At 34.7% G+C, this 265,381-nt stretch overlaps 30 protein-coding genes and 1 non-coding gene across 35 annotated transcripts; 14 read left to right on the top strand and 17 right to left on the bottom strand.

The window, feature by feature from the left end:
• Positions 1-22,744: 22,744 nt before the first annotated feature.
• LOC145591711 (uncharacterized) lies at positions 22,745-25,803 on the top strand. Its single transcript, XM_081648217.1, has 3 exons — positions 22,745-22,843; positions 25,169-25,513; positions 25,595-25,803. The coding sequence occupies exons 1-3, from the start codon at positions 22,745-22,747 to the stop codon at positions 25,715-25,717; spliced, it is 567 nt and encodes a 188-aa protein (XP_081504343.1). The 3' UTR covers positions 25,718-25,803.
• A 23,424-nt stretch (positions 25,804-49,227) lies between these two features.
• LOC145591710 (MLP-like protein 28) lies at positions 49,228-55,649 on the top strand. Its single transcript, XM_081648215.1, has 4 exons — positions 49,228-49,455; positions 49,868-50,146; positions 53,777-54,013; positions 54,861-55,649. Exons 1-4 carry the CDS (start codon positions 49,296-49,298, stop codon positions 55,139-55,141), a joined length of 957 nt encoding a protein of 318 aa, XP_081504341.1. The 5' UTR covers positions 49,228-49,295; the 3' UTR covers positions 55,142-55,649.
• Positions 55,650-57,888: 2,239 nt separating this feature from the next.
• LOC145591387 (MLP-like protein 31) lies at positions 57,889-59,298 on the top strand. Its single transcript, XM_081647827.1, has 2 exons — positions 57,889-58,135; positions 58,420-59,298. The coding sequence occupies exons 1-2, from the start codon at positions 57,946-57,948 to the stop codon at positions 58,695-58,697; spliced, it is 468 nt and encodes a 155-aa protein (XP_081503953.1). The 5' UTR covers positions 57,889-57,945; the 3' UTR covers positions 58,698-59,298.
• Positions 59,299-68,944: 9,646 nt separating this feature from the next.
• Positions 68,945-70,813, top strand: LOC145591386 (MLP-like protein 31). The gene is made up of 2 exons (XM_081647826.1): positions 68,945-69,223; positions 70,272-70,813. The coding sequence occupies exons 1-2, from the start codon at positions 69,034-69,036 to the stop codon at positions 70,547-70,549; spliced, it is 468 nt and encodes a 155-aa protein (XP_081503952.1). The 5' UTR covers positions 68,945-69,033; the 3' UTR covers positions 70,550-70,813.
• A 2,033-nt stretch (positions 70,814-72,846) lies between these two features.
• LOC145591709 (MLP-like protein 34) lies at positions 72,847-86,355 on the top strand. Its single transcript, XM_081648214.1, has 6 exons — positions 72,847-73,147; positions 73,787-74,073; positions 76,957-77,170; positions 78,236-78,515; positions 84,304-84,467; positions 85,837-86,355. The coding sequence occupies exons 1-6, from the start codon at positions 72,961-72,963 to the stop codon at positions 86,130-86,132; spliced, it is 1,428 nt and encodes a 475-aa protein (XP_081504340.1). The 5' UTR covers positions 72,847-72,960; the 3' UTR covers positions 86,133-86,355.
• Positions 86,356-88,308: 1,953 nt separating this feature from the next.
• LOC145592950 (major latex protein 146-like) lies at positions 88,309-89,486 on the top strand. The gene is made up of 2 exons (XM_081649470.1): positions 88,309-88,640; positions 88,906-89,486. Exons 1-2 carry the CDS (start codon positions 88,586-88,588, stop codon positions 89,187-89,189), a joined length of 339 nt encoding a protein of 112 aa, XP_081505596.1. The 5' UTR covers positions 88,309-88,585; the 3' UTR covers positions 89,190-89,486.
• An 854-nt stretch (positions 89,487-90,340) lies between these two features.
• LOC145592949 (MLP-like protein 43) lies at positions 90,341-91,520 on the top strand. The gene is made up of 2 exons (XM_081649469.1): positions 90,341-90,600; positions 91,095-91,520. Exons 1-2 carry the CDS (start codon positions 90,414-90,416, stop codon positions 91,376-91,378), a joined length of 471 nt encoding a protein of 156 aa, XP_081505595.1. The 5' UTR covers positions 90,341-90,413; the 3' UTR covers positions 91,379-91,520.
• Positions 91,521-102,034: 10,514 nt separating this feature from the next.
• On the bottom strand, positions 102,035-103,031 carry LOC145593083 (MLP-like protein 34). The gene is made up of 2 exons (XM_081649589.1): positions 102,755-103,031; positions 102,035-102,412 (listed from the first exon to the last, which is right to left on the bottom strand). The coding sequence occupies exons 1-2, from the start codon at positions 102,939-102,941 to the stop codon at positions 102,126-102,128; spliced, it is 474 nt and encodes a 157-aa protein (XP_081505715.1). The 5' UTR covers positions 102,942-103,031; the 3' UTR covers positions 102,035-102,125.
• A 757-nt stretch (positions 103,032-103,788) lies between these two features.
• Positions 103,789-105,414, top strand: LOC145592948 (kirola-like). The gene is made up of 2 exons (XM_081649468.1): positions 103,789-104,044; positions 104,876-105,414. Exons 1-2 carry the CDS (start codon positions 103,858-103,860, stop codon positions 105,157-105,159), a joined length of 471 nt encoding a protein of 156 aa, XP_081505594.1. The 5' UTR covers positions 103,789-103,857; the 3' UTR covers positions 105,160-105,414.
• A 756-nt stretch (positions 105,415-106,170) lies between these two features.
• LOC145591385 (aspartate aminotransferase, cytoplasmic-like) lies at positions 106,171-111,663 on the top strand. Of its 2 annotated transcripts, XR_014102302.1 has the most exons (13): positions 106,171-106,495; positions 107,498-107,569; positions 107,809-107,870; positions 107,956-108,039; positions 108,227-108,326; positions 108,414-108,534; positions 108,634-108,797; positions 108,921-109,058; positions 109,198-109,319; positions 109,406-109,500; positions 109,628-109,748; positions 110,395-110,604; positions 111,248-111,663. XR_014102302.1 is itself a non-coding variant. In XM_081647825.1 (12 exons), exons 1-12 carry the CDS (start codon positions 106,304-106,306, stop codon positions 110,477-110,479), a joined length of 1,356 nt encoding a protein of 451 aa, XP_081503951.1. In that variant the 5' UTR covers positions 106,172-106,303; the 3' UTR covers positions 110,480-110,806. The 2 variants fall into 2 exon arrangements, 1 of the variants encoding a protein (XP_081503951.1); XM_081647825.1 differs by lacking the exon at positions 111,248-111,663 and having other exon boundaries at positions 106,172-106,495; positions 110,395-110,806.
• Positions 111,019-118,850, bottom strand: LOC145591384 (transcription factor MYB3R-1-like). The gene is made up of 13 exons (XM_081647824.1): positions 118,628-118,850; positions 117,886-118,043; positions 117,502-117,752; positions 117,322-117,376; positions 116,077-116,134; positions 115,663-115,757; positions 115,479-115,582; positions 114,692-114,820; positions 112,682-114,464; positions 112,255-112,520; positions 112,035-112,149; positions 111,681-111,917; positions 111,019-111,352 (listed from the first exon to the last, which is right to left on the bottom strand). Exons 3-13 carry the CDS (start codon positions 117,612-117,614, stop codon positions 111,230-111,232), a joined length of 3,078 nt encoding a protein of 1,025 aa, XP_081503950.1. The 5' UTR covers positions 117,615-117,752; positions 117,886-118,043; positions 118,628-118,850; the 3' UTR covers positions 111,019-111,229.
• Positions 118,851-120,710: 1,860 nt separating this feature from the next.
• On the bottom strand, positions 120,711-125,318 carry LOC145591383 (la protein 1-like). Its single transcript, XM_081647823.1, has 10 exons — positions 125,116-125,318; positions 124,938-125,016; positions 124,675-124,824; positions 123,724-123,866; positions 122,892-123,040; positions 122,563-122,655; positions 122,075-122,450; positions 121,508-121,655; positions 121,080-121,161; positions 120,711-120,993 (listed from the first exon to the last, which is right to left on the bottom strand). The coding sequence occupies exons 1-10, from the start codon at positions 125,167-125,169 to the stop codon at positions 120,897-120,899; spliced, it is 1,371 nt and encodes a 456-aa protein (XP_081503949.1). The 5' UTR covers positions 125,170-125,318; the 3' UTR covers positions 120,711-120,896.
• Positions 125,319-127,849: 2,531 nt separating this feature from the next.
• LOC145591382 (uncharacterized) lies at positions 127,850-132,792 on the bottom strand. The gene is made up of 6 exons (XM_081647822.1): positions 132,516-132,792; positions 130,769-130,896; positions 129,170-129,273; positions 128,956-129,043; positions 128,736-128,797; positions 127,850-128,328 (listed from the first exon to the last, which is right to left on the bottom strand). The coding sequence occupies exons 1-6, from the start codon at positions 132,626-132,628 to the stop codon at positions 128,176-128,178; spliced, it is 648 nt and encodes a 215-aa protein (XP_081503948.1). The 5' UTR covers positions 132,629-132,792; the 3' UTR covers positions 127,850-128,175.
• Positions 132,793-133,687: 895 nt separating this feature from the next.
• LOC145592947 (sulfite exporter TauE/SafE family protein 3-like) lies at positions 133,688-138,216 on the bottom strand. The gene is made up of 12 exons (XM_081649466.1): positions 137,820-138,216; positions 137,185-137,344; positions 136,671-136,871; positions 136,523-136,587; positions 136,050-136,077; positions 135,890-135,957; positions 135,723-135,809; positions 135,507-135,557; positions 135,169-135,390; positions 134,577-134,670; positions 134,267-134,407; positions 133,688-133,944 (listed from the first exon to the last, which is right to left on the bottom strand). The coding sequence occupies exons 1-12, from the start codon at positions 138,036-138,038 to the stop codon at positions 133,859-133,861; spliced, it is 1,422 nt and encodes a 473-aa protein (XP_081505592.1). The 5' UTR covers positions 138,039-138,216; the 3' UTR covers positions 133,688-133,858.
• A 3,015-nt stretch (positions 138,217-141,231) lies between these two features.
• Positions 141,232-147,395, bottom strand: LOC145592946 (exosome complex component RRP45B-like). Its single transcript, XM_081649465.1, has 10 exons — positions 147,260-147,395; positions 146,860-147,003; positions 144,998-145,207; positions 144,170-144,265; positions 143,963-144,077; positions 143,155-143,235; positions 142,878-143,066; positions 142,658-142,734; positions 141,802-141,943; positions 141,232-141,506 (listed from the first exon to the last, which is right to left on the bottom strand). The coding sequence occupies exons 2-9, from the start codon at positions 146,994-146,996 to the stop codon at positions 141,940-141,942; spliced, it is 909 nt and encodes a 302-aa protein (XP_081505591.1). The 5' UTR covers positions 146,997-147,003; positions 147,260-147,395; the 3' UTR covers positions 141,232-141,506; positions 141,802-141,939.
• Positions 147,396-150,397: 3,002 nt separating this feature from the next.
• Positions 150,398-155,808, top strand: LOC145591381 (rhomboid-like protein 11, chloroplastic). Its single transcript, XM_081647820.1, has 7 exons — positions 150,398-150,706; positions 152,871-152,995; positions 154,041-154,126; positions 154,373-154,413; positions 154,510-154,676; positions 154,750-154,812; positions 155,409-155,808. Exons 1-7 carry the CDS (start codon positions 150,460-150,462, stop codon positions 155,568-155,570), a joined length of 891 nt encoding a protein of 296 aa, XP_081503946.1. The 5' UTR covers positions 150,398-150,459; the 3' UTR covers positions 155,571-155,808.
• Positions 155,809-155,956: 148 nt separating this feature from the next.
• Positions 155,957-160,729, bottom strand: LOC145591380 (uncharacterized). The gene is made up of 4 exons (XM_081647819.1): positions 160,574-160,729; positions 159,096-159,283; positions 157,353-158,243; positions 155,957-157,083 (listed from the first exon to the last, which is right to left on the bottom strand). Exons 2-4 carry the CDS (start codon positions 159,177-159,179, stop codon positions 156,193-156,195), a joined length of 1,866 nt encoding a protein of 621 aa, XP_081503945.1. The 5' UTR covers positions 159,180-159,283; positions 160,574-160,729; the 3' UTR covers positions 155,957-156,192.
• A 1,273-nt stretch (positions 160,730-162,002) lies between these two features.
• LOC145592945 (protein SYM1-like) lies at positions 162,003-165,629 on the top strand. Its single transcript, XM_081649464.1, has 3 exons — positions 162,003-162,341; positions 163,471-163,562; positions 164,841-165,629. The coding sequence occupies exons 1-3, from the start codon at positions 162,192-162,194 to the stop codon at positions 165,247-165,249; spliced, it is 651 nt and encodes a 216-aa protein (XP_081505590.1). The 5' UTR covers positions 162,003-162,191; the 3' UTR covers positions 165,250-165,629.
• Positions 165,630-167,096: 1,467 nt separating this feature from the next.
• Positions 167,097-170,942, bottom strand: LOC145592943 (ras-related protein RABG3d-like). Its single transcript, XM_081649463.1, has 7 exons — positions 170,710-170,942; positions 170,551-170,577; positions 170,343-170,442; positions 168,154-168,300; positions 167,999-168,079; positions 167,687-167,832; positions 167,097-167,455 (listed from the first exon to the last, which is right to left on the bottom strand). The coding sequence occupies exons 1-7, from the start codon at positions 170,760-170,762 to the stop codon at positions 167,389-167,391; spliced, it is 621 nt and encodes a 206-aa protein (XP_081505589.1). The 5' UTR covers positions 170,763-170,942; the 3' UTR covers positions 167,097-167,388.
• A 1,070-nt stretch (positions 170,943-172,012) lies between these two features.
• Positions 172,013-176,141, bottom strand: LOC145591379 (proline-rich receptor-like protein kinase PERK9). Its single transcript, XM_081647818.1, has 8 exons — positions 174,851-176,141; positions 173,981-174,448; positions 173,777-173,863; positions 173,617-173,687; positions 173,411-173,496; positions 173,095-173,242; positions 172,824-172,985; positions 172,013-172,637 (listed from the first exon to the last, which is right to left on the bottom strand). Exons 1-8 carry the CDS (start codon positions 175,956-175,958, stop codon positions 172,383-172,385), a joined length of 2,385 nt encoding a protein of 794 aa, XP_081503944.1. The 5' UTR covers positions 175,959-176,141; the 3' UTR covers positions 172,013-172,382.
• A 2,355-nt stretch (positions 176,142-178,496) lies between these two features.
• LOC145592942 (uncharacterized) lies at positions 178,497-180,597 on the bottom strand. Its single transcript, XM_081649462.1, has 2 exons — positions 180,301-180,597; positions 178,497-179,901 (listed from the first exon to the last, which is right to left on the bottom strand). The coding sequence occupies exons 1-2, from the start codon at positions 180,568-180,570 to the stop codon at positions 178,903-178,905; spliced, it is 1,269 nt and encodes a 422-aa protein (XP_081505588.1). The 5' UTR covers positions 180,571-180,597; the 3' UTR covers positions 178,497-178,902.
• An 807-nt stretch (positions 180,598-181,404) lies between these two features.
• LOC145591377 (beta-adaptin-like protein A) lies at positions 181,405-190,158 on the bottom strand. Its single transcript, XM_081647816.1, has 11 exons — positions 189,914-190,158; positions 188,392-188,908; positions 187,739-187,863; positions 186,374-186,572; positions 185,452-185,680; positions 185,173-185,339; positions 184,610-184,819; positions 184,214-184,324; positions 183,937-184,113; positions 182,514-182,951; positions 181,405-181,939 (listed from the first exon to the last, which is right to left on the bottom strand). Exons 1-11 carry the CDS (start codon positions 189,973-189,975, stop codon positions 181,649-181,651), a joined length of 2,526 nt encoding a protein of 841 aa, XP_081503942.1. The 5' UTR covers positions 189,976-190,158; the 3' UTR covers positions 181,405-181,648.
• Positions 190,159-190,797: 639 nt separating this feature from the next.
• On the bottom strand, positions 190,798-193,923 carry LOC145591378 (lysine-specific demethylase JMJ32-like). Its single transcript, XM_081647817.1, has 5 exons — positions 193,682-193,923; positions 192,414-193,234; positions 192,150-192,325; positions 191,225-191,283; positions 190,798-191,127 (listed from the first exon to the last, which is right to left on the bottom strand). The coding sequence occupies exons 2-5, from the start codon at positions 193,101-193,103 to the stop codon at positions 191,057-191,059; spliced, it is 996 nt and encodes a 331-aa protein (XP_081503943.1). The 5' UTR covers positions 193,104-193,234; positions 193,682-193,923; the 3' UTR covers positions 190,798-191,056.
• Positions 193,924-196,527: 2,604 nt separating this feature from the next.
• On the bottom strand, positions 196,528-199,859 carry LOC145591708 (putative disease resistance protein RGA1). Its single transcript, XM_081648213.1, has one exon. The coding sequence runs from the start codon at positions 199,849-199,851 to the stop codon at positions 196,528-196,530; it is 3,324 nt and encodes a 1,107-aa protein (XP_081504339.1). The 5' UTR covers positions 199,852-199,859.
• Positions 199,860-204,148: 4,289 nt separating this feature from the next.
• Positions 204,149-209,199, top strand: LOC145591707 (uncharacterized). The gene is made up of 2 exons (XM_081648212.1): positions 204,149-204,662; positions 204,758-209,199. Exons 1-2 carry the CDS (start codon positions 204,149-204,151, stop codon positions 209,197-209,199), a joined length of 4,956 nt encoding a protein of 1,651 aa, XP_081504338.1.
• Positions 209,200-216,904: 7,705 nt separating this feature from the next.
• LOC145591375 (uncharacterized) lies at positions 216,905-253,512 on the bottom strand. 4 transcript variants are annotated; one of them, XM_081647810.1, is made up of 9 exons: positions 250,614-253,512; positions 249,967-250,365; positions 248,158-249,245; positions 243,056-243,146; positions 222,789-223,241; positions 218,901-219,925; positions 218,124-218,223; positions 217,800-217,976; positions 216,905-217,687 (listed from the first exon to the last, which is right to left on the bottom strand). In XM_081647810.1, the coding sequence occupies exons 1-3, from the start codon at positions 253,489-253,491 to the stop codon at positions 249,232-249,234; spliced, it is 3,291 nt and encodes a 1,096-aa protein (XP_081503936.1). In that variant the 5' UTR covers positions 253,492-253,512; the 3' UTR covers positions 216,905-217,687; positions 217,800-217,976; positions 218,124-218,223; positions 218,901-219,925; positions 222,789-223,241; positions 243,056-243,146; positions 248,158-249,231. The 4 variants fall into 4 exon arrangements, with proteins under 4 accessions (XP_081503936.1, XP_081503938.1, XP_081503937.1 ...); XM_081647812.1 differs by having other exon boundaries at positions 249,097-249,245; XM_081647811.1 differs by lacking the exon at positions 222,789-223,241.
• On the bottom strand, positions 218,897-220,207 carry LOC145591706 (putative disease resistance protein RGA3). The gene has a single exon (XM_081648211.1). It carries the CDS (start codon positions 220,205-220,207, stop codon positions 218,897-218,899), a length of 1,311 nt encoding a protein of 436 aa, XP_081504337.1.
• LOC145591705 (F-box/LRR-repeat protein At4g14103-like) lies at positions 221,745-223,226 on the bottom strand. The gene has a single exon (XM_081648210.1). It carries the CDS (start codon positions 223,224-223,226, stop codon positions 221,745-221,747), a length of 1,482 nt encoding a protein of 493 aa, XP_081504336.1.
• On the top strand, positions 239,639-244,321 carry LOC145591376 (uncharacterized). The gene is made up of 2 exons (XM_081647815.1): positions 239,639-239,836; positions 243,863-244,321. Exons 1-2 carry the CDS (start codon positions 239,728-239,730, stop codon positions 244,120-244,122), a joined length of 369 nt encoding a protein of 122 aa, XP_081503941.1. The 5' UTR covers positions 239,639-239,727; the 3' UTR covers positions 244,123-244,321.
• A 7,740-nt stretch (positions 253,513-261,252) lies between the features above and the next one.
• On the bottom strand, positions 261,253-261,359 carry LOC145593228 (small nucleolar RNA R71). The gene has a single exon (XR_014102601.1). It is a non-coding gene; the product is annotated as a small nucleolar RNA R71 (small nucleolar RNA).
• Positions 261,360-262,266: 907 nt separating this feature from the next.
• On the top strand, positions 262,267-263,148 carry LOC145591704 (uncharacterized). The gene has a single exon (XM_081648208.1). The coding sequence runs from the start codon at positions 262,267-262,269 to the stop codon at positions 263,146-263,148; it is 882 nt and encodes a 293-aa protein (XP_081504334.1).
• Positions 263,149-265,381: the final 2,233 nt, after the last annotated feature.

Here is a 265,381-nt window from a genome sequence, read left to right as displayed (position 1 = left end):
CATGAAACCTCCACCCGGATTCCATTGCTCACAACCTGGCTTGGTATGTCATCTACAGAAATCCTTGTATGGTCTTCGACAAGCACCACGGTGTTGGTTTGCGAAATTGGTTGCCTCTCTCAAAAGGTACGGTTTTACACAATCGTATTCTGACTACTCTCTTTTTACTCTAAATCAAGGGTCGGTCCATCTTAGTGTTTTCGTGTATGTTGATGATTTGACTGTTTCTAGAAATACTTCTTCTGCAATTTCACAATTCAAATCATATTTGAGTGACTGTTTTCATATGAAAAATTTGGGTGTGTTGAAGTACTTTCTTGGTATTGAGGTTGCACATAGTCCGGAGGGCATATTTTTGTGCCAACGGAAATATACTCTTGATATTATTGCAGAGTCTGGTTGATAGGTACTCCAATTGAGCAAAACCATACTCTGGCAAAATCAGAGACACCTCCTATTGCAGACCCAAAAATATATCGGCGTCTTGTGGGTCGGTTGATATATTTGTCTTTTACAAGACCTGATTTGGCATATGTTGTTCATATTCTATCCCAATTTATGCAACACCTCGTCAGGATAATTGGGAAGCAGCTCTAGGCACAATTCGCTACTTGAAGGGTTGTTTGGGTCAGGGGATACTATTGAGCTCAGATTGATTTACATTTGACGGGTTGACCTGGTGTGATTCAGATTGGGCAAATTGTCCTTTTACGAAACGTTCGATTATTGGTTGGTTGGTATTTCTAGGCGGTTCTCCTATTTCTTGGAAAACTAAGAAGCAGGATACTATTGCTAAATCCTCTGCGGAGGCAGATTATTGCTCGATGTCTAAGGCTACAGATGAGTAAAAATGGTTGAAGGCTCTACTCGCTATCTTAGGTGTTTCGCATCCACGTGCGATGAGTTTGTTTTGTGATAGTCAATCGGCATTATATACTGCGCAGAATCCGGTCTTTCATGAACGCACTAAGCATATTGAGGTTGATTGTCATTATGTCAGGGATGCAATTCAGGATGAGATTATTAGTCTGTCGTATATGAAGACAACATATCAACTAGCGGATATTTTCACTAAGGCATTGGGCAAGAATCAGTTCTTGTACTTACTCAACAAGTTGGGCATTTGTGATTTGCATGCTCCAACTTGAAGGGGGTGTTAAACCATGTATTATGTATAGCCAATGGGCCGATTTTAAGCCCTAATCTCTTCTCCTAGGTTGCATAAATATATTGTGAATATCGTAATACAACACACAGAAAATCATTCACTCTAATTATTTTCTCTAGTTTGACATTGAAGCTAAAAAATGAACTTATTATATCTTATTTGCATTAACCCATCAACTTGAGCTTAGCTCTACTTGATATCACACCTACCTATGAGGTTGATCGATATATATGTTATATATATTATGTATCAAGTTTTGGTAAGAGGTATAGGAAAAACCCTATCCAAGCTAAGGACTTTACTTATGTAAAGTTTCTTGTTAATTGAATTTAATTTATACAGCTAAATTTGCATTGATATTCTATTTATTTTACTCCATATAAGATTAATAAGAATAATACATGTCTGTTTTTATTGAAGAGCAATAATTATGACTTATAGCTCAAAACATAAAATAAAACAAACAACAATAATCAAGCCAAACCAAATCACACTAGCTAGCTTATTAGAAATTGAAAGCAAAATATAACATAAACCTAGTACACCCTTTGTTCACTAGGATGTCTTACATTAATTAACGTGACAGACAGAGAGTAAAACTTATGATTGAATGACGGCGCTTCAGTTACACATTGATGGTGGCCTGGAGTATCACTAATTATATTTGCTGCAGAACTTTTTGGCAATGCTGCGGAAGGTCTGGTACTTAGGAAAACGACATGGCTGCGGAAGTTTTGGGAGTACCTTTCCTCTATTAATTTAGCCGCTTTACAAAATTCTTACGGATTGCTTGGATCAGTAATAGCTTTAATAAGTTCTTTGTTCTTCTCGAGAAACCTTTCAATGGCTGCGTTTTGTGCCGCCTTTCCACCACTCCTCCATCTCTCAACCGCCCTTCCAAGGGATGTTCCAAGTGAGCATCATGCCCAGGATAACAAGAAACCATCCCATGGCCACCAAGTTGTTGTTTTTGCTACAATAGCTCTTCATTTTTTCGATTTTTTCTTTTGAATTGAATTATGGAAGTTGATTATTATTTGAGAATACTTAGCTAGCTAGTGAAGTGTTGTATTTATAGTGGAACATATTAATCAAATTATGTATTTATTGAAATAAAATGCATTAATAGTAAGGTTGCAAATTGCAAGAATTGTTTCAAGGGTAGATGCGTTGCATGTTCGTTGAGGAGCTTCTGTGGAAGGTACACGCTTAGCCTCCGGGTCCTCTATGACCGGATTTGGATTGGATTGGATTGGATATCGATTTTAATCCGAATTATGGACACCCCTACATGGAAGTAGGGATTGGCAGAATCCATGCTACATGTTTTTAGTAGGAGTTGAATTTTCGACCCTCCAAGGACAAGTTGGTTGATCACTAGTAGTCCATACTTGTGAGTTCCTTAAAACGATTCAAGCAAATATGTGAACAAGCTTGTGTATATAGTACCTCCATTTCAAATAACATTAACACGTTGAATTTAGCACTATTCAAAAACTTCAATTTGATCATTGTTTGCAAGTTGCATATAAGATATATTCATGTCCTTTATTTATAGTTTATATATATAGTTATGTACTTAAGTGGGATCAGGATCCTATTAGATTTGTCTTAATATGCCTTTTGTAAATATTAACGAACGTTTATTATTTATTTCTTTTACAAATGTGTCATTTACTATATTTATTATGTTCATAGATTAATAAGCTTTGTCAAAAAAAAAAGATTTATTATAATAATTTGTGTTTTATTGAAGAGCAATAATAATGACTTACACTCGCTCTGATATAGCTAAAAACATAAAAATATAACAAACAACAATCAAACCAAACCAAAACACACTAGCTTATTATGCTAGCTTATTAGAAATTGAAAAACATAACATCAACCTAATACACCCATTGTTCATTAGGATGACTTATATTTATTAACGTGACTATTAATTCCAGACAGACAGAGAGTAAAACTTAATTATGAATGACCGCGACAGCTTCAGTTATACGTTGATGGTGGCCTGGACTATCACTAATCAAAATAGCTGCAGAATTTTTTGACAAAGCTGCGGAAGGTCTGGTTTCTAGGAAAGTTCTGGTGCTTTTCCTCTATTAATTTAGCCCTTTTACAAAATTCTTGCGCCTTGTCTATTCGATCATTGGCTTTTTCAATGGCTTTTATAATTTTTAAAAGGTCTTTGTTCTTCGCAAGAAATTTTTCAATGGCTGCGTTCTGTGCCACAGTTCCACCACTCCTCCATCCCTCAACCGCCCTTACAAGGCCCTCAAAGTTGAACGCACCATCAACCCCGCTAGTGATCACCAGGCCTAGGATAACAAGAAACCATCCCATGGCCACCAAGTTGTTGTTTTTGCAACAATAGCTCTTCATTTTTTTTAATTGAATTATGGAGGTTTGATTATTATTTGAGTATACTTAGCTAGCTAGTCAAGTGTTGTATTTATAGTGGAAGATATTAATCAAATTATGTAACTATTGAAATAAAATGTATTAATAGTTAGGTTGCAAATTGCAAGAATTGTTTCAAGGTTAGATGCGTTGCATGTTCGTTGAAGGTACATGCTTAGCGGCCGGGTCCTTTATGTGATCTTCCATTGATTTTCCAAATGAAAACAAAATACAAGTAACAAAAATCTTCTAGCTTACTATCAGCCAAAATGTACATACTACATACAGTTACATTGTTGTAAAAAGTGTCAAGTGGTACAACAAGGGTTTATAACCAGCCAAAATAAAATAATTTACGTACGATTTATTAATTTCATTCTTATAATAATCCTACTTAATTGTTTTTAAAAATAAAGAGCCCTACTTAATTGTTTTTTTTTAAAAAAAAAAAAAAAAAAGAAAGAGCCCTACTTAATTACCTCCCACTGATTTAAAAAGTCAAGTCACAAATAGGTGACTAATATGAGAAGCCCACTGGATTGTATTACCTCTTGTTTTTCAAATTATATGCTATGGAAAAAAAAAAATAGCTAATGGTTAAAATAAAAAGAAGAATATAGATTGCTTCAAAAAAAAAAAAAAAAAAAAAAAAAAAAAAAAAAAAGAGAAGAAGAAGAAGATAGATTAAAAGTAAAGAAAAAAAAAAAAAGAAGAAGAAGATAGATTAAAAAAATAATAAAAAATAAAAAAGAAGAAGGTAGATGCGTTGCATGTTCATTTGAGGTGTTTGTCTCGAAGGTACATGCTTAGCCGCCGGGTCCTCTATGCGATCTACTGATCTTCCTTTGGTTTTCCAAATGAAAACAAAAGAAATTAAATAAAAATCTGCTAGTAGCCTAGTATCATGCCAAAATGCTACGTACTACGACATACAGTTACATTGCTGTGCATGTCAAGTGGTACAACAAGGGATTATAACCAGCCAAAATAAATTTAAGTACGATTTACTAAATTCATTCTTATAACTCTTCAATTATTAGCGAATGTGATAGGGTTGTATTGCCTAGTCTCCAAGACCTCTCTTTACTTTATTACTAAATCCGTAAATGCCAAAAGAAAGAATGTCTGTCAAACTAATACAACTCGTAAGAAGATTAAAGTTGAGATATGGCTAGACATTAACAAGGACATAGTTAGTAATTGTTTTTATTTTACCATTTAAAAAAAAAAAAGAAGAAACTTGTAGAAGGGAACGGAGAAACATGTTTCAAACTAAAGTTTTGTACGGAGTAGTAATTTACCAATTTTGGGCCCAATCATATGAACAAGCTAGCTCAATTTGCTGCTCTTCCAAAGTTCATCAGAGCAAAGTACAAACATTTTTGTGAAAAGAGCAAAGTACCAAATAAAATGCACATATCACACCATGCATAAGACCAAAGACTCTACTTTTCTTGCACCCAAAAAAAAAAAAAAAAAAACCTACTTAATTACCTCCCACTGATTTAAAAAGTAAAGTCACAAATAGGTGACTAATATGAGAAGCCCATTGGATTGCATTACCTCTTGTTTTCCGTTTTGATTAGCCTCAATATCTTTATTAAGCTATATACACCAATTGAGCGCACCCTCAATATTTATATCAATGGACTTCAATTCCTTAAGTCAAATGCCTTGTTTATAGCCTCATTGAGAAATCTCATAACCAAGAATAAAAGATGGGTAGATTAAATGATCAACAAGGTAAGGTCAATCTTAGCTTGTAGTTGAAGTACTTGTTTAAGAGGCCGGGTGGGCATGAAACTACTAGGGTATTGTTTAGTATTTGTATCAAGCAATCAACATATCACTATTTTTCAAACAACTATTGTAAAATCATCCAGTATTGGGTGTCATAAGTATATACTCCGTATGAGAGATTTTGATCAGTTAATCAATAGAATATGTATACACAGTACAAGAGACATATTAGTTAAATTAGTTGGTTTTGATAGTAACTATATACTAAGTAACAAAACAAATGCTAATTGATTAGACATCATAGATACATAAGTTGATTGCTTGATATAATAAAATTAAACGTGCACCTTTTTTTATGTGATAAGTTGAATTGATTGCTTGATACAAACATTAAACAAGACCATAAACATTACTATAGTTCCACAGAAAACACAGGACATAGTAGTTGATTACAACTTACATTTTTCCCAACTTACAACAACATTAGTACGTTACGCACTAATTAAATTACAACATTAGAAGACACCTAAAACCTCATCACTTTAGCCTCAGCAATAAAATACAGTGACATCACCTTAGGTTTCAGTACATACTTAACAACCTAATTACAAACTTAACACAGCCAGTTAATTAAATAACAGTTAATTAACTAGTTTTATTCTAGTGCATACAGACTATTATAAGTCTGTAGTAATAGGTGAACACATTACATAATATGAAGTAGTATTTTATCGCGATAAGCTAAGCTAAATGAGCCACTCATGCGTTTTTAAGGTGCAGTTGATGGTGGAAGCTGCTTCACTACAGGAAAACAAGAGAAGAACCATTGTTGACAAACGGTTTCAAGAGATAAAACAAGGGATGAAAGACTTTCTTATCAATCCCCTTAATGTTCATCATAATTTCAAAGGCTCTTAAGTGAAGGTAAGGATTATCTGTTGCCTTGAATTTTGGGATGTCGTTGGCATTGAACTTATGCGGAAGAAGTTCTTTGTCCACCAAGACCCCTTGTGAACTAATGCCTTGAAACTTGTAATCGCTAGATAGCTTGCTCAATCTTTCTTGCATGAGGTCCATCTGTTGTTGCTTCATAGGGTCATTGATTTTGAGGGTTACCTTCAATGCCTCAGTCACGGTAGTCAATTGATTCTTAAGTTCATTGACTTCTTCTTGAGTTGCCATTATCTTCTTAGCCTTCTTCTTTTGACGAATCGGTTTATCAAAAAGTAAGACTTGAACAAAGGTGTTGTCTTTGATTAATCGCCCTTCTCTCCTTGACCAAGTACTGTGGAAAGGGAATTTGGGGATATTCATTGTTAATTATTTGACTCAAACTTTATTCAACATGCAATGAATGGAAGAAGTGAAGAAAGATGATTGTGATGTGAAGAAAAATGATGTAGATGGAGGGATATGAAGAAATTAGGAATAGAGTGTACCCCCAACTCGAACGACGGAAAAACCTGACTCATGCATGAACTTAAGACATGGTCATAGTGACATATACTCAAAGTGTGTGCTAAGACTAGTGAGTGTAGGTGACATGTTAAGACTCTTGTCATGACAATGTGGCTAGACTATGCGACTAGACTCAAACAAGACTTAACGAGGCATTATTATTAATAAAAATAATCGAATTAATTAGCAAACTGTTTAATTAGACACAAAGTGATGACTCGAGCAATATACCGAACTGTCGCCAAAACGACAGGACTGGCGCCGCACTGTGTAATGTAGCACCAGACGACAGAGCTGTCGCCAGGCGCTACACTCTACAGAGTGGCGCTGCAGTCCAAATCTTAGCGCCAGTGCTGGATCGGAACATTGATCTGGAACTGCTTTCAGTATTATACTCTACAGGGTATGCCTAAATTCGTACTAAGTCAACTCAGATTAAATTATTAAACTCTACTTACTTAAATTAATTAATTAATTAATTAGGCAAAGTTCTTTTGGTCATAAATTGATTTATTTAATCTTAGCACAAGTCAAACAAACGGTTAGGAAAAACATACAGAGAATGCACAACAAATAATGCACAATTAGTCAAGTAGGCACAATATGATGCAATGAGTTTGCAACTTAACCATGGCTCTAGTTCTCTAAAGTTCGAGATATGGGTTAGTCAATAGAGGGTCCATGGTTAATTGTCTGGATGCACCACTCGAAAGCCTAACCGTGAAGGGTTCGCGCGAGTGGATGGGACACCGCGAATTTAGAATAACTCGCTTCCATGGTTTGGTGAATCCAACATTCTCGGATGTACCCTTTGTTGCTCAGAACGTTCAACCAGGTAGATGGAGCATGAATTCCCAGAGGGTTATGTGACTTATGTCCATATGTAGAACACATATGGGTTTCAGAAAAGTGAGAAAAACTCAATCAGGAAGTAGGATCGAGCAAACAATGCTAAAAACTGGTCGAAATTAATTAGAATGCATATTTCTGGCTCGGTATTGGAAGAACTTGGCGCCAGCAAACAGAGGCCAGCGCCACTCTTTAGCTTTAGCGCCTGGAGACAGAAGCTGTCGTTTGGCGCTAAAGTCAAAATACTGGCGCTAATCTTTGTTCGCTGACGCTAGTTCCTACATGCCTCAGCAGCTTTCTGTGCTCGATAAAATTTTCCAGTTTCGTGCAGTGTTATTTCGATCCTAGTTGTGAAAGATATTCCTCAAATTTCCTACGTGTAAAAATCTTATGTTTTAACTCATTACGGATGGTCTTTCCAATGAGATCTTTTTTATGCATATGACAATAATGTTAATCAAAATTACGCACATGAAACACTTAAAACTTTTCGAGTCTCATCCACTCATTCTAAATCATTGCCGAAATAAATTTTAGGAATTAAAATAGAAATTCTTCCCAGTGGAGTCGCCAAAAACTGTAGGGAATATTTCAAGCATTACCCCTAGCTCGAATCCCACTATGATCATACACTAAAGTACGGTGGCGTCCAAAGGGAAAGAAGATAGAGAAAAAGAGTCGCCAACAAATTTTAGGAACTTGTAAATTGTTCACAGGGTGAAGGTTACACCCCTTAACGATCCAAGAGATCGTTAACTCCAATAGGTCTGGAACCATGACTGGTAGTTCGGGGATGAAGGTACAAATCCAACCTAAAAGAGATTGAACCTGCCCTAATAATAGGTCTCTACTTTATTCTAATCGTATTCATGTGCGCTTTCTGACTAACATGCAATTAATAGGTTTACCCTAAACCTGTTTATCTATGTTGGTTGAATATTAATACACAAACAAAACTATTATTGGCGATCACTTGAATTATAATCAAATTAACCCTAAACAAGATTATTAATTATCTTATTAAGCGTGATTACAAGTACAAATTCCCTTTAAACATGCAATAAAAGGCGTGATCAAGCAATAACAATAAATAATCAAGCAACATAATAAATAATCATAAATTAATAATAATAATAATAATAATAACAACAATAATAATCATGATCATAAATTATAACAATTATAATCATAATTAAAATAATAAAATTAATCATAATTAACATAATCATGTTCATGTCAAAAATAAAGTATAACAATAGCAAGATCCTAGGCATGATACTAACAAGATTAATAGAAAACCTAGCATGTCACAAAACAATAAAAAATCAAATATGTAGCCCTAACATGATACTAACAATCATAAATATTAGGAAGAACGTAAAAGGCATCATACTTTTAATCATACTTGATATTAAAGTTACCCTAGACATGATACTAGGAATTTATTGTTGTCACCCTAAACATCAAATTAAGGAAAACATCCTAACATGATACTAGGAATCATAATAACAACTAGCATGATTTCTACATAATAATATCAATAAAAACCATTAAAGCACTTACTTGGATGTCTCGTACCTCTTTCTAATAACAAAATACACACGTTAGTAACTTCAAGGAAAACAATAATAAACAAACAAATTAAAGAATTGAAAGAGAGATTTGGGACCAAACCCTCATAAATTAAAACGCCATTTTCCCTTAATTTTCCCCGAGCCTATCCATATAATACCCAAGATGAATTAAATGTCATGTGACCGGCACATGACTTGGTCAACGCCGGAAAAATTTAGTCAACTCTCACTTTCCGACCAAGAGGTAGTATCTTACAACATTTAGCTTTTATAAGGTAGTTTATTACAACATTTTTTTTATAAGGTAGTTTCTCGCAAAAAAATTGCTTTAAAAGGTAGTTTCTCACAAAATGTCCTAATTAATATGAGAAGCCCACTGGATTGCATTACTGTAGGGAATAATTTCAAGCCTTTAAAAATCCCACTAGCTTGAACCCCACTGTGATCATACATTAAAGTACGGTGGCGTCCAAAAGGGAAGAAGATAGAGCAAAAGAGTCGCCAACAAGTTTTTTAAGGAACTTGTAAACCGTTCACGAGGTGAAGGTTACACCCCTTAACGATCCAAGAGATCGTCAACTCCATAAGGTCATGAACCAAATAAGGGTTCGGGGATGATGGTACAAATCCAACCTAAAAGAGATTGAACCTGCCCTAATAATAGGCCTCTACTTTATTCTGCTCGTATTCATGTGCGCTTTCTGACTAACATGCAATCAATAGGTTAACCCTAAACCTGTTTAATCTATGTTGGTTGAATTTAATGCACAAATAAACTATTATTGGCGATCACTTCAAATTATAATCACAATTAACCCTAACAAGATTATTAATTATCTTATTAAGCGTGGTTGCAAGTACAAATTCCCTTTAACATGCATAAAAGGTAATCAAGCAATAAATAATAAACAACAACATAATAAATAATCAATATCATGAATAATAATAATATCAATCATAAATCATAATCAAAATAATGATAAATAATAATCATCATAAATTATAACAATTATAATAATTATCATGGTCATGTTAATATTAAGGCATAATAAATATAGCAAGATCCTAGGCATGATACTAACAAGATTAATAACAAACCCTAGCATGTCACTAAGCAATAAAAATTAAACCTCTAGCCCTAACATGATACTAACAATCATAAATATTAGGAAGAGAATAAAAAGCATCACAACAATCATATTTAATATTAAAATTACCCTATACATGATACTAGGAATCATAATAACAATATAAACATAATTTCTACATCATAATATCAATAAATCAATTAAATTACTTACGTGGATGCCTCGTACCTCTTTCTAGTAACAAAATACACACGTTAGTAACTTCAAGGAAAATAATAATCAAAACAACTAAATTAAATAATTGAAATAGAGATTTGGGACCAAACCCTCAGAAATTAAAACCTTTCACGTCTAGGGCGAAGGCAACTTCGAATATGGCTAGGTGTATCAAGATCTAATGAATGCGGAATTTTGTATTCGAAAGAAAGAAGAATAAAAAAGAGAGAGATGAATGGTTGAGATGAATGGTTAATGCTTGTTCATGAAAGTTGATGATTGTTGATGATCGTGATTGTTGATTGTTGATGAATGAAAACGAAGTTTTTGATACGATATTTATAGAGAAAATCATCCAAAAAAGATAATTTATCAAAACAGAGTCTGAAGACCACAAAAACACCTTGGCGCCAGCCCTGGCTCATTGGCGCTAGGACCAGTGGCTAGCGTCAGGCGCCAATGCTGGCGCCTGGCGCTAATCCTGATTCCAGGTGCCAAGGCCTGGGGTTGGACGCCAAACCGGAATTACCGCGTTTTCGAAAATCTGATAGTTTTACCGTACTGGAAGATAAAATAATATAATTTCAATCGAAAATGCTATTTGATCTGATTAAAACTCTGAAGAGTCCTAATTGAATTAAGAATGATAAAACCTTCTAGAATGTTCTAGAAGATAAAAACCATTCCTAATTACATTAGGAATGATAAACTATATTAGGCCCTCCCCTAGATCATAGGGCCGTACTTAAAACTCAAACCAGGCCCAGTTTAGTAAATTGGCCATAAATTCCTCAATATTCATCGGAATTGGGCTTATAATATATCGTTGGAAAGGTCTTTGCAAGCCCCATCCAACTATACCACTATTGGACCCATATCATGGACCAACCAAACTGGATTGGCTGTTTTCTTAAAAATAAAGTTTTCAAAAACAGAGAGAAGAGAAAATAAAACTTTCCGCAACACTAGACCTTTCCACACTTTCGTTTCATTCGATTATGATTCGACGTGAAAGGCACTCATCACTGGGTTTGGTTTTGGGGAGACACAAATGGGTGTCTACAATTACCTCTTGTTTTCCGTTTTGATTAGCCTCAATATCTTTATTAACATATACACACCAATTGATGAGTGCACCTACAATATTAATATTTACCTTTTCTCCATAATAATAATAATAAAAAAAAAAATGAGCTATGTATACAAGTTATTATAATTTTTTTGTTCTGTCATTTATATAAACTTGCGCAATTGCAAAGAAAACTAAAAAAAAATAAAATCGTGTTAAGTAAAAAAAGAAAAGTTATCAAAATAATAAGAGACTAAATAAAGCATGTAACTATATTTAAGTGTACGTGTTATAATATATTACGTGTTGGAAAACACTATAATAGGTGTTTATCAAGCTAGATTAAACATTGTAAAATTGAGGCCATTGTATTAAATTAAATCACAACCATTTATTTCTTTTGACTAATGTGAACCGTTGATGAAATTGACATTATGGCAAGGATGACAACCCATGCAAAGGTAAAGAAATGGACCTTATAATCCATTTTCGAGGGTTTTTTTTTTATTTTGAGTGCGGAGGATATACTTGAGGTGTTTACAATCAATATTGTATGATTTGCTTAATATGTGGTGATGGTTGAGGATTAAGCTAGAGAAAAAAGCCTTATTTATAGCCTCCTTGGGAAGGCTCACAACCAAGAGAAGATGGGTTCATTAAATAATGAAGTAATAATCAAGCTAAAGTCAATCTCGCTTGTAGTTGGAGTACTTGTTTGAGAGGGTGGACATGAAGCTAGTAGGGTGTATAACCTAGCACAACTAAGGAAGGTGGTAAAAAAGATCGGGTGAAAATTTTAAAGTGATCTTTACTTTTACGAGAATGTGGGGTATATGATGAGTTAAGATTTTGTTTGTTGTATGATTTGTTTAATACTCTTTTGTTAATAACTTTGCACTAGAAAATTGTGCCAACACTAATGGTAAATAGAATCAAGCTTATTAACATTTCTTTGTGCTCTCACTACAACAAATTGAAATTCGCAACTTGGTTGGCTAATCAAGGGGTGATACAAACATGCAAATCAATCTCGTCCCTTACAAGTATAGGAACATTAGGTGTGATTGTTTAATTCTTTATGCATATCTTGTGTGAAATGATTTTGACCAATCAAATATTGATTTTGGCATGTAAACATTAGTCATTATTGTGTGAGTAAGCATAGTTTTATATACTCTTCTCACAACAAGATGCAACAATTACAAAATTTAAGGTTTGGTGTGCTAAAAATTAATTTGTATATTTTGTATAAGGGTGTTATTACTACTCGTCTACTTTATTCTTAGCAAAACTATGACGACAAAGTATAGTAAGACACAATTGAAATAGTAATAAGATTGATCTCATTTATATGAGATGTCTCCGAAGAGACAATCTCATTATACTGATAAAGCCCCTGATAAAACCTATAACTCGATCCTCCAAGGACAAGTAGATTGATCACTAGTAGTCCGTTACAAATTCTTAAATGGACCTGGTTCGCACTAATTTATTGTGGACCACTAACATTAGAGAAAATATGGTTGTTTTATTAACAAAAAAAGGGTCACTATAATTTTAAAAAAGGTCACTATGTTGAAATAAAAATCATTTTGGTAATATATAGGTCTAAGTGGTTATTTTTGTAATGAAATATTTTATATACTGATCAATATGAATAATAAAAGCTACTATGCTAAAATTAGGGTAATAGCGTCGTATTTCAAGTTCACAATATTATTAAACGTTGTAGTAGTTTTAATAGAGGTTACTATGTTAAAAATAAGGTTACTATGTTAAAAATAATAGTCACTATGTTCAATATAATGTCAGTTGCGTGTGTATAGACCTTTGGTCCACAATAATATTATTGTGGACCAGGTCCACGCAAGTCTTTTTGGTAGTCCGTACTCTCTGTAGTTGTGAGCTCCTTAAAACAATTCGAGCAAATTTGTAAATAATCCAATTTTGTTGTATTTAAGTGTTACATTTTAATGGCACATAGTTTAAGGTGAATTAATTAGCTTTGATATAACAAGATATAAGTGAGGTAGCAGTGATATTAAAAAATTATAAGAAAAGATGGTGACTGATAAGGTTACTATTTTAATGAGAAGTAAGTGATGTGAGAGGAATAGAAATAATAATAATAATAATAATAATAATAATAATAATAAAAGCTAAAAAATGAAAGTATAACACTTAAAAAAAAGGCCGCATTTAGTAAGGAAAAAAAAAACACGGAATGAAAAAAGCTAAAAAATGAAAGTATAACACTTTAACAAAATTGTTTCATATATGTTTGGATAAAATTACATACGTTTAAATAAAATTAAATAAATTCATATAAAATAATAAAATTATGAGAAAATAATTTCAGACAAAATAAGATGAATTAAAAGAGCCAAAATCTATCTAGTTTGATCAATAGTGAGGAAGGGACAGAAAATTTCATCATTTATGTATCAACTTTTTACGAAGTACAAAGTAGTAAATTGTACAACCGCAAGCTAGCGTGATATAATCTCCAACATTGTGATTAAAATAGAATGAAGGACTCATTATTAATAGTCTGTAAATAAAAATCCATTAATACAAGTTATACATACAAAGTGTCAAAGTTGATATTTTATTAAAATAATAATTGAAATTTTTTCAAAAAAAAAAAAATTAATAATTGTAATTTGTAGCGGAGTAATTATTATTACGTTAAATGTCTTGATCAGTGCACAATATATAGCATTTGTAATTTATTAATAAAAATAATATTTACCCCTATATATAAAAAATTACACTGTCTATCCCTACAGTTTTAAAAAAATGCACCAATCACTCCTACACGACACCTACTAGTTTCATTTTAGTGATTGTACTACCTTTTTCTAAAATTTCAAAGATACACCAATTATGTTCATAGCTAGTGGAGGGGCAATAATTTGAGCGTGAAACTGATAAATGGGATAACGGTAAGAAACTTCGTTGCAACTTGCATTCATTTCTACTGTTTATTTTGTTCTTTTTCATTAAAGTCATTGTCTTTATCTAATGATAAATGTACCTCATCAAGTCATTAGTTTGTCGTTTTATTGTAATGTATTTATACTTCTATGATTCATGCAATATAATACTACCCCACCCCAATTCTTGTTACTCGTAACAAAGAGGAGTTTTGCGGAAACCCTGACAAAAAATCTTAAGGTTATTAAAAAATAAAGACATATAATTAACAAATAATCCAACTCAAAAACTAAACATATAATAACCCACCACCACCAACAGCACCGAAACAACCCACCACCAACACCACTAGAAGCACCAAAACCACCCACTACCACCACCACCAAACACCGAAATCACCACCACCAAGCCGCACAAAACACGGAACTAATCACCAACAAGCCGCACAAACCACCACCGCCGCACAAGCCACCGAACAAACCCACAAAAACGCACATATTTGGAAAAATAATGGGAATGGAGTTGAAGGAAGAGAGAGAAATATAATGGAGATGAGGAAAAAGATGAAGAAATTTGATGATAAAGGAAGAGAGAGAAAAAATAATGGTGACGTGGAAATAATGAAGATGAAGAATGATGAAGGTTGCTGGAATTGATTTTGGTGGAAATACTTAAGTTAATCAATATTAAGGTTTAAGTTCATTAGATAAAATCAATTTTTTAATTAGGGTATTTAAACAAAAATAAGAATATTTTGATCAATTTACCCCCAAAAACTTACTAAATAAGGAAAAAAATGTTAAAGTTAATACTTCAAAGTTAGTTATTAGATATTTAATTTTTTAGTATTGTTATTTACTTAGTCAAACTAGTAAGTTAGTAGTGGTAGTAGTGGCCTAGAATATTGGCACTATCAACAACAATCCCACGTAAAAAGAATTTGCATGTCAATTAGTTGCTTTTTATTTAGTTTGTCACTTCCCTTTGTAGCCTATAAAAAGGCATGACTCAATTAGAATTTGTTGAATGAGAAAAGCAGTAGCATTTATCAACGTTGTCTTCTATTTTACTTTCTTATTTCCAACAAAAAAATGTTACAACTAATGTGAAACATTCATTTTAGGAAATTATTGCAAATAACAAGAATCGGAGGTAGTATTAATAATTCATAGGAGGAGAAAACGTCTGAATTGTTGATCAAGGAAACAAAAACAAAGAAGGCGTGAAACTTTTGCAAAAAGAGGCTTGGTTAATTTGGGGCCTATGAATTTTGTTTACAAAAAAATTGGATGCCTCAATTTTCTAGCCTTGGTGTTGGTTAATTATTTAGAAGAAGTATAGATTACATAAACACAATTCGCAGTTTTAATATTCCATAAAAACCAAAGATATTACATTAGCAATTCCATAACCAAAGTTGTCTGAAACGTACAATCGAAAGAAGAAAAACAGATAAATACCAAATTAAAACAATAGGATTTAGAACACAAGCAATACGTAATATAGAACTATTAATGACTTATACTAGGATAAAACTTTACCGCACTTCTTGGCGGCGTAGAACTGAGCAAGTGCTATTTTAATCTTACGCGATTTATTGGTTTTAACCACAATGTATTTAGCTAGGAAACATATTTGCCTTAAAGACAGTGGAGAATTATCTTGCCCCTTAATTTTGTCAACAAGAGAATCAACATCAACGTTATTTAGAACTGCATCAATTAATTTTGGGATTCTCTCCTTGATGAATGCCTCTCCTTCTTCACCCAAATTCTCAAATAGTAGAGCTTCGCTACTCAGTACTGAAAAGCTCAGCAAAGCAACGATTACAAGCATAACAAAATGGTTGTTCTTACTTAACTTCATTTTTCGAAAACTTAAGGAGAGAGAGAATTGGAAAAAAAAAAAAAAAAAAAAAAAACTTGTAGATGAATTACAAGTAGTGAGTAGTTTTATGATCAGTGTGAGATGTGAATAATTTAGCTAGACGTCTAGACTATTTATAGACGAAATAAGTAGAAAAGGAAACCGCGTTCAATAATGCGTGTATAAAGAAATGGTGATATGAATTATGAAGTGCTCCGTATAATCTTACAACAGTAAAAGGCAGGAGGGACAAGTGGATAACGACAATTACATGAATTAGTTTTAAGGATGGGTATGGCTGTAACTAGAGGTGTCAATTCGGATAATCGAATAGAGTTTGGGTCGGATCTATTCAGGTCGGGTCTAATCGGATTAGATATGTTTGGGTCAAATTATTCTTTTCACTCGGATCGGATCAAATTCAGGTCATGGTTTGTCGAGTCCGGGTCGGATATGGGTCGGGTCAAGTCCAGATCAGTTCATGTTTGATTCAAATAAATTCGGATCGGGTTCAAAACGAGTTTAACCAAGTTAATTTCGGGTCGGATGAATATGGGTCGGGTTGATTTCAGTTCGAATGATTTTGATTCGGTTAAGTTCGGTTTGATTAAGATAAGGTTGATCCTATGATTCATTAATTGGTCAATTTCGATTCAATTCCTTTCTGTGTTTGGCTGAATTTTAATCGAGTTTACCCAATACATATCCAAATAAGGTTATTTTTAAACTAGAATTATTATTGAGTTTTTACCTTATTCTTGGGTCAATATCAAGTTATTCATGTATCATTTTTTTATCGAGTTGAAAGCAGAGGTTTTAATGTTCAAGTTTTACAAATTATTTGTATTGAGTTTTTACCTTATTCTTGGGTCAATATCAAGTTATTCATGTATCATTTTTTTATCGAGTTGAAAGTAGAGGTTTTAATGTTCAAGTATTACAAATTATTTGTAGCAAATTTTAAATGAGACGAATATAAAGTTTAGAAAGTAATTTTATATAATTGGTATGTACATAAAGAAAATAGTTAACTTATTAATAGTTAGTGAATATTGTAGTATAAGAACTTGAATAAAAAGGTCAATAATTAATTATGTCCGGGTTAAATTCGGATCGGTAAAAGTCAAATCGAGTTAAAATCGGGTCGAGTTAATATCAGTTCGAGTAGATTAGATTGATTATTTGTCGGGTCAATTTCGAATCGGGTTAAGCTCGGGTCGGGTCAAATCATTTCAGTTTGAGTTCAGGTCGGATCAAATCAATTTCGAGTTGAGTTCAGGTCGGATCAAGTCGGTGCCGGGTTAAGTTCAGATCGGGTCAAGTTCGGATTCGGGTTGAGTTCAGTTTGGTTACAGATCAGGCTTGGGTCTTGAATTTCTTGGATTAAATCGGATTGATTATAGTTCGAAATAGATAATTTTTTTCGGGTCGGTTCGGTTTTGCACCTCTAGCTGCAACTCGCAAGAGTCCACTTTACAAGTAGATATAAATTCCATCCCAAAATTTATACTTCCTCTAATCCGTTTCTTAATACTTACAACACTTACCTATAATGAAAATGTTATCGGGGCGGGGCGAATTTTGGCTTTCCCATCCCCATCCCCGCCTAATATTCTCATCCCCATCCCCGCGGCGGGTCCAAAACTATTAAAATAAAATGTATTACTTGTGTGGTTGCAAATTGCAAGAATTGTTTCTAGGGTAGATTTTTTTTTTTTTTTTTTTTTTTTTTTTTTTTTTGGTGTTCCACCCAGTTCACCCTTTGGACTAATTCAATTCGGAGAACAATTCTGGGTGGTTAGTTTTCAGTCCCCTTCCAATTGTTGTTTGGTTGAAGGTACATGCTTAGCCGTCGGGTCCTCTATGTCATCTTCCATTGGTTTTCCAAATTAAAACAAAAGAAATAAAAATCTGCTAGTATCATGCCAAAATGCTACGTATTACATACACTTACATAGTTGTAACAAGTGTCAAGTGGGGCAATAAGAGTTTATAACTAGCCAAAATAAATTAATTTACGTATTTTATTCTTACAATCCTTCAATTATTGGCGAATGTGATAGGGTTGTGTTGCCTAGTCTCCACGAACACTCTTTATTTCATTACTCAATCCATAGGTGCTAAAAGAAAGAATGTTTGTCAAACTAATACAACTCATAAGAGCATCAACACTCGTGGTATAATTTTATATCACGGTGTAAAAACTCATCAAAAACTTGCAATTTTTCACTACATTGGTGGTATAAAAGTATACCATCTCATGGTAGACATTTGCTTCGATCCCCGTGAAACATGAGCCAACCAGGTCACGTCATGTGGCCTGGTTATCATGTTTTTTTTTTTTATTGCATTTTAAGAAAAAATTATAAAATTAAAAATTATGAAAAAATTACCATTGTTCATAATTTTTCAAGATCTACACATAGACACCCATATTGATATAGTTTTATATATTTTTCGAATTCGCTTTTACTACGTAAATTGCTTATTTTATTTAATTAACTTTACAAACATTAATTAATTATGTCCAATAATAAAAATAAATATAATTAAATTAAGTGTATTATTTATAAAAATAGGAGAGAGAAAGTGTGGTGGTAAACTTTTTCAGAGCTTTTTTGGTGCAACAGGCCACACGGTGTAGCCTGCTGCCAAGTCATTAAAAATAACATATTCTGACGTGCGTAAAACGGGGTTACTGTTCATGTACATACGGGGTTACTAGTTTTGTCAGGGTTACTTGTATTTTCCAGGAGTTACTTGTATTTTTTTTTTCCAGAGTTACTTGTAATTTTTTTAGGGGTTACTTGTTTTTTTTTTGTTTTTTTTTCAGGAGTTACTTTTTTTTTTTTTTTCAAGGTCGGGGTTAATTGTATTTTTTTAGGGTTAATTGTATGGATTAGTTATTCAAGGGTTACTTGCATTTTCAGGGGTTACTTGTATTTTTTTTTTAGGAGTTACTTATATTTTTTTTTCAAGGGTACATTTTTTTTAAGGGTTACTTGTATGGGTTAATTCAAAGGTTACTTGTATGATTTACTTATTCAAGGGTTACTTTTATGAGTTACTTCAAAGGTTACTTGTATGAATTACTTATTCAATGGTTACTTGTTACTTATTCCAGAGTTGCTTGTAGGCCCTGTTTTGGGTGTTTTTGTCCCTTGGGAGAGTTACAACTCGAAGACTGGTCCTGCTGACTCTGTACCTGCAAAAACAACGGAGACACCGGTTGGGTGGTGCTCCGCCTCCAACGCTCAAGTTAGTAACTTGAAGGAGAATAAAAAGTGCGGAAATTTAGGTGGGGATCTGCTTGGATTCCAAGCTCAGGTGTTCTCTGATGAGAGAGAGTAGGATGTAATAAATGATAGTAAATTTCTAAATGTCCCCCATTTTGGGGGAATATCTCCCTATTTATAGGGTCCTTGGGAAAAGTGCCCCTTCCTAGGTTATTTTACCCTAGGACTGATGGGCTGCGCCGCCAAATAGCGGATTTTTGGGGAATTGGGCCCTTGAAGGCCGCAACTCTAAGGGAGTATCTGGAGAGGCCACGTGTCAGCTGGGGATTGGTCAAGGGTGACCTGCCAGCCTCTGACACGTGGCACCTCCTCATTGGTCCACTTGTCAAGGGTAAAAATACCCCAAACAGGCCCCATACCAAACCAGTAACACCCTACAAGTAACCCCCGACAAAACCAGTAACACCCTACAAGTAACCCCCGACCAAAACCAGTAACCCCTGACCAAAACTAGTAACACCCTACAAGTAACCCCTGACCAAAACCAGTAACACCCTACAAGTAACCCCTGACCAAACCCGTAACACCCTACAACTAACCTAACCCGTGACCAAAACCAGTAACACCCTACAAGTAACCCCTGACCAAACCAGTAACACCCTACATGTAACCCCTGACCAAACTAGTAACGTAACACCTTACAAGTAACCCCTGACCAAACTAGCAACACCCTACAATTTTTGACGTAGAATGTTCGATATGAGATTCCACGAAGAAAAGGAGCTCAAATCTTTTTGGTTCTCATCGATTTCACTACTTCAAATGTTGTTCATGATCTTAAGGATAATTAATCATAATTTTTCACAACAATTTGACACCAAATTTCTACAATTTCGGGCTTTAATTATAGCAATTTGGCAAAGAGGAGAGAGAAAATGGATAGAGTAGCGATATGGTTGTTGGTGATATGATGTGGTTTGGCTTGAAGAAGAAGCTAAGAAAAGAGGAGAGAGAAAATGGGTGGAGTAGAGATATGGTTGTTGGTGATATGTGAGTTGGCTTGGAGAAGAAGCTAAGAAAAAAAGGAGGGAGAAGAGTTGTGGTATTTAAAAAAAAAAAAAATTGTGGCTGGCCACACCGTGTGGCCAGCCACATACAAAAATTTGTGAAACTTTTTTTATACCATGGGTGGGATGATTTTTGGAGAAAGTATATTATATTGTGATATAGATGATGTGGAGGAGTGAGAAAGTGGTAGAGAGAGAGGGATGGTATAAATTTTTATACCATGAGTTAGTAATTATATTTATTTTACAAGGACAGAGTTAGTAATTATATTTATTTTACCATAAAAAAAAATAAAATAAAAATTACTTGTAGAAGGGAAGGGAGAAACATGTTTCAAACTAAATTTTCGTAGTAATTTACCAATTTCGGGAAAAATCATATCACCTAGCTAGCTCAATTTGCTAGTCTTCCAAAGTCCAACAGGGTAAAGTAAAAAATTATGAAAAGAGCAAAACACCAAATAAATTGCACATATCACACCATGCATAAGACCAAAGACTCTACTTTTGTTGCACCAAAAAATAAAATAAAATAAGCCCTACTTAATTACCTCCCACTGATTTAAAAAGTCAAGTCACAAATAGGTGACTAATATGCATGAGAAGCCAACTGGATTGCATTAGTGTGAACGTCGTACATATGTAAGCAATGTGACATCATGTCACGCATATGGCATATCGTCATCTTCATAATTATTACGGAGTAGTATACGAACCAATGCAAACTAAAAAACAAAATGTCACGTATTGAATAATATTCCTCCGTTTTTAAATATTTGCTCCATTTCTCCATGCACGGAAGTTTAGGAAAAATTGCATAACGTAATAAAATATGAAAGTAGTGGGGTAGTTAAGAAAATAAAAAAATTGTAAAAAGCAAAAGTAGTGGAAGAATAAAAGGAGAGAGAGTATTATGTTGGATCCACTAAGTGTGAAAAATAAATTAAATATTGTAAAAGCTTTTTAAAAAAGGAAATTGAGCAAGTATTTAAAAATAATTAGAAAAAAAAAAAAGTGGAGCAAGTATTTGAAAACAGAAGGAGTAGTTTCAAAGTAGATAACTCTACAGCTTTTGCATTGAAGCCATGCATGGCAGTTTTGTAGAGGAGTTGAATTTTCAAACTCTTAACAAGACCTTGCCAAGCCAAGACAAGTTACATGTTGTGTACTATTAAATATTTATCATTAAAATACAAATTGCTTATTGGCCTTGTTTGGCAAATGGCTATTGGCGGTTGGCTATTGGCTGGTTCACTTGGCTTGTTTAACCAGCTATAATGACTTTTGAAATTGGCTGTTTAAGCTGGCTGGTTATAAAAGTGTTTGGTAAATTAATTGTTGGTTGTTGGTGTTTATTAGATAATTTGTGGGCCTACAAGCCAAAAGCCAACAAAAAAGCTACTCAAAGCAGCTTTTTTATTTTGGCTTAAAAGCCAGCTTTTTCGCTGACTAAAAAACCAATTACCAAACACATTTTTTGGCTGTTTGACCACCTAAAAAAGCCAAAAGACAAAAGCCAAAAGCTAACCAAAAAGCCATTAAAAAGCCAATTACCAAAAATGATTGTTGTGTACTATTGATCACTAAATTGAAAAACACGCAAGTTCATGATCCAAGCTCAAATTTATTTCTTTATTTAGTTTTAAAATTGTAACAGTTTGTCTTATACTTCATATTTTAGAGCAGCTTTAATGGTAAGCTAATTGTTAAATTAGCTTGTCATGTCACAAATGATTTCAAACTAACTCTTTTTGTAGCTATTTTGTGTCTTAGTGGTTAGCTACTAGCTTGCTGATTAAAAAAGGGGGTTGTTATTTGTCGCTCCCATTTTACCGGGTAACACTCCCCTTTTTTCTTGAAATTCCAATTTTACCCCTAATATATAAATACGGTTTTTCCTTCCCGACCAACATTTCTCACTTCTTTACTTCTCTCTCTAACTCTCTTACTCTCAAACTCTCAAACTCTCTTACTCTCTAACTCTCTAAAACAATTTTTTTTTTAAAAAAAAAAAATTCCAAAATTGTTCTTCAATTTTTAAAAAAACAACAATCATCATAAACACAAAAGAAAATGGGTGATTCGAGGCGGATTAGGCTGAGATTCGGAGGGAGGACCTTCGGCGGCGCTGGTGGCAGGGGCGTAGGCGGCGGCGGCGATGGTGGAGACGAGGTATTTGTTTTTTTTTTATTTTCGGATCCAGGAACTTCCGCCCAAAAATTCCGGAAGTTCCATGGAGGATCCGGAAATTCCAGGCGGATCCTCCATGGAACTTCCGGAATTTTTGGGCGGAAGTTCCATTTTTTTTTTTTTTTTTTTTTTGGCCCGTTAATAAAATTGTTAATTTTTTTTTTCGGATTTTGGTTTTTTTTTTTGTTTTTTTGAAGTGTTATGGTGATTATTGTTGATATTATTATTATTGTTGTTGTTATTATTGTGCTTATTATATTTTAAAAAATATGATAATTTTTATTATTTTGTTGATATTAGGTTTTTATTATTAATGTTAAGGTTATTGTTGTTGTTGTTGTTGTTGTTAATTTGTTTTTTTTTTTTTTTTGGATTTTGTTATTTTGAAGTGTTATGGTTAGTATTATTATTATTGTTGTTATTATTATTGTTGATATTATTATTATTATTATTATTATTATTATTATTATTATTATTATTATTATTATTATTATTATTGTTATTATTGTTATTATTATTATTATCATTATTATTATTATTATAATTATTATTAGTGTTATTATTTTTAAAAATATGATTAGTATTATTATTAAACTAATTTGATATTAGGGTTTTCATGGTTATTGTTGTTGATTAATTTTTTTTTTTTTTTGTTGTTGTTGTTGTTATAATAATATTATTATTAGTGTTATTAGTAGTACTATTATTAATATTTTTAATTATGATTAGTATTATAGTTGTTGACATTAGTGTTATTATTATTGTTATTATGGTTATTGTTGTTGTTAATTTGTATTTGTTGTTGTTGTTAGTTATTGTTGTTGTTAAGGTTATATTTGTTGTTGTTAATTTGTATTTGTTGTTGTTTTTGTTGTTGTTATTATTGTTGTTGTTATTATTATTGTGGTTATTATGGTTATTGTTATTACTAAAATCGGATTATTTTTTAATTTTATGTAGATCGAGGGTTCTGGTGCTCGACATGCAATATCACGACGTCTGAATGCGTCTGTTAGGAGACAGACATCTCGATCTTCACCGGTTCAGCCCGAGCAGCAGCAATACGGGTCTACTAGTGGTTGGTCGAGAGACCAACAGTTTGGTAGTAGTCGGCCCTTGTACTCTGCAAGTGGAGCACCCATATCTGACGAGGAAGACGAATGTTCGGGTAGTCATGCTGGTGACCGGGATGAAGAACAGGACCCTCAGGATTTCCATATGGTATATAGGGGTCAGTTTGGGAGATTTGTTGGTAGTGGGTCGAGTCAGCCTACTTCTAGCTCTGCAGAGGCATGGTTAGTGCAGGAACCGATGCCGGGTGGGCCTGAGGATGGGTCAGTTATCCCTAGTTTTGGCGGTCACGTGGCACGGTATATCTGGATGGAGCAGGAGCGTAGTGTTTTGCGCTGTTTGAGTAGGACAAAGTTATGTTCTGACTTGTGTACTTGGCGAGGCCGTCAATCTGTCGAGGCCATTGCGGAGATTGATGCTAGTTGGTTGTCTCACTTGCCCGGCCTGATGTTTAAGAGACTTGATTGGCCGTTGATTTCTGCTTTTGTTGAGAGGTGGCAGCCAGATACGAACACCTTTCACATGCCATTTGGGGAGATTACAATCTTGCTGCACGACGTGTACAACATACTTGGGTTACGGGTTGCAGGCAATATGGTGTCCACTACTCCTAGCACGGACTTGTTACGGGACGAGTGCTCGGTCACCATGGATATGACTCCAGATGATCTGTCTGAGGTTTGCGGCACAAAGACCATTTGGCAGGGTAGTGGGGTGTTGACTGATAAGATTTTTGAGTCGACATTGGCGGTCGACCGGGATTTTAGTGAGCAGCTTGATGCATACTTGTGGTTAGTGCTTGGAGGTACACTGTTTGTAGACAAGAGTGGTAACCGTACGCATCCTTCCTTCCTCCACGAGCTATGTCACACGGATGTCCCTATTAACGAGTATGCTTGGGGAACAGCTGCACTGGCCTACTTGTATCGGCAACTGGGCACGGCATCACGGAAAGGTGCTGATTCGATTGCTGGTTGTCTCACGCTTCTGCAAGCGTGGATTTACGAGTACTTTCCGTGCTTTCGGCCACAGTAGGGTACCTTGACCCGGGACCTTCAAATGCCTCGTGCGTCTGCTTGGGATGTAGGAGCGGGATGTCCTAGCAAGAACCTGGAGCGCCTGTTAGCTTTTCGTACTAGGATTGATGCGCTTACCGACCGTGAGGTGAACTGGCTACCGTACGGAGCTGATCCTGCATTACGAGTGCCCCCCACTTTATTCATTGGCTGCATCCAGTACTGTAACATCATTGAGCCGTACATGCCTGATAGAGTGGTCCGCCAGCTTGGTTTCGTGCAAGGCATTCCCCGCGAGATCATCAGGCCAGAGAAGGCCAAGAGGCCGACTAACTTGAAGATGTATCGGGTAGACTTCCCGACTGAGATGACAGCTGTGATGTGGAACAGGTTTGTCCCTGGGGTATCTCAGAGTGTTGTTTTAGGTGCCCTACCCAGGCTTAGTGCTGCAGCTCCTTCGGTTGCGCCCGGTTACATGCAGTGGCTGTACAGGTTTTCTCACCCGCGGGTATCTCCAGGTCCAGGAGTTACAAGCAACCTGCCTGAGCGGACTAACACTGATTACGTAAGTATTAATGCTTAATATTATATTAACAATGACTTCTATTAATTTTTGTGTTATAATATGTTATTGTTTTATTTGCAGTGGATGGGTCGGTCCATGGAGATTCACCAAAGAGCACTAGCTGAGTATCCTGAAATGTCGAGTGAGACTCGAACAATGACTGAGCAACTTGTATTTGATTGGAAGTCAAAAATGGGACTTTAGATTATTTTGATTAGATGTTCTGTTAGTGATGGTTTTAATTATGTTATGAACTTATTTGTATTTTATTTTTAAAAATGTAATGTATAAACTGGACACTTATTTTATTTTATATTTGATGTTTTGTTGCATATCATGTTAGATTAAAAGCAAATACATATAAAATTAATTTCATAAATCTAATTTTCTTACAAATGTTCAAAGTTAGTGAATATACATTACAAACTACCTAACTAATGCATCCCACATGTCCCTTCTCAATTGATATGCTAGATCCCATCCGTTGACACTATCCTCGTGGTGTTCCGTCCACCAACCGGCGATCGGCGGGAGTGGTGAATCAGGTACAAGGTCAAGACGGATAAAATGTGATCCACCAACTGTAGCAATCACAAACTCTCGAGTCGGTGACCGAACCCCGTTGCGTGCCCTAAGCGGTAAGACTGTGATGCATGGGTAGTAGCAAGTTGGTACTAGGCCTACTCCGAGACAAATCACCCTTGCGTTGAACCACGTAGCAATAGGAAATAAATCTTGAATTGTAACCATCCAATGCCGCTCCCCGACAGCCCCACCATCCCATCAAATACGCTCCACGTTCATCCAAAGTCGCCCAAGCCCGTAAATCCGTTCGTACAAATCAGGATGACCAGCGACCTCGTTCGCTATTGTTTCCCGAGCGTCATACCACTTATTTTGATCGCCAAAGAAGAAGTCGGCGACACAACGAAAGCCACAGTTCCCATCACTAATGACATCCTTTCAAGACGAAATGTACGGCAACATTGGGGCTGGAAGCAAGTTCAAATACCTGCATTGACTAATGTCACTTGGATCTACAACACAAAATTAAAAGATAAATTATTAGTAAAGCTACAAGTATTAATTTTACATATTTTTATATTAAATATAGAATTTTAGTATTACCTGGTTCTTGGTCACCACCACGTTGAGTGTGTTGACGGTTCACATGCTCGAAATAGCTACGATCACGCCTGGTGTTATTTTTTTCGGTCGACCACGAGTGTTAAGGTTGATATGTGGTTCTTCAAGGTGTGAATGATCTGGATGTAGCTCCTCTTCAATGATTCGCGTTACATTTCGACGTACGGCCGGGTCACTTTCCATGACTTCGTCGATCAGGGACCGAAAATGTGCAGCCTCCTCGGTCGAATCATTTACCACTTCAGGAATGTTAACACCATCACAACCAATAACCAGTGTCTTCCAGAAAGAATGAATTTGGCTGCTATACAATCCCGTCTGTGCAACTATCGATTCATGTATCTGGCAAGCACATGGAAGACCATGGGTCAGACGCATAGCACATCCACACCGTTCATGGACCTGGTAACTCAAATCCCGCATCCTTTTCGTCTCGTTATCCAGAACTTTCAAGCAATGTTGAGACACTTTGCCATTTATACGTGACAGTGGCAACTGTTTGTACATCTGACCAATTTTAGACCTTGATGCCTCCAAGTCATTACGAATTTGTATGATGCGATTACCGATGTGACTATGGACTCGGGCCCATACGGTATCCAAAGCACCTGCCAATGATTCTAATTAGTAAATTCAAATACAATTACAATTAATACAATTACAATTACGTAACAACGAGAACAACTAATAAAATAATACAACTAACCTGTGGATGATTCTAACCAAGTTTTCACTGCTGAATGTTGGCTCTCAACTCTGCAGTTGGTGGTGTTACCAAAATGAAGAACCTGGTTCGTCCAAAATTTCACAAATTTCTCCTTATGACAAAGCCAAGTTCTCTGAACATACTGAATCACTTCCGGATATTTTCCCCACCTCACTTGCATGGCAGTTAGAGCACGATCATACTCCGCCTGTGTTGTTGCATTCACGATTTTGAACCATCTCCCAGCTCTAAAACTGACACCAACCTTCTTGTTTCCAAACATCTTCGTCACCTTAGCCTCCACATCTCTGTTGATGTGCCATAAACAGAGTAAATGTGACGTCCCTGGAAAGACTTCTCTCAAAGCCGCACATAGCCCAAGATCACGGTCTGAAATAAATACAGATGGCTCTTTATCAAACCCAATCAACTCCCTTAATCTCTGCAACACCCACCGATAGCTAGCCGTGCACTCGTCGCGCATGAAAACATATCCAACTAGAAAATTCTGGTTTGTCGGTGTCACGCCTACTATCTCAAAGAAAGGCATGTTATATCGATTGGTCTTGTAAGTAGAATCCATACCTATGACATGTGGGTATGTGCGGAGTATGTTGACCATGATCGGGTGCACCATAAATGCATGTTGCAAAACGTTGTGATCATCATTCGTGAACCAGTAAATGTATTTACTCTCTCTCGCCAGATGAAGAAATTGCTGAACAACTCCTCTTCCTTCGGACATCTCCATCCTGAAGTCATTTCGGCAATTGTAAATGTGTCGGATGTTTGGATGATCATCAGGAAATTGCTCGGCAATAGTGGACATGATGTTACGGGGAGCAACCTTGGACTTTGTCATGTCCCGCACAACCTGTTTTGGTTTTGTGGTTATGTGTCCCGGTGTGATCATTTTACGGTGACCCTCTGGGTACACAATCATTGGGTGGTTATGTGTCCCGGTGTGATCATTTTTCGCAATGATCTTCCAACTTTCGGTGCTGACATCATAATATATCTTGATGTAGAATGGACAACCATTAGCTTTGGTTTTGGTGTCCTTCCGTATCACGTTCTCCAAATCTCTCGGCTTGCTCCTTCGTGACCGATCACATCGCAAATACCGATACGGCCGACCATATCTGGTTTTGTTATAAGACGATTTCACCAATATAAATCCCAATTTTATGGAAACACCTTCAGCCCATGTAACAGCATCGTCAAATGTAGGAAAAAACGTATCGGTGACAAAATTCCCACTATAATTCACACCGTCACCGCCTTCCTCAGATTCCATATCCTATACAAATTAAACAAAACATGCTTTATGTCAAAATAATAATAATAATAACAATAATAATAATAATAATTATAATTAAAATAATAAAAATAATAAAAACAATACTACTACTACTACTACTACTACTAATAATAATAATAATAATAATAATAATAATAATAATAATAATAATAATAATAATAACAATACTAATAACAATACTAATAATAATAACAACAAATACAAAACAATAACAATATTAATGATAATAAAAAATTATAACAACAACTACAAAACAATTTATAAGACCATAACGTTAATTAATAAATAAATAATAATAATAATAACAATAACAATAATAATAATAATAATAATAATATTAATATTAATATTAAAATTATATTTCTACTAATTAATAATAACAATATTAATAATATTAATATTAATATTAAAATTATATTTCTACTAATTAATAATAACAATATCAACAACAACAATAAAAATAACAGCAGCAACAACAATAATAATATCAACTACAACAACAACAATAATATCAACATATTACTAATAATAATAATAATAATAATAATGAAACAAAAAATAAACATATTACTAATAATCATATTAATACAACAAAATTACATTAATTATCAAATACTAAATCACAACAATAATCACAAGACCACGAAAAAAAAATACATAAAAAAAAAACTTAATAAACGTACTTAAAAAAAAAAAAAAAAAATTATAGGGACATCCGCCTAAAATTTCCGGATGTCCCTAGGTACATCCGCTTGAAATTTCCGGATGTTCCTTGGTACATCCGGAAATTTTGGGCGGATGTACCTAGGACATCCGGAAATTTTAGGCGGATGTCCTAATTACCGAAAATAAAAAAAAAAACTTACAGAATGATCCGACACATTCTCCGGCGTACGTATGTTCCACTCGCCGTCCATGACCCAAGACCCGTCGGCAAATTTAACGTTTTTTGAAAATAGAAAATTTAGGTGGTCGTGGGGACTGATTTGGTTGCAAGGTCGTGGGGACCGATTTTGGGAAGCTCGGGACAACAATGTCGTGAAGTAAGGGGACCGTTTCATGCATTGTGTCCAAATGGGGAACAAGGTCCTTTTTATAAGCCAAATTGCATAAAGGGCATAGTGGTCCATTCAAGTCAAAAAGGGAGCGTTACCTGGTAAAATGGGAGCGACAAATAGCAGTTGAGTTAAAGAAACTTAACTTTCTCAATTAGCCTTATAAATTTAATTATTTTTAATATATTAATCTCCAAAAACTTGGAAACTTTTTTCTCAAGCAAATTAGCTTGGGCAATCTAATTTGTTTGGCCAAGCTGATTGTATTTTTTAGCTCAAATGGTCAAGCTAGTAGCTAGAGACTTTTGAAAATTGCAAGCAAATCCCTAACTACAACCATTTGGAGTTGAGATCCTCTAGAGTTTGAAAATTATAGAGTTGTAGAGTTGTGAGAGTGAGAGTTTTTAATTATTTTTATTGAACTTTTATTTTTTTATTTTGAAATGCATGCAAGATGAATATTAGTCATTGATCTTTTGTGGAGGCTCTTGTTAATATTAAACTCTATAGAGTTCAATTATATATGATCCAAACCCAACCATTTGCGTTGCTCTTATATTATACATGAATTATTTTTACTATCTATGTTATTTATTGGATACATCTCAATGTATTTTAACATAAAAAAAAATGGTTATTGTATACAAATGTTTCAATCAATTACTATTACAATTTTATGGAAATGGAAAACGCATAAACAAATGAATTATATAATACTTTAGAATAACTAAATGGTGACTCATGTTGAATAATGTAAAAGTATATATTGAGCCCTAGGGCAGCACATGCCAAGCTAGGCTACGCTATACGACAGAACACGATTGGCAATTGAAATCCTAGGTTTGTGTTTACCCAAACAAGGAGGAGGAGGAGAGTTTGGTCCACAAACAAGGCTTTGGAGCTTTCATGCTAAAACTAATTGACAATAGTAGAAGCTACTCCTCTACTTTATAAAGTGAAACCATCTCTTCTCTTTCTCCAATGTGGGACACTCACAAGTGGGCAACAATGGGTTTCAACCTCCGTTAATGGTTATTTACAACTTTGGGGTATTATGCAGTTAATTATTAACGAAGGTAGTATAATATTGCATATTGAAAAATTGTAACGTAGTTTAACTATAATATTTCTTATCTTTAATTAGTTGCATATTAGATAAAAAAAATTAACTACTGACGAATTAAATGTGACTAAACATGATTATGTTATGTTTGGGTGCCTTGATGCGTTTGCTTCGACCCTCTAGCTTATTTAATAGTGGGCCGGGTCTTATCTTATTGGTCCATTAATCGATCATAATATCAATCACTGACAAGTTGTTATGTTAGACTAAATAGCTAAACTTGTTATCTCCATAATGATCTTTGTTATATTGTAACTGCAATAACGATTGAGGGCACATTCCCTTTAAATCCTTTGGGTGTTGGATCAATTTTTCGTTCGAGGAATGTGGCTAGGGTGATTGACAAACATGACCTTGGATGAACACGGACCCAATTGATCATGTAATGTAGGCTAGGTTTGGAAGGTCCGGAATTGCCCTTATAGACCTATCACCAACCCCGTTCCTAGAAATTTATGGGCCCTAGGCATAATGAAGAAAAGGACCCCTTACGTAAACAAATTTTTTTACACGCAATAGCTTTAAATATAAGACAATAAAAATAACTTAAATTATTTGAATAATAAGTCTCCATACACAATATTGGAGTAATAACTTTGCATAATATTTCGGTAATTGAATAAATATGAAACGATGTAATTGAAAAGATTAATATTTTGAAACAGATACTCATAAAATCAGAAGATTAGAAGAAGAAGAAGAGGTTATATTGCATAACTATCTCCACCTAATTGACATCTAAGTAATTTAATATTAATTGCTAACTAAATGCATTTATTATCTTTTTTTAAAGTAGCTTATTTTTTAACGAGTAAAAACTACAGTTTAGATAGTTTAAATTCTACAGCTATGCAAATTGATTTTTTTTTTAATTTTTGGGCCCCTTTTTGGTGTGGGCCCTAGGCGGTCGCACTCGAGGCCTACCCCTCCGGGCCGGCCCTGCCTATCACCTATGCACATTTAAATCATATGCAGTACGTACTTGGTCTAGTTAGCCAGCTAGGGGCATTGGATCCGATCAATGTCCCTAACCAACAAATTAAATTGTACATTAATTAATTTCCTTCAGCCAAAATGATAATATTAGGTTTACCAGGAACCCATCAAGCTTGTTTACAATAACGATTTAAAATATTAGCAAATAAAAAAGCACCCATTTATCAGCATATGCACTCTTGGAAAGACAAAATTAATTTCACAAAAAAAAAAAAAAAAAAAAAAAAAAAAAACACAAATTACAACTAGTTTTAAATCAAACTAGTAGTTTATCAGAGAAAGTCATAATTAATGACTTTCAAATCACGTAACTGATGAGAAACATACAGAGTACAAAGTAAATCTGAGAGAAAAACAAACAACAACAACAATACAACTTAACAAACATATGAGTTCATCATAATAACAAGCTAGCAACTAGCTTGCTTAGATAATTAAAACATAAAAAACGAATAAATCGTGCAACAACCTAAATAAAACCACTTTCTTAATTAGTCTAGATTCAATTGTCATGCATATTAACGTGACAAATAATTTTGGACAAGTGGTTAGTACATAAGACACATATGAAATTCTTCGATTAAAGTTAACACCTTCTATCGTAAAAATCCGTGTAGGAGTTGTAGTTGGGATTATAATTAGCGTTTGGTCGATGCAACAAATTGTAAATCCGGTCACATACAGTCCTCAAATTTTCTGGATTAGTTAACTCTCTTTGAACATGCGGATCTTTGAAAAGGTGTTCGGCGCCTCTCTTGAATCCCTGCCACACCTGTCCTATATCATCTAAAAAAGTCGAAAAGGGTATCGCACCAACAAACCCGCTCATCATCAACATCCCTAGGATTAGGAAGAATCCCATGCTACCCAAGGTGTTTCTCCTACAACTCTTCATTTTTTGGTGGATTTAAAGTTTGGAGAATAATATGAAAGAAATAGTGGGTTTGCTACGTACTGAATGAGCTTGATAGAAATAGTGGGTTTGCTACGTACTGAAAGAAAGAGGGTTCGTTTTTACCCTAAAAATATAAAAGAAAAAAAAAATGTGGTAAAAAAAGAAAAAGTTGAATGCAAGTTGCAGTGTAGTTTTAAATTGTAACTAGTAGGTGGGGGTATCTAACGAGCAGAGTTGTCGAATCAAGGGATTGCTAATAGTGAGAATTGGATGAGATTGATATATGAAAACTAGGGTTGTATACAGTTTGGTCTAGACCGTAACTAAACAACATTTTAGCAGTTTGGTTTAGTTTACGGTTTGTAAAAATATGGTTTGGTTTCGACTTTTTTTTGTAAATACAGTTTACGATTTGGTTAGGTTTTTAAAAAATTATCGGCAAATACAAGTTTATCTGGCAGATAAATAAATTTTTGTTAATCTGGTGGCATTTATGTAAATATATTGAAAAAACGTGGTCACTTATTCAGTACTTTTGGTGAGATGTTCAATTACTGTTTGCAACTTGCATTTACTATTTGGTGAAAAAGTTCCACATGTACCCCTCAACTAGTACATGAAAAGACGCATGTACCTCTCCACTGGAACTTGAAAAGACGATAATACCAATTTGTTTATTTTGCGAATTGATTGGGCACAACTCAAAAATTATAAACCAAACTAAATCGTAAACCAGTAAAACGTATTTTAATATTTATATAATTTTTAAATAAATAAAAATAATTATTATACAGTTTGGTCTAGACCGTAACTAAACAACATTTTAGCAGTTTGGTTTAGTTTACGGTTTGTAAAAATATGGTTTGGTTTCGACTTTTTTTTGTAAATACAGTTTACGATTTGGTTAGGTTTTTAAAAAATTATCGGCAAATACAAGTTTATCTGGCAGATAAATAAATTTTTGTTAATCTGGTGGCATTTATGTAAATATATTGAAAAAACGTGGTCACTTATTCAGTACTTTTGGTGAGATGTTCAATTACTGTTTGCAACTTGCATTTACTGTTTGGTGAAAAAGTTCCACATGTACCCCTCAACTAGTACATGAAAAGACGCATGTACCTCTCCACTGGAACTTGAAAAGACGATAATACCAATTTGTTTATTTGGCGAATTGATTGGGCACAACTCAAAAATTATAAACCAAACTAAATCGTAAACCAGTAAAACGTATTTTAATATTTATATAATTTTTAAATAAATAAAAATAATTATTATACATTATAAAAAAAAGTAAAAAAAAAGAAAAAAAACATGAAAATCAAAAGAAAACTATACAGTGAGTAGACTATGTACTCATTCTCAATAATAGGTCATTACTAGATGAAGCCCATGCGATGCACAGTTTGTTAGTATTTTTTACAAAATATTTTTCATATTTATGTGATTATAATTGTTATTATATTAGTTTTAAAATATTAGATAAAATTCCTAATCTCAAAAGATAATATTTGTATTTAATTAATTGAACTTTACAATTTCATTCATCAATTTTGCTTACGTGACATTTGAATAATTTAATTGTAAAAGAAATTAATAATGTCTTATTTAATTGGTTACAACTTAAATTTATAATCCTACGTGACTCTATAAAAACCCGGGGAAAAACTCTCCTTTTTATACAGGAAAAAAGGTAGCTAAAAATCTAGTCTGACAAAAAAAATCCAACCTTATTCAATTAATCTCATAAAAATCCAACCTTTATACTCCACCTTCTTTCACAGATCCGTTACCTGTTGATGACCGATTTTTGTAAGTTATGTGTCACGTGTCAGTGGTTAATTGGTCAATTATTTTTTTAATCATTAAAAACAAAAAAAAATTAAAACAAAATAATAAAAAAAAAAAAAGCAGAAAAGCCCAACCCCACCTTCTGAGTCCTGACCACCCCCAACCCCACCGTACCTAACCACCCAATTCCCTGCCACCACTACCACCTTCCCCTGCCACCACTCCTCTCCCCCTCCCTCCCCTGTGCAGCGCAACCTCTATCTCCCCCTCCCTCCCATGCGCGTAACCTCCCTTCCCTCCCCTGTATGAAACCTAGCCCCTATCAAACTCCAATCGACGGCGACCCTAAACCGACCCCAAACGCAATCCCTGAAAACACAAGGTGGGGTTGGTGGTTTCGGTACTGGGTATGGGTTGGGTGGGGTAAGCAGTGGTGACAGAGATTTTGTAGGGGAGGGGGTTAGGGTGGTCAATTTGGGGATTAGGGTGGTCAAATTTTGAAGGGGAGGGGGTTAGGGTGGTCGATTTGGGGATTAGGGTGGTCGGTTTTCATGGGAGAGGGGGTTGGGGTGGTCGGTTTTCATGGGGGAGGGTTAGGGTGGCTCGAATTTTGGGGGAGATGGGTTAGGGTGTGGGTTCTGGGTGATCGTGGTTGGGTGGTCGTGATTTGGGTGGTCATGGTTGGGTGGTTGTGGTCGGTGACCGGAAAATATGGAGGAGAAGGAAAGAGAAAGGAAGGAGGAAGGAGAAAGGAGAAAGAAAAAAAAAATAACCTGTTTAACAAGTTCAAGGTCAAATGGATACGTGGGAGAAGGTGGTATATAAAGGTTGGATTTTTGTGAGATTAATTGAAGGTTGGATTTTTTTTGTCAGACCATCAAAAGGTTGGATTTTTAGATTCCATTTTTCGTTTTATATATATATATATAAATATCTCTGTCAAACAAAAAGCATTCAGTCAAGGCACTCATGAAATACGGATCAAAATCAAAATTAAAACCAAAAGTATAGAATTGTAATTATCTCGACGATGTTCCGGCAAGGCGGTGACGGCAGCAAACAAGGGTCTCCAAGCTTGGAAACTATAACTATGAAAATGACTATGCTACTCAACTGCTCGTAATATGTAAAATCAAGGGTTTAATTGCATTATTTTAAGGGAAAACGCCTATTAATGCCGAGAATTAAGTTTCCCCAAAAAAACTTGTATGAACCTGGTTCACAATAATATTATTGTGGACCCGAAGTTCTACATGTGCGTAACTGGCTTTGTATTGAACATAGTGACCCTAATATTTTAAATATAGTAACCTTAATTTTAACATAATAACCTTTAATAAAATTTGTGTGATTTTTAATAGAGTATTGTTGCAAACCTGAAGTATGATGTTATGATGCTAATTTTAACCTAGTGACCTATATTATTCATATTGACCAGTATTTTAAAATTTTCAGCTAAAAATTTTTATCTCTTATTTTAAAATGCATTTCGTAACATGATACATTTCCAAAACGTTTCGCACATGGTACATCACTGAATTTTGCCGTTTCCGTGCATGTCCTCTAACATTCTATCAAGAGCCAACGTGATATAAAGGTCACGGGTTTAAATCTCATCCACCCCAGCAAAAGCGATCAGAGCTGAAAAATCAAAAGCTGAATCCAACACATGCATAGCTGGTGGAGAAGAAAGGAAAATTATTGATAAAATAAATTAATAAGGGCCAATATTGCTAGTTGTTTCAGAGAAGCTCAAGCATGTGAAAATGAATAGTCCAAGTAGTGTCCAACAGTTCTACTGTTCTAGTGCACCATTCTTATACTCAGGCAGTCAGGCCTACTACGAGTACGTAAATAGTGATTAATCTTATTATGATATGCTCCCGTGATCCCGTCTAACAATAAATGATTCACTTTAAAAAATACAATAATAAAAAAATAATTTTAGCGGGAAAATTTTTAATATGGATATGACATGTGTATTTCTAGGATAATCCTGGTGATTAATTTAGTACTATTGTATTGATTGATATAATGATAACAAAAAATTAATTAATATCCTCTTATAATATTACTAGATGAAACCCGTGCGATGCACGGTTTGTTTGAATTTTTTAAAATATATATTTTTTTTGTATTTATGTGCTAAAATTTATTGCATATTTAGATAAAATTTCTAATATTAAAAGATAATATTTTATATTTAATTAATTTAAACTTAAAAATATCATTTACCAATTTGCTTGCGTGGCATTTGAATTAATTAATTAATTATAAAATAATTAATAATATCTTATTTAATTGGCTACAACTAAATTTTATAATCTTACATGGCGCGCTAAAAAAATTAAATCTTACGTGGCTCTCTAAAAACTCGGGAAAAAACTCCCCTTTATATATTACTAGATGAAGCTCGTGCGATGCACGGTTTGTCAGTATTTTTTTTTAAAAAGTATGTGATTAAAATTGTTATTATATTAGTTTTAGAATATTAGATAAAATTCCTAATATCAAAAGATAATATTTTGTATTTAATTAATTTAAACTATAAAATTTCATTTGCTAATTTTGCTTACGTGGTGTTTCTGTCTGGGTCCGATAGCCCGAGAATCCGAACCCGAGATTCTGTTACTCCTATCGGCAAGCTGGGAACCTACACAATGAACAGAAGTTAGCTAGCCCCGGGGTGATCCGGGGATAACCACTTCGATGGTAAAGTTAGAATGTGTTTAAGAGAAGGTAAGTAAGAGAGAGAAAGTAGAGAGAGAAAGAGAGAGAGAGAGTGTAATAAATGCTTCCATTTAGTGAAGCTTAATCTACTATTTATAATAAATTTCATGACAGGTGGCTATAAGTCATGCAAGATTTTTCTCGCCAAGTGTCAATGATAAAAATTGTCACGTGCCAAGTATCGAAAAGCCAATATGGCCGATATGTCTGCTTTTTGGAGCATATCGACCCTTGTCACATATCATCCCATACACGTGGCATTTGAATTATTTAATTGTAAAAGAAATTAATAATTTCTTATTTAATTGGCTACTACTTAAATTCACAATCCTACATGGCGCGCTAAAAAAATTAAATCCTACGTAGCTCTCTAAAAATTCGGGGAAAAACTCCCCTTTATATATATATATATATATTAGATTCTAACCTAACAGCTCAAAATTAAAGCTTATGACGAGTGAGTTATAGTTATACTAGTAAATTAGTAATAACGAACATACATTATTATAGACCATTGTACCTTTTTTTCCTTAAAAACAAATCACAATCCATACGTAATGTCAAATTGTAGATTAGGCCTGAAAGGCTGAAATTATAGATTGCGCATGCCTGGGTGCATGGCTTTTATTTGTTTGCAATAATGAGTAGTACGTACTGAAAAATCAAAGCATAATCTAAAACATGCATACGGTAGCTTTTGAGGGCAAAGGGTTATCCTTTTTCTTAACTCATGTATGTAGCATTGTAGCCTTTGAACTTATTAATGCCGAATTAAGTAAGCATTTAGCATTTTTAACCAATAATTAATGGAATTAGTAGTACTAAATTTTTAGCTCATGTCATACACGGGTTATACATAAAAAAATAATAAAAATAAAAATAAAAATAAAAATAAAAAAAATAAAAATAAAAATTGGCAAAAAATTGAAAAAAGGTTAATAATTTATAGTATTAGTGTCATACAAGATTACTGGGTAATAGTTTATGTATTACTCCAATCCTCTTTTGTTATTTTCGAGTGGCTACTTTTAGTGGTGGATCTTTAAAAAATAATAATACAATACTTAATCACTATGGCATTTTTTTTATATGCATTTATTAATTCAAACCCACTCAATAAATAGTTAAAAAAAAAAAAATAGTCAAATTGTTACAAATTAAACAAAACAAAGGGAGTAGTTAAATCAATTCAAAGTTAATATGTGAATATAATGACACCAAAGTCAAAATGAAGCGCTTATATATCCAGATTGGGATTGGAGGAGTAACGTATTATGAAAGGAAGGTAGTTACATAGTATATTTAGCTAGAACAGCGTTAATATATATTGCAATTCTTTGTATAAGTAACAATTTATTATATTGGATGACAATTATATATGACTTAAGCTCACTCAACATAGTGCAATACATAAGGAAAACAAACAAACAACAACTACCAAATACGCACAGTAGCTCATGATCATGCTAGCTTATTAGGAAAGCAAAACATAACAATTCAAGCGATTGATAAATCACTTCAACCTATTACACCCTTTGATCGATCATCGGATGTCTTATTAAAATGACTATTAATTCCGGACAGACGGAGGACGATTTAGGTTGCCGTTGGCCTTTTTGGCAATGCTTCGGAAGGGTTTTAAACCAACCAAAAGAGCTAAAAATAGTTAATGTTTTAATAGTTTTTATAACATAATATAATTCAAAATTTAGTCATAATATATAAGTCTTGTTTGGTAATATAATTCAAAATTTAGTCATGATAAAATTTAGTCCTGATTAACAATTGTATTATTGTGGATCTAAAGTACATGCGTGCAAATTGATTCATAATTTAAAAAAAAAAAAAAAAGGTTTCGTACCATATTTTCTACCTTAGCTAGTAAATACATAGTAGATGGGGGGTTGTTTGTTAACTATTATTTGCAACATATACTATAAATGGATGCTAACTATAATGTGCAACAAATATTTTCTTTCCTTTTTAGGTTATCATTTCTCTCTATCTCTCTCCTCATCACATGCACCCAACTTTTTCTCTCTTCATTTTACACTCACAAACAAATTTTGCCTAGGAGTCCGCAAACACCCCCTTTGTTGCAAATAATAGTTAACGGAGGAAATATATGGAAATGTGAAAAGTCTAAGGAGGTAATTTAATTAGATAAGAACTTTCAATGGTTGCAAGTTGCAGATTTCGAGCTTTAACAAATGTACAGTGGGAAGCGTTCTTTAGTTCTTGAATTAATTGATCACGTATTATTCTGTAGGTAGTAGGGGTGTTCAAAATTATCCTGTCCAAAATATTTGATCCGAAAATTTTAACTACCCGATTTGAAAACCCGACTATCCGATTCCAAAATCCGAATATCCTTTTTCAGATCGGATCCAAAGGTTTCTCCGATCCAAAAATTTCGGATATTCGAATTTTCGGATCGGATCGAATCAGATATCCGAAATTGAACAGCCCTAGTAGATAGTCTGTTTTAAAGCTATCAAAAGTTGATCCGACCTGAAATACTGACTCAAACCCGATTATTAAGCGACCCATCTGAATCCGAAAAAATAGTGACCTTGACCCGACCTGACTCGACCTAAAACCAACCCTAGACCCGAGTATGTGATACTCGAACCCGAAAATGAACTGGCCTGTGGGGATGACCCGACCCGAATGTAATCCGTAAGTTATTGACCTAAACTGAACCCGACTTGAATCGAAATTGATCCAAACCCGTTTTAACCCGTCAAAACACGAATTTAACCCGACTTGTTACTAAACTAATATGAATTCAACCTGACTCGTTCCTAACCCGATTCGAATTTTACCAAACCTGTTACAAACCCGACCCGAAATCAACCCGACTTGTTATTGACCTGACCCAAATTCAACCCGAATTGTTATTGACCCAACCCGAATTTTACAAGACCTATTACTAACTCGACCCAAAAATTCAACCCAATCTGTTACTAACCCGACTCGAAATCAACACGACTTGTTATTGAACCGACCTAAATTCAACCCAAATTGTTCTCGACCTGATTTCAAATCACCTTAAATGCAATTTAGAACACCTTATTATTGTTGATCAAAGCATTTTGTCTAGGGGGACCAAGTCGGTGCAGGCCGGCAAGAGAAAGGAACATTATCCTCAAATTTAAGATTTAAATATATTATATATTTGTTTTATGGTCAAAGGAGATAATTATCTTCCTAAATTATAGACTATAATATAGTTCCCTAGTATATTGCCATGTATATTATAGTCAAAGAAAATGATTAGCTTGATAAAAATAATAATTATCTATTTATAGTTAGTTGAACCCGAATATGATCTTACTTGGAAATAACCCGACCTGATTGTAACCTGCAAATTATTGACTTGAACATAACCCGACTTAAATGCGAGAATGACCCGACTTGAAAATGACCCAACTAAATTATAACCCGCATATTATTGACTTGAATCAAACCCGATTTAAACCTGAGAATGACCCGATTTGAAAATGACTTAACCTGATTATAACCTGCAAATTATTGACTTGAACCGAACTCAACTCAAATCTGAGAATGACCCGACCTGATTATAACCCGCAAATTATTGACTTGAACCGAACCCAACTCAAACCAGAGAATTACCCAGACCCGTTTTAACCTGTAAAAACCCGAATTAAACCAAACGTATTGTTCACCTGACCTGAATGTAACCCCACCTGTTATTAAACCAACCTAAACCCGACTCAAACCCGATAAGAAGTATGACACAACATGACGCGACTCAAGCATAACCGAACACAAACCCGACCCACATTGGTTATAGAATTAATCTGAATCGACCCGACCCGAGTTGGCGCGATCCACTCTTACCAACCCAGACCTGACCCATTTACCCGAATAGACAGCTCTACCCGAAACCTCCAAAATTTCTTAAAAAGCGTAGATATTAGCCTTTATTTTGGAATTTTTTGACTTTTTTTTTCACCCGAAAAAAAATTTTGCCGAAATGTTTACCATGATCCCTAATACCCTGCAGGAGTTTATTGGCTGGGTGGAACCATCCAATTTGCCTTTAAACGACCAATTTACCGGTTTATAACGATTTCATTAACTCACACCTACCACGAAATTTATGACAACATATAATGAATATGGTTCCAAACGACATTATAAGAACCCGATATGTATCCCCTAAAATTTCAATGTTTTTCGATATCGGGCCCCGAAACATTCCAAATTTCTCAAAAAACGTGGATATTAGCCTTCAATTTTAGAACTTTTAGACTTTTTTTCGCTAGAATATAAAAATTGCCAACATGTTTACCATGGTCCCTAATAACCTCCGGGAGTCCAATTGGGTGGGTTGAACCATCCAATTTTCCTTTAAACGACCAATTTACCGATTTACAACTTGCACCAATTTAATTAATTCGAGCCTACCACGAACATTTATGAGAACAAATAATAATCATATATGGTTCCAAACGACATTAATTATATGACCCCGAGATGTATTCCCTAGAATTTCAAGACTTTTCGACATCGCACCTCGACTTCAAAAATTCTCAAAAAGTGTGGATATTTTAATTTATTAATTTTTTTTCTCTCAGAAAAAAATTGTCGAAATATTTACCATAGTCTCTAATACCCTCCAGGAGTCCAATTGGGTGGGTGGAACCATCCAATTTGCCTTTAAATAACCAATTTACCGGTTTACAACTTGCCTTGATGTCATTAACTCAAGTCTACCACAAACATGTATATTTGATAACATATAATGATCATATATGGTTTAAAACGGGATTATATGACCCCAAGATGTATCCCTTATAATCTAAAGACTTTTCGACACCGGGCCGCGAAACCTCCAAAATATCTCAAAAAGCATGGATATTAATTAGCCTTCAATTTTGGAATTTTTTTACTTTTTTCGCTCAGAAATAAAAATTTCAGTTACCATGGTCCCTAATACCCTCTGGAAGACCAATTGGGTGGGTGGAACCATCTTATTTGCCTTTAAACGACCAATTTACTAGTTTACAACTTGCACCAATTTATTTAACTCAAGCCTACTACGAACATTTATGACAACATATAATGATCATATATGGTTCCAAATGGCATTATGGCATTATATGACCCCAAGATGTATCCCCTAAAATCTCAAAACTTTTCGACACCAGGCCTCGAAACATCCCAAATTTCTCAAAAAGCGTGGATTTCAATTTTGAAATTTTTTAATTTTTTACGCCCGGAAAAAAATTTGCCGAAATGTTTACCATGGTCCCTAATACCCGCCGGGAGTCTAATTGGGTAGGTGGAACCATCCAATTTGCCTTTAAACGACCAATTTACCAGTTTACAACTTGCACCAATTTCATTAACTCAAGTCTACAACGAACATTTATAACATCAAATAATGATCATATCTGGTTCCAAACAGCATTAGATGACCTTGACATATATCCCCTAGAATTTCAACACTTTTCGATTTTGGGCCCCAAAACTTCCAAAATTCTCAAAAAAAGGTGGATATTAGCCTTTAATTTTGAAATTTTTTAACTTTTTTTTTACTCGAAAATAAAAATTTTCAAAACGTTTACCACGGTCCCTTATACCCTGTGGGAGTCCAATAGAGTGGGTGGAATCATCCAAATTGCCTTTAAACGGCCAATTTACCGATTTACAACTTGCATCGATTTCATTAATTCAAACCTACCACGACCATTTATGACAACATATAATTATCATATATGGTTCCAAACGACACTATGTGACCCCGAGATGTATCCCCAAAAACCTCAAGCCTTTTCGACACCGAGCCCCGAAACTTAAAAAAATTTCAAAAAACGCTGATATTAGCCTTCAATTATTAAATTTTTTGACTTTTTTTCGCCCAGAAATAAAATTTTTAGAAATGTTTACCATGGTTCCTAATATCCTCCGGAAGTCCAATTGGGTTGATGGAATCATCCAATTTGCCTTTAAACGGCTAATTTACCAGTTTACAACTTGCACCGATTTCTTTAACTCAAGCCAACCAAAAACATTTATGACAACATATAATGATCATTTATGGTTCCAACCGACATTATATGACCCCGAGATGTATTCCCTAAAATCTCAAATATTTTCGTCAACGGGCTCCGAAACCTCCAAAATTTCTTAAAAAACGTGGATAATGGACTTAATTTTGGAATTTTGTTACTTTTTTCGCACGGAAATTAAAATTGCCAAAATGTTTACCATGGTCCTTAATACCCTTCGGGAGTCCAATTAAGCGGGTGGAACTATCTAATTTGCATTTAATGACCAATTTACCGATTTACAACTTGCACCGGTTTTATTAACTCAAGCGTACCATGAACATTTCAAGACTTTTTGACACCGAGCCCCGAAACCTTCAAAATTCCGCAAAATGCGTGGATTAGTTTTCAATTTTGAAATTTTTTGACTTTTTTTCTCCTGGAAATAAAAATCGCCGAAATGTTTACCATGGTTTCTAATAACCTCTGGGAGTCCAATTAGGTGGGTGGAAATATCCAATTTGCCTTAAATGGCCAATTTACCAGCTTACAACTACATCGATTTTATTAATACAAGCCTACCACGAATGTTAATGACAACATATAAACGGCATTATATGACCCCAAAACTTATTTCCCTAGAATTTCAAGACTTTTTGACACCAAGCTCCGAAGACTCTGAAATTTCTCATAAAGGTGGATATTAGCCTTCAATTTTTAAATTTTTTTTACTTTTTTTCACCTGAAAATAAAAATTGCCGAAATGTTTATCACGGTCCCTCCTTTTACCCTTCGTGAGTCCAATTGGGTGTTGCCTTTAAACGGCCAATTTACGGTTCACAACTTGCACGGATTTCCTTAACTTAATCATACTACGAACATTTATGACAACATATAATGATCATATATGGTTCCAAACGGCATTATATGACCCCGAGATATATCCCCTAAAATATCAAGACTTTTCTAAACTGGGTCCGATACCTCCCAAATTTTTCAAAAAGCGAAGCTACTAGCCTTCAATTTTGGAATTTTTTGACTTATTTTTTCGTCTGTAAACAAAAATTGCTGAAATGTTTATCATGGTCCCTAATACCTTATGGAAGTCCAATTAGGTGGGTGGAACCATTCAATTTTCCTTTAAACGACTAATTTATAGGTTTACAACTTGCACATGTTTCATTAACTCAAGCCTACCACGAACATCTATTACAACATATAATGATCATATATAGTTCCAAATGGCATTATATGACCCCCATATGTATTCCATAAAATCTCAACACTTTGCGACACCGGGCCCTGAAATCTTCAAAATTTCTCAAAAAGCGTGGACATTAGCCTTCATTTTTGTAAATTTTTGAATTTTTTTCGTCCGAAAATAAAAATTGTAGAAATGTTTACTATAGTCCTTAATACCCTCCGGTAGTCCAATTGGGTGGGTGGAACCATACAATTTGCCTTTAAACGACCAATTTAGCAGTTTACAACTTGCGCCGATTTCATTAACTCAAGTCTACCATGAACATTTATGTGAACAAATAATGATCATATATGGTTCCAAACAACATTATATGACCCCGAGATATATTCCCTAGATTCTCAAGGCTTTTCGATAACGGGCCCCGAAACCTCCAAAATTTCTAAAAAAACGTGGATATTAGCCTTTATTTTTGGAATTTTTAGAATTTTTCGTCCGTAAATAATAATTGCCGAAATGTTTATCATGGTCCTGAATACCCTTCGGGAGTCCAATTGGGTGGGTGGAACCACCCAATTTGCCTTTAAACGGCTTATTTACCGATTTATAACTTGCACCGATTGTATTAAATCAAGCCTACTACGAACATTTATGACAACATATAATGATCATATATGGTTCCAAACGTCATTTTATGACCCCGAGTTGTATTCCCTAAAATCTTAAGGCTTTTCGACACCATGCCTCGAAACAATCAAAATTTCTCAAAAAGCGTGGATATAAGCATTCAATTTTGGAATTTTTGAACTTTTTTCGTCCGGAAATTAAAATTGCCGAAAGTTTTACCATTGTCCCTAATACCTTCCGGGAGTCCAATTGGGTGGGTTGAACAATCTAATTTACCTTTAAATTGTCAATTTACCTTTAAATTGTCAATTTACCAATTTACAACTTGCACTTATTCCATTAAATCAAGCTAACCACAAACATTTATGACAACATATAATGATCATAAATGGTTCCAACCGGCATAATATGACCCTGAGATGTATCCTCTAGAATTTTAAGACTTTTCGACACTAGGCCCCGAATTCTCCAAAATTTCTCAAAAAATTGTTGATAATTAGCCTTTAATTTTGAAATTTTTTACTTTTTTTCGCCTGAAAAAAAATTGCCAAAATATTTACCATGATCCCTAATACTGTCCGGGATTCCCATTGGGTGGATGGAACCATCCAACTTGCATTTAAATGACCAATTTACCGGTTTATATCTTGCACCGAATTAATAAACTTTTGCCTACCACGAACATTTATGAAAAAAAATAATGATCATATACGGTTCCAAACGACATTATATGACCTTGAGATGTATCCCCTAAAATTTCAAAACTTTTCGACACCGAGCCCCTGCGAAACCTCTAATTTTTGTAAAAAAAGTGTGGATACTAGTCTTCAATTTTCGAAATTTTTGACTTTTATCGCCCGGAAATAAAAATTGCTTAAATGTTTATCATGGTCCCTAATATCCTCCGGGAGTCCAATTGGGTTGGTGGAACAATCCAATTTGCATTAAAATGGCCAATTTACCGGTTTACAACTTGCACGGATTTCATTAATTTAATCATACCGCAAGTGCACGGTGTCTGTTGTTAGCAGAGACTTAGCAAATACGGGTCGAATCCCACAGGGAGACAGGTTCGATTAGTTTTTGCCCAATTATTATAAACTATTTCGATATATGAAGATTGGTTTGATGATTAATTAACTAAAGAATGACAATAATGAAAATAAGGTTGTTCACAGATAAATTAAAGTCTAGGGCATACGTTCGGTCCGCCATGCTTATACCAAACCAAGAAATGAAAACAATCCATTAATAAAAAAACTAGGTCAAATAATTAAAGTACATGTTAATCCTACGGTCGGGAATTAACACTTACGAATTAACATATGTAGTTCGGTCGCTAACATAATCAAATTCGCCAATTGTAATTAAGCCTATAAAAATATGATCTTTCAATTATAATTTTTATTAGCTAAATAATAATTCATGATTATAACCCGCAAATTATTGACTTGAACCGAACTCGACTTAAACTCGAGAATGACCCGACCTGATTATAATCCGCAACTTGAACCGAACCCGACTCAAACCTGATAATGACCCAACCTGATTATAACCCGTAAATTATTGACTTGAACCGAACCCGACTTAAACTCGAGAATGACCCGACTTGATTATAATCCGCAACTTGAACCGAACCCGAGAATACCCTAACCCGTTTTAACCCTTGAAAACCCGAATTAAACCCCACCTATTTTCACCCAACCCAAATGTAACCCGACTTGTTATTAACCTGACCTAAACCCGACCCAAACCCGATAAGAAGTATGACCCGGCGTGACTCGGCTCAAGCATGACCCAACCCAAACCCGATCCGCATAGGTTATGGAAGTAATCCAAATTGACCCGACCCGACCCATTTACCCGTATTGACAACTCTAGTCTGTTTGTACATAGAAAATTGTTGTATGAATCATGAATAGAAGACGGTAAGAAATTTCGGTGCAACTTGAATGTCTTTAATTTTTATTTATTTATTAGCACTAATACATGAGTTAAGCCATTAGCTAAAACATTTGAGTATAATGCAAATGAGCGCCTACTATGTATACAGCACACAAGTTTCATTGTCCAATTTAAGTAGTTTGCACCATTTGTCAATTTCAAGCCTGAAACATTCACAATAAATGATAAGTGAATAATCTAACCTCTCGAAACAATGGTCACAAGATTCCGATCTTGTTGCATGCGGGAGCCGAGCTCTCAAGAAATCAAAATTAGATTACTTCAATAACATGTAGGATATGTTAAGCCATTAAGGTCAACTTATATGAGCAATATACGCTCATTGTTTAAGCTATCACGTCTTTTTATTTGTATGTGTTTAATTACTAATTGCAAATAACCTTTTATTTCATGATTCTAGGCCAATAAAAATGTACTCCTATTAAGTAGGAAATTGGTCTTGATTAATTATTTTATATTGTCAATCTTTGGTAGTGAGAGAATTGGCGATGCATAATACTCCCTCTGTTTTTAATACTTGCTCTACTTTTCTTTTGCGGCCGTTTTTAAATACTTGCTCCATTTCCTTATTTGGAAAGATTTTACAATATTTAATTCATTTATCTCAACTAATACGACCCAATTTTATTCATTTCTCTCCTCTATTTTACCTTTCACTAACCCCCACTATCTCTATAGTTTATTAGTTTATCTGATTTCTCCTAAAACTTTGCGGATGGAGAGATGTAGTAAGTATTTAAAAACGAAGAGAGTACTTATTATGTTTCCTAATCGTTGCATAATTTAGATTAGAGATGTTCACACTACTTTCTTTGAGCATTAATATCTCTAGTTATTTACTTGTCTTTAATATGTACATAAAAAAAATTAAAATCAAAATTACTGCTTTCAACTTAGCCAATTCAAATAACAAATTTTTCATTTATATATAAGCAAACAAACGTAGTCAAATTTAGGACTCCAAATAAGAATGATGTAACTATTGTAAACATAGGAAAGAGCTAGTTAGGGACTTAGAGCTTGCAAGACTAGGTGTTGTATTAAATATTACTCAACAGCCAGCTCATCCTTTTGCTTTGTCAGCTGCTTAATCATCACAAACACATGGCCTAGATCCTAACTCCGTTTATCAACGCTAACAATGGTGTCCATTGTCCAAGCTACTTCCTCCATTGAAGCTTAACACAAACACCACCTTGTTCATTATGTCCACCGACACCATCATCTCCCTCCATAAAATTGTCCATCGGCACCACCACCTTCGGTGGCTCCGCCGCCAAATAAAACGAAAACCCTAGAAACAAAGAGTGAAATTATGGGATTGGTTAACCCCAAAGGGTAGGGGTGGCCATTTCACCTTGAAATTAAAGACCGCCATTGTTGAGACATGAGATAGAGGAGAGAGAAGGAGCGATTTTGTGATTTGGGGCTTTGCTCAACGGATGTTTTACGTTTAGCTTGTTGTTAACGCTTAACGCCATCAAACACAATAGTGCCCAGCTGGCACTATGAACACATCATTACATGTACAACGACATTACTATCCTTGACTTAATGAATGAAAAGACACCATCACCCCTATGATTGACAAATTATGTTGATCATGAAGATCAACCAGAAATTCCCATTTTCGATCTTTAAAAATTGAGCTGTGCCCAGTTAATTCACCAGATAAACAAAATTGTTTATCTGGGAGTATATTTGTCTTTTCAAGTATCAGTGGAAGGGTACATGCGTCTTTTCATGTACTTGTTGAGGGGTACATGTGTAATTTCCTCAATAAACAGTAAATGCAGTTGCAAACAGTAATTGGACAGCTCACAAAAAATATTGAATAAATGACCATGTTTTTTCAATATATTTGCTTTTAAAATTTATCGTTACATAAAGTGTAATAATTTTTCTATCTAGACTAAAGAACGTATATACATGTTGCACCAGGACCACGTAAAAACGGTTTTTTTTATATATGCTGATTCCTACATTCATGACCATAATTGCAACTTTTGGTTTTGAATATGATGGGGAATCCTTCAATTTGTAGAAGTGGTTTACAGTGAAACATATATACATTAGCGAATCTTAGTACAAGGCTAGCTATAATTCTTATAGGATGTATATTTAAGCACCCTCGCGCTCAACTTCATACACTCGAGTTGAGATCAAAACATAATATTTTCTAGTAACCAATTAAGAAGGTTAGAAAATGTCTCAACTTCAAAGGGTTGAAGGAGAAGTTGAGCTTAAGTGTGATGCCGACAAGTTCTTTGATGTTTGGGCTCGAAAACTATACCTTGCTCATGGAATGTCCCCTGAAAAAGTTCCGAAAATGGTTGGGGCTGTCATGGTTGGGCACTATTATATCAGTAAGTGAGAAATGTATGGAATATTTTCCTTGCCATATCATTATGAACACAACCGTATATATACAAACTAAGGCCTTGAAAATAGGCTCAATTCTAGCTAAGATAATTACAAGCCAAATAACAACTTTGACCAAACAACAATATATACGGCAACACTAAGAAGATATATTAGGGACAAATATCTTCTTTGACTAATTCACAATATATACTATATTTAACAGTAAGTACACTTATATGCTACATACCCTCAATCTTTGAACTACACATGATCTGTTCGAATTAATTGTCACTCGTTTCAAAATAATGTAACATTTCGCTAATTTATTAAATGGTTTATGATTAGATTTCAGAATACTTTGCATGACATTAATTGAGTAGATTTATCTGTGCTTTAATTTAATAATTATTGTAGGTAATATTGGTGAACGAGCATTCCTCAAGACAAGAGTGGAAGAGTTAGATGAAGAGAACAAGCTAGTGAGGCATAGCTACCACGACGGACAAATCCTCAAGAGCTTCTACAAAACCCTAAAATCAATGATTCAAGTAACTCCAAAGGGTGAAGGTTGCATCGTAAAGTGGAGTTGTGAGTATGAGAAGATGAATGAGGATGTTCCCGAACCAAATGCATACTTAGATTTTATGCTTGATGTTGCGAAAGACATCGATGGTTTTCTTTGCAAAGGTGCTTGATGACCTCCAAATAGCCCATAAATGTAGTTAACTATGCTCATGTTTCATGTATGGCGCATACTTCATTTTATAATGGATATGAAATAATGCTAACTAGCTTAATTATATATGAAAACTTTAATTTACAATTATTTGATTACAAGTTACAACTATTTATTGATCTCTCTTACACACACACAAAAAAAAAATAAAAAAAATAATAAAATATAATAATAAAATTAAATTAAATTAAATCAGCGACTAACTAGTTGAGCGCGATCGCGAGGCGCTAGCAGTACTAGTCTACTACATAGTTTTCCTTAAAACGCATATTTTGTTAAGCAATTTTATGTTTGTTCGTCCGACGTGGCTTGCTTAATATTGCCTAATTTTGGATAATTGCCTTTCATGACTAATATTTCAAGTTTTCTTTAGGGTTTCTTGTGAAATATAAATTCTGGTACACATTAAGAAGTGCAATAATGAGTGAGAGGGTGAGACCGTGAGAAGGCGCCTAAGATTGGTTTTGATATATTTTGTACGAAGTATAATAAAAAAAAAATGAAATAGATTAATATATTTCATACATGGTATACAATATTGGCCCCCCTAATATAAAAATCCTGGTTACGCCACTGAATTCAAGCTAAGATGTAACTCACTTTGAATGATTTTCATTTTTATGTTTTATACTTTGTAATCCATGAATCACACAAATCAACACAATTAGTAAATTTTTTTTAACAAACCCCTCTTACACGTATGGAAGGAGGCTTTCAACCATTAGGTGTGCCTGCTTGAATTGGTTTCTTGATTTTTATATTAGTGGGGCCAATATTGCATACCATGTATGAAATATATTAATCTATATCAAAATTATTCTTTTTTATTTTTTTTTTTTATTATATTTCGTACAAAATATGTCAAAACCAATCTTAGGCGCCTTCTCACGCTCAAGATTGGTTTGTATACTCTATCACCAATTATATCCGTCATAATCTAGAATCCTGGTTTTGAATATGATGAGGAATCCTTCATGTTGTAGAAGTGTTTTACAGTTAATATATGCTAGTGAATATCTACTTACGACGCTAGCTGTAATTAGGATATCCCTGTAATTATCATGAAAACTAATCCTAGCGAATATCTACTTACGAGGATATCATGAAAACCTAGGATTTAATAAATACTCTATGAGATTGTTCGAAATTAATCCTTGAACTTGAAGTTTATTTCATTTCATTGATCATACTTTTAGGGTTATTGCAATAATGATAGTCATAGCAAACTTATTAACATAACAAAGATGATATAAAAAATTTTCAAAGGAATAGTTTGATTTCCTTTATATATATATAGGGGAGGGATCCGGTGAGAATAGGCCCATATGTGAGAATTTGTATTTATATGAGAACTGATCTTAAATTTAGAACATGTGAGTACAAATTTAGAACATAAGAGTAAAAATTTAGAACATGTGACTCAAATTAAAATTATGAACATATGAGTAATAATTTAGAACATCAGTGTGAGTTATATGTTTAGAACATCTTATTTAAAAATCAGAACAACTGACTAAATATTTAGCAAATTTGCTTTATGAAATTTTAAACATGAGTAAAATTTAGATCATCTGATTTAAGATTATGAACATGTGAATAAAAATTTAGAATGAATTGATATAGAATATAGAATATGTGAGTAAAAAATTTAGAATATACGAGTAAAAAATAGAACATACGCTTTAAAATCCGGAATATATAATTAAAAATCTTAGAACACACGTTTTAAAATTTAGAACATACAAGTTAAAATTTTGGAACAAGTTTTTTAAAATTTATAATATCAAACTTAACTAATTTATGGTTTAGAACATGTGAGTACTAAATTAGAACATTTGATTTAATTTAGAACACATAAGGAAAATTTTAGTACATCAGATTTAAAATTTAGAACATACGAGTAAAAATTTAGAACATAAAGAGTGTTCTCACATATGAAAAATTCTCACGTAAGAAAAATTCTCACGAGAGCCCTCCCCTATATATATATATATATATATATATATATATATATATATATATATATATATATATATATATATATATATATATATATATATATATATATAGGGTGGCGGAGAGAATCGATCTCAGGATTTCCTGAAATCGGGAGAGAAGCTCAAACCACTTGAGCTATCCCGCTGTATGATTTAATTACTACCTCCGTTACATATTATGTGCAACGATTAGACATTTTTCCTCTCTACTTTATGTCAAATCGTTGCAAATAATATGTAATGGAGGTAGTATAATTCAGTGATTACTCGTATTTGATACCATGTTAAATTTTGAAATAATATGAAATGGGCCTAGACAACCCGAACAAGGAGGAGGAGTGTTTGGTCCACAAACAAGGCTTAGAGCTTCCATGCTAAAACCAATTGGCAATATTAGGAGTAACTCATCTACCTTCTTATAAAGTGGAACCACCTCTCCTCTTTCTCCAACATGGGACACTCACAAGTGGGCTACAATGGGTTTCAATACTCCCCCTCACTTGTGAGTGTCCTTAGAACTTAGAGCACACCAGAAGTTACAATATAATCCTCATTGGGAATAAACATCCAATAGAGACCCCTTAACCAGTGGCTTGACAAATACCCAGTTTTTTAAGGCCCAACAAACCTGGGCTCTGATACCATGTTAAATTCAAGAAATAATGGAGAAAACGGCTTGGCCTTTGCATTGATATTAATCACATATATATACACAATACAATAGGAAACCCAACTTGCCTAAAACTCCTAACAAGATAAACTTAACAAATATACAAACTTAACATAAATACACCAAACCAACTCTAATAACTCGTAGTCAATTTTTTGGTGTCTCAAGTGAGAGCTTAAAAGTTAGATATATATTCTGAAACTCAAATTGAGACTAATAATACAAGATCCCTATTATTTCTCTACTCTGCAAGACTTTGTAAACTCGATCTATTGTAACTTAGAACACCAATACGGTAGTTAATCAGATTCTATTTGCATTAAGATGTATAAGGGTTTAGGAAGCGTTTGGTTTAGTAATTTTAGATATAAGAAACGGATTCAATTAAGTGTTTCCATATCTAGTTGTTTAATTTGGTATTTGTTAAAAGAAACAAATACCGTTTTCTAAGGGTAACAAAATCCTCCAATTTGTTACCCTTGACAAACTAGTCAAAACAAAATACGTTTCCTTACTCAATCGCAATATACTCAAATTATTTCCATTCCATTAGGATATATACCGAACTTATATATAATAAAAATAGCGTTTATCATTACCCTTTCTCTAATTTATTTTAATCCTTTCCATTCTATTTACAATGTTTATACTAAACACCCCCTTCAAGAGTAAACAACTTACAGAAATGAATGATTTGAAATAAATTAAAATACCCAAAAAAATTCGATCTATGTCCTTTATATTCCCATGCATGGGCCATAACAAGGAGTATCTAATTTTCTTTTTGAAGAAATAGTGGGGAATCGAACAAGCTAAAGAAGTGATTGTTAATAGTGATACAACGTCTCTTATCTTAAAGAATTTGAGCCCCCAATATTATTCTATTTAAACCTCAAGATATAGGTCATATAGTTAACATATATTTCAATCAAGAGTAACTGTAACTTTAAGAGAGGGAACAAAAATAATGGCTCAGCTTCAAAAGGCTGAAGCTCAAACTGAGCTCAAATGTCAAGCTGACAAATTTTTTGAAATTTGGGCTCACAAAACATTTCTTGTATCAAAAATATGCCCTAATAAGTATCCAAAAATTGAGCTGGATGAAGGGGAAGTTTGGGGTAAAGTTGGTGCTATCGTCACTTGGAACTATGTCGATGGTAAGAGAATCTTGCACTTATAATTACTACTAGGTCTCATAGCTTACCTCAATACGAGTAATATTTAGGGATATGTTAAGGTCAACTTATCTGAGCACATATATGTTTATTTTTGAAATAATCAGATTAGATTAAATCATCATTGAAAAATAATCATCATAAATTTTTCAATAATAATCATAGATGGTTGTATATGTGCTCATTGATTTTAATCATAGATGGTTGTAAATCATCATTGAAAAATAATGAAGAATAAAATTTTGATTTTAATTTTTTAAAATTTAATCTTATTTTTCTACTTTATTAAAAAATGATTTTAATAAAATAATTATGTAAATAAAAATAAGATTTTCGTGAATCATAAATTAGTTTTTGAAAAAAAAAAAATTTGACCAAACATTAAAAAAAAAAAGAAAAGAAAAATCAATCAATACGAAGTATAATTTAAGAATAGTCATAGTCATTTTAAGAATGACCATATATAGTAGAAATAGATTGATAAAGCCAGCAAGGCTAGGTGATGTACTAAATATCATACTTTACATAATGTTAATTTTTATTTTTTTTTATTATTTTTTTATTTTTATCTAGACTATAGAACATATATACATGTTGAGCTTAAGTGTGATGCCCATAAGGCCACAAGTTCGTTGAAGTAGAATGGAATAAGGTTGGGGCTGTATACTTATTTTACATGCCCTCGATCTTGAAAGGGTGCTTGTTTAAGAAAAATTGTAACATTTCGCTAAAATATTTAATGGTTTATGATAAGATTTCACATAAATTATACTTAGCATGACTTTACTTGAGTAAATTTATTGTGGTTTAACAATAATAATTATTGTAGTTAATATCGGTGAACAAGCATTCTTGAAGACAAAAGTGGAAGAATTTGACGAAAATAACAAGCTAGTGAGGTATAGCTACCACGACGGACAAATTCTCAAGAGCTTCTACAAAACCCTAAAATCAATGATTCAAGTAACTCCAAAGGGTGAAGGTTGCATTGTAAAGTGGAGTTGCGAGTATGAGAAGATGAATGAGGATGTTCCTGAACCAAATGCATACTTAGATTTTATGTTTGAAGTTGCGAAAGACATCGATGCTTGTCTTTGCAAAGATGCTTGATGACCTACAAATTATCCATAAATGTAGTTAAATATGCGGAAATTTTGTTAATAACTACCAATTATAGTGCGTGTTTTGTAAACAACTACCTATTAAAAATTTCTTTTAAAAGAACTACCACAAAATTGTAAAAAGTTGAAGTAGCACTACCACTCTAATAATTCCAACTAGAATATTCGGCATGTAGGTTCCACTTTTTACTTTTTCCTCATAAAATCACCATTTAAATTGACTAAATTACCCTCCATAAAGGTTAAAAGTGATATAAAGTGATACCCAAATGCCAAAATTTATATCCAAAATTGTTAGAGTGGTAGTGCTACTTAAACTTTTTACAACTTTGTGGTAGTTCTTTTTAAAAAAACTTTTTAATAGGTAGTTGTTTTCTAAACACGTGCTTTAATTGGTAGTTGTTGACAAAATTTCCTAAATATGCTCATGTATGGTCGTGCATACTTCGTTTTACGATGGATATGAATAATGCTAATCAGGGATTTTTTTACCAAAATGGCTAATTTTATAAAAATATTTATCAAAATGACTATTATAAAATTTAATTCCAAAACTAGCTATATTGTTGACTTGGAAGAACTCTATTTCCTAAATATAATAACACAAAAGTCAAAATGGCGTGCTTATCTAGATTCGGATTAGAGGAGTAATGTATTATGAAAGGAAGGTTGCAATTCTTTATATAAGTAGCAATTTATATCAGTATGACTTAAGCTCACCTAAACATATGGTGCAATACAAAAAGAAAAACAAACTAACAACAACTAGCTCAGTACACACCAAACCAAGTACGCAGACTAGCTCATGATCATGCTAGCTTATTAAATTAGGAAAGCAAAACATAACAATTCAAACAAGCCATTGATAATGATATATCGATCACCATCAACTTAATACACCCTTTGTTCATCAGGATGTATTATTAGCACGACTATTAATTCCGAACAGATGGAGGACTATTTAGGTTGTTGCATAAATTGGCAAGTCTTTGGAAGGTCTGGTAGTTGGGAATAGAGCGGCTTCGTTCTTTGGAGTACTCTTCCTCTATTAATTGAACAGCTTTACAAAGGTCTTGCAGATTGCTTGGATCAGTAAGACGTCTTAAAATGTCAAAATTCTTCTTTAAATTTTTTTTAAATGTAGGTTTTTGATTTGCCGCCTTTACAATACCATTATCCCAGCTCTTAAACCCCGCTACAAGGCGCCCAAAGTTAGCATCACCCTATTCCGCCTGAAAACCGTAACCCATCTCATCCCCTTTTGTTGAAACCCGTAACACCCAAAATTAGCCATTTACATGGGTTTTAATCCAGTTTCAAAAAAAAAAAAAAAAAAAAAAAAATCTTTACACAAATTAATTCATAGGAGAGGGGGTGGTCGAATTTTGCAAAGGATAGGGAGGGATGGTCAGATCGGATTTTGTAGGGGAGGGGGTTAGGGTGGTCGATTTGGGGATTAGGGTGGTTGGGTTTTCATGGGAAAGGGGGTTGGGGTGGTCGGTTTTCATGGGGGAGGGGTTAGGGTGGCTTGAATTTTGGGGGGGAGGGGTTAGGGTGTAGGTTCTGGGTGGTCGTGGTTGGGTGGTCGTGGTTGGGTGATTATGGTCGGTGACCGGAAAATATGGAGGAGAAGGAAAGAGAAAGGAAGGATGAAGGAGGAAGGAGGAGGGAGGAAGGAGGAAGGAGAAAGAAAAAAAGAAAAAAAAAATAACCTGTTTAACAGATTCAAGGTCAAATGGATCTGTGGGAGAAGGTGGGGTATAAAGGTTGGATTTTTATGAAATTAATTAAAGGTTGGATTTTTATTGTCAAATCGCTTAAAGGTTGAATTTTTAGTTTCCATTTTTTAAAAAAAATAAAATAAAAATGCACTACACATATCCCACCATGCATAAGACCAAAGACTCTACTGTCTACTCTCTACAACTTGCACCAAAATAAATTAAAAAGCCCTACTTAATTACTTCCCAATAACCCCACACAATACCTAAATTAGTAGATTCTTTAATTTTTTATTTTTAACAAACCTTCCTTTGATATATATATATATATATATATATATATATATATATATATATATATATAACCCCTCTAACACGTATGGAAGGAGGCTTCAAACCATTAGGTAGGTCTAATCTTATTTTCAATACGGAGTAAGTAGTAGATGTATGTAGTTTTTTCGCTCTTAAATTAAATTAAGTTGTTGATGTATGTAGTTTTTTCGTCCTTCATCGTTTCCTTCACTTATAAATACTTTGTTGTTGCACTATAGTTTTACTGCAAATTTGAAGTGTACATCGCGTCAATATCTTTTAATGTTCTGCGTAATATAAATAAGACAAAATTATTATAAGTTGATGATTTGAACCATATAAAAATCAAGATTAACAAAACAGGATTCCACATTTTATATATATATATATATATATATATATATTTTTCTTTTATCTATTGGTAATAGTATTAGATGCAAAGTGTAAACATCTTAAATAAATTAATCGCTACTCTATATATTCCTTTTACTCGTATGTCCATTCCCATTATGGCAATAATATAGATTTTCTCAAGAATTAATGGGGAATCGAACGACTTAAAGGAGTGGTTGTGATACAACATACATGCCACTCTAGAAAGTGCATGTCTTAAATTATCTTAATTTGAGATTCCAACACTTCTATTTAAACCTCAAGGCAATACTTAATTCATAATAAGTCAATTATATTAAAGAAAAAAACAAAGGTTTTAAAATCAAGAGTAAGTAATAGTATTTTTAAGAGATAGAAAGAGGAAAAAATGGCTCAGCTTCAAAGGGTTGAAGGCCAAACTGAGCTCAAATGTGATGCTAATAAGTTTTTTGAAATTTGGGGTCAGAACCCGCTCCTTGTATTTAAACTGTGCCCTAAAAAAATCCCAAAAGTTGAGCTAAATGAGGGAGAGTCTTGGGATAGAGTTGGTGCTGTCATCACTTGGAACTATGTCATTGGTAAGAACATTTTACACTTATTGCTCCATAGCTAGCTTATCGCGATAATTGTTAAGATGTGTTAATCTCATTTTTTGAGCAAATAATTGTTAGTTTACGAGTATTTTTATCAGATTAAATTGATCACTTGAAACTATGTCATCCTGATTAAAAAAAACAATTATGAAAATGACCGTATCACGTTATTATTATCCTTGTGGCTCTCTAAACACCAAAAAAAAACCGTATAATATAACTAAGAACATGTAGTGATGCACAATATTTCTACAAAAATGCCTCCACAGATGAAATTGGGGAACATGCAATCGTCAAGACAAGAATTGAAGAATGTGACAAAGAAAACAAGGTTGTAAGCTACAGCTATCTTGGTGGACATATTGTGGAGCACTGCTACAAGACAGTAAAGTCGAAGATGCAAGCAACTCCTAAGGATGGTGGTTGCACTGTAAAGTGGACCATTGAGTATGAGAAGATGAACAAGAATGTACCTGACGCAGATATTTACGTCGATTATCTTCTTGGCATTGCTAAAGATATCGGTGCTTGTCTTTGCAATGTTTGATCAATATAATGGCATGTCAATGTACATCCCATTTTATCTTGTCATGCATGCTAGATCATTATGGTTAAACATGCATGATTTATTACTATGTTAAGTCATGCATTATTGCTGCTAATTAAGTACAAATGGTTATGTATATCACATCCATGCATGTATGTTTGGTTGCTTTAATTTTATAAATAAAGAAGCTCTCTTTTAAGTGTTAAATCTTGTATTATACTTCCTCTGCCCACAATTATGTGCAACAAAGGGATATTATTTGTGAGATTTTAAATATTCTTTTGTTGCACATAATAAATTATTTAATATTTAAAAAGGGTTTAATTTAGATTTTATGTTAAGCGAACGTAATAAATTTGATACAATCCTTATTTAGTGCAAGATTTTTTTTTTTTTTTTTATTTTTTATTTTTGCGAATACTTTTGGAGGGAGAATTTTTAATGAAATATTGCCAAGGTCCTTTTAATTTCTCCTTTAGTAATATGTAATAGATAGATTGTTAACCTGTAACACCCCAATAATTCTCCCTTTTCCAAACCACTTACTTTAAATAAAAATAGAGGAGAACCATTGGCATGTTACCGCCACGTGTTAAAACGTTAAGGCTTTATCAAAGTATTGCAGCGGAAATCCAACTTAAATCTTACAATAATATAATTTAGAAAACCAATTAGTCAAAGCTTACAAATTGGAACCATAAAGGCCCTTATTAAAACCAAACCAATAATCAAAGTCCCAAAACATAATTGAAGTAGTAAAACATAAATAAGTTCAACACAAAGAACGAATACTCTCAATCACACCAATCCCTTGACAATGCGTATGTCAAATCCCCGAACTTCACATCATCAAGCTAACCTGTGCAATATTGATCCCCAATAATACAAATGTAATAATTGGATCATCACAGGGTCATTGAAAGGCGAAGGCCATGACCAAAAGAAAACACACAAAAGCACGCAATCAGCAAAGTTGAGTACATACAAGCTACAACGTACCAAGCCTAGCATGATCAACTAATTAAAGTAAATAAACATACAACACAAATTCATTAATCAAGACTCCACACTTAAACAATTCAATCGACTCAACATACTTGCTAATCAATTCCAAACACTTGACTCTTTATATTTAATTTAATTACTTTAGTTGGAGTAAGCAGTAGACGAGGTTGTCCAATCCACCAAATCATTTTGGTCCCAAATGAACATTTAAAATAAAAGTTTAGCGCGATGCAAGAATGGGCGCGACTCCATTCTCACAAAGTTAGTCTAGGATCCCATCTAACTTTCATTATAAAAATAAAATGTAAATACCAAAAGAAAAGAAGACATGTTGATCAAACAAGCCTCGGAAAGCCACGGGATACCACCGTGTACCCCAACCCATAATTGTCAATACTCTAGAAGTGCACACTTTCCAGAGTTTTATTGCTCATCCATGTTTCACTTTACGTGATTACAAATTTAATTAATAGCCGACTCAATCAAGTAGAACATACATAATAATCATACATCAATTTATTTTTAATCTTATTTAGGACAATGGTGATCACATCACAAGTTGACCTTTAATTCCATTAAACTTCCAAATTATTCAAAATTGTTGAACATAGTCAACCCACCTAGCCATTTCGGCTTAATCCACCTTTACTCAACATACTAACAATTCATGATTGAGTAATAAAATAAATAACAACCTTGTGGAATAATTAATAAATTCATTCCACTTAAACCATTCAGTTTCAATCCTTTAATAATCCAAATGTGGTTAACAAACCGATCCAATAAAAATATGCTTGTATCAACATTCCATACAAACAATTAATCCAATATAATTCAACATGTTTGGATCCATAATTCCATACAAACATAATCAATTCACCAAAACATGTTTCATAAACATAAGCACATGAATTAATTAAATGTATAGCCAAACAATTTTCATCCAAGTGTTCTCTAATCATGAAACTAAGTTCTTTTCTTTGGTACCTAAACATGATACTACTTACAACGAATTAGACATGTACGTACCTCGTATAAACAATCCTTTGTGCCACTTTTAATCACTTAAAAGTCTCCTAAGAAATAATCACTTCCTAGAAAACAAGCAACAATAATAAATTAATACTTCACCAAATTTCCAGCAATATAATTTAGATTAAAACTCCTTAAAACTTCATTAAAAACATGTTTTTATGGTTAATTATGCATTAGAAATACAATAGGAACAAAAGCCCCAATTTAATAAGTCATAAGAACCCTAAAATCCTAATTTAAATAAATTGAAACCCTAGGTTTTAAAATTATAAAATCTGAAAATTATAAAATCTGAAAATTATAATCTGAAATTATTAGTCTAAAACATAAAAACATGATTTTGATACTAAAAATATAAACTTTATCCTATAAAATCAAAACCCAAAACTAATTATAAACAATAAGCATAAAAAAAAAACTTCGGTAAAAATCAAAAACTGCCCGAAAATCATATTTAGAGGCTGAATTTGGCCACGAGAGGGTGGTACTTTTTTGTCAAAATTGGATGAGTTCAGAACCTGATCGGGAATAAAACGGGATTAATATTAACGAACCAAAATCTAAACATTAAAACACGAATTTACGTGTTCAAAATAATCTGGGATTAAGTTAAACTAATTAGTAGTATAATCACCAAAAATTCAAAACATCATTACTATAAAAGCCCTAAATCAATTGTTCATAAAACCACTAAAATCATGATTTTCAATGATTAAAAACCCTAGGTTATTAAATTTACAAAATCTAAAAATTATAACATTTATAAAATCTAAAATTATAAAGTTTAATCATCAAAATACAATTTGATACTAATTAAATTAATTTCAAACAATAAAATCAAAACCCATAATCAATAATTATAATTACACAAATTAATAAAACAAAGGAGAAAGAAAATAAGACTAACCTTTTATGTGGGGAAATTTTTGGGGATGTATGGGGTATTTATAGGAGAAAGGGTAGTAGGGTAAGTAGGGATATTGAGCCTCATTAAATTAATGGGTTTGTTTGTTGGACATAAATTATAGAAGGAAGGTTCATAAAAAGTTCTTTGTAATAAAATCGTTTATCAACCCCAAAAATAATTTGAAACTTTTAAAATTAAATTCCGGAAAAATACAAATAAATATTATAAATAATATATAATTTCATTTATAATATATTTAAAAATATGGGGGATTACATAACCATAATCAGCACAAATCAAACACATAATCAGAGCTGTCAATTCGGGTAAACGGGTTGGGTTTTGGTCGGGTAAGAGTGGGTCAAGTCAACTTGGGTTGGGTCAATTCATATTAATTTCATAAACAATGCGGGTTGAGTTTGGGTTGGGTCATGCTTGAGTCGGGTCATGTCAAGTCATACTTCTTATCGGGTTTGGATCAGGTTAAGGTCGGGTATATTCGGGTCGGGTGAACAATAGGTCGGGTTTAATTTGAGTTTTCACGGGTTAAAACAGGTTAGGGTAATTCTTGGGTTTGAGTCGCGTTCGGTTCAAATCAATACTTCACGGGTTAGAATCAGGTCGGGTCATTCTCGGGTTTGATTCGGGTTCGGTTCAAGTCAATAATTTGCATATTATAAACAGGTCGGGTAATTTTCAATTCGGGTCATCCTCGGGTACAAGTCGGGAATGGTTCAAGTCAATAATTTGCGGGTTATAATCAGGTTGGGTCATTTCCAAGTCGGGTCATTCTCGGATTCAAGTAGGGTTATGTTCAAGTCAATAATTTGGAGGTTACAATCAGGTCGGGTCATTTCCAAGTCAGGTCATATTCGGGTTCAACTAACTATAAATAGATAATTATCATTTTATCAAGCTAATTATTTCCTTTGACTATAATATATATGGAAATATACTAGGGAATTGAACTATAGTCTATAATTTAGGAAGATAATTATCTCCTTTGACCATACAACAAATATATACTATATTTAACTCTTAAATTTGGGGATGATGCTCCTTTCTTTTGCTAGCCTGGACCGACTTGGTCTTCCAAGACAAAATGCTTTGATCAACAATAATAAGGTGGTCTAAATTGCATTTAAGGTGATTTGAAATCGGATCAGGAACAATTTGGGTTGAATTTAGGTCGAGTCAATAACAAGTCGTGTTAATTTCGAGTCGAGTTAGTAATAGATCGGGTTGAATTTTTGGGTTGGGTACGTAAGTAATACTACCTCTGTTTTTTTTTTTACTTGACCTGTTTCTTTTATCACGCTTGCCTATGCATAAATTTAACGGTCAATAACTTTAATTTGCCATAATTAAAAATTACAGAAGTTATATATTATGATAGTACCTATGGAAACGAATTCTAAAAGATCCCGCATGAATATGTTTTTCCTTTCATGTTATTCACAAAAACGGTCAAAGAAGGGATAGTGAATAGTGTAAAATTCAAAGCAGGTCAAGTAAAAAAGAATGGAGGAAGTAGGTAAGATAAAATGCGGGTCGGGTCAATAACAAGTCGGGTTGAATTTGGGTCAGGTTAATAACAAGTCAGGTTAATTTTGGGTCAGGTTTGTAACAGGTTGAGTTAAATTCGGATCGGGTTAGGAACAGGTAGGGTTGACTTCAGGTCAGGTTAGTAACAAGTCAGGTTAAATTTGGGTTTTGACGGGTTAAACAAGTTTGGGTCAATTTCAGTTCAAGTCATGTTTGGTGCAAAGTTAATTAAATTGGCCGTTGTAAACCGATAAATTGGCCGTTTAAGAGCAAATTGAATGGTTCCACACACCTAATTAGACTCCCGGAGGATATTAGGGATCATGGTAAACATTACGACAATTTTTATTTATGGGCGGAAAAAAGTCAAAAAATTCCAAAATTAAAGGCTAATATCCACGCTTTTTGAGAAATTTTGGAGGTTTCGGGGTTCGGTGTAAAAAGTCTTGAAATTCTATGGGATACATTTCAAGGTCATATAATGCCGTTTGGAACCATATATGATCATTATTTATTGTTGTAAAAATGTTCGTGGTAGGCTTGAACTAATGAAATTGGTATAAGTTGTAAACCGGTAAATTGGTCGTTTAAAGACAAATTGGATGGTTTCACCCACCCAATTGGACTTCCTAAGGGTATTAGGGACCATGAAAAACATTTTGGCAATTTTTTTTTCGGGCGAAAAAATAAAAAAATTTCAAAATTGAAGGCTAATATACACGCTTTTTGAGAAATTTTGGAGGTTACAGGGCCCGTTGTAAAAAAGTATTAATATTTTAGGAGATAAATCTCGGGGTCATATAATGACGTTTGGTACCATATATAATCATTATATGTTGTCATAAATGTTCGTAGTAGGCTTGAGTTAATGAAATCCGTGCAAGTTGTAAACCGGTAATTAAATTGGCCATTTAAAGGCAAATTGGATGGTTCCACCAACCCAATTAGACTCCTGGAGGGTATTAGGGACCATGATAAACATTTCGGCAATTTCTATTTTTGGGCAAAAAAAGTCAAAAAATTCCAAAATTGAAGACTAATATCCACGCTTTTTGAGAAATTTTGGAGGTTTCGAGACCCAAAGTCGAAAAGTCTTGAAATTTTAGGGGATACATCTCGGGGTCATATAATGCTGTTTGGAACCATATATGATCATCATTTGTTGCCATAAATGCTCGTGATAGGCTTGAATTAATGAAATCGGTGCAAGTTGTAAACCGGTAAATTGGTCGTTTAAAGGCAAATTGGATTGTTCCACCCACCCAATGGGACTCCCAGATGATATTAGGAACCATGGTAAACATTTCGACAATTTTTATTTGCGGGCGAAAAAAAAGTCAAAAATTTCAAAATTGAAGCCTAATATCCACGCTTTTTGAGAAAATTTGGAGGATTCGGTGCCCGGTGTTGTAAAGTCTTGAAGTTCTAATGGATACATCTCGGGGTCCTTTAATGCCATTTGGAACCATATATGATCATTATTTTTTTTCATAAATGTTCATGGTAGGCTTGAGTTAATAATAAAATCGGTGCAATTTATAAACTGGTAAATTGGTCGTTTAAAGGCAAATTGGATGGTACCACCCACCTAATTGGATTCCCGGATTGTATTAGGGACCATGGTAAACATTTTGACAATTTTTATTTATAGGCAACAAAAAGTCAAAAAATTCCACAATTTAAAGCCCGGTATCGAAAATTTAAAGGCAAATTGGATGGTTCCACCCAGCCAATTGGACTCCTGGAGAGTATTGAGACCATAGTAAACATTTTGGCAATTTTTATTTACGAGCAAAAAAAGTCAAAAAATTCCGAAATTGAAGACTAATATCCACGCTTTTGAGAAATTTTGGAGGTTTCGAGGCCCGTTGTTGAAAAGCCATAATATATTAGGGGATACATCTCTGAGTCATATAATGCCGTTTGGAACCATATATGATCATTATATATTGTCATAAATGTTCATGGTAGGCTTGAAGTAATGAAATCGGTGCAAGTATTAAATTGGCAAATTGGTCTTTTAAAGGCAAATTGGATGGTTCCACCTACCAAATTGGACTCCGGGAGGGTATTATGGACCATTGTAAACATTTCGACTATTTTATTTAAGGGCAAAAAAAAGTCAAAAAATTTAAAAATTGAAGGCGAATATCTACGCTTTTTGAGAAATATGGAGTGTTCGGGGGCCCGGCGTATAAAAGTATTGAAATTGTAGGGAATACATTTCGGGGTTATATAATGTCGTTTGGAACCATATATGATCATTATTTGCAGTGATAAATGTTCATGGTAGGCTTGAGTTAATGAAATCGGTGCAAGTTGTAAACCGGTAAATTGGTTGTTTAAAGGCAAATTGGATGATTCCACCCACCCAATTGGAATCCCGGAATGTATTAGGGACCGTGGTAAACATTTCAATAATTTTTATTTCAGTGCGAAAAAAAAGTCAAAAAATTCCAGAATTGAAGGCTAATATCCATGTTTTTTTTATAAATTTCGATGGTTTCGTGGCCCGGTGTTGAAAAGAAATGAGATTTTGGGGATACATCTCGGTGTCATATAATGATGTTTGGAACCATAAATGATCACTATATGTTGTCATAAATGTTCATGGTAGGCTTGAGTTAATGAAATCGGTGCAAGTTGTAAACCGATAAATTGGTTGTTTAAAGACAAATTGGATGGTTCCGCCCACCCAATTGGACTACCGGAGGGTATTAAGGACCATGGTAAAAATTTCGGCAATTTTTATTTCCTGACAAAAAAAAGTAAAAAAATTCCAAAATTGAAGGCTAATATTCACGCTTTTTGAGAAATTTTGGAGGTTTCAAGGCCAGGTGTAGAAAAGGTTTGAGATTTTAGAAGATACATCTCAGGGTCATATAATGCCTTTTGAAACCATATATGATCATTAGATGTTATCAAAATGTTCTGGTAGGCTTGAATAAATGAAATCGGTGAAAGTTGTAAATCGGTAAATTGGCCGTTTACAAACAAATTTAATGGTTCCACCTACCCAATTGGACTCCCTAAGGGTATTAGAGACCATGGTAAATATGTCGATAATTTTTGTTTATAGACGATAAAAAATTAAAAAATTCCAAAATTGAAGGCTAATATCCACGTTTTTTGAGAATTTTGGAGGTTTCGGGGCCCGGTGTCGAAAAGCCTTTATATTTTAGGGGATAAATCCCGGGGTCATATAATGCCATTTGGAACCATATATGATAATTATATGTTGTCTTAAATGTTTGTGGTAGACTTGAGTTAATGAAATCGTCGCAAGTTGTAAACCGGTAAATTGGTTGTTGAAAGGTAAATTGGATGGTTCCACCTATCCAATTGGACTCCGAGAGGGTATTAGAAACCATGGTAAACATTTAGGCAATTATTATTTCCGGGCGATAAAAGTAAAATAAATTCAAAAATTGAAGGCTATATCCACGCTTTTTGAGATTTTTTTTAGTCTTCGGGACCCAGTGTCAAAAAGCATTGAGATTTTATTGGATACATCTCGGGGTCACATAATGCTGTCTGGATCCATATATGATATGATCATTATATGTTATCATAAATGTTCTTGGTAAGCTTGAGTTAATGAAATCGGTGCAAGTTGTAAACCGGTAAATTGGCCGTTTAAAGGCAAATTGGATGGTTCCACCCAGCCACATCCAATTGGACTCCTGGAGGGTATTAGGGACCATGGTAAAAATTTCGGCAATTTTTATTTTCGGGTGAAAAATAGTCAAAAAGTTCCAAAATTGAAGGCTTAATATCCACGTTTTTAGAGAAATTTTTGAGGTTTTGGGTAGAGCTTTCAATTCGGGTAAACGAGTCGGGTTTGGGTTGGTAAGAGTTGGTCGGGTAAACTCGGGACGGTTCAATTCAGATTAATTCTATAACTTATGCGGGTCGGGTTTGGGTTGGGTCATACTTGAGTCGGGTCATACTTCTTATCGAGTTTAGGTCAGGTTTAGGTCGGGTTAATAGCAGGTCGGGCTACATTCGGGTCGGGTGAACAATATGTCGTGTTTTCACGGGTTAGGGTAATTCTCAAGTTCGAATCGGGTTCGGTTTAAGTCAATAATTTGCGGGTTAGAATCAGGTTAGGTCATTCTCGGGTTTGAGTCGGGTTCGGTTCAAGTCAATAATTTGCGGGTTATAATCAAGTCAGGTCATTTTCAAGTCGGGTTATTCTCGGTTTCAAATCGAGTTCAATTCAAGTCAATAATTTGCGGGTTATAATAAGGTTGGGTCATTTCCAAGTTGGGTCATTCTCGTAGTCAAGTCAGGTTCTGTTCAAGTCAATAATTTGCAGGTTACAATTAGGTCAGGTTATTTCCAACAAGTCAAGTCATATTCAGGTTCAACTAATTATAAATAGATAATTATCATTTTTATCAAGTTAATTATTTCCCTTTTGACTATAATTTATATGGCAATATACTAGGGAACTATAGTTTATAATTTAGGTAGGAAGATAATTATCTCCTTTCACCATATAACAAATATATTCTATATTTAACTCTTAATTTTGAGGATGATGCTCCTTTCTTTTGCTGGCCTAGACCGATTTGGTCTCTCAAGACAAAATGTTTTGATCAACAATAATAAGGTGGTCTAAATTGCATTTAAGGTGATTTGAAATCGGGTCATAAACAATTTGAGTTGAATTTGGGACGGGTCAATAACAAGTCGTGTTTATTTCGAGTCAGGTTAGTAACAGATCCGGTTGAATTTCTGGGTCGGGTTAGTAATAGGTCTTGTAAAATTTGGGTCGGGTCAATAACATGTCGGGTTGAGTTTGAGTCAGGTCAATAACAAGTCGGGTTGATTTCGGGACGGGTTATTAACAGGTTGGGTTAAATTCGAATCGGGTTAGGAACAGGTCGGGTTGAATTCAGGTCAGGTTAGTAACAAGTCGAGTTAAATTCGGGTTTTGACGGGTTAAAACGGGTTTGGATCAATTTCGGTTCAAGTCAAGTTCGGTTCAAGTCAATAATTTTACAGGTTACATTCGGCTCGGGTCATCTCCAGGTCAGTTCATGTTCGGGTTTGGGTCTCACATACTCGGGTCAACGATTGGTTTCAGGCCGGGTTTGGGTCACCATTTTTTCGGGTTCAGATGGGTCGGTTCATAATCGGGTTTGAGTCGGTATTTCAAGTTGGGTGAACTTTTGACAGCTCTACACACAATACCTAAATCAGTAGATAGATCCGCTTTTATTTATTTCTTATCAAACCCCTTTTACACATACAAGTGGAAGTAGGGCCTCCAACCATTAGGTAGACCTAATTTTATTCTCAATACCATCACTTGATGCGGCCAAGCATCCCTTGATTTATTTGTTTAATTTCTTTGTAATAATATATATAAATACAAAAATTATACTGCGTAATAAGTTGGTATTTTAATTTGAAACCTTAAATCAAGACTTATAAACAGGATTTTTCATTGATATAATATTTTTTTTTTGACAAAAACATTGATATTATTTTATTAAATGTATAGAGTTGCAAATTGTAAACAACTTGCATAAAGGAAGGAAACAAATTGATCGACCACTACTCTATATATTCCTTATACGTCCATTCCCAATATGGCAATAATAAAGACTTTCTCAAGAAAAAAATAGGGAATCGAACAAGTTGAAGGAGTGGTTCATAGTGATACAATATTCTAGAGAGTGCATCTCTTATCCTAATTTGAGCCCCCCCAACATATCTATTTAAACCCCAACACTACATAACATATTTCATTCATAAGTTAGTTAAAGAAAGAAAAAAAAAAGGCATATTTAGATCAAGAGTGATACTATTTTCAAGAGATAGAAAGAGAGAAAAATGGCTCAACTTCAAAAGGCTGAAGGTCAAGTTGAGCTCAAATGTGATGCTGATAAGTTTTTTGAAATTTGGGGTCAGAATCCGTCCCTTGTATCAAACATGTGCCCTATTAAATTTCCAAAAGTTGAGCTTAATGAGGGGGAGTGTTGGGATAGAGTTGGTTCCGTCATCACTTGGAGCTATGTCATTGGTAAGAACATTTTACACTTATTGTGATAATATTTAGGATATGTTAAGTTCAAATTATTTGAGTAAAACTTTTCTTACGAGTACAATTTTTTTTAAAAAAAATTATCAAATTGAATCAAATCATTACTGAGTACTTATTTGTATCTGTTATGTTATTGTTAGGAAATTTTGTGAAAAACTACCTATTATACTCCAGAATTTGCGAGAAACTACCTATTAAAAAAAATGTTGTAATTAACTACCTAATTGTCGAAAAATGTTGTAATTTACTACCTTACGCCGGATTATGAAGGAGTTTGACCAAAGTTCTCCGGTGTTGACTTGGTCACGTGACCATCACGTGACACTTAATGACCCTTTTCTTTCACAAGTGTCACGTGACCAAGTCAATGTCGGAGAATTTTGGTCAAACTCCTTCATAATCCGGCGTAAAGGTAGTAAATTACAACATTTTAAAAAATTTAGGTAGTCAATTACAACATTTTTTTAATAGGTAGTTTCTCGCAAATTCTAGATTATAATAGGTAGTTTTTCACAAAATTTCTTTATTGTTAAATACTTTTATTTGTGTGGTAAAAAAAGACAAGGGTTTTTTTTCTAAGCTATGCCCCCAAATTTTTCGTTTTCTAAGCTGTATCCATGTTTTTTCAAAGTTAAAAGTTGTGCCCTCCACCTCACAATATTTTATCAACAATACCCTCTGACAACCATATCCGTTAACAAAAGTTAAGTTATTTTATCAACAATGGTGTCGTGGCGTTATTAATTTGACACGTGTCTTGTTCTAATTGGTTTAACATTTTAAAAAAAAAATTTAAAAATCAGAAAATAAAATAATAAAAAAAAAGTTATTGTTATCGTCAAAGGTTGTTGTAAAATAAAAATTAGTAAGGTTGAGGGTACAGCTTAGACGTGTTTGAAAAAGCATGGGGCATAACATAGAAAAACCCAAAGCAAAAAACAATTATGAAAATGACCATGTCATATTTATTATTATTATGACGCGAACAAATAATGATGCACAATAATTTGTAACAATACCTCAACAGATGAAATCGGGGAACATGCATTCGTCAAGACCAGAGTTGAAGAGTGTGACAAAGAAAACAAGCTTGTAAGCTACAACTATCTTGGTGGACATATTGTGGAGCACTACTACAAGACATTAAAGTCGAAGATTCAAGCAATTCCAAAGGATGAAGGTTGCACTGTAAAGTGGACTCTTGAGTATGAGAAGATGAATGAGAATGCACCTGAAGCAGATCTTTACGCCGATTATCTTCTTGGCACTGCTAAAGATATCGATGCTTGTCTTTGCAATGCTTGATTAATAATGGCATACCATTTATCTTGTCATGAATACTAGCTAGATCGATCTCATGGTTATACATGCATGATATGCATGCAAGATTTATTACTACCTTAAATTATCTACTAGTACTATTACTACAAATTAAATGTTGCAGCTAATAGTGTTTATTTTGGCTGTAACTTTTAGAATATTAAGGGTTATGCATATCATGTTACATGCATGGATAATGTATGTTTTGGTAGCTTAATAAATAAAGAAACTCTCTTTTAAGTGTTAAAACATTGATTATACATATAAGATCGAAGTTTTGTCTCGTAAGGAAGCATGCATAGAATGTGGTTGTTTCTGCATCGGTACTTGAATGTAGAAGAAAAGTATAAAATCAAGTCATTAAAGTTACATAAATTAAGAATGATGAACAAATACAAGGGCTACGAACTTAATTTGTTCCAATACATGCCCTCAAAAAAAGTAGTAGAAGGCTTGTGAGCTAGCCTGAATTAGGGTCAATAAGTTGGTCTAACTTGTACATTGATCCTAACTTATTGTTCATCCGTGTTTTCCTTATAATTCGTTGAATCATTTTGATATTCATGTTTAGCAATATATGTAATTTCACCTTTTATACCTTTAATTATTATTTCTGTCAAAAAAAATTATTATTAAATAAAGGGAAAATTGGTATTAAAAGCAAGAACTTTTAACAAGGTGCACGTAATAGCATAAACTTAGACTAATAGCAGTAACTATATCAACTTCGTCTTGGGTGCACAAAATATCATAAATAAAACCCAACACCAAAAATTTTGTCGAAGAAGCGGTAAAATAAATATTTATCAACTTTTTGCAAATTTTGACCTCATGGTATTTAGCCCTAAAACTTTAAATTGACCCAAGACCTTAACCGAGACGACATTTTATAGCACGAATATCGATGTGTTTTTGGTAAGTTTATGCTAAATTTGATCTCAAAATTGAGCCCTACAGACTATTATGACCTCCAAAACCTTGTCTGATCAATCATTCTTCCGGCATGCAAATCAAGGCACACAAACCAAGATGATTTTGGTAAAAATAAAATATTAAAGACATATTGTCATAAAAAAAATCTCTTGTGCCGAGTTTCACTTATGATATTTTGTGCATACGAAGAAGTTTAAGTTGCTTTAGCCTCTAGTCAAAGTTCATGCTGCTACGTGCAACTTGTTGAAAATTTATGTTAGTTGTTGAGGCTAATTTTGCTTTACTGAATTACATTGCATATAAATAACACTTGGATTTAGGGTTTAGCTCTTTTAATTTCAAAATGTAGACCTTTACCGCCAAACTATCTGTTTCTAAAAAATAAAGAATAATGAAGAATTAAAAAATATCCTAGCCTATGCTTTCTCTCCTCTCTCCAAAACTCTAGCCTTCATTGTCTGAATGGACTTCCATCCAATTTCACCGGCGAAAAGCTCCAATTTTATTTTCTTTTTACGTTTTTTTTTTTTTTTTTTTTTTTTTTTTTTTTTTTTTTTTGTTTTGTTTTGTTTTCTATGTTATACTAATGTCTCCCTTGAAAGAAAGAGTTTATCTCGTTCGAAAGATAAGGTTTTTTCGATCTCGTTTGAAATATAAGGTTTTATTTGCGCTTAATTTGGTCTCGTGTTGTGCGGAGCTATGATTGATTATTGCTCGGATTTGGGTTACGAAATGAGCTCAAGAATTTTCTTTCTCACAAATTTGTGAAGCGGTGATTGATCTACTCAAAAAGTTGTATGATACAAAGAATCGAGAATGTGCTGAATTGTTATATCTATATATTTGGATTTTTAGCCCTTCCTAGTTAATTCTTGTTTGATTTTGTTAAATTTGTTTCCATTGTCATTGATTGTCAGTTGTAGATGTCATATGACTTTAATTGATGAAATATAACGTCCTTTAGGACTTTAATAAAAAATATACATATATAAATAAAGAATAAAAATAAAGCAAAAATCTCAAATAATTAACAATGCAAATAATTCCAAGGTTTTATTCCAAGATTCCAACACCAAAAATATGTGGTCTTGCTTATATATATATATATATATATATATATATATATATATATATATATATATATATATATATATATAAAAGTGCATTAGTGTATGTTATGTGGTCTAAAAGCAAGGACAACTATTGATGCCTTCCTCATTATTAAATCAGAATTTCTCCTTTTAAAGAAATAATGGAGAATAAATCTTCAATAAATTTAAAGGAGTGGTTCAATTCAAAGTGAAGAAATATTGACCTTGATATTTTGATCAAAGAGGGAAATTCATATCTATTTTCTACTTATAAAAGGCACCCTAGCTCTTGCATACCCTCCGACAATCGATCAAAGTTAAAGCCTAAAATTTCTCAATAATATTAATTAGTGAGGTTTAGGAGAGGAAGAAATGGCTCAACTTGAAAGGATTGAAAGCCAAGTTGAGCTCAAATGTCACGCCGACAAGTTCTTTGATGTTTGGGCTAGCAAAGCACACCTTATTTCAAAAATAACCCCTAACAAAGTTGCCAAAGTTGAGCTTGTTGAGGGGGATTGGGATAAGGTTGGTGCCGTATGCAATTGGACTTATCTCATAAGTAAGTACTTCTTATTAAGTAGTATTTTGATCTTAACACGTACTTGCTTTGTGCCATTGTTTTTAATAGGGGTGAGCATGCATAACCAGATACGTACTTGATCACAAGTTTAGGAACCAAACTTGTGAACTTGTAACTAGTTGAAACCGATTCCTGAAATCAAAATGGCCTAAAATTTTAGAATTAAACTACCTTGGAAGGCCCCATTCACTTCACTTTATTTTTGCTGAACTGAAATTATTTTTACTAAAACAAAATTATATTTGATGAACTTAAATTATTTTTACTGAACTGAAATTAATTTTACTGAACCGAATTTATTTTTACTGAATTGAAATTATTTTTACTTAATATTATTTTTTTAAGGTGAAGTGCACAGGCCGAAATACCCCATGTATATATTTGCTTAAAAAATAAAATTCTAAACCTTGATTAAAAGAAATTTAAGCTTTGATAATTTTTTGTATGCTTCTAGCCCTTTCTTTTTGTTAGGATTTATGTAAGGGATTCTTATTTCACTAATTAAGAACATCTAACAGTTAAAATTTTTTCAAAAATACATTAAGTTACGAATTTTGATGGTATTTATCGATTGAAAAATCTTAACAATCTTAATAATTTATGAATTTGCCATTGTAGATAATAACGGTGAGACCACATTAAGTTCAGCCAAGACAAGAGTTGAGAAGCTGGATTTTGAGAACAGGTCGTTGAGGTACAGTATTGTTGACGGACAAATCCTACAAACCTACAAGACCTTCACGACCAACATACAAGTAACTCCGAAGGCCGAGGCCGAGGCCGAGGGCTGCATTATGAAGTTAAGCTATGAATATGAGAAGCTGAATGAAGGTGCTCCTGAACCAATTATGCACAAGGATTTAGCATTTGACATTGCAAAAGATATCGATGCTCATCTTTGCAACGCTTGATGATGATGAATTGATGATACGCAATGTTTTCATGCTTATTATGTATGGTGCATTTATACATACATATTACTTGATGGGGTTGATTACAAGATTATAAGTTACAATTAGCCACCTTACTATAAATAAACGTTATGTTATATTGTAAAATTTTCAATTTTTAAGTGTGTATCAGGCTATCAACTAGTGTGTGATCAGAGCAATTTATTATAAGAAAACTAGTGTGTGATTCGAGCTATTGCCCGTATTGTTAGTTTGTACTACTTGTTTAATTTGCTAATCATGAAAGTGTTTTCTTTTCGTATTTTGATAATTATCTTGAAATTTTATGACTTGATCGAAAAAAGATTTGTATTAGGAGAGCCATATTAATATTTGATATGTTAGGGAGTAAATTAAAGATATTCAACAACTATTGACTATTTAACAGAAAAATAAAATTACTATTTTTCATCAAATAAAAACAATACGAGTACTCCCTCCGTGTTTTTTTAAGTGATACATATTGACCGGCACATAGTTTTAGGCAATTTAATTGACTTAAATAAAATAAGAGGTAAGTGGGGTAGTGGAGTATTAAAAAATTGTTAGAGAAAGATAGTGGGGTTAATAGTTTATTGAAAAGTAATGAATGTGAGAGGAAAGATATAATAAAAAAAGTAGTAATGGGTTTGGGTGGGGGCCATGAGAGGAGGGAGATATAATATTTTAATGTACTGTTTTGCCAAAAAAGGAAATGTATCACTTAAAAAAACACGGCCGGAAATGGAAAATGTATCACTTACAAAACACACGGAGGGAGTACATAGTTTTTCAAACTTCAAAATTAAAGTTGTTTAATAATGAATTACATAATAAATAGTACAATTAGATATTAATTATCTTATCCAAGTTAAATATAATTTTATTGGATAGAAATTAATCAATCAATCAATAACTATATACTCAAAGACACACCAGCAATGACACGTGTTATCTCCTGGTGTGTCTTTTAGTTTTGAATTTTTTTTTTTTTGGTTAAAATTTATTTAATGTAAATTTTTAAGGAAAATTTTTAAATTATCACCCAAAAATGTAAATTTTTAAATTTCGTTTGTAAGCCCCACCTAACACTTATTTGACCCTTTTAACTGATTTTTTCCCCAATTTTTCTCTTTAAAAAAGCGCTCCTAACTTCAATTCTCTTTGAAATTTGGTTGAATTTGGTGATGAAAATGTGAATTAAAGTATAGAGAGCGTTTTTAAAGAGAAAAATCGGGGAAAAAATAAGTCAAAAGGGTTTAAATAAGTGTTAGGTGGGGCCTACCGACGAAAAATCTATCGGATTTTTAAAATGGGGGGTAATCTGAGCATTTATTTAATTTAAGGGGTGGTAATTTAAAATAAAAAATTAAACGGGTGGTTAGTTCGAAAATGGTTACATTTTTGGGTAGTAATTTAAAAATTAACCAATTTTTAATAAGGTAAATAAAGATTGGTTAAAACGTAAATTGCCTTAATTGTATTAAATCAATATAACAAGAGTTTATTTTATAATAATATGACATATATTGAAACTTTAACAATCGTGCATAATATATAGCTAAGATGGTAGGTAAAACTTAGTACTGTACTAATGTATTTCCTTATTGAAATGTAAGGTAACTTAAATTTTATTTCAAAGGTTTATACGTGCAATGTATATCATGCCTTGATGCATCTTCGTTAGCATAATCGAACTCAGCACTGTACCATGCATCTAATTGATTTGGCATCCACATGAAGAGGAGTGTTATCCCAGTTATAATTGTTAGCAATTTGTTTGATGAAATAATATGTAAAAAAAAAATATATATAATAAAAAAAAAAAAAAAAAAATGTTCAATGTCCAACACTCTTCTCTCATGCAAATGTTCAATGTCCATGCTCATGCCAGTTTTTCAATTAAAAATTTGAATATAGTTGCTCCAAGGTTTTGAATATATGTGATTTATGGAATGAAAAATGAAGATATAAAATTAATCTCCCATTTTTACATTAATTTTCAATGGTTTTGATTAAAAAATAATAATGTCTTGTAGTTATAACTATTTAATTATTTATGCCTCCACCACAGCTACACTAAAAGAAAGTATTTTACACTCCGTACTTTTTATTTATCTTACTTACACCTTCCACTAATGATATTTATAATAAAAAAAAAAATCAAACATTTCATATTATGCAATTACTTATTAATTACACCATAACTTCAAATTTTTCTCATATACAAAAATCATGGCGAAAATAGCATACTAGGGTATTACGTTGCCCTGGATACACACTAGGATTCAAATGAAATATGATTTGATAATTAGATTATGTAGTTATTACCTTGAAATGAGAAAGAAGTGTACAATGTAAGTAAAAAAATTGAGGAAATATGTTTTTCTTGTACTGATTATTGGTATAGTAAAAAAGTGTATATAGCCTTACACAAACGTAAGAAAAAGTTTGATTACCCCATATATTCATTTTATGGCCATTCCCTTCATCATATAATATATATTTTTTATTATTATTTTTTACATGATAAAATACGGAAGGTGTCCCTCCTATCACATGAGAGTGGGTGAGGATCAAACCCCAAGTCACTTTTAGGGGAGATGAAGGGACAAATCGTCCCTCCACTCCTTGATCTTCCTTAACCATACAATATAGGATCTTCTTTTTGAAGTAATAAAGCAGAATCAAACAAGTTAAAGGAGTGGTTCATAGTGATACAACATTCTAGAGAGTGCATCTCTTATCTTAATTTGAGCCCTTAACACTTCTATTTAAACCTCAAAACATAACATATTTCATAAGTCAGTTAAAGAATAAAAAACATATTTAGATTAAGAGTAATTCTATTTTTAATAGAGAAAGACATTAGAGAGAGAAAAAATGCCTCAGCTTCAAAGGGTTGAAGGCCAAACAGAGCTCAAATGTGATGCAAACAAGTTTTTTGAAATTTGGGCTCACAAACCATTCCTTGTACCTAAGGTGTGCCCCAACAAATTTCAAAAAGTTGAGCTAAGTGAGGGAGAGTGTTGGGATAGAGTTGGTGCTGTCATAACATGGTATTATGTTATTGGTAAGAACGTACATCTTACAATTAGGCTATGTTTAGTTCACCTTACTTTTACTTATTTAATTATATTTTAAATTACTATTTAATCTAATTAAATCTGACCTTATTATTTCTAATATTTTTATACTTAATTTTTCTGATGATATGATCTAAATTTATTTTATCTAACTTATCGATTTCTTTTCATTCTGATCTGATTTTATTGTAGTTACTATTTGACTTATCAAACTTTGATTTAACTAAGGTGGCTAGCACTGTCGAAGCTAGTCATATTCAGGACGAGGTTCTTTTAATTTGGTGTTGTGTTATAAATTTACTTGTTAATAGCATTCACGAGGAAAAAAATATGCAAACAAATATTTTTAGGAGTATAGCTGTCAACACAATATATTTTAGGGTAACCAATTAACACTAATGAGGACAAATAGATAAATAAACATTTTAGGGACATAATCGTCTCAACACTTTTCACAAAAGCGTGATTATAATTTCATGCGTAAATAAACATTTTTAGGGGCATCATCGTCTCTACACTATTCATGAGAGTTTACTCAGCTCATACTTTATAAAAAAAATATTTTTAGGACATAATCGTCTCAACACTATTTATAAGATTTTACTCATACTTGTCTCAACACTATTTATAATAAAATATTTTTAGGGCATAATTGTCTCAACACTATAAATATAAAAGTAGGGATATGTACGCTAATTAATAAGGAATAATATATAACACTATGGAGTCATATGTATTAAATAAGGTGAACTAAATGTAGCCTTACTGCTATTTAATATATGAACTTATTTTTTCTCACATAAGATCTGAAATAAATATAATAATAACGTCCTTAAACTAGGTGAACTAAACATAGCCTTATTGACGCCTAGCTTACCACAATAATATTTAGGATTTGTTATGTTAAACTTTTTTTGAGCAAATAGGCAGTACAAGACTACAAGTATTTGCTTACAAGTACTAAAATTAGCATATCAAATCAAATCATTATAGAGTATTTCTTGCTTGTTTTTGTCTACATAATAATCTCTAAATATGCCTCCGATCCACAGATGAAGTCGGGGAACAAGCAATCGTCACGACGAAAATTGAAGAGCTTAACGACGAAAAGAGGTTTGTAAGGTACAGCCACCTTGGAGGACAAATAGTAGAGAAGTACTGCAAAGAGACATTAATGTCAAAGATTCAAGCAATTCCAAAGGATGAGGGTTGTACTGTAACTTGGAGCTTTGACTATGAGAAGATGAATGAGAATGTTCCTGAACCTGATATTTACGCCAACTATCTTCTTGGCGTTGCTAAAGATATTGGTGCTTCTCTTTGCAATGCTTGATCAATGGCATATATATCAACGCATATTTATCTTGACATAATGAACGCACATCATTTCGGTGTTGTTCATTACGTACTATATATATGTTAAGTCATCCGTTACTCGAACTTAAGATACTACCTCTGTTATATATTATTTGCAACAATTAGACATTTATCCTCTCTACTTTATGTCAAATCATTGCAAATAATATGTAACGGAGGTAATATCTATTATTACTACAAAAATGTTGATAATGGTGTTTATTGCTATTGTTGACTGTATGCTATTTAATATATATGGTTCATACTGTTATACATATCGCATGCATGTATGTGTGATGAGCTTTAAATAAATAAACTCTCCATCTTTTATTGTAAGTGTTTTAAATTGGCTTAACAAATATGGAGTACGGAGTTCTTATGTTCATGTTCATGGGTTCGTACTTAATGTAGTTGGACTGCCAGCCGCACATACAAAAAATGCATTATTTTAAAAAGGACTTCTTGTCAAAAACTATTTGATAAAACCCAGATTTTGTGAGAAACTACCTAATAAAAAAAAATGTTGTTATAAACTACCTAATAAAAGGTAAATATTGTAATAAAAACTATCTAAGAAAAGGTAAAATGTTGTAAAATACTACTTATAACGGATTTCCACCCGTTGATCGACCTCAAAACAATCTCGAAACCATTACTTTCATTCCCAAAACTAACACAACTTGAATGAAATAACCTCCATCACACCTAAATAACCTTTCAACCCCAAAACCGGCCACCACCTCTAACCACAAAAACCACCATCCCGAACCACTAATCTACCTCACCAACTCGGTATATCCTTCAACCACGCACCCCAAAAATAACCATTTACCACCTTAATAACCAACCCTCACGGTAGTTTCGGGTACGTTTTAAGGTGGATCAACTTTGTAAAATTAAGTCAACAATAGAAATTCAATCAGAAGTAGTATCTTACAACATTTTTTTTATTAATAGGTTGTTTCTCACAACATTTTATCTTTTTATCATAATCCTATATGATACTCGGTATAAAATACTCCTGTGTGAGGGGGAGTGTGGGTGGGGGATGCCCTGGCCCCTGGGTCTTGACTGGTTACATATGAAAGAGTTATAAAGTAATAAATATATTCTAGAAGGTATTGTCATTAATGTGTACATTTATCCACGTTTAAAATATTTGTGAATCTAAATCTTTGTAATTGGATGGGTAATTTAATTTCAAGGTAAGGTTTCATTGACATTTCACAGATAAATGATGAACCTTTATAGTCAATATTGACCATCAAGATTTTATTTTATTTTATTTTATTACAGGACCATCAAGTTAATTAAAAAGACCATAAAAAAATTTGTCACACCCCGACCCCAAATCAAGGTGGGGTCTATTGTCACAAAATGCGCATGACCAAGGGTCAATGACTGTCCTCACAAACTAACACAAGCTTTTTTCAGCGCATTTTGTCCCCACTCATTGATACCTACGGAAAACTTTTGAGAAAGACACTGATCCTAAGACTACTCCTAGCGAAGTACATTTAACTAAGAAGTATCTTAGCATATGAGCTCTCTAAAAAACATAAATGTATCTTATTAGTATAAGTATTATATTAAGTTCCATTTAAAGCAATAATCATGAGGGGTAATACATACATCACCTCCCCCCCCCCCCCAACTTGAGAACGACATCCCCTTGTTGCGCCTAGAATCTTAGGGACCTAAGTATTACGCTTACGCCTAATGGTCTCTGGGTAGCCAATTTTCGCTAGGCGTTTGTCATAGGATTATCCAATGCGCGCTCGCAGGGCTACCCGATACCATTTAATTTGTAGCATCTCGCTCCAAATTAGGGTGGGACCTATTGTCACAAAATGCGCATCAATGACAAACAACTGTCCTTACAAACCAACACAAGTTCTTTCGGAGCATTTTGTCCTCACTCACGTACGCTACCATAAAAATACGTCTTAGGAGGTCATCCATCCTAAGATTACTCCTAGCCAAGCACGCTTAACTAAGAATTATCTTAGCATATGAGCTCCCTAAAAGAAAGATGCATCTTGTTGGTATGTGCAGGGAATAATTTCAAGCCTTTAAAATCCCACTAGCTTGAACCCCACTGTGATCATACACTAAAGTACGGTGGCGTCCAAAAGGGAAGAAGATAGAGCAAAAGAGTCGCCAACAAGTTTTTAAGGAACTTGTAAACCGTTCACGAGGTGAAGGTTACACCCCTTAACGATCCAAGAGATCGTCAACTCCATAAGGTCATGAACCAAATAAGGGTTCGGGGATGAAGGTACAAATCCAACCTAAAAGAGATTGAACCTGCCCTAATAATAGGCCTCTACTTTATTCTGCTCGTATTCATGTGCGCTTTCTGACTAACATACAATCAATAGGATTAACCTTAAACCTGTTTAATCTATGTTGGTTGAATATTAATGCACAAATAAACTATTATTGGCGATCACTTGAATTATAATCATATTAACCCTAACAAGATTATTAATGTCTTATTAAGCGTGGTTACAAGTACAAATTCCCTTTAAACATGCAATAAAAGGTGATCAAGCAATAAAATAAATATCAAGCAACAATAATAAATAATCAATATCATGAATAATAATTATAATAATGATAATATCATCATAAATAAAATAATCATCATCAAAATAATAATAATATTCATAATAATCATAAATTATAACAATTATAATCATAATCATGCTCATAATCATGTTCATGTTAATATTAAAGCATAATAGAAATAGCAAGATCCTAGGCATGATACTAACAAGATTAATAACAAATCCTAGCATGTCACTAAGCAATAAAAATCAAATCTTTAGCCCTAACATGATACTAACATGAATAAATATTAGAAAGAACATAGGAGGCATCATAACAATCATGTTTAATATTAAAATCAACCTAAACATGATACTAGGAATCATAATAACAATATAAACATGATTTCTACATCATAATATCAATTAATCAATTAAAGTACTTACTTTGATGCTTCGTACCTCTTTCTAATAACAAAATACACACGCTATTAACTTCAAGGAAAATAATAATCAAAACAATTAAATTAAATAATTGAAATAGAGATTTGGGACCAAACCCTCAGAAATTAAACCTTTCACGTCTAGGGCGAAGGCAACTTCGAATATGGCTAGGTGTTTCTAGATCTAATGAATGCGGAATTTTGTATTTGAGAAAAGGCTAGTTTAGAAAAAGAGAGAGAGAATAATCAAGAAAATCTTGATGAGAGTTGGTGATTGAAAAAGGGGAGATATGACCTCTATTTATAGGAAAAAAGAGGGTCGAAGAATTTAAGAAAAGAATCCAAATTCGAATCGAAATAAAACTCGTAGACAGCAGTTTTTACGGATTTTGTTTTTATCATATCTTTTGATCCAGAAGTCCAAATAAAGCATATAATATGTCGTTGGAAAGATATTAAAGTCTACTTTCCAACCCAATTAAAATCAGATTAAAATCGTTTGTAGATAAAAAAGATATAGCCGAAATAGTAGGACAGTATCAGTTTTGGATAAAGTTTGATATCTTATTCATATCTTTTTCGTTATAGCTCGGATTTATTATTATAATATATCATTGGAAAAGATAATTTCAAGATCTATCCAACCATATAAAATTTGGATAAAAAATATGAGGGACGAAAATAATATCTGACAGTCTTTGAACATGTTTAAATCCGAATAGAATTAGGACTTTAAAAAAGGAAAGTTTTATAAAAAAAAAGGAAAGTTTATATTTAAATCAAATTCCTTAATCTTATCTTTTCAAAAAAGGATAATTAAGATATTTTAGAAACTTATAGAAGATTCTAATCAATCCTAATTAGTTTAGGAATAGGATTAAACCTTTGGACCCTCCTCATGATCATTGGGTCGTAGGCAAAATCCGGTTTGGGCCCAGTTTAGTATTTTGGCCATAACTTCCTCATTATCCATCGGAATTGGGCTTATAATATATCGTTGGAAAGGTCTTTTCAAGCCCCATCCAACTACACCATTATTGGACCCTTATCATGGACCAAACTAAACTGAAATGGACGTTTTCATAAAATAGAGTGGATTTTCGAAAACAGAAAGAAAGAATTTTAACAAAAACTAACCGCAACACTAGACTTTTCACACTTTCACCTCATTCGATTATGGTTCGACGTGAAAGGTATTCATCACTGGGTTTGGTTTTGGGGAGACACAAATGGGTGTCTACAGTATGCGTAGTATATTAAGTTTCTTTTAAAGCAATATAATCATAAGGGGTATATATTACATACTTGCTCTTTCATGGTTTCCGTCTTTTTTTACTATATAATAAATAAATCACCAACTCACAATATTATACTCCCTCCATTTTTAAATACTTGCTCCACTTTTCTTTTCCGGCCGTTTTTAAATACTTGCTCCATTTCCTTTTTTGGAAATCTTTTACAATATTTAAATCATTGATCACACTTGGTGGACCCAACATAATACTCTCTCTCCTCATATTCTTCCACTACTTTTGTTTTTTACAATTTTTTATTTTCCCAACTACCCCACTACCTTCATATTTTATTACTTTCTCCAATTTCTCCTAGAACTACGCGCATGGAGAAATGGAGCAAGTATTTAAAAACGGAGGGAGTTTTAATATTACTCTCCAAAAATTTCACGCATCAGATAATCAAGTGATGCATTTAAAAAAACGGAGGTAGTATATCATTTGCTGAAGGGAGCAATATTCTCTTGGCATATATTATATCATAACTAAGACTTGAATTTAGGGTTTAGCTCATCTCATGATGTAGACCTTTACCTCCAAATCATTTTGTTAGAGATATCGGAAAATATATGTGTGATATATTTTCCGTATATATCATTTAAGAGAATAATATATTTAGGATATTTATGTTAACATATTATTTTGAGAATATATCATTAGGATATATGGTATATCTTTTAGGAATATTGTTTCTTATCTTATGAGTGTAGGTTTTGTATAAATACTCAACCTATTGATGAATAATGATCAAGCAATACAAAAGCTATTCTAAAAAATAAAAATAAAAAGCAAAGTTTTCAAATAATAATTCATCATACACTATTGATGCCTTTCTACTAGGGCAAACAAATATCAGATGCAGTCATATTGATGATATTATAGCCCCATCACGAGCACTTGGAGTCTTGGATGTACTGTATGATTTAGCGCAGCTCTTTACATAATAAAGTTATTCCCTTTTACAATAATGTAGATTTTTGCCCAAGTCTTTTATTTTATTTCTAACTATATTTTTAAATAACATGTATCAAATAATTCAAAGTTTTTATTATTCCAACACCTACAACATGATCAAGTTGGTCTATGGTCCTGCTTAATTATTATATCCGGGCATTAACGAACGTATATAGCCAATGTAGGGTCTAAGAGCAGACATATATCTTCTTGATAATGCAGAATTTTTCTTTCCAAGAAATAATGGAGAATGAATTTACAATCTGATCAAAAGAAGTGGTTCAAACTAATGGAATATTGACTGATCTCTTAGCCTTTTGTACTCCCTCCGTCCCTAAATTACATTCCTCTTTCTAGCATTTATTCCTCACATAATATAGAGAAAGAGGAATGTAATTTAGGGACAGAGGGAGTATTATATAAGGCACCCTTGCTCTTCCTTACCATTCATTGATCGATCAATAACGTACTCGACCTTGAGATATTAGAAATTTGTTCACTAAGAGTCTAGTAATATTGTTCTAAGGGAAGAAATGGCTCAGATTCGAAGTGTTGAAGGCCAAGTTGAGCTCAAGTGTCATCCAGACAAATTCTTTGATGTTTGGGCTAGCAATGCTCACCTTATTTCCAAAATAAGCCCTAACAAAATTGCCAAAGTTGAGCTGGTTGATGGGGAGTGGAATAAGGTTGGTGCTGTCATTAACTGGACATGAAAAAAAGTGAAAGGGGGGATGAGAATCGAGTTAGGAATGAGAAATGTGAGGGAAATAGGGAGGAAATGGAAAGAATGAGCCCAAAATGACGTTATGTGGTAGTTGAGAGGCAAGAAGGTGGTAATTTTTTATGTTTTGAAAATAGGTGGTAATTTTCAAAAAAAAAAAAAAAAAAAAAAAAATAGAATGTGGTAATTGCTAAAATGGACATAACAGAAGGTGATAATTGTCAAAATTTCCTAATTGTTAGCATTATACTTCGTATATAGCATGAGTAAAACTTGTATTTAGGATCTAGCTCTTTTAATTTCAAAATGTAGACCTTTACCTCCAAATCATTTGTTTCTAAAAAATCAAAAACAAAAACAAAAATCTAAAATAAATAAAATTGCATACATCAAATCAATGACCTAAAAATTTAGAACTAGACAACTTTGGAAAGCTAGAACCGCCTAGTATTAGTTTCAATGTTGGGCACCCAGTCATATAAGTATATATATATATATATATATATATATATATATATATATATATATATATATATATATATATATATATATATATATATATATATATATATAGTGCGAATTAATTCCACTTTTGAAGTAGGGGCGGATGAGATTTGAGGCCCAGGAATATATATATATATATATATATATATATATATATATATATATATATATATATATATATATATATATATATACATATATATATATATACATTAATTTATGGAAATTTTGACAATTACCACCTTCTGTTTAGTCTATTTTAGCAATTACCACCTTGTATTTTTTTTTTTTTTGAAAATTACCACCTTCTATTTTCAAAAACATCAAAAGTTAACACCTTCTTGCCTCCCAACTACCACATGACGTCATTTTGGTCTCATGCTTTCCCTTTCCTCCCTATTTCCCTCACATTTCTCATTCCTAACTCGATTCTCATCCCCCTTTCACTTTTTTCCCCCAAACAATCAAAAACACTTCAATTCACTCCTCCAAATCTAAATTGACGAACAATTATTGGTGGTTTGGGGGAAAAAAAGTGAAAGGGGAGATGAGAATCCAAATAAGAATGAGAAATGTGAGGGAAATAGGGAGGGAAGGGAAAGAATGAGCCCAAAATGACGTCATGTGGTAGTTGGGGGGCAAGAAGGTGATAACTTTTGTTGTTTTTGAAAGTAGAAGGTGGTAATTTTCAAAAAAAAAAATACAAGGTGGTAATTGCTAAAATGGACATAACAGAAGGTGGTAATTGTCAAAATTTCCTTAATTTATGAATTTTGATGGTATATACATATTGATTGAAAAATTTTAATACTTTATATGAATTTGCCATTTTAGATAATAACGGTGAGGCCACATTAATTTCGGCCAAGACAAGAGTGGAGGTGCTGGATAAAGAGAACAAATCGTTGAGGTACAGTGTTGTTGATGGACATATCCTGCAAAGCTACTACAAGAGCTTCACGACCAGCGTACAAGTAACACCAAAGGACGAGGGCGAGGGCGAGGGCTGTATTATGAAGTTTAGCTTTGAATATGAGAAGCTGAATGAAGGTGTTCCTGAACCAAATATGCATATCGATTTAACATTCGATATTGCAAAAGAAATCGATGCTCATCTTTGCAGCGCTTGATGATATATAAGCCATTATGCATGCATGCTTCCGTGCTTTTGCATGGTCTAGCTGCCTTACTAGAAATAAATGGGCAAGCCATGCTATATTTGGCTAAGTGAAGTGAAAATTCTATGTACTATTGCTTCTAAATTATTGTTGTTGTATTTCATTGGAATGTAACGTTACTTTGATTTTAATTCTAAGGTTATTTCATCAATCAAAAAAGCTACTTTTAGTTACATTTTTTTTTTCTCTTACTTCATTTAATAATAATTAACACAATTGAATTTGAGACACATGCTAATGCATGAGTTTGATCATCTTTAAATATGATTTACCTTAATAATAAAATTATTAAAAAAAACTCAATATAATCAAACTTCACATTAATATGTGATTAAGAACATTTTACATGTACTGACAGATTTTCATATATTACTCAAAAGATACGGCTAATGTTAGTATATGAATAGTAAAAAAATGGTCAAATAGACTAAAAATGGGAGTATTAATTATTCCACCTAACAATAAAAGAAATTAAAGGACTTTTTGTGAGAAACTACCAAATAAAATCTAAATTTTTTGAAAAACTAGCTAATAAAAAAATATTGTAAAAAAACTACCTAATAAAAGGTAAAATGTTGTAAGATACTAACTTTGACCAAATTTCAGTCGTTGACTTAATTTGACGATGTTTATCCACCTTAAAACACCCCCAAAACCACCGTGATAGTTGGTTTTCAAGGTGGTAAGGTTATTTTCAGGGTGGTTGGAGGATATTCCGAGTTGGTAAGAGTAGATTATAATTAGTGCTTCAGGATGGTGGTTTTGGGGTTGACAGGTTGAGGCGATTTTAAACACGTTGTGTTAGTTTTAGGAATGCGGTAGTTTCGAGAGTGTTTTGAGATCGATCAATGGTGGAAATCCGATATAGGTAGTATTTTACAACGTTTTATCTTTTCTTAGGTAGTTTTTTTTTTACAACATTTATTTTCACCTTTATTAAGTAATTTATTAGTCCCTTAAAATAAATGAAGTTTATTACAATTTTTTTTTATTCGGTAGTTTCTCACAGTTTTAAACAAAAAGTAAAAACCCAACTCTACTAAGGCAAAAAAAGTATTGAGATGAAGGGAGCTAGTAATATATTGGCCATGTTTGGTAATTGGCTTTTTAATGGCTTTTTGGTTAGCTTTTGGCTTTTTAGGTGGTCAAACAGCCAAAAAATGTGTTTGGTAATTGGCTTTTTAGTCAACAAAAAAGCTGGCTTTTAAGCCAAAATGAAAAAGCTGCTTTGAGTAGCTTTTTTGTTGGCTTTTGGCTTGTTGGCCCACAAATTATCTAATAAACAACCAACAACCACCAATTAATTTACCAAACACTTTTTATAAACAGCCAGCTTAAACAGTCAATTTCAAAAGCCATTATAAACAGCCAAACGTTCCAGCTGGTCAAACAAGCCAAGTGAACCAGCCAACAGCCAGCCGCCAACAACCATTTGCCAAACAATGCCATTGACAACATTATAGCCGGAGTTAGACATGAATTTAGAGTTTAGTCCTTCTTACAAAGTAGTTGTTCCTTAATACTACATACAATAATGTACGTAAATCGTTGCCTCCAAACTTTTGTTTCTGATGAATTAAAAAAAAATACATTAAATAATGGAAAATTTGACAATTACCTACTATTCTTTCCATTTTAGCAATTACCACCTGCTATTAATTTTTTTAAAAAATTACCACCTACTCTTTTATAAAACATCAAAAATTCCCACCTATTTGCCTCCCAACTATCTTATGACATCATGTGGGCCCCACTTTTTACCTTCTCTCTTCTTTTCCCTCCCTTTTCTCATTACTCACTCGATTTTCATCTCCCCTTACTCATTTTTTAAGCGAAAAATAAATTGGGGCCCAACTAGGTGGTTATTTTTTTAGCGAAAAAATAAATTGAGCGAATAAATTGGGGCCCAATAATTCAAAGTTTTTATTATTCCAACACCTACAACATGATCAAGTTGGGTCTTTGGTCCTGCTTATACATTATATCCGTGCATCAACGTATATAGCCATAGCCAATGTAGGGTCTAAGAGCAGATTTATAACTTCTTGATAATGCAGAATTTTTCTTTCGAAGAAATAATGGAGAATGAATTTACAATTTGATCAAAAGGAGTGGTTCAAAGCAATGGAATATTGACCGACCTCTTAGCTTTTTTCTATTATATAAGGCACCCTTGCTCTCACTTACCTTCCATCAACGATCAACTCGACCCTTGAGATATTAGAAACTTGCTCACTAAGAGTCTAGTAGTAGTGTTCTAGGGGAAGAAATGGCTCAGATTCGAAGTGTTAAAGGCCAAGTTGAGCTCAAGTGTCATCCAGACAAATCCTTTGATGTTTGGGCTTGCAATGCTCACCTTATTTCCAAAATAAGCCCTAACAAAATTGCCAAAGTTGAGCTGGTTAATGGGGAGTGGAATAAGGTTGGTTGGTGCTGTCATTAACTGGACATATCTCATCAGTAAGTAACACGTACATTCACCTTACTTTTACTTATCTTATATAATAACTCGTTCATGCATATTTAATTATTTAATCTAACATCTTATTAGAGTAAGAACTAAGAAGTAGTGTGATATTAACTAACATCTCCAAAAATATTCCCCAGCTTCAACCATTAGCTTAAGTTTTTGGTTAAGTTGGTTCATTAATAATGTAAATTAGTAAAAGTCATACTCCCATATTATGTAGTATCTAATAATAATTTTCTGGATTTGCCATTGCAGATGAGAACGGTGAAACCTCACTAATTTCCGCCAAGACAAGAGTCGAGGAGCTGTATTTCAATAACAGGTCGTTGAGATACAATTTGCTTGACGGATATGTGATGCAAAACTACTACAAGACCTTCAAGCCCAAGATGGAAGTCACCCCAAACGGCGAGGGGTGCATCATGAAGTGGAGCATTGAATATGAGAAGATGAATGAGGATGCTCCTGAACCAAAAATGCACGTTGATTTATCACTTGAACTTGCAAAAGAAATGGATGCTCATCTTTGCCGCGCTTGATGATGATGATAAGCCGCGCCATTGCGCATGCTTTCATGCCTATGCTTGGACGCATGGTGCATACATTGACGGAGTTTGTTACAAGTTTACAACTAGCTGCCTTACTATAAATAATAAATGGGCAAGCCATGCTATATTTGGCTATTCTTAACAATTATTTTACGTAGTATTGCTACTTTATTGTTGTTGTATTTCATTATTGAAATGTAACGTAACTTAAATTTTAATTATAAGGTTTATGCGTGTAATGTATGTATTTCACGCATTGATGCATCTTCTACAATTTGATCTAGTTGATCTTTGGTCTTGCTTACATTTTATGTGCATGACAATATGAGTGTATTATTGATGCGCTTTTCAATAATTCAGAATATTTCCTTTTATGGAAATAATGGAGAACGATTCAATAGTAAATTTAGTATCAAGGAGTGGTTCAAAGAGATGGAAATCATATATATATCATATGATTTTAAAAACAAAAAACCAAAAAACCATGGCGATATCATCAAACAAACCCTTAGATATAACAATTCCATTTTAAAGTTTCATTCCAAGAATATGATCTAGTTGTTCTTTGGTCCTGCTTCGATATTTATCCCTCCGCCTCTTATTGTTTTTTTCCCCAGTCCCTTTTGTGTCGGTTGGTTTAATTTTACCTCATTCATTTTTTAGATATATAAGGTCACATCTTTACTCTCACAACCACTGTACTATTGTACCCCCATTAACTCCACTACAACCTCCGTTAAATATTAGTTGCAATGCAACTTTAGGGTATCATTTGTAAGATATAAAATAATCCAACGTTGCAACTAATATTAAAAAAGAGGTGGTATTTTTTTTCCTTCTTATTTTTCTGTCGAACAAAAATTAATAAAGTAATTTTACCTCACCTCTATGGCGCAAAAATAGAAGACCTATGGAGTACTACATATTATATGTGCATGAGTTTATATTATATGGTCTAAAAGAAAACACAATTGAAGTCCTTCTTAAAAATTCAGAATTTCTCCTTTTTTGAAAGGAATAATAATAATGGAGAATAAATCTGTAAATTTAAAGGAGTGGTTCAAAATGATAAAGAATATTTAACCTTGCTATCTTAAGAGAGAAACTCTTATCTTCTCTATCTTATATAAGGCGGCACCCTTACGACCGGGCGGCTCAACCTCACAAAATCAGACTTCGCTCACTAACACTAGTGTTCGAGAGAGGAAGATAGACATGGCTCAACTTCAAAGAGTTGAAGGTCAAATTGAGCTCAAATGTCATGCTGACAAACTCTTTGATATTTATACAAGCAAAGCACACCTTATTCCAAAAATAACCCCTAACAAAGTTCCCAAAGTTGAGCTACTTGAGGGGGAGTGGGATAAGAAGGGTGCTGTAATTAATTGGACTTATCTCATAAGTAAGTATTCCATTCCATCTTAACATGTAGGTGTTCCTTGATTATGGTTACGTTTTATTCACCTGATTCGTAATTATATAATATAATTGCTTTTGTATTTATTTAATTTACAAAGTATGGTTTCAAAATAATGGAAAAGTTCTCTTAACTTCATACATAATAATGTATGATTAGAAGAATTGTCATATACTAAGAAACATTAACATCACCGATAAATAATTAGTGATAATAACAGTTAAAGTAGTTGAGTTTCGAATTTAAAATTTGTCAATCAAGCTATTGAATTGTTACATAAGGAAGTAGTGCAACCTTGGCTCTAATACCAGATTAAACGACAAACTCAATTTAAGATTTAATCTAATGGTTGAACCCTAAAATTGATCTATATACTCAATTAATGATACAAAAAAAATTTAACCTTTTTTATAATATTTTTGAGAGGTCTACTAAAGATCAAAATGCCTAGTATATAATGTATGAATTTGTCATTGTAGATGATAACGGTGAACCATCAGTAATTACCGGCAAGGCAAGAATCGAGGAGCTGGATATCGAAAACAGGACTTACTTATATAGTGTTATTGACGGATATGCCCGGGAAAACTACTACAAGACCTTCAACGGCAAGATCGAAGTAACTCCAAAAGGTGAAGGTTGCGTTATGAAGTTGAGCTTAGAATTTGAGAAGCTGAAAGAAGATGCTCCTGAACCAAATGAGCACATCGATGCAGAATTCGACATTGCGAAAGACATCGATGCTTATCTTTGCAGCACTTGATGATGTTGATAAGCCATTAGTGTGCTTGCTTTCATGCTTATGCACGTACGCTGTATATCTACACTGTTTGGTTGATACAATTGCAACGAGCTGTCTTACTATAAATAAATGACGTGCTATATTTGGCATTGGCAATGAATAAGTTTGTCTATGCTAGTCGATCCTCATATTTCAACTCGTACGTTAATTATGTACTATTGTTGCTCCTTTGTTATCGTTTGTTATGGAATGTAATTAACATAACTTTGATTCTAAGGTTTGTGTACTGTTTTTTCAGTGTCTCAAATGCACTGATAGTATTGCTCCATGTACTTCGTATCTTTGATTTTGAAAATATTAAAATTATAAAAAAAAAAAAAAAAAAATTAAAAGGTGAAAATACATACTAGCTCCATTTCATATGATGTACATCTTCTGAATTTTTTATATTAATATCTCATAAATAATGCTCAAAAGTTGTACATAATATATAATCAATAGAGGCAGCATATATTGAGACATTATCAAATACAGAGACTTCACTGGACAATGGTTGAGTTATGTTAAATTAGAGGGATTGATTGACTTTTATTAGCTCCAATTTTTGGTTGTACCTTGTGTGTGAAAATGGATGCAATAATAATAGTGTACAATTTATTTATTTTTTTTCCCTATTGTATAAATAAGAAGCGCAAAAGACAAATAATGTAAATGGGTCATGATTTTGGATTGTAAATATCAACTCTTAGACAAATTAGTAATTCCTAGCTCCATTCCTTAATTTTTGCTCCACTTTCCGTATTTGTGTGTCCCTTTTATTTTGCTTCATGCCAATATAGCAATATGAACCACCATTTTCTTCTCCCAAACAATATTTTGGATCCACCATTATTCTCTTTCATCAATTTTATTTTATACAACCAAAAATTAATAAAGTCAACATACACCTATCAGGCAAAAATAAGAGGATGGAGGGAATTAGTTATTGGAAGCTTAGAATCCAATGAGAAATAGTATTGATGATAGTTCATGCACGAGTTAGACTTTAACGTATAGTTTAGCACTTTAGCTCATTACATCGTGTAAGTTATTCAATTCCCATATACTACGTATAAACGAGATAGCCTTTTCTTTTTTTTTTTTGGCATCTTTGAAAACAACTACGACAAATATACATCAGAAATGGTTTCAAATATTTATACCACAAACACCCCACAAAATGTTCCATTGGTTGGATATTGGTTCTACGGGTCTGTTCATATTTACTGAACTGAGCTGAATTGAACTGAACTGAACTGATTGGAGCTTAACTGAACTGAACTGAACTGATTGGAGCTGAACTGAACTGAACTAAGCTGAAATGAATATTTTATGAGAGAGGGAAATTAAGAGCTGAACTGAATTGAATCGATTGGAGCTGAACTGAACTGAACTGAAAATAAGTAAATATGAACAGGCCCACTTTATTACTATTTCATATATCTCTTTTTTTTTTTTTTTTTTTGCCCCATTTGACTTTTTACGATTTCAAAACGCGTTTTAAAACATGTGCATATCTATTTCCGTGTGTGTAAATATTATAAAAACTTTATATTCCAACAAAATCCACATAACTATTTTATCTTTTATACTACCTCCGTTACATATTATTTGCAACGATTTAACATAAAGTAGAGAAGAAAAATGTTTAATCGTTGCGAATAATATGTAACGGAGGTAGTACATATATAAGTCAATGATGATAATGGTCAATATTTTAAAAGTTCGACCCAATTGGCAAGAAAGGGAGGAGTATTAGTATATATGTCATATGTGAAACATAATAAGAACACTAAAAGCAGGGAATATAGATGCCCTTCTTGATAATTCAGAATTTAATTTACCTTCCAAAGAGATAACGAAGAATCGCCAAGTAAAAGAAGTGGTTCATAACGAGATAACCATGCTTTATTCGAGGGAGACTCTTATCTTTATTTGATTCTTTCAGCTACTATTGCATACTTACCTTCCATAGATCAGATCGGCTGGCTGCGTGTCCTCGGCCTCGAGCTATTACTGACGAGAACCAGTTGCTTTGAAGAGGGGAAAATGGCTGAACTCCTAAAGGTTGAAGGCCAAATTGAGCTTAAGTGTGACGCAGACAAGTTTTTTGATGTTTGGGCTTGCAAGCCACACCTTGTTTAATTTCTAAATTATGCCCTAATAAAATTCCTAAAATTGAGTTAGTTGAGGGGGAGTGGGATAAGGCTGGTGCTGTCATGGATTGGACCTATCTGAGGAAGACCCAGGCATTCAACCTGATTGATGAATTTTCGTTAATCAGTTGCTTTTGTCGGCCCCCATACCAAATAAATTAATTTTATATTATTGTTTGGTTTTGACTGTTTTGGTTTAGAGATTTCTTTTATTTTTATTTTTAAAGCATCTTCTTCAATCTTCCCCAGCAACACCGCCATAGTCACCATCACAGGATCCATCATCCGAAACCCTTCACAGCCACCATAGCCACCACCATCTTTACGCCTTCCGCCAAACCATCCCACGAAGTCTTCCGCTTCGTCCTATTCTTTAGTTATTGTCGTCCTCCTATTCTTCCCGTCGTCCTCCTCTTCTTCCCCAACTATGGCCGCTTTGCGGCGAAACTAAAAGACACCCTACTGGAATTGAGTGTAAAGTAGGCCCATATCAACCCTTTAGGGAAAGCCTTTCATTTGCGTCGACATTTTGAACTGTCATAGGTGGTGGTGCCATGGAGGAAGAAGAAGTTTCTAGGTTTGGGTTTCAGATTAGGGTTTTGAATTGGGGAAAGTGATGAAGTTCTCTAACTGATTCCTCATGACAGAAGGTAACGACATTGAATATCAACGTTTGCACAAGCTGACCGGATTACCCTTACTAATATGAGTGAAAAGACGAAATTGACCCCTGATTTGCTCAATCTGTAAATCAGCCTGATTGACTTATATTTCTTCGACCTATCTTTGTAGTAAGTATTATTATTACATCTTACAATTGGTTGTCGTCGTTGACTATGGCTAACTCAATCCTATTCAACTGATTTTTACTAATTTAATATGATTATGTTTTTAATTATATGATTAGAGGTGAAAGTAATTCGGATTAAAACTGAACCGAACCGAAAACCAAATCGAATTACTAATTCGGTTTGGATTTTTTTTTAATTCGGATTGGATCGGATTTGTGTAAAAAAAAAAAAAAAAAAAAAAAAAGTCAATTCTTTGTTTAAAACATGTGAGTCATAATTTCGTTAATATAGTTTGAATTTGGAAGGAAAAAAAAAATATTAAAATGGATGATATCATATAGTATAGTTTAGACAAGAAATTTTTTCAGAAAATATTGAAATTTGTCCATCTATAATGCACATTTTTTTTTAGTAATAGTTAATAGTTTACTAAAAATAATCTTAATATATAGTATTTGTATTTGTCACTGTATAGACGATAAAAATTGCCGAAATGTTTACCGAATAGTTAGTTCCTACAGGCGCCGTACAATGCAACATACAGTCGTTTTGTAGGAAAGAACATGATATATAAAAGTAATGAACATATAACAATAGTGAAAAGAACATACTATTAAAATGTAATGAACATGTACCTAGAGTGAAAATAACATACTATCAAAATGTAATGAACATATCCCTAGAGTGAAAAAAACATATTTGCACCAAAAAAAAATGAAAAAGAACATATGTTTATGTTCTTTGATTGTCAGTGTAATGTACTTTTATTTGCGACAAAATGCTCATTGGTTAATGTGAAATCAAATTATGGTGGTTATATATAGATAATGATTATTACTAATATTATCATATTCTTTGTTAATATTATAGATGTTCTTTAGATATGAAAAAATATATATTAATTGGATGTTCATTACAAAACAAGTATAAGTTCTTTACAAAATAGTTACTTGTTCTTTTTGCGTTTTTTGGTTGTACCAAGCAAGGTACAACCGCTTGCACCTTAAATTTTTCAATGTTTACCATGGTCCTTAATACCCTCTAGTAGTCCAATTGGGTGGGTGGAACCATACAATTTGCCTTTAAACGGCCAATTTACCGGTTTACAACTTGCATCGATTTCATCAACTCAAGTCTACCATGAACATTTATGAAAACAAATAATGATCATATATGGTTCCAAACGATATTATATGACTCCGAGATGTATTCCTAAAATTTCAAGGCTTTTCGATACCGGACCTCGAAACCTCCAAAATTTCTCAAAAAACGTGAATATTAGCCTTTATTTTTGGAGTTTTTAGACTTTTTTCGTCCAGAAATAATAATTGCCGAAATTTTTATCATCGTCCATAATATCCTTCGGGAGTCCAAATTGGGGGTGGGGGTTGGAACCATCCAATTTCCCTTTAAACGGCCTATATACCTGTTTATAACTTGCACTAATTTCATTAAATCAAGTCTACTACGAATATTTATGACAACATATACTGATCATATATGGTTCCAAATGTCATTATATCATGACCCCGAGATGTATTCTCTAAAATCTTAAGGGTTTTCGACACCATGCCCCGAAACCTCAAAAATTTCTCAAAAAGCGTGGACATAAGCATTCAATTTTAGAATTTTTTTACTTTTTTAGCTCGGAAATTAAAATTCCCGAAAGTTTTACTATGGTCCCTAATACCCTCTGGGTGTCCAATTGGGTGGGTTGAACTATCCAATTTACCTTTAAACTACCAATTTACCGGTTTACAACTTGCATAGATTTCATTATATCAAGCCAACCACGAACATTTATGACAATATATAATGATCATAAATGGTTCCAACCGGCATTATATGACCTCGAGATGTATCCTCTAGAATTTCAAGACTATTCGACACCGGGCCCCGAATCCTCCAAAATTTCGCAAAAATCATTGATATTAGCCTTCAATTTTGAAATTTTTTAACTTTTTTTCGCCCGAAAATAAAAATTGCCAAAATATTTACCATGATCCTTAATACCGTCCGGGATTCCCATTGGGTGGGTGGAACCATCTAATTTGCATTTAAACAACCAATTTACCGGTTTACAACTTGCACTGATTTCATTAACTCTAGCCTACCACAAACATTTATTAAAATAAATAATGATCATATATGGTTCCAAATGGCATTATATGACCCCGAGATGTATCCTCTAGAATTTTAAAACTTTTCGACACCGAGCCCGAAAACCTCCAAATTTTTTTTTCAAAAAGCGTGGATACTATTCTTCAATTTTGAATTTTTTTGACTTTTTTCTCCCGGAAATAAAATTTGTTGAAATATTTACCATGGTCCCTAATATCCTCCGGGAGTCAAATTGGGTTGGTGGAACCATCCAATTTGCATTAAAATGGCCAATTTACCGATTTACAACTTACACGAATTTCATTATTAATTCAAGCATACTACAAACATTTTTTACTACATATAATGATCATAAATGGTTCCAAACAGCATTATATGACCCCGAGATATATCCCCTAGAATTTCAAGACTTTTCGGCACCGGGCCCCAAATCCTCTAAAATTTCTCAAAAAACATGGATATTAGCCTTTAATTTTGAAATTTTTTGATTTTTTTTTCACCCGAAAATAAAAATTTCCGAAATGTTTTCTAGGATCCCTAATGTCCTCTAGGAGTCCCATTGGGTGGGTGGAACCATCATATTTGCCTTTAAACGACCAATTTACCAATTTACAACTTGTACCTTTTTTCATTAACTCAAGCCTACCACGAACATTTATGACAACAAATAATGATCATAAATGGTTTCAAACGGCATTATATGACCCCGAGATGTATCCCTTATAATTTCAAGATTTTTCTACATCGGGCCTCGAATCCTCCAAAATTTCTGAAAAAGCGTGGATATTAGCTTTCAATTTTGAAATTTTTGACTTGTTTTCGCCCGAAAATAAAAATTGCCGAAATGTTTCCCATGATCCCTAATACCGTCTGGAAGTCCCATTGGGCGGGTGGAACCATCCAATTTGCCTTTAAACGACCAATTTAACGGTTTACAACTTGCACCGATATCATTAACTCAAGCCTATTTCGAACATTTATGACAAAAAATAATGATCATATATGGTTCCAAACGGTATTATTAGAGCCCGAGATGTATCCCCTAGAATTTCAAGACTTTTTGACGCCGGGCCCCGAAACCTCCGAAATTTCTTAAAAAGTGTGGATATTATTCTTCAATTTTGGAATTCTTTTACTTTTCTCGCCCGGAAATAAAAATTGCCGAAATGTTTACCATGGTCCCTAATACACTCCGGGAGTCCAATTGGGTTGGTGGAACACTGGAACCATCCAATTTGCCTTTAAATGACCAATTTACCGTTTTATCACTTGCACGGATTTCATTAACTCAAGCATACTACGAACAATTATGACAACATATAATGATCATATATGGTTCGAAACGACATTATATGACCCCCGAGATGTATCCCCTAAAATATCAATACTTTTCTACATTGGGCCTCGAAAACCCCAAAATTTTTCAGAAAACGTGGATATTAGCCTTCAATTTTTGAATATTTTGACTTCTTTTCGCCCGGAAATAAAAATTGCCAAAATGTTTACCATGGTCCCTAATACCTTCCGGGAGTCCAATTGGATGGGTGGAACCATCCAATTTGCCTTTAAACGACCAATTTACAGATTTACAAGTTGTACCGATTTCATTAATTCAAGTCTACACGAACATTTATGACAACAAGTAATAATCATATATGGTTCCAAAAGGCATTATATGACCCTGAAATGTATCCCATACAATTTCAAGACTTTTCGACACCGGATCCCGAAACCTCCAAAATTTCTCACAAAGTCAATTGATATTTTTAAATGTTTGGGCTTGCAAATCACACCTTATTTCCAAATTATGCCCTAACAAAGTTCCCAAAGTTGAGCTTGTTTAGGGGGAGTGGGATAAGGTCGGTGCAGTCATAGATTGGACTTATCTTTTTGGTAAGTATACATCTTACACTTAGTTGACCTAGACTACATGGCTAACTTCGTAATAGCTATGGCTATGTTCATTCACATAATTTTTACTAACATGATTATGTTTATAATGCATAATTTAATAAGTATATCTTACTCCGTTCTTTTTTCTAATATACTTGACACGTATCATTCATCATGCTTGTAATATAATTAATCAATAATATTTTTAATATTTAATAAGTTAAAATTATTACAAATAGATATAATGATGGAACTTATTGAAATAATTCAAACAAAATTTCATATACTGTGCTTTATAGTTTTTAACGTATAAATTAAATCACCAGAAAAGTCAAATATTTGAATAATACAAAGTCAAATTAGGTCAAGTAAAAAGAAACTATGCAAGTTTAAGATATACTTCTTTGTATATCAGCTGTAATTTTCTCAAAATTATAAAATTATCCATTAGGCCATTGTTAATAGTTATATATGAGTGTTATCAATCATAAATGACATGTCTTGAGATGTGCGTGAGAAGATTATTATGATGTGTTTTTGTTTGGTGAAATGGTGAATGTCAAACAATCAACTCATGTAGCTAGATCCTGGGATTATAAAATACTAACATACTACCTCCATTTCGTAATAATCGCAACAGTTTGATTTTTGCACTATTCATAAGTTAGTTTGACTATACTTTTTAACAATATATATTAAAAAAAAAAAAAAAAAAAAAAAAAAAAAAAAAAAAAAAAACATATGTTGATATATAACATAATTTTAGATAGTGTTTATGTAATTATGTATATTTCCATTATATTTAACCCTAACATTTCATATCACTATCACGATATGAAGGGAGTAATTTTTATTTTTTGGATTCGTCACTGCAGATGGTAAGACCGAAAGTGCCAAAGTAAGAATCGAGGAGTTGGATGTCGAGAACAGGAAATTAAAGTACATGAATCTCGACGGTTTTGTTCTGAAGAATAATTATTACAAGACCTTCGGCACGACTATACAAGTAGTTCCGAAGTGATGCAACACAAATACACAATACATACATCTTTCTATCTTTGAGACTCCAATACTATATAAATCACCCTCGCTCATGTTTAACCTTCACCACAATACAATGACCTCGAGATCGACTTCATAAACTTGCTCAAATTATCAATAGTTTTGTTTTGAGAGAGGAAAAATGGCTCAGCTTCAAAGAATTAAACTCCAAGTTGATCTCAAATGTGATGTAGAAAAGATCTTTTAAGTTTGGGCTTGCAAACCACACCTTATTTCCAAATTATGCCCTAACAAAATTATCAAAATTTAGCTAATAATTGATGGGAAGTGGAATTGTGCTTTATTAATTACAAGCTGCATACTACCTCCGGTCCAAATTACTCGCAACTTTGGGGTATTATTTGTGAGATATAAAGTATTCCAAAATTGCGAGTAATTTAGATCAGAGATAGTATATATCTTTAACTTCTGATCTAAAAAAAAAAACTGATTTTAAAGCTTATGCAATACATCATATAAGTTAGAACAAAGATGCTAGGTCCCACATCCAACTAGTTTTTTGTTATTACGTATGTGTGCTACTATAACAATATACGTTGTATAAGCTAAACTACCCCGTAAAAAAAACTATAGAAATTGACAAAAATCAAGGTCAATTATCAGGCCCGTTTCTGAGATTTAGGTGGCCTAGGGAAAACATATAAATTGGGGCCCTAATTAACAAGTACTCCATATTATTTAAAATAATTAAACTTCAAGGGGCAAAAAAAAAAACCCTACAAATGGTACTTTTTCTTATGATTAACAAACAATCTTATAATTTCTCAAAAAAAGAAAAAAAAAATAAATAAAATAAACGATCTCATAAAACATTTCATATACATATATTGAAGTATAAAAGTCTAAATGTTCATACTAAACAATTTCTACTAGCATTTTTAGAAGTAAAGTCAATAATAGTTAACTAAAACAACCAATGTTCTGACTGCTTACTTCGTATAATATACTTAGAGCTGAAGCATTAAAAAAATATGCTCTTAATTTGTTACCTATTCTTTAGCCAACTAATAACTTTACAAAGGTATGTCTTCACACAAGTGCATCCCATCAACTGAAAACGGGCTTTACAATTTCATATGAAATCAATTGAAATCTAAGGATTATCTAACAATCTAACACAAAGGGACTGAAAAACTTTTACCCAAGATTATTGAAAGAAACCAATCAAACAATTAATTAAGATTTTATTTTGAAAGGATTTAATGTAGGTTTGGAAAGACTATAAGAGGTAATTGAATTTTTGACACAGAACTAGCAAAAAAGGGGATTGATTGAATGATATTTTTTTTTTTTGAGGTGTAAATTAAATACAGTTTGGCAACTGAATAATTAATGCGAAAAATTAGGGGGAAGAAAACCATAACCGTTTGACTTCTCTTGATAACAGACATCTTATAGTTTTTTGGTTTTTTTAGGGGCCTTAAGTATAACTAAATTTGGGCTTTTCAACATTGGGCCCAGGGCGGTTACCCCACCTGCCCTGCCCTAAATACGGGCCTATCAATTAAAAATAGTATAGTGCACCCGGCATGATGCACCCGAAAAGAACATTAAGCATATTTTAAAGAACATGGGAAAAAAAAAAAAAAAAAAAAAAAAAAAAAAAAAAAAAACATGCTAGTATTTGAAAAAGAACATACATGTGTTTGAAAAAAGAACATGTTTGTGTTTGACAAGAACGTGACATTACAAAGAACATAAAGTCTGTAAAAAAAGAACATGTTATTTTTCATGGTTACTTGGGTGGTTGAACGTGTTTGAAAAAGAACATTATATTTGACAAAAATAACATGTTCGTGCTTGACAAAGATATAGGTGATCATTGGACGGACCGGGGCAAGGTTAAAAAATCAGCTCACTTCTCGAGTCGGGCCAAGTTTTGGGCTGAAGTTTTTGTGCCCAAACCTGCCCAAAATGGTCCGGTCATGCGGGCTTTTCGGGTTGAGTTAAAAAAATCAACTAAAATAATGCATAAAAACGCAATCCCAAACTCGCCCAAAAATTTAAATTTACGGGCTGGGTCCGACCCGATTTGGGGGCAAAAAAATTCTGCCCAAAACCCGTCCAAAATCAAGTCGGGTCAGTCTAACTTTGATCACCTCTAGCCAAAGAACATAAAGGCTTTACAAAAAGAACATGATAATACAGTAAAGAACATGTTCTTTTTTCTAGTTACTCGGGTGATTTTTTTTTTTTTTTAAATGTACATACATTAAAGAACATATTGTATAATATAAAGAACATATATTTCAAACTCAAATAACATAATAATCAAATTTAAAGAACATGTTATGTTCATGTTCTTTATAAATATCTATAATGTTCTTTTTTTCGCCCACGATCTTTTAAATATACCTAATGTTATTTCCGGGTGCACCATGCGCATAGTGCACCCGGGTGCACCAACCATACATTACCTGTCAATTATGAATACTTGTATAATTAAATAACTCAATTTGATAATATCATCATGTCTTTTCATAATTTCATAGATCGGAGTATATAAGATTAGGCAACAAACACAGGATATATAATACATAAAAAATATTGTTACAATATTCATCAATGATTTTTGGTACATGCAAGTTGACACAACACAATCCTATCGATGAAATTCTGTTATATAAAGCATGACATTTATTTATAGAATGAGCATAAATGCATGTATGACATGCATGCTAACGGAAGTGGTATTGGTATATATGATCAAGACCTACATAGATGAGCATCCATATCATTTGCCATGGAAAGCATGAAGTCAAGGTAAACATTAGCATTAGGTGCATCATTATTCATCTTCTCATATTCAAAGCACCACTTGATAATGGAACCCTTATTATTCCCGCTCTTAGGAGTTGCTTTCATCATCGCGGTGAAGCTCTTGTAGTAGCTCTCCATGATGAATCCATCATGGTAACTATATTTCACTGTCATGTTCTTTTCGTCTATCTCGTCTATTCTTGCCTTTAGGGTTGCTCGTTCACCAGTTTCATCTGTAATAATAACAAAAAATAAAAATAAAAACATATACCTAGTATATTCAATTACAGAGTATTTGACAACGAATATAAATTAATTAATCAATTATCTAATATGGAAATTGAAAAATAAATAAAAAGTTATAAAATTATATATTTTGACAATAAATAATACTAAAACGAACAATTTTAACATGATAACACAAAATAAATCTATTTATGTAAAAGTATAAAACTAATTAAATCGCGCTAAACAAGTTAAACCTCGATATTTAACATTAGAAAATAAATATCATTATTGGAGGGATTATTATTGAAAGGGGTGACTTTATTTGGCAAAGACACAAGCATACTTACTGATAACATAACTCCCAGTGATGACAGCACCAACCTTATCCCACTCTCCTTCATTTAACACAGATTTCTGAATTTTATTAGGGCTCATATTTGAAATAAGGTACATTTTATGAGCCCAAATATCAAAGAATTTTTCAGCTTCACAATTGAGCTCTATTTGCCCTTCATTTCTGTGAAGCTGAGCCATTTTTCTCTTCAGTAAGTACACTAGAATAAGCTAAGCAAGGCTCTGATGTTTCGAGCTTGTTCGTGTACTTGAAACTGGCCAAGAAGCTAATGGCTTAAATAGCCAAAGTAGTGTTACATTATTATAGACAAAACCAAGTTATTGCACTCTCTATAATTGCTAAGAATAATTACTATGAACCATTCCTTTAATAACTTTGAGATTCCCCATTATTGTTGCTTTAAAAGTTGAAATTCCAAAGTATGAATTAGGGCATTGAAGATGGTCTACTTTTAAAATAATAATCACAATAATTAATTAATTTAAGCTAATCATCAAGACCAAATCAGCATATCCTAATAAATTTGCATTTGATTAAAATGTAGTGATATATGGAATCAACTTTACTATAATTTGAATAATTGTGGCTAGATCTTGATTAAAGCGGAGACGTGAAATATTTTGATCTTCATTTTTATATTCAAACACAAAATTCCATTTTACAATGCAACACCTCTTGATCATTACCTAAGTAAGTACCTAATAATAATTAAGCTACACAGATCAAATAAATATGGGTACATATATTCCTTAATCACTACATATATAATATATACTGAGTAATTAAATAAGATATGATCTTGCTAAACAAATTAGACTTAATCTATGAAAGTGGACCATGTAATAAGATGCCCTAATAAGGAATTTTGCAATTGTTTTAATCAATAATGGGGAATAATCACCAAATTAAAGGAGTGGTTTACAGTAGTTATGCATATTATTGTGCAATAAAACTTGAGTGATTAAGCCACCAACACTTCTATATAAAGCACCCTGTTCCTTTCTTGTTAAACATCCAGTACATACACTTGATCGAGCTCTCGAAACAACATAGCTAGATTTGCTTATTACATCTGTTTAGGGAGAGAGCAATATAATGGCTCAGCTTCACAGGGTAGGAGGGCAAATTGAGCTCAAATGTCAAGCTGAAAAGTTCTTTGATGTTTGGGCTCACAAAATATACTTGGTGCAAAAAATGTGCCCAAGTAAAGTTCAAAAAACTGTGCTGAATCATGGAGAGTGGCATAAGGCTGGTGCTGTCTTGACCGGAGATTATCTTATCAGTAAGTACACAGTACACATCTTTTTTTTTTTTTGAAACCACACAGTACACATCTAGTTACTCCATCCATTCATTTTTCTTGTCTGATTTTAAAATAGGACAAGTAAAATAAAATAAGACGGATGATTTTTTATGATATATATATATATATATATATATATATATATATATATATATATATATATATATATATATATATATATATATATATATATATATATATATATATATATATATATATATGAAAATTTGCGAGGAAGGTCCTTTTAAGTGGTCGACCTTGTAAGAAAGACCCTTTTATAAAAAAAAAAGGTGGCACAAAAGGTCCTTACATCATGTTTGGGTTGTGAGGAGGGTCCTTTGACCATTTTTCGGCGTTGACTTTTTTATTTTCCGGCAAAAAAAGTCACATCTAAGTTCTCTTTTTTCTCCCTCCTCTTTTCCCTCGTTTTCCCCCTATTAAACCCTAATTTGTGAAAACAATTAACACCAAAACTTCAATTGTAATCCCGTAAATTAAAATTGAAGGCTATTCAAAGTAATTCAAGGCTAATCCTTCCCACAATGAGAGAAAATAGGGAAAAAAGGGAACTTAATAAGTCACGTGCTTTACACGTGGCTTTTTTTGGCCGGAAAATAAAAAAGTCAACGCCGAAAAATGGTCAAAGGACCCTCCTCACAACCCATGATATAAGGACCTTTTGTGCCACCTTTTTTATAAAATGGCCTTTCTCACAAGGTCGACCACTTAAAAGGACCTTCCTCGCAAATTTACCATATAAGGCGCGTATTTAATTTTGGAGTCTTAATTGATTATTTGTCGTCGTTGCAGATAATATTGGTGAATGTGCATCCATCAAGACAAGGGTAGACGAGATAGATGAACAAAACAAGTCAGTGACACATAGTTATCATGAAGGATATATCATGGAGAACTACTACAAAACCTTTTACTCGACGATGCAAGCAATTCCAAGGGGTGACAATAAGGGTTGCATTATCAAGTGGAGCTTTGTTTACGAGAAGATGAATAAAGATGCTCCTGAAGCAACCGTGTACGTCGATTTTATGCTTGCCATGGCTAAGGATATTGATGCTTATCTTTGCAAGGGTTGATCATTATATCGTCCAACATATATGCATCAATGTGCATCATATCGTATAATTTATGTCAATTATTATGTTGTTTTAATTCACAAATAGTTGTTGTGTTACTTCTTAGCATCAATAAATTGTTAAATTAAGGTCATGGCATATGGCATAGAGTTATGTATCGTGTTGAAGATGGGATTAAGTAGATGTCGATGTTAATTGTTGGAACCTCTTTTGATTTGTTTTATGATTCAAGATTTATGTATCGTATGTTCATTATGACTTGATCAATTTTTCTAGTTACTAATTTTCTAGCTACTATATTTTATAAATTTTAAGCTTAGGTACAGACGTACAAGATTTAAGTGAATTCCATATAAATATATATAAATATTAAACGTCAAGATATGTGGTGACATTGACAAGTATATAAATATATAATATTAAACTATGAATAATATATCGCATTGTTTTGTATGATAATAAGTTTTGATTTTTTTTTGTAAGCCATCACAATTCATTACTTACTCTTATTGATCTGTTACAAGTATTGATATCTATAAGGATAATTACCCACATTGTTTAAGAAGTCTTAATCTAAAATTGAAAAATAAGAGACATTAACTAACGTATATATATGAGTAAGATTATATTGATGCATTGCGCTTCATCAACATATATACCACCAATCAATTTTCGTATGATACCTTTTAAAATTGTATGTAGTCATACTCTTTTTCAATGTGAGTTTATTGTTAAGTCAGCACGTGACATATTGTGCTCAAAATACCCTCTACTTAGTTCATTAATATCAAATGTTGTACTTTGGACCACAATTTGTTTGTCATCTATTCTATCTACTTGAAGAGTACATATCCAATCTAGATAAACTCAAGTACGAACAAAGTAATTTGTTGTCTAATTTCAATTAATGACAAAAATAAGAAAAAGATAAGGCTTTCATTTGTAATTCTTACCCCGAAAAATGTGCCAAATTCCACGTGTCACCTTTTCATCAAATGTGGGCCCATGCTTAGATCTTCTCTTCGTCCTTGCACGTAACAATTTTCTCTTCTTCCTCCATTTTACACTCCAAATAAACCCATCTCAAAAAAATCAGGGAAAATAAAAAATTAAAAAGAGAAACTTTTGATTGAATTTGTGAAAAATGGAGCATGAATTAGGTGTATCAGATGCAGCAAATCGAAGATTGAGCACTCTAGTAAGACATTTGGAGTTGAAAACAATTGAATCATCTGAAAATGGAGGATTATATGCATCAATTACATCTGGGTTTAACGGGAATTCTAATTCTGTGTTTTCCCATGTTGTTAAAGCTCCTGAAGATCCAATTCTTGGGGTAAATTTCTATCTTTTGACCTTTTTCTTTGATGGGTCAATATTAAATTGTTGTAGAATCATGTATTTTCTGAAGAATTGATGAATTTGTTTGTGTATGATTAATGGGTTTGTTTTAGTTATTTTGATTAGGCTTGTTTATTGTTGGTTGATGAGGTTTATGTTTCATATGTTCTGCTTTTGATTGGAGATGATGTTATATTTTATCTGTGTCGTGGATTACTCCCTCAATCTGTCCGGGTATAGTTGTCGCATTACTAGTTCAAATTACAATTACTAGTTCAAATTACAATGTCAACTTGGCTATTAATTCCGAACGAAGGGGTGACTGGAACCAGATATTGAATGCTGGCTTAATTGATTATGCATAGTTTATTTGAATTGAGAAGTGATGTGTGCATTTTATAGGCCCCTTGATATATGTAAGGCCTTGTTGAAGAGAATATAGTGGATAACGCATAGAATAAGTAGTTAGCATATTGCATTTCCAAATTTGGCTAGCTACTGTTGTTTTTTACAGATATTGTAACACTAATTTTTGAAAGTCGCCATGTATAGATAGTGTGTATATATGCTCCATTGTTAGGTTGGTTCGCTATGCGTTAGACAGATTAAGGTTGTCTCAGGTTTAGACCATGAAATGTTGTCATTTGTATTTCATGGGAATTAAAATCCCACGTCTAATTTCCTAGGAATTTACAAAACTTGTTTGGTTGTTATATGGGTATTTACAAATCATGGGAATTTTGAATTACCAAGGGGGACTTGGTAATTAAATTCCCATATTTTGTGGGAATTGGAAATTCCCATGATTTTGCACTTCCCAGTTCCCACATTATCACTTTTTGTGGTCTACCAAACAAGCCTTCTATTTCCAAATTCATGGGAATTTTCAATTCCTCTATTTTTTATGTGCAACCAAACAACACTTTATACCATGAAATTTTTTTTGTTTGATTTCGTGCAACTCACTTGTTTTGGGCTTAACTATCCATTTTAACAGGTAACTGTTGCATATAACAAAGATCCAAGTCCTGTTAAATTGAATCTAGGTGTTGGTGCTTATCGAACTGAGGTAATCTTTTCTTTCTTATTCAATCGATCTTCTGTTTTAGAGATGCCTTATTCAAGATATTTCACATACATCATTGAGGCTGAAGTGTAGTTATAGAAGTGAGTGTAACAAATACGTAGTACTAATGTTCTTACACGGCAAAGCTAGTTATACACATACAAGTAGTTAATTCTGATGGGTTTTGAGGTTTTAATTAGTTTCCTGTTTCAATGGGTTACCATACCTGTGCCTTATTTCAGGAAGGTAAACCTCTGGTTTTAAATGTAGTGAGACGAGCTGAGCAGCAACTCATTAATGACAGGCAAGTCTATTAATTAGTGCAAGTATAAGTTGGATCTATAATTGGGAAAGAAAAATGAGCAATATATGTGTTTGATTTTTAATAGGTCTCGAGTTAAAGAATACCTCCCAATCACCGGGCTTGCAGAATTCAATAAACTGAGTGCTAAATTGATGTTTGGTGAAGACTGGTAATTATCTTGATTTTGTTAGCATTTGATAGGGAATATAATTGCCAAACACGATTGAATGATAATGCATATACTTCGTAAATGCTGTTATGCCTGTGAAACTAGTGAATCCCTTGAACTGATAAATTTTGTTGAGCCCATAATAATGAGTCACTTATAAATAATTGTTTTCTTTTCTTGGCCACAGCCCTGCTATTAGAGAGAATAGAGTTACTACTGTCCAGTGTTTATCTGGTACAGGCTCGTTGAGGGTGGGAGGTGAATTTTTGGCGAAACATTATCATGAGGTAACCTCCCCTTTTAAAAAGTATACACTATTTTTTGTTATAATATTTTGTTGATTATTTGTGTTTAAACTTTGCATTGTTTTGCAGAGGACAATATATATTCCTCAGCCAACATGGGGTAATCATCCGAAGATATTTACACTGGCTGGCTTATCTGTCAAGACTTACCGTTATTATGATCCAGCTACACGTGGACTACATTTTCATGGTAGGAAATCATCTATTCAAGTATATGTGCATCTTGCGTTTTGCCCCAACCAAATTTGTGCAGTTGCATAACTGGCGTATAACTGTCCATGAACACCAGGCCTCTTAGAAGACCTTGGTTCAGCTCCCTCAGGAGCTATTGTGCTGCTTCATGCATGTGCGCACAATCCAACTGGCGTTGACCCAACAATTCAACAATGGGAAAAGATCAGGCAATTGATGAGATCAAAAGGGTTGTTACCTTTTTTTGACAGTGCTTACCAGGTACATCAGCTAGGGTGTGCTTGTTTATTAATAATGTATTGCTATGATCAGAATAGTTAAGTATTGTAAGGCTAGTGACAATTTAGATATTTCTTCTTTGATTATTCTAAAGATTATTTTCAGGGATTTGCAAGGGGAAGCTTAGACACAGATGCAAAACCTGTTAGAATGTTCGTGGCTGATGGTGGTGAATGCCTTTTAGCTCAGAGTTATGCTAAGAACATGGGCCTCTATGGAGAGCGTGTTGGTGCTTTAAGTATTGTAAGAGCGCATCATTTATTTTTATTTTTTCCTTCTTGCGAGTTTGTGTTCGTCAATTTCTACTTTCTCTTGCTTATCAGACCTTTGTTTCTCTTGGTTGAATGCACTTTTTTTTTACCTTTTTGAATCAATTTGATAGGTCTGCAAAACAGCTGATGTGGCAAGCAAGGTAGAGAGTCAACTTAAATTGGTAATTAGGCCCATGTTTTCAAATCCTCCCATTCACGGTGCATCCATTGTGGCTACTATTCTCCGAGACAGGTAAAGGTTGATTCATTATTAAGGGATGCTTGTTTTTGCTATCAAACCAATGTTCTATTTATAAATGGAACTTCAATATATTGAAGGAATCTGTTTGGTGAATGGACTGTCGAGTTGAAGGCAATGGCTGATCGTATAATTAGCATGAGGCAGAAACTCTTTGATGCTTTGCGTGCTCGAGGTCAACTTTCTCCCATGAAATTTTTTGATTTGTGTTGCCACTTCTTTTGTACATCCTGTTGGTTCGTATTATTCGTGTGTAGAAGTGAAGTTTCTTTCTTCTTGGCTCCCCTTTCTTTTGTAAACAGGTACACCAGGTGACTGGAGTCATATAATCAAGCAGATTGGGATGTTCACTTTCACCGGATTAAATAAGGAGCAAGTCACTTTCATGACTAAAGAGTACCACATTTATATGACATCCGATGGGTAAGTAATAAACTAATATAGCTTCTCTACCTGGGTTGCACCACTAGCTAGCATTCCCTTTATAAGTCTAGACTTGTTGCAAGAAAAAACTGTGTTATTGCTAGGCTTATTTCAGGGTGAATAATCCTGTATACTTGAGCTTGTGAAACACAACTTATATGTGAGATGCAAATAGTTCTTCAGTCTCTGTTCTGAAGTTTTCTTTGGTTAATGCCATCTGCACCTCTCTGTTCTGAAGTTTTTGTAAAGTATAACTATCTAAAAATAAATGGCCCAATCTATATGACACAATCAAAACTGACCTGAAAAGTAATGTGAGTTGTGGTATACCAACTTGAATGGATTCGGACTGGCTGAATCCTAAGTTAATAACCCATTACCTGCATATGACTGAAACTAAAATTTTGTCCCAACTCGAACTTCATCCTAATGACCTATGTGCAACCTCTGCTTTTAAGACAGTGTTCTTTTCTATAAGTGTGTTTCAAAGTATGCGTTGCGTTAATCTACAATTATAACATGTGTATAGATAATTATAGAACAAGAACATGCATATCTTGACAGTAAAATTTAATTAGTACATTTTGTTGTCACAAATATACATTGTTACAAGAAATTCAAATAACACCAACCTTCTTATTGGCAGGAGGATTAGCATGGCAGGATTAAGTTCAAAGACTATCCCTCACCTTGCAGATGCCATGCACGCTGCTGTCACACGTTTTTCATAAAACGTCACACTATTTATCGTCTGCTGAGTGTTGCTTCCAGCGCAGTCCTGATAGCTTCGGCAATCAACTAGTTCTTTAACATACCGAAGGACAACTGATGCTGATCGGAAATACACTCTCACCAGGTCAAGCTTCAGATGATATAAATATACAGCTGCTCTCTTTTTTTTTTTTTTTTTTTTTTTGCTTATTTCTTCACCCCCTCCCCCCCCCCCCCCCCCCCCCCCCCACCCACCCCCCTTTTATCGACCTTGTATAAACATTCAGGTGTAACCGTGTAAGTATTGGTATTTTGACATTTTCCCAATAAGCTTAAACTTTCATGCATATATGTTTTAAATGGCTAAGCTACTTATTCCCAATAACTGTAAGCTCAATGCTTTTAATTTACTTATCGTCTAATGACACAAGTTAATTTTCCACTAACCTAAACAAACTCGGAAAAACTTGGGCGAACCCTTGCATTGTGGTGTCTGATAACCAGGGAATAATAAAATGTAAGGATAATAATTCAACTATGGAACCCTGTATGTTGAGGGATCCTACTTCAAATAAATGTTTAAGTCAGAAACAGGGAATATTTGTATGAAGAGCTGTTCAGAAGAACCAAAAAATTTATGCAATTAAAAGTATACTGAATCAAATAATTGCATCATTCAAAATAAATATGTATTACAGCAAGAAATAATACATTTTACGAACAACATTATGTACTAGCTCTGCTCTAAACAGCTCTGCTCAAAGTTGATACTATCTGTAACTTTTCAGCAAACAAGACGGGCTTGATAAGCTTGCAGCTGTAACACTTTTCCCCTTCTCCGCTGCCTTTGCTGGTGTCCCACATTCACTGAAATCAAGAACCCGCCGCTCCGACTGGAATATCACAGGCAATTATTTGGTTAGCAAATCTTTTTAGATAGATGGCAAACACTTCGCTAGTTTCTGACTAGTAAAAATGAAGCTAAGCAGGCAACAAGTACATTCTCAAGCACAGTGATTTTTCAAGCAGGCAAGTACGTTTACAACTTTACAAGCATATACAGCTAATGGAAATGAAGTAGCATAGCATGATTAAGTATACTTTGTTTCTATTCTCTTCAACTTTATCTTCTGTGTAAATGAAAATCATGTATAGCAAAACAATCTATATAACAGGCAATATATGAATAAGATTTTTTGGAAAAGGAACATGCAGACACACCGAGACATTTGATGCCATATGTAAGCGGCTGTCAAGCTGACTGTCAGCGAACTTGTTACTCTGGTCCTCCAGATTCTGACTTTTCAAGCATCTTTGCCTCAAAATGCTTTCGGGAGTTTCACTTCCTAGAACTTCCCGGGCATCTGCATATGCCTCTGCACTCTGCTCATTTATTTGTTTCATCAACCCCAACGCATCATAGCTTCTATCTCCTGGACTCATGAAAATCCCTATATCCTGAGTACAGAAAAAAGCATGAAAAGGTGATTTATTAGCATTATTTACTTGACAGATATTGAACACAAGAACAGGAAAAAAAAAAAAGATATATATATATATATATATACACCATACCTCAATCATTGCTTCTGCTTCAAACCTCGAGCAAGCAACCACAGAACTAAAGTACCATGGTGACTTCCATGCTGAAGGAGATTCTATACTTCGTCTAAAAGGTGTTCCGCCAAATCTAAAATTATTGATAACAGGCATTGGGAGATATTAGTACTACTCCAGAAAACATATACGAAGTATAATAGAAAATCCCAACATACAGAAAGCAGAAGAATCTCACATGTTTAAATTCTCAGCACCAACTTCATTAATAAGGCTGTCAGAATCAATGTTTTGCTTCTTTTGGACAAATAAGGGCGGGCTTACAACAGATTTAGCTTTACTAGTCATTGACTCTGGCATGGCTGCTTGTTGTTTGGAAGTCATTTTCGCGCTGTGAACTTCTACAGTTTTGCCACCTATCTCCGAGCCTGTTTTAGGTCCAGCTCCATCCAGAGAAGTATATTGGGCATCACTAAAGTAGCGTTCAACAAGTACTCCTTTAGGCTGTTGGAACCAATACTAAATCATCAGCCAATAAACTTTTAAACAATAAAGGAATGGACACAACAAAACCATTCCACATCTAATGACTATAAACAATATAGGCTATAGCCCATAGCATGAAAGAGGAAAAAAACAACACGGATACTACACGAGATCCTCACCGTTTCTGCAGTACAATCTTCGTGGACTGATTTCTCCAGAATTTGTTCAAGATTTTCTTCCTTCTCCATATCCTTGAAGTCCTTTTTGTTTTCCTCTATTTTATCTCCTGATTCTGCATGGTTATGACTTGCCTCTTCTAATTCCCCTTCAAGAGCAGGACATACATTTTCTTTATCTTCTATTGGCACATGATTATTCTGATCATTGGATGCTGATTCCTTGGAATCATCAGCCTCGTCGAACATAACATCCAAACGAGAAAACTCATTAGTCAACCTGGATGTGCACAAAAACTCTTGCTTAGAACTACTCCCAGTCTTCTTATCACATCGTCTATCTGAAAAAGGTGATAAAGGTGACAATAAGTCACGATGTCTTTTCTTCAAGATGGATGGTGTACATGCAAACGTTTTTGCAGCACTTTTTAACACGGCAACTGGACTGCCATCTCTAGATGGTGAGTCCCATATGGGAGTCAGACTGTTCATAGAAGACATAACCATTTGGCGGATGCCAAGAGGACTAAATTCTTGATGGACATCATTACCAGGCTGAGCAAGATCACAACTAAAAAATGGTATGTCCAAACATGGGAATCGAGGGGGTTCGTAACACAGAGTTCCAGCTTCCAGTTTGCAAGTAGCATTTACTGGTCGTTCAACTGCACTAGACTCAGTTTTCTGGTCATCTGATGCTTCAGGACTAAATGTATTTACAGGGACTAATCTTGATGGTTCCTTCAATTCCGTTTGCTCTGTCAAGCCTGCATTTATATGATCATAAAATGAAGAACCAGAATTGTTGTATGCAGGAAAAAATCCCTCATCCACATTGGCAATGTTCTGCGCTTCAGATATGGCCAAGCTGTCACTTATTTGATTGAATTCCTCAGAAGGATTAGAAGGTTCACAGTTTGAAGGTTCTAATGGACCATTTGACTGCAAAGCTACATGTCCACTTGTTTCAGGAAGCTGAAAAATGGCTTGGAAACTTAAATAATCTCTAAATCTATCCATATCAATAATTTCTGAGCAGTTGGTAATATTCACAGGACATCCATCTCCCCCTTCCTGCTCCAATAGGAGCTCAGAACAGTCTTCTTCGGTTTTCTGTCTCAGTACTGATGTATCTGAATTCACTGCCACATTACTGACTGAAGCTAGTGCATCATAATCGATAGAATGGTGGTGAGAAGGCCCAGGAACCATGTCGCTCATTGTATCAGCAAAATAATAATTTTCTGATAAATTGGATGAGTCTGCGCCCAACTCCACAGAGGAAACATTGGGCAAGCTAATAGTACCAAAGCTGCTATTCCCAGTTGCACAAACCCCATGTTCTCTTGAAAAATTATCTTCCAAGTATTTAGATGAGCAGCTGAATTCATAAGGTAAATCAGGAATGGTAAAGGTGATGTCCTCTGTATAATATTGCTCGGAACATGACGCAGTTGGACTAGCATTTTGCAACTTTCCATGGTCTGATTCTTCAGACAACAAGAAGTCTTCCTTTGTTTGACAAGCAGTATTAGACAGGTCACTTGCACTTTGAGAGCAACCAACTTGACTACTTTCTGAATTTTGCTCCAGCTCTGCTCCCTCTTTAAATACACTACCTTCTCCACTGCTCTGTTGTACTAGCAGGGAAGTTGTAGGCATGGATTGACTCTGATGGCCAACTAATGGCAGACCTTGGAACTGAGCAAGGAGCCCCGAGGCAATATAAGAGTCTAGTTTTTTCTTCACAGAGCTGTTCCAGTGATTTTTTATAGCATTGTCTGTCCTGATTCACCAAAAGGTTAAGTAATTCAGAACGAAAGGCATAGAGAAACTTCAAGGACAATAGCATCAGCTAACATATATGAAGCCAAGTTGGCAATCTTATCAAGCAGAGTGCATGAGAAAGACTTGTCTGGAAAGATAGGACGGGCAAATAGAGGATTTATATTAAGTTTTCAAGTATCGACAATTTAGAGCAAAAGAATTAACCAGAACAAAGTTCAAACACACCTTCCTGGCAAATATTTTGTTAGCTCTGCCCACCTATTCCCATGAATCTGATGAGCACGAATCAGAATTAGTTCTTCTTCTTGATTCCATGCCTCTTTGTTTATAGAAGGATTGAGATGATTATGCCACCTATTGATTGGAATCAGCAGCAGCAAAAATGTCAGAATTATATAATTTCTCCAGTCCCTTTATTATAATTATTCATTTTATTTTATTCCATTTGTTTTGCAGAATTTTGGGAGTTCAAAATAAATAAATAATAAGCTTTGAAGAAACTGAAATCTCAACAGTAGTAACTTTTTTGAAAAGATGACAGAATGGACAACTAGAGGAAACAAAAAAAAATTGGAAACTTTTACTGGTACAAATGGGACTACAGAAATTCTAATAAGCTTATAGGTATTTTATAACCGCAGGATAAGTTAAAACCTAAAAAATAGTAATTAATTAATAAACAAACAAACAATTTCTTTGTATCCCAGTCAAAAAATTGTTTCACCAAGAAAGAAACTAATTTGATGATTTGGCTGACTAAAGACATGTTTTATAATATATAATCATAAAGGGCTAAAACTGTTGCTGCATGAGCGGTTTAAAATGCTAGCATTAGCATCTAGCTGGAAAGGCATCAAATGTAAGCTTATCAAGATGTAAAATCAGCAACACTAGAATCCAACACTAGTTAAAACTAAGAAATTTAAAAATGAAGCCTTATACAGAAAAGTAGGTACCAAAAAAATAGTAAATTGAAAATTTGAACCACAAAAAGAAAGAATTTGGTTCATACCGTTCTCGGCATTGTTTTCCTATACGTCCTGGAAGATGTTGAGCAATTGTGGACCATTTTTTGGGCCCATATTTATTGACTAATTGAACAATAACTTCATCCTCCTGAACAGCATAAAATGATATACATATGTTTAGATTAATACTAAGAATATGACTTGACACTTTATACACAGTTCATATACCTCTTTAGACCAAGGGCCCTTGATAAGCTCAGGGTTGAGGACCTTTTGCCACCTGTGCAGGCACTGAACATCAGTTCTGTCCTTGAAACATTCAGCTGCAAATTACTTAATCGTGATTAATAACTTCAATAATCAATAAACAATTTAAGCAACAATAACATTCATTTAAAGAAATCATCAGGAAAAGAGCACACTAGTAATTTATTCAGCAGATTCTAGAAATAAATCAATCTGAAGAAACAACAACGACAGCACCAATGATAGACGTATTTGGCACTTCAAAAAGGAATATGGCGTAAACAATGGGGGTGGATGGAGTGTAATATATGCAAATATAGGAAAACATAAAACAAATGAAGTAGCTAAAGATAAATACATCAATACGGGGCATATAATACTAGAGATGGTACATACCTATCTTCTTCCAATTTTTCCCTTTAAAGCGCTGAACAGCCTTGCGCAAAATCTCATCCTGTAAGAAGAGAAATGCCCTATCATTAAGAAGACACACATCCAAGAAGAAGAAGACAAGGTAATGCAGGGTCAAAACAAAGACAATTTCAGCTTCACCAAGCAAAAATAAAATATCCACTCATTTGTAACTAAACATTAATTGTTCCAGGTCAGTTTTATAAAAGGCATACTTAGAAAGGCATGTGCAACATGTTTACAGTGAACCCCTCTGAAGCTCTTGGCTGCTATTTTAGAACTTGATTGAAATGCCTTTTGTTTTCTTCATGCAAAACTTTTTACTGTTCTTTGATACGGGCTCTTCGGCACCATATTCTCTGTCCTTAACTCCAGAAATTGCTATAAATACATTAGTTTTACACTCGTTAATCATTAGAAGTGCCTCGCTTCCATGAGGGCAACCTCTCACAGTCTCATGTGTGTGCTTCGCATATAGGCTCTAGGGCCCCCTATTGCCTCAGTGCACCCTTGAGCCTTTTCAAACATAGTTCAGGCCTTCAGGGTATGCATAGGATTTGATTAAGAAGTGAACCCGCATTAACTATGTTGGTTATTCAGTTCGAAGTCTATGGAATGATTTTAAATTTTAAACCGCACCACCTTCGAGCTTCAAGAACAATTTTCCTTGGTTGAGACTTGAGAGTTAGGCTTCCAAAAGGTCAATGGGCTAGTGAAAGAGTAACAAATATAGGTACCACATTCATCAAAAAAACCCAATACTCCATAAGTCCATATCACATTCCTCCAACTCCATGTGAAGGGTATGAAGTGTAAACGGCAGATTGTATACAGACTTGCGAGTGTAGCAACATATCATATCCCTTGTATATTGTTGTGTATAGTTTTTCTACCTATAATTTGCTTGTATAAATCCTTCTAAAGAATCAGTCTATCCACAACAAAGAGAAAGCAACAGGGGGAAGGAATATGCACTTGCATACTTTTGCAAATAATTTGACATGGTGGAGAACAAATAATCGTCTTGTAAAACAAGCTACGGTCACATGATATGCAAGAGTCACAATTCAAGATAGTTAAAAGCAAATTCTAATGTTTATAAGTTTAATACCATTTCCCCAATGAAAGGAGACCCCAAATTGGTTGTATCAACAATTAGAGAGAGAATAACATGCAAAAAGGAAATACCCAAAAGATCATGAAGCATAAAAGAAAAACAATCAAAGTTACCTCTTCAGGAGTCCATTGCCCCCTTGTTGATCGCCTCGTAGGCCCACTGGTCCTCCTAGTACACAAGAGAAGTTATTATAGCTTAGCTTATGCAGTAGAGGATGGAAAAAAAAACAGTAATAAAAAAACTACGTCTCTTAACACAGACCACAAAGAGTATGAATACTAAAGAAAGAATACCCATGCATAGGTCTGACTTGAGAAAAGGCATTTTTGGTCCCATTCAAAGAGCCAGGAGGAGCTGATGGGGGCGGAGGCGGAAGTGATGCAGCTATTTTCCTGTCACTTTCCATTATTAACTAAAAAACAGGCTAAACTGCATACCCCAATTCCAACTCGATGTCGATTCTCTCCACGGAATGTTCCCCAAGGCATTATCAGTCTTCCTAGACAATGGTTGGAGCTTCTTTTAGACAGAACAACCCGAAAGGCTAGAAAACGAATAAGACGAACACAATTAAGGAAAATGTCATCATAGCAGTAGCAAACAGCCTGATAAAATAACTAAAAGCTTGGTTATTACCAATACATAAATATAATCAGAAACAAAGCAAGTTCTCTCACCATGTTTAGAACCTTAGTCACTCAGAGGGCCGCAATTTGTTCATGCAGACCCAAATAACTAAACTTCGCACAAAATTGAAATCCAATGCCAACTTATCCAAATTATGCTCCCAGAAAAGCCAAAACCTATAATCGAGTACTTCCTCCGTTCCCTAAAACTTGTCAAATATCAAAAACAACAAACAAAATCAACAAAAACATCATCGGTTAATTATGACAATGCAATTCACTCCACCCAATCATCATATGAAATCACAGCATTAGCATGACCAATTATATTTATATGTACAAAAAAATTGAAAATTAACATAACTTCACAGTCCACACAAAAAATCAAGCTTCAGATATGAGTTGAAGGTATCAACAAAACTAACATTAGGGTGTAACTAAGTACTTGTATATCTTAACCTCCCCAAACAATAGCCTCAATGATGAGACTAAATTAGGGTTATCTTCTGCCAAATGAGGATATACCTTCATCACAAAAATCATTTCAAAACCCAGAAAAATCTTCATTCAATCAAAAACCCCTTAAACAATCAAAAACCCTAATCCGTAAAACCCCAAAACCCCTTCAAATCACAAAGATCTCAAAAACCCAATTCAAATTTTCACATCACCAAACATTCAAATACCACAGAAAATCAAACACCCAAAAAAATCCAACTTCACATTCCACAAAATACCCACAAAAAATCACAAAAAACGGAAATTTAAAGCAAGACAAGAAGAGATATATTACCAAAGTTAACTTCAGCTTGAAATGGGTGATCGAGAAAATGATAAACCGATCAATGTAAGTAGCATTTGAAGAATAGGAGAGAGAAAGATCTGGAAATGAGTATGTGATTTAGTAGAAATGGGGATAATTTTTTTGAATGAAAGAAACGTTGTAATTTTGATGAATGATGTTGTTGTTTTTTCAGAGGAGAGAGAAAGGGGGAAATACCAAACGGTCTGAAATTGTAAATGAGCAAAATTCAAATTGGGAGGGGCGGACTATACGTCAATTACTCAATTTTGACAATATTTTTGAAATCTAACCCTATCATTATCAACTATGGTTGGATCTATTCAATGACTTTGCTTTTTTAAGGGGTTTCTTCACACTTTTGCTTGTTTTATTATTTAAAAGTGCGATTTTGAAAATTCGAGTAATAACGTGTTAGTTGTATTAAAGGTAAAATTTTAAAATTGGAGTAATAACGGATAAGTACTTGTAAATTAAAAGTGTGTAAATTATATTTGAAATTTGATGTTGGATATTATATCGTTAAGGGGTTTGTTCTATTCAGCAAATTTGACTTAAGAAAGATTAGTGTTTTCAAGTTAAAAGATAAACTTTTTTTGGGTAAAATAAATTAAAATGAATTTAGTACGAGATTAAAAAAAAATTAAAAAAATGATTGAAAAGGTAAGTTTTGATAAATGAAGATTATGTGAAACGAACATAGTCTAAAACTTTTTCAATTAACTTAATTCAAATCCATAAAATCTGAGTAATAAATATTTTTTTTAATTATTGTTGTTGGTGAGAGTTATCATTGATTATGGATGTTTTGATTTTGGTATATTCATTTCTATTTCTTACAATATTACTCCATGTGTGTGCTTTTTTATCTTATTTTTGGGGTGTGTGTACAAACTTTGAGTTAAATTAGAAATATTTATCATTATTGACAATGATTGATGAGCAATTTTGTCATCAAATTTAAATTATTACCAATTTAGCAAATTTATTAAATGTTTATATGGTGTGTTATTTTCAAGGTTATGCTTAGTAAATCATATTATTATTATTTTTTTCTTTTTTAAGATAATTCATATTAATTGTCATGATTGCTTCAGTTTTTTTCCTCTTAGGGTTAGAAATGTTAGTGGGACAGGTCAGATTGGAACTTGCCCCATCCTAAGGCAACAATAGGACTTGATTTGGTAGGTGGTGTAGGGATAGGATGTGAATGAAGCTCATGTCGTACATGAGTGATCGGGATAGATCTTATGTTGTAAGACTTTGTAACTGTCTCAAATCCACCCTGCCTAACCTTATCTCCACTAGTCCAGCACTATATCAACTTTTAAAAAATGACTACTTTGTAGGATGTTACATCAAAGTTCAAAATCGTCCCAAAGCCACTTTAAAATATGTAAAATTAAGTCTCATAATTAAGTAAAATTGAATTTAAACAAATTATTTTGCTTTAGGTACACTTTATTCTTTTTTGTATTAAATGAAATTTGAACGAATACAAGTGTTTTGCAGCATATTTAGGATGGGGATTACACGTGGTGGGGAGGGAAGGTGAGAATTAGGTAGGGATGAATACCTAAATAGGTGGATGAGGCAAAAATGATTTAACATGTACCCGTTGGTTGCTAGGTAGGGATGGGTTTTAAACTCAGTTGAGGATGAAAATATTAAATGGAGATATAAATGAGAAGACCAAGATCCGCCTAGCCCTAATTAAATAGTTCAAGTTGGTCTGCCTTCAAATAATCCTTCTTTTATCTTTTTCCTAGTCCTAATTGAAATCATTATGAATTTAAACATATATGGAGTACAACATTTTCTAAATAAATGTATATGAAAAATTAAATAGGGTAGCTTCAGCTTGTTATAATCCTATTAAGGGATGGATTGCCAACTTAGGTAAAGTTGGAGTGGTTTCAAAAAAAAAAAAAACTAGTTAAGAGTTTAGTCAACTTTAACGGTCAAACCATTACTAGATCAAACGAATGTTAGATATGCTCCGTGCTTACACCCACCTATAGACTAGGGAGAGACCAGTTACTCAGTTAGAGAGGAAAAGAAACGAAAATAGATGGAAGGACAAACTCTTAAACAAGAATTATAAAAAAACTTATAAGTTCACTAAAAGATGCCACTTCATAAGACAACAGATGAAAGCTAATTGGTATAGGCCTTTAGTCGAGTTCAAATTCTGATACAAAATTGTGATCACAACTGCCTAACATTGTTCATAACCTCTAGAGATAATAGAATCAAAATCTTATGCCGCGACTTTCTGAGCTTTGTTGAAACGACCAGCAGGTGAATCTCTGTCTCGAGGTCGCCCATGCCTTCCGCCTCTGTTGAATTTTCCTCCCCTGAGCACCAAACAGCAGTTTCAGTCAAATCACTGAAACATCATTAAAATGTTTTTACAACCAAAATAATGGAATTATAAACAAACCTTCCTCTGTGTCCACCCCTATTATCCCGGAATTTCCCTTGACTTCCTTGAATTTGGCTCCAATATTCCTTCTCTTGGTCACCTGTAAGCAAGCCAAAGATTTAGCAGGTTGTTATGATAAATTGATAATAAACCCACACAATTAAAAAATTTCCATGATTTCAACATATAGCAAAATCCTTTATTACCCACTATCTTTTTCCCATGTACACTCTCCACCACTCCATTTAACTGGAGGTGTAATTGGAAATTCAAAACATAACTAGTTCTCTTCCGACTCCCAAAATTGTACACATGACTATTATATTTGACATATGGAGTATTTTAATTATAGTATATGCCAATTGATTTATTTATCAGGCTGCTAATACTCTAATAGCAGACAATTGAAACAATTTCTAACTGAATGAGAATTGCTTGCTACATACCAGTCACAGGTTCTAGAGCAGCGATAAAATTTTTAACAACTAAACCACCATCCTCTGTGAGCACTGCAGCAGCACGAGCTTTTTGGGATGCCACTGGTTCCTCAAATCGAATGTATCCTGAACTTTCTCCCATCTTGAAATCTATGTACTTCGCACCAAAAAAAGTGAGACATGAACAAAAAATTAGTTTTAAAGATTTGCTGACTAGTTAACAAATACATGATTAAAAAACTGACAAGTTACTATAAAAAATATGTAATTCAAAAACTGAAAAGTCGTGATATATTTTCAAGTAATTATACGTTTTGTAGGCTCAAATCTATATGGTCAATTGGTCATACTCATTTACTCAAAAGTCATGTGTGCTTGGCATGATACTTTGTACAGAGTACCATAAAAGCTGTTAGTACTTCTGATATATATTCCTGGTGATTGGCAAAAGCTATAAGAAGCAAAATGGAAAACTAAGGGAATATGTCAGGAAACACTATAGAAATAGTGTAGAGTAATTAAGGATCTGACGTGTACAATTTATATCATGCCACAGTTCAGATGCAGAGGTAGTACCTTGACAGTGCCAAATTTCTGGAATAAAGCCTTCAGATCTTCACGAATAACCACATCCATGTTATCCTTGTAGGATTCAACAGCATTTCTGCCTTCTGGTGCTGCTTTTTCAACATCCTTTTTGTCAGCACTATCAGAAGATTTCTCTTCACCCTCAGTTTCTTTCTCTTCCTCGTCAGGAGTACCTGTTGCAGCTTCATCAGCATCTTCAACGGTACCATTTTTATCACTTTCTGCTGCCTTATCTGCCTCTTCAGTTCCATTTGTCATAGAAACCTCAGCCGTACTAGCATGCTCAGCTGAATCATTTTGCTTGGATTCATCTCCTGATGACTTGCTTTTTAGTGTGAATGCAACAATTAGGCCCTTAGGATAGCTGAAACCATAGTGATGAAAATATCAGCATTTTTTGATAGAATGACTAATGCAAGAATAACTATTTTTCTGGCTTTATTGCCCCCTTCAGAAGATCACAATCAGATACGTACTTGGCTTCTTCAGAACTCTTAGACTTTCCCTGACCACGACCTGACTTTTCATATGCCTCTTCTAGCTTTTCTCTTTCAGCATCAAAGTCTTTCCTATTAACACAAAACATAGTATATTAAATGTACATTACCAACTGAAGTTAACCAACATCCACTAGATTGGTTCATGTGAGTGACACTATCACACTATAGCCTCCCAAGTCTACCAAAAAAAAAAGTTGCCCTTTTTTTTGGTAATTCTTTAAGAAAATGCTCATCTGAAACTTTTGTCACTTGGACTTCTACAGTTCTAGAAGTAATTTATACAGAATTTGACAAATTATACTTACTTTGGCTTGAGCTCCAGATCAGCACCAGCGTATGTTAAATTTTGTGCCATAATCTTCTCTGCATCTTCCTCTGTAGAATACTCAACCAAAGCAGTCCCGCAAAACAAGTTTTTGTGTGAAACAAGACGGGGAAGCCTGATACTGTTAACCTGTAATAAGAAGTAAATACACAAACCTGTATTAAAGGTACTACAAATTTGATCAAAATAGCCTCCAATGAATCAAATTGACATATTTTGCTTCCAAGTAGTGACAGTCAAAAGGCCCAATGGCAGCAAAATTAAAAAATGATGCTCCATTTGAGTGTGTGGTATATCACAAAAAAATTAGATATGCTGCTTAACAATCAATGCATGAAGCTGACTTTATAGTTCAATTTGCTTACTGAACACCATCATGGCATCATCAAAGCAATAAAATTTTCTCAAATATATTAATCATTGTATATTCAATTCATCATATGTCCTGCTTCAGTGAAACAAATTGAACTTTAACTCACTATGGAAATATCTCAGCAAATGTTCTTGTGCTACACTGCTACTTGGATTTTTTTTACGTATGTGATTCTAGATTTGAGCACCTTAAATACAGTGCAATACATCCCTTATAGGTTATAACTAAAAAAATTGCAAAACTGACTCCCCTCCACCTAATTTATGGTCAACTGACATAGAGAAACCAAACATCATGGACAAAAGGGTAGGAAAAAGTAGAAGGCTACACCCTTGAGGATTTTAGTCTTATAGCTCTCCATTCATGACTAACAACTCAAGTTAAAACAATTGCCAAAAAAAAAAAGGAATTTACACGCAAAAGAAGCAACTTAGATTACCTTTGCGAATTGAGAAAAGAAGGATTCTACATCTTCTAACTTCACATCATATGGTAGTGGTGCTGCAGCTATTGTCCTGCTATCAACCTGTTCTATCACCTCTTCTGGTTTGTTAAGTTCAGATCTCCTGCCAACCTTCTTCCCTGGAATATTTCATCATTTTGTTAGGAAGAGGATATAAAAAACCTCCATTACCCACATACTCCGTACATATAAAAAGCATAGAAGGGTCAAACAAGAAATTGGGGCTTGGTGAAGATTCAATAAGCATGCAACAAACCACAACAGAGCATTTTTTATTCAGAGTCTGCATAAGGACAGACAGACTTGAAGCGTTAACTGCATAATTTCAAAATTACAGATTTAGCAGAGTATGTACTTGTCATATTCACAGCATACAATCTATATCTAGCAAGGGTTTCTAACACACCAGGCCTCCAACAAACAAACCAATGAAACATCAGAATGTATCTACAAGTCTAAACTGGTTAGCATTTTAGAAATTACACAAAGAGACCGAAAAGTTCCAAGTTACTTCGACAACTAATTCCAAGTAACACTACTTATTTGTCAAGCGTCAGGATACATTTGCCAAACATCAGAAAGTATCTTCAAGTCTAAAATGGTTTCAGCATTTTACAGATTTCATAAAGAGCCAGAAAAACTCCAAGTTAATTCGACAACTAATTCCAAGTAACACTACGTATTTCGCAAGTGCCAAGATACACACAAATGTATGAATTACCCAATTACCAGAACGATCATAATTTACACAGCAAGCACACCAAACTCAACATTTAATAATCAAAATACTAAACAGCATATCATAATTTATTTGGTTACAATGTAAACCATTTAAAACTCTAATCATAATCTCTCTATCAATTTATATATTCATCCAAATGATTATAAAAGCAATATATATCGCGGATTAAAGCGAAAATCACGAACCGTCCTCGGAAATTTTGAGGAAATCAGAAGTCCTCAAAGTGTCAGCAACAGCCGTAACAGTATCTTCAGAAACATCATCAGCTTTAACATCTCCTATACCCAGATGACCCCTCATCCTCGAAAACGAACAAATCAAAGCCAAACTCACCACTAACAATTCCAAAATTTCAAGTTAAGTTAAACAAAATAAAAACCCCATAAAAATTTAATCTTTATATAAAAACCCCATTTCAGGGAGCAAAAAAAATTGAAAAAAAGGATACACCCATCTTCACTTTCCTCGAGTGTCTTCCTCAAGAAGTTGTCTCGGGGAAGATTACTGTCACTGAAATAAAACTCAACCTGCAAAAAATCAAATAAAATCAAATTAATTTGAATTGAATTGAATCAACTAAACTAATTAAAAAGATGAAATTTTAAAAATTTGTATAAATTGTAGACCTGGCGTATGACTTTTTTGGAGGTTTCTTCATCTAAAACGTTAGTCGTCGACATTTTTTTGCGATTGAAAGAACTTGAGAATGAGAGTGAGAAACAAGGGTTTGGAGGAGAAGAAGGGTGGTTAGGGTTTTGGGAGTGAAGAATGAGTTGGGGTTTAGAGAGTTGTAATGCCGTTTTTTTAGAGTTTAAGGCCTTTAAGCTAGATTTTTGCTGGATATTACTAATTTACGTACAGTATAATTTTTTTTAAGCGGTTACATGTTTTTTAGCGAGTAAAGGTCCTTAGGAAACAAGCCGAAAACTCTCACGAGCTAAACTTTGTTAGCGAAATAAGGGTCTATAAGAGTGGATAAAAGGATAAGAGAATTCTCACCCCAAGTTGCGGCATAAATTAAGGTGATATATAATCGTAATTCTTATCACTAGAGTGTACCCGTGTAAAATGTACGGGATATATATTAAGATTTTAATTATATAATATAAGAAAAATTATTTTTCAATTACGGGAAGTTGATTTAGATGTACTGATGTAGCAACTTAGAACCTGTTATTTTAAACTTTTTATGGTCTGCTTTGGCTCTACTCTGCTAAAATATGATATACTCTTTTGAGCCCTGTTGTACTCTATTGTCACCCGCTCTACACTTTTGCAATATGATGTGCTCTTTTCTTCTCATAAACTCAAAAGAACAAAACTTTACTCTTATATGTGGGTGGCCACGCAAATGTGTCAAGCTATAGAGGTTCTTTTGTTGATTAGAGGTTACTCGGTTAGTGTCATACGGGTTATTTCATCAGTGCTATAGGAGGAGTTACTTTATTCTTTTGCAAGCAACTATTCGATGAGGCTAGTTAGGCAGTTACGCAAAAAGCTTGTTGTACATATTTTTGTTTTGTTGATTAGAGAAGTGGAAGTTGTTTGAATTGAAGGGTTGGGATTTTGAGTTCTACTGTGAATTGTTGATAAAGTAACTATATATCCGTGTAGCCGTGCTAATACACGAAAGAAAATAACACAAAGTGAAATGTTAGTAGTGTTTAAGAAAAAAATGAATTGTTATTATTAGTTAGCAATCCCTTGAGAAAATGAAAAGAAAAAAATATGGCTGGAGAACAATTGTTTTTTTTTAGTGGAATGGTAGTTATCGGTTTTGAAAAAAAATTTTTTTTTTTTTGAGTGGTTAAAAAAAAAAAAAAAAAAAAAAAAAAAAAAAAAACCTAAAAGCATGAGATTTGAGGATTGGGGATTTGGAGGGTTGTGGTCAAAAGACTCTACAATTATAATATAGATTAGACCATAAACTACTTGGTACTTGACTACTTAAGTTTTCATTTAACGCACTCATATGTCGTATCTAATAAAAATATATAATTGAGCAATGTAAATACTTGAAGTACATGTATTTGAAATAACACATACTACGTATTTGATCATCCTCTAATATTAAGAGTGCATTTTTACTAATATGTTTGAGTGTTAAGCATTTAAATATAGAAATATAACCTACCAAAAATAATTATATATATATAAAAAAAGGCCCTTTTATAATTACATCTATACAACACAACGAGTAATTTTGTTTTGTGAGTAGACAACTTTGCAAATCAGAGAACAATCGAATTATTGTTGCGAATGACTTTGAATTAAAAAAAAAAGTCACAATTTACGACCATAATTATAAAGAAAATTTGAATCACGAAATCTCAACTTTCACCACCTCTCATAATATTTTCAAGATTACTACTTAGCTAACGGTGTGAATCGATGAAAAAACTTTGTTGCTACTTGTTGTAGGTGTCGCTATTGGTATGTATAGAACTATAGAGAAGAGACGGGGAGGAGAGAAGAAGCATCACAAACATGCGAGGAGAGGCCGAGAGGATCGTGGTGGTTCTCAAAATTTGTTTTCGTAATGCAAATTATGTTTTTGTTGATACAAAACTCCGTATAAGGCAAATTTTTGCAACTACATACAAAGGTTTAAACAGATTTAATTAATACTTTCAACGATGTTAATATGAGTACACGAGTTAAATGATTGTGAATTTGTGAAAATAAAACACAGTTCTATGTTTTGAAAAAATGGTGCATGAATGATGAACCTACACACTACAAATGAAGGAAACCTTATAACACTTGCTATGTGCATAATTAAGAGCTTGTTATGTGCATACATTTCAAGTTTTCAACACATTCTTCTGTTTACATCTACAATGTTTGAATCACTAGTTACTTCGTAGGGCATCTAATCTAGGCAAAAGTAAAAGAAATTTAAATTGAGCGAACTTTTCCACAGATCACTTGGTACCAGTTCATCTCCCAAGTTTGGAAGAACCACTAACTATTTCAGGCAAACTCTAACTTCTTCCTACGCGGTAGGTTTAGCCTTAAACAATTCTCAACAAATTGTCGATTTTAACATGAAAAACTCGAATTGGGTGACTATACTGAGTATAAAGTTCCTTCAATGTCTATTGGGAACAATTAATTTGATGTAGCTTACATAAATCTATTGCTACTCACAATTCTAATGTGTCATGTAATAAACATTGAGCTTGACTAATTGACTCGAGGTCACTAGATAAGATATGAAGAAATAGAACACCTAATACGACTGTTGCTCTATCAATCCCAGCTTAAAAAAAACACCCAAGGACCACAACCCGGTTAAACACGAGTCAAGTCTCAAGATACAAAGGCTATCAAATACCCTAGTTAATGAGCATTTCCAAATAACACACAAACCAAAATCAAATCCATCACATATAATCTTTTAACAAGATTAATGCTGTCATGAACAAGAGGGAAACCATGATGAGACTCTCAAGGTACAACATCAATCTTTCTATCCTCCTATACAATGCAGCCTTTTCATGATCATCACAATAGAGTTACATGATTAGGAGTCTTCAATAGACTGATCAGACAAAGGTAGATGTGATTCGACCAATCCACACAATTGAGAAGCAGCGAGACCAAGTGACATGTGTACAAGCTCACAATTAAAATGCAGAACTTTGCCGCCATATTTTCATAGAGCAGAAGAATCTTGTATCACTTCACATAAAATCCTCCTCTAGCTCTTGCAAGGATTTCTCACCTGAAGCTATCTGTTTGTTAGAAGTCATCTTATCAGATACCATCAAATTCTTGTAGCTTCGCATTTCTGCTACCCTCTCTTTCTCTAGCCTATCCATTTCCTCTCGACGTTTCTGCAAAGCATCAAATTGAGCATTAGCTGTATTGAAACAAGATACAATCACAGGATTTAATTTTGCCCAAATAGATTAGAAAACCAGGTCAAAAAGACTTGTCTTGAACTTCTTAACCTTATATAATTCTTTTCAAGTTACACTTTACCCCTTTCAGAAAAATAGTGGAATTACATCGTGTTCTCTACATATTATGAAAAATTGTTTCAGTGTAGTTACAGAGCCCAGTGCTTTTTTTATACACATGACTGTGGCCATACAAAATCACTGTTCCATTACATTTGTCCATCATCTAAATAAAACAGTGATTAATCAAATATTAGCCATGAACAAGGAACAACTCAAGAGAAAGACACAGCCTACATGCCAGTATATAAAATAGAGCGACAATGTAAGGCTGGACTCACCTTTTCTCTCAGCTGAGCCTTTCTTTCTGCCTTTTCAGCAGCACCATATGCTTCACGCTCAGCTGCATGCAGATAATTCACATATTAGTGCACTATTACCCAAAAGAAACAGAGAATAAAATATTGAGAAAAAAACAAGAGGGGGGTGAAGGGCAGAGAGGCAGTATTACCAAAATGAGACCATGCAAGCATAACAAGGCAACATGTTTAGATTGTTTACCTTTAAAATCTGGTGTCCTTTCCACCTTTGTTCGGTTCAGCCTATTAACGACCTCATTTATTCTCTTTTCTACACGAACAGTGCGGACCTGAATTGACAGTAATCAGACCGCCATTTTTTATCAATAATATCTGTAAACCAATAGCTTGATAAGGGAAGCTCCTAATTGGGAAAAGGATCAATAAACTTCAAGAAGATAAAGGTGAAAATTTACCATTTTTGAGTTGTGGAAACCAACTTGGCCAACATCCATAGAAGCAGTTTTCTTCAAGTTGGCCCAGGGAGTGTAAACAACATCAATGTTATTCACCTTGTTGCCTGTAGCATTGCCATTGCAACCAATGTCAGCATACAAATTAGCTCAACAAACCATAACTTAAAACGCCCAAGTCAGTTGATGCAAAGGTTGTGAAATGCAAGAATAAAGTCAGAATCCTCATATTTAAGGCAGCTTACAGTAAAATGCTCCAATGAAATTCTGAAAATCAAAACCTCAATACAATAGTCTAATTACAAGATACTAGCTTAAAAAATGGACTACACTGCCCAGTCAGATGAGTAAGCCGTTCAAAGCATGTTCATCCGGTGTGATTGGGGTTCAAGGCGATGTATAAAAAAGCTCAAGGCACACTGAAGCGAGAGGGGTTCTGCAGCGCCTAGGCGCGCCTCTTTGAAGTGAAGCGCACTATATCGCCAACTAAAAAAATTTGGCTGAAGTTTGGTTCAGGTGCACCTCATGCGCTTTTGTGCGCCTAACCAAAAACGCATCGCTAGACCAAGCTAAGTGCATACCCCTAATCGCCCCTTGGGCCTCAGCGCCTAGGCCCACTTTTTTAATTCACTGGTTCAAGGATCAAACAAACCAGGAAAAACTGTCCACAGAGAAGCAGCCTTACCCGACTTGCCAAAAACGCACCAAAAAACTTTTGAAAATCAAAATCTCACCATCATACTCCAAGAAACTAGTATATAAAAATTAAAATCAAACAGGCCAGTTAGACCTAGTACTGTTCACCTGACTGAACACTAAAGGAAACCCCCTTTTATGGGGTTACTGAAAACACCCTCAACATGGAGCGTTATTTTAACTGACACCTATAATTGCAAATTCTAAAATAAGACACCTTTACGTCGTAATTTTTAGTCCCACCGACAAACAGCTTTTTTAAATCAGTCAAGTATTTCATTGGTAGTTATTCCATACAAAGAGGAAAATTGGCTACAATTAAAGGGATTCCCATAATTAAAAGGTATTATGTTATCAAGAAATTTGAATAAAATAATAAGAATCTCGCCAAAAATATATTAGATATATATAATTTATTTTTAAAAACCTAATTTTGTAAGAAAAAACAAATATTGGTCTTCCCACAAATGAAAATTTAGCCTACAAGTCCAGAGTAATTTAGGGGCAAACTTTGGATCATGAAGTAATTGTAAGATGTCTTATTGTCTTGCTAACATGTCCTATACTTGATTGTTGACAACTAGCTGGCTAGTGGCTACTATGTGCCTTAAGGCTCCAGCATTAATTGTCTCTATGCAATTGCATGGAGAAAGTTCTTACAAGTCATTCCCTGCATACCCTACCCCATACTCCAATCCTAGTCTCAACATTGAGGTGGAAACAATGCAGAGAGATGCAGCAATAGTGATATTGTACACTATGGAACATACAGAAATTTAGGTTGATAACAATTTCTCCGCTGGGAAGGAGAGTATATTCCTGCCTTATGGAGTTTCTCCAATAAGATCAGTTCAACATAAATTATTCATTGATGAACAAACACATTATGAAGGATTCAGAACTTGCCTTGGATGGAATTTGCTTTCACAAGCTGAGCACAGTCCTCCAACAGACCTTCTGATATGCTATCCATTGTCTGACCTCTATTCAATCTAACATAGACATGGGCAGAAGACATTTTGTCCACATGGAACCTGGAAAAAACAAAATCAGCAATTTGGCTAAATCACCCGAAATGTGGGTGAAGTTGTATTGGCCAGGCTGACCAAACAGTAAAATGTATGAGTGTAATATAAAAAATATCAAGGTGCACTAAGGCGATAGAGGTCCAGCTCAAGCGTGCCTCTTTAAATGCGATTAGCCTAGCTAAAAAAAAAAAAAAAAATTGTACTCCATTATCCTAAAGCACAGCACGCCTCTGTTATACCTAATTATACAGTGTATGAGTGCTTTAAATTTATAATAAATGATCATTGGTACACAAAAAGTATTCATAGTGGTGCACACAAGTGAATATTCATGCAAAATCTTCCACAAATCAGATTTAGCCCCCATAACAAACTAATATTGGCACCTAATTTATATATTCATAAACAAAAAAACTTGATATTCAACTTTGACATCTAATTCTGTGGTTCTACCTGAAAACTTGAACCATAGTGTGGAAAATGAATCCATCAATCTTGCCCATAAAGGAGAGAAAAAAAAAGAGAGAGAGAGAAGATTCCTCCATTCCATAATATAACTACATTTGGACTTGTCCCTTTTCTACGCTTCATACATAAGAATAAAAATATAGTCAAGGGAAATAATTTTTGGATTCTTCTCTATACTTCTTTCAAGATATCAACTTCCATAACTTATACTTGTAGATAATTAATGATATGTCAAAGTTGCACTGGAAAATGCGGAACTCTACAGGTAGGAATATTTATTGAACAAAAAATATTTAACAGGAGTATTGCCGATAACATACAATCTTCTCTCCTGCCATCTCATTTTCTTAGGCTAACTAAGCTCCTCCTGATGAAAGAAAGGTAGTTGGTATGAAGACAATGAACTAACCAAATACTCCATGACTTTGGAGGCCAATTGAATTACTTAATCCAACTCTCCAAGCATACAAAAAAATTCGATACATTACCTCTGATCAAGGAATAAACCATACTGATGTCAGATCAATTTGCTCTTAGCTATGGTACAATCGTACAACTTTTCATTCAACACTACTCAGCATGTAAAGATAACTCATTTCACTCATCTAACACTCAATCCCTTCTTCCACTGACTTCTTCAAATGGTAATGACCTTTTATCCATCTATTGAAGCAACTTAAACATTAAGATACAGCAACTGCACAAAACACACTCTTCCATGACATAGATTATCATTTACATTAAGTTATTAACACATCACGTAGCGCGTATTGACCAAAATAACAATAACAAATTCTAATTAACATCTCCTAGCGGCGAGCAAAGCCTCCAAAAAAACAGCAATTTCAATCGACAATTCCTCACCCAAATCAAAAAAACTTCCAACAAAAAATTTGCAGAATGTAATGGTAAAGAAAGTAACTCAATTTTCCATTAAAACCTAATCCAAATCAAACCCATGTCATAACTACAGCAGACAAGTACGAGAAAAACCCTAAATTGACAAGAAATTGAATAGTCAGGGCATTGAATAAATCACAAAATTCAGAATTTCAAATCATATAATCCAATTCCAACAAAACCCATCAATCAAATTTCAGAAAAAAAAACCCAGAAAAAACATTATAATTAACAATTGAATGAGATTAGAAAGGTACCAAATATCTTCAGGAAAGCCGTATTTGATGAGTTCTTCATTCTCGAACTTATCAAGACCCATGAAGATAGTGTAATCCCCAGCTTCGGGTCGGGCCTTAAAGTAGAACACCATCTTCTTCGATGGATGATTCTCTCTCTCTCTCTTTCTCTCTCCTCTCTTTCTCAATAATCGCACAGAGGTAGGAGAGAGAAGAAGAGAGACAGTTGAATGTAAAATTAATAAAAGGGAAAATTTTCGAAACAAACTATTTTACAGGTAAAATAGGCACAACCCCAGGAATCCGTTTTGCGTACGTTTTTCTTTATTCCCCGTGTTTTCTCTTTTTTGTTTGAAAAGATTGCCTTTCTACGATATTTCGGATTTTTGGGTTGTTGTTTTAAATTACATAATAATAATAATAATACGAATAATCAAATATTAATCATTTAAAATAAAAGTGCATATTGCATTTTCATGTGTTATGTTTGTACTCTGTATATAAGGAATGTGATTGTATAAATCAAAATATGAAAGTCCATGATGCTTAAATAGTCGAGGTCATTGTAAAGCGTTTTGACCATGCGTCCATGTAGGTGAATTTTTTTTTTTTTTTAATGTGGACGACTTTAAACGAGGATCATTGGTTAAAGTAAATCAATGTGTAGTGGGTAAACCGTCTTTTAAAAATTGAATAGCTAAACGCACGTGTGATGCTCTAAGTTGTTAAGTGTCCTACACAAGACGAGTTGTTAAGTATGATCATTATGATATGCGAAGTCAAATTGGCTATTTGCATATAAATAAGGAATCTAAAATTGTAAGCATTAGCCAACTTGGAGAATTATTATGAGAACATGACCCCAAAAGTTGTTCTTATTCTAAATAATTCAAAAGTAGGATTTGTATGAGAAGATGGACAAAAGTTTCCAAAATGATTTTAGTGCAAATACAGGGGAAAAAAATAATTATGTTAGTAGCTTTATAAAACCTTAAGTTGTCTTTAATTGACTCTTCCTTGTACAAAGTACAGACCATGGAGAACAAAGATGTTCGCGTATAATCCATCAGAATAAGCATAGTGAAAACTGAAAGTCTGAAAGTAAGAGGACAGAATTGCTCATCAGTTAATGTGGATCTGGTGTTATTACAAGGAGCTATTTGTAAGAGAGCTTTTCAACATTATGTTCTTCAAAATAAAATACTACATACAATAAAATCTGTACATAAAGAATTGGTGTTTTTGCAAATACAAGGTAGAAACGTTGCTCTAAGATAATACACACTACTGTTATATAAAATGTGTAACTGATTATAACAGCACGGGGCATTGTATCCCCGAGAAATAGTAAAGGCTTACAAGTCTTATGCCTTGTACTTGCAAAGATCCTCAAATCCCATGAATTCATGTCGTTGAATCTTTCCAACTATGTTTGAAATGCCAACACCGCCTAAAAAATATAAACAGAGCAATATCAATGATGGAAGTTACTTCAGATTTCCTGTTTCTGAGTTCTGATGGTAACATGCATATACAAAACTAGTATCTTCACCTGAGAAACACTTTTATAAGAACTTTGTGAGCCTTAGTCCAAACTTAATTTTCCTTCTAAGTCTATTACACTTACCTCTTTTTAGTTGCGGATTGCGCTAACGGTCTATTTGAGCTAATCTTCTTAACATGAACTTACTGGCCCTTTTCTAAACTTAACAGGGTGAAAGAACAAAGCCTTAGAGCATCGTAAGGTCAAGATAAGCACGTGTAGAGCTCACCTAGTGAGACGGCGCTGATGAAGATTGTGAAAGCTAGAATGAAGATTATAAAGGATGCCCTCCCCATAATAATTATCAACTTTCTGACAGCATGTTGTCCAACAAAGGCAGCAACAGTTGCCACAGCCATAAAGTAAAGTGCTGCAAGAACAATCAGATAAAACTTGTTAGTATATAGAAAAAATAAAATAGAATTCAATGCAAGGAAAATAATATAGACATACAAAAGTCATTAAGGACTTCAAAGATCAGTATTTTTTAAAAGACCTTGTGTATTTTGGATAAAGAAGACTAATAGGTGATTGCTTACCATAAGGGACAGGAAAACGTTTAAGAAGGTAGTACTCTATAACAGACATAGATGCAGAAAAAGCCATTGCAAAGGTAGCAGTAGCACTTGAAACCTGCAGAACATATCAAAGATTATGATTCCCACTTAGCGATACTGACTAATAATTTATGGATGCTTGTAGAGCTATAAGACAAACTTTGAGTCAACTTCTGCTAAAGATCAATCACATCCATTTTTGCAAGATACTTGAAAGATATAGATAGATATCCAAGTACTTGTTTACAACTGATTGCTTAGTGTGAATAACCATCCCAGTGCTTCATCAATTTTGAATACTCGTTTCAAAAGCTAACTCAATCGGCCAGCATGTAAATTATTCACAAATGAATGTTTACTCATGAAAAGATCCAGTATAAGAGCAATTCATTCATTCACTAGTTTGAGGTGAAAGGAGTCATACCATATCACTAAGGCAACAGAATTCAACTTCTTTTAATTGTCACAATAGCGTCTTTAGTCTTCCATGAAATATCTCATAAGAATCTCAACCTCTTACACTGGAATATAGAATTAAAAAGGACTCTTACATTTATACAAACAAAAGTCTCACCTGAGGAGGGATTCCCAGCTCCAAAAACAAGGGACCCAAAATAAATCCACCACCAAGGCCAAGCAGTCCACCAGCTATACCAGCCAAAATCCCATAACAACAATACATGACGAGCTGGTGGACTTTCCACATTGTGGATGCATTTCCTTTGGATGAGATTATTCTTCGTCCATTGTACAGGCTGACTGCTTCATATAAGGATACACCAACAGCAACAGGTACCTGGAACACAAAAATGATCAATTTAATATTCTCCACAGAGCAAAAGAAGGATCAAAAAGCTCTTGTCATACATAGTAAACAAGAGGAGAATAGTTAATTGGATGCATAAACAATACCTGCAACAAGCTCAAAACCCAATAGGCTGTTGAACAAGTAGCCGTAGTTTCCTGTTCAGTTTAATTTATTTGTAGAAAAGTAATTAGATATACTATAAAATTAAGAGGACCATAGGCAGACCAGCAAGCCAGAAACTCTGCTAGTCTGCTTGAAAACCCCTTCCTGCCAAATTACTGAAAGACTGTATAAAAGATAGAGCTGGAAGATAAAAGGACCTTAACAATCTGCAGGACAAGAAATGACACCCAAACAAACACAAGCAGACCAAGTTCCCTCCAGCAAACATTTTTTACGGCAGAAACCTATATCAATCACATCTTCAGTTATAAAAAATAACAATCTTGAATTAGGTAAAAATCTCAAATAGTTAGAAATTACTCACTTTTGTTTCTTCACCCTCCTTGTTTGGGAAATCAGGAAGGGGCTTATACTCCACTCCACCACTAACACCTGCTCCCAATATCATAAAAAAAGATGAATATCCAAGATATTGAATCAAAAGAGCCTTAGAATGCCTTTAGTTAAGACGTATATTAACTCACCATTTGATGCCAAATACCTCATAGCTTCCTGAAAACAAATGCAACTAAGGTTAAGGGGGGACATTGCAACTTAATTAATAATAACAAAAGCTTAAATAAGACTTCATTGCATTACCCTTCATCAAAACTTGTGTGAACCTATTCGAACTTATCTGAATTAACCTGAACGAATTAAGACTTATTGTAAGTTGTAAAGTGATCTTTGTAGCCTTAAAGCCCTTGTCAGACCCGAATTTTCCTGAAACTAATCTTTCTAGGGAGAACATTCAAGCAAAATTACTGAAAGAGTTTTGTTTTTTCCTCAACTCTTTCCAGTTGACACGTCATTAAAAAAAAATTCAAAATTGGATATTACGATTAAGAACTCGTGAAAATTTAACATGAACTCTGAATTATGGATCTGGCTACTAAGTTACACAGCTAGAATATAATGAATATCAGTATCTGCACAAACACTTTAAAGGTCCAATCACCTGTTTCATCAACGTTTCCTTTCTCCAAGTTTCAACGCCTTTAAAGAGTGCCTTGATAGATGTGCCTATAGAAAGTCAGCTCAGATTAGGCTGTCATGCTATCAGCAAAAAAAATACATGAAATCAACTAGCAGCACCAATAAATTACCTATGAAAATAATGATCAGCAAGACTGTGACCATCCATTCAGCAAATATCACATTAAAAGTAACACCAATACTTATTCCCAGCAAGAGCATAGGCTGGAAAAGTAGAGCTAAATCATAATCGATGATTGGCATATCAAGTGTTGGATGCCTTAGATTCAGATTGTAGTACACAGTTGAGGCTGCAGCACCCGTTATCATACCTGAAGATCAAACAATATCACTCTAACAATCATATTCAACTGCCACAATATTGCTTACCATATTATCAAACAAGATAAAATGAAACACTGTAAATACAGAAAGGGGTAAACAGAAAATTCCAGCCTGATATTCCATCATACAATAAAAGTCAAAATTCATAATAATCCAACCAAGATTCAATAGAACATTTCCAAATATTCTGGATAATTCCATTTTGACATTTTGTTATCATCAACAAACTAACTGACAAAACAATATAGCCTTACTTCTTCACACAATCTGACAGACAATATAACAAGGTTAAACCCTTACATTTGGATATAGCAGTTGCAGATTTTGGATCAAACCCTATAACAAGATTAAGCATTGGCACAAATATCCCACCACCTCCAACACCACCAACACTTCCAAATGCTGCTCCACAAAATCCAATAAAAGACCCCACAATAATTTGCCGCCCAAATTTAAATTCCTGTAATGTATGAACCCATGAGGCCATGATAATACAATATTACTTGCAAAGTCAACATTCATATAAGTTAATGCACAAAATATTTACAAAACTATTCATATTAAACCAACATACCAAAAATGTTACAAAAAACAAATCAGTTAAGCACAACTATTGTGCAACCCAACTGTGGATGTCTACTAGCATAGCTAGTAAAGTCTTACGGGTGTTTACTATTAAACGGTATCAAATCTCGTTTACATCATTGATCCACCAGGCTGCCAAAGAAAAAATAAACAAAAAACAAAAACCTGCAACCCAATTAAAAACCCTTTTCTGGGCACTTTCTGTTCCATAACAAATACATTACCACATGATTCAATATTTTGGGTATCCACAACAAAAAAAGTGTTAAAAGGGCATATAAATTCAATTAATTTAAACCAATTCACTAATTTAAAAGAAAAAAAGTGTTGACTTTGTAAGTGGGTTTTACCGGCCAAACATGGTGGTTACCAGATTGATCAGGTTGCCACCAAAAATTGACAAATTGGGAAAGAAGATGATCTGAAGTTGAAGTGATGGTGGAATTGATAATCTGGGAATTTTGGGTTCTTATCACAGCTGAAGCCAACAACAAGCTTAAAGCAACCATTGAAATTAAGCTCAAAATCTTCCATTTTCGCAATCCTCCAAATAATTCATTCATCATCATTCTATCCAAAATATGGTTACAAATAAAAAAATACCCAATAATAGTATTTCGTAATCAAATAAATTTGGCCAAAATATCTATGTTTGTGTCAATTTATGATGTGAGAAATGAGAATGGATATGGAATACGTAGTGGAGTACAGTAGTTGGCTAAGGGAGTGGAGCCGTGGAGGACTATATAACTATTCGATAGTTCACGAAATTCAATGGTAAGCAAAGCATGTTAAAATACCAAACACCCGCTAAATTAATACCTTACTCGTCATATTCTCTCTGTCCCTTATTATCTTTTTTCCCCTTTCGTTCTCCTTATCTACGAATCGTCGAATCTACCTAGATTACCATGGGTAAATTTTTGCACGTTTTTCAAATTAAAAATAACTTTGTCTCCTAAGCAATAAAATAGATTAAGAAAGTATAGAGGTAGTGGGCTGAATAGCCCAAATTGACCTGAGCCATGGCCCAACATCCAAAAAAAAAAAGCACGACATGACACGAGAACAGTGTAAGAGCAACATGACACGTTACTATGCTTGTTGGATTGTGGGTCGGGTCTCCTTCTCTATTTAGGAGAAGCACGACTAGACATGGTCCTACACGACAAAATACACTAAAATAAGTGAAAATAGGCTTAGTCACGCAAGCACGACATAACATAATAGCATGTGGGCCTCGGTCGTGCATGGGTCAACCTTTTGAAAGTTTTGGCATGGCTGGTAGTTCGTAGGTTGGGTCTAACTAACTCCAAAGCACGAAGGTTTGGCACAAGACACAACCAAACACGACCCACAACAATCTTTATGAGGTCAGGGGAGTAATGACAAATTAACGTGAATAATCTCAAGCCTTCAACTTTTCCGATTGATGATTACGTTGTACTCATATTTAAAGTATTACAACGTCATATTTAAGTTAAATTTGACAAACAATAATGACTGTATTAGGAGCTGAATATTTTTTTCAATGAATTTGACTCACAATCTCATAAAAAAAGAACTACGGAATATACTTATCAAAAATAAGAGTGAACGCATGTTGTTAATGATTAAAATACGAATTCACTATTGTGTATAGTTAATGATGTTGATGTCAAAATATGTGCATTGAATACGCGGTAAAAAGTTAAATCCGACAATCATAAAAGAGATAAGTTGACTGTGTTTCATTTTAAATTGAGACAAATGAAGTATATAACTATTGATGTACTGTTTATTAAAGTTATAAGAAGATTGATAAGTAATAAGAGTTGTTAATCAACGTGACAAATTATAAGACAATAGTTCAGTCACAAACCACATCACAACAACCATGAATAATTGGATTAATGGCTCCATGACAAAAATGACCTACAATAGTGTCTCATTGTGCCCACCTTCGATTAGTAAGACATCTAGGAGTAACAACTCTATTATGAATTTATTATGATAAATATGAATGTTGATGTTTAGTATTTAGGTTAAGCTTATCTTTGGTAAGTGGTGGTGGATTAGCATGAGTATATTTGTACAAACTTCATTTTAATTTGATTGATATTCGTACATGAGTACATGATATACATGTGATACATCCCGTCAAATTAAATATTGATATATCATAAATGTTCATGGACTTTTAAATTCAAAACATTAATTTAATATATTAATAAGTTTAGTTCGGGCGATGCCCCGGGTCTATATGTTAATTATTATTTATTTCGTATTATAGTTTTCAATAATCTTAAATATTCCGTACTTTTATTGTTTTTTTTTGTAACAATTTATTCCGTACTTTTATTGTTTTTTTTTTTTTGTAATAATTTATTCCGTACTTTTATTTATTATAATAATATGTAAAAAAAAAAAAATACTCGTAGCCTACATTAACTATATTTAAGAATAATAAATAAGTAAAATTATTAGATAGCAAAGATGGTATGTTTTTCTATTTATTTTTTTAATGGACCCAAGTTCAAATCTTGGTGGAAGAGATGAGGGGTGACATATAGTGTATATATCCTTGATTATTTAGATTGAGCGTATACCATATAGTCATATACATACTTAGCTTGTATAATCGCAACACTAGGGGTTGCAAAAGTTTTAAGTGAATAATACGGTGAAAACTTAAAGGTGAATTTTATAATAATTCGTATAATTATTATATTTTATTGTAAGACCGTGAATAATTAAAGGGTAAGGATATCTTTTTTTTTTTTTTAAGTTTTATTGTATTTTAATGTGTAACTTCTATTATATACATGTTTTGAGGGCTAATATGATTGATGTAAATATGGAGTACATTATAAATATTTTTGAAGGGTAAAATTTTTGTTACTAGTATACAAAATGGTAACTTTTGTAGTGTAAAAGGGTAATTTTAAATATTTTTATGATAACTTTAACCTGTTTCACAATAACTTAATAAAAGTCCACCTTAATCAAGAATTTGCGAAAAAATGCATGTGGAATCTCGAATGAATTGTCTCAATGTAAATTGTATTAATATTCACTTTTTATATTATTACAAGATTGATGATTAGAGATATTAATCGTTAGATTTGTGCGTTTGCAAACGTAATAAAGACATGTGTCAAATAAAAAAACAGTTTTGTACTTGTACAATATTTGTGTAGGTGGAGTTTTTTTTTTTTTTTTTTGAAAGAGTGTAGGTGGAGTTAATCGGAGAAATAAAGGAATAATATAGAAGTAGATTTAGAATAATTTAAAAAATGGTATTAAATATAATTATTAAACTGACATAAAAGAAAAGATATTGCAATTATTATGAAACAGAAAGAGTAACAATTTGGTGGTCTTATTCTCTTCGTCTCATAGAGTTCCCCTTTGCCTTTGAACAAATTTAAAGATGGTAGAGTTTGTTGAAATTGTTGAAATCAAATTTTGTTATTTTAGTCTTTTTTCTATTTTAAATTAACGAGAGAAGATTTAACTTCAAAGTACTTGAGATACATTATTAATGAACAATTATAATGTCATATGTAATGAAGATATATTTGTGTAAAATGAAGTATTCAAACTACAAAGGGGTTGAAGTTGGTAGATTTTAAATAGGTTATTAAGTTCAATGACGTTTAAGAACATATATATTCAGGATGATTGCTCAAAACATACAATCGAAAAGAACAACACTTTTCTCCCCAAAAAAAAAAAAAAAAAAAAAACACTTTAAACAAGGGAAATTAACAAGATGATCAATGGTCATAAATTTGTGCATATAAACAGCTATAATTAGCTTGAAGGTCGTGTCAAAAAAAAAAAAAAAAAAAAAGCTTGAAGGGAAGAAGCCAAGCGGCCAATTTTTGCAAAAAAATAAACTACTAACAAGTAAAACTAGATAAACGGGGGAAAAGAGAAGCCGGAAGGTCAACAAGAAGAAGGTGTACACGGAATATCAAGCTTTCCTTCTAATAAAATGTATCACTCGCTAATGTCATGTACAGTCCTATGTTGTAGATGAGAAGTTGAGATGCCTGCAATTGAACAGCAGCAACGGCGTAAGATGGTAAGACAACTGCGTATATACTGCAGAAAACGAAAAGTGTATACACAGAATAACTTTTTTACATGATTTGATATGCCATAGATAGGGTTGGGCTCGATTAATCAAAGATAGAATTCTAGATCATGAACAGCTTGAAAAGCCTTAAAAATCCGAATTCCAGATATTTGGAATGAACTTGTCCATAAATTCTTTAGGACATATCTGAAGTCATGTGCTAACAGAAATTTTGAAACTAATCCTCCAAAGAATTAAAAGAAACCTACCGGTGAGAAAAAGACCCCCGTTTAATTCCTCATTTTCCAGGGCAAAATTTGTCTCACCAGAAAAATGACAGTGATGAAACTCCATATTCTTGTTGTAGTGTTTTAAAACAAAAATTCTGATGGATGTCTACCATCGGTTTACCTGCAAAAGTCAAGAAATTAGAGACAGCTAGCATACGTAGAAATTAGAAATTACTGTAGTGCAGATAAATTGGGATCGTGGAGACTGACAATCATGATACCGAACAAGGAACAAAAGCACTCAAAGAATACAGCATAGATAAGAGAAGCATTCGATTAACCTTAATATTTCTTTGACTGTATCTTTATAAAGGTAAAAGATATACAATTATAGATCAGATTTTAGGATATATAATACTCCGTAATAGAGAGAAATGGAGAAAGACTAATCTCATATGACGAATGCATTACAAATTTGATATTTTCTTTCCCTGATTCCCTCATTGTTGGTCATCCTTGTCAACCCTTTTACATTCCTTTCTTCAGGCACTCATTAAGTCAAGAAAAGCATTTTGACAGCTTACTTGTATTTTTTACTCCGTAGGAACTTGGTTTCAGGTGCACAAAACAACTCGCCATATGAAAGGTTTAAACACACATGGAAAGTAACATTGAACGCTGGGACTATCTGAGATTCTGACTTGGGGAAGTTGGTTTCAGCTCATTGGCTCAGATGCAGAGAGAAGCACAAGCAGTTAAACATGAAAACAGATGCAGGACAAACATATATAACTAGTTTTATAATCTCTTGGCTCTTGCCCCAACATCTAAACGATGATAGTTCAATTTTACATAATATCTTCTTCTACTTATAGCGTACACTTTCGATGCTAACCTCTCAATTTGAGCCCCTGCAGCAGATGGGTGGCGCTTGACCTTGCGATATGCTTTTTCTGTATTGTATGATTCAACCTATAAGTAAATTCAAATTTAAATGGTTAGAAACCCCACCAAAATGCCATAACCAGTTAACCACCACCACCACCACAACAGTAACAAAATTATTTTGAAAAAATTCCAATAACATAATAACAAAGAATATAAATAGATCTTACAGCTTCCTTAATCTTGGTAGTTATATCGGCAGATTTGACAGAAGCAACCCGTAAGCACTGCATAACAACATTGTGCATGACACCAACTCCGCCACCCTTTTGAATGGCACATATATCTCCATTTGTGTTTATCGTAACAGTCATTCTGCCTTTCATTATGGCCTCTTCAGAGTGAGTAGGATCTATCACCTGAATCAATTGGTATACATGAAAAGTGCATCCTAATAGCAAAGACTAGCAATTCTCCCAAAGATATGCTGTTAAACTCATTTCTTACCACAACACTATCAGAAGTGAAGAAAGCAAATGTCACAGCTATAGGAAGATGATGAACTATCAATGGAAGCGGCTCACGCACCTGCCAAAGTACAGACAAGAATTTAAAATTATGAAATTTGTGGGAATGGCCTCTCATAATCAACCACAACAGACTAAATACAGTAAATGAATCTAGGAACTTTTTTTAAAAAAAAAAGTGAATGGAGTCAATCCTTCAAAACTCTAGAAACAAGCGATTTACCTTCTACAGACTACAGTGCCAATAGCGGCAAGAGCCTATATATATATATATATATATATATATATATATATAGACATTTTCTCCTGATTATGTGGACAAGATTCAAGAATTAGGTGGATCACAAAGTTACATGAATTTATTCCCTTTAGTCAAGCCTCTTGTTTAGAGGAAAAAATAGTTACAATCCTTGTTAGTCATTCCACCTAAACATTCAGGAGTTTCATTATTTACAAAGTTTAGTACTGGTAAAGTGGTAATACAGTGAAGGTTGAAACCCCGTATCATCACAACCCAGTGATATAGAATACCTACGAGAAGCACTGGATAAAAGGTATATCATATACTCAAAATTTTATTAAAGAATATTCTGGGGCAAAAATATGAAGGTCGGGAACTAGAAAAAAAATAACAAGAAATTTATGTACGAAGTATAAAAATAAAACAGTGACAACAGTACTTGGTTAATTCTACATTTTGCTGCTTAAAGCCTTAAAACACCTAGATGATTAATTTAAGTGCTATAACCATAGACTTTAGCCAAAAATCAAGAGAGAGATCAACATACCTCAGGAGGATGCACGGTTAATTCTTGTCCATCTTCTCCCCCCAGAGTACAGTCTGGCCTCCTGAACGTCAGAAGAGCTGCCAAAGCAGCAATATTTGCAGCATCAACAAGATTTCTGAGCCAATGAGAAACATGAGCTGTCATATGTAAATACCAAGACGCAAGAAAATAGAGTTCTGTCTCATGAAAAGAAACATCAAATCATACCCTCCATTATCTAGTATGTGAAGATCAATACGAATGGACCACACTAATTTGCCAGCGAGGACACAAAGTGATTCTGTATCAATTGCCCTGCTCTCCCTGCAAGAGCATTTCAGAGTCAAAACAATCCCTGTATAAGCAAACCAACTAAGAAAAGAAGAGAACCAAACTAGGTAGTGTGAAACTTAGTTCTGATCACTAAGATCTCAAAATATCAAATTGTATTCTTAAATTTATATTTTATTTTATTGGATTCATCATTCCACCATAAGTACCAGAAGTACCAGCAGACCTTAGATGTCCAGGAATTAGTATGCCTTCCCATATTTCTAAATTTCTAAACCAACCAGCCATGTGGACCCATTCTCCTTTCTGTCATAGCATTCTCCTAACTGCAATGAATAGAGGCATTTGCAAAACCCCAGCCCACCCCAACCCAAACTGATACTAAACCCTAAACAGTGGTTGTAAAATCTTGATATTTTTTGACATTAAACATATTAAGACCAACAATTGATGAAAAATTAAGTTAGCTTCAGCTTTGAAACCATCTCTCAAATCAGATAATTGTCTCAATCTAGTAATACATTCTGTAGGTGACAAATTCAGCAGAAATCAATTAAGTACTAAGCAAGATTTACAATGATAAAACTCTCACTACTATTTCAGATTGCTACATTCATCAAAAGAACAAGACTAAGCACATGCATGCCTTATATAATCATCAAAACGTTTCCAAAGCTAATGGTCAAAACTCAAAACAGGTTTATGTTGCAGTCTAAAGTCCAAGAATAAATGGTATGATCTAGAAGAAACAAAGTTAAAACAAACCTCAAACCGCGATCTATTATACGTCCCAATTCTACAGCAGATTCTCCAGGGCGGCCTGCCTCAAATGAGGAATCAGCCATAGGAGAAAACTCGGTATAAATAGCGAGTGATCCTTCATTTGGCCTGTCTTTAAAAGGTTGAACAAGCTGAGCAGTCACAAAACCCATGACATGAGTCTGGCCAAGCTGCACCTCAGAAGAACCATCTTCTCTGCAATTTAAAGAAAGTATGAGCAATTCTGATTTCTGAATCACCATATTATCAAGCAAAAGATATCAAACCAGAGCAACTCATATATGACCAGAGTATGTCACATTATCAAACCAATTAATTCATGGCCATTACGATCTGACCTATAATGTTACTATACATAAATAAACTATAAAAACATATTTACTGACAAAAAACAATGACTTCATACACTGAGATCAAATACTAGGTTTTGTATCACTTTTAAAAATGAAATGCATCAGGAAAGAAAATACATCATGGCAACAGAAAATATATTTTGAATGCTCTTCTAGAGAAGAATAATTTGGAAATCCTATATTTATGGATCTTATTGGCCACAGCTCATCATCAATATTTCCTAAACAGTTTTGCGCACAATCCATCTCCATTCAAGGTAGGATGAAAATACAAATAAAATCAGTAGGAAGGAATTTTCTGCAAACGAGGTAATATTGATGTGCCTTCACAAAGTGTTTTGAAGGGTATGAGACACACTAATGCAATAAGGGTCCTAGAGCCAAGATATAAGGTGAGATCACATGGGACACGGCACATGCCAAAATTCTTTCATGCATCATAATGCATCAAATCACCCATTCAAATGAAGAGAACAGCAGGAGGAGCCTTGTGATTTAAATTTTAATAGAAGAGTTAAAGATAAAAAAAACATTAAGTGAGCAATCAGCAGTCCCCTGAGATGCCTTGAGTTGACTGTGAACCAGCAAAAAAGTTACTTTACTTTGATCCACGTAGACAACCACTCGTTGCAGCACCTCAATAAACATAACCTATGCGAAGTATACACTACTCAAGAGTCAAGACTCATAATAACCCCATTAAACCAACAAATCAACAATCTTTTGTACTTCACCTGATTGGAAGAGTAATTAGCAAACACCAATGCAGTCAAGAATCTGGCAAGTACATATCAAATATTTAGAATCTCGCCTGCATAGGTCAGCCTATCCAGTTGACAAAACTGTCTTTGTTAATCCTAACACCACATCAAACTTCAACTCCACCCTAAATGCTCGAGAAGGGATAACCTTCAATCACCTTTTTCCCATACTATATACTACAACCAAAATAGCCTGCCTGCTCCTCCATTTTAGGACATCACATCATGCTAGGCGTGTGGAAGATAGGTCCTTTAACCTAATCGCATACATTTGCTTTCAATTTTCTTTTAAATATGCATCACCCAAAGAAAAAGTTCCAATCGAGGACCTTTCAATAATAGTTCATCTCCTTGTGTAAATCCAATAAGAGTGGTAACAACGAGCTCTTTGAACATCTAAAAAGACACTGCATAGGGCCCCTACTACACAATGAGGTTTGTTGTTGTTAGGTCCTTCTAATATCTTGTGGTTCTACCTGCCTACTCTCACTGGCACTACAGAGGACTATTCTAATTCCTAGAATGTTACCAGTTCACTGTAATTTAGGGACGGAGAACAGATAGCGAGTAAAACCCATGGTGTCCAACATGATTCTGACATTCTCTATATGTGGAATCAGTAAATTTTAGGGCTATATGTAATAAAGACGCATTATCAATGCGCAGAAAACAAATAAAACGACATTCATAAGTCATAACAACACACATTTACAAAAAAGAAAAAACCTTTTACCGGCCAAATTTTATGGTTAAGCGACGGTAGTCAAAAGGGCGGCGTCCATCAACTCTGAGATCCGAAAGCAATGCCGTCTCAATAAAATTCTTCTCATTCACAGTCATATTCCAACTATTGGCTAATCTTTGCTCCATTTTTACACTGTAAAACACCCCCAAACAGCAAACAAAATCAACCTACGAAATTATCTTTCTTGCAACAATTACAACAAACCCAGAAAAAATTACCAATAAAATAGCAAAAATTAGCATGAAAACATCAACTAATGCTCAAATTTTCTTTAACAACAATTTCTTTGAATAACCCACAAAGTCATAGTTATAATGCAGTACATAAACACCAAAAAGATCAAATTTTTACAAACAAATTCCACACAATATTACAGATGAAATGATACCAGACGAGAGGCAAAGGCGCACAACGGAGGAGTGGCGGCGGCGGGAGCAGAAGTAAATTGAGTTCACCAACGAGAGAATGTGTGCCTATTTGAGTTGGGGTTCATTCACTCGACCAGTCAATCTTGCTTCTTTGTACTGTAATCAAACTTAATGAAAGACACCTTTTTTTTTATGTCCCAAACTCCCCAAAACACCCCTTTATCAATATGGACTCAACAATCAACATCATCGATTAGGGCATGAATCAATTAGTCGAATTAGATGAATCAAATTTTAAATTTGAGTGAGTTTATTTAAGGTTATTTGAAATAAGGTTTGTCGTTTTGGGCTACTGATATGAAATCAAATTTAAGTGTTTGTGTTTTTTTTTAATCGTATCGTGTTGTGTCGTGCTTTTCCAACAAAAATGTTATTCAAGTTTACTAACTCAAACAGTTATGCTTCATAGTGTGATAGTTACATGCTTGTACTAATGTTGCGCCTTTGGTTGTCCTATACTAGTGCCAATTAGTCTAAGGTGCACCCTTGTACACCTTAAATAGGTGTAACAATGCAGCCCAAAACCCCAATTATACACAACCCAATTAAAAAAAAGCCCTAAAACTAAAAACACAGAAACAACAATACACTCACTCATACCCAATACACCCACCCTCACCCAATAAATGTAAAACGTCACCTCCAAACTCAAAACTTTTTTCTTCTATATGATTTTCTCTTTCCTCTTTTTCACTTTCTCTCTCCTCTATTTCATTTCCTCACTAAAAAACTGCAAAAACATTAATGAACATTAGAGAAGAGATGCAAATCCCTAAAAAAAGGCAACTTTATGTAAATTTCACTTAATTTTGTTTGAATTTATATGATTGTCACTTAATTTTGTTTGAATATTTATTCGATACTCTCTATTGTTCGAAATTTTTATTGGAATTGTCAAAAAAAAAAATAGTGAAATCAAACGGATACCTTATGCTCACATTGCGAAATGCATATGTTCATATTTTAAATTCTTATGTTCATGTTTTGAATCCTTTTGTAAACTTTCTGAAATTCTTATATTCACTTTCTTAATTCATATGTTCATATTTTGTATGTATATGTTCACCTTCTGAAGTGCTTAATTATGTTCATACGCATTCAAAAATGAACCAATGCATGTGTTCATATTTTTAATGCATATGTTCATATTTTGAATGCATATGTTCATATTTTTAATACTTATGATGCATATGTTTCATAATCATATTATTTTTTATTTCTTCAATTTTTTTTGTTCACAATTAAATGCCTTATATTCATAATAATATTTTATATGTTCATAATGTATATATTCATAGTAAATATTTGTTGTTCATACATATTCTCATTAAGTCTGTTTATGCATATGTTCTCTTTCTTAAATGTATGTTCATATTTTTTTACGCATATGTTCACCTTTTAAATGGTTATATTCACTTTAAGGAAACCAATGCTTACGTTTATATTTTGAATTGTTATGTTTACTTTTTGAAATGCATATGTTCATATGTTTTATGCCTATGTTCACCCTCTGAAAAGCTAATGTTCACATTTAAGGGAACCTATGCATATGTTCATATTTTGCATGATTATGTTCATTGATAAAAAAAATGCTAGAAAGTCGGATGAAATTCATACACAGATGAAATTGATCGAAGCTAAAAAAAATTCAATTCATATGAATTCAAAAAAATCAGATAAACAACCAATTCCATATTGTAAGGAACAAATTCAACCGTTAAATCGAAAAAACGAGAAAAATAGAAAAAAAAATAGAGGAAAAAGGAATTAAAGAAGGAAGGAGAAAAAACCGAGTATAATTTGTGAATTCAAAGATTCATATAAACCTTAATCAATCGAAATTAAAGCACAAAATCAAAATTCAAACAAAAATTCATACTTAATAACTACTTTCATTTTGTAAGAAACAAATTTAATAAAAAAAAAGTGTAAAAGGGGGGGGGGGGAAATTAAAAAACAGAGGAGAGAGAAAATAAAAAATGAAGGAGAAAAATAGAAGAGAACAAAGCTAATGTTCATATTTGTGCTATTGTTACACCTATTTCTAAGTGCATGAGTGTGCACCTAAGAGGCTAAGAATATGCCATACTAGTGCTATTTAAGTTTTGCTACCCATGTGAGATTATAAGGTTTGCATATTTTCAATCACACCGGCTAAACTACACAAATATGTTAAAATTTAAATGAAATATTTATTTGGCCAATTAATTGAGTATAGGTACTAAAATTTGAAACTTCATGAACAAGTCATTGTACTTTTTTTTTATGCTAAGTAATCAAAAGGTCTTATCAACTAAAACTCACACAGATAACCTTAATCAACTTAGTAAACAAAGTTGTTTTAGAGTAGGAATGAGAAGAAAGGTCATTATTATGTGATGCACACATAACTACTCATATTTTAGTGATTTGTATTCAATTTAATTTCACTCGATAAACTAAAGTTAGCAAAAATAAAATAATGAAAACTGAAATAAAGTAATTTTTGTTGCATGAAGAATAAATAATTAGGTGAAATCGGTGATATAAGACGTCCAAATCTTCCACTATAAGGTGTTTGTAGGGATACAAGAAAACTTTGCTCAAATTTGATGGTTAACAATATTTTCCCCCATAATACAATTTATGTAGATCGAGCACTTACTATTTCACTAACCCTAACATGACCTTAATGACTTTCTTTCATTCTTCGAGGTATTGTTTTCTTTATGCTTGTGTGTACCAAACCTCTACAAGCTTTTCATATGTAAAGTTAATCAAATGAGTTAGAGACGGAGAAATGCACTTAGTTGTGTTTAGTTAATCAATAAAATGAGACAAAATTTGAAAATAAATGTATTTAGGTAATATTCCAATTGATAGACGTAAAGAATTTAGCTAACATCATAGGAGTATTACATTTCTTGCCACTTTAGCTCCTATCAGTTCAGTTCAGTTCAGTTCCAATAAGTTCAGTTCCTATTTTCCTTCTATCATAAAATATTCAGTTCACTTCAGCTCCAATCAGTTCAATTCAACCCACTTAAGTAAATCAAAATAGACCCTTACTCTCGTAAGTCGTAACCCAATTTCCTTGCACACACAAACACACACACAAATTGAGGTAACTCAACATTCAAGTAGTGAACCAAGCAAAGGGGTAGAGAGTGGGAGACAGAGAATGGCACAAGTCCAGCAATTCCTAGCACTAAGACCATTCTCTTCTACAAATGGGATGTTCATACCTATCTTTCGACCTCCATTTAACCCCAAATTCCATGTCTTTGGCGCCATTTCTCTCTCCAATTTTCACAGAAAACCCAAACTTTCCAATCCCAATTATGTTTCCATCTCTCGTTCTTCCCCTTTTGCTTATCCTCACCACCCCACTTCTGGGTTTCGCCAATTTTGCAAATTCAGTGATTCTGGTACCCTTTCTTCCTCTTCTCCAACAGTAATCGAGGGAGTTCTAATTTTTATATGAATGTTTGTATATTGATGGGGGTTATATTATTAGACTTGTTGATTTTGTTGGAATTTAATTAATCAAATTTTGTATGATATTGCCCTTGTTTTGATGTTGATATGTTTTAGTTAATTCATGGAAGGAGATTTTAGCTAATTTCTTGATAATTTGTGTGCAGTATTATTATTTAAGCATTTTAGGGAATTTGTTGTTTAGGAAGCATGAATTTTATGCTGGTAATGTTATAATTTGAGGTTTTGGGGTGAATTTTGAAGCTTTATGCCATTGACTGTAGAGGTTATGCTGTTATCTAGTGTGCTAGCTTTAGCTGGAATTATTACATTTATGCTGTGTATTTCTTATTTACATAAGAATTAGATTGTGGCCCTGTTTGGTAGTAAGCTTATTGGGGGTATATTAACTTATTTGACTAACTTTAGCTGATTGACTAGTCAAACAAGCTAATACAAGTGTTTGGTAGTAAGCTTATTGAAAGAGCTTATTCCACTAAATAAGCTCTTTTTGAAAAAGCTCACTTTAGGAGCTTTTTTAATTAGCTTATTCATTAATTATTGTGAAATGACATTTATAACCTCATTTAATTTAAAATCCTATCTAAACTACCTACACCACAATTAGCTTATTGGTCATTTCACATACTCAATCACCTTTAAGCTACCAGCTATTTACCAAACACTTTTATATAATCAGTTAATAAAATAAGTTAGTCAAATCAGTTAATAAAATCAGCTAGTCAAAATCAGCTAACTCAATCAGCTTCCGCTTTCAGCTTTCAGCTTTCTCCCAAACAGGGCCTGTGAATATTTAGCCTTTAGGTTCTCTAATTGAAGTGTAGGAGATTGTTATTAGTGTGGTGTGATAATACTGTGTTAGTTACACGTACACCCGGGTGTATATTAGATACCTTGCTCTCAAGAAGACTTGTACATGGAATCGATCAATGGATGACAAGCGTGTATGTGTTGAGTTTAACTTTTGAATCACTTGGTCGATGACATAAGTGAATGCATGTGACTTTGATGGCATAGATTTATTCGGCTTTACTAAATGTTGTGAGAAATTTAAGCTAAGTAAGGGTTGCTTAGTGTATTAGTGTGGATTGCTGTATTTTACACTCCTTTCTTATTGAGTGGAGGGGTATCGAACTTCTTGAGTAAGTCGTCGTTGAAGATGAGAATTTATATATATGGAAGATGATTGTAACTTATAAATGTATTGCTGAGTATTTGTAACTGGTTCAGTTGTAGAGGATTAACTGGCAAGGTTTCAAAGGTGTGGTTGGGTCTATTCTGCAAACTTACAACCTGAATTTGAAGTTGGGTTTTGGAGAGAACAAGAGGCTGATGCTATCTTGTGGAGTTCCAACTGTAAATCACTCTGTATTTAGATGAAGATTCATGAATTTTCTATTTGGGAGTAAGGTTGATGATTCGATAGATGGTATGCTTTCAATAGTTGGTTTAGCATTCTGAGGGAGTGAGGTTCCTTTCCTAGAAGAATTCTTAAAGCCGTGTTATGCTTAATTCTTAAATCAATTTTTTTTTTTTTTTTTTTAAGTTTATCTTCTTTCATCGGTTATACTTGAGTTTTACAATCAGATGGATTCTATAAGCTTGGAAGACAAATAGTGATCTCTTTATTTAATGAAAATGGCACTGTCACAAGTAGACTACAGGGATGCTTGCCTTGTGAAAACAGAGGCAATGAAAAGCATGCATGAGTATCAAATTGTTCACTAGTTCACAGAGTTCATCAATTTATGAATTCAATTTCATGATTACCTTGGCAATATTTCTATTAGCCTTACAAGTTACAACTTCTTGATCAGTACAGAATACAGATGAAAGAAAAATGGTGTACTTTAGCTTTAAGTTTTAATATGAATTGCTTTGACTGAGATCAGAATATATAGTTGCATGACAGCTGTGATGTGTCTGTCATATGCAATTATGCATTAGTTCAATCACCTCAAGTATTTAATTTTCTTTTACATATTATGCTCAAGTAATTTTCATTAATTAGCTTTATCATTTTTAACCTTCAGATAAGCTTTATAGATATTAAAGTGGGTACTTTTGTAAGCCGTATATTAAAATCTTTTACAGACTCAATGTCACAGCTGGAGCTTGGGAAACAATATGGGAGACGCAAACCAGAGAAGAGGGTGAACGCAATATTCTGGATTATTCTTCTTAACCTTGCTATATATGTGGCAGATCACATCTTTCTGGTACTGTATATGTCACTTCTTTTGGTTAAGATAGTAATTGCCACTTCTTTTGGTTAATATACTTATCACTCCCTTCGTCCCCGAAAAAACGACCTATTTGGCCTAATTTTAGTCCCAAAAAGAGTGACCCATTAGCATTAAAATACCCACCAATTTGCAACAATATTTGTGCAAAATTAGTTTCCCCATATAAAATTTTGTTTTTCCATATACTTTTATTACTATCTCTCTCTACTTTTTTGTAAGCCCCATATAAATTTATCTTTCCAATATAATCTTACCTCTTTTTATTTAACTTTATTAATACCCGCAAAATCAACCCAAAAGGGTCGTTCTTTCGGGGACGGAGGGCTTAAGTAATTATCTACAGTATTTTCAAAAAGTATGAAAAGACCTTAGCAAACTTTGCACTTTGTCATGCAAATTTTGGTGAGGAGAGACATGAAACTTAATTGTTTGTGCCAATCATATATTTTATTAAATTTGTCATCCTTGATAATGCCTATCAACACTGAAACTTTTTAATACTCCCTCCGTCCCTTATTGATAGTTCCTTATGGCCAAGTTTAAGTTCGAAAATAATAGTCCCATTTGCTTTTTTCTAGTACCATTAATATGAATTTTACATCAAAACTCTCTCCAATTTGCAACAATATTTGTGTAAATTTAACTTTCCCATGTAAATTTTGCTTTTCCATGTATTTTTAATTACTTTCTCTCTCTACTTTTTTACATATCCAATGTAAATTTACTTTCCAATGTACTTTACTACATCTTATTAATGTTTATTAGTTCCCGTGAAAACTGTCCATAATGGACTATCAATAAGGGACGGAGGGAGTAGTATAACTTGAAGCTATTGATTCCCCTAATTATACTTAATATTGAAAAATTCTCTATCAGAAACCCTAATGCTGCGCTAATTATCTAATAAATTGATATATATTTGTTCACCATGTGGGGGTTGCTTTTTTTTTTGCTATTGTAGAGTCGTTGCATCAGGTAGCTCAGTTATCTCCTGTTTTTATCTTCATATAAATCTCAGGTTCGAGACATCAAAGCCCTATACTTGTTCCACAATCGACCTGCTTGGTACCAGTTTGTGACAGCTGCATTTTGTCATGCAAATTGGTAAGGTTCCACAACTATTATGCACTAATGAGTACTTGATCGAGTAGAGTGCAGCGTATAAGAACTATTGCATAAGTTAGGAGAGAGCCTCAATTGTATGCCACATCTAAAAGTCCTATTTTCCCAACCAAAAAAAAAAAAAAGAAAAAAAAAATTAAATTTTTAGTGTTCGGGCTCAGCAATAGTGCAAAACCCATGTCCTGGTCTTGTCTTTCAGTAAATTTTAGCTGCTGCTGTCATCTGCAGGAACCATCTTTCCAGCAATCTGTTCTTTCTTTACATTTTCGGTAAGACAATTTGCTTATGTTGAATTTGGAATGTGGTCTGAACGCCTCGTTCTTGCACAATATGAAAATTGGAGTGGCTTTCCACTATATGTGTAGGGAAGCTCGTGGAAGAGGAAGAAGGTAGCTTTGCATTGTGGTTTTCTTATATTCTAACAGGTGCTGGTGCAAACCTTGTTTCTTGGTTGGTTCTCCCAAGAAATGCAGTTTCTGTTGGAGCCTCTGGTGCCGTTTTCGGCTTGTTTGCAATAAGCGTCCTTGTGAAGGTAATATTGAGGTTTAGAATGTATATATAGCAGGCCATGCCTCACTGTGCCTGACTTTCCTAGCTGGTTGCAGATGTCATTGGATTGGAGAAAGATTCTTGAAGTGCTCATATTGGGCCAATTTGTGATAGAGAAGGTGAGTACTCCAATTCCCCTCCAAGTTTATAATTGTATCAAGTATCTTGTGTAACCCAGCTAAATAAGACAACTTTATACCTATCATTAGGAAAAAAAGAATTTCAACTAATACCTGTTTAACATGTCATGATACACATAAAAGATTCTTTCTTCTGAACTGTGAATGTTATGTAACATAATAATTCAAAATGCTTATTATGGTTATGAACTCTTGGTGTCTTTGTAAACACTACAACCGTCATTGATTAGTGTAATAACTACCAAATGGTTTCCAATTATTTCATGCTTTCATTGAGTGTGACCTGGTTGTTTGTATGCGACTTCTTTCTGCTTTATGAAATCTTTGCTTCAGAAGAATACTGATAGTTCATTTAAAGATAGGCAAACTAATATATGGTTATTGGGATTTTTTTTTACTGTAAAGAAAGACTCTGATGGTATACCTGTAAACTGGAGAAAAGCTCACTTTCGCCAAACCTATGAGTATATGACTGCCTATATTTTTGTTTTATCTCTCTTAATTTTGCACCTTACCTGGGAACTAAGATATGCTGCCCAAACATAATTTTTCTACCTATCCTCTTATCATGTTAGGTGATGGAAGCAGCTCAAGCATCAACTGGTTTGTCCAATGGCTTCATTGGAACCTACTCGTTACAGAATGTCAACCACATTGCGCATCTATCAGGTGCTTTGGTTGGGGTACTTTTGGTATGGTTACTAAGTAGGGTTCCATCTTATCCGTCAGAAGGGTAGCCTGAGAAGCCTGATACATACTGTAACACAAAGAAAGCCACTTAAAAGAGTTGAAGCATAGCTGCTGTGCTGATTTCCTTCCCTAATTACAATATGTATTGAGGGTTGATGAAAAACGAAAGTTGCCAGCAGGATAACAAACGGGCCTATTACAAGCTGTTGTGCATAACAGTTTCGAGCAATCCTAGGTTTGCATATATAGAGACCATTTTAGGCTGTATAATGAATTGATGAATGAAAAGTTACATAGCATAATTTTCTGAAAGTGTGTCTTCTCTTTAAGTATCTGCTTCCATAATTATATGGAAAATAGCAACAGAAGTACAATAATTTCTTTTGCATGCGTTTCAAATATTTGTCATAAGACTAAAAATAGAGTATTCGAGACTAAAAATAACACACCTCTGAAGTAATGAGTGTTTTCATGACATTACCAAAATGCCCTTTACAGTTTTTTTGCTTTCTGTACTACCAAATTTTGTAACTAGCTAAGCAAGTAATTATGCCCAGTAAGTTACAACATTAGTTGAACAGGGAGAACTTAGTATCTACAACATTAAATGGGTGTAAGACGAGTATTCACTCCTGTAACATTCCAAGACATGGAACACCCGAATTCCTCTCAGTTTAAGAAAACCAATGTACATGAGAGAGCAAGGTGGCTGTACAAACTTGGTTGCCCATGAGATTGCTTCCGACAAATGATGGGTGGTCTGGTCCCAAATCGACAAGCTTGAGCAGCATTAATGGACTTAGCAGCAGTATTCCAGGGAGTTTCTGATGCATCTCTTAGTACCAATCGGCTTTTAATGGTACTAGGGCCAGACCCTTTAGAATCACCAATAACTCCATTGGTTGCCAATAACATGTCAGAATGCGATGAGTTAGACAGCTGTTTCTGATATGCATCTTCTGAACTTACAACTGGCAGCTCCTCAGGGCTATTTCTTTGATCAGTCAATGCTTGGTTTCTTGCAGAAACAAGAACTCTACCCACTTCTTTAGCTACACCAGCAGCTTGCCAAGCTTCAGCAATGAGTGTAAAGGTGCTTTCTTCAGGCTGGACACCGAATTCTTCCATCATCTGAAGCATTTCTTCAGATTTCCACGGTTGCTTTGCCTCTCCATATCCCCAAATTAGTGTTTCAAAGGTTTTCAGATTTGGTGATACCCCATAATCACACATATTCTTAAAGATTTTGTTTGCACATTCCATGTTTCCTGTACTGCACCAGCCATTGATTACAGTTGTGAACATCACAACATTAGGACGAAGACCTGTATTTATCATATGGTTTAGTATTTCCTCGGCCTTCTCAGGTTTCCTTGCACGTGTATAACCTTTAGCGAGAATGCTATATGCATGAGCATCAGGTTTAATTCCAGATTTAACCATATGATCAAATATTTCTTGGCACTTGTCCATGAAACCTGCAGCACTCCATGCGTTCATGATTGTGCTACATGTAATTACATCTGGTTTCAGTCCATATTCTTCCATTAATCTCAAAACCTGTTAGAGATACTGCACATGATTAATATTTCATCACAACAATGGTTCACAAGAAAAATCAAACCTAAACTTATAGTATGGAGCATCAAATCACAAAAGACAAATTGGTGTGATGATAGACATGAAACAACAAGTACCACACAGTGTACTGAAAGAACATGGGATATAGACCAATTGAATGATTCTTATCATAACAAAATCACTTTATCTGCAGAAAGCACTAATCTTGTAATATACCAAGGGCAGAGTAGAGAAATGTGAAAACTCACCTCATCAACCCCCTCCCGGTCTGTATTATCCAGAAAGCCTTTGATCAAAGAATTGAAAATGACAAGATTGGGACGTCCTTTAACTCCTTTCATCTTATTGATAAATCTTATAGAATCCCTCAGTTTACCTTCTTTACAATATCCACTTGATATGATACAGCTAGTTCTTTCATTCGGTTGTACATTGTTGCTTAGCATCTCTGATATCATCTCCTCTGCCAACTTAGTTTCACCATTCTGAACATAAGCTGTTGCTAGAGTATTGTAGGTAACAGTATCTGGCTTCAGGCCAGAAGCTATCATTTTGTGGACTACATTCCATGCCTGTGTAATATTTCCCTTGCTACACCAAGCCCTAACCAATACATTGTATGACCTGAGATTGGGTTTTGCCATCCCATTCAAGGACATCTGTTCAAGCAATTTCATTGATTCTTCAGGATGACCAGCAATGCCGAACCCTTTAATCAATGTATTATAGGTGCTGGTACTAGCTCTGTATCCATTATCTTTCATTTTCAGAAAAGCTTTCATAGCTTCCTCCATATTTCCTGATTCTGCAAATGCATTTATAACAGCATTGAAAAACACAGAATCAGGATTCATCCCATTTTTTTCAACCTGGAAGATGATTGGGTGTATGAATTCAAAACGTTTCAGTATGGTCATACAAGCTAACAGAGTAGTGTATGTTATCAGTGATGGAATGTGTCCATTTTCAATTAACTGCTCAAACATTGACAGGGCATCTTCAGCCTTTCCTTTTTCTAGCAAAATGTTCATCATCTTTGTTTTAGTACGGACTATTTTGCAACTAGATTTTTTCAAACACGAAGCACAGCAAACTGATTCCGGATCTGGGTATAGCTGGATAACACCTATTTTGTGTCCCTGAAACAAGCACGTCACAAACTCACAATATAGTTAGACTGACTAATTACTACAATCTCAACACATTCGATACATCAATGTATAAATTTGTATTCAGGGTGTTTGGTGAAAGGTAGATTAGAGGTCATTAGAGGGGGGGGGGGGGGGGGGGAGGAACAAATAATATTCCAAAATTTACTAGTTTTTACTTGGTATTATTTTATAAAAAGTACTCCCTCTGTCCCAAAATAGTTTTCCTGTTAGCTTTTAGCCAGTGCCCTGTAGAGAGCAGGATAAATCAGTCTTAAGACTGACAATTGGATTCTGGAAAAGTATATTGCTGCGTTCAAGATATGTTAGAATTTTCCTCTAGTGGCTTGGGTAAATACTAAAGAGTCTAAAGAGTGAGTCTTGTGAAAAAAAAAATCAAGAAACTTTTACTTTTCAACCAGTACCCATATCGTTTAGAAATACAGAAGTGGGATATTAGATAGTTTGTGAGGAAGAAGCAGAAACCAAAAGGTCTGATAAAAAATAGAGCAGGAAAGCAGATGCTACCCAGGCAATACTATTTCAGAAGCAACTTACAAACAAAAGACTTAATGCGGGTGTTAGTTCCAGCTTGTGGATAATGTAATGACATTAATCTGCATGAGCTAATAGGAAACCTTGTATTAGCTGGATAATTAGAAAGTGTCGGGGGGGGGGGGGGGTAACCAATCCACTTAAACAGCTTTGAGGATCTCCGTTTCAATTAGTTACACTCTGAACTTTGCAAAGAACATGAAAGAATTAAGAACAATGACAACACCTGAGCACTCAAAAAGAGGGCTTAAGGCAATGTACCTAAGTCTATCAGTTTGAACACTTTACCTTTGCTGGTATAGGTTGAACCATTTCTCTCTTTGTGACAGAAGCTGCTTCTGGGGGCTTGAGCAGAGTATAGAAATGAGCCATATCTTCCACAAGTATACTATTTCAGATATCAAACTGAATTTCCAGATAGCTTGTCACTTTACACACGCCCCAGGTTCATAACTCCACCATGATTATTCTTTTCCCTAATAGACATGCAATACCAGAAAAAAGTGAAGAACTGAAGCAATCGCTGATCAACACCATAGTGTTCATTTCACATCCCATTTTTACTAGGACAGAAAGAGGGCATTTCATAGTAGAATTCAGTTAACTGCTGATAATGGGAGGTGATTGTGAAACAATTGAACATCAAAGACTTGCAAAACACAGAACTAAAGCATTTTTTATATCAAATATGAAATATGAGTATCTTCTTACAATACCGGTGACTACATTATAATACACTGAGTCACTGATATAGTGATATATAAGATAATCTCCAATTGTAGATAAAAAAGGTTTTGCTAAGATTAAGAACTTCACCCCCCAAAAAAACTAACTAGTTTAAAGGTAAGTAAAAAAAAGTAAAATAAGAAGAATACATATGGTTTTTTGATACAATACTTGTATGCAGAACACAATCTCATTCCAACTCCTGTCCCCAATAAAAGCTAAGATAATCAGGCTGGCAGGGGCACCCGACAAAAAGCATAACAAAAAGAGTCTCATATAATGAAGATCCATTACTTAGCCCAAGATCAGACACAGTCATATGTAGTAATACCAATATTGGGCTACAGTATTGTCTTGATCAGCAAATAAATTATCCTGAAAGCTTTAATCAATAATCTTCTTCCCTTCCAAACCCCATTTCCCTCTCATCTCACTGCCCTCGCAATTGGGGGCATCAAGAAGACGGTTAATTTAGCCAAACTTCACATCTAAAGACCTAACAAGTTTTTTAAGTCTACAGCTTAACATCATTTAGCCCTTTCCTGTTCTCATTCTAGATTATATTGCTGACACTTGATTCTCAAAAGAAATACTTGTTGCATATTTCAAAAGCATACATTAAAGATCATAGGCTAAAACACAAATTCCAGAATAATAGGTCAAATTAATAAGTTTAGAGCTGTTCTCCTCTTTCCTAAATTCACCATGAAACTATCCATTATACTTCAATCAGCAAATTTTATCCAATTTCTAAGAATCCCTTCTAAGAATATCAAGGAAAGCATAAACAATTCAAGCAAAATCCCATAAATTACCCCATACAAAGCAGCATCACAAGTAATGTAGACCAAAACCAACTTCCAAAGTTCCAATATTTTTGAAAACCCATAAACTAAAAGATAATCTTACACCATAAAACCCACAAAAATCCGACGACAAACTTGAATTAATTCAGCCCATCTCAAAAAACAAATCAAAACCCAGAAATTAATTAACATAATTGTTAAACAGGTACAAAAAAAAAGGGGCAGAAATAGTACCTGATGAATGATGATGATGAAGTGTTCTTCTTAGAAATAATTGCAAGAAAAGAGAAAGAAGGAGATGAAAAAATGAGCAGAATAAATGGAGTATTGAGATGATTAGTGACGTGTGGGTAGTGGGGTGTTACTATCCACACACACTGTTACAACTCTTACAAGGGATTCGGAGATATATTGGAGTTTGGATAATTAGAAATTCTCCAACTTCTTAGCCTTCACACAATTTGTCTCATGAAAGTGATGGTTTGTGTTATGTGGCTCATTCTCATCGATGTTGTGATTTTGAACAATGTTTTCCTCACTGGTTAGTAAAAATCCTACTCTATTTATCGAACCCACGATGCAATTTTAAAGGTGTTACGAATATTTTAAAGTCAAGTTTGGATGCGGGATTGTAAATGAAAAAGTTGCGCTACATCTTCATTGGTGATGGACTGATTTTTTTTAGGTAAGATAATAGACCTTATTGAACCCGGGACCTCTTATAGCTTTAGCGAACCAACTCCACAGGTCATCGCTTAAGAGTAGATACTCCCAAACATTTGTAGTTGGTGGGGCCCAAACTTGTGACTTTGAGGTCACAAGTTCGAGCCCCAGTAATGGTGATGGAATGATGGTCATGGTAAGTTTGTAGAATTGTAGCACATGCTACTAGAGATTGAAGGTTGATATAAAGGGCTTGTTAGAAGACGAAGAAAAGGGAGCATATATTAGAATATAATTATAAGGATAATGTTATATGTAGATCTAAGGATTGCATATAAGCATTAAATATATTTTCTAAAATGGTATGAATTAGGAAAGACAAAAACATATTTAGATTAGTGTAAATAATGCTAAGTCATTCTCAAAGTTTCTTATGCAACCAACAGTAATGACGACCTGTATCATGTTAAAAAATGATAATAATAAAACACTAAAATAAAATTGTTAGCCTATAGATAGTTTTAATGTGGAGTTTGTTCTAAGGAGAGGTAGACCACCATTTGCTTTGTGTGACATTATTTTGTAAATAGTCACACCACTAGTTAAATTTGGTCACTAGTTGAGCCAAAATTAACTCATTGAAAAAAAAACCTACTTGAAATAAGGTTATTTATTTGTGTTAAGTATTCTATATAAATTTTATTTTTGTGTACAAGGGATTGTATCTAGTGCAGAATATAAGTCATATACTCCGTAGACTGCATAGCAAAGACCGTTTTCTAAATTCATTTCGAATAGCCCCCGTGGTTCATGCGGTCATGCCTGTTACGCAATTCATGCTTTCTAATTTGATGATGTATCAATGTACTCCGTATAATGTATGTGGAGCGTGTGACATTGTGAACCTAAAATTCTAAACACACCACCTCCAAAAGACGTTTTACACTTTTAGCCAAAAGAACGAAAAATAAAAGCCTAAAAAAAAAACCCCTGAAATATCTAAAACTGCAACAATTTCTATGACATGCACAATATGCCCTGATTTTCAACAGTTTTTTGGGGCATTGCCGCATCTAAATGCTTAATCAATTAATCACCCAAAAACATTAAAACCCATCTAAATTCAGCCCTCTTTCTCTCAAATTTTTTCTCTTTTCAATCAATTGCAGTTTTTTTTAGCTTTTGGAAAATGTTGAGATTATGGAGATGGTATCAGAATTGCTTGACAGTACACCCAGTAAAGACTCAAATGATAAGTTCTGGCTTACTTTGGGGAGTTGGGGATATTGCTGCTCAAACCATTACCTTTTCCATGGCCAAAAAACCCCTCCAAATTTCTGTAAGAATCTTTTAATCTTTGAATTTTTTGGATTTTTTTAATTTGAATTTGGGTTGTTGGCGAAATGGGTTTATCTGATTATTGTTTTTGATCGTTTTCTGGGTTTGTTCTAGGGCATTTCAATTGTTTGGGAAATATTCTAGTTTGGGCTTTTGAATAATCTTTAGTGCATTTTTCTTTTGTATTATTGATTAGGGTTTTTGGTTTGTTTAAATATTGGGTAATTGTTAGGAAAATATTTTAATTTGGTCTTATGATGAATCTTTGGTGCAAAATTCTTGATTTCTTAGGTTCTTAGTTTGTTTACAATTGGGGTAATCTTTAATTATATGGCGAATTTCCCATTTGGGAAATTAGTCTATTATCTTCGTTCCAACAAATTTTGAATCGAAAAACAAAGGTTAAATGTACTGAATGAGAATTGTAATTTGCATGGTTTAAAAGGTTAAATAGTTATTATTCAGTCTTCAGTGTAACAGTGTTAATTGATTGTTTCAAGCCAATGTGCATTTTCTTTAGGATTTCCTCGTTAGTTCTCTTTCGGATTACAATATGTGTTGCATTTTTGTTTGCAGATTTAATGGGCGGAGATCCAATTCATAGTCTGATATTTTCTAGTTAACTGAGTTGGTTCCATTGTTAAGTATCAATTATCTGTGATGGGTGCTTATGTGAGTGTGTTCATTGGTTATGCTAGTGGAGAGTAGTTAGTCTGCTTAGCCTTTTGAAAACTATGGTTATATGAGCTTCTGTCTCTTACCTTGATTCCGTCTGGTAGTGTTTCTATTGATCGATGCTGCTGCATTTTAATCGGTTCTAAACCTATCTGAGCAAGGTTGTGTTGGTTTATGTTAAATTGCTAATAAGCTTATAAAGGCGATTGTGTTTTGAGCCTGTCATTGGTTGTGAGATATCAATGTTTGTTTTTTGTTTCGTATACGACTCTAATTTTCTATTTGTGAGCTAGGACAAGGCTTTGATCTGCCTGTGCCATCAATATGGCTCATTGTGTTGATTCCTTTACTACAAAACATATTGCTTAACTTTAAAATCGAACAGGATAAGGACATCATATTCTCTTCTTAGTTATTATGGTGGTAATAAGTTGATACTTCTTTGCATTTCATAGGAAAAGGACAAGAAATTGAAGATCAATTGGAAAAGGGTTGCTGCAACAAGTTTGTTTGGCTTTGGTTTTATTGGACCAGTGGGTCATTTCTGGTTAGTCTTTTCTTCATCACTGGTTCACTACTCACATCTGTGTACAACATTGAGGTTGTGCCACAGTACATTAAAACAACTAATATGTATGCAAAATTATGTTTTTTTTTCTTCTTCTTTTCTTCTTGATAGTTTTGTGTATGAGATGCCTATTGACCAAACATTTTTGTCTCTTTTCTATTGTTAATGTAGATAGTGAGTTCCTAAACAAGTATGTTTACTTGAAAACAACAAAATTTCTAATCGTATTCATCTTGAATTATAAGATGTTGAGTACATAATCACTTTGGAGTTTAACAATATCAGTATTGTTGTATTACTTGTATATATACTTACACCCTAGTTGGCCAAGCACCATCATTAGGGAGGGTTATTGATGGACTTTTATTTTTCTGAGGTTTGATCCAATCTTAATATGGTTACTAGCTATGAAATCTGTATGGCATCAAAACATAGAATAGCACATTAAGGATAATTGGCAGGATTCCTTTCACAACATTGAAGTACTGTTAGTGCTCTGTATTGGTTCATTAAGTTTTTGGTTTAGTTTTGCTGCAACTAATGCATTACTTTGATAGCATTATGTTTCATATTTTTACCCTGGTAGCTTTGTTTGCCTCCAACTTGGTTTTTTCTTTCATGAGTAATTGATTGATAAGCTCTGATGTTTTGTTGATTATAGAGATAAGAAAATGGCTATAAGTTGCTGTTATTTTAATTTTGTGGTTCATCCCTATAGGCTGACCCTTTGGGTGTGGGGATGGTGGATGTTTGTGCATGAAATGATGGGGATGTATATGATTAAATACTAAATGAATACATACTTTTCAGTGCGCGTGCTAAGAGAAGGGAAAGAATAGGCATAATGAAATGAGTAAAAACTGGAGTAGTTTTTAGGACTTGCATTTTCAACTATGAAGTTTCTGTTTTATAGTTGCCCCTTTTACTGTTGAATTTTTTTTGTCCCCGAAATAGGGGTTTTGTAGGATAGCACAATTGTCCTCTATTCAATCAATCAATGAATCAAAGCTTTAATACCATAAGCCTTAATCCTGCAATTGTCCTCTATTAATTTCTTTAAAATGCTTCACTCAAGATTATAACCAAATCACATGTTTTTTTAAGGATGGTAGGGATCTTATCATCCCACTTTATTTTTGCATTACTTTTGCTCTTTGTATGCAAGTCTGTTCAGTAAACTACGCTATCTGTTGTTGGAAGAGTTACTCCTTTTTATTTACTGAATTAATATAGCTGTAAATTATTTCTGTCTTGAAGGTATGAAGGTCTAGACCGTTTCCTGAAGGTGCGAATGAGAATGCAACAAAATTCCTTTCGTTTTGTTGCCTCTAAAGTTGCGCTTGACGGGATCATCTTTGGGCCTGTGGATTTACTAGTTTTCTTTACATACATGGGTTTTACTAATGGAAAGAGCGTTCCTCAAATTAAAGAAGATGTGAAGAGAGATTTTATCCCAGCCTTGGCTCTGGAAGGTGGTATATGGCCAATCCTTCAGGTTGCTAACTTTCGATATGTACCTGTGAGGTACCAACTTCTGTATGTCAACGTCTTCTGCTTAATAGATAGCTGTTTTCTGTCCTGGATCGAACAACAAGAAGACGCAGCATGGAAACATTGGTTTAAACAATTTCTTCATCTTGAGGGGCAAAAGGACAAAGGTGGATGATTGAGGTTGTTATGTTGCTTCTTTGATCCTGAATTTACATGCTGAAGCATAGATTGAAGAGTTCTTTTTCAAGAATCATGCAATGCCCATACATGGTTTTTTTTGGTAACTACTGTTGAAGTCGTCCATTCAAATCCAATCATTGCATTGGTCTCTTTATACAAAAGAAACCAAAATTATGCTCGATTTTTTTCCCAGTAAAAACATTTTAGGTTCATATTCTGGTGATATGTTAAAGCTTTCCTTGCTTGCTGGCATGGAATCCTTCTAATTGTAAGATTGAATTCTTGAAAGAGCAAAAAATGCTGAACATGTAGGTGAAGCATGTGCCTTTTAATGTTTTGAAGTGGAAATGTGAAAATGTCAAATGATTTTATCAACCTCTGATTGCCAATTGTTTATAATTTTCCTTGTGATTTATATCAGAGGACAACAAAACTCGTTTGTTGTAGTGTTCAATACAGCCCAAGGGTTCAGCTCTTGTTCTCTTCTGGGGAAAGAATGGATATTGTGCTTGCTAGCACACTCGTACCCGCCATAGATGGATTAGTGCTGTATGAAGTATGTATTCGTCATTTTGCTCGCTTGTTGATGTACTCAGCTGGAAGACTGTTGAACAATAAATTTAGGCCTTGAGATGTGAAAGTATATGTTCGATAGGGGATTGCTGTTGTTGAAGATGAGAAGTCTGCTAACACACTCACACCCTTCCTATATCCAGGCTTTAGGATCCGGACAGTATGAATCTGAAATAGCGAAGATTTCAGGATTCAAGGAGATTATAAGAATTGGTCTAAAGAACCTTTTTGGTACATCTGAACCTAAGGAGACGGAAGGAAGAGGGGACCTATTCTTACAAGATTCCCTAGCTCAATTATACGTTACCAAAGTAGTGTATGGTAGGAGATATTGGCCGAAGATTATTTCTGTCTCCAATTCGAACAATTGTTGGGAAGGGGGAGCGTTAAAATGCTTAGTTCTCATTTCTAGGTTGGCAATGAAGAATGAAGTCATTGCTTGTTTATCCAAAGGAGGCTTTTCAACTAGAATCCAATAAAGTCGAGCCTCTTCCAAGCTGAGAGACCATATTGCATAATGGTACCACATCACACGGCAGTGAACTAGTGCCAACAATCTCAAGTGGAAAACATGAATTCATGTCCTTGGGATAACTCATTAGGTTGTCCGCGATTTAGCCATTCAATTTCCTTACACAAATTCCATCAATAGAGCAGTCCCATAAGTATGCAAGTCCCTTTACAACATTGCCTACAGTTTTCTACACTATATATCTCCTCCATCATCTCCGACTAATGGAACGTACGAGTAAAATTGGTTTTTGGATATCATAACATGCTTTTATTCCTTTCTGTTGATAGTTTGAAAGAGTTAGTAAAGCTTATCTTAATTGTGTACTCTGTTCATGTTACCATCTTATTGTATAAACTTTTAGTTACTAGAGTATTTATATGCTCCTTGATGTGCAATATAATCATTCTATTTGTTCTTTCAAAATGAGTTCGGTAATGATTTCTCTTTTGTATATCTCCTCAAGCTTTGCCCAATTCATTTCCAAGAAAAACATGATTTACAAATCACTTCACTGAAGATATATTCAACAACTTTGTTAATAACTCACTATATTTCAATTATGTACATCAGTAGATAACAGATATCAAAGAGGAAAATAATATCCCATAGTGTATACTACAATATCGCCTTTAGTTCCTTAAAGACGAGTTTCTTAGATACTACATAGTTTTAAAAAAGGTGCCCTCATCTGTGTTAACGGTCCCTGCTTTTCTTTAAAAGAACATGTCCAAAGATTTCTTAATTCTAAAAGAAAGTGATACAACATAATTACTCGTATTGATCATTACACTGATGTCAAATAAATAGTGTTTGGACCAGAAATCAGAAGCACAAGATACACGACTGTACAGTAGGCTCACTGACAGCAACAGCGAAGCTCATACAATATATATAGGCAGCAATAAGAAAACTATTGAATTATGACACAACGAATAATCACTTTAACTCTCTATTTGAGTAATGTACACAAAATGAAGTTGATTTAAAGTTTAATAGTTGGTGATGAGTGAAAGTTCTGAGCCAGCCAAAATCAGCAAAAAAACCAGCCTAGCAATCACATCCTGATGACCTCTGTTGCTGGCCACCAGACATGTTGATGGTTTCCGGAAGATATCTAATTAAGAATGACATAAGCAGGTTAAATATTTTACAGAGTATGAGAATGAGAAAGGAAAAAAAAAAAAAAGGCACAATAGGTTTTCAAGTGCTCATTAATTAAAGTAAAAATATTCTACACCATGCGTAGCATTGTAATTTAGTTAGGGACAGATAATTTGAAGGGCAAAGTGATAGAGTAGACAATTGAAACCAATGAAGTTGGAGAGTATATGATAATTAAACTCACGTATCTTCTTCAGGCTCATTTTTAATGGCATTCTTTGCTATGCACTGAAAAGCAGCTTCAACGTTGGTACCATCCTTTGCAGATGTTTCGAAGTAGGGAATATTTCCTTTAGAGGCACACCAAGCCTTTGCTTTCTTTGAAGACACCTAGAAACAATCATATTAACTTGTATTACCACTGGCACTGAAGCAATAGAGCAGTACAGAAAACATGCCCAAAATGCGAAAACACAATATGCCCTAAGAATAATGTGTATTTGAACTATGGATCATCTCAAACCAAAGACGCCACAGATGGACAAAATGATCTTACCACTCGGCTGTTCCCACCATCCACGTCTATTTTGTTGCCTAACACAACAAACGGGAAGTTGTCAGGGTCATGTGGACTAGCCTGCAATTAGAAACAAAAGAGAAGTTATGAAAAGAACAATAAAATGGCTGAAAAAAGAGCTTAGCAACAATTACCTGTAACAAAAAGTCTTCCCGCCATCGGTTGAGGTCATCAAATGATTTTGTGACATTAACATCATACACAAGCACACAACAGTCTGCACCACGGTAGAAGGCCACACCAAGACTTTGGAACCTCTCTTGTCCAGCTGTATCCCATATCTGAACAAATGAGACACCTTTTCAGCATGGAAGTATCATTTCTAAGTAAAATGAACAAAGAAAATTTCCAAACTGGAAAATGAGGAGCATGAAAGAAAATCTAGACTATGGGTCAGATGAAATTAAAAGATCATCTTGCTGATAAGCTGCATAGTAGAGCCTGATACTTAAATCTTAAAAGTGCTGGCCATAAAATGACTAAACAAGTTATATACACCAATTTCACGATTCCCATCTAGTAAATTAGATTGGCAAAGAGAACAGGCAACAAAACGAATTTGCAATTCTAGTACTAGAACTTCCCCATATGATCCTGCCATAAACTAATAATTTAATCTTTCTGCTGAATGAAAGGGGGCAAAAAGATGTGATGAATCAAATCACAAAAACATGGCAGAAAACTGCAGGTAGGACAATACAAGAACTACCAAATAAAAACAAGGCATGTGGGCAAGATCACAAAAGAATTTGTCTGATGAATAGCAAGACCAATCCAGAGGACACCATTTTGTAACTAAATGCCTAAGGAGATTGGGTGCAAAAAAACTATTCTAACATCTGTATCTCCCTATAACATATGCCACCCTACATTCCTACGCCCCATGTATATAATTTGGAAGTGCATGTGCCATACACATTTCCAACAATCAATTTCAATATTTCATGTAAACTAATGCTTGTCACAAAGCATTCATATTAGTGCATCCAAACATCCATATTCCATGTGATATTTTTTCAAATAAATTGTAAATATTTTAGCAATATTTTCTCCAGATAGTCAGTAAAACTAAGAACATTAAAACCTCCCCAGATCTTGACCCATGGCAGGATGACCTGGAATCCTGGATCTGTACCAAGTGGTGGTGGTGGTGGTTATTCTCTAGAGAGCAGAGTGCTACAGAGCATTGATGTTTCAGTGGTGGTGTGCTAAACACAGTTTGCATCAAGAATTTATTTCTTCAAGATATTACTAGACTCTAGATATATAAAATAGTACCCCTAGTAACCAAAGGGTCTCTCTTTTTCAAGGTTAGTCATCATCAGTAACCTTAGTATCTTACTACATATAAAACCAGGAAACTTGGTCAGTCAAGTCAGGTCTGGGTCAGTCTATCAATCTTTTTTCCGGGTTCGAAACTTTGAATTATATATAGGTACCAACATACAGCAAGCTTTCGTGATCTACACTTATCTTAGTCTGAATCCACAAAAAGGCTTATAGAAAAGGTGCACTGTAAGCTTAAGTTAACTGAACCCTTTTCTTTTTGCCGGGTATTTCAGAATTACACTTCAACCCAATTATTTCCTACAAGTATTAGTGCACCAAAGAATAAAGTATTACTAACATATGCTTGCAAAGACTTCCATGAAAGCTGTATTTAGGCTGTCTGGTCAATTTCCAAGTCATACATTCAAGAAAAACCTCAATTAACTAACCAAACTTTGTATCTCTTTCAAACCTGAAAATGTACATATGAATTTCAGCATCGGACTAAGGTTCTAGTACAAATATCAACTACTGATACTAAGCCTCTTTGTTTATCTAATTTCTCCCACTATGCTTGGTGATCCAAATGTTCAATAGAGCAAGTTAACTAGCAAGAACAATATTCTCATAATCCATTGTCATCAAGGTCGAAACCTTACAAAAGTTGCACTAGTTTACAGACAATTTATAGCCCATCCAATAAAGTGAAGAACTATTTTCACTCCCACTCTTGCAAGCACAATTTACATACCTACATGGCTACATCAGGCATTTACTGAGAGAAAATGCAGGCGATAAACAGACAAACAAACGACAATTACTCTCCCGAAAAAACAAACAAACTACATATAAGTGAGTATTGTGAACATTTAATACTTTCACTAGAGTAATATCATTCAAAAACTGATGTTCTAGACAATGTTTCAATATCAATAAAAGAAAATTTCCATTGATTATGAACATCAAAAAACCAGTAATTCGAGGCCGATAATGCACAAGACCACACATATAAATAACAAAAATTCAAGAAAAATAAAAGCAGCAGATAATTCACCTGCAATGTGAAAAGCCTGTCATCAATCTGAACTTCTTTTGTCAAGAAATCCGCCCCAATTGTAGCTTTGTACTGATTACTAAACTTATGATTCACAAATCTGATCATACATTAAGGCTAAACCATATCATATAATATAAACATTATCCCCAGAAAAAAAAAATTGTTTCAATCAATCAAATCAAAACAAAAATGATGAAAAGGATACTGATTCATCAATGAAGTTTTTCCAACACTGCAAATCAAATCAGACAAAAAATACCCAACAAATAATCAAAGATCACAACAATAATGGAAAAATTGTTCAATTATTTATAATCTTAAAGAAATTGATGACAAAAAAAAAAGAGAGAAAGAAGGGAATTACCCACTATCACCAAGAATGATGACCTTCAAAAGCATTCGGCGGCGAGACGCCATGATTAGCAAAAATTGTTAGAAAAGTTTCAAAATTGGTTCAAATTTGAAGTTTTGATTTGATTTTGAATCTGGTAATATACTGTGTGAGTTTTGCTTGCCTTGCAAAGAAGAGAGAGAAAGAGAAAGAGGTGGGGTGTGTGGAGCGAGATTATTGTTCAAATTATTTTTAATGTATGAAATGGAAAGGCTAATAAACTTCCTATTTGGGAAATTGGGAGTATTCTTTTGTGTGGTTGTCCATGTATTTGATTTGAATTTGAAATTGTGTCTTGACGACTATAGTCAATCATGCACGATTAAATTGGTTAATACAATTTGGTTTAGGCATGGATGTCAGCTATTTTGGTTGGTTAAACTTTTGAGGATGGTATGCTAAATTTGAAATCAAATCTCGTCTACATCATTGTCCTTTGTGGTTTTTTATACGCCACTCAAATTAATGATGTTTACTGGTTTAATGCATGTATGATACATGCATAATGTGTATACTTTATGTTCAGGAGTGTCATTTAAACAAAAGAACATAAAAGTGTAAGTCGTAAGAAACATTGATTGTTTGCAAATGTAAGTATTCATTCAAAAACATAATAGTATAAGTCATAAGAAACATTGAGCAATTTTAAAGACTTGAGATTGAATCTCATCAACATCATCGTCTTCTATGAGTCCTACATCAAAATATATAATAGGAGCTATCTGCGCAATACTTGGCATAATCCCTAGGAACACCAAATAGAATTACACATAAATACGAGTCAGGACAAGTTCACAGGCTTCATATATTCTCAACTTCTCGCTCAATCTCTATGGAAGTGTTTCAAAAATTGCAATCACCAAACATATAATGCTGTCAATTTCTAACACAATTCGTGATCACATGGTTCTGTTTTACCAGTACAATGGAGTGATATTGAAATGTCAAGACACTTAGTCACTGTCAATACTAACTTTGACTTGGTTCTAAAAAATGCTTGCAGAAAAATACAGCTTCAAATATCAACCTTTTGACAGTTGACAGTTCATATGGAATATACCAGTATAAATAATTAGTTGTATACAAAATTTCCTTAAACTAAAGCTTAGTTATGCTTAAATTAATCCAACAGAACTTTGCTGTACTTCAAAGCTTAGCTGTTGTTAAAGCACCATCCAACACAAGAAGGGGGAAATCACAGCTAAGTTATTTATGTAATTACGGAAGATTGTCAGGAAGCCGATAATAAGGGGAAAACAGAAATAGGGAAAAGGAATCATCAAGAATTGCTGCAATTCTGGCAACAAAAATGCAAAAGAAACCAGAACTTGTAACTTCATGTTTAATCTACAAAATTATAATCACTTTCACTTCAATATTTGTTCATGTAGCACCCCTAAGAATAACTCATTTATGTGAATATGTACTTGAAAATCCAACTAATCCTAATCTTCACAGAAAACAAACTTTTTCTCCCCATAAACAAACAAAGTATAAAATGGAAATTTCTATCAATTTCTAATAAGTTGAATGAGAAATTCCTACAGAATTTGGATATTATCCGCGTTTTCTTATCCTTTTAGCTTCCCATTCTCTTTTTCTTGCGCTTCTCCAATATTTACGTAGTTAGCATATAGTCCAAGACATCAGCCTCTTGAGTAATTGAGTTGGCTAGTGTCAGTGCTTGAGGGAGAAGGGAGCAGGCCATATTCACTAGTGTTCTCGCTATATCTACTAGGAGTGGTTGTATTGCTAGTCAAGGCCATTTTCTTCATATCCTCCATGTAGTTTCGTGCATCAAAATCTAAGCTTTCGTAGGGGAAATGCATTGAGCTTTGTCCTGGTCTAATTCCATCATCAAGCTCAGATGCTGAAAGGTTTCCCTCCAAGGAACGTACCACCTGCATTTGTATACAGTTCATGATCAGAATTCGAGAACTTTTTTTGAGAAGGTTTGGTTATGCCAATGTGTGTGCATAGACCCGAATGTGAGAGCTCTATCAAAAGTTACAATTAAAAAGCTCTTCATTTTCAAAATTCCACTTAGGTCTTCAAGACTGTGATGGATTGATTGGGATCAGATTTACCTGGCTCATTCTTGGCCTACGCCAAGAAGAAAGACGAACACATGCAGCAGCACAGGCCACCATACTAGACATTTCATCAACATCATAATTATCTTGTAATTTTGGATCAGCTAAAGTATCAAATTTCCCATCTCCAATAGCTTGTGCCAATAGGGGCCGAGCCTATATTATATATCAAATTTTGTAGCATCAATAAACAAAATTCTCTGTTTCCACCATAAAACTTTGCAGTATAAGGGAAGCACATGGTAGAATTCGAAAAGAGAATTACCCAATTAACCAAACTTCCACATGCAGCAGTTCCAAAATTGCTGATGGGTGGACGGCCAGTGATAAGCTCAAGGAGCATAACCCCATATGAATATATGTCTGATTTATCAGTAACTTTACCGCTTGATGCATATTCAGGAGCTAAATATCTGCAATTATGCATGATAGAAAATTAAGAAGATGAAAAAGTTAAATGATTTACATTTATCCTGAGAGCTGAATGCTGTTTGAAAAGAAAGCAAATGTTTACTGCTTGAGCTCAACTCAGGCTCTAGGATATCAGCACATGTATGTTTAATCCTGTAAAGAATGCTTACCCAAAAGTTCCTACAACTCGAGTTGTCATGTGGGTAACAGAAGGATTACTACTTGAGAAAATTTTTGCCAGTCCAAAGTCAGAAACCTGAAGAAAAGACCTTAAGCTCAGCATGAAAGCATAGGATGAATATTTTTTTGATTCATACTGTCACACAGACATAAAATGTCAGAAATTTATAGTGGCGAATACAGGAAAAAATCTCACCTTTGCCTCGCAGTTAAAGTCAAGGAGGATATTTGCAGCTTTTATATCCCGATGAATGATAGAAGGACTACCTGCAACAAATTGTATATATTCCGCATTAACAAAGTAAGTGAAATTAAAAGGCACTACTTGTGAATCTATTAGGCAAAGGAATACTCACAATCTTCATGTAGATATGCTAATCCTTTTGCAGAGCCTATTGCAATCTTCAATCTAGTAGGCCAATCCATAACAGGCTGCCCTTCTCCTGCAATTTTAGTCATATTTTAATTATACTAGACAAGATTATGCTCAAATGTACAATGAACTACTTGAAATTTCATGCTAAAAGAATGAAGAAGTAAAAACTGATTGATCAACTTACCATGTAAGTGGAATTCCAATGTATTGTTGGGCACAAACTCGTAAATAAGCAATCGTTCAGAACCAGAAATGCAATACCCAACCAAGGAAACAAGATGCTTATGATGAATTTGGCTAATTGTTTCAACTTCAGCTCTAAACTCTCTTTCTCCTTGATGCCCTCCGATCTTCAGCTGTTTCACTGCAACTTCCTTCCCATTCGGAAGGACCCCTTTGAACACATACCCAAAACCGCCTTGTCCAAGCAAATTCTGCTCTGAAAACCCATTGGTGGCCCTCAATAACTCTTCGTACGTGAAAGTCCCACTTGATAGGGCGTGCTTACTCCCAGACGTAGGTCCCCCAGTCACCGGAGAGTTGCCATTGGTATCCATGATTGGCCCCTTAGGAGTACTTACATTGATCACACTTTGGAGCCCTTGAGTGTTATCAGGATCCTTCTTTGCGTACAGGGGTAATGAACCTTTCTCTAATCAATCAATCAAATTAGGAAAAAGAAAATGTTAGCATAGATGCTTCAAATATTGAATCATACTAGAGTACAAATCAAGATTAGTATTATATACTTGAGGAATTCCAATACTTAATGATGCAATATGTTATTAAGATAGAAACTTTTGTAACTCATTTAAAAGGGGACCATCACATTGAAAATAATGCAGCAAATATGTATGATTAAGATTTTATATCTTATCCAATCATCCTTAAGTGAAATATAAATCTAAGATAAATTCAATATCTAAAATCAAAGCCTCAATTTTGAATCATGCAGCTGACCCCATCTTTCTAGGATTAAGGTTTTGACATTGTTGTTTTAAAGAATTTTGTATGTTAAATACTTTTATTGAGAGGAAAAATCAAACTGATTTACCTTCATATCCAGTGAATGAAGTTGCATGTTTTCTTCCAGATCCATTATCACCAAACTTCTTTTCTCTCCTCTTACAAAAGACAAACAGAATGCCAAAGACAACTCCAAGAAGTAGAAGCAAAATCCCACCAACAGCCAATCCCACAGCAAATCCACTAGCCCCATTATTAGACCCCTTTGGTTCAACAGCAGCAGCCTGAATGTTCTGATGATCACTTGATGATGATGATGATACTAACCCTCCATTGTTACTACCATGATCATGCAGGGGAGCTGCAGAGGAGCTTAATGTCCCAGGCGGGCTAGGAAGTAAAGGAAGCGGCGCAGGAGATTCTGATGAAAAGGGAATCCATGCGCCACCACCCGGTGTCTGAGGAACTGGTAGAGCAACAGGTGGTGAGGAAGGAAGGACAGCAGAAGCAGGAAGAGGTGATTGTGGTCTTGGTGTTGTAGGAGTGGCTTGGTGTCTTAATGAGCCTGGTTTAGATGGGGTTGGTTGAGCTGCAGGCCGGATTACTGGTAGCCTGGAAGATGCTGGTGTTGATGGAGGTGAGGGAGTAACAGTTGGATTACTAGTAGGTGGTAATGGTTTAATGTTAGGTTGTTTACTAAGTGGAGGAGAAATGATATTTGGTGGTGAAGTTTCTTTTTTGGGTGGTGTTTCTTTTTGTGGTGGTTTTATATTAATTGGTTTACTTTGTGTAGGAGAAATAACATTTGGTGGGGTTGTTCTTACTGGTGGTGGGATGTTTGTAGGTATTTGTGGCGGTGAAGAAACAGGTTGTGGCTGCGGTTGTGGTTGTGGTTGTGGTTGAGGCTGCGGTTGTGGTTGTGGTTGAGGTTGAGACGTCGGAGGTAATGTAGGAGTAGGAAGAGGAGGAGAAAGAACAGGAGAAGGTGCAGGAGGAGTAGCTCCTCCTACAACTACTGCTGGTAGTGGGGGTGATACTACTGGTGGTGAAGAAGGTACTGATATTGGTAATGTGACAGATGGTGCAGGAGGAGGGGTAACTTCATCAGTTCCAGGCGACGGTGGTAGTAGTTCAGGGAGCGATGTCGGATCTCCAACATCGATCTCCGGGGAAGCAGCCGGTGCTGGAAAAGACATGGCTCAAGGGACAAAGATAATGTTGTAAGAGTTGGTTAGATTAAGCAGGAAGTATCATGCTTTGTTGTTGAAGAAATGACAGTGAGTAGAGCAACTACTACTAACTAAATTCTCTGTCAGTTAACCTTTTGAGAGTGTATGGAAAATGTAACAAAAGTTGTCAAGGTAGCCCGTGATTGACGAGCTTTGATACTCCTATGGCTAGTATAGTATGTTATGTTTGTCCTTAATCTTTGTGATTGAAAATTGGACATTTGTGTGGGACCACACTTTTTTGATAGGTTGCAAAAAAAAAAAAAAAAAACTATTTATCCTGTGAGATTAGGTTAATGAGTGGTTTAATATTTCACAAGATAAGGAGTAATAATTAGTCCATTACCAAATTAGTTGAGGTGCTTCAAGTCTAATCATGCATTAATTAAATTTCATGATTTCAGATCTTTATGTTATTCACAAACATTCATGAATTAACAAGGTAATAACTTGGGATCATAAAGGCCGCCTTTTTTTTTTTTCTTCAATTCTTAACAGTAATGAAGACTGCATTATGTTGTTAATTCCTGATCTTGAAGGATTCAGGTTGTTGAGCTATGAATAAATATGATCATAAATACTTAGTTGTCAAATTATCACATTGTCCCAACTTCTCTAAATCAAAAGCGAGGTATCACAAAACTCAATACGGAGTAGTAAATTATCAATGTACTGAGAAAGGTGATGTTTTTGCCGAATACCAATAGAGTACGAGAGTACGTGACAATTAATTCCGAACAGCGCTATAGTCATAGCCAGTGCAAGAAAGTGCAATAACAAGAAAGATGGTGGGAGAACCAAGGTAATTACCACACTATCCTGAGTGGGATGAAGCATGGGGTGAGTACTTTAGGTAGCACTGCATATATTCAATAATTTTTTGTGGTCAGCAAAAAGGTAAAATAATCTGGACCTACAACACTCACATGCACCCATTATTATTAGGAGCACCACTACAAGAAAAATTAAACACATTACTTTAGGACAAAGTGCTAAGTTGTTTCATTATTCACCATTTTTAAATTTCTATATTCATTAGGTTAAGCATATGGCTTCTTCTGGAGCAGGAATTTCCCTATTATGGTCTAAAAGTTCTATCAACTTTACCTTCTGTCTTTTGTGCTTTATAGAAATAAATTTCTACCTACTATCAGAAACATCATATTGCATCTTGATTTCTTAAAAAATATACAAGAATTATTTAGATGAAAGGTTATATAGATATATAATTGTTACCCACCTGACTTTTCATTTTTAAGAAAATAGAAATTATATACCACTCTCATTGTTCCTAAAACACAAGTAAGTCGTACTACGTATTTGATTGAGGATCATATTTTAACAGCTTCATTCGCAACATCAACTCTCCTTAACCAAAATTTTAAAAATCCACTGTATAATTATCTTTGGTGCATAATTTTGGATTTTTAGAGACAAAAAGAGTAATTTATTTTCCTGTGATTGTTCTGTGTTTTTGTTTCATGTTCAAGTGGTCACCAACTAAATATACCTTTTAGCTACTTACAGCACAAAAAGGCTAGAAAGGGATTTGAAAGTTTCTTAGTAGCAAGTACCATCATATTGAGTGTCTAATGCCCTGCCCTAAGGTTGTTATTTTCCATTTGTCATCCCTTGAAGCGGGACCAAGAAAACTAGAATGCCAAAGATGGAGTAGCTTTCGTTACAGACGATACAGGGCTGGACAACCTAAATGGCCCAGTCTAAGTGACAGAGAACGGGTGGATTTTTTTTTTTTTTTTTTGATATCGATTAACATAGGTTCATCCTGTTAGTTCATCTAGGAATCCTTGCTAGGATCTTTTGGGAGAAGAATGTTCTTTTTTCCCATACTATTTAAGTCTAGGCTTTGACGGGTCTAGGGGCAGGGGATGAAAAATATATCAAACCCTTGCAACGTTGCACCCACCAGCATTTTCTTGGTATGTCAAAGCAGCAGTTGCAGCAGCCATTGCATTCTAAATCAATGCTCTAACAAAAGTACACCATACACAGGTGTTGGACTCTGGAGTCCAAAAACACGGGCACTTCTCTACGAGTCCTTAATGTTTATGCACATGGGTGTTTCTCTAACAGTCTTTAAAATTTATGCACATGACTACTTGAGTAATTCTCCAGACGAATAGGATGATATATGGGGGATAAAATATGGGTGAGGGTGATCAAGAGTCAAGAGTACCATCCCTGTTCAGGGCTTATCCTAATCCCAAATGAGGCAATCTTGTGATTACTGTCAATCATGTGCATCAGGTTGATTGTATTTTACTACTAAGGGATACAAATATATTCCGTAAACTCAGATGAAGATTCAACTATTTGAAACTAGAAGCAGCCACGTATTGTAAAAGCAGTGATTTAAAATTTCTTCAATTTCACAAGGCGCCTTCAGTATACACATGTTACAGTTTGTCAATTCAAACTATCAAATGGTTACTTACATGCCAATCAGCAACTAAGAATGATAAACTTGTTAACGAAAAATAGAAGTGTGAAAAATGAAGGATTCGATTCAATATAAACTTGAAGCACAGAAAACACTGCCACTTACCAAATTGTATGTAGCAGATTAGGCTTTCAACATTACAATTTCTGAAGCTAGCAGTTTCTCAGCCTTATCAACCTCAGCATCAAATAACAGCTTTGATTGACATCTGAAAGGTGAAACCATGCCTTTCACAAACAAATGGAAAAGGACTTCAGAAAATGGAAACCAGACCATATGCTGTTAGTTTGAAATCTGCTGAATTCAGTCAATAACCTCAGAAGTAGAATTACTTTTGGTAATTATTAATTAACAGAGTAACAAACGTTCCATGGCCAGGTGTCTGGTTTAACCTTGAAGCCCCCAGCACAATTTCTGCTGGAAAATGAGATGAATGCAACAACGCAGGGCTCATGAAGTTTCACACAGACCCAATTCCTTCAGCAACATGTCCAGTTGTTCGGATAACCCAGCTTCACTATAACCAGTGACCAATAAATCATATGTTGATTTTGTGAACTGGCACGAGCCCTTTATATGCTCCAAAAATAACTCCAGCCTGTCATATGCTGCTCGCCTAAAGTAAGATCGAATGGTCACCTTGATATCATCAGCTGATTTGAATGTTGACCCTTGTTTCAACATTCTTCCAACAGCATATTCCATATCATCTAATCTATCTGCCCTTGCATGCATACCTATGATTCCACAATGCACTCTCGAAAGAACTTCTGGACTTTCCTTTGATGCAGTTAAGATTTGGAGAAGCTCTTCAATTCCCTCAATTTTTCCTAGTTCAGAACACAGATGTGCAAGTCTGTCTGCTATATGTGGACTAATTGCCCAACCATTATCAATAATGCTGAGCAAAAACTCTTTAGCTCTACCAATATCCTGCTGTTCACACAAACCATCAATTATTCTGTCCAAAATGTGTATGTTAGGTATAAATCCTGATGATATCATTTCTTCATAAAAAATTTCGGCTGTATCATATCTATTTGCTTTTACACAGCCAGAAATTAGAGATTCATACAGCTGCAAATCAGCAGGAATTCCGGCAACTCTCTTAGCTGAGGCCCATGCTTGCATTGCCTTAACATTACCAGACTTAGCATACATCGAAACGAAAGCATTATAAGTTTTAGAATCTGGTTTATAGTCTTCTGACCTCTCCATAACCTCAAACAAGCCAAGCGCAGTCATTTCATTTCCCACACGCAACGAAACCAAAATCAACGAGTTAAAGATATCAGATGTCGGTTTCAACCCAACAGACTCCATTGCCATAAATGCACGCATAGCTAACTCGAGATTTCGTGTTTCCTCACAATGAGAAATTAGTTCAGCAAACAACTCATGATTTCTTTCATTGTGCTTCAGCAGTTTCTCTAATCTCCACTCCAAAGCCTGGTTGATAATAACTAGCCATAAATACAAGCCAAAAGCACTAGAAATCTAAAGTACCAAATACAATTCCCAGTTTTTTCACAAATATAAGAATACTAGCACAAGTCTGTATCTGTAAACTAACAACATTTCATAGTAGAGTGACTAACTAGTAAAAGCATATACAGTACAACATAAGTTAATCAAACCCCAAATAAAAGAAAACTAGTGATATCATTATCTATTTCTTAATATCCAAATTCACAAGCCTTAATTCCCATAAATCTCTCTCTCAATTTTTTTTTATTTTTTTTTATTTTTTTTTATTTTTTTTTTGTGTAAAAAAAAAAGGGGTATTAAACGTATCAAGCATCCAATCACATATTAATTCAAATAATATACTGGGTTTGATGAATTTACCAGGTTTGCCTTGGATGTAGAAGAAGAATTGATAGCAGAAAGAAGAGCATCCCAGGAAAAACCAATGCTTTTGAGAGTCGAATTTTCTTCAGAATCAAGAATGATTTTGATGCGAGATTTTGGTTCTTTTATCAAGTTTTGCAGTAAATTGTTGGGAATTGAGTGGTAATTGCAAAAGGGTAGTTGAGATTTAGGGGGATTGATTTGAATTTGAGAAGTTAAAGATAAACCCTTTCTTGTTGAAGCTAAAACCCTACGTACAAAGCTCATGTCCCCTGCATTTGTTTTGGTTTAGTTTTTGATGGGGTTTTTCATTTTATGTAGGCATTTGCTTGGAGTTTGATATGTGCTTAGTTCAAGTTCCAACCACCAAGTCCAAGGCGGCAAAGCCACCGTTACCACGGCCATTGGTAGGCTATAAGCCTATAACTAATGACCTAATGTCATATAAATGATAACACGGGAGGGATAAAAATGTACCACCACAACCATTCAAGGTACTATTGTAATTATCAAACGTTGCGCAAATGATTAAAAAAAAAAAGTGGTCATCATGTTCACCAAATAAATATGTGATTGGAAATATTTTTTTTACAAGATGGTTGTTGATCTCTAAATTCAAAGTGAACGGTAAATAATCACGTGCACAATACACTTTACATTCACAAATTTATTAGTCTTGAGGATGTAATGGTCTTAATGTCTTATCTTAGGGAGAATATGCATCCAAAATGATTATTTATATGATTAATTTTTATGCTTTTTACAATGAGATTATGAGTGAGTTGGTGACTTTAAGATTGAAACTAAATTAAATTTTTAGGAAGATCAATAGATAGATGGCTTTCACTAAGAAGACATGGTTTTATACTTTGTGGTCGAGCTTTGATTATATACAAACTAAATCCCATTTGCTTCTATCAATCTTTATATTTCAAGCTTCATGTTCAAATTACACTTAGTTTGCTTATTCCGCCTTTTAGGAGATCATATGCTCAGTTCTATCAATATAGTGATGAATTTAGTTCAGCCAACAGCTCTATTACCTCCAATCTTTCAAAATGTAGACAAAAATTACTCAATTGTACAAATTATCCAACATAATGAGCAAAAATCATCCTGTAAATCTCAATCTACTTATGAGTACCGTGTATTGAAGCTGGACTGAAGGCTAAAATTGATGAAAGGTTTCCTTTTATGTTACACATTGTACAACAATCTACATCTACAAAGTCACTAGAAAAGAAGAAAAGAGCAACGAGGGTATGAAGAAGAATACAGAGAAAATTGAACATGATTTCTCATATTGGCCCATGAGCAACATAAAAAAATAAATAATGGGCGATATTCAGGACATGCCGAATTTGGACAACGCTGACTGAAATATTTCTGAGAAGGCATTAGATGAACTTTGGTCATCGGCTTTGATCTTTATTTGAGCTTTACATGATGACGTGTTGATAACACACTCTACCAAAAATGTGGATGTATCCTCTGCTTTCTGAGCAAAGAAGAAGTATTTAAAATTAGGTGATTGGCCACCAGAGGCAATGCAGTGTATGGAGTTCACTAGCATGTGCTGGAGAAGGGACTGAGGTGTGGTTAATGCTGCAACACTTTGGGGAGTCACTTGTGTTTCCTGCACAAATTAACAGATACCAGATTCCATAAATCATTCATGTAAAAGAAACATCAGAATGTTATAAAATCTAGCTAAATTAAAGACATGACACCAACAAGACAGCAAATGGCAAATGCAGTTATGCACAACATACATCAATATCAACATCACCACAACAGTTAAGATGATCTAGCCTAGTATAGTGTAGGGTAAGAGAAGAGGGTCTAAAATATGCAGCCTTAGCACTGCAACAACAAATATACTGTTATTTTATTTTAATTTACTTTTTTTATTTTTTACAAAAAGGGTTAAAGGGGGAAAAACAGAATCATATAAATCATACTTTTGTAGTTTTGTATACAGATGAAATAATGGCTTATTCACTTTTAAAATCTTATTATTTTATCTTGAACACAATATAGGTTACTTGACCATAATCTAGAGAACAGAAATCATCCACAGTAAATTTCTGTTATTCAACAAACTCAATTAACTTTAAGCATCCCATTTCCATACAATCAGATCCCTCAACCTTCATATAAATATGGGTGCAAAATTGCATAGTTAAACAGCAGCATAATGTTTCACAAACCTGTGATAAGGACAAGGGTAATTGACGCCATTTTTGCTGGAAAGTGCCTGGATCTATAACAGCCTTCGCATTAAGTTTCAGAGGAGGTGGAACAGGAGCAGAGGAAGGTGCAGGTGCAGGGGCAGCGAAGCCTAAGCCAAGTAAATCATCAATAGCCATGCTAGCCTGCGCATCTTGTACTGCTGGCTGTGTATCCAAAGCAACCAAAGGTCCTGAAGATGCATCAATAAGAGGGGCGCTATAACCAGCCCCGTTAGTACTGATAGCTCTACTATCTTCCTTCTCTGTTGTACTAAGAAGAAGATCCTTGTCATTAGCATCAACTATCTGAGCAGGAACCACACTGTTGACAGATTCTGCTCCGATGGATAAATTCCCAAGTTCATCAGAAAATTCAAATGGCCCTCGGTGTTCCTTGTCAGTGAACATGAATGATGGCTGCAGAAGGAAAACCATGTGGCCATCAAACCAATTATTCTTACTATAAAACCCATAATCACAACACACAATATATCTAGGAACCTTCAGGTTCTAACTTCAGTGTTATACTATTGTTGAAAACAATATTTGATGCAAAAATAACTTGAGGCAGTAATAGCCTGATAGGTATGGATAATAAATGCACAGGGTCAATTAAAGGAAGGAGTTGGACTATTGGAACCACAAACCCAAGTGATTGATATGTGAATTGGAACTAGCCAAAAAATAAAAAATAAAAAATAAAAAATAAAAATAAATAAATGTGAACTGCTGGGTTGGATGCATTTCCCATACCCCAAGTTCTAATAGCTATTAAAAAACTAGATCTGACGGATTGGTAACTATCCCTCCCCCAAAAAGCTAGGACCAGGAAGATTTTATTGTTCACGTTCAATTCTGGGAAGAATTGTTGTTAAAAGGTCAATGGGTATGGAAAAGCAGAGATTAAAAAAATAACCTTCACACCACATTAATTTTTCTATCAAATTCGAAATTTTCATTTACACGTAGTCAGCATATTAACCATCAAGAAATAGAGATTCTAGGAGCTAGACTGCAATTTCTATCAAATAATATTGTTGCCTTTAGGACAGAGTAAACCAATATTCACTTCTTCCATTCAAAAGTATTAAGGCTCGAATTTCGGAATATCACTTGACCATAACATATCATTCCTCCCCCAACTCATAATTGTGAAAGGAAACAAAAAAGGCATCATTGGCAGGGCCCAAAACCTTCAGAACTATGCACATTTTGCACGAACAGTAGACTTACAAGAAAGTCAAGAGCCTCTTGCCTTTTGTAGACACAAAGCCATTAGATCTTTCTCTTTCTTAAAAATCATTTTCTGGCAGCAATAATATGAAAAAATACAGCTGAAAATTGACAGAAGAAAAAGCTACGATGGATGATGATATGTCACACACAAAAGAATCTAAGCTACCTTCTGATATACAACGGATAGACTGTTGAATTCATCAAATATACGATCTTTGATTTCACTGCTCTGAGTATCAGCAAAAACTGACACAGCTTGCTTTGGAGAATTCACCACCTTCTCAGCTATAGATGTACTGTGTTGAAGAAGCCTATAGTACATTAAGGCTCTGTCATGGACATCCTGCAGAGAATTGCATGTTTAATTAAAATTGCACAAACTCAAAAGCTATATTTGTATATTACTAGGTTTGTGTGGCAGTGTGGCCAATAACAACACAAACCTGGTGAAAATCGGCAATTCCAGCTGCCAATGCTGCTCCCAATGACTTTTGAGTTTCAGGTGGCCTTCTAAAGAAACACTTCATTGATGCTGTTAAAAGGTGCAAATGAACCTATGTAACAACCGAATGGTCAGCTAAGAAGAATGGAAGTAAGCAAAAATATGGGTAATTGGGTATTTTAGCAAAATAGAGGTCGCAACCAACATTTGAATATTTAAAATTTTGGCTATTTCATTTAAGATGTGATTCACAAATTTGCATGAGAAAAACAAGCAGGCAATTGCATTGTGCATCAAAAGCTCGAAATTCAGAGTATTTGAGGTATCATGCTTGTCAAGACCAGGTCGGATTGAACGAAAAGATGAATATTTCTACTAAACAGCATATCCTCCTTACCTCAGCAGAATCTTCTTCTTCCCAGTTTTCAATCATATTTTCCAAAATGTAGGGAGCATCTGCCACGTCCTGTGCATACTCCCCAAGCATCCAAATAAGAGCTGCCTTAGCCTTTGGTTCTTGAACATTCTTGCTACTGATGCTTCCAACAACTGCAATGCAATCATGACTCCATTGGGGATATTTGCGCAGCAAATCTTTGATAAGAACCTGCAAACGTCAATTTTGATTGATTTTTAAGACTCGATCCAGCGCCCCAGTTAACTGACTTTCCAGTGGTAATACATTAAGAACGACAACAAGGTACAAACATACATTCAGACCAAAGCCAGTATGTGTTCCATCATTTTGAATGTACCATTATGAGTACAACTAACTTGCTTATTATGCTCAGTGAAACCTTTCTTGAAGCATGTAAAAACAACTGGCACATATTTTATCCCATTCAGGCAAACACATCAACCAAATTAAAGATGACAAGTGCAGATTCATGTGTGCAGCGTCTCATATTTTCATTTCAAACAAATAAATAAGGCATATGTTTGAAGGAGAGCTAAACTCACCAGAGTCTCAGCTGTCACATAGTCCTTTTCCATCTCTAGAAACTGAAGTAGCCTGTCAACAATTGCATTCACATCATACTGCTGCAGGGCTATCTTTCCAACAGCTCGGATAGATTCGCGTGCAATTGGGATGTCAACATTGGCAACATACTCACAAAGCTCAGTTACTGATGCAGACAAAAGAAAATTGCTCATAAATGATACATTAAAATTTTTTATTTAATTCATCAACAACTTTAATCCCACTTTGCTTAGTAAGAGTCTAGAGTTGTTATTTACCAATCTCGTAAGTATTATCCTCATTTGCAACTGCAGTCAACATTTCAAGCTTCAACTTTTTGACATAAGATGGCTCATTATAGTGGCAATAGAAATGTTTGTAATCTGAAGAAAATAGCATTGGTGCACGCATCACCAACAAATGAAGATGGCTTAACACTGCATAAGACTGCTCAGAACTTCCTGTGTTGGCCAGGGTGATAAGTGGTGCTTTAATACGTTCATACACCTGAAAAGAATATGCAGAGAAACCATATATTGGATAACCCTAAAACAAAATGTGACCCTAAAACAAATATTAAGCAATAGGCTGCAATACTAGAATGAATAAATCTAGGATCTATATTAAAGAGATGTCAAGCTTTTTAAAATGCTTACAACATATTCCGTAATAATATATCAGATCACCACAAAACAATTAATGAAGAATCGTTATACATAGACACTCCTAACAAAATTGAAATTAACTCGTCCCCTCCTTAAAACCTAGAAAACTAATCAAGATCAAACAGCCTAATAACTGCTCACTTCAACAAATAAATATACTACACAACTAAACAGAAAAATATTTCCTCCTCAATCTCATTCAATAGGCTATATTTGGTTAAGAACCATTTATAAGGAATCAGCTTGAAATCAAATCCTAAAAGTAGAAAGAATATTATGGGAAAAATCCATAGTTAAATTTGCTAGAAATGAACAGTGGCCTACTATTTCAGGGTATCTTCCAAAATAAACAAAACGCAGTATAATAAGAAAGGATAATTTTAGCGTAACCATTATTGCTATATAACTGCTAGAATTAATAATTATGAATAAGCATCCTAACTCAGGTTATATAAAAAGAATATACGTATGATTATGAATAAGCATCCTAACTCAGGCTAACTAAAAGAATCTATGTATACCAGGATAAAGGTACCTGCTGATGAACATCAGTCATGGACATGGTTAGCTGCATAAACACCTTGATAGTGGCTAAAACAACTGCACCATTAGCATGCTGAAGTCTATCCTCGAGAAGATTCATGATGTCAAATACTTCACTGTTATCAGATGGTACATATTTGGCAACCAACTCAAGCAAAAGACATTGAGCCCATTCACTGAATTCTCTGATCCTGAATATATAAAGTTGAGGTATGGATTAACAATTAATGTTCCAACTAGATCCGACAAAAATGATAGTATAGTTTCACTAAACACAAGTTCTAAGATCCAACATTTCTCCATTAGCCATCACTCCACAGTAAGAGAAAGGTTGTCAAAGATACATATGGAGAAATGAAAAGTTTTTGAAGCAGGAGAACTTTACTCCCTACATCCTAAAATAGTTTGAACACTTTCCATTTTCACCTATTCCATAACAATTTGAATACTTTCATGTTCCTATAAATTATCTATTATTCCCTACCTTTCTTTTGGAGACACTATCTCCTTTTCACACCTATTTTTCCACTAAAATACCACAAACTGCCCAAATGGCCTCCTAGGGTCTTGGAGATCCATGGGAAGCACGTTGTCCTCTTTCCTTTCCGAGCCCAAAAAGGTTGAGAATCCAAAAATTGAAGACTATAATCAATGTTTTCGGAAAAATTTCGGGAATTTTTTCCATAATTGAAGTGAATGTAAGGAGTGTCCCCTGGGGTCATAAAAGTTAGTTTGAAACCATAACAAGCCTACTAATAGGTCTATAAAGTCCCGAAAAATGAGTTTAGTTCTATTATATGGCTATTTCAAAATTCAAGAACAAAGAGAACCTAAACAAGGCAAATTCAAGCTAGAATATTGCGGGCTATCGAGTTTAATGTATGAAGATCTTGAAATAGTCAAATTCTGAGCTTTAATCCGACTCTTGAAAACCCTATTATAAAAATACAGGTCACACTGTCAAAAGTAAAGATACATGCTACCTTGCTTTTATTGAAGTAGCATATTAAGGGGTCATAGGTGAAAAAGGTATATCCCCACAATGAACAACCCAATATTACCTTAAAGCTCTTGATACTAAACTTTTAAAAAAAATCCTTTCAGAAAAAAACTCTTAGACAAGCTGCTCCAAAACAGCCTGCTGATCAGAAGCAGCAGACTGTTATATAGTGCAGAAAAAACACAGGAGCACATATATATCATATAAAATCAGCTAATTTAGGTCAATGTAATGCAAAATAAATTTCATATAAAAACACTAGCATATACATATCATATAAAATCAGCTAATTTAGGTCAATGTAATGCAATATAAATTTCATAATCACAATTAAATAAACAATATACCAGTAGTTACCTATTCAAAAAGTAATAGATAAGTGGCTTGCTAAGCAAAGCATCTCTCTCCCTAGATGCTTCTTCAGAAGAACTTGCTTCAGCACTCCATATTTCTTGCAGCGCTAATAAACAATTAGCAACAACCTGAAAGAATGTGTCAAGCCAGAGGTACCACATCATCAAACAGACGAAGCAAGATAAATCACCAAAGCCATGGTAGTCAACACAAAAATTTAGAAGAAACTGCTACAAAAATTAATGTACTCATTGATATTTAAAGGGCTATATATAACCAGCAAAGCGGAGTACGAAGTAGGAGGATAGCTCAAAATAAAAAGAACAAGGGTATTCAAGTTGATAATTGAATCCCATATTATTAGGAACATTAAGCTCAAATACCGGATTGTGCCTCAGAACTTTTGAATTACATCAGACCATCAGTACATGAAGCAATTAAGTGAGATCTTTCCAGTAAGCAAAAAGTACAGTTCATAATACCCTCTTCCAAAAACAAATTTTTGTTCCAAATGGATTGATAACAAAAAATTGAAATGAATTACGCACAAGATCAAAAGCTTAAATAACAAACAACTTGGTCAAGCCACTAAAACTCTAAGTTTGTACAAATATCCAGATAAAGCTACAAAAGAATTTATGAATAATGATCCACACCTGGGTTTCCGGATCATTGAGCATCAGTTGCTTGAGCATAGCAGGGAAATCAGAATCAATGCAGGTTGAAGGAGAAATGTGATACAGTTTCAAGATGCCCATGACAGCTACCATTCTCACATAACTGCTACCATCTTTCAACCCAGAGCCCAAAGGCCCGATTAAATACTCGACCAAATTTGGAACACGCAATGAACAAAGACTTCTCAAGGCAAGCCCACGAATCATTGGATCCTGATCCTTGCAATCCCTTTGAAGAAAGTTAATAGTGAGCAGCGCAAGATCAGGGTTGGACTTGGCATAATTTCCAACATACAGATAACACATTTTCTTCAGAACTATATCAGAGGTGGCAGAGCACATGACCATTTCACTAAAAACTGATGAAACATCAATGCCAATTGTCATGTAAGAGATCACTTTCTTGTAGAGCTCGCGCTTAGAATCATCGACTCCAGGTGCACGACTACCCGCAAGTTGCCGTAGCTGTAGCCTTAAATCTGAAACTTCACTTTTCCTGCAGAAACAGATAATCAAACTCTAATTCACTACACTTATGACGTATTTGGTAACTTTGATCTTTGGTTTCTTGGTTAGAATAGTAATTGACAGCGATTAATGATATACTAATAGCACTACCATGAGAAGAAATAAAACACAGAAAACATTTCAAGTGTCACAACACAAAATTAACAAGCAATATGTTTTCACATTCTTTTCCATACTTGGAAATCTACAAGTATCTACATGTTAATCAGATAAATAAAAATGCAATCGGCTACATTGATATGGGCTTGCTTACATTGACTAAGTTCTCTTTATATAACTTCTCCAACAAGATCCAATGTTAGAATCAATTCCTACAAATTCCACGTATAAAGCAAGGTCTTTAGGATCACAGACATATACCACCCAACCAAATCAATCAAATTTCCAAACTCTACAGCAACCAAAACTAACAATACCATTAGTAGTGAGCTAAAACAACGCACGCAATGGACAACCAATCAACCAGCACCCTCCAGCTAAGACGTAATTTTGTTAAAACAAAACTACTCCAATAAAACCCTCCATAGCTAAATACAAACACTTTCAATAATATACTACAAACAAAGATTTATTAGTCATTGCACTAAAACCCAATGGCAAACAATATTACATCGATGTCATCAGTCGTATGAAACCCAATTGTTCCACATGCTAAATAAACCCCAGAATTCTCCAAGATCATTACTTTAACAATAAAGTTTATCCACACCATCTCACTCCAATATAAGCATTGTATCCAACAATTAGCTAAAAGCAACTAGATTTACAGCTATCCGCAACAATTCAGCGCAATTAATAGCTCTAATTCAGTAAAATTGATGCAAAAAAATGAAATTTCAATAAAAATTGCATGAACCAAAGCAGCAACGGATAAAATTCTGACAAATTGCAGAAAATAAAAATGCAGAAAAACAAATTTAACAACAAAAGGAAGAAAATTGACATGAAACAAAAATAGAAAGATAGAAATTACCCTGAAGGTTGAGAAGGGGAAGAAGAAGATCGCTGAGATTGATAGGCAGGAGGAGGAGCCATTGTGTCGCCGGCGATGAGAATTCGCCGGCGTCGGAAAAAGCTAGGGTTTTCCAACGATCGATTGATTGAAAGTACGGAAGGATGAATAATTGGAGATCTATTGATGGGTTTTTCCGATCTGATGACGTTGAATGCTACAAAGAGAACGAGTTGGTGTGTGTGTGTGTGTTTTAGAGTCTGGAAAACGAAGGAAAGTGAAGTTATATTGCCAAGGGAAACGGTGTCGTTTTGATTTGTTTTTTTTTTTTTTTTTTGTTTTTGGGGAGTTTTATGATTTTGGTTAGTGAGGAAAATTTATTAGTCCGTACTCCGTAGTATACTGGTATTTTACTATTTTCCTTAAAAAAAAAAAGGAAAAATTGTTAGGACGATAAGTTCAAGACCTCTGTTTTGGACTTTTGATGTTTATACTTAGGAATATGTTTTGTACTTCATATAATGATTGAGTTGGAATCCTCTTCTACTATGTGTATTAATTTTATCCTGTTATTTCATACGAGTATCAATTATATCTTATGAAGTATTATTTATTTAAACCATTGGACACAATACGAGGAAAATATCTCTCGTAAAACTCTTGTTGTTTATCTCTAAATCGGCGAGCTTGGAAGAGGAAGAGAAGAAGAAATGAGCTTGAAAATAGTGAAGGAAAATAAATAGTGAAGGATTTGATATAATAAATAAAAATAGAAAAATTGACTTCGTATATGACATGGATTAGCAAGATGAAGTAATACGCATAGTGAAACAAGAGATTAAAAGCAATTTCAATTAAAATATTGAATAACAATATTCATCAATTACAACTCTAGAACCCTAGTTTTTATAAATAAAAATAATCACCCCCCTAAATTAATGTAGTGTAAGCTTTGATTTCCTATGAAGAATACTAAAATTGGATACAAAGAAGAAAATTTGTATGGAATTTGTTTACAAAATTGCTCTCCAAAACTGAAAGCCAATCCATTCAGATTCAAGTACCTATAAGTATTACAATTGATACAGCATATCTGCCTAAACCCAAAATGACTAACTCAAAATATGAGAACAAGCACCAGGCAACCAATTTTTGAAACACTCTTCAAGCAATAGGATTAATCGATTGCAAGAAATTGAAGTAAGCATATTTCATTTCAAATTGCATATCATACCCTGTAAGAACAAGATGAAACCTTTAAGCATATGTAATCAATTATCAGATACTAAAAATCTACAGATTAAGAACATTGTGGTTCAAAGTGCTTCTTACAATAGTTGACTGCAATGGTGCGTGGGCTTTGCTTCACATAATGAAACCACATACTAGGCCTGCAATATACACAAATGTCACATAGCATGAGCAACAATGTAGAGCCTAATGAGTTCTACAAAGGATGTCAACATTTAAACAACTAAAACAAATATTAACCAAGAGATCTAATTGCTACATGTGATCAATGAATGATGGGTTGCAGTATTAACAGGCGGCTTAACAGCTATTACGACTTGGGATAAGGGTACTGTCAGTCAAGGAATCGAGTTTAAAGGCTGGAACATATGAGAGATACTCCTCAAGGATTCAATTAGGTGAGGAATAAAAAAAAGAGAGAATGTTCAGAAATGGTTCAAATATGCCCTTCATAGTTCATACAGAGAAAGATAGTTTATCACAGATTTCAATCTAAGAATGCATCTAGGCCTCTAGGGTATCCCTCATTTTTCAGAGGGGGTGTAAGAAGGAAATGATGGTGATCAATGAGATAACTCTGATGATAACATCAATCACTGATCAACAATACATGAAAACCAATAGGCAATAAAATTGAATAATGTAATATGGAAAGCCTTATTATAGCTGTTTAAAACTCGAAATAGGTTATAAGCAATAAACTTACTATTGGGAACAATTATGGATCCTTTCTCACCTTTTTTATACTTATTTCAGAAAAATAAGCTCATGCTTACTAAGTTCGGATATGTAAATTCCATGGCCAATAAGTTAGAAGTATATACCATTTATAGCCAATAGGGGCCACCCAAGCTCAACCACAAGTACAGTAAAAGTTCAGGGCTCAACTAGCAATTTGAAGCAAAACTAGTTCTACTCCATATATTTATATCTGTTCGTACCTATCCTAAAGATAAAAAACGTACCACAGTAGCTAGGCACATTAGATTTAAGTAATGAAACTTACAGGTATAGCATCTCCCCAGCCTTGACTGTACATTGAAATGGCTTTGGCCCATTAAAATATAAAGGAAATTCATTGTGTTCCTTCTCCTCTCTTCCTTTAGGTGGATAAGGATTCACACTACACCAAGGGACATGTCTAATTGGATCATCGAGCTCCAAATTGAACTCTCCTGTATCCTGCAAATATAAACCAAACTTTAACCCCTGGAGCCTAAGAGACCAATTGATAAATGATACACAAGAAAGTTTTAGAATTTATAGAAACCTGAGAATAGGAGTAGTTTGCAGCTGGATATGGACGAATGTACATACGATGAACATCAGTAGGTGGCAAAAGAAGGAAATGCTTCTCACCAGAAACAACAGCATATAGATTTTCATAATGATCTTTGTGGAAGGAAGTCTCGGACCGATTGTTACCAATCCAAAGGTTGACAGCCTCTGGAAGACAGCCTAGAGCTTCAGAGGCCCAATCAATGTGCGTATCACAATCTGAACCTAAAACCGAGTACTCAGTCCGAAAGCAATCATTCTGTTGCTGAGCATATGCCACAACATTCTCACTCCTTTCAGAATCAGAGATGAGGCGGAAAGCATCAGGAAAGGACATGCGTTCTACATGTGCAGATGCAAAACAAAGGGAGGAAGAGTCTGCAGGATGAGGGACTAAAGAATCAGCTCGACCATTAGGAGTTAGATGGACAGACACCTCTGCTGACTCAAGGGCTTGACAAAGGTAGTCGTCAGAAGACCATAACGAAAGGGCAGGCCAGTGATCAAGGGCATTGGATATGATGCAAGGCTTGTTGGGAGCCACATAATTCCTAAGAAATTCAACAGGGGAAGGAGGAGAGTTAAGTCGTTCTACCTCGGTAGAGGTACCGAGGCTTAACTCCCTAACTTCCTCCCATAATGTTTCTATTTCTGCTGTGCCAATTCCACACTTTTTCACCATGGATAGTCAATTCTATTGATTGCACAATTATAGGGTTACTTAAAACGACGATTTAGATAGATCATATACTTAATAATAATGAAGTCCCAACACACTCCACCATAAACAGCTTCCTTGCAAATACAAATTACCTGCAGAAATTGGGCATAGTAATTACATGAAAAATACGGAGTACATTTGTAAAACATTAAAATCAAATTACTTAAACCACCAAGATTATTCTAAAATCAAATATAATCATATAACAATTCTAAACTCAATTTCAATAACAACTCATCATTTATGTTTTTATGTGACCATTTTTTTGTGATCGTGTTAGAGAAAGCAAAACTTGTATCAAATAAACAAAACAAGTTCTACTAATTTGCTAGAGTTTGTGTGATTACATACAAGTATAAACTAAGCTATAATTTCCAGAAACATATAATCAAACAAACATACAAGATGGTGATATATCAGATTTCAAACCAACTAATGCAAAATATTTATCAATAACTCAAAAAAATAAAGTGAACTAGATTGGGATTAATAGAATTAAGTTAATAAATATAAAATATGTAATCAACCAAATCAGGTACCTGGACTTGGAGGCGGGGATACGGTGGCCGGAGGACGGAGCTCCGGCGAGAGGATTGAGGGAGTATCGGAGTGACCGAGTGAGGAGAAGTCGAATGACAGCGAGGGAGTGTGGGAAAGAGAGCGAATTACTAATTATTGACTAGTAAGTCCGAAACTCATTTTTTCGCATTCTTTGTCAAAGTCTCCAAGAGCAAGTCTGCAAGTATCCTCAGGGCCGTTTGTTATAAACTCGATAAATGGAACGGAATGGAATGAACAAAGGGAATGAAAGAGATAAGAGGTTTAAGATTTTAAAAAAAAAAAAATAATAAGGTTTTTAAGATTACTTATTCAACACTAGGTTAGTTTACGGTAATTTCAATAACCATTATTAAATTAAATTATAATTAATTTTTTATAAACAAAATAAAATATGATAATGTAATTAACAAATTTTGATCAAATTAAAGGATTACGAAAAATATGTAGATACAAAAGGAACTGTGCCAAATGCAAAAGGGTTTTGATAGTGAATTAATGATTAAAATCCAATTGACTAAGGTACAGGACTCAGGACTAAGTAATGAAGAGAGCAGATGGGAGTGGAGGGAGACATGTCAAGACCTCTCAAATTAGTCTGTTTAGTAATGGATGCGATATTTGGTGCAGCAACCAGTAAGCATAGAATAGCCTCTCAGATAGTACATTAGCAATGCACATACTTAAAATTCACATACCGAGTTAATAAATCCAAATAAACCGATCACAATTACATTGTAAGTTTGTTTGAAGGCGGTAAGCAAATTAAACAAAGGAAACTAAAAGGTTGAGCAGTTGCCAGTTTCCATTCTACTGAACTTAGTCTACATTACTCAACAGCAATTAGTTATACATGCAGTCAGTATAACATAAGAGGAAGATTGTCAGTGAGCCGGAATTGATATCTACTATCTGCTGAGTGCTGATACATTCATGAGGTAAAGAAACACACTGAATTTCCTTGCATTACCTAGGAAAAAAAAATTTAAGCTCAAGTTAGGACGGCAATGACCACTTATAGATGCCTCACCAGATGTACTCATGCTGTAAATCTGTAATGCAAGATTCAGATTTTAGAAGGTTACAATCAATCCATTTTGGGACTTATATCACTCGATACACAGTTTGATCAATGGACAGAAAATTAATCAAGTTGAAAAAAAAAACTATAACATAACTCGAGGAATTGACAGTTTGGAGTCAAGAGTAAAACCGCGGGACTTGAAGGAGTCCACCCGTTTCTTTTATTAAAAAATATTAAGGGTAACAAAGTCTAGTTTCCCAAAGGTTAACAAACCACCAACTACATACATAAGATATCAACTATGTAGTATAAGAGATCAAGAGGACAAAGGTTACAAATATCACCAGAAAACAGAACTTCTGTCCAGCTTTGTTTCTTGACAAGCTGGAGCTCATATACATGATCATGCCATCTGAATTGATGCCCCATATGTTCCCAAAATGCTGACACTGGCCTGTGATTAGCATCATTGTGGTGTAAGCTTTTCCCACCTTCTAGGAAGGGTTGAAAAGCTCCACAAACCATATGCTCAGCCGCTCAGGCCAATCCCAGTCTACTACCGAAATTGTTAACATAAAAACAAGGGCCTTAATTTACCCCACACAAACACCAAGGTGGTTAATTCAGGAAACAATTAAATGGCGTCAAACAAAAAATTGCACCCCTGTGCAATTGCATTTGGCTTGATTCTTGATGTATCACCGGTTGCATCAATTATGTATTGATGCAGACGGCCTGGCATCACTAAGGAGCATCGAAACAGTCACCATCTTCATTTTAGTACAGCAATCCTACAATGCATCTCTGATTTCTGTTTTTCTCCTCAATAACTTGCAGCTTAATGCACCCCACAATCTTCAAAATCCCTGAAAGCATCGAGCAATAACAAATTATGACATATCAAGGAGCAGGAGTGGTAAAATGCACAAAGCACTTTTAATGAGCTCCAAAGCTGTACTCATGCAGTCATGCTGTATGTACATTGTCATAAGACTAACACACATTGAAATCTGACTAAGAGTGGCACAAGGGTAAACATGTACAGCAAATCTTAATTTTTCACTGTAATAAACAACTTAGTAACCCAAAATACAGATTCATAAAATTCAGCTTATCAAAGGAAATAGGCATAATAATTCAAGTCTGAAATTTTAGAAGCCTATAGTTTGCAGGATCACCTTTGTGAGGTTAGCATGGATTAGATCCTCTGATTTGAGACTATTATTCAAACGTACAATTCTGTTGTTATCAGTATATGGGAAGAGCTGCAATAAACAATAGCAGTGTCAAACGACTAATTGAGTAGGATGAGAAATGGAAAATGCAATTCAATTAAACTTACAGCAGCATGGAATTGTTCATCAGAAAATCATTGTTCTGGTAGACATCAGTCGCGTTAAACCAACAGAAAAATGAAGAAGCAGACTTTATTTGGTTCTCACTTATCACAATATAACGCCTAAAAGCTGCCCAAATGTGAAGATATGATTAGTGTTGATCCTTAACCAAGAACAAACTGTAGAAAATGCATCACCTACAAAGCAAGTCTGACAATTGTGTCCTTCCTTCTCTTCAGTCTATGTCCTTTCAATTTCATTCAACAATATAATCTAAACTTAATATCGAATGTACTCATCAATTCAACTTACCTACATATTATGTTTTACATTGTACTTAATAAAGTCATGCATACCTTAATCGAAGGAAGTCAAAATGCCAAAAGTTTAACATCCGATATTTAAATTTCACATTGAACACTCAATTAACATAAAATTATATAGAGACAATGCAGGTTTCAGAAACTCACAATATAACATTGGGAATATGTTGGAGAAGGTGGCAATCTTGACCATTCGGCTTCTCATATCTTTCTTTCAGATCTGGACAACTGCTTATACAAAGCTTTTGTAAAGAGGTAAGGCCTAATAATGATAGTGGAAGTGACACCATTTTTGGACAATCAACAATCTTCAGCTCGCGCAGCAAGGAGAGGTTGCTCATCTCTTCTGGGAGTTGTTTCAAGGTGTTGAAATGACTGATTTCAAGTTTCTGAAGTGTGGTTAAGCAAACAATGCTTTGAGAGAGCTCTTCTTCCAAGTCATTATCGCCGCCCTCAATTATAAGTGTGTCAAGGACAGATATATTTCCCACTGATATGTTTTTCAAGCTTTTGCACTTATAAATTTGGAGATGCCTGATGGGATTTAACGACTCTATCATCAAACTTGCCAGTTCTTTGCAATGGCCTATATGTATACTCTGTAGATTAGAAAACCTACTGCTGATTATCAGAGAAGTAGGTCCATCTTCAATCGTTGATATATCCAAGTCTTTTAATGAAGAAAAAAGAGTAGTCGAAGAAGAAGATGCATCCTCATCATCAACTGATGTCAGATTGGATTCAAACACCTTCCAATTGATTACTTGAGCCCTTAATGACTCCAGCTTTGGCGCTAGAGGCATTGACATCAACTTGGAGAAGTGATCTACGTTCATTTTCAAAAGACGAGGAAACAACAAGTGCCTTGGCTCACCCTTTGATGGTCTAGTCCACCCCTTTAGAGACATCAAACCCAATAATTGCAAGTCTTCTAAAGATGGGTAGTAGACATCACAAACCGAAATGTCATCTTCATCTTCTACATACTCCAAGCTATCAATTGAAGAAAGATAAAGTTCTTTGAGATGAGGCAGCTGACTCATGTGAGGGAGAACTCTGCAATTACTGCAATACTCAATACGAATGAAAACAAGCTTAGATAACCCATCTAACCATCTACGTGGCATCTCAACTCCTTTGTACTTCTGAACAAAAATGTTTTTAAGATTTGGAGGCAGTTGCAAGGACAGTAACATTCTATCCATTTCACCGAAATCTGCAGGAGTAACTTCCATGGATCCAAACATTAATTTAAGCCGTACCAAATGCTGATTGTCCTTCAAATTTGCCCTCTGTGCTTCCACAACAGCATCACTCCGCCACTTGCTGAATTCAATGTCCACATAACTAGTAATATTCAAGGGTGGCAGTGAATCTATACCATTGTTTTTCCCAACTATAAATACATCTAACTCTTTCAGAGCTGTCATATTCGCGAATCCTGTTGGAAAATCTCTTAAACCGCTAAAAAGAACTTCCAAGTGCCTCAGGCTGTCCAATTTACAAAACTCTCTAGGCAACTCTCTAAGATTAAAGCATCTCAAAAGATTCAGTGTTTGCAGATTCTGTAATCTTGTTATATTGTCAGGAAGACATTTAATAAGATCGTTTCTTGCAAGATTAAGGTACCTCAGGTGTCTCAACTTCCCTATAGAATTCGGAACCACAGAGATCTTCTTACCCTCCAAGTCTAAGACACGCAAAGACTGAAATTTCAAAACCATCATTTCAAGAGATGATGATTTGATAGCAATGTTAACATTGAATCTTAGCAGTATCAATGACCGTATCCTCCTAGCAGCAAGCAACGACACTGGAGCTTCCCATCCACCATCTTCTAACTTTTCCAATTTAGCACTCACATGTATAAGTTCATCAGTTGACGATATCTGGTCTAAAGGCTCAACCAATTGTTTCATCTCTTCACTAGCTATATCTTGAGCCAAGTCATGTACTAAATCGTGCATTTTGCATTTGAAGTTCCCTTCAGCATCTTCTATAGGACCTTGAAATAAGCTCCTCCCCAACAATTTCATAAAATATTTCTCTCCAATACCTGTGCTTGATTGCTCAAAATATCCTTGAGCCATCCAGAGTTTTACCATATGATTCTTACTATATTCGTAGTCCTTTGGGAACAACGAACAGTAAGCAAAGCATTGCTTTAAAGCCGGTGGTAAGTAGTCATAACTCAACTTCAACACTTGCATGATATCATCTTCCTTCCCCTCTACCGCCTTTGTGTCTTCCTTCCCCTTTGCCTTTGAGAGTCGAGCATCTCTAATTTGTCGCCACTCTTCCTCACTAACATCAGGGAGAAGGCTTCCAACAACCTTGATAGCAAGGGGAACATTTCCACAGCTATCAACAATCTCCTTCCCTAACTGAGTCAAATAAGAATTATTACTCTCTTCTTGCTCTGATCGGAATGCTAATTTTTTGAAAAGATTCCAGGACTCTTCTTCAGTTAGAAGTCCCAGATTGTGGGGTTCTGTTGTCCCAACAGCTTTTGCAACATCAGCAGAGCGTGTTGTTACAATAACTCTACTTCCAGTTGCACCACATTCAAGCAAACTTAGAAGATCCAACCATCTATTCCGACTTTCATCCCATACATCATCTAAGACAAGAAGATACTTCTTACCCTTAATCGATTCTAGGATGCATGATTCAATCGCGCTAAATAAGAGTCTATCAAAATCCTCTTTACCGGTGAAGCATTGGTAAACTCTCCTAATTACAGTGTTTTGATCACCTACCTCAGGTACACAGACCCATTTAGTAAGATCAAAATGGTTCTGAACACCCTCATCATTAAAAACCAGTTGAGCAAGAGTGGTTTTTCCAAGACCTCCAAACCCGACAATTGGAATCACAGTAGTTCTTTTCCCATCAAACTTAGGATCAAAAAGCATTTCAGTAATTATGTTTTTGTCATTTTCCCTACCAGTGACATATTCTTTCACATGAGAGCCTGATTCTCTATTCCTCATGAAGCGAGCCTTTAGTGATTGTGGTTCACTTCTATGATCACGATAAGCATTCAAGTTTAAGCCAGCAATATCTGAATTGATATCATCAAGTTGTTGGCGAATAGACTTGATTTCTCTAGATATTTTCCAGTTAAAACAAAGAGTGCCTGAGCTCGAGAAGGGAATACAAACCTGCTTGTTCATTTTCACCTGTTTCTCCCGGTCAACAGTGAGGACAAGATCAAACAAGTCATCAACTTGGTAAAGCACCATCCTCAGCCTCCAAAGCCACTCTTTGATGGCATAATCTCTGCCGCCTGGCTCTTCATGGTTCCTCTCAGCATCACGAACTCGAGCTTGGATCAACTTGATGGTTTTCTCAAGCTTCTTCAAATCGTCTCGTGCACCCCACCAGGATGCAGCCTCTTTTATGGCTGCTTTACCCAAGGCTTCCAACACTGTTCCAGCTAAGTTGAAAGCAACCCCCTCTGCCATTTTTTTTTTTTTTTTTTTTTTTTTTGGTGAGTTGTTTGGTTAGTATTTCAATCCCTTTTCTCTCTATCTCTGTGAGGAGTTTTAAATGTAGATGATGGCCAAATTATGGACTTTGCTATATTGTGTATAAAATAATATGTGAATGTTCACTGGTGAGAGCAGTGTGAAACCAAGAAGGCTATTTATTTAAACATCAATAACATATACAACCTATTACAAAGTATTATTAATTTGAACTAGTCTTTGGGTCTGAGCTACACACCTGATTAGATTATTGCATGAGCTATTTTTGTGCATTAATGTCATGATCAATATCTCCTGTTAGTTCATTTATATACTGTTCAAGCTTAGAATATTTGATTATTGAGATCACAGTGCAACTTTTCAAATGAGAACTTTCAAACTACCAAACTATTAGACCACTTATTCTGAAAGATGCAATTCAAAGGAAGATAAACAATTATACGACAATAGATGTTATTTCGTTGAACTTAAGAGTAATGTGTGAACAAAATGATCAGGTTGTGACTATAAATAGTGTGATTAGTGTCATATAATGCTTACCAAGGTAGACAAAATTATCCACTTTGGCTTATAAATAGTGTGATTAGTGTCAATTTCTTTTGTTATTTTCATCATTCTTTTCTTTGTCAAATTGGGGCGGTAGAGTTTAAGGGGTCGATGCACCTTCTCTTGTCATGGTAGGCTCTTCATGTCAATATTTTCAATCATGGATCTTCAAATTGTCAAAATTCTTGTTGAAGACAATGAAGAGTTATTTCAAATTGACAAGAGATCTTAATGTTTGTATACCTTACCTTTGCTTAAAATATCTTTGGTGTGAACAATAAAACCACAGGACTTGAAGGAGTCCACCCTTTTTTTCTTTTATTATAATAACTTGAAGGTAGCAAAATCTAACAAGATTCACAAAGGGTAACAAACCACCAACTACATACAAGTACATATATATATATATTTGATACTACAGTGAGAGGAGAAAGGTTACAAATATTACCAGAAAACAGGAGCCAGAGGTTATGCCCAACTTTGTTTCCTGACAAGCTAGAGCTCGTATTCATCACGATCAAGCCATCTGAATAAAAGCTCCAGATTTAAGCACAAATGCACCAGAACAATCCCAATAACAGCCTGTGATTAGCATCATTGTGTAGGCTTTTCCAAACTTCTAGGAAGGGTTGAAAAGCTCACCAATCATATGCTTAGGCCAAACCAAATCAGATACCCGAAAATAATACATATGTTAACAGGGTGTTATCAGGGACTTATCGTTCCAGTTAGCAGCATTAAGTTGCGGTATCTCAACAGCAAAAAAGCAGAGCAGGCCTTAATTAGGTATCACAATTCACAATAGGCTATAAGCTGTCCAAATGTGATGATACAATTAGAAATTGTTGATCCTCCTTAACCAAGAACAAATAGTAGAAAATGCATCACTTAGGCTAAAAAGCTAGCCTGAAATCTGTTTCCTTCCTTCTCAACAGTTTATGTCCTTTCAATTTTTAAACTTACACACAAATATAGTTTCATAATATTGTAGTAAGAAAAAAAATGTCCAGACCTTATTTAGTAATTATCGCTTGTGTATTTCAGTTATGTCAATTGATATATTGGTGGTATAAAAGTGAGACATTTTACTAATGAGGTATGATTGTATGACAAAAGTGGAGCTGATCAGCTGAAGCACAAGGGCAGCTCAAGTCAGCATAACCGATTTTTCTGTTCTCTGGGATATATAACTTATACCCACTGATACAATGGTATAAAAATTCATACATCACATGCAAATTTGTATTCATATTAGTAATGCCATAGTAAAAGTAAATGGTGCAAACAATAAGAACCATAAGGAGTGATAACTTAGCAAGTAGCAAATTGAAACCTGATTGTCAGTGATGAGAAAGATGTCCCATATAAACAGAAAAGCTAAAATAACTTCTCAGAGGTAATGTAGAAAAAACATTAACAATGCACAAAACATTTCTTACAAAAGGTGTAGAAAGTTCATTAGCAAAGCATAAAAATTCTGTTGCAAAATATGTACAGGTACAGCTATAAAAATGTACAAAATTCCATTCTCATTGCATTTGAAATTTAGACGTGTAACTAAATTATCAGTTATTTTCGGATAAACTGATCAGATCATCAGAAACAAAATGGAAGTTTTAAAGTCAGTAAAAAAATAAAAGAATTGAGAAAGGAAAACTTAAGGGTTGACAATAACCATTCTACTCGTACTTAATCTAGTTCAAGTACACAAAAACAAATTAAACATATCGATTCATAGACAGCAGGAACTGCTATCTGTTGATACACTCATCATTTTAAAAAACATACTGAATTTCCTTGCATTACCAATAAATTTAGAGTTTTAGACTGGTCTTCCATCCATTGAATGTCTGAAGTCTCATATAACGGACGTGTTCCGGGTAGCTCCGGCACAGATAATCTCCGTGGGTGGGTAAAGGTTTACCGTCCAATTGCGCACCTACACAGTCAACACAGATAAGCTAACCTGGGGGTTATCCGGGAATAACCTCTCCGATGTTAAAGTCAGCAATCCGGTAAGAAGAAAGAATGAAGAGAGAGAAAGTGTTTAAGTATATAGAGAGAGAGAGAGATTGTACCTTTGGGTGAATATTTGCTTGGGTATATATAGAAGAATAACCAAGCTGGTGCCACCTATAACGATAGGTGGCAAACCGACCTCATAAGCAACAGGTGCCTACGTGGCCTCAAGCAGCTCCCCACGTGGCCGTTTAAAAAGGCCGTTATGGGTACTTAAACTTTCTTATTAATCTTATTAATCAGTTGTTCCTGTGTTATGATTGTCTCTTATCGGCTAATTAGGTATTACTACCGGTATTATCCCGTACAACTAGCTCCCCAAGTGAGGGCGTCGGTGGAACCGGCGGGCTCACTTGTAACTGTGATAATAATTAAATCCGATTGAGGTATCGAGAGTTCTTTGGAATTTGAAATGTGAGTTTCGCTCCTTAACTGAGTAAAGTACCGACAATACGATGGGCGATGTTACAAAAAATCTCTAATTTGCCCCTGAAGTGACCAAAATACCGATAGTAATTTGGTCACTAAAAACTTAGCGAGATTTTACAAAGAATCTCTAAATTGCCCCTGAAGTAACCAAAATACCGATAGTAATTTGGTCACTAAAAACTTAGTGAGATTTTACAAAGAATCTCTAAATTGCCCCTGAAGTGACCAAAATACCGATAGTAATTTGGTCACTAAAAACTTAGCGAGATTTTACAAAGAATCTCTAAATTGCCCCTGAAGTAACCAAAATACCGATAGTAATTTGGTCACTAAAAACTTAGCGAGATTTTACAAAGAATCTCTAAATTGCCCCTGAAGTGACCAAAATACCGATAGTAATTTGGTCACTAAAAACTTAGCGAGATTTTACAAAGAATCTCTAAATTGCCCCTGAAGTGACCAAAATACCGATAGTAATTTGGTCACTAAAAACTTAGCGAGATTTTACAAAAAATCTCTAAATTGCCCCTGAAGTGACCAAAATACCGATAGTAATTTGGTCACTAAAAACTTAGCGAGATTTTACAAAAAATCTCTAAATTGCCCCTGAAGTGACCAAAATACCGATAGTAATTTGGTCACTAAAAACTTAGTGAGATTTTACAAAGAATCTCTAAATTGCCCCTGTAGTGACCAAAATACTTGGTCACTCTAAAATTGATGTAGATTTAGTAAAATCTTCGATTCCTCCCTTTAGTGAGCAATGTACCGGTAGTAAGCATTGTCATAGTAATGGGAAATTTAAAAATTTAAAAATTTCAAAATCTTGTGGGCGGGATAACTTTAAAGTTAGTGGGGCACGTGTCATTCATCCTGCGTTCTAGATTGCGAAAAGGCGTTTTTTCCCCAGCCGTTGGATCGCATGCACAAACTGTCACTTCAACTGCCACTGTTCATGGGGGTATTTAAACCTCGAAAATCAGAAATTTTCCTCATTTACACTTTATTTCCAAAAATTTTCTCCAAAGCATTTTCTGCGAACACACTTAGGGTTTCGTCGATCGATTTGCATCAACAACAGGGGAAAAATTCCAGTTGCTTGCTCAAAGATCCAAGTTTCTCAACTTTCCGGCCTTGGTGTTTTTGTCAGTTCTTTCCTGCGAAGTTCAGCTGACTCTATGAGGTAAAAAGCCCTAACCCTTTATTTAATTTGGTAATTTAGAGCGTCAATTGCCTGTTTTACCTTAGTGTTGCGTCTGCGGTTGTATTTGTTAAGTTTATGCCTGAATTTGTTCAAAACTCGACTTCGGGTAAGGCCGGCGAGGCTGACCCGTTTGCACCCTTGTCCTCAGCTCCAGTGAACGAAGTTGAAAATTCTTGTCAGCCTACCTGGTCTAATATTTTAGAAGACGTTGAGATCATCTCAGTCTCCCCGATAAGTATTTGCCCTCAATTGCACTCTACTTTCGAGATAATTCAATACGGGTCCAACTTAGGCAAGATAGGTCGTAAGACAACAACAATGTCGAGAACCAAAAGAACTAGTTATGAGCCTGAGGAAGGTGAAACTTCTAAGCACCGTGAAGGTAAAGAACCTGTGGTTGAGGAAGGTTCTGATATCGGTGACGAACACATACAGTCTGTAGAGAGATCTTTAGAGGAGATGGGTGAGGAGAGTGTGGGTAACAGTGGAGATGAAGGTGTAGGTGAGAGTGAAGATGAAGAATCCGGTAGTGGGGATGGCGGCCAGGATACCGAGGGTGAGAGTGAGCAAAGAGTGAGAGTGAGGGAGGGTGAGGCCGCTGAAAGAAGCGATGCCGTCATGAAAGAAGAGAGCGTAGAAGGAGGGGATAGTAATAACTTCTATCTTCCAAATAACCTACGCCAGTCATGGAAGAAAATCAGGAACGCATAACACCGACAGCAGACACCGAAAACCGTCAGTATGATAGCAACACTTTGAATGTCAATGCAAACAAGACCGTCAATGCAATACCCGAGATTGAAGTGGAGGATGAAACCCATCTTCTTCACAGGAATACTGTGAACACACCGGTAACACCAGAACGGAGCCCCGCAAGAATGTTGGACCCCATGGAGGAGTTTACCCCAGAGGAGTTAGAGGTAACGGCAAGGGTAATGAAGGCGATGTCCCGAAAAAGGAAGGAGGCTGAAGCTGCAGCCAACAGGGGGCAAAATAATACACCGACCGTTCCTGTGATTGTGAATCTGGCAAGCCAGTTCAACCAGGCGGACGAACAACCGCCGCCACCGCCCCAAAATCGAGGAATGATTGTTCCCAGTCAGCGCCAACTGACTCATGGGACGCAAATAGAGGATTCAGGGTCCCGACAGCAGGAGATTAGTAGCGGACCGCTGAGGCGTGGAGTAAGGACTGTAGTCAGGCCGAGAGTATCACCTTTTACCCAGGAGGTACTGGACCAGCAGATGGAAAGGATAAAAATGCCGGCGTGCACCTTTGACGGCAAAGGAGACCCCAAGCGGTATATAGCCGCATTTGAAAGCCATATGTTACTTTATACCGACACCGATGCCGTGTGGTGCAAGGTGTTCCCGACAACACTTACGGGGCCAGCCTCGGATTGGTTTTCGAATTTGGAGAACGGGTCAATTGATTGCTTCGATACCTTGGTCGAAATGTTTACCGGTCAGTATGTTAGTAATAGTGCCAGACAGAGAACTTCTGGAGAGCTTATGTCGGTCAGGCAGAGGAGGGATGAGTCCCTTAGAGATTTCATAAGAAGGTTTAATGGTGAGGCTAATACAATACCGAAATTACAACAAGAAATAGCGGTAATGGCCTTGATGAACGGTCTAGGGGATAGCGACTTCAAGAAATACATGGCAAGAAAGTCGTTCCCAAATTTAGGCGTGGCCTTTGGCAAGGCTTATGAGTACATCAAAAGCGAGGAGTTGCTGAAAACCAGTAGTCAGATAGCGGCATCAGAGCCCTCACGAAGGCAGAATGATGGCGTTGCGCCTCATTCTTATGTCGGCGGAGCGACTAGACCACAACAACAGTCAAACCAGCCAAGAGCCGCTAGGCCACCCAGAGGTCTTGGCCGGTACAGCAGCTACACGCAGTTGAACACACCCAGGGCGACGATATATTCGATAAATCAACACCGAGAAGAATGGACACGACCGGCACCAATGATAACCAAGGGTCGGGATACAAAGAAGTACTGCATGTTTCACAGGGATATCGGCCATTATACGGAGGAATGCACTCAGCTGAAGGAAAATATAGAGGACCTTATCAGAAGGGGTCATCTGACTCAGTATCGAGCTCAGGCAGGGCCAAGCCGGCAGCAAGCCCCGCAGCCCAGACAGAGCGAATACCGAAGGCAAGGTGAGTCGTCCATGCAGGACGACACTCTTCGGCGAAACCACAACGGGGAATACCGGCAAGGGAACAATGTACCAGGGCACAAGATCACCATAGAGGTTATTACCGGTGGTCCGGTTCATGGGGGCTCAGTTAGCGGGGCGAAAAAGAGTCTGTCTGAACACCGACATACCGTAAACGCACTAGGCATAGATGAACGACCAAGGCCCGCGTCCATGCCGGCGGTGTCCTTTTCAGAGGCAGACGCCAAAGGTTTGGTCTTTCCTCACGATGATCCATTGGTTTTAATTTTGACGGTCAATGGAGCCAACATCAAGCGCGTGTTGGTCGACGGAGGAAGTTCTGCTAACATCCTGTTTGCAGAGGCATTTGATGCAATGAGAATAGGCCGGAAGTACCACACCCCGGTATCATACCCAATTATCGGTTTCAACGGCTCTACAGTCAGGCCGGAAGGAAGTATAGCACTGCAAGTTAGAATCGGCGAGGGCGTGGCGGCCAGGGATGTTATGACGGAATTCTTGGTAGTTGATGTGCCATCTGCGTACAACGCCATTGTCGGTAGACCCTTGATCCACGATGTGCGGGGAGTAGTTTCTACATATCATTTAACAATGGTATATGTTTCAAATTCAGGGAAGACAGAGCGCGTTAGGGGAGGCCAGACAATGGCCAGAGAATGCTATGTAACAGCTTTGAAGCAGCCTAACCGACAGCCCCGAGTCAACCAGGAAACGCAGAAAAGGGGGCGAGATGTATCTGCACGTGATTTGGCGATGGAAAATTTCGATACTCGCCCGGCAGCAGTTCCCCGTCCTTCGCCGGGAAGGGAGACGGTGGAAATTGAGTTGCAGCCCGGGGTATCGGGAAGAACTGTGCGAGTGGGGTCAGACATGGATGTTGATACCCGTTGCCATCTGGTAGAACTTTTGCGGGAAAACGCTGATGTATTTGCTTTCTCGGCAGATGAAATGCCAGGGATTCACCCAGACGTCATAGTGCACAAGCTGAACGTGGATAGAAATGCCAGACCGGTTAGGCAGAAAAAACGAAATTTCTCGACAGAAAAGATAGAAGCAATACAGGCGGAGGTAAACAAATTGCTAGCGACGGGTTTTATCGAGCCTTGTACATACCCTGAATGGTTAGCAAATGTGGTCATGGTGAGAAAACCGTCAGGAAAATGGAGAATGTGTGTGGACTTCACTGACCTGAATAAAGCCTGCCCAAAAGATTGCTATCCACTGCCCCGAATAGATAGGCTGGTAGATTCAACTTCCGGCCACGCCCTGCTCAGTTTCATGGATGCTTTCTCGGGATATCATCAGGTTAGCCTGTATGCACCGGACAGAACGAAGACGGCTTTTATCACTGATGCCGGAGTATTTTGTTACAAGGCAATGCCGTTTGGGCTACGAAATGCCGGGGCAACATATCAAAAATTGGTAGACAAAGTTTTTGCACATCAGAAAGGAAGAAATGTGGAGGTATATGTTGATGACTCTATCGTGAAAAGCCGGTTAGCCGGTGATCATGTTGCGGATTTAAAGGAAACATTCGAAACTTTGCGTCAGTACCGAATGAAGCTCAATCCGGAGAAATGCGTCTTCGGGGTTCGTTCAGGGAAGTTCTTGGGATTCATGGTTAGTGAAAGGGGGATAGATGCAAATCCCGACAAAATAGAAGCAATACTAAGCCTGCCGCAACCCAAGTCAATAAAGGATATACAAAAATTTACAGGCCGCATGGCGGCGCTGACAAGGTTTATTAGCAAATCAGCTGATAAAGCCTTACCGTTCTTTGTAGTGCTTCGACAAAATAAAACGTTCACTTGGGAAGAAGAGCAAGCAAAGGCGTTAGAGGTGGTCAAAAACCATCTAAGGTCTCTCCCGACCATAGCACGGCCGGAACAGGGAGAAAGCCTGCAGTTGTATGTCTCGGCATCTCCGAAAACGGTTGCAGCAGTGCTGATAGTAGACCGAAAAAGGGTGCAATTGCCAATTTATTTTGTGAGCCACGTCTTGAACGCAGCCGAGAGAAGGTATCCTCTGATAGAAAAGATTGCATATGCAGTGGTAATAGCAGCAAGAAAACTTAGACCATATTTCGATGCGCATACCATTGATGTTTTAACAAACCAGCCGTTAGAAAAGTCCCTACAGAAGATGGAGACGTCAGGAAGGTTGCTTAAGTGGGCGGTGGAGTTGTCGGAATATGCTATAATTTACAAGCCACGAGTATCGATAAAGGCTCAGGCTTTGTCTTATTTCATTGTGGAAGCATCCTACATAGAAGAAGAAGAAATCAGCGGAGTGTGGAAGGTTTCCGTTGACGGCTCCTCAGCATCAACAGGCTCTGGAGCCGGTATAGTCATGACATCACCGCAAGGTGAAATATTCGAATATGCCGTCAAATTCAAGTTCAAAGCCTCGAACAATGAAGCTGAATACGAGGCAGCGCTTGCGGGGGTGCAATTATGTGTGGCGGCTGAAGCAAGGCGGGTAGTGCTCACGACCGACTCACAATTGGTGGCGAGTCAATTTGACGGTACCTATGAAGCCAAGGAACAAACAATGATGGCTTACCTGGCAAAACTTAAAGCAATAACGGTTGATTTGGAGTCGTTCGAGATACATTTGGTGCCGAGAGCGCAAAACACACAGGCAGACGCCTTGGCGAAACTGGCAAGTTCAAGTTTCAATGATCTAGAGCGTACTGTGATGGTGGAACTCCTAGAGCATAAGAGCATTGACCCCGACAACGCTCCAAAAGAGGTCAATTGCGTGGTTAACGGCAAAGAATGGTACGATGGCATACTGGCGTATATGGTGCACAACGCTCTACCGGCGTATATGGCGTATATAGTGTCTGGTTTGTCATGTTCAAAGGAATGCTGTATAAAAGGGGGTTCTCTTTACCTTTGCGAAGATGTATTACGGCCTACGAGTCAGCTAGGCTGATAGAGGAGATCCATGAAGGGGATTGTGGAAATCATGCTGGAGGCCGATCAATGTCCTTGGAAGCTATGAAAAGGGGATATTATTGGCCAACAATGAATGTCGACACTTTAGCATACGCGAAAAGGTGCGATAAATGTCAAAAATTTGGACCGGCAATAAATCAGCCACCAAATGATCTATCACCAATCCTAAATCCAATACCGTTTGCACAATGGGGAATGGACATTATCGGACCTTTTACGTCGGCGACAGGGAACCGAAAATTCCTGATAGTGGGGATTGACTACTTCACTAAATGGATAGAAGCAGAGCCGGTAGCTAAAATAACAGCCAGCGAAGTTAAGAAGTTCATATGGAAGAGTATATTCACCCGATTTGGGCTACCGGTCGCCATGGTTTTTGATCACGGCTCCCAATTTGATTGCAATCCGGTTAAGAACTTCCTTAGCATATACAAAGTAAAATTTGCATATGCGGCCGTCTGCCACCCTCAGTCAAATGGTCAAGCGGAAGCCGCAAATAAGCAGATATTAACGGCGCTGAAAAAGAAAGTCGAAGATGCCAAAGGCTTGTGGGCAGATCTGGTCCCGGAAATATTATGGGCAAATAGAACAACAACACGGGAAACCACCGGAGAATCGCCATACAACCTTGCTTTCGGCTCCGAAGCCGTCGTTCCGGCTGAAGTAGGACTCCCCATGTTTCGTATCCAGCATTTTTGTGAGGATCAAAACGACTTGCTCCTACGACAGCAATTAGACTTCTTACCTGAGATTCAACTTACGGCTGCCATCAAGTCAGCAGCTTATAAGAGTCGTATGAGTCAAGCGTACAACAAGAGAGTCAACTACCGGCCCCTGGAAGAGGGGGATTTGGTCCTTCGTCGAACGGCAGCAACGGGTAGGGGGAATTCCGATGGCAAGCTGACTGCGAACTGGGAAGGACCCTATCAAGTGTATGAGAAAGTTCGCCAAGGATCGTATCGGCTTATGACTCTAGAAGGCGTACCGTTAAAAAATGTCTGGAATACGGGTGTCCTCAAAAAATATTATGTCTAGAATGTACTTTAGTCCATGTTTGTTATCGGCATGACATGTAGTCATGGTTTGACATGTATTTTCTTTACGTACGATTGGCTAAGGCCGTTAATAAGAAAAGTATGTATTACAACACATGGACCATCCCCTACTTTCGATATGATCTGATAAACAGCCTAGCTAGCTGTCTCTTTCATTCAAGTAAGGAGGAAGGTTAGATAACTATTGCGCCTCAAGGCAAGTTGAAATTGACGGTCTGATCTACTGTCAAATACTTGGTCTGATAAAGGCTGCAGATACAAGAAAGTACCGATAGTAACAAATATGATAAGGAATTCCAAAATCAAATTCTAAGGAAATTGATTACGGAATTCGGGGGCGTGTGCCTAAGAGTCTAAACATAATAAAAACACCGGTAAAGGCTCGAATAGAGATAGCTAGAATGGCAAAGTGTTAGAAAATTTTGTGTATAAGTAAGCAACTGAATATGTCTAGCAGACATATACATATGACACCAATGAACGGCATTATAATTACAACATAGTAATATAGTCTTACCATCAATAACGGCATTATAAGGGTTTTTGTGTTTAACAGGTATTAACGGTATTAAAACGAATACAGTAAAGAAGCGCGTAAGTTTCTTTGAGAACGAATTTAACGGTAAAACTCATCCAATGGGGAAATATAACGGAAGAACCGTTTAATTCTACATAAATAAAGTACGTCAGTTTTCTACGATAAACTTGTTAAATAAAAAAAAGAGAAGAGAAGAAATTGTTGTGGTTTACACATAAAAGTTCGACAGCCATCACCCAAAAAACACAAGGGTCAGATCGGCCAAATTAAGTCTATGAAAAATAAAATTGTTTTGACAAAAACAAACATAAAACAGCTTAACAATGAGGCTTGGTCATTACAGACAGAGACGACCCACACGATTCTGGTGATAGCTGCCCGCCCCGTTAACCTTTCTTGGTTTCAGGGGGCTTTTGGGAAACAGCTTCAGAGGTGCCGGCAGGCTGATCCACACCGACAGGACTGGCAATTAAGTCATCGGCAAACTCCTCTTCCGGCAAATCGCGCGGGTCGAGATTCTTCAATACTTCAATTGGAGGAGGGTTGTCGAAATAGTCTGCTTCGTAGCTGGTGGGGGACAGATGCTTATCTTCACTGTAGGCATTCTCAGCTGCCTGCCATCTGTCGGCGTCCCACTCCTCGGCCTTGCAGACACAACGGTGCGCAGCTACCCATCCACCAGTGTACCGGTCCACCAGCAAATTCCGGTAATGGTTAGACTGCATGAACCGGTTGACTGCTCGACGCCTGATACCAGGCTTGTCCTCTTCAGCTTTTCTCAAGCTCTCCTCCAATTTCTTCCTGGCCTCCTTCTCTGTCTTCAGCTGCAGCTCGAGATCTGTGATCTTTTTCTTCATGGATTCCTGATCGGCTAGCTTGGTGTTCAGAACAATCATGTTGTTCTCCAGCGTTTTGACTTTAGCCGTCAGTGTATCTTTCTCCTTAGTAACAGCTTGTCGGCCGTCCTCGCTCTTTTTCAACTTGGCCTCGGCCTGGTCATGGCAGCGCTGGTAATACCGGTACATATGTACCACCTCCACTGCCGAGTTGACAGTCTGTAAAAAGGGGAAGGGATAGGAGAGTTAAATTCACAACTATGCATAATTGCTGTAAAAAAAAAAAAAAAAAAAAAAAGTGCATACCCGGAGCATGTCATTCATCATTTGGCCGCAAGGGGCGATAAGCTTGTCGACAGGCCTATCTGCAGGTGTGGCCAGGTCCTTCAATACTCTCCAGCCCATGCTCCCGCCGGTATTGGGGTCGTCACAAATAACAGACTCCCCCCTATTCACGTTAATTCGGGGATGCCACGGCTCACCAGCATTGCCGCTAGGGACCAAGAATTCCTCAGCAACCTCGGTAGGGACCTTGACATGCGGAACCTCGATGTAGTCCCCATCCGTCACGGGAATGAAGGCGTTCTTGCTGCAAGTAGACCTGGCCGACACTCTGGTTTGTCTCAGAGAAGACTCCTCGGCCGCTACCGACTTTTCAGCCGTTATCACTTTCTCAGGCGCAGTAACAGTTGCCTCGGTAGGCCTGTGCAAGGTGATATTAAGTCTCCTGACGCCGGTAGGGGCGTCGTCCTCTAGATTCACAATATTCAGATCCTTGAAGGGATCTGTCGGCTTTTGCTGAGCGGTAGCGGCCTCTTCTTGTTTCCGTTTCTTGTTCTGGTCACGGTCAGAGAGGTCGCTAGACCTTTTTTGAGTATTTGCCCCGCCGCGTCTGACCGGAAGGGTTCGAGGGACTCTGGTTTTACGCTGCTCGTTGGAAGTCATGTCTTGCGGCCTTCTCTTCTTCCCTTTGTGAGCGCGTGTGCAATAAACGGGCAAGGTATCGTAACTGTGCCTTGGATTTGGAGGGCACTGATATTTTACCCTGCCGTCAGGATGTAAACCCAAGGTAGCAAAGTCTAACTTATTAATACCTGCACCACGACAAGCACACGAAGAATGAATACAAGTACGAGATATGAAGCTCAGATACACTAAAATTAAAGATACCGACAGGGCAGTCAGTTATTTTGAAATAACTGGTTTTAGGCATCAAGGTACTCCAATAAAAGCGTATAAGTGAAATATGACGGCAATGAATACTAAAATAATAAATAATAAAAAATTATAACAATAAATAAAGCAAAACTATTAATATGAGAAGAGCCATACCAAATGCGTCAGTCCAGTAGAGACCGACATGAGACAAAGGGGCGTTACCCAAGATATAATTACAGTTGGGTAGCCACACCCCCGGTACAGCTTTATTCTTACTACCGGCCCTTACATATGTACAGTCAAAAAATTTACAAGCATACTTCTCTACCTCACCTAATCCCCTACACCTAATAGTATCGAACATGCTATGAGCAGGGTAGAAACGCCTGCGAACTCTGTATACTTCAGGAACGCTTAAAAAATAGAAATTCTCCATCCAACCTTTACAACTGGTCAGTTTCGGCCAGACTGTGCATTTGCCCGGGGCCGTGAACAATGACCAAAACCCTGGTGACTGACTGTCTCTTTTTAGCCAGTTAAGGGTGCGAAATAAATTCAAAGTAAGAGGGAAGTCCATAAATATCATTACCCATACCAATGCGATCAGATTACGGATAGAAATGGGTGTCAGCTGTGCCACGCACACATTCCAAGCCCTGAAAATTTTCTCGATAAAAGGATGCAGCGGGAACCGTAAGCCATACTCAAGGTGTTTCGCATATACGACTATATGACCGTCAGGACAGTCAAGAGCAGTTTGACCCTCTTTGGGTAATTTCAAATCATAGCCGTCAGGGAGATTGAAGAAATGAGCACCGATACGGCAATATTCTTTCTCGGTAGCCTTTGCGAGCCAGTCTGGGTCAACTTTCGTTGACGCGACCTTATACTCAGCCTTTATCTCAAGAGGTTGTCGGTATTTTGGATCGTCATTCTCAGAATCATACCCCTCCTTCTAGCGCCAACTGTTCCGGGTAGCTCCGGCACAGATAATCTCCGTGGGTGGGTAAAGGTTTACCGTCCAATTGCGCACCTACACAGTCAACACAGATAAGCTAACCCGGGGGTTATCCGGGAATAACCTCTCCGATGTTAAAGTCAGCAATCCGGTAAGAAGAAAGAATGAAGAGAGAGAAAGTGTTTAAGTATATAGAGAGAGAGAGAGATTGTACCTTTGGGTGAATATTTGCTTGGGTATATATAGAAGAATAACCAAGCTGGTGCCACCTATAACGATAGGTGGCAAACCGACCTCATAAGCAACAGGTGCCTACGTGGCCTCAAGCAGCTCCCCACGTGGCCGTTTAAAAAGGCCGTTATGGGTACTTAAACTTTCTTATTAATCTTATTAATCAGTTGTTCCTGTGTTATGATTGTCTCTTATCGGCTAATTAGGTATTACTACCGGTATTATCCCGTACAGGACGTAATCTGACTATTGAAGGTAACAATCAATCCGTTTTGAGACCTATTACTGAATGCATGGATGTAAATACCAACAAACTCAATTTCAGTGAGCAAAGAACTCTTTGGAACAGCTAAGAGAGTTTTATACATCTGGTATTCCCACCATAATTGGTCTTTTTCCGGGTCTTTTTTCCAGCCTACCAAATCACAAGATGATACATAAAGCCGCTCCAAAACATTTGCGTTACTAAGAATGCATTCTAGCATCTTCACATTGACATTCCTTTCCATTTGCAATAGTTGAAGCCTCTTGAGCTTACTAAACAAACACAATGGAAGCATCTTTTGGACATCCAAGTTATAATGAACAGGTCCAACACTAGGCTTAGTCCAAATAAGATGGGTTAGATTACAGAATATTGAACCAACATCAACTTCCAAGTAATTAAGGGCTTTGATGAAACACATATTACGACCCAGGCTAACAGACTCTTCACCAGAAATCCTTTGAAAAATCGGTAGCATTTTGCTAAGTCTATAATCAGGAGCAAGTCCCCAAACATCAATCTCTGCCTTAATCACTTTAGTTGGATATTGGACAAAGCTATAATCCCGAGCATAACCCTTTAGCGCAAGGTGTTCAAGCAAAGGTGCATCAATCGCAAACTTGACCTCGTATACGTGATAAATAATCAAATACTTCAACATGGGAGATGATATATTCAAATTCACAACTCCAGGATTGTGATAAAGCAATCTTAAAGTCAAAACTTCCAAAAGAGGGCAAGAATTAATCAATGCGCATAGTTTCTGTGAATCATCCCAAGATATGCCACCGAGTTGAAGCTTCTTCAGATTAGGAAGACAAACTAACCCCTTTTCAATCGTAGGCAATTTACAGTGAAGCCGTCCATCCAATTGAAGCTCAATTAATGATCGAATTTCAAACATAAAACTTGGCAATAAAACAGAACGAGGTAGGTAATGGTCAACCATTATCTTGATCGTAGCTACATTACGTGTACAAATGAAACGAATCCATGACTTCAATATCCCCGGGCGAAACTTCTTAAGACCAGGGTCAGGAATATCAAGGTTGAAGGTGTGGATAAGTGGGGATTTGAGTTGGCGGAGGATATGATGTACGACAGCTTTGAATCTGATGAATCTTTTCTTTCGAATTTTCCGAGAACGGTTCCATGGAGGATCATCACCGTCGAATGAGAGGTGGGGGAGTTGAGTCCAGAGGTGGCGCCACCGTTTAGATAAAGCGGAGGTTGCGGCGGCGGATTTTAATGGTAAAAAAAAGAGTATTTCAACCAAAAGGGCGTCTGGGAGTGAGCTTAATCTGTCTTCTACACTAATTTTGTTGGGGTTCTCAGTCAAATTCTTATTCTTTGATTGCAACTTCCTTCTTTTGTGGTACGAGGAAATTTCAGCCATTATTAGAGGTAATTGTGATTGTGATTGAGATTGTTGTTGTTAATTCTAGGGTTTTTAATAAACAATCTGGTATTTAACCTTTGTGTGACATGAATAAACCTAACTCGTTATGGCATGATTCAATATTAATGGAAACGATATATTTAAAGATTAAGTTTATTAATAATCCAACCTATTTCAACCCAAATCAAATATAACTATCTCAGTTTAAAAACGTTAAAATATGTATGGGCCTAACCAACACGATAAATTTTAAAACTAACTCACTATTTGATTAATCAAACATGCCTATTAACACAACTTGTTTATTGTTAGACTCAATTATGAGTTTATGACCCAACTTGGTTATGACTCACCCCGTTCAAACCCGATGCTCAACTAACCCAACTCGGATAAAGTCCAACTTCATTATTACCAAATTCGATCGAACCAAGACCTTATTCAGCCCAGCTAAGCACAATTCTAACTCGCCTCCTTTCAACCCATTTTAGTTTAAAACCCAATATAACCTAACCAAAATTGACTAGATAATTTTCAAAATCAACCCAATTGACCAAGGTTAACTTGACCAAAATTCAAAATGCCAACCCTATCCGGTTGTGTTGATCCAAAATTTGAGAGAGTATTATTTTTACTATTCCCACGCACATAAAAGTATCGAAACCACAAAAAGTGAATGATGCAAAGACTCAAACTACTACGTATAAAAAACAAAGGAATCAATAGTCAGGGACTCAGGGAAAAACCATACGCTTCACACTTTAAACTTTTATAGCGCCACAAACGGTCTAAGATTGCTTATGTGTAAGTAAGATAATTTTGTCTCAATAAGCTCTTTGCCAAAAAAAAAAACGGACAATTATCAGTTTTTTTATTCCTTGATCTATGAAACAGTGAAGGTGACTTCATGAATTGCATAGATGATCAAGATTTATTGAAGCAAGGAGGCACAATAGTCAATAGTCACCAAGCAAATTATCTGGTAAGCTTGATTCAATGATCACTTGGTTATCTTTGGTTTGGCAGATCACTTGATTCAATGATCAATTAGTTGCTCAAGGGGTGAGGCATTAAACTATCTGGTAAATTTTTAGGTAAAAAAAAACTCAAAAAGAGATAGAATAACCTGTCAGAGATAACAAAAAAAGGACATTAGCAGTGCACATGTCAAAATTTTATAACAAAAGATGTACATTTAACTAAACAAATAAACTTATATCACTGCTAGAGTATTCACAATTGGTAGGACACTAATCAAGAAGAAAATTTTTGATATAACACAAGGGATTTTTTACATGGAAAATCTCTTCAATGTGAAGAGTAAAACTACGGGACTTGTAGGAGTCCACCTTTTTTTTTCTCCTATTTTTCTCTTATAGGAGGGTAACAAAATATAACAGGTTTCACAAAGATTAATAAACCACCAACTATACATTTAGTCATATACTATGATATCAACAATGAGAGGAGAAAGGTTACAAATATCACTAGAAAACAGGTTACAAAGCTCATATCTATGATGAAGCCATTTGAATCAAAGCTCCATGAATGCGGACCAGATCTAAGCACAAACGCACCAGAACAATCTTAATAACAGCATGTAGCATCACTGTGTAAGCTTTTCCCACCTTCTAGGAAGGGTTGAAAAACTCCACTAATCATTTGCTCAGTCCAATCCAATTCAACTACTGAAGTTATTGATGTACAAACAAGAGCCTTGATTTACCCTTCAAGAATGTTAAATGACTGACAGTTAAAAAAAAAAAACCTTTATAAATTCATTTTGCTTGATTCTTGGTGAATCACTGATTGCATCAATGATGCAAATAGCCAGGCATCACTAAGGAGCATCGAAAGAGCCACCATCTTCATTTCAGTACAACATTCCTAGTTTCCTACATTGCATCTCTGAAGCAAATCTCCTTCCTTGCAAAGTCTGGTAAAAACTTGCTCCCTCAGCTTGATTATGTTTTCCCCCTCAATAACTTGCAGCTTAAAGCACCCCAAAATTTTCATTATTATTAGCACCTGAAAGCATCGAACAATAACAAAATATAGCATAAGTGGTAAAAATTGCAAAGCACTTTTTAAGAGCTTGGAAGCTGTACTCATGCTTCAAAAATACAGTACTGTGTATCACCTGTTGCATCCACAATGCAAATCGCCTGGCATCTCTAAAGAGCATTGAAATATTCACCATTTACACTTGAGTGCAACATTCTTACGTCACTAAAACCTTGAAAAATTAATTGATAGATTTCAGCTTCCTAAAGCTTGCAGGACCACCTGAGTGAGGATATCATGGATCTGAGAAGAGCTACAATAAACAATAGCAATTAATGATTAATTTCAGAAACAAACCTATACGAAATGGAATACGACAAAATGAGTTGGATAAGAACAGAATTCAATTAAACAGGGTTATATAACTATAATTCTTCTTGGAAAAACCAGAGAAACTTACAGCAGCATGGGATTGTCCATCAGGGAATCATTGTTCCAATTTTTCAACAAAAAAAGGCAGAGGCGGCCTTAATTTGGTCATCACAATAGGCTATAATAAGCTGTCAGAATGTGAAGATAAGATTAGAAATTGTTGATCCTTAACCAAGAACAAACAGTAGAAAATGCATCACCTACAAAGAAAGCCTAACGATTGTTTCCTTCTCGTCAGTATGTGGTACGTCCTTTCAATTTTTCAACTTACATACAAATTAAGTTTCATGTTGTAGCATGAAAAATAGTATAAGAGAGAGACACCTTAATAATAAGGTTTGACAAAAAAGGAACAAAAGCACAAGTGCAGCTCATGCCAGCATTACAGTTTTCTGTTCTATGTGTATATACACTTATACCAACTGATTCAATGGTACAAAATTCCATACATCAGCATCCCATATTTCCATGCAAATTTGTATTCATGTTAATAATGTCACAATAATCACAAGTCACATAACTCATGGTTGTACACACAACAAACAGTGTTGGATCAATAATGACTTTGAAATTAGAATCACTAGCTATCTTAGGGGCGATATAATAGCACAGACAAAGCATATTTGACAGTAAGATGTTCCAGTATAATTGTTCTATTTAAATGTAGTATTAAGTTGAGTAAAATTTCCTATAGGTATCCTTCAATTGCAATAGGAGTTAGTTTATATCAATCATTCACATAAAAAACGCTCAATTGCATAAAAATGATATAGAGACATAAAAAGTATAGGTTTCAGAAACTCACAATTCAACATTAGAGATATGTTGGAGAAGGTGACAATCTTGGCCATTCGGCTTCTCATATCTTTTTTTCAGATCTGGACAAGCTCGTATATGAAGTTTTTGTAAAGAGGTAAGGCTTAGTAATGATTGTGGAAGTTTCGCCATTTTTAGGCAATTACCAATCTTCAGCTCACGGAGCAAGGAGAGGTTTCCAATCTCTTCTGGAAGTTGTTCCAAGTTTCTGAATCTTTCAAGTCCAAGGATCTGAAGCATTGGTACGCAAGCAATGAGTTGAGGGAGCTTTTCTTCCAAATCATCACTGACGCCGTGGATTATCAGTGTCTCAAGGACGTAAAGATTTCCCAGTGATATGTTTTTGCAACCTTTAACTACGAGATGCCGAATAGACTTTGAAGATTCTATCATCAAACTTGTCAGTTCCTGGTGATCATTTATTTTCAAGTTTTGTAGTCTAAAGAACCTACTACTGATTGACAGAGAAGCTGGTCCATCTTCAATCCCAGTAATATCCAGCTCTTTTAATGAAGTAAAAAAAGTAGTTGAAGATGATGATGATGAAAATGCTTCCTGATCATCAATTGACATCAGGTACAATTCAAACACCTTCCTATTAGCCCTAAATGACTCCAGCTTTGGAGCTAGAGACATTGACATCAACTTGGGGCACTGAAATACTTCTAATCGCCAAAGACGAGGAAACGACAACTGCCTTGTCTCACCATGATCATCCATTGATGGTCTTGTCCACCCCTTTAGAGACCTCAAACCCGATAAAAGCAAGACTTCTAAGGAAGGGAAGTAGACATTGTGGGCTCCAAAACCACACTTTCCACCACCAACCCGGATGTCATCTTCATCTTCTACATACTCTAACTCATAAAGTCTAGCTAAAAAAAGAGTTTTGAGATGAGGCAGCCGACTCAAGTGAGGGAGAACTCTGCAATTATGACATTCCATAATATCAATGGCAACAAGATTAGATACCCCATCTAACCATCTACGAGGCATCTCAAATCCTTTGTACTCCTGAAAAAAAATATGTTTAAGATTTGGAGGCAGTTGCAAGCACATTAACATTTTATCAATTAAAACTAAATCAGGAGTAACTTCCATGGATCCAAACATTAATTCAAGATGTGTCAATTTCTGATTGTTCATCAAAGTTGCTCTTTGTGCTTCCACAACAGCATCACTTCGCCACTTTTTAAATTGAATATTTAGATATCCAGTAAAATTCAAGGAAGGTAATGAATCCATACCATAGTTTTCCCCAACAATAAATGAATCTAACACTTTCAGAGATGTCATTTTCCCAAATCCTGTCGGCAAATCACTCAAACCGCTCCCAGAGATACCCGAAAATAATACATATGTTAACAGGGTGTTATCAGGGACTTATCGTTCCAGTTAGCAGCATTAAGTTGCGGTATTTCAACAGCAAAAAAGCAGAGCAGGCCTTAATTAGGTATCACAATTCACAATAGGCTATAAGCTGTCCAAATGTGATGATACAATTAGAAATTGTTGATCCTCCTTAACCAAGAACAAACAGTAGAAAATGCATCACTTAGGCTAAAAAGCTAGCCGAAATTTGTTTCCTTCCTTCTCATCAGTTTATGTCCTTTCATTTTTTTAACTTACATACAACTAAAGTTTCATAATATTGTAGTAAGAAAAAAATGTTCATACCTTAAGTAATTGCCGCGGCTGTATTTCAGTTATGTCAATTGATAAACCGGTGGTATAAAATGTAAAGGATTTGATCAAATCATATTAATTGATATTGTTTATAGTTAGCAATCCGTTGATTTACTCTTTAGATTGATAGTCAAAGATATCCCTTATTTTTAGCTAATGTTCCTAGACAAGTAGTTCAATGTATCTAGTCGGATTATATTGGTTACTCATGTACTATATATACTCATGGAATCACATCAATATAATTAAGCTTTCCAACATTCTCTTTCTCATAACTCTATCATGGTATCATGAGCTTTCTTATCCTCATTTTAACCCCATTTTAACTTATACCTCCTTCCATTTTGCCACTCCTAGGCCTTTTGTCCTTTCTCTTTCTTATCCCCAACTCTCCTCAATCCGCAAATTTACTCCAACAGCAATCACTTATTGATAATAGTGATGAGGATGAACAACCCCAGACTAAATTTTCTGCAGATAAGCCATTGGTAAAGCTGAAATTTAAGATTTCAGTTAAATTTGAAGTTCTAGTGTTCAAATTTTGAAGGGGTCTAACATTGTACATTTGTGCTTAGAAAGTATCCAGTAATGCACAAGTGATATATGCTGAGTTTGTGAAGAGTAGTGTGAAAACTGAGGATTGCCCTTCTGATGGGTTCCCTGAATTTGCCATTTATTGTTGGTACCTCTAATGTGGGTAAATCGTCACTTCTTAAAAAGGATAGATACACCATTAAAATGTACAAAATTCAATTCTCAATTTCTCATTGCATTTGAAAGTTAGATGCATGTTTAAACTTCACTTATCTGGTATTTATTTCCAAATAAACCAATCACAATTACCAAGTCAATAAAGGAAACGGAAAAAAAAAACAAGGAACAAAAGGCCAAAGGTAGGCAATAACCATTCCATTTGTAGTATGTTACAGTACACAAAAGCAAGTTAACATACAGGTTCATAGATAACAGGAATCGCTATCAGCTGATACATTCATCAGTTTTATAAGCATGGTGAATTTCCTAACATTACCGACGGGCAAAAATTAAGCTAAACTTAGGATGGCAATGATCAAAACTCATGAGAGTAGTCTTGCATTACTAATTGTTAGATTTCTCACAAAATGCACACGTGTTGTGACGCAGGATTCTAATTTTTGAAGGTTACAATCAATCCATTTTGAGAACAATCACTTGATACACGGATGAAAGTACCAACAAACTCAAACTGACTAGGTAAAGAACCCTTTGAAACAGCTAACAGTGTTTTATATACCTTGTATTCCCACCATAGTATGTCTTTGTTACAGTCTTCATCATTAGAATTATCATCATCATGATCATCATAAATATCATTAGAATCATCATCCTCAATGTTATCTGAATTAGTATAAATAGATAATGCACAAAGCTGCCCCAAAACATTTGCATCACTTAAAATGTAGTCAAGCAACCTCATATTATTGGCATTCCACCTTTTTGGGTGTATTTCAAGTTTCTTGAGCTTGCTAAACAAAAACAATGGTATTGGATTTTGGACATCAAACCCCCCACCAATAAAATCACCATTCAAACTAAGATGGGTTACATTACAGAAGATTGACCGAACATCAACATCCAAGTAATTAAGGGCATTGAAGAAATCCATATATTCACCCAGGCAAACAGACTTGACACCAGAAATCCTTTGAAGAAGGGGTAGCATTCTACCAAACTTATCGGTACGACAGCTTCTTATACCCAAAATACTAAGTTCTGCCCTAAGCAATTTAGTTGGATAATCATCAAAGCTATAATATCCAAAATAAGCATGTAGAAGAAGGTGTTCCAACATTGGTGTATCAATCACAAACTTGATGCTTCGTGACACTACTGAATAAATAATCAAAGACTTCAACATGGGTAATGATATAATCACAACATCAGCATTGCGAATATCAAATTCTAAAGACAAAAGTTCCAAAAGTGGGCAAGAATTAATAAATGCCCATAATTTTTCTAAATCGTTGAAATGAATGTTGGCACCCAATTCAAGTTTCTTCAGATTAGGAAGACTAACTACCCCATCTGTGAGTTCAGGCAACTTACAATGAAGGGATCCACCCAACTGAAGCTCAACAAGTGATTGAATTTCAAAGATACAACTGGGTAAATAAACCCCACGAGTTAAATCGGAGGAAGGGTCGAGAATTACCTTGATTGTAGCCACATTTCGAGTAAAAATTAAACTAATCAACGATTCCAACGTCTTCGTGCAAAGTTTAGGTCTGGCGCCAGGATCAGGGATAAAAAGGTTCAAAGATTGGATATGTGGGGAGGTGATTTGGGCGAGAATATGATATACGATGTCTTTGAATTGGAAGAAGGTTCGAGTTCGACTTAAGGAATCGGCATTGGAAGGAAGCCATGGTGGGTTATCTCCGTCGAAGGTGAGGTGGGTGAGATGAGTCCAGAGGTGGCGCCACCGGTGGGATAAGACGGAGGTTGCGGCGGCGGATTTGAGTGGGAGAAGAGATAGAATTTCGAGTAGAAGGGTGTCTGGAAGTGAGCTTAATCTGTCTTCTTCACCATTGTTGTTGGAATTCTCATTCTTTGATTGCAAGTTGTAAGAGGAAGTTTCAATTTCAGCCATTTTTGGGGGTGAATTCTGTAGGTGAAACAGTGAAAGGTTAATGGAATTGGAAGGGTTTAACCTTTTTAACTCTTTAAGGTGTGACGCTATGTTGTAAATGAGTAACTCTTCATTTTAAAAAAGTGTGTACAATTAATGAGCTCCTAACTCTTCATTTTAAAACTAGTCTCAATTAGGGATGATAATCTATTCGAGTTTGATTTGAATCCGATCCAAATAAGAAAAAAAAAACTGATCCGATGCAATTGTCCCAAGTCATAACTCTTCATTGTAAAAAAGTGTGTATAATAAATGAGTTCCTAACTCTTCATTTTAAAACTAATCTGAATCTTCTATTTTACTATTGTGTCTCATTCAATTTAATTAGTCCATATAATTTTAAATATCAATGATATTTAAATTTTTTTTTTTTTTTTTTGGTGTTCTACCCGGTTCACCCTTTGGGCTAATCCGGATTCGGGGATCAGTTCTGGGTGGTTAGGTTCCAGTCCCCTCCCAATTGTTGTTGCGGGGGATCGAACACATGTCCTCCCTATCAAGTGTAAAATGAAAATAAATAAATTTTACTCCGTACATAGTTTATATGCTAGTCCTTATCTTTGTGTTTATTTCCTTCCTTTTAATTCAACCACTTTTTTTTTTTTTCAGTACACGATTTTTTTTTTCTCTTGTATAAAATTAAGACAACTTATTTTGTATTTCAATACCCAAATTCAAGTCTCACCATTGGAGATGGTCTAAATGTAAAGAATAAAAATAAACACCATAATGAAAACGTAAAAAACAAAAGGGAATGGATGGAGTACTCTTTAACTAAACAAAACATCTTGACCAAAAAAAAAAAAAACTTTAATTTATGGGAATACTACGTAGAATATTAAATCATGTTTTTATTATGGCAACCAAACATGATTTAATATTTACTACTCCGTAGAAATTAAAATCTCCCAGAGTAGGACTTTTCAAATAAATAAATAAATAAATAATTAAAAAAAAAATAAAAATAAAAAACCTTATGGAGTAGGACAAAACGATTGTGAAAGTTAGATGCATGTTTAAACTTCACTTATCACTTTTCAAGGAATTATTTCCAAATAAACCGATCACAAATACTCCATACAAAATAAGTTTTAAAGTCAGTAAAAAAAATATTTAGAAAACAAATTTTTAAAAAAAAAGTACACCAAAGGTAGACCTTAACCATTCTACTCGTAGTAAAGCCAAGTACGGAGTACTCCGTATACAGCTTTTATGGGCAAATTTTAGTCCCAAAATGTGATGATAATAATAATAATAATAATAATAATAATAATAAAAAATAAATAAATAAATAAAATAAAAAAAGCGGCATCAACTCTCCATCTTCCCAGCACCATTAGTCCATTACTAATCCCTAAAGAGCTATCCCATCAGGCCATCACCATTAGTCCATTATATCCAATTTTAAGATCAGGCATATGTCATCGGTTAAAAACCATAAGAAAATACAAGTTCATTTATTTGATATACAAGTTCATTTATTTGATATATATGTTTATAAACCATATAAAGGGGTAAAATAGAGAAATACCTGAAGTAAGTGGGGGCAAACTGGTAAAATGCAGATGCTGATACGTGTGTTGATTAGGACAACTTAACACATAGTCATATTGCTACACCGTATTGAATTAACGACTGTTACCCAAGTACCTAACGGCATCAAAGTGTCGTCTCTCTTACCCACGCCATTACCATTCACATAATCACATAGTAAGGTAAGCTCAATGAAAGCTTCAATGGTGGACATGATCACCCCTACCCTTTGGGGTTGACCATGCCATTAACTTCACCCTTTAATCATAGGGTTTTCATTTAATTTGGCGGCAAAGCCGCCGGAAATGGTAGTGTTGGTAGAATGAAGGTGGAGATGTGGAAGTTGTGTTGGTGGAATGAAGGAGGAGATGAGGAAGAGTTGTCGGTGGAGGATGGACACAGTGAAGATGTGGTGTTGATGGGAGATGGCTGGAGATCGGGGAAGAAAGGAGGAAGCTTCAATGGAGTAAACTTTTCGTCACCCCGTCAACTCTCACAGTTAACCTCTGTTAACAAAATCTCTGTCCTACTCAGCATAAGCATCCACCATGGAATGTTATATCAGACAAGGAAAGCTGAGATGTTACATTTACTATTCACTTTATTTACAAATAAGTCATTTGATTAACATAACTTGTTAATCAAATAGATCAATGGGGGCCGCCTCTTGCTTCCATAGTTCATTCAGTGATATAAGTTACACGTCGCAAGTAATAACCATAACCATGAATTGTCACCCAAAAGGATTTAAATAGCCAAAAATGGACACAAGCCAGAATTAACAATTTAATTTAGGTGCTTAAGGTTAACAGATTAACCATATAATTACAAGGCTATCATTTAGAATTCCCCAATCTTTTAGGGTGCAACAATTGCATCGACTATACATGTAACTAACTCACTTTTAGTATCAAAGAGTAGAGACATACTAAATATTCCATCAAAATAACAATACAAGCATGCAGGAACTCTATACTTTTTACTTTGCAATGAGAACTGGTATTCTGGGCTAGAACCATTTAGGACATAAACAGCCTCAGACGTCTGAACATGTAATTTATTAGTTCAATTTAAAGTTCTAGTGTTCAAATTTTGAATGGGTCTAAAATTGTACATTTGTGCTTAGAAAGTATCCTAGTAATGCACAAGTGATATATTGATTATATTCTTCCTCGTACTATGACTCATATACTCCTTCAGCCTAGGTTTGGTCTAGAAAATGAAAACTAACATTAATCTCATTGTAACTAACATACAATGACTAATATGAGCATTAAGAAGGATATCTATCCCAACGCAACTATTAATTCAAGGTGGATGGAGTACAACCAACCTCAAACATAAAGTTACCAAATTTTTGTTTAAGGATTCACACAAACATATTTTATATTCAACAAGAAATCAACTTAATGCAATAATGCAGTTGTAAGTTCTTAAACCGTCGCATTATCCAACTTTTCTAAGTCATTTTTTATGCTCAAAATTTCAGCTAATTTGCTTCCAACAATAACAATATTCTGCACAAGTTCACAACAAGCATTAATCAACCCATCAACCAAAAATTAAAGTCCTCAAAAAAAAAAATTAAAACCCCTACTTTTTTAATTTATAGGAAAAAAAATAACAAGATTTGAGACATATTTTTTGAGAATTTGGATTGAAATTAACTGAGAATTTTGCCAAATTCTCGTTTTTACCAGAACCTATGGCTCGTTCTTAAATCGCAAACAACCCTTGACGAATTTAATTTTGAGATCCTTCATAAATTTAACAATCTGCCCAGATTGAGAAATTGCTATTCAATTAATTTTTTTTTTTTTTTATAAAAATCACCTAACCTTATAACCTGATTCGATGGAGGAGAGAAAGCCCAGTTTGCGCTTCAATGGAGAGAAAGCACAATGCATTGCTTTTAATTACACTTCTATAGCAGGCACTTTGATTTTCAGCGATAACAGATTAAATCTTGTTTTTATGATTTAATTGGGTGAATGTCGTGTTGTTATACTAAAAAATTAAATTGATTTGATCATGCTTTTGGATTAGTCAATGGTGTGAGATAATACATTGCTTGTAATTATATTTTCAGACCGATGAAAATGGGCTGTTGTGGATGCTTTGGGTTCTCGAGAAGGAAAAAATCGATTGCAAGGCTGAAGTTTCGAATTGATGGGTTTACGACTGTTACTACTCATAAACCTTTGCTAGATGATGCTGAAGATGATGATAATGGAGAAGAAATTGGAAAATATTAGATTTAAGTATGAACTACGGAGTATTAAAGAGGGTGAATATGTAAATATTCATTTTGAAGAATATAATTGGAAGAACACTATTCATAAGAGTATTCTTCCACTTTTTGTAAGGTAGGGAAATATAAGGAAAATTGTAAAAAAAAAAAAAAAAAAAAAAAAAAAAAAACTATCAATCACAATAGGACACGTGTTCGGTTTTACCTATGAAATTGGCTACCAACCGGTCATGTTCTATTTATACCAGATTTATGTCAAAGGTCGTCTTATTCTGATATAATCAAATTAAAAGATCGTTTTATTTTTGGAAGACCACTCAAAGGTCGTTTTATTCTTGACAATTTTCCCTTTTAAAAATTAATATCGCGAATTAAATAAACTTGTAAATTAATACCGTAAATTTTTTAAAAAATTTTGGTTTTATGACCAGACTCCAATTAAGATCATTTTGACGTCACTTTTTCCCTTTAATCCACGTTTAACCCATTGTTAATTAACCATTTGAACGACAATAAATAAATAAATAAATAAATAGCAGGAAAAAAATGCCCCTAAACCACTAATCTTCCTCCTTCACCATTGCGAAACACCCTTCAAGATTCTAACACCAAATTCACACTAATTCTTCTCATCTATCCTTCAATTGCTCTAGGTGAACATGTAATTTGCCTCTACTAAGTTCTTCTTTAGGATTTTCGAATTTCGGGATTAATATATTATGATTTTCGTTAATTAACATAGGGATTTTGTAATTTTTCTTTGAATTAAGCTATTAATAAAACATAATATATATATATATATATATATATATATATATATATATATATATATATATATATATATATATATATATATATATATATATATATATATATATATATGTGATTTTTCTTTGAATTAAGCTATCAATTAAGCATAATATGTGATTTTTCTTCAAATTAAGCTATCAATTAAGATTAAGTGTGATATTTCTTTGAATTAAGCGAGCCATATCAGCTAATTCTAGCGTGGAATTGTAAATTGTTTCCTTTCTGTCCTCCTCCTTCAGTATACCTCCCTTTTCCTTTATTGCTCGAATTTCTTGTCAATTTTGCAAAGTAAAGGATTCGTGGTAGAGAAGAAGAATCGTGACGCCAATTTGGTGAGTATTCTTCAATAGAGGTTGAAGGTTAAAGTGAAATTATAAGAGATAATGAAAGGAAAAAAGTTTTTAAATTTAGTTGGGGACTGGAGTAACCATGGGTTAGGGGATTTTTTATTTTAAAAACTTAATTAATAGTTAAATGTGGGTTAAAAGGAAGAGTGATTTTATAAATGGTCTAAAGTGGAGTACTCTGGTAGTAAAATAAAAAATAAAAAAAAAAATTATGGAGGTAATTCACATGTTTTTTAATTTGCAAAATTAAATTTCAAAATAACGTTAATATGCAATAGTAAATTTGAGATTGCCTATCTTTGATAAGCGATCTCAGTTTTTTTTCATTCTAGAGACCATTTCTAATAAAGCAGTCTCTTTGACAAACAGGGGCTTAACTAGAGAACACCTCTAAGACAATCTCATTGGCCAATTTGGACGGGTCTCTTTGGCCCATTTTGTTGTGCTAAAATTCTCTCTCGAAAAGAGTAGACAAACCTTGTCTTTCGAAGGAGATCGAAAAACCCTTATCTTTTGAAAGAGAGGGAGAAATTTTTTTTTTCTTCAAAAGGAGGAAGCGTTATAATAAACCTGTAAAAAAAAACAAGGATTGAGGTTTTCAACTGGTTAAAGTCGATAGAAGTCCATTCAAAAATCAACAATAGAAACTAGGGTTTTGGAGAGAGGAAGGAGAAGATAAGAAAGATTATTATCATAAGGAAATTTTGCAAAAAAACCACCTTTTAAATCTTATTTTTTTACAAATAACCACCTTTTAAAAAAATTGTTGCAAAAAAACCATCAATTTTAAAAATTTTGTTGCAAATTACCACTTTTTTAGCCAAATTTATCAATTGTGTTACATTGAATTGGTGGTAAGTTGCAACAAAAATTTTAAAATTGATGATTTTTTGCAACATTTTTTTAAAAGGTGGTGTAGACACCCATTTGTGTCTCCCTAAAACCAAACCCAGTGATGAGTGCCTTTCACGTCGAATCATAATCGAATGAAACGAAAGTGTGGAAAGGTCTAGTGTTGCGGAAAGTTTTATTTTCTCTTCTCTCTGTTTTTGAAAACTTTATTTTTAAGAAAACAGCCAATTCAATTTGGTTGGTCCATGATATGGGTCCAATAGTGGTATAGTTGGATGGGGCTTGCAAAGACCTTTCCAACAATATATATAAGCCCAATTCCGATGAATATTGAGGAATTTATGGCCAATTTACTAAACTGGGCCCGGTTTGAGTTTTAAGTACGACCCTATGATCTAGGGGAGGGCCTAATATAGTTTATCATTCCTAATGTAATTAGGAATGGTTTTTGTCTTCTAGAACATTCTAGAAGGTTTTATCATTCTTAATTCAATTAGGACTCTTTAGAGTTTTAATCAGGTCAAATAGCATTTTCGATTGAAATTATATTATTTTATCTTCCAGTACGGTAAAATTATCAGATTTTCGAAAACGCGTTAAAATCCGGTTTGGCGTCCAACCCCAGGCCTTGGCGCCTGGAATCAGGATTAGCGCCAGACGCCAGCATTGGCGCCTGGCGCTAGCCACTGGTCGTGGCGCTAATGAGCCAGGGCTGGCGCCAAGGTGTTTTTGTGGTCTTCAGACTCTATTTTGATAAATTATCTTTTTTGGATGATTTTCTCTATAAATATCGTATCAAAAACTTCGTTTTCATTCATCAACAATTACGATCATCAACAATCACGATCACCAAATCTCATCAAGATTTTCTTGATTATTCTCTCTCTCTCTTTTTCTAAACTAGCCTTTTCTCAAATACAAAATTCCGCATTCACAATATCTAGAAACACCTAGCCATATTCGAAGTTGCCTTCGCCCTAGACGTGAAAGGTTTTAATTTCTGAGGGTTTGGTCCCAAATCTCTATTTCAATTATTTAATTTAATTGTTTTGTTTATTATTTTCCTTGAAGTTACTAATGTGTGTATTTTGTTATTAGAAAGAGGTACGAGGCATCCAAGTAAGTACTTTAATGGTTTAATTGATATTATGATATAGAAATCATGTTTAGATTGTTATTTTGATTCCTAGTATCATGTCTAGGGTAACTTTAATATTAAGTATGATTAAAAGTATGATGCCTTTTATTCTCTTCCTAATATTTATTCATGTTAGTATCATGTTAGGGTTAAAGATTTGATTTTTATTGCTTAGTGACATGCTAGGGTTTGTTATTAATCTTGTTAGTATCGTGCCTAGGATCTTGCTATTTTTATTATGCTTTAATATTAACATGAACATGATTATGATTATAATTGTTATAATGATTATGAATACTATTATTTTGATGATTATTTTATTTATGATAATTATTTCAATTATTACTAATATGATGATTATTTTCTTTTATGATTATTATCATGATTATTTCAATTATAATTTATTTTTATGATGATGATTATAATTATTATTCATGATTATTATTTATTATGTTGCTTGATGCTTATTATTTATTGCTTGATCACCTTTTATGCATGTTAAAGGGAATTTGGTACTTGTAATCACGCTTAATAAGATAATTAATAATCTTGTTAGGTTAACTTTGATTATAATTCAAGCGATCGTCAATAATAATTTATATGTGCATTAAATTCAACCAACATAGATTAAACAGGTTTAGGGTTAATCCTATTGATTGCATGTTAATCAGAAAGCGCACATGAATACGAGCAGAATAAAGTAGAGGCCTATTATTAGGGCAGGTTCAATCTCTTTTAGGTTGGATTTGTACCTTCATCCCCGAACCCTTATTTGGTTCATGACCTTATGGAGTTGACGATCTCTTGGATCGTTAAGGGGTGTAACCTTCATCCTATGAACGTTTTACAAGTTCCTTAAAAACTTGTAGGCGACTCTTTTGCTCTATCTTCTTCCCTTTTGGACGCCACCGTACTTTAGTGTATGATCACAGTGGGGTTCAAGCTAGTGGGATTTTAAAGGCTTGAAATTATTCCCTACAGTTTTTGGCGACTCCACTGGGGAGGATTTCTATTTTAATTCCTGAATTTGTTTCGGCAATGATTTAGAATGAGTGGATGAGACTCGAAAAGTTCTAAGTATCTCATGTGCGTAATTTTGATTAACATTGTGTCATATGCATAAAAAGGTTCTCATTGGAAAGACCATCCATAATGAGTCAAAAACATAAGGATTTACACGTAGGAAATTTGAGAAATGTCTTTCACAACTAGGACTGAAATAACACCACGTGAAACTGGATGATTTTATTGAGCACAGAAAGCTGCTGAGGCATGTGGGAAGTAGCGTCAGGGGCCAGAGCTTGGCGCCACACTTTTAGCCGTAGCGCTAGACGCCAATATTGGCGCCAGGCGCTACAGTTAAAAGTTGGCGCCAGTCTCTGTTTGCTGGCGCCAATTTCCCCCAATACCGAGCCAGAATTTTTTTCTCACTTTTCTGAAACCCATATGTGTTCTACATATGGACATAACCCTCTGGGAATTCATGTTCTATCTACCCGATTGAACGCTCCTGGCAACAAAGGGTACATCTGAGAGGTTGAATTCACCAAACCATGGAAGCGAGTTTTTCTAAAAAAACTCGCGGTGTTCTATCCACACGCGTTAACCCTTCACGGTTAGGCTTCTACGCGGTGCATCTGGACAATTAACCATGGACCCTGTTTGACTAAACCATATCCCAAACTTTAGAGAACTAGAGCCATGGTTAGGTTGCGAACTCATTGCATCATGTTGTGCCTACTTGACTAATTGTGCATATATATTTTATGCTCCTCTTAACCGTTTGTTGATTTGTGTTGAGATTAAAATTAATGACTTAAAGAACTTTGCCTAATTAATTAATTAAATAATTAATTAATTTGAGTCAATAAAGTCTATTTTCTTTAATCGGAATTGACCTAGTACGACTTTAGGCATACCCCAGTTGGCTAATAATACCGAAAACAGTCCTGGACCGAAGCTCCAATATTGGTGCCAAAATCTGAGCTGTAGCGCCATTGTATGGTGTGTAGCGCCAAATATTTACTAAAAAGTCTGGCGCCAATCACCATATTGTGACGCCAATTATGTCGCTTGGCCGACAATTCGAATTATTTGTCGAGTCATCACCTAATGTCTATTTAGTCAATTTTCTGTTTAACTCGACTAATTTTGCTGTTATAATGCTTAATTAAATTAATATTCGAGTTTAGGCACTAAGTCCCATGGTATTACACAAGAGTCCAAGCATGTCACCTACACTCACTAGTCTTAGCACACACTTTGAGCACATGTCACCATGACCATATCTTAGGTTCATGCATTAGTCGGTCTTTTCCGTCATTTGAGTTGGGAGGTACATTCTAATCCTAATTCTTCATATCCCTCCATCTAAATCTTCTTTCACATTTTATTCCAATTTTCTTTCATTCCTCCATCCATTGCATGTTGAATAAAGTTTGAGTTAAATAATTAATGATAATTATCCCCAAATTCCATTCCCACAGTACTTGGTCGAGGAGAGAAGGGCGATTAATCAAGGACAACACCTTTGTTCAAGTCTTACTTTTTGATAAACCGATTCGTCAAAAGAGAAAGGCTAAGAAGATAATGGCAACTCAAGAAGAAGTCAATGAGCTTAGGAACCAATTGATTACCATGACTGAAACACTGAAGCTACTCACCCTCAAGGTTGATGATCCCGTGAAGCAACAACGGATGGACCTCATGCAAGAGAGTCTAAGCAAGCTATCTAGTGACTACAAATTCCAGGGCATGAGTTCACAAGGGGTCTCGCTGGACAAGGAACTTCTTCCGCATAAGTTCAACGCCACTGATATCCCTAAATTCAAGGCAACAGACAACCCTTACTTCCATCTAAGAGCTTTTGAAACTATAATGAGCATTAAGGGTATCGATAAGAAGGTTTTCCCCTCTCTGTTCCCACTATCTCTTGAAACCGTTTGCCAACAATGGTTCTTCTCCCTTGACAAGGAGAAAACCTCTACCTGGGAATCGATAGCAAACGCTTTCGTAAATAGGTACAAGTGAAATATTCAAGTTGAAACCGATCATAGACAACTTGAGATACTAAGACAAAAAGAGAATGAAGGCTTTACTTCTTTCTTTAATAGATGGAGAGAAACTTCCGCCAAGATGATTGAGGTCCCCACCGAAAAAGAATCCGTGAGGATATTTATCAAGAATCTCCAAGAAAAGTATTCAAAGCACTTAAAATATCAACACAACTTGAATACTTTCAAGGCCGTCTATGACATAGGTATCGAGATCGAAGATGACCTCGCAAAGCAAAAAGCTACTAACACTAGCAACCACGGTGGCTGGAAAGGAAAGAAGAGCGACAATCCTTCTTCTTCCGAAAGCGCCCACTCTAGTAATAATGTTAGTACCTTTGACCATAATGATGTCTTAGCCGTGGACAATCAAGGATCTAAAAGGAAACCCAGGCGAGAGTTCACATCCATTGGAATGACCTACGATGCTGCTTTCGATCGTCTCTATGATCGAGGATTAATCAAACCTATTGGCCCTACCGAGGATCCAACACCAGAAAATCGATCTTCGAGATGGAATCCAAATTCCTATTGCAAGTACCATCGAGGAAACGGTCATACCACCGATGAATGCTACAGGTTTCAAAATCTCATTCAAGATCTCATAGAAGCAAATAAGATCTCATTGCCTCTAGCTAGCGAGAAGACTGGATGATGTCGGAGCAAACAACACAAGACAAGAGGCGAGCTTCAACGACAAGATTTCGTGACCTTTTTTTTCTATTTCTTTTTTCCTTTCCCCAATAAGTCTAGCATAGGCACCTTTTCTTTTCCTTTAGATTATTTTGTAGTTTTTCTTTTCTTTTCCCTTTTTAATAAAATGAGCATTTATTTCCTTGCATATGATCATTTCATTACATTGTATTCAAAAAAAAAAAAATCCATGTCGAATTAAGCACAAGGTATACCAATGATTTGAGGCAACCCTTGCAGCCACGTCATATCTCCTTTCGCCCTTCAACTATACAATCCTTTCTTCATAAACCACTTTGAGCCTCTTCTAACGATAGACCCTTCTTTTTTCAACCTACATCTACCTAACCTTGGGATGGGATGGCGTGCAACTTATGCAATTCTAAAGAAGGCTTGAGTAATTCAAAAGATAGCAAAAAAAAAAAAGCTAAAAAATAAATAAAAGTGTACAAAAGGGTAAGTGTTCCAATGTCTTTGATATGAAAATATCTTTGATAAGAACACGTCTCAGATTGCGTCTCTTATCGAGTGCTCGGTACCGTGCCTGAGAAACATGAATGCCAAGTGAGTGATAGACCGCATGATCGGGATTTCCCACACTTACTCAAATAAAATAAATGCTAAAGCAAAAGAAAGAGCTAAAAAAAAGAGTAGAAAACCTCAAGCATAAAAAATATAAAGATTCGAAAGCGAGGTTGCACACCTTGGGGGCTTATCTAGGGTCTTGAGCCTTTATCCCCTTCTTCTTCAAACCTTTAGCCTAACCACGTTACAACCCTTAAAAAGACCTTTTTGAGGTATACACACTTGTGCGAGGTTCGGCTAGAGCTACGTTCGGCCCGATTCCTTACGGATACGTAGGCAACCTCACATCGAGGTGCGGGCGTAATAAACATGCATTCATATTCACATTCACACACTTACACTATGATCATATCAAGGGATCCCCTGTGCTCATCCCTATTCATTTAGAGCTAGACTTGGGGGCTTGATCCCTACATCATTAGCTTACCTAGCCTAAGAGTCACCATTATTTGGCTCTTCTAATAATAATATTTTCCCACACACTTAGCTCTTGTGGCCTAGCTTTAGTGTCACTATCACACACTGCACACATACATGACCAAATATATTTCCCTTAGGAACCCTTTGTCATGAAATCTTAACATAACGATGAAGCATGCCTTGTCATGTCAAGATCACTCATAATTGTCATTGCATCACAAAGTATGAAATGCTTAGCCTCCGTGCCTAAGTTACCTAAATACTTTCATCATGGAGTCAACAGTTGAGATAGCCTAGGATGAATTAATCCTTGCACCTTGAGAGATAGTATCAAACAACATTTGACTAAGCTCATTCAACATGCATCTTCAAACTTTTGATTTTCTTTTTCACGTCTTTCTTTTTCGGGAGAAAGTCGGTACCCTCCACAATTGACGGAAAATTTTTGCTTTTTTGCTTTTTTCGAGTCGTACGATCACATTACAATGCACACACGAGTCATGTACACATTGAGTCATGTCGTGCCATATCACTTTGATTTGAGTCTAACACATGTGTCATTACACTTTGAGTCGAGTCAACCTCGAGTCAACATATCGAGTCAAGTTTATACCTTGAGTTGTGTCAAGTCGATGAGTCAAGCAACATTAAGCCTTAGGTCAACCCTAAGATAATTAAAGAAATTGGCAAAGTTCTATAGTCAAAATAAATACAGGTGCAGCGGAATAGGGAGGACCCTACTCCAATTCCTGGCGCAAGAGATATCTCAGCAACGACAGAGCTCGAAGCCTCCCAGAAAGGTGATTTCGACCTCATGCAGCAATTTCGGGTTCCTTGGTACGCCAGTTAGCCCCTATAAGCAATTTGACATGATTAAGTAGTCGGTTTGATTACAATTGCAATAAGTGATCGATCTGACGAAAAATCGTCTCACTTAGCTTAAGCGCCTAAGTATTGGCTCATTACAAGCACCAAAGCATCAGTTCAAAAGCAAGCACTTAAATGACAATATTTCCAAATATGGATTGTCGCGCATTCTTATTAAACGACAAAGTTTTCCAAAAATTGGATTGTCATCCCCAACTGACAATATTTCCAAAAATGGATTGTCGTGCATCTTCTTCAAAGACAATTTTTCCAAGATTGGATTGTCATCTTTGGCAAAGTTTCCAAGCGTGGATTGTCGTGCTCCTTCTTTGTTTGACAATTTTTTCAAAGTTCGGATTGTCATCGCTGGCAAGTTTTCCGAAATTGGATTGTCATACACCCAGTTCCCTATAGCAAAATTTCCCAAAGGATTGTTATAGGTCTCTATTCATTATAAATTTCGGCAAAGTTCCTCAACGTGGATTGTCATTCATTTCAGTAAGTGGCAAATTTTCCCGAAGTGGATTGTCGGTCGACTCTTTTTTGCAAATGTTCCAAGACGCGGATTGTCAATTGTGGCAATATTTTCCCGAAAGGATTGTCGCATAGCGTTGGCAAATTTCCAAGGTGGATTACTTTCAAGAGTTATATTCCAATATGTGGATTGTCGATCATAACAATGTTCTTATGAAAGATTGTTACGAAGCATTGGCAACTTTTCCCAAAAATTGGATTTTGGGCAAATTTTCCGAAATACGGATTGTCGCTTCATCATGACCACATTTCCAAGGATGGATTGTTACGTGGCATTGACAACTTTCCCTAAATCGGATTGTCATTCATCATGCAAGAGTTATGTTGGCAACTATTCCCAAAGAAAAGAGGATTGTCATCACAGCAAAAGCACCAACATACTGGTTCACAAGCAGCAAAGCGCCAACGTACTGGCATAGCAAACATTAAGAAGCAGTGATCTTTTCGAAGACTATCACAGCAGAAATTGGAACATATCAAAAAGAAGCTCTTTGTTCAGAGACGAGTGAACATCAAAACAACAGGACACAGCAGCAAATCGGTTACTTTCAGAGACGTGTGCTCGACGGTGCAAGATACGCGTTTCTTAACTCTTTTATCTGTTTAACTAATGCTAGTTTTGCAGTTATCGGCGTTATAAGATGATTAAGGATCGCAGAACGTTCTGAATCATTCTCCGTCCCTATCGTTACTTTGACTTTCGTTTTCGAAACTTGCGTTTCTCCAAACTCAGTCAAAATGGGGGCTTCTGTAGACACCCATTTGTGTCTCCCTAAAACCAAACCCAGTGATGAGTGCCTTTCAAGTCGAATCATAATCGAATGAAACGAAAGTGTGGAAAGGTCTAGTGTTGCGAAAAGTTTTATTTTCTCTTCTCTCTGTTTTTGAAAACTTTATTTTTAAGAAAACAGCCAATCCAGTTTGGTTGGTCCATGATATGGGTCCAATAGTGGTATAGTTGGATGGGGCTTGCAAAGACCTTTCCAACGATATATTATAAGCCCAATTCCGATGAATATTGAGGAATTTATGGCCAATTTACTAAACTAGGCCCGGTTTGAGTTTTAAGTACGGCCCTATGATCTAGGGGAGGGCATAATATAGTTTATCATTCCTAATGTAATTAGGAATGGTTTTTGTCTTCTAGAACATTCTATAAGGTTTTATCATTCTTAATTCAATTAGGACTCTTCAGAGTTTTAATCAGGTCAAATAGCATTTTCGATTGAAATTATATTATTTTATCTTCCAGTACGGTAAAATTATCAGATTTTCGAAAACGCGTTAAAATCCGGTTTGGCGTCCAACCCCAGGCCTTGGCGCCTGGAATCAGGATTAGCGCCAGACGCCAGCATTGGCGCTTGGCGCTAGCCACTGGTCCTGGCGCCAATGAGCTAGGGCTAGCGCCAAGGTGTTTTTGTGGTCTTTAGACTCTGTTTTGATAAATTATCTTTTTTGGATGATTTTCTCTATAAATATCGTATCAAAAACTTCGTTTTCATTCATCAACAATTACGATCATCAACAATCACGATCACCAAATCTCATCAAGATTTTCTTGATTATTCTCTCTCTCTCTCTTTTTCTAAACTAGCCTTTTCTCAAATACAAAATTCCGCATTCACAATATCTAGAAACACCTAGCCATATTCGAAGTTGCCTTCGCCCTAGACGTGAAAGGTTTTAATTTCTGAGGGTTTGGTCCCAAATCTCTATTTCAATTATTTAATTTAATTGTTTTGTTTATTATTTTCCTTGAAGTTACTAATGTGTGTATTTTGTTATTAGAAAGAGGTACGAGGCATCCAAGTAAATACTTTAATGGTTTAATTGATATTATGATATAGAAATCATGCTTAGATTGTTATTTTGATTCCTAGTATCATGTCTAGGGTAACTTTAATATTAAGTATGATTAAAAGTATGATGCCTTTTATTCTCTTCCTAATATTTATTCATGTTAGTATCATGTTAGGGTTAAAGATTTGATTTTTATTGCTTAGTGACATGCTAGGGTTTGTTATTAATCTTGTTAGTATCGTGCCTAGGATCTTGCTATTTTTATTATGCTTTAATATTAACATGAATATGATTATGATTATAATTGTTATAATGATTATGAATACTATTATTTTGATGATTATTTTATTTATGATAATTATTTCAATTATTACTAATATGATGATTATTTTCTTTTATGATTATTATCATGATTATTTCAATTATAATTTATTTTTATGATGATGATTATATTTATTATTCATGATTATTATTTATTATGTTGCTTGATGCTTATTATTTATTGCTTGATCACCTTTTATGCATGTTAAAGGGAATTTGGTACTTGTAATCACGCTTAATAAGATAATTAATAATCTTGTTAGGTTACCTTTGATTATAATTCAAGCGATCGTCAATAATAGTTTATATGTGCATTAAATTCAACCAACATAGATTAAACAGGTTTAGGGTTAATCCTATTGATTGCATGTTAATCAGAAAGCGCACATGAATATGAGCAGAATAAAGTAGAGGCCTATTATTAGGGCAGGTTCAATCTCTTTTAGGTTGGATTTGTACCTTCATCCCCGAACCCTTATTTGGTTCATGACCTTATAGAGTTGACGATCTCTTGGATCGTTAAGGGGTGTAACCTTCATCCTATGAACGGTTTACAAGTTCCTTAAAAACTTGTTGGCGACTCTTTTGCTCTATCTTCTTCCCTTTTGGACGCCACCGTACTTTAGTGTATGATCACAGTGGGGTTCAAGCTAGTGGGATTTTAAAGGCTTGAAATTATTCCTTACAGGTGATTAAATGCAAAAAACAATATTTAAAAGGTTGTTTTTTTGCAAAATTTCCTTATCACAATAGTCCAATATAGAGTGGTTTATATTCAACAAATACAAGCTTAAGTATATTTATGGTACCAATCAATAATCATCTAAGTACCTACTTATCAAATGGCTGAGTTCATTACTTAGCTACCACACCTGGCCTATCCACAAATTAGGTGAGATCGTTTTCACTAATAACTCTTCACAAGTATTAGCGTTTACTTGTCAAACAGTAAAATTGAAATCAATGGTGGCAATATAACGTAAACATAATATCCCCGTTCTAAGTTCATGTTATAACACCTAGTTTTACATTAGCCACATATTAAACTGATAGCCACATATTATTCAATTAGCCACCACTAATTATAATACTGCTAACCTACTTTGGGACCCTCATTCTTTCATATATTGCCTATAAATACATGTGTAACATTTTGCCTTTCTATTCCAAACCTAGAGTTAGTTAAGCCTTCACAAATAATTCTACAATTAAGTTTATTACGTAGTAGATTAATTATTTCCTAGGGAAGTACTTGAAAATGGCCTATTCAAAGGCTGTGTTGCTTGCCCTTATTGCTATGACTCTAGTCATATGCTCTGAGGTCTCAGCTCATCAATTGGATAAATCTTCAACCACTGAGAAATTACGTGAGTTTCTATTGTCTTCTAATTTCTATTTTACGTGTATTAATCTAATGTATGGTTGGTGCACCCGGGTGCACTATGCGCATGGTGCACCCGGAAAAAACATTAGTTATATTTAAAAGAACATGGGCGAAAAAAAGAACATTATAGATATTTATAAAGAACGTGAGCATAATATGTTCTTTAAATTTGATTATTATGTTATTTGAGTTTGAATTATATGTTCTTTATATTATACAATATGTTATTTAATGTATGTACATTTATAATAATAAAAAAAAAAAATCAATCACCCAGTAACTAGAAAAAAGAACATGTTCTTTACTGTACTATCATGTTCTTTTTGTAAAGACTTTATGTTCTTTGGCTAGAGGTGATCAAAGTTAGACCGACCCGGCTTGATTTTGGACGGGTTTTGGGCAGAATTTTTTCGCCCCCAAATCGGGTCGAACCCGACCCGTAAATTTAAATTTTTGGGCGGGTTTGGATCGCATTTTATGCATTTTAGTTGATTTTTTTTTACTCAACCCGAAAAGCCCGCACGGCCGGACCATTTTGGGCAGGTTTGGGCACAAAAACTTCAGCCCAAAACTTGGCCCGACTCGAGAAGTGAGCTGATTTTTTAACCTTGGCCCGGTCTACCCAATGATCACCTATATCTTTGTCAAACACGAACATGTTTTTTTTTTGTCAAATATAATGTTCTTTTTCAAACACTTTCAACCACCCAAGTAACCATAAAAATAACATGTTCTTTTTGTAAAGACTTTATTTTTTTGTAATGTCATGTTCTTGTCAAATACAAACATGTTCTTTTGTCAAACGCAGGTATGTTCTTTTTCAAACACTAACATGTTTTTTTTTGCCCATGTTCTTTAAAATATGTCTAATATTCTTTCCGGGTGCACCATGCGCATGGTGCACCCGGATACACTATACTATTTTCAGTATTAATCAGCTTGTGACGAATTTAGTATCCAGTTAGAACAACAAAATTATCATTACTTATTTTTTATAATATTTTAATAGTTTTGAACTAATTTTGAAATTAAAAGCACACATTGCATGCACTTAGATCTCATTATTGCATGCATATGCAAGCATAATCAAAGATAAAAATTAGAAATTACAACTAAATAAAATGTTGAAAAAATGAGGAAGATTATTAAAGTTAGGGTAATTAGGGTATTTCTTGACCCATGAACAACCCACATATGAGCGTTTCTTGTCTCACACTAAAAAGACTAAAGAGGAAGTACATTGGTAATGGAATCCCACAGTGAAAGAATTAAAGAGTTACTACCACTATATAATACTAAGGAGCTACTCCACTCATTGTCATATGGTTTTGAGGTGGAACCTCCCTGGTCTAATAAAGTGGTGGACTTGTATTCTCCCGTATAGGGTGCGGCCCAAATCTGTATTTGACATGGCTAAAATGTATAATAATAATAATAATAATAATAATAATAATAATAATAATAATAATAATAATATAAACCTCAATTAAAGTTTGTATTTTTTTTATTGGTGTTATGATTCTTATGAATCTCTAAGGATTTTTTTTATTTTATTATTAATTCAGATTGGATCGGACTGAATTAGGACGATGAGATTTTAATTTGGATTGGCCTTGATTGGATTTTGAAAACTTTGGATTTGGACTATAAAATGGGAGTCCAAATATGTCTTGGATTGGATCGGACTAAGCTTAAGTCCAATCCAAAGTTCGAAAGGACACCCCTACAAAGTATCGTTCACCTCTGGCCCTCCCCAATGCAACCCCCTTAAATGGACCTCCTCCCTTCCCATACCACTGAAACCGGCCCCCCTCCTTTCCTTCAACCAATCCTTCCCACCTTCGAAAACGATCCCAAGCTTCCGACAAATAAGGACTTGTTTGACATTGTTTTTGGTTTTAGTTTTTCTGTTTTTTTTTTTAAAATAAAAACCAAAAACAAGAAACAAGAAAAATGTGTTTTCACTTTTCTGTTGTCAGTTTTCGAAATTATCATGTTTTTAATAAGTTTGAATAATTTTTGATTTATTTTATGACATGTATCATATGATTTTGAAAAACGAAAAACCAAAAAACAGAAAACCACAACAATACCAAACGAGCCCTAAGGTTTTGGGGCTAGGTTGGGGTAGGGGAAGCAAGGGAGGTGTCGGAAATTGGTAATTGGAGCCGAAAATTGGGAATCGGTGTATGAAATTGGGTTGGGCATGGGAGGCCGTGGCCACCAGCAGTGGTTTATGGCTAGCTGGACATTGATTTTATTTAAATTTTTAAAACTTTCTTTTATTTAAAAAAACTTATTTATTCCATTTAATAAAAAAAACTTATTAATTTTTTTAACCAACAAACAAGTGACACATGGCAATATATATTTTAACAAAAACTTTAACCCTTTCTCTAGGTTATTGGTAAACAGGACTGAAAAAAAAAAAAAAAAAAAGAAGTAAAAGTTGGGATTATTATAGTTTAATCGAAAGTTGGGATTATTTAAAGTAAATTGAGCAAAGTTGGGATTATTAAAGTGTATTTTTGCCTGATATAATAGATCATTGACTCTGGCTGACCGGTTTGGGATTGAAGAAAAAGAAGACCCCCAAAATTTGGATTATTCTACCAAAATTGATGAAAGTTGGAAATTTTTTTTTCTTTTTTTTTTATTTTATTTTGCCTATAAAAATATAGCAAAAATATTTCGTGTATTCACAATTAATTAATTTTAAATTGTGCGTTACTATGCGTGCGAGATTAGACTTCTCTTATGCCCAATCAAATGAATTACTTCCTCCATTCTTTTATTATTGCTCCACTTGTCTTTTTAGGAAGTTTCACAAATATTGCACCATTTCCTCTTTAGGAAAAAAATTATTTGTGTTCACACTATAAATACCCAACATACCCTTGCTTTTTCACACTTACTTTTTAATTTATCAATATGTCACATGGGCAATTTTGTATTTTTACCTTTCTCTCTCTTACTTTTTTTCACTACCAAAATATTTGTCACCAACCCCTATGGTGCAATAATAAAAAAACGGAGGAAGTATAAGAGTGTGGTGCATTGATTTGAAATAGATGACGAATCATGTATTAATGTAATAAAAAATTAAAAATAACTTATTAATACTAAGTAAAAATATAATATAGAGAGTTTTCCAATGCTCTTATCATTTTGTTTGTTAAAGTTAAAAGGAGTATTCACTTACCATGATTTGTGTTATATGCTTGTATAGATAAGGGAAAACCAAAAAATAAGCATGCCATATCCACATCATGTTAAATATCTTTCAATGTATCCTGTCAAAAAAAAAAAAAAAAAAACTTTCAATGTAAAATTTTAAAATATCAACTTTTTTCTTACTATTAATTTTATTAACACATTAGATAGATAATAATCTGTACGTAGGATCAGTGGCGTTTTCAGTATGGATTCAATTTGCACCTTTTTTCTTTCTTTTTTACTACTATAATCCATCAGCCCTTAGAGTTGAGGTTGTAAAATTGTCAATATTTTTTTTATTGAAGTTTTGAAATTGTTGATTAAATTAAAGTTGTTAATTTATTGTTTTTAGTAGAAAAAGTTTGTAGATTTAAGCTGTGAAATTGTGATTTAAGTTATAAAGTTGTTATATTGTAATTATTTAATGAGTATTGGGTACATTATGTCCTGAATGATGTGAAATAGTACATGATAATATGAATATATTTTTACTTTTTATTGTTTAGAGATGATAGGTTTAGATTATTTTTAGAAAGATTGTGTATCAAAATCATAAAATCATACGCTTAGCCGCCCAAAATGATAATCCAAAACCTCAAATCAATGTTTATTGTCACATTGTATTAGTTTGGAGATTCCGAACCCATAAAAATAAATTCCTGAAATGAAAAATCTAATGTGATATACTTCATAGTTGATATTTTGGATTTTTAGTAACAAAAAGGTGTTCAATGGACATATGGAGTACATCTGTATAAATGTATAATGTACTGTATATGATTATGGTTTGCAGATTCTGTTGAGGAGTCTAAGTATGGTGGTAGTAGAGGATATGGCGGACATGGCGGTGTTGGCTATGGAGGCGGAGGATATGGTCATGGTGGACACGGAGGTCGTTATCCACCGAAAGTAGAGGAGAACAAAGATCAAAAGAACGAAGCCGTAGATATTCTAGACGACTGTTATGGTGACTACTGCCACAGTGGTGGATATGGTGGATACTATCCCCCATCAACGACTACTAAGACTGTCGAGAAACAAATCAAAGTGTAAGTGATCGAGTTGTACCTCAAAAATAAAGTGTGTTTACATGACTTTATTATAAGATAATATATATATATATATATATGAATGTTGGTAAAAATGCATTGTATTGTATAAGTTGATGTTAATCCAGCACGTAATGATTCTCTCAACCTTTGTAATGTGCTTAAAATTATGCAATGTAACGACTCTCTTTTAAGTTCTTACAGTTTACATGTATGAAAGAAAGTTGTGTTAGTACTTACACTACTAGCAAATAAGGAAAAATTTCGTCCGAAACATCTACACGTTTCTGACGAAATTCTACCGTAATCGTCGACTACGGACAACTATGGACGACTACGGCAAGAAATTAAATTTGAATTGTTGATTTATTATTTGTCTAATCCTAGCTGTCCAATCATACAGTCATCAAAGGATTTTTTTTTATTATTTTTTTATTTTCTTATTTTTTACACACATTATCAATTTTTAAATATTTTATCTTTAACCTATATCATCTTAAACCTTATTAACATTCGTATGAATTAAATTAAACTTCATTTTCAATCTAAAACCTTCATCTTCAACCAAAATATTCATCATCCTTCATCTGTGACTAATTTATTAAGAATCTAAAAGTAATATTGATTAAATTATACTATTACTTAAACATTATTAGAAGTATTACAAATTGAAAAAAAAAAAAAAAAAAACAATCTTAAGCCTTCATCATGATTCATCTCTATTATTAACCTCTATTGTCAACATTAACATTGAACCTCCATTTTTTACTTCATTATTTACCTTCACCCTTCACCAAAATGTCCCCTAAATTACCAAACTCTATGAAAAACGTTAACATGTAAAAGCAATGTCAAATTATCACAATTATTATGTCTGCATTTTTATTTCATAGAAAATCAAATTAGTCAATTCATTTGAATCACATCTCAAGGGAATTTCTAAAAAAACTAATTCAAAACTCATGTATCATGTTCATGTACAATAATTGTATGGTCTAAAATTATGGAGTACTTGATAGTATTAGTTATTTTGTCTAATCATAATCACCATTAATGAAAACTTTGAAGCTCTAAATATAATAGTCTGTACAAAAAATTTAAAATAAAATAGAGTAAAAAATAAAAAGAAAAACAAAAAAGAAAAAAGAAAAAAAAAAAAAAAAACTTGCAGTCAATTAGGCGTGAATAGAGGATTTTTTTTGTTATTTTTTTGGATAAAATTTGTCTTCATTTATCTTTACCTAAAATAATTGTATGGTGTAAAATTATGTTAATTAGATTTTCCTTTTCACCAAATTGGTGTATCTATTATATAAATTAATATATATATTACTTGTACATAATAATATGTCACATATTTTTTTTGAATATTCATATACATATTACATACAACTTTTTTGGTTTGACTAATTTCACATACATAGAAATACTAAATACACGTATAAGGTTGGAAAAGAAAAAAAAATCTTTGTTGAGATAATTATTAGACTTAAATATAATAGGATATCACTGATTTTTTTTTTTTTTTTTATCAAGTTATTTAGATTTTTTAGGCACCACACTTAGCTTTCTTATAAAAAAAAAAAAAAGCACTACTTCAATAGTTGTTATTTTTTACTAGTTTTGTGCCTAATGCGATGCCCGGGTTGTTTATGGAATTTTAAGATAAAATTATATTATAATTCAATTTAACCGATTGAAAATAGAATTCTAGATTAACTTTTTTTTTTTTTTCTATAAAGTCTATCTATATTTATCCAACACGGTACGACACTTGGGGAAAAGTTAAAATGCTATACAATGTTGTCTTGTGGCCTAATTATAAGTTTATTATTTGGTATTTTATCGAAAATAAAACTCTAAACTAACCATCTTATTCTAAAATTCTATCCTAATTTGATTGAAAAAAGAATTTTTAACTAACTTTTTTTATCTTATGAATCTATTTAAATCTATCCAAGGTGGCGCGACACTAAGCATTACACTTGGTGAAAAGTTAGAATGTCAAGTGTCACTATTTCGTGACCTGACTAGAAGTTTAACTTTATATATTAGTTATATAATTTTTGATATGAATATATGATCCGTCGGAATTTTTGAATGTTGCGACGGAAAAATAGGTCCGTCGGAACCGATCCGTCGCTATTTAGCCTATTTCTAGTAGTGATCTTTAGTTTCAAAGCTAGTTCATCTACATCCATAGTAGAATCATAACAAAACTAATAATAGTAACAATATAATAACAAATAAATATATATTGTATATCTTAAAATTTTCTAACGAAAATACATACTTTCATTTAAAACACTTCTTTTATTCCAAATACAACTCATAAAACCTAATTATCAATCCTAATCACATTAGGATTCAAAAGAACCTTCTAGAAGATTCTAGAAGACTATAATCAATCCTAATTGTATTAGAAATGATAATTCATAATAGGCCCTCCTTTAGATCATTGGACCGCATATAAGAACCAAACTGGGCCTAGTTTAGTAATTTGGTCATAACTTCCTCATTATTCATCAGAATTGGGCTTATAATATACCGTTGGAAAGCTCTTTTTGAGCTCAATCTAACTACACTATTATTGGAGCCTTGTTATGGACCAAACTAAACTGGATTGGCTATTTTCATAAAATAGAGTAGATTTTCGAAAACAGCAAGAAAGATTTTTTAGTAGAAACTAACCACAACACTAGACTTTCTACACTTTCACTTCATCAGATTATGATTCGATGCAAAAGGTATTCATCACTGGGTTTGGTTTTGGGGAGACACAAATGGGTGTCTACACCTTTGCAAAAAATACTCTTTCTTTCCTAAAAAAAACTCCCTCAAGTCTCACCATTGGAGATGGTCTTATTATTTTGAAATAACTTGTATTTTTATCCCTATCCCCCTGTCCTATGTTATCCCTATCCCCCTAAACAAACAAGAGAAACCTTTTATCCATGTCTTCCTCATCCTATCCCTCCAAACAAACACCTTCTTAACTTTTTAATCAACAATTTGGTACTCCTGCAAAAGAACCATGGGTCGTGGCAGTGTTAAGAATTTAAACTAGAGGATAAGGCCCCGTTCATGTCATCTTATTTTTGCTGAACTGAAATTAATTTTACTGAACCTAAATTATTTTTACTAAATTGAAATTATTACTACTGAACTTAAATCGATTTTGGTGAATTGAAATTATTTTTTTTACTGATTCTCTATTATATTTCATCTTTAGTGTTACTCATTTTCGTTGAACTGAAATTATTTTTATTAAACATAAATGAATTTTACTGAACTGAACTGAACAGAACATAGTTTTACTGAATTAAAATTATTATTATTATTAAATATTTTTTATAAGGTAAACTAAACAAGGCCTAAGTAGTCAACACATAATTTGGAAAATATTGGATTTGTTTCAAAAAAAAAAAAAATTTGGAAAAAATTGGAAAAAAATAATTGCTTAACACGTACATAATTCAATTTTCATTGCATTTGAAAGTTAGATGCATTGTTTAAACTTCACCTGTCACTTTGTCAGGAAATTAATTCCAAATAAACTGATCACAATTAGAATACAAGTTTTAAAGTCAGTAAACAAATTTTTTAACAGAAACGAAGTATAAAAAAACCAAAGGTAAACCATAACCATTCTACGTGTAGTAAAGCTAGTTAAAGTATGCATATTCATAGACAATAGGAATTGCTATCTGCTAACACCTTTATCAGTTTAAGAAACACACTGAATTTTCTTAGATTACAAAAGGGAAAACTTTAAGCTCAACTTATATAGAATGGCAATGATCAAAACACATCAGAGTAGCTTAGTCATTATTACCGGACTTTATAGCACTGTTTCAGTATTAGGGTCTGTTCTGACCATTTATTGAACAGAACGAAGCTGATTTGAACCGAAATGATTAGTGTTGAATTGAACTGAACTGAACTAAACTAATAGAACCGAAATGAATTGTTTATGAGAGAAGGAAATTACGACTGAATTGAACTAAACTGAACTGAAATTAAGATGAAGAGAACATACCCTTAGTTTATATGTATTCTTGGGTCCAAGGTATAGGTTGTCAATTTCCATCTATGACTTGTTTTTCGAGTAGTGGACGAAGATGGAAAACACTAGGAATTTGATCTCATCTAATACTCGTATTGAATATTCTTTGGCAAATTAGAGAGATGAGAAGCCTACTACTGATATAAAGATTGAGAGAGATGTTCTTTTAACGGATTCCGCTTGACTTGACTTAGCTTAACAAAACTACAAATGACTCATCAAGTCTATGCCTTTACCTTCAGGTTACTTGTGTCAAGGTCGTTGTCTCTACATGTTTCAAGTTCACTTGTGTGCATTCATTTTAATGGATTATTATTTATTAATGTGTGGTGATGATGTGGAATTATCATCAAGTATATGGATTGAATTTAAGGTCATTATCAATTTTGTCTTCCTTAAATGAAGTTAAACTATGTGTTTGATAGTGTGGAAAATTAAGAAGTATTATCAAGTCACTACGTTTCATCATTTTTACATTTGTAACTATATTTCATCTTCATAAATTTTTTTTTTTTTTTTTTTTTTAAAAAAAAAAAACTGTATTTAATTAATCGATCTTTTTACACAATTTCATCTAAAATTAATAATGGAAATAAGGAGTAGTCGTCTAGAGCATATGTTTTATTTCTTTCTCTGGATTGAATCCCTTTAAAAGTTCAATGCTTATGATCAATATTAGTTGCTTAAAAATTGACTTGATTCCTAGTACTTATTTTAGCTGTTAATTAAACGTAAATACAGCAATTCCAAATTTATCACTCAACCTTCTAGATAAACATAATCATGGAACATGAATAGATTATACTATTAGGAAAAGTACAATTATAGGTTTTTCATTTTTCCTTTTTTTTGGACAGGTTAAAAAGTACAATAGTTACATGGATGCACGTACAGGAAATTGAAATCAACTACCTTTATTTGTGTTGATACACAGAAATCATTTCTAGTATAATCACGAGCAGGCCACCTCTAGAGCGCCAAGATGCTATCATAATCTTTGGATTGCTATGGATTTAGGAAGACGAGGCCAATTATCTCGTGCAATGCTCAATTACTTGCGCCTGCAATCAGGTACTAACATTACCATCAATAGTACTAGTTAAGTAGACAAGGTTTTATATTCGGATTAAGTATTGGCGCATAACTGTTAGCCTGTTATTTACTCCCTCTGTTTTTAAATACTTGTTCCATTTTCCTTTTGCAACCGTTTTTAAATGCTTACTCCATTTCCTTATTTGAAAAGCCTTTACAATATTTAATTAATTTTTCTCACGTGGACCCAACATACATTCTCTCTCCCCCAATCCCCTCCACTACTTTTGCTTTCTATAATTTTTTTATTTTCAACAAATCCCACTACCTCTATATTTTATTACTTTCTCTAATCTCTCATAAAACTCCGCACATGGACGCATGGAGAAATGAAGCAAGTATTTAAAAACGGAGGGAGTACATGACATGTAAATAGCACCTACTCCGTATAGACAAAAGAGTGATGATTTTTTTCTTTCTTTCTAGTGGTATAAATATTGTACCAGTGTTACCTATAATGGCTATAATATAAATAGTACTATTGAAACAACTTATACTCTAATAGTATAAATTACATGTACTGTATAATAGTATATTAAAAATACCACTGTAAGGATAATGGTACATTAAAAGTACCATTAAAACGACAAAAACTCAAAAAAAAAAATGTGAATATACCGGTTAACCCTCCTATATACTAGTTCATTGACAAGATAAATAGTTGATTTGACAAGTTTTATATTAGTATACCTCTTTGCAAGTTGCGCCTACATTTAGGCTTGCATAGAATGTTTCTAGCATGTTGTAGCTCGCTTATGACTTCCCTTATCTTCATTCGATCGTTTGGCAATTGACTTGAGCAAGCAACTCCAATCTTAATGACAAACACCATGCACTCCTCTCTTTTTTGAAGCATTACTTGAGTTCGTGGTCTTGTTTCATCTAATTCGTCATTTTTATCCTCCAAAAGTGTTGAGTCAACAATTTGCAACACTTGGTCAGGTAATGCTGCCTTTGCATACATATGGAGGTTGAAGTCTTCATTAAACATATGGTCGATGGGTCTCTTTCGAGTCATTAGCTCAAGAAGTAGAATTCCATAGCTGTAGAGATCAGCCTCAAAAGATGCTTCATTTCCCAAGCCATACTCTTAAAGATGGAAATTTTTCGTCAAGGAATGCAATAATAATAATAATAATACTTAAATTCTCCATAAGTAAAAATTATTAAAGTTATATATTATGATAGTACTTATTGAGACGAATCCAAAAAGATCATACATGAATATATTTTTTCTTACATATTATTCACAAAAGACGACGGTCAAAGGAGGGGTGGTGAATAGTGTAAAAGTCAAAACGGGTCAAATAATAAGGAACGGAGGAAGTATTAATTACCTGGAGCAGCATAACCAACAGTTCCCTTAATGCCAATTGAACTGCTTTGATTTGGGTGCACGGGTGGATCAAGAACCTTTGCTAACCCAAAATCTGCTACGCGTGCAACCATGTCATTGTCAAGCAATATGTTGCTCGGTTTTAGGTCGCAATGCACAATCTGGCTGCCACACTCACAATGGAGATAATTTATAGCATGGGCCACATCAATGGCTATATCCAACCTTTGGAGAAGGCTTAGATTTCCATTTTCGTGTAGCCATCTCTCAACACTTCCATTGGGCATTAACTCATAAACAAGAGCTTTGAAATCATTTCTCTGGAAATCCATACTTGAGCAAGCTGTCAGTATCCCAACCAAATTACGATGACGGATATTCCTCAATGCCTCACACTCTGTCATGAAACTCTTAGACCCACCTCTTTGTTGCAAGTTGAGTACTTTAATGGCAACCGCCTTTCCATCAAGCATCCCTTTAAACACAGAGCCAAAAGTACCCGAGCCAAGTAGATTTCTTGAAGAAAATCCATCGGTTGCTTTGAGTAGCATGTCGTAGGACACTTTCAAGAATGACTCCTTCTGTAGTGCGCCCAATGAGCTAGATTTCCCCTTCTTGCTACGACGTTTCAAGTAGAGCCATATGCATGTGGCCATGACCAATACCCCGACGCATGCACATGTTATCATAAATGTGAGCTTGAGAGCATGAGACATTCTTCTTTTCTTCCCATTTTTCTCCACACATCTTGTTAGATGTAGCTCCCAAATTCCACCACAGAGCCTACTATTGCCATTGAGAGATATTGCACTTGCATTCGCAAAAACTCCTTTAGTTGGAACACTTCCCTCAAAATCGTTGTAAGATAAGTTAAGGTACATGATGGGAAAGGTAGAAAAACATTGAGGAATGGTGCCAGAAAGATTGTTCTTGGAAAGATCCACTACTGAGAGACTTTTCAAAAAGGTGAATGTAGGAGGAATTGAACCACTAAACACATTGTCACTCAAATCCAATCTTACAAGTTCAGGTAAGTAGTTAAAGACATCTGGAATTAATCCTATCAGTTTATTTCCAGACAAACCAAGTTCTACTATACTAACTTGCTTGCTGATCTCAACAGGCATGGGCCCTTCTAATTTATTATAAGATAAATGTAATTTAACAAACTTGGCAGATCCTGCAAAGAGATTCTTAGGCAAGGGTCCATTGAAATTATTATTGGATAGATACAAAGACAATAGGTTTTTGCAATTACCAAGGCTTGGAGGTATGCTGCCTTCCAAATTGTTATATGATAAGCTTAGTATGCTCAAATATGGTAAATTTGCTATTGAAATAGGAATTTCACCGGTCAATTTGTTGTTATTGAGATATAATTGCTCTAGCTTTTGAAGCTTTCCAAGATCTTGAGGGATGGTTCTAGTGAGGCCAATTGAATCCATGTATATGATCCTAAGGTTGATGAGATTACTAATATCTTTAGGAAATTCTCCACTTATTAAATTTTGACTAATATCAAGCCATGTTAAAGTAGTGGTAAGATTGACTACTACTCTTGGTAGTAATCCTGTGAAGTAATTGTGTCCCAATGATAGATGATACAATTTTCTACAATTAACCAATGTAGTTATAAAAGAGATGTCACCTTCAAAACTATTGGCATGGAGGATTAGCTTTTTCAGGCTATGAAGGTGTCCAAAATCAAAATTGGACATGTTACCTTTTAAGTTGTTTCTACCAAACTCAATATTTTCAAGACATGTGAGGTTTGACAAGTACATTGGTAATGGGCCTGAAAGATGGTTGCTGAAAAGTAGAAGAGATTTTAAGTGAGGAAGTGAAGCTGTAAGTGGTAATCTTCCATGTAGTTGGTTGAAAGCCAAATATATTACTTCAAGGGAGGAGAGGTTGAAGATGGATGGGGGAATCAAACCAGTTAAACTATTGCAGAAAAGATTAAGAAATATGAGGCGAGGCAATGCTCCTAATTCCATCGGAAGTTTCCCATGTAGTTGGTTCTTAGACAAGTCTAAATATTCAAGAGAGGAAAGGTTAGAAATGGAAGAAGGAATCATACTAGAGATTTTATTAGAGGAAACCAACAACCGTATGAGGTTGGACAACGCTCCTAATTCCACCGGAAACTCCCCATGTAGTTGATTTTTAGACAAGTCCAATAACTCAAGCGAGGACAGGTTAGAAATGGATGGTGGAATTATACCTGACACTTGATTTGATGAGATGTTCAAACAAATTAGGCTACTCACCCTCGAAATGCTCGTAGGAATAGTTCCCGTAAACCCATTGTCTTGACCTTGAACCACAACCAACCTAGTAAGATTTCGTATCACTTGGAAGAGAGATCCAGAGAGTTTGTTTGAGTAAACCCAGAGGTATTTGAGGTTGGACAACGCGCCTAATCCCATCGGAAGCTCCCCCTGTAGTTGATTATTAGACAAATCTAGTGATTGCAGCTTCAACAAACGACCAACTTCAGGGGGAATATGACCATGCAAACCCGTATTGCCAAACGCTATCATTTTCAGGTTGCTCAAGTTACCAATGAAGGGAGATATGGTTCCTCCTAAAAAATTTCCGGTTAGCGATAACGAAATCACTGTATTATGTCTGTGCTCACAAGTCACACCATCCCAAAAACAATGGTGATGAGAGTGATTCCAAGAGCTTAAAACACTATCAACACTATGATCGATAAGTTTGCTCTTGATTGCTAACAATGCTGTATAATCAGTTTCGTTACCTCCATAATTAGTGCTATCGAGGGTATAAACTGTTGTGAGTTGTTGCATTGTTAACACAACAAGAAACAAAGAAAGGGCTGGTTGTATGAAAAACAGAGGATGAAGTGGTTTCATTTTGTTTGTTTTAATTTCTTTCTTTTCAGTTTTTGTTTTTGAGGTGGTTTCTGGCTTTAATTCACCTCATTATATAGATTTTTAAATTCCCCTTCTCCACGCATAACAATTGTCTTTTTTTTATTATTATTATTATTATTATTATTATGACAATAACACAGGAAATGTCCTTGTCAAAAATAATACTAGTATAAGTAAATGGCTAGATTTTTTTTTGAAAAGTTAAAAGTCCTACTTCATATTTATGAAATTTTTATTCAAGCAGCTATTATTTATATGGCATGATTATTTGTACCTAATAAAATGATCAAATACTCCTTTTGTTACTTAGGTGTCATTTGAATGCTATGGAAAATTACTTCCCATAGGAATTTGTATTTTATGGGAATTAAATTCCTCCATCAAAATCATGGGAATTGTATAAAGTTGTTTGGTTGGCATGAGGAAAGTTGCAAATCATGGGAAGTTTGACTTACCTAAGGGGGTTAGGTAATTAACTTCCCATTTTTTGTGGGAAGTCACAATTTCCATGAATTTGCAATTCCCTCATTAGCAGTGTGTTTGGATAACATTAGAGGAAGGATCGAAAAAGAAGGGGAGGGAAAGGGAGGGGAGAGAAGAATGGTGAGTTTTCCTTCCAAATCTCTCCATTGTTGGAGGGATAATTTTCCTACAATTGAATCCCTCCATTCTCTCCCGTCCAATTTCCTTGCTTCCTCATTTGTTATCCAAATGAAAGATATCACATCGCTTTATTTCCCTCCCCTTCTTTTCCTTCCATTTCCTTCTATCCAAACACACTGTTATACTTTTTTATTGTCAACCAAACAACTCACGCATTTTCAAATTCTCATGATTTTTCACTCTCACCATTTTTTTGTGTAACCAAACAAGCCCTAAAATTTTTCATACAACTAATAGCAATACTTGCCAAGTTACAAAGAAAATGAGTAGACAGTGTGAAAATGACTTTTTTTTTTTTTCTTAAATGGTATTTATGAAATAATTTTGAAATATTGTAATGGTGAGTGAGTACGATATTAAGCGGGTATCACAAATGGGACAATACATAAGGTAAAAAGATAAACATTTACAAATCTTGAAATGAAACAAAAAAAAGTACTAGTAAGAAGGGGTTATTAAATGATGTTTAGTTTAAAATTCTTATCAATGTTTAGTTTATGTTGAAGCAGAAAATTAAATTAATTACTGACTAATCTGGACATTGTTAGTAACTAGGTCAATTATATTATTGATCCCGAGTATATTTTCACACTTTACCTGTAATTACATCCCATTCAAAATTTAAGAATACCAATATATGACTCAATTGTCATATGATGATATTATTCACTAATCGTAACACAAAAAAACTAATTAGAGGTAGCACATAGATTAATTGATGAGTAAGCAATAAAAAAATATATATATATATAAAAGTTAGATGCAAAAACTCTGTTAAGATCTTTGCCATAGTTGAAGTTTCACTTTCACCAAAAGGGTTAATATAAATGATATTATGTCAATAAAATTACTCGAGTAGTGATGATTGATCAATACTCTCAGAAGTCAGAATATGTGCTGATAGACATACTCACATGTATAGCAAATACCAGTATGGATAACATCTCAACAAGGAAGGCGGGACAGCAGACGCAAAACTAAACATTCAACAAAGTGACCAGATATGTCCGGTATATAGAAGTTGTATCTACTTCATGAAATTCATACCCGAAACATAGTAGGATCCTACATTCTGTAATTCCTTGAGTCGTCCAAGGCATAGTTTGTAAATTTCCATTTTATGATGTGTTTTTTGAGTAGTGAACGAAGATGGAAAACACTAGGAATTTTGATCTCATCTAACACTCGTATTGATTATTCTTTGGCAAATTTGACAGATGAGAGGCCTATTACTGGTACAAAGATTGAGGGAGACATCCTTTTAACAGTTTCAGCTTGATTCGACTTAATAAAACTACAAATGACTCATTAAGTCTATGCCTTCACCTTCAGGTCACTTGTGTCAAGGTCTTTGTCTCAACTTGCATGTGTCAAGATCACTTGAGTGCATTCATTTTCATGGATTATTATACAAGGCGGCCATTTGAAATTTTCTAATTTTTTAGTGTCATTAATTATACATGTAACTAACTCACTTTTAGTATATAAGAGTAGAGACAATATATATCCCATCTGAATAAACATTTATTTTTAAGGGAAATTTTGCAAAAAAAAAAAACTTTTATAAGGGTTTTTTTTTTAAAGAAACCACCTTATAATTTTTGTACAATGACATACCTTATTTTTTTTTTTTTTTTTTTTTTTTTTTTTGCAATGACACACCTTTGGACGGAAAAGAGGATTTGACCTTATTTTTCGGTGTTGACCTAACCACGTGCGAGACACGTGACCTCTTAAAGCCACTCTCCAACTACACCTACCAACCACAAGAACGCCACCAAAACCTCCTAACCCACCTCACCGAAACCGCCTTACCCACCCTACCACCAGCGAAACAGCTCTCTCTGGTGGCATTCTTGTGGTTGGCATAGTTGGAAAGTGGTTTTATGAAGTCACATGCCTCGCATGTGGTCGGGTCAACGCCGGGAAATAAGGTCGAATGACCCTCTTTTCATATATATATAACTTAATGGAAATTTTGCAAAAAACCATATTTTAAATCTTTTTTTTTGCATATAACCAACTTTTATAAAAAATGTTACAAAAGACCATCAATTTTAAAATTTTTGTTGCAAAGTACCACTTTTAAAGCCAAATTTATATTGTTTAACATTGAAATGGTGGTAATTTGCAACAAAAAATTTACAATTGGTGGTCTTTTGCAACATTTTTTTAAAAAGGTGGTTTTATACAAAAAATAAGATTTAAAAGGTGGTTTTTTTTTTGCAAAATTTCCTAAATTAATTAATAAATTATAAGGTGGTTTCTTGCAAAGAAATCACTCATAAAAGATAGGTTTTTTTGCAAAATTTCCTAAAAAATAAAAAATGAAAGACAACCAAAGATAAGATAATTACCCATATTTTCATACTTAAATTAGTATGAAAATATTAGAGGAATTATTTGACAAATAACCAATTACAATGAAAGTTAAAGAATTAGAGGAATTATTTGACAAATAACCATTCTACTCATCGTAAGTTAGTTTAAACATACATATTCTTAGACAATAGGAATTGTTATCTGCTAATACAGTCATCAGTTTTAGAAAGGCTTTGTATTTCATCACATTACAGATACCAAGGAAAATAATCAAGCTCAAGTTAGGAGCTATGATGGAGATGTATGACCAAAGGATCGGAATTAGACTTGTCTTCCATTCATTGAATCCGTTAGTTTTCATACCAAAAGCACTCGTGTTGCATTGTGTCACTGTGATGTAGGATTTCGATTATTGGAAGTTACAATCAATCCAACTTGAGGACCATTACTCGATACACAAATGTAATTGCCAACAAACTCAACTTCACTGGGTAAGGAACTCTTGAAAACAGATAACAATGTTTTAAATATCTTGTATTCTCACCATAGTTGATTTCTTTTTGGTCTTTTTATCCTTAGAATCACTGTCACTATCATCATAATAATCACAATAAGAATCGGAACCATGAATATCATAAACAATTGTTAAATTTTGGTGGTAAAAAATAATTTTATGATTTTATGAACTTTGACCAACGGCAAGACTACTAACGTTACTTGAGTTTTCGGACAAAAATATAAATTGACAAAATTATCCTTACTATTTATGATTAAATAGTCCAATATACCCTTTGATTAACAAATCTTCTTTATCAAATTGATAAACTTGAATTTGCTCAACAATTAAAGCACTAATTTTTAGACTAAATCTATAATAGTATAATTGTCCAATTCTATTGATTACACTTATTTTTTTTTTTTTATATAAATAATTCTTTGTTCTTCAATTTCACTCTTGTATTTCTTTCCTCTTTATTTCTCACCCAAATTTCTCTCACTTCTGCTCACAATTTCTCTCACTTCTCCCAAATTTTATAAGAACTATAGACCCTAATGACTTTATGGTCAATTACATTCCACGGCTAATTAGCAAGATAAAAACAAGGATCCGCTATCATTTTTAACACCTATGATGTGTTAAATCACGATGTTCTTGAAGCTCTATCCTCCGATTTCCCTTCCCTTTACACTGCAAATACGTTTTTGAATTGCTTTATGGAATATCAGTATAATTTATTTGATTTTGCTATTGTTGAACTTTGATTTCAATTTTAAATTGCGTTTCTTTCGTCGTTTTTTAGTACATTTTTACATGTAAATTGTGGAATGAAGAAGACTACTCCCTTTGTCCCCAATTGTTTTCCCCAAACTATTGTTTACACAAATTTCGAGTCTAAATAAATAAAGACGGGAAATAAAGTAACAAATGAATTTATATTAATATGTGATTTTTGGGTACAATCTCTGTATAAAAGTTTATAAAAAAATAAACTAAGTCCTCTGATTCTGTTCCGCAGCTTGATGATGACACGTGTGTGACACCTGTAGGTTGACGTTTGATGACGTCGACTTGAGTTTGAATGCAGGGTGACGTTTGATGATGTCAACCTGTATTTAAGGGTTTTATTTGAATACACCTGAACGAGGGCTTTGAAGCTTAGTCCCGTTCAAATGTGTTTGAATGTATCTGAACAAGTCGGCACGAGTTTGATATGCTTGTTGACTTACTTCATAGAGAATTCCGTTTGAGTTTTATGAGCTCTTGGAATAATGATTTCTGGATCCCCTTAACTGATGGAGGAATGGTGTATTTATAGGAGATGAGAACCCCTTAAGTGGACTTAGTAGGTTTGGGCCTGGCCCATTTTATGACTTAAAAGTCTTTTAACCTGGTCCATTTAATTTATTTTATAACCCGAATTTTATTTAATTAATTCAGATTATTTATTTGGGTGTGCCAAAATTAATTAAAATGGATCATTCATATGATTTTAACCCAAATTAATTTATTTAATTTAATGTATGACACCCATAAAATTTCCGTGTCTACAAATTGCCCCCTCAAGACTGTGTCACGTACACGATTTGAAGTGTTTGGCGTGACAAGGTCTCGACCCTTTTATTTAACTTGGAAGTCACTAGTACTTTTTTTTTTTTAGTACTAGGTTTGGTTTATGGGAATTCTTGAACCCCAAGGTTAGACTCCTAGTTGTACTAGGTTTCAATCTTCCGCGAGATTGTTGTCCACCTTAACTTATAAATAAGGAATTTACCCTTTTTATTTCTTCATCCAAGTATACGAACAAGTCTTGCATCTTCCTTGCTTTTTCTCTTCACAGGTTAACAGCATTACTACAAATACTCCTGACATATGCATGCTTAATCCACCATTAATGATATATATATTTTTTAATTGCTTTGTTTTCTTGTGAACTTTAACAGTTAACTTGAATTCCTTACAAATTCTCAAGCATACTTGTAATCAAGAAAACTTGGGCGTTTCTTCGTTAATCACGGTCGTAATCTTTGACGAACCAGATAACCGATTTCCCCTGCAACCGCTGTTATTTGTTCTTCTTGAACTTGCAGCCGCAACGGTAAACATCACCTCACTTGAACTTCCTTTGCCGAGTCAATTCATGCTAATATTATTTCATCATTACTCAATTATTTCAACTTTCGAATTTGATTGCAGTCTTTAAGAAATCTTCACTGACATTCTTGTAATTGAACATCAATTGAATCTGGAGTTGATAACACATTTATATACTCATTGTTATATGTTATATTTGAGTGTTTCTATCATATTTTCTCTATATATTTAATCTTTTAGAGCTACATTTCTTTATATTTCGATGTTGCTCTCCTCGTGCTCTCTTTCTTTATTTTGTAGGATTTACGCGTAAAAGAGCACCTTTGCAAGCTAAGTGAGCTAGGAGTGTGTAGGAGATTACAAGCCCAACATCATATGGTCATATTCCAAGCTTGAAGTTGTTTTCGAAGGAGTTTTGTGTAGAAATTGCCTAGCCTTGGCCTGGTCGTGGCTTGTTGCATTAAGCTTTGGCCTGGTCGTGGCTCCTCCTTTTATGCCCAAGAGAAGCCTACCAAGATCAGTAGACACCACGGGTTGGCCGTGGCAAAGTCCTAGCAGCTTTGGGTAACCCGTGGCTATCACCTGACGAAGCATCGAAGCCAAGTTTGAGGCGGTTTGGAAGACCTATTTTAGGAAACTTCTTAACTTATTCCTAGGGATATAAATAGGCTTTGGTTAGGCATATTAGAGGACTTTTTTTGGACTCGTTAAATTGAGTTGAAGAATTCTACAATTCCCTTCAATTTTAGATTTACTTTGTTCAAGATTTCATCTTCAATTCCATTAATTTAAGTATTTCTTCTTTCCTATATTATTATGTCTTTTGATTATTTTGTTAATTTAATTATGAGTGAGTAGATTTATATTCTAGGGTTAGGTTGAACCCTAGTTATTAGTAATGCATGATTTCCCCCAATTCCTTATTTTATTAGATTAATTGCTTTGCTTATTGAATTGTGCTAATTTATCAATGTTAGGTTAGACGTAATTTGATATTGATTGAACCAAGTATCTTATTTATCAATGGAAGTTGAGATTAGATGGTTTGATTAAATTCAATAAGGGCATGAAATTCTCCATGGAAATAGGTAGGATGGATTGCTAGGGTTGTATGGATGTTGAGTTTAATGTCTCTAAATTGCATGATACCATGGAAATAGGTTTGATTGGATTTTAGAGAAGCCATAAATACTCGGTAGGGGTTTATTGGTATTTTCAAGGGCACGTCCTTCCTTTGAGTATTATTATTTTGATTAATTGGGGTAGGGATTTATCTTTGCATTATTCATACTAGTGGTGATACTTAACTCTGGATGTTTTCATTAATTGATTTATTTCATCTTTATTCTTCTTGTTCATTTTGTTTAGAATTAGATTAGTTGAATATCACTATTGATTGGTTACTTGCTTAGTAGTTACTTGAGTCTAATTAATTAGTTGAACCATAGTCTCTTGGGATCCGACCCTTACTTGCCCGTCTACATAGTAGTGGTCTTGTTAGGTTATTTTTGTTAGGTACGCGACACGCCTATCAAATTTTGGCGCCGTTGCCGGGGACTAACGGTTTCATTCTAGTTATTCGTGATTCGTTTTTACTAAGCATTTATTTTGTTGCTTCGGCTATTGTTCCTTGTTTCTTTGATCTTCCGTTTTAGTTTCTTTGTTGCATGCAAACTCGAAGTTCAGGTTCAGACGATTTAACACCTTTTGATTCTGAGATCGAAGCTACTGCAAGAAGACGAATAGGTAAAAGGAGGAAAAATCGAAATACAAGAGACATGGTTGATTCAGGAACAAAATCTCTTTTGGAGTATGGTATTTCGGATACGACAACCGGATTCCTCTCTAGTATTGTTAGACCACCTGTCACCGCTCAGAGTTTTGAGTTGAAACCCCAATTCATACAGTTCATTTCCAATGACTCTTTTGCGGGCTTACCGAATGATTGCCCTGTGACTCACATTGATAGTTTCTTGGAGAAGTGTGACACTATGAAGCTCAATGGTGTCACTGATGATGCTATTAGACTACGCCTCTTCCCTTTTTCACTAAGGGATAGGGCAAGGGAGTGGCTACGAGATGAAGGTATTGGTTCTTTTGATACGTGGGACAAGCTTGCCAAGGCCTTTCTAGTCAAATTCTTGGGGCAAGAGAAAACCGCAAAATTAAGGAACGAGCTATCTTCTTTCCATCAATCCAATGACGAATCCCTATATGAGGCATGGAGAAGATTTAAACGATTGCAAAGACAATGCCCTCACCATGGTATTCCAGAGTGGATGTTGATCCAAACGTTCTATAATGGTTTGACCAATGAGTTTCGCATATACATTGATGCTGCGTCTGGAGGTTCCATCATGACTAAGAACCCAACTGATGCGAAGGATTTGATTGAGAAGATGGCGGCTAATGATAATTACCATCCAAGGGGACGAAACGCTATCAACATAGGTAATAAACATGATGTTGATGCTCTAACCATGTTGACTAGTTCTGTGCAGGCACTAACTCATAAAGTCAATCAACTCCAAGCTGAGTCCCCTCGACCCTCGATGGAAATTTGTCAGATGTGTGGATTGCAAGGCCATACTGCACGGGAGTGTCAACCCAATTATGATGGAATGACGATTGAGCAAGCTAATGCTATTTATACCACGACCTCCACAAGGCCATTTAATGAAGGGTGGAGAAATCATCAAGGGTTCTCATACAAGAACACTCAAGCTATAGCGAATCCTCCATCACCACCCGCTTTTCAAGCAAGGGCACCTATCCATCATCATCCCATGCATCAACCACCACCTCAATCTTCAAATCTTGAGTCCATTATGGAGACTTTTGCTACTTCCCAACAACAACAACAAGAGCTTATTTCAAAGCAATTTGAGTTACAAGCAAAGCAGAATGAATATTTTGAAAACTCAATCCAACTACTCGTTGCTCAAAATAAGAGGATAGAAACTCATCTTTCTCAATTATCACAACAAGTGAGTCATCTATCAACTCTTCAAGATCAAGCAAAAGTCCAAACAAAACAATGCAATGCAATTTTCGTGAAGAGAGATGAGTTGACTACGGGGGGATTAGAGGAGAAAGTGTGAAATCCAGAGTCGAAAACTAAAATACGTGAGAATGAAGGTCCCAAATATGTTGCTCCACATGCCTACGAGGAACCGATGCCTTTCCCGCAAAGGTTATCAAAATTCGTGCTCGATAAGCATTTTGGGAAGTATTCTGAGACTCTTAAGAAGGTATATGCTACCATTCCTTTTTCCGATCTTGTAATTCAAATGCCTCAATTTGCAAATTTTGTGAAAGGAATTCTAGATCATGATCATAATGATAAGAAATTAGAAAGTTTGGTAGGAAAGGAGAAATGTCCTGATCCTCTACATGATAGCTTACCACCTAAATTGCATGATCCTGGTAGTTTTACTATCCCTTGCATGATAAACGAAACATATTTTGATAGGGTCTTGTGTGATCTAGGTGCTAGTGTTAACTTAATGCCTTCTTCAGTGTATGACAAATTAGGTTTGAAAAACCTTAAACCCTCTCCTATATCTCTTCATATGGCTGATAGAACTGTTAGACTCCCTAAGGGTGTAGTTGAAGATGTATTAGTTGGGATTGGTGAACTTGTTTTTCCTGTTGACTTTGTTGTAATGGATATGAAAGAAGACCATAAGATCCCGATTATCTTTGTCCGCCCTTTTCTTGCTACAAGTCAAGCTTTAATAGATGTTCCCAAGGGACAAGTGACCATTAGGGCTCAGGATAAACAAGTTGTGTTTAAGCTTTTCAATGACCATAATTTTACTTTTGACGGTGGTACTTGTTTGAGAATTGATGCTACTAACCCTTTGGTTGATAATTGTGTTTCTAATAGAAATCTTGTGAGAAAAAAGGGCGATATTCCAGCACATGGGTTTAGCTACCTGAAAATGAGTTCGAATACAAATCACGTCAACTTCAATTTGAAGGAGCCATATAGAGGTGAACCCAAAAACAGACAGGATCGTGGAGTATTCTCTCTGCGTGGTGGTGACCCAGGTTGAGCTACTAAAGGAGGTCGAGCTTATGACCTTATAAACAAGCGCTTTTGGGAGGCAACCCAATTTTCTAACCCTTAATTAGTTTTCTTTTAATCTTTTAGCTAATTGTTCTAGTTTTAGCTTGATGTCTAGGATTAAAGTTTTCCTTTTTATTTTTTATTTTTTATTTTATTTTTTATTTTTTTTTATTACTCCTTAGTTGTTATTATTATTTTTTTTTATTTTTTATTTTAGTGTCCTTGTTCTTTTGCATTTGTTTTATTCTCTAGGATTTTCGTTTTCTGCAGTTTGGTAGTCTTAGTGCCATTTTCTTGTATTATTTTGGTATGTTAGGTAGAACCTATGTACTACCATAGTGTAGTATTTTCCCCTATTATATTTATTCATGATATATTTTGCATTGTGGACATTGCAATATTCAAGTGTGGGGGAGGGTTTTATTCACTATATTTATCAGGCTTTAGTAATTTATAGTGTCATCTTGAATTTCCATTCCAATATGTGAAACAAGTGATTCTCAAAAGAGAAGAACATTTTCCACTATTTTTCATGAATTGATTGACATTGGCTTGAGTAATTCGATAAGAGCGTAAATCCTTTCGATGACAATTGTTTGTGGTAAGATGGTTTCGCTTTCCTCTTGTGCGATAAGTACCTTTTGGAGGGCCACGAACCTCGTAAGACTCAAATCGAATACCCTCCTTCTTGATCGCCCTAATAGAGACTTGCATTTTAGCTTCCTGAGATCGATTACCGAATTGCTTGGGAAATATGATTGAGGCATATTTTTGTTATTTAGAGCTTTCAGAGTCATCTTTAGAAATTTTTCTTTATATGTTACATCCTTCTCTTGATAGCCCCTTTGAGCCTTATTTCTTTCTTGACTACTCTTGTGTTACAACATTATGGTTCCGTAATGCATTGTTTGGATAAGAAGAGTATTTTGTTAAGGCATGTTGATTTGTATGATGAGCTATTCGAAGGAAGGTGGTATGAAAAAAAAAGAAAAAACAAGGAAGGTTGTATGAAAAAAAAAAGAAAAAAAAAAGTGAATAAAGATATGATATAAAAAAAATGAAAAAAATGAAAAAATGAAAAGAAAAAAAAGAGTATTGAAAAATGATGATGAGAAATAAAGAAGGGTAAATGTTAATGTTGAATCAATGGAGTTGACAAGGAAGAGCAATGCGTTCATTGTTGGAAATTTGTTGTTTTTAATCTCATGGTTGATATTTCATGATTTCGTGCATATCACATTCAAGGGTGTTATGTATGAGTTTTTGTTGGATTGATTTTAAGCACCACATTCCCAAATTATATCTCTGTCACCCTATCTCCCAAGCTTACCCTTTAAAAGTCCTCTTGATTTTCCTTGCAAATTGGTTACTAAAACGGTGGAGGGTAAGATTTTGTGCAAGTCTTGACGAAGGTCATCAAATCGAAGCGAGGCATTGAGCTAATATGGTTGAGCATCCTTAGGGAAGGTTCAAGCATGAGGAAAGGAAGTGGCAAGATTGGTTGGTTATTGAAGGGTGCTACAATTTATCGTTTCATCTATGTCATTGATTTGTGATGCATAAATTGAGTTTTGAATTAAAATGATTTTGATTTTCAATTTAATCACTTGGTTGAACATTTTGGTTTGGAAGTTCTTGGTTCGGCTTTGTAGGTATGCCTTCTGAAAACCTTCACGAGACCAAACTCGTCCACTAGGGTAGCCTAGGGGTTTAAAGGGCTTGTTGCACATGCTAAGTGCAATCGTGATTCCTACGACAATGAGTATTAGGATTTATTGCTTTCTAGGTTAGTTTTGTTTTCTTTCCTCGAGGACGAGTAAAGGTTAAGTGTGGGGGAATTTGATAACACATTTATATACTCATTGTTATATGTTATATTTGAGTGTTTCTATCATATTTTCTCTATATATTTAATCTTTTAGAGCTACATTTCTTTATATTTCGATGTTGCTCTCCTCGTGCTCTCTTTCTTTATTTTGTAGGATTTACGCGTAAAAGAGCACCTTTGCAAGCTAAGTGAGCTAGGAGTGTGTAGGAGATTACAAGCCCAACATCATATGGTCATATTCCAAGCTTGAAGTTGTTTTCGAAGGAGTTTTGTGTAGAAATTGCCTAGCCTTGGCCTGGTCGTGGCTTGTTGCATTAAGCTTTGGCCTGGTCGTGGCTCCTCCTTTTATGCCCAAGAGAAGCCTACCAAGATCAGTAGACACCACGGGTTG

The sequence above is a fragment of the Chenopodium album genome, chromosome 18 (genome assembly GCF_948465745.1).
Source record: "Chenopodium album chromosome 18, dcCheAlbu1.1, whole genome shotgun sequence".
Lineage (NCBI taxonomy): Eukaryota > Viridiplantae > Streptophyta > Magnoliopsida > Caryophyllales > Amaranthaceae > Chenopodium > Chenopodium album.
This window is presented reverse-complemented; position numbering and strand designations above follow the sequence as displayed.

What these genes read in the sequence shown, in the direction of transcription:
- LOC145591711 (XM_081648217.1), top strand. Translation starts at nt 22,745, where the DNA reads ATGGGTGATTCGAGGCGGATTAGGCTGAGATTCGGAGGGAGGACCTTC. An exon ending in GCGGCGATGGTGGAGACGAG is followed by an intron (nt 22,844 to 25,168) that starts GTATTTGTTTTT and finishes GGCTGCATCCAG; the next exon opens with TACTGTAACATCATTGAGCC. An exon ending in AGCGGACTAACACTGATTAC is followed by an intron (nt 25,514 to 25,594) that starts GTAAGTATTAAT and finishes TTTTATTTGCAG; the next exon opens with TGGATGGGTCGGTCCATGGA.
- LOC145591710 (XM_081648215.1), top strand. Translation starts at nt 49,296, where the DNA reads ATGTCTCAACTTCAAAGGGTTGAAGGAGAAGTTGAGCTTAAGTGTGAT. An exon ending in GGTTGGGCACTATTATATCA is followed by an intron (nt 49,456 to 49,867) that starts GTAAGTGAGAAA and finishes TAATTATTGTAG; the next exon opens with GTAATATTGGTGAACGAGCA. An exon ending in TTTTCTTTGCAAAGGTGCTT is followed by an intron (nt 50,147 to 53,776) that starts GATGACCTCCAA and finishes ATAGTTAACATA; the next exon opens with TATTTCAATCAAGAGTAACT.
- LOC145591387 (XM_081647827.1), top strand. Translation starts at nt 57,946, where the DNA reads ATGGCTCAGCTTCAAAGGGTTGAAGGCCAAACTGAGCTCAAATGTGAT. An exon ending in CACTTGGAACTATGTCATTG is followed by an intron (nt 58,136 to 58,419) that starts GTAAGAACATTT and finishes ATGCCTCCACAG; the next exon opens with ATGAAATTGGGGAACATGCA.
- LOC145591386 (XM_081647826.1), top strand. Translation starts at nt 69,034, where the DNA reads ATGGCTCAACTTCAAAAGGCTGAAGGTCAAGTTGAGCTCAAATGTGAT. An exon ending in CACTTGGAGCTATGTCATTG is followed by an intron (nt 69,224 to 70,271) that starts GTAAGAACATTT and finishes ATACCTCAACAG; the next exon opens with ATGAAATCGGGGAACATGCA.
- LOC145591709 (XM_081648214.1), top strand. Translation starts at nt 72,961, where the DNA reads ATGGCTCAACTTGAAAGGATTGAAAGCCAAGTTGAGCTCAAATGTCAC. An exon ending in CAATTGGACTTATCTCATAA is followed by an intron (nt 73,148 to 73,786) that starts GTAAGTACTTCT and finishes TTGCCATTGTAG; the next exon opens with ATAATAACGGTGAGACCACA. An exon ending in GCTTCTCTTTGCAATGCTTG is followed by an intron (nt 78,516 to 84,303) that starts ATCAATGGCATA and finishes TATTGTTCTAAG; the next exon opens with GGAAGAAATGGCTCAGATTC.
- LOC145592950 (XM_081649470.1), top strand. Translation starts at nt 88,586, where the DNA reads ATGGGGAGTGGAATAAGGTTGGTTGGTGCTGTCATTAACTGGACATAT. An exon ending in TAACTGGACATATCTCATCA is followed by an intron (nt 88,641 to 88,905) that starts GTAAGTAACACG and finishes TTGCCATTGCAG; the next exon opens with ATGAGAACGGTGAAACCTCA.
- LOC145592949 (XM_081649469.1), top strand. Translation starts at nt 90,414, where the DNA reads ATGGCTCAACTTCAAAGAGTTGAAGGTCAAATTGAGCTCAAATGTCAT. An exon ending in TAATTGGACTTATCTCATAA is followed by an intron (nt 90,601 to 91,094) that starts GTAAGTATTCCA and finishes TTGTCATTGTAG; the next exon opens with ATGATAACGGTGAACCATCA.
- LOC145593083 (XM_081649589.1), bottom strand. Translation starts at nt 102,941, where the DNA reads ATGGCTCAGCTTCACAGAAATGAAGGGCAAATAGAGCTCAATTGTGAA. An exon ending in CACTGGGAGTTATGTTATCA is followed by an intron (nt 102,413 to 102,754) that starts GTAAGTATGCTT and finishes TTATTATTACAG; the next exon opens with ATGAAACTGGTGAACGAGCA.
- LOC145592948 (XM_081649468.1), top strand. Translation starts at nt 103,858, where the DNA reads ATGGCTCAGCTTCACAGGGTAGGAGGGCAAATTGAGCTCAAATGTCAA. An exon ending in GACCGGAGATTATCTTATCA is followed by an intron (nt 104,045 to 104,875) that starts GTAAGTACACAG and finishes TCGTCGTTGCAG; the next exon opens with ATAATATTGGTGAATGTGCA.
- LOC145591385 (XM_081647825.1), top strand. Translation starts at nt 106,304, where the DNA reads ATGGAGCATGAATTAGGTGTATCAGATGCAGCAAATCGAAGATTGAGC. An exon ending in CTGAAGATCCAATTCTTGGG is followed by an intron (nt 106,496 to 107,497) that starts GTAAATTTCTAT and finishes CCATTTTAACAG; the next exon opens with GTAACTGTTGCATATAACAA. An exon ending in CAGCAACTCATTAATGACAG is followed by an intron (nt 107,871 to 107,955) that starts GCAAGTCTATTA and finishes GATTTTTAATAG; the next exon opens with GTCTCGAGTTAAAGAATACC.
- LOC145591384 (XM_081647824.1), bottom strand. Translation starts at nt 117,614, where the DNA reads ATGGAAAGTGACAGGAAAATAGCTGCATCACTTCCGCCTCCGCCCCCA. An exon ending in GGCAATGGACTCCTGAAGAG is followed by an intron (nt 116,135 to 117,321) that starts GTAACTTTGATT and finishes CTCTTCTTACAG; the next exon opens with GATGAGATTTTGCGCAAGGC. An exon ending in AAGCAGAAGCAATGATTGAG is followed by an intron (nt 111,918 to 112,034) that starts GTATGGTGTATA and finishes TTCTGTACTCAG; the next exon opens with GATATAGGGATTTTCATGAG.
- LOC145591383 (XM_081647823.1), bottom strand. Translation starts at nt 125,169, where the DNA reads ATGTCGACGACTAACGTTTTAGATGAAGAAACCTCCAAAAAAGTCATA. An exon ending in AAGAGTTCTGAAGAAGCCAA is followed by an intron (nt 122,451 to 122,562) that starts GTACGTATCTGA and finishes CTATGGTTTCAG; the next exon opens with CTATCCTAAGGGCCTAATTG. An exon ending in AGAAATTTGGCACTGTCAAG is followed by an intron (nt 121,656 to 122,074) that starts GTACTACCTCTG and finishes TTTGGTGCGAAG; the next exon opens with TACATAGATTTCAAGATGGG.
- LOC145591382 (XM_081647822.1), bottom strand. Translation starts at nt 132,628, where the DNA reads ATGGTGTTCTACTTTAAGGCCCGACCCGAAGCTGGGGATTACACTATC. An exon ending in GTTTCCACAACTCAAAAATG is followed by an intron (nt 129,044 to 129,169) that starts GTAAATTTTCAC and finishes CTGTCAATTCAG; the next exon opens with GTCCGCACTGTTCGTGTAGA. An exon ending in AGGCTCAGCTGAGAGAAAAG is followed by an intron (nt 128,329 to 128,735) that starts GTGAGTCCAGCC and finishes GATGCTTTGCAG; the next exon opens with AAACGTCGAGAGGAAATGGA.
- LOC145592947 (XM_081649466.1), bottom strand. Translation starts at nt 138,038, where the DNA reads ATGATGATGAATGAATTATTTGGAGGATTGCGAAAATGGAAGATTTTG. An exon ending in TGCAACTGCTATATCCAAAT is followed by an intron (nt 136,872 to 137,184) that starts GTAAGGGTTTAA and finishes TTTGATCTTCAG; the next exon opens with GTATGATAACGGGTGCTGCA. An exon ending in CATCAGCGCCGTCTCACTAG is followed by an intron (nt 133,945 to 134,266) that starts GTGAGCTCTACA and finishes TATATTTTTTAG; the next exon opens with GCGGTGTTGGCATTTCAAAC.
- LOC145592946 (XM_081649465.1), bottom strand. Translation starts at nt 146,996, where the DNA reads ATGGAGCAAAGATTAGCCAATAGTTGGAATATGACTGTGAATGAGAAG. An exon ending in TTAACCATAAAATTTGGCCG is followed by an intron (nt 145,208 to 146,859) that starts GTAAAAGGTTTT and finishes TTTAAATTGCAG; the next exon opens with AGAAGATGGTTCTTCTGAGG. An exon ending in CACATACTAGATAATGGAGG is followed by an intron (nt 144,078 to 144,169) that starts GTATGATTTGAT and finishes TCATTGGCTCAG; the next exon opens with AAATCTTGTTGATGCTGCAA.
- LOC145591381 (XM_081647820.1), top strand. Translation starts at nt 150,460, where the DNA reads ATGGCACAAGTCCAGCAATTCCTAGCACTAAGACCATTCTCTTCTACA. An exon ending in GCATTTTGTCATGCAAATTG is followed by an intron (nt 154,127 to 154,372) that starts GTAAGGTTCCAC and finishes TGTCATCTGCAG; the next exon opens with GAACCATCTTTCCAGCAATC. An exon ending in GTTCTTTCTTTACATTTTCG is followed by an intron (nt 154,414 to 154,509) that starts GTAAGACAATTT and finishes CTATATGTGTAG; the next exon opens with GGAAGCTCGTGGAAGAGGAA.
- LOC145591380 (XM_081647819.1), bottom strand. Translation starts at nt 159,179, where the DNA reads ATGGCTCATTTCTATACTCTGCTCAAGCCCCCAGAAGCAGCTTCTGTC. An exon ending in TTCAACCTATACCAGCAAAG is followed by an intron (nt 158,244 to 159,095) that starts GTAAAGTGTTCA and finishes TGCTTGTTTCAG; the next exon opens with GGACACAAAATAGGTGTTAT. An exon ending in ACCGGGAGGGGGTTGATGAG is followed by an intron (nt 157,084 to 157,352) that starts GTGAGTTTTCAC and finishes TATCTCTAACAG; the next exon opens with GTTTTGAGATTAATGGAAGA.
- LOC145592945 (XM_081649464.1), top strand. Translation starts at nt 162,192, where the DNA reads ATGTTGAGATTATGGAGATGGTATCAGAATTGCTTGACAGTACACCCA. An exon ending in AAAAACCCCTCCAAATTTCT is followed by an intron (nt 162,342 to 163,470) that starts GTAAGAATCTTT and finishes TGCATTTCATAG; the next exon opens with GAAAAGGACAAGAAATTGAA. An exon ending in GGACCAGTGGGTCATTTCTG is followed by an intron (nt 163,563 to 164,840) that starts GTTAGTCTTTTC and finishes TCTGTCTTGAAG; the next exon opens with GTATGAAGGTCTAGACCGTT.
- LOC145592943 (XM_081649463.1), bottom strand. Translation starts at nt 170,762, where the DNA reads ATGGCGTCTCGCCGCCGAATGCTTTTGAAGGTCATCATTCTTGGTGAT. An exon ending in ACAGGCTTTTCACATTGCAG is followed by an intron (nt 168,301 to 170,342) that starts GTGAATTATCTG and finishes TCATTTGTTCAG; the next exon opens with ATATGGGATACAGCTGGACA. An exon ending in GGGAAGACTTTTTGTTACAG is followed by an intron (nt 168,080 to 168,153) that starts GTAATTGTTGCT and finishes TTCTAATTGCAG; the next exon opens with GCTAGTCCACATGACCCTGA.
- LOC145591379 (XM_081647818.1), bottom strand. Translation starts at nt 175,958, where the DNA reads ATGTCTTTTCCAGCACCGGCTGCTTCCCCGGAGATCGATGTTGGAGAT. An exon ending in ATTGGAATTCCACTTACATG is followed by an intron (nt 173,864 to 173,980) that starts GTAAGTTGATCA and finishes CTAAAATTGCAG; the next exon opens with GAGAAGGGCAGCCTGTTATG. An exon ending in GTAGGCCAAGAATGAGCCAG is followed by an intron (nt 172,638 to 172,823) that starts GTAAATCTGATC and finishes ATACAAATGCAG; the next exon opens with GTGGTACGTTCCTTGGAGGG.
- LOC145592942 (XM_081649462.1), bottom strand. Translation starts at nt 180,570, where the DNA reads ATGAGCTTTGTACGTAGGGTTTTAGCTTCAACAAGAAAGGGTTTATCT. An exon ending in CTACATCCAAGGCAAACCTG is followed by an intron (nt 179,902 to 180,300) that starts GTAAATTCATCA and finishes ATTATCAACCAG; the next exon opens with GCTTTGGAGTGGAGATTAGA.
- LOC145591377 (XM_081647816.1), bottom strand. Translation starts at nt 189,975, where the DNA reads ATGGCTCCTCCTCCTGCCTATCAATCTCAGCGATCTTCTTCTTCCCCT. An exon ending in TCCCCTTCTCAACCTTCAGG is followed by an intron (nt 188,909 to 189,913) that starts GTAATTTCTATC and finishes CTGTTTCTGCAG; the next exon opens with GAAAAGTGAAGTTTCAGATT. An exon ending in GGATAATACTTACGAGATTG is followed by an intron (nt 185,340 to 185,451) that starts GTAAATAACAAC and finishes TGTCTGCATCAG; the next exon opens with TAACTGAGCTTTGTGAGTAT.
- LOC145591378 (XM_081647817.1), bottom strand. Translation starts at nt 193,103, where the DNA reads ATGGTGAAAAAGTGTGGAATTGGCACAGCAGAAATAGAAACATTATGG. An exon ending in CAAACTACTCCTATTCTCAG is followed by an intron (nt 192,326 to 192,413) that starts GTTTCTATAAAT and finishes TTATATTTGCAG; the next exon opens with GATACAGGAGAGTTCAATTT. An exon ending in CACCATTGCAGTCAACTATT is followed by an intron (nt 191,128 to 191,224) that starts GTAAGAAGCACT and finishes TTGTTCTTACAG; the next exon opens with GGTATGATATGCAATTTGAA.
- LOC145591708 (XM_081648213.1), bottom strand. Translation starts at nt 199,851, where the DNA reads ATGGCAGAGGGGGTTGCTTTCAACTTAGCTGGAACAGTGTTGGAAGCC.
- LOC145591707 (XM_081648212.1), top strand. Translation starts at nt 204,149, where the DNA reads ATGCCTGAATTTGTTCAAAACTCGACTTCGGGTAAGGCCGGCGAGGCT. An exon ending in AAGAGTGAGAGTGAGGGAGG is followed by an intron (nt 204,663 to 204,757) that starts GTGAGGCCGCTG and finishes AACCTACGCCAG; the next exon opens with TCATGGAAGAAAATCAGGAA.
- LOC145591706 (XM_081648211.1), bottom strand. Translation starts at nt 220,207, where the DNA reads ATGACATCTCTGAAAGTGTTAGATTCATTTATTGTTGGGGAAAACTAT.
- LOC145591705 (XM_081648210.1), bottom strand. Translation starts at nt 223,226, where the DNA reads ATGGCTGAAATTGAAACTTCCTCTTACAACTTGCAATCAAAGAATGAG.
- LOC145591376 (XM_081647815.1), top strand. Translation starts at nt 239,728, where the DNA reads ATGGCCTATTCAAAGGCTGTGTTGCTTGCCCTTATTGCTATGACTCTA. An exon ending in TTCAACCACTGAGAAATTAC is followed by an intron (nt 239,837 to 243,862) that starts GTGAGTTTCTAT and finishes TATGGTTTGCAG; the next exon opens with ATTCTGTTGAGGAGTCTAAG.
- LOC145591375 (XM_081647810.1), bottom strand. Translation starts at nt 253,491, where the DNA reads ATGAAACCACTTCATCCTCTGTTTTTCATACAACCAGCCCTTTCTTTG. An exon ending in TGTTGGTTATGCTGCTCCAG is followed by an intron (nt 250,366 to 250,613) that starts GTAATTAATACT and finishes TCCATCTTTAAG; the next exon opens with AGTATGGCTTGGGAAATGAA.
- LOC145591704 (XM_081648208.1), top strand. Translation starts at nt 262,267, where the DNA reads ATGCCTTTCCCGCAAAGGTTATCAAAATTCGTGCTCGATAAGCATTTT.